General features: G+C 40.9%; 1 protein-coding gene across 1 annotated transcript; it reads left to right on the forward strand.

Moving 5' to 3' along the window:
* The first annotated feature begins 103,458 nt into the window (after window positions 1-103,458).
* Window positions 103,459-216,064, forward strand: MBOAT1 (membrane bound O-acyltransferase domain containing 1). Its single transcript, XM_030881300.3, has 13 exons — window positions 103,459-103,639; window positions 159,001-159,146; window positions 160,030-160,107; window positions 163,823-163,918; window positions 185,594-185,649; window positions 187,694-187,748; window positions 189,205-189,388; window positions 191,299-191,491; window positions 196,088-196,191; window positions 198,160-198,224; window positions 200,326-200,458; window positions 202,998-203,149; window positions 214,669-216,064. The coding sequence occupies exons 1-13, from the start codon at window positions 103,544-103,546 to the stop codon at window positions 214,793-214,795; spliced, it is 1,485 nt and encodes a 494-aa protein (XP_030737160.1). The 5' UTR covers window positions 103,459-103,543; the 3' UTR covers window positions 214,796-216,064.
* Window positions 216,065-288,358: the final 72,294 nt, after the last annotated feature.

The raw sequence follows: 288,358 nt of genomic DNA on the forward strand, positions 1-288,358 counted from the left end.
AGGGTACAATAAAGGCATAACCAGAGGATTCTGGAAGCACCAGAGTTGAGGAGGAGACTTCCCAGTAGGAGATGACCTTTCAAGTGGCCAGTTGCACTTACCTAAAACTCAACATTTCAAATAAAAAATTCATAATTTTCTCTCCCCAACTCTCATTGTGTCCTAATATTTCCATTTCTGTCAATAGTACTACTATTCATCTTCCCAGTGATTGAAGTTTAAAACCTTGTGTTTCTATTTTCTTCATGCCCTGGAGCCATTCAGCCCTTACATTTTGTTAGTTCTTCCCTTTCACTTCAGGTCACAAGTCCTTGGATACAGTAATGCCTGGAACCTTTGTTTTCTGTCTCTAGTCATCACAATTCCAGGCAGCCAGTATTATCAAAAGTAAGAAAACAAGACAGCCTAACTATCTCAAACCACCTACTGGTCCATACTCCATCACCTCACCCATGGACTACTGAACTAGCCTCCAGGCCTGCTGAACACGATCCATCCTGGATCTGCCACCAGACCATAAACGTATTTGCCTGGAGTCTGGACATGTGGCTTTATGACGAAGAAAGCAGGAGGGAGAACATACCTACATAAACCTGTGAAATTAGGATGCAATAAATATGAGTGGGCATAGCATCAAGGAAGGCAGAAGAGCAGGAATTACCTAGCAGTTCACCAGGAAAGCCGACAGGGAAGCAATGTGACCTTCCAAAGTGACAACAGGCCAAGGTAGAGAGTAGCATAATTGTATTCGTTTCCTATGGCTACTGTAAGATATTACCACAAACTTGGTAGCTTAGAGCAACAGAAATTTACTCTCTCACAGTTCTGGAGGCCCAGAAATCTGAACTCAGCATCACCTGGCTGAAATCAGGTGTCAAAGGGACGTACTCTCCAGAGGCTCTAGGGGAGACTCGTTTCTTGCCTCTTGCATCTCCTGGTGGCTGCTGGCGTCCCGTGGCTTGTAGCCGCATTACTCCAATCTCTGCCTCCATGGTTACATTGCCTTCCCCTTTTTTTGTCTAGGTTTCCTCTCTCTGCTTCTCTCTCGTAAAAATACCTGTGATTGCATTTAGGACCTGCCCAGACAGTGGAGGATAATTTCCCCATGTCAAGATCTTTAATTTAGACACATCTGCAAAGTCCTGTTTTAGCCACAGGAAATAACATTCACAGGTTCCAGAGATTAAGATGTGGATCTCTTTTTTTGGGGGGGGGGGCGGGGCAGAAGGGAGCATTATTCAGGTTTCTACACTAATAAAGTACATTTGAAATCATGATCCAGGCCTATAAATCTGATCTCCTGGTTGCCTCAGAACTAGAGCTGGGATTTGGAGATGTGGGTGAGGCACAGGGTATTTCTTTCCAGGGAAAGAGCGTAAGTAAAGGCCTAGCGGCAGCTGTGAGGATGTAGAGAAGTTAATAGGGACTAGGCCAGCTGGACTGGAAATGTCATACGTGATATGTTGTTGTAGTGGGAGATGAAACCGGCTACTTCATTAAAGAGGGACCAAATAACAGAAGAGCTGGCGCAGGTGGGGACTGGTTCTTATAGAGAGAGAGGATGCTGTTGCTTCCTGCACAGGAAATGGCATCTTGGAAGTTTTGTTGTAGGAGGACCGGTCTGCACTCTCCTTGTGAAGGCCACTCCATTCCTAACTAAGAAGCTTAAGGTAATGGGCCAGAAATCTAAATTCCATCTCTGGGCACCATCTCAGATATTCCTCTCAACTTGCTGCTGACAGGTGTGGCCTTAGACAAAACGGTGAATAAAATCTAAACTTTAGGAAACCAGTGGGCTGAGTTCTCAGGAGAGCTGCTGTTTCACTTCCACTCTGAAGGTCACCTTTGACTGCCTTGCTGTGCTTCCCTGCCCTGTTTGAGCTGAAGCCCTGGTCCAGCTCTGCACCACAGGACCTTAGCAATATTTTCTCGCATATATCTCCTCAGGAGAGGGGAAAAGATAAACAAAAGGGACTACATCAAACTTCAAAGTTTTGCACAGCAAAGGAACCTATCAACAAAATGAAAAGGCTACATACTAAATGAGAGAAGATATTTTCAAATGATATATCTGAGAAGAGATTAATATCCAATGTATACAAAGAACACATACAAGTCAACAAATTAAAGAACTCGATTAAAAACTGATCAAAAGGACTGAATAGTCATTTTTCCAATGAAGACATATAGATGGCTAACAGGCACATGAAAATATGCCCAACGTCACTAATTGTTAGAGAAACGCAAATCAAAACCACAATGAGATATCACCTCACAACTGTCAAAACGGCTATAACCATAAGAACACAGATTGGGGCTTCCCTGGTGGCACAGTAGTTAAGTGGTCCCCCAGTGCAGGGGACACGGGTTTGAGCTCTGGTCCGGGAGGATCTCACATGCCATGGAGCAACTAAGCCCCTGTGCCACAACGGCTGAGCCTGCGCTCTAGAGCCCAAGAACCACAACTACTGAGGCTGCATGCGGCAACTGCTGAGGCCCGCGTGCCTGGAGCCCATGCTCTGCAGCAAGAGAGGCCACCGCGGTGAGAGGCCCGTGCACCGCAGCAAGGAGTGGCCCCCGTTCGCCGCAGCTAAAGAGAGAGCCCACACACAGCAACAAAGACCCAACGCAGCCAAAAAGAAAAAAACAGATAATATAAAATTACTTAAAAAAAACAAAAAAAAAGAACAGAGAGAAAAAATGTTGGCAAGGGTTTGGAAAACATGGAGCCCTCGGACACTGTTGGTGGGGATGTAGATTGGTGCAGCCCCTATGGAGAGCAGTATGGAGTTTCCTCCAGAATCAAAAGTAGAACTATATGATCCAGCAGTTCCACACCTGGATATATATCTTCAGAAAATGAACTTATTTGAAGGGATACATGTACCCAATGTTCACAGCAACACCATTTACAATAAACAGTACTTGGAGGCAACCCAAGTGCCCATCAACAGACAAGTGGATAAAGAAGATGTGGTACATGTATGTATAATGGAATATTATTCAGCCATAAATAAGAATGAAGCTCTGCCATTTGCAGCAATGTAGATGGACTCAAGAATACTATGCTTGGTGAAGTGGGTCAGCCAAAGAGAAATAGTGCGTGATGTTCCTTGTATGTGGAGTCTAAAAGGTAATGCCAGTGAATGTATGTGCAAGGGAGAAACAGACTCACGGTTATACAGAACAAGCTAGTGGTTACCAAAGGGAAGAGGGAAAGGAGGAGGGACAAATTAGAGGTATGGGATTAAGAGATACAAACTATTATGTCTAGAATAGATAAGCAACAAGGATATTTTGTATATCATAGGGCATTACGGTCATTATCTTGTAATAACTTATAATGGAGTGTGATCTGCAAAAACACTGAATCTGTATGCCCCATACCAAAACTAATATAATCAGTCAACTCTACTTCAATAAAAAGTAAAATTAAAAAAAAAATCTAGGGCTTCCTTGGTGGCGCAGTGGTTGAGAGTCCGCCTGCCGATGCAGGGGACTCGGGTTCGTGCCCCGGTCCGGGAAGATCTCACGTGCCGCAGAGTGGCTGGGCCCGTGAGCCATGGCCGCTGAGCCTGCGCATCCGGAGCCTGTGCTCCGCAACAGGAGAGGCCACAACAGTGCGAGGCCCACGTACCGCAAAAAAACAAAAAACAAAAAACTAAACCTTACGCAGTCTATTAGGTCCTTTATGATTTGGCCTCTGGATCCCTCTTTAGCATCATCTCTTGTCATTTTTCCTTTTACCCCGACCACTTTCAAAACTTTGAAGATGTCAAACTCATTCCTGCTTCAAGGTATTTGAATGTGTTATTTTTTCCTTGTAGAATGGTCCTCCACCACCATTTCCAGGGCTGGCCCTATCTCATTCTTCTAATCCCAATTCTTTTTGAAGATCCCTCTTGACCCCCCCTATTTAAAGTGGTTTCTCCATCACCGTACCTGTTAGCTTCCTCACCGCACTCATCACCACTTGGAATTATATGTGTTTATTCTTTTACTTGTTTATTATCTGCCTCTTCTAATGATTATCTTCATGAAGGAAACCATTTCTTCGCCTTCATGTATTCAACAAATATTGAATGAACATTTACAGCGTGCTGGGTGCTGTAACAGATGGTGTGAGACAGCAGTGAACGAAATGATACACACCCTGTTGTCAGAGAGCTCACATCCTAATAGCAGGCAGGCGATTAACACTTAAGTGAGCATACGGCAGATGGTGACGAGCATCAGGAAGAAAAATCAAGCAGAAGAAGGGGTAGCAAGGTACAGAGTGCTACTTATAAGAGGTGGTCAGGGAAAGCCTCCTGGAGAAGGTGACATCTGAGCAGAGACTTGAAGGAAGTAAGAAAGCAAACCATGCACATGTCTGCGAGAAGAGTTTTCTAGGTAGAGGCAACAGCAAATTTAAAGCCTCTCTAGGGACTTCCCTGGTGGCGCAGTGGTTAAGAATCCACCTGCCAATGCAGGGGACACGGGTTCGAGCCCTGGTCCGGGAAGATCCCACATGCTGCGGAGCAGATAAGCCCACGTGCCACAACTACTGAACCTGTGCTCTACAGCCTGTGAGCCACAACTACTGAACCCTCGTGCCACAACTAATAAAACTCATGTGTCTAGAGCCCATGCTCCTCAACAAGAGAAGCCACCACAATGAGAAGCCTGCGCAACCGCAACGAAGAGTAGCCCCCGCTTGCTGCAACTAGAGAAAGCCCGCATGCAGCAAAGAAGACCCAACGCAGCCAAAAAGAAATAAGAAATAAATAAATAAACAAATAAGCCTCTGAAGCGTGAGCAGCTTGGCTGGTATGTTTTAGGAAAGCAAGGGGGCCAGGGACCAGGGTGGCCGGGTTGGAGAGCGCAGGGGAGAGTATGGTAGGCCTGGTTGATGCAGTAGACACTGTGGATTTCACTTAGAGAGAGATGGAAGGTGTTGGAGGGTTCTGAGAATGATATGCTATTGCTTACATTTTTCAAGGACCATTCTGGCTTTTGACTTAAGAATAGACTATATAGGAAGGCAAGGATAATAGCACAGAGACCTATTAGGAAACTATTGTAATAATCTCCCATATGAGACGACTGTGGCTTGCCCCAAGGGAATAGAGGTTGGGTTGGAGAGAATGGTCAGAAAGTGGATGTATTTTGAAATAGAACTGATAGGATTTGCTGACACATTAGAAATGGGATGTGAGAGAAATAGGAGTCAGGACGGTGTCAAGATTTTTTTTTTAACCTAAACGACTGGAAGAATGGGTTTTCAATATACCAAGTTGGAGCAGATTCTAGGGGAGAAACCAGAATTTAGCTTTAGATGTGTTACCTTTGAGATGCTACTACACATCCAAGTGGAAATGTTGAAGGGGGAGCTGGATATATGAGTCTGGGATTCAAGAGAGAGGTTGGGACCTGGCATTTGGTCATGGAGAAGACGAGGTGTTGTTGGAGCACACATTGGATTCACAGCCATTGGAAGAGAGTGATAATTTGGGGAGTTTGTGATGATAAAAAAGATGAGGTCTGAAGGCTGAGCGAACTCCAAGATTCAAAGATCTGGGCAGTTAGGAACTAGTTAAGGAGATGGACTGGACAGTGAAATAGGAAGAACTAAGAAAAAGGGATGTCTAGGGGCAACAAGAAGCAAGTTTTTCAAGAAGGAAACTTCAAGATGGACACATCAAATGTTGCTGGTAGACAGAGCCAGAGGTCTGTTTTGTTAGCTCTTCAATGCTGGGCATGGAGTAGACATTACACAAATATTTGTTGAATGAATAAAGAAATGAGGTGAGGTCTGTGTCCTTAGTAGTCTTAATAAAAGTCTAATTTTCTAGCTTCAGAGGAGGAGCTAGAAGCAGGTTTTTTGATGTAGATGGGTGTTAACACAGAGTCGTGAGCTCCCTGAGAGAGAAAAGCACAAGACGTTTTACTGGAGATCCTGTCCTCCAAGGCACCAGCTGGTGAAAAAATAGAGAGTTAAGAGTTTCTGTTTCTCAACACATAGGCAGGAACCGTAAGGTGGTGATGGTGGAAAAAGAGATTCTCCCGCTGCCTAAGTGTCTTTGTGTCTGACAAGAAGCAAGACAGCACTTCCTTAATGGATCCCAACAATAGGGATAAAGGGAATGTTCAGTTATTTTTAAAAATCTTTTTTCCTTGAGGTATAGTTATTTACAATATTATACAAGTTCAGGTGTACAACATAGTGATTCACAATTTTAAAAGATTATGCTCCATTTATAGTTGCTATAAAATATTGGCTATGTTCCCTGTGCTGTACAATATATCCTTGTAGCTTACTTATTTTATACCTAGTAGTTTGTACCTCTTAATCCCCTACCCTTAACTCGCCCCTCCCCCTTCCTTCTCCTCGCAGGTAACCACCTGTTTGTTCTCTGGATCTATGAGTCTGTTTCTGTTTGGTACGTTCCTTCATCTGCTTTGCTTTCTACATTCCACATATAAGTGAAATCATTTGGTGTTTGCCTTTCTCTGTCAGATTTATTTCACTTAGCATAATACTCCCTAGGTCCATCCGTGTTGTCTCAAATGGCAAGATTTCATTCTTTTTTATGGCTGAGTACTATTCTATTATCTATGCACCACATCTTCTTTATCCATTCCTCTGTTGATGGATACTTAGGTTGCTTCCATATCTTGGCTATTGTAAATAATGCTGCTATGAACATTGGGGTGAATATATTTTTTTCGAATTAATGTTTTCATTTTCTCAGATATACACCCTGGAGTGGAATTGCAAGATTATATGGTAGTTCTATTTTTAGATTTTTGAGGAACCTCCATACTGTTTTCGTAGCTGCACCAATTTACACTACCACCAACAGCATAGAAGGGTTCCCTTTTCTCCACTTCCTCCCCAACATTTGTTATTTGTGGTCTTTTTGATGATGGCCATTCTGACTGGTGTGAGGGGATATCTCACTGCGGTTCTGATTTGCATTTCTCTGATGGTTGATGGTGATGAGCATCTTTCCATGTGTCTTGGTCATCTGTATTTCTTCTTTGGAAAACTGTCTATTCAGGTCTTCTGCCCATTTTTAAGTGGGGTTGTTTGTTTTTTTGATATTGAGCTGTATGAGCTGTTTATATATTTGGATATTAACTCTTTATTGGTTATATCACTTGCAAATATATTCTCGCATTCAGGTTGTCTTTTTGTTTTGTTGATGGTTTCCTTTGCTGTAGGGAACGTTGTTATCTTTGCCTGCCTGGAGCCATCACCCTCCCTCTCACCAGATGAGCTGCCCCTCTGTGATCACCAGAGGTCAGGTACTCACCAGACTGATTAATCACAGTGCGGGTGGCTGGACCTTCACGGGTTGGGACTCTTTGGACAAAACTAAGTCATCAATTTGTCTAAAACAGTGCTGTCCAATAGGACATAACGCAAGCCACATATGGAATTAAAAAAAATTAGTAGTCACATTAAAAAAGCTAAAAAAAAATCCATTTCAGTAATACATTTTATTTAACCCAACATATCCTGAGTATTATTGATATCATTTCAACATGGAATCAATGTACAAAATTATTAAAGAGGCATTTTACGTTCTTTTTTCTTTCTGTAATGAGTCTTGGAAGTCTGGTGCGTATCTTATACCTGTAGCACATCTCAGTTCGGACCAGCCACATTTCAAGGGCTCAGGAGCCATGCGTGGCTTGGGTTATTGTATGTTGCTCAGCACAGGTCAAAAACTTACCTTTGCAAGCCAACAATACACATACTTTTATTTTATTTTGTACTGGAGTATAGTTGATTCACAATGTTGTGTTAGTTTTAGGTGTACAGCAAAGTGATTCAGTTATACATATACCTATTCTTTTTCAGATTCTTTTCCCATTTAGGTTATTACAGAATATTCAGTAGAGTTCCCTGTGCTATACAGTAGGTCCTTGTTGATCATCTACTTTATATACAGTAGTGTGTATATGTTAATCCCAAACTCCTAATTTATCCCTCTCCCTCCCCCACCTTTCCCACACTCATACATTTCTCATGTAGCTTTGGGGCCTAAATTGAAAGCCTCCTCAGCCAGATTATGCCCAAAGCTTAAAGGTATTAGAGTCCTCAGGGGAAGTCTGGAGACCAAAGGAAGAAGGTCCCATCAGAGGTTTGGGCCCCAGAAAAAGGAAATGGTGGAGACAATGTTCCTCCCCTTACCTTTCCAGACCATCTTGCCCGTGACCAGATGCCTGTAGTCCTCCTGTTGAGAAGTGAATCTAGAAACTAGGTCTCATAAAACCCCAACGTGAGCAGGAAGAAGAGAACAAATGCTGTGTGAACTTCCATCTTTTCCCAGTTTCTTCCCAAGTCTTCACAGTCCTAAAGATGCTTCCTCTCCTCCTCTGGAGCTGGCTGCCCCAGGTCTGGAGAAGGTCAGTGCCCACGTGAATCCTCTGGGGGAGTTGCAGGCATCCCAGCAGGTTGAGGTCTGGATGCATGAACTATGAGTGACTCGGTGTGTTCCACATCTTGCAATGCCTACGTTTTGAACAATTATGCCTAGGGAGAAGAATATTTAATGCAAAGAAATGAATACAGAATTGTGGAATTTTAGGTACCATTGGTCCTGAATTAAGGAGAGGGGATATTTTTTGGATGACAGGGCCCATTGGCTCCCAGAGTGATGAACTGTTTGGTTGCCTAATCCCACATCCCTTCCCTCTTTCTGCAAGGGTTGTTTGGACCCTGCCTGTGGGCTCAGTGCTCCTTGAGATGGAAACAGAGGCCAGTAAGTGAGTACCCAATAGCTGATTCTTCTCTGAACCTGAACTCCTGTTTTAAGAAACTTAGCCCTTGCTTTTTCCGTAGGACCAAGCCCACTCCTGGTCCCTCGGGGCCTCATCCATTTCCTCTGGTGATCTGGACCAACCCGGCAGTGTATTAAAAGCTCCATCTGCCTCCCTCCCAACAGGTGTGGTTTGGATTTAGTCTTAAGGATAGTAATAGTTCTGTGTACGGAGCGTCTATAATGGCGCCAGGCACCAAGCTTGGGGCTTCACGCACATTACATCACATAATCTTCACAGCAACCGTGTGCCAAGCACATGCTGTTATCCCCATCCTCAAGATGAGGCAACCACAATTCAGAGATGTTAATTAGCTGACGGTCTCACAGCCAGCTCATGGCAGACTCAAGATTAAAACCCCAATTAGTCTGAGTCGAGACAGAGGCCAGACTCCACCACCCTGCCGTCTTGCTGCCCCTGGCCAATATCTGGTGGCCGTGGGCGGGTCCAACACACTCCAGCTACACATCTAACCTTGAATGTGTGTGCCTGTGCTTCTGTCCTGGGTCCTGACTTCTACTCCGGGACTGAAGCCCCAGCCTGACTCCCAGTAGGCTTTGCTGAGGCCCTCACATCCTGCCTGGGGCCTCGCCTACCTCTTCTCCTGGGGGGCTGCACCTCTTCCCTCCAGCCGCTAGGTGGAGTCTTGTGCTCAGCTGGCCAGGCTCTCCCAGAACCATGAACCCCTCTCCTGCGCGACTGCATGCATGACCTCTACCTGGAGGTGGTGTTGCCGTGTATCGTCAGCTCCTCTTTCAGTGGCTCAAGTGCATCTACGTCAGCCCATGTTGGGACTGCTACATATAAGGCCACCATCAGGGCTCACATTTTGTCATGAAATTGCCCTGGAAGCTGTCCTGTGTGCCCTGACCCTCCACTCTTCAACCTTTTCCTCTAGTTTCCTGATCTCCCATTGGGATCTTTAACTCAAAATCTGTTCTCAATCAAACTCTTGTTTTATGACCTAGTTTTGTATTTGCTGTCTAAAATTTTGTGTGTGTGTAAATTTGTTATTTTTTTTAACTTTTTAATTGAGGTATAGTTAATTTACAATATTGTATTAGTTTCAGGTGTACAACATAATGATTCAAAATTTTTATAGATTATAATCCATTTAAAGTTATTATAACATATTGGCTCTATTCCCTGTGCTATACAATATATCCTTGCAGATTTTTATTTTATACATAGTAGTTTTGTATCTCTTAACCTGCTACCCCTATTGTGCCCCTCTTCCCTTCCCTCTCCCCACTGGTAACCACTAGCTTGATCTCTATATCTGCGAGTCTGTTTCTGTTTTGTTATATTCATTCATTTTATTTTTTAGATTCCACGTATAAGTGATATCATATAGAGTATTTGTCTTTCTCTGTCTGACTTATTTCACTTAGTGTAATACCCTCCAGGTCCATCCATGTTGTTGCAAATGGAAAAATTTCATTCTTTTTAATGGCTGAGTTGTATTCCATTGTGTATATGTACATATACACCACATCTTCTCTATCCATTCACCTGTTGATGGACACTTAGGTTACTTCCATATCTTGCCTATTGTAAGTAATGCTGCTGTGAACATTACTAAGATTTGACATGACTCAAAGCCTCTACCTTCAGCCTCACCCACTGTAACCATCGCCCTGGGAAGTCGTGCTCTGCCCAGCAACCTATCATAACTCATGGGATTTGCCCCAGTCATTTTGCCTGGTTCTGCCTATCAGGAGAGGCAGGGATTGGGCTCCTGCTGCCAGATACGAGCACTGGTACCAACGCAAGTTAGACCCTAGTTTGTGGTTTGGACAGCTGGCTCCTCTCCTCAGGGTCATGCTCCAAACCAAATTAATCCCTCTTGCTTGGTCTCTGCCAGCTTTCAACTCATTCTTTCAGTTCTCACCGACCATTGAGATCCCAGCATGCCCCCTAGCCAAGTCAGCCCACATTATAGCATCCACTTTCCCCCAACTTTCAGAAAGTTCCTGCCTAAACCACCATGCCCTGCTCCTGCCTCAGGACTCCCCTTCTCCAGGGCTGGTGGTTGCATGGGGTTGTCCAGACCCAATGCCTGGCTTTCCCCTACCACGGTAACCCCACTGCTGTCGGCCCATCCACACATGGACCTCGCTGGATTGCTGCCGATTGCCTCACTCTGTGGAGCTCTGCCAGCCAGCCAGACAGCTAAGCAGGCCCACACTCTGCTTCCCTGAAAGTCACTACCTTGTAACCCCTGTCGTCCCAATCATGTTTCCCACTTGGCGGTCTGCCCGTGTCTGGGTCCTGGCCATTGCTCATCTGGCTTCTCTCCCTGGCTCTGCTGTTCAAAACCTTACGTGCTAGGATGAGAGTGACCACCTGCGGTACTGAGAACATGGGACCTGGCTGTGGGCCTTCTCATGTGTCTCTCAATTTACCAGCCATCACTGCACACTGGTCTGTGTTGATTTCTAGAGACTTCATACGTGTAAGTCATCACCGCAGTTAGTTCTCAAGCCCCTTTAGGTTAATAACTATGTCTTATTCTGGATTAATTGAATATACATTGAGTCCTTATTATGTCCTAAGCCCTATGCTGGTGGGCATGGGGATGGGGTGTGAGCGTGTAGGTGAAGCACAAGCATCGCGTCATGAATCCAAAAGAGGCCGTATATAGAGGGAAGGCATAGGGTTATCACCCCAAATTGGGAGACTTCTGAGAGTGAAAGCGGCCCTAAAAATAATTAAGTTAATTGTTCTACAGCACATGGAAACCAGGACTATCATGGGAAACTGGGAATCAGGGTCACATTTCTTATATACCATCTAGTTTGGCCTTTACAGGCCCAGCACACTGAGTGGGCTCATATGCAAGGCCTGCCGAGTGACAGCACGAGGCCCAGAACCTCCACCTCCTGGCTCCTAGCTCTTGCTGGTTTTGTTGTTTTCATTTGAATCGTTGCCCTTTAGAAATTTGTAATCTAGTTGGCAGATCTACAAGAATCAGGCGGAAACATAAGACAGTGTATGCCAGTTAACTGCCAAGTAAATGATAGAGGCGAGTATTTCTCAAACAGTGTTCCAGGGTACCCCAGGGTTCCTCAGGCTATCGGTGGAGAGATGCTCAGGCTAGCACATCCCCACTTCTGTCAGAGCCTCTGCTTATATCTGGTTTTCATATTGGCTTGTGAAGAATTTTTTTCCTCAGTAAAGATATTTACAGCTTTAAAAAGTATGAGACCTTTTGGTAGACAAGAGATAGAATGGAAGGTCAGAGGAGAGAGAGGTTCCTCTTGGTAGGTTTTTACAAGCCATGGTACTTAAGTTAAGACTTAAAAGATGGGTGGAATTTATATACTTCTAAGGTACTTCCAACCTCATCCAACTCAATACTGTGATCAACTTTGTTGCTGTTGCTTAATGGATACTAGTTGACCTTTTAGGCTGTCATGTACACACAAGTACATTCTGTGGTTTTTTTAAAAAAAGTACCATAATAATAGCTAACCAACATGACCTCATGCTTATCTCTCCGATTCCTGCTTCCTGAATCATTCAACATCCTCACTCTTCCTACCTTCGTCCTAAAACACACTTAGCATTGCTGTTCCCAATAATGATGGTTTGAGGATAGTCCTCTGGTAGGACCACCCACTTGCCCCAACGTGAAGGAGTCCTGTTGTTTTGCTTCCTACTGGTGGTGTTGACCTTGTGATGGGGGTGTGATGCTGCTGCTCGTTCACAGGCAGGCCAGCTGGTGGCAGGTGTGTGCGTGTGGCTCATAGGTGGTTATTGGTCTGACTGTGGTAACCGACTTCGACCAATAGAACACCAGGGTCGTGGCCCCATTCACACAGAAAAGCGCTGATGAGCTCCATCCATGCCGTGAGCACCAGCGATCTGATCAGCGGGGAATCTGCAGGGCTTTATACACCTGTAGCAGAGCGAGCCTGAGGCGAAGACTTGGAAACTCCTGAGTAAAGCTCTGCTAGTGGGAGCTGCTGGTGATTCCATCTGCCTCACTGGTTGCAAAAAGGTGCAGGTGGGCCAAAGGGTTTTTCTGCACATTTGCAGAATACACCAGACAGAACTAGAGATGAAAGAGAAACTGAGTTTGGGTTTCATCCATGCCCTCATGGCTCAGCCACCTTATGGCCACAGCAGTGTCAAGACGCATTGAAAGTTCCAGTTCTAGTTCAGTTTTTAGTAAGTGAGAGACTTTTTTTTTTTTTTTCCTTAACTCCGGAGCCTCAGATTAGATCATTTGCAAAAATAAAATTCAATTCCATCACATCTACAGAGATTTTCTACTTATAGAAAGGTAACCAGCTCAGTTGTCTAATCTTCGGGAATATACCACTACCTTTCTGTGAGCTGGAGAGAATGGAAGGAACTCTTGTCTCCCCCCTCTTTGTAAAGATAGAAATCAGTTCTCTCATTTCCTATAGAAACATAAAGCTCTACCACTCATGGATCAGAGAACCGGACGGTCTGCACTCGTTCAAATTATAAGTGGACACGTGGCGACATGCTACCTCGTGCCTCATCTATACAATATATACAAAATGAACAGAACGGGATGCTGAGCTCAAGTTATCACCAATCATCAGTGACAAATCGCCTTGAATATTCTCGTACACACAAGTGCAATTAACAGGCTTTTTCAATTTTTAAGCATACCCTCAAATAGTTGCTATTCATGGCGTACAACAAGCATGCTTTACATGCTCGGTTCAGCTCCACTTGGATGCTAGGAATTGGGTACCATTAGCAACGTTACATAGGTGAGGAGACAGGCAGAGGAAATCAACTGACTTTCCCAAGGCAGCAGAGAGCTAAGCTCTGGATCCATATCTCTCTGAAACCCATTGCTGTTAATCAAAATTTTCTATCCTCCTATCAAAAGCCCAGTCAAATATTGATCCTTTATTCTCTGTACTTAATTTTCAATGATACATTTTTGATTAGGGAAACAGTGTCTAGAAGACCCTGACACCTAGAAGGTGATTAATGCTGAATAAACGTTTCCCCTCTTAGAATCTGCGATATGTTTAAGAACAAGTGATGTGATTAAGGAAGAGTTTGTTTTTTAGTGCAAGCCCTAGGAAGCTTTCTGAAATTTGCTGTCAAAAGCATATTTAAAAACCAAAGATTCAACGTTTCTGTCACCTAACCAGGAAAGGGCACGACAAGGACGTTTTACTACAACCCCTAAGGAAAGTTATGCTCCTGGGAAATTAATCATTATTTAACCCTGGTTGAAAAAAATCAATTTGTCAAATTTAGCCCTACATCAGGGAAGGGCAGCCACATGCCTCCTGGAAATCAGGGCTGAATAGCATAAAACCTGTACACTCTGCACCCATAAACCTTTGTATTTTGACTTTACAACATTTTGTGCTCCACTTAACAGCTTAACTGCATTTCAACATATGTCACAAGGATTTTGGCTCATGTCTCTCAGCTGGTAAAATAAATGCACTTATGAGCCTCAGGAACACAAACAGGAAATCTATTCATACTGAGAGACAACCAAGGATTAGGAAAAAAAAAAAAAAAAAAAAAAAGATTCTGGTGCCAGGAAGAGAATTGACATCTGAGAAGAAAACAAGAATTTCAAGGGAGACAGAACAGCAGCATGTGGAATAAAGGTTAATAACCAAGCTGGGTGGGTCTTAGCTTTTAAAAATATGAGTAGGTTCTAGACTCATAATTAAGAGTGGATTTTATTCCCAGCATTATCCCTAATGGATGCAACTTTGAGAAACTCAATTATTCTGTGCCTCAGTTTCTTTATCTGTAAAATGGAGTCATTGACCGCCTACTCAACTCCCCGTGTGGTCACAAGGAACACTGAGATAACATTCTATGGAGAAGTGCACTGTACAGATATAGAATATGTCCCTTATCGTAAGCTACGCTGCTGTATTTCACTTTCAGTTCCCTCTTACTGTAAAGACATACTTGAAGACAAATTCTCAGGCACCTGTTAAAATCCCCTGTCCTGGATGATTCCCTTTTTTCAAGTTCTTATTTGGAATGCATGAGAAATCAAAAGTTTATTAGTTACTCCAGGTTCATCTATGATGCCTGAACTGGAATACATATCTACAATTACTGTCTTAAATGTCAGGTTTATTTAAAAGAATATGGGTGGTGAAAATAGGAAATTGGATAGTTTACCTTCTGGTGCACAATTTTTAAGATAAAGGTCATTGTTATATACATTGTAAATTTTTTAAATGAGTGCATCAATTAGGACGAAATTTAAGAAAAATTAATTATTGTAGGAAAACAAAGAGGATTGCTAGCATCCTGTTATGCTAACTTAGCATGTGAGTTTCATAATACAAGAAGATTCAGTCAACTCCAAGTTCTTTTGGAGTAGAAGGTAGCCTCTAATATCACAGCAGCCAGGAAATGAGTGTATCTTCTTACAGATGCTATATAGGGCTTAACTATCGACTGTTTCAAGGGCACAATATTTCCCGGCCAATTAGTAAAATACTCTGAGATGGAACTTTACCAGTGCAGTTATAACTATTTAGACACTAACTGCTGGCATCTTGAAAGGCCCCTGGACTTATTCTCAGGATATCAGCCAGATAAACTGTGGAAAAGAAGCCCTGGGTTGCTTGGAAAGAGGATGCAATGGGGGAGCTCGAGAACAGAACTTCCGTTCTGGCATTCTTTTACTTCCTGTCCTTCAGCCTTGTGCAGCAGTGCACTCATCCCAGTTCGCGCCTCACCCAGAACAGCTCAGGTCCAGTTGAGTTCTGAAGACCAGAGAGGGAGGCAACTTGGACCTTGCCTTCTGAAGAGCTCAACCTCGGTGGAAAGAGGGTAGACTGGTCATGATTAGAAATAGAAGGCATGTTGTGAAGCAGAGGGAATTATCCAGGATCAAGTGTGGGTCAAGTCAGAACTCAGAGGAGAGGAGCCGCGGGTAAAGAAAGCCAAGGTGGGCATCACTTACCAACACCACAGGGTACCAGAGTCAAGGCACTGCTCCGAGCACAGGTCTACACTAGGCAGAACCTTCTCCGTCAACAATAAATTGAATAAAGACTTCTGAGCTCCAACTACGTGCCAAGCACTGTGTTAGGGAGTGGGAATACTGCAGGAATATGCGTTCTTTTGGTTACTATCCATTCCACCTTTTCGTCAAGTAACAACTCCATGGATTTCTTTTAGGGAACTATTACCACCCATCCTTGCTCAGTCCACGTGGTTTAGATTCCGGTCTCCAGCCCCAGCTTCAGAGAAGAAGCATGTGCCTCAGGGCTGGCCAATCACAGCACTGCATTCCCCTACCTAGTGATTGGTTCAGAAGTGGCTGAATCACTCCGATTCCTCCAATCAGAATGAACCCAGAATTTAAGAGGGAAGCACCGGGAAGATATCTTTCTCCTGGGATTCATAACAGTAAGAATGAAGCGAGCCTGGAGTTGCCAGGAGCCAGCACACAGCACCTAACGCACTCCGTGGGAGGCAGATCTAAGACGGATAAAAATGGAATTCTGAAGATAGCATTTGAGCCCCTGGATCCAGGCTTTATCAGTCTGGTACTAGCCTTGAACTTTTCAATTTTATAGAAAAGTTCCTATAGATTTCCTTTTTCGTTTTTTCAAACACCCTTTCCCTTAGCTTATGCCAGTTTGAATTAATTTCTTGTCCTTTGCCACCAACACTTCAGAGTTTTGACACAGAGACATAGATGAAAAACGTCATTCCTGATACTGAGGTGGCAGACGTGTGGTTAGCACAAATTTAGAGATACCTTCCTAGTGTGAGGGGGTTAGAGCCACAGATTCTGTCGGGGGCGGAGTAAGTTTCCCCAGCCTGGAGAGCGTAACAGTTGGTGACTAACCTACACTCCTACTGACCATAAGACATACAATCTCTCTTCCTACATACCTCAAGCTAATTAGTTTGAGGAGGATCCAGTGGTCTGGAAAAAAATTTCTGGCAACTCCTTTTCTTCTCCAGTTTCCCCTTGTCTGTGCATTTCTGTTAACCAGTGTATATTGCTGAAGACCCTACAGTCTTAATCAAAGACTGAGAAGGTGAAAATGGCAGGAGAAAATATTTTTCTCTCTTTAGGGCAGCAGTAATTGGCCTTAAACCCCCATCCACAGCAAGAATAGGTCATGTAAATTACCAAAAAAAAAAAAAAAAGCAACGTATTGTACTGTCAAATGTTTCTTCTGGCTGGATGTACTCTTGAGAAAGATGATTACTGAGAAACACTAGATTCCTGGATTCCTGGCTCCTGTGCTCTCATCCAAGCTGGACAGCCTACTTCAGGCTTCAGCGTCAGTTCCTGCAGGGTGATTGCTGTGGCTATGTTTAGAATTTGTAAGATTTGCTCGGCAAAACTTAGACTGGCAATATTCTCTAGGACCCAAGGTCTTTAGTTGTAGGCTGGTATGGAGGAACCAGAACAGTGAAGTGGGAAGAACGTGACCTTAGAGTCTGATGGATCGATTTTGATTTCTTACTGCACCCAATCAAGATAATTAACTTCTGTGAGCATTGATCTCGTTTGTAAAATGAAGATAATAGTGCATCACTCTCCGTGTTTCTGTGAAGACTGAGTGAGATCCAGTGCCTTGCACATTGCAGGTCACGTTCTGTATTCATTATAAAATAAATGGTTATAATCAGTGTGTATATTCTATTCAAATTCTGCTTCTAAAAACCAAGATTTAATAACTATCTAACCAGACCTCTACTTCCCCTTCTCCAAGCTCACTATACCCCAGCTTTTACTCTCTTCCATTCCCAGAGCATGAAGGCTAGAGTTCCTATCCATAATTTACAAAGTAACAGGGAAACTGGTGAGCTGTGTGTCCAGCTGGGATCACAGTGTAGAGAGCAGACTAGAGAGTGACAGCTGGTCTGAGAGAGAAGCCCTCCCTAAAAGGGAGAGGGGCTCTATTCCAGGCTGCAGAGCTGTATTGGGCGGAGGTCTCTTCTCCATTTTCACCTGCACAAACACCTCCACTTAGCTGATTCTGTAACACGGCGTGCTGGCAGACGCTCCACCAGAGTGCACGCTCCCTGAGGGCAGAGCCTGATCTTTCTTTCATTGCTGGGACTAAATTCCCAGACCGTGTCTGGCATACAGTTGACACACAATGAATATTTAGGAAGCTCTGTATAAACAGATGAATCCAGAGCCCCTACCGCCTTCCCTTCGTCAATTTCTCCCCAGGGCTTCCTCTGGATAAAGGGCTGATTAGAATCCCCTTGCCAGGTAATAGCCTTGACCCTCACCTTCTCAGCCTTGACCCCCCAGATAAACAACCAGACCTTAAACTGGCTCTCAGATGGAGGGAGAGCCTTTTGATGGCTCGAAGGGGATTAGACTGGGCTGGTGAAAAGGCCAAGTTGATTTTCTAGTTCCCCTTTCTCTAGAGCTAAAAACACTCATAATGTTTCATTTGCAGTGGGATATTTTGTTACATTATATTTTTATTATGAAGAAACTGCTTTAAATGCTTAGGAACTGAGACCCCCCCACACTCTGCCCCCAATAATAGTAGCTTAAACACGACAAGCTACTATTATTATTATAAGCTACTACTATTATAAGCTACTACTATTGTTTCTCTCTCACATAACAAGGAGGCTAGAGGCAGGCAGTCAAAGGCTGGTGTGACGGCACTACAGTGGCATCCATATCCAGCCTCCTCCTGGCTTTCTTCTCTGCCATCCTTAGCACATGGCTTCCATCTTCACAAGAGGTGGTGCTAAAAACATCTCATCCAAGTTGGAGGATGGTCTGAGGACAAATGAGGACTTGCCAGCGAGTACAGGCACACCTCGTTTTATTGCAATTCTCTTCATTGCCCTTCACAGATATTGGCTTCTTTGCCACCCCCCCTGCAAATTGAAGGTTTGTGGCAATTCTATCATCACCGTTTTTCCAACAGCGTTTACTCACTTCGTGTCTCTGTGTCACATTTTGGTAATTCTTGCAAGATTTCAAACTTCTTCATTATGATTATATTGGTTATGGTAATCTGTGATCAGTGACTTAATGAGACTATTGCAAAAAGATTACGACTTGCTGAAGGTTCAGATGATGGTTAGCATTTTTTAGCAATCAAGTATATTAAAATTAAGGTACATACTTTTTTTTTGGTTTTGGTTTTGGTTTTTTTTTGCGGTACGCGGGGCTCTCACTGCTGTGGCCTCTCCCGTTGCGGAGCACAGGCTCCGGACGCGCAGGCTCAGCGGCCATGGCTCACGGGCCCAGCCGCTCCACGGCATGTGGGATCTTCCCGGACCGGGGCACGAACCCATGTACCCCACATCAGCAGGCGGACTCTCAACCACTGCGCCACCAGGGAAGCCCAAGGTACATACATTTTTAAAGACATAATGCTATTGCACACTTAATAGGCTACAGTCTAGTGTAAACATAAGCTACAGTATAGTGTAAACATAACTTTTAGCTGCCCTGGGAAACCAAAAATTCGTGTGACTTGCTTTTTTGTGCTATTTGCTTTACTGCAGTGGTCTAGCACCAAACCTGCAATATCTCGGAGGTCTGCCTGTAGGTCTTTCCCAGAAGCTCTGTCCACACTCTTCCATTTCATTTCCTTGGCCATCCATTCTTCAAAGGGATATGGAAATGGAGCACATGTTTGTAAAGGATGACATATTTACACCTCCCAAATATAGAAGTTAGTGAAGAAGAGAATGGATACAGGGTAGGCAATTTGCAGTTTCTGACCAATTATTCTATCACTCAAGATGAATAGATGAAGATGACAGAATCCAGACTGTACATTTGTGGAGAAATTGTTGGGAAAATGCAAGAGCAGATTGAGGACGCTCTGCTTGGGGGACAACTTCTGGAACCACGCTGAGGACTGGCCTGCTCCATTGGCTGCTGCTTCCAGGCCCCAATCAGGTCTGCTGGCCTTGGAATAACCAAGTGTCCCCACTGCTGTGCTTGCCAGAAAAACCCCTCTCCCTATGCATGGCTTCCTCCTTCTGTGGCTTCATTCCTCCCTCCAAGTTGACCAAAGTAAGTTTCTCAGGACCACCCTCCCCTGAGGAAACCCAGCTGTGAGGGAGTCTAGGAAATGTAGTTGTGACCATAATAAAAACTATAGGCTCTATAATATAGAAAGTAGGTGAGAATGAATGTTGAGTAAGTCAATTGGCCATCTTGCCCCAATATTTTAATCTGATCATATAACACACAGCTTTGCCATTTTCAGTAACTATATGTTCTTTCCCTTATAAATTCATTGTCACTCATTTACTCAATAAACGTTTATCGAGTATGTGCTTTGTGTCAGGGACCGTGCTAGGTGCAGTGCATAAAAGAATAAGAAGTGAAGGTCTACCCCGGGGGGTGAGGAGAGGAGGCCCATAGTGAAGTGATTTGCAGAGACCTGGAGGGTGCAGTAACCACCTCTCACTGCCAAATGGGTTTCCTTGAAGGATAGCAGACTCAGTGTTGTCATATCTCCCCACGTGTCAAGAGAAGCCAGATCTGAACTTTCATGTGAACTCTTCACATTCTTAAAATCAATGATTTTTTTTTAGCACTAGCTGGACTTAGAATAACTGAGGGATCTTTAAAAAATACCGATGTCTATATATCTGGAAAAGATGAAAACTCTAACTCAAAACAATACATGCACCTCAGTGTTCATAGCAACACTGTTTACAATAGCCAAGACACGGAAGCAACCGTGTCTTGGCTATCGTGTCATCGACAGATGAATAGATAAAGAAGATGTGGTGTATATATACAATGGAATATTACTCAGCCATAAAAAATGAAATAAGGCCATTTGTGGCAACATGGATGGACCTAGAGGTTATCATACTAAGTGAAGTGAGTCGGACAAAGAAAGACACATATCATATGATATCACTTACATGTGGCATCTAAAAAAGTGATACAAATGAACTTATTTACAAAACGGAAATAGACTCACAGACATAGAAAACAAACTTACGGTTACCAAGGGGGAAAGGGAGGGGGGGATAAATTAGAAGTTTGGGATTAACAGATAGACACTGCTATTTATAAAATAGATAAACAACAAGGACCTACTGTATAGCGCAGGGAACTCTATTCAATATCTTGTAATAACTTATCATTGAAAAGAGTCTGAAAAAGAATATATATATACACACACACACACACATATATATGTATAACTGAATCACTTTTCTGCACACCTAAAACTAACACAACACTGTAAATCAACTATACTTCGATAAAAATAAATAATTAATTAACTAAAAAAATATCAATGCCTACTGTAGTCTAACCACGAGGAAAACATCAAACAAATCCCAGGGGAAGATCATTCTACAAATCCCTGACCCTGCTTTTGAGGTCTGTCAAGTTTCCAAAACCAAGGTAAGTCTGAGAAACTGACGACCAAGAGGAGCCTAAAGAGACATAACAACTAAATGTAATGTGGTGTCCTGGATGGGATCCTGGAACAGAAGAGAATCATTAGGGAAAAAAGCCAAGGAAGTCTGAATAAAGTGTGACGTTAGTTGATAATAACGTATCAATATGGTTCATCAATTGTAACAAATGTACCATGGTAATATAAGATGTTGTTAATAAGAGGTCAAACTGGGTGTGGGGCGTAGGAAACTACTCCAAGAATTCTCTAAGTCTCACACTGTTCTAGAATAAAAAGTTTATTAAAGGGACTTCCCTGGTGGTCCAGTGGTTAAGACTCCACACTTCCACTGCAGGAGGCACGGATTTGATCCCTGGTCGGGGAACTAAGATTCCGCATGCCCCACGGTGCAGCCAAAAAAAAAACGTTTATTGAAAAACAAACACTGATGTATTTGTACTAAACTAAGGCAGAATCGCTCAGAGGGTAGGACTCAGGCACTGACGTAGTGTGAAAGTTTTCTGGGTGATTTTAATGTGCAGTTGCAGTTGAGAATCAGTGCTTTGCCTTTGGCAAGCAAGTCATATATTTTAAAAGCACTGCAGAGGTAAAACAAAATGTCTGTGTGGCCATATGCAGCCTTTTGCCACCAGCTGGGGAATTCTGTTCTATACTTTCAAGAAACGTATAGTATAGTTAGGAAGGCACACGTAGAATCAGATACAGGAGCAGTGTCTGAAATTTGTACAGCATATAAGGACGCTCAGAGAAGCAGGAGGGTTCCAGTGGGAGAGGGGAAGGTGATGGTGGTCGGTGTGATTGAGATGATATTTGTGGAACACGCCCTGATACATTTTCCCATTGCTCATCTATTTCTTTTCCATGCACCACCTCTGCTATTATTGTCCCAGGGGAGTGGAGTGGGGGAAGCGAATACAGTCCAGTGAAAGAGGATTGATCAGCCTGGCTCCTGAAAGAGTGGTGGTTGACCAGCTTGGCTGGCATCACCTGGGAGTTTGTAAGAAATACAGACTCTCAGGCCCCATTCTAGAACTATTGAATTAGAATCTGCTTTCTAATAGCATTCCCCAGGTGATTTATGTTCACATCAACGTTTGAAAAGCATTGATGTGAGTAACTCCTGTAGGTCAAGAAGAGACATCAGAAACTCATTCCAGCACTAAGAGAAGGTGCTCAGGAGAGAGGAGGTGAAGGGTAAGGCTTGAGTTATAACTGTTGGACTCACTCTTCAGGGTTGGGATAGGGTATAGAAGCAGCCAGGTAGTTTTGTGGCAACCAAGAATATTGGGGCAGATCCCTTGTTTCTTTGGGTATTATTTGGGGGCAGCTTATCACATCATCACATCCTGTATGATACAGGAACAGGAGGATGGCATTGGCAGAGGGTGGATCTAAATTCATGAGTCTGATGCAGGGTACCAGGTGCCCAAAGCCTGCACATGGCGTGAGGATTCCAGAATCTCCACACATGTCAGAGCAGGGCTGTTCAGCCAGGAGACTGGAAAGGCTCCTGGGCTCAGACTGAGGAGGCTTCAGAAGATGGGGATGATGCCAGAGGTCGTGGATTTCTGCACCTGTTATTATCACAATGTCCAAAAACCAGGTCAACAAACCATATCTCAGCAGCTACCAGTTCAGTACGTTCAGAGATCTGACAAAGCAGGTGATATCTCAGCAAGGTCAGGGAAGAGACTGAGACAGTATTGAAGATATGTAATATCCCTGCATCCAGGTGTCATCTTGGGAACTGTTGGGAGTGGTGGTGCATGAGTTCCTTTGAAAGAGAAGAAATTGTCTCGTGAGGTGCAGGAACCTTCCCTGTCTTCCTGAAAGCAACAGTTTTCAACCCAAAGAGACCAAATTACGTTTTGGCACTGCCCCTATCATGGGCAGGAATAATATAAGTGAGAGAAAATAAATGTAGGAGTACATTTTTGCATATCTGAGATGAAGTGCATGCATTTCACCCCTGCTATATGAGGAAGGACTTATAAGGAAGTGAAGCTTCAGTTAAGGTCGAAAGATAAGGTGTGTGTGTCAGGAGGACAAGAGGGGAGGGGAGAGCATTCCAGGCAAAGGCAAAGGCATTGTAGGTTGTCAACAGTGTGATGCACTTGTTGAACTGAAAATGGTCCAAATGGTTAGAGGACAGGATGTGTGTGTGTAGGGGTTGGGGGGGCAGGGTGAAGAAATAAACTGGAAGGTAGAGTCAGGTCTTGGAGAACTTTGGATGTCACGCTGTTTGGATTTTATTTTGATGGGCAGTTGGGGAGACAGGGATGGGCACTAAAGGATTTTTAAGTAGATTCGAGTTTCAGAATTAGCACTCTGGCACCATTGCGGAAAATGAGCTGAAGGAGTGTGATACTGGAGGCTGAGACCAGTTAGGAAGCTAATAGGTGGGGGAAGGGCTGGAATACGGTAAAGAAGGAAGTCTTGGGCTTCTCTGTGGGGTTCGTGTGTGGGTGTTGCTGTCATTCGCTGAGAGGGGGTATGAAGCACTCCGCACAGTATTTACTGGCATCTCCTTAAGCATCTACCCATAGTTGAGCATTTGGGCTGTTTGTAATATCTTGCTATTAAACTGCTGCCATGAGCATTCTTATATAAATTATTATTCTTAAAATTTGGAGTTTTGAGGGGAGTGAGAGTAGATCTCCAAGTTCTGACTATTTTGTCAACATGCAAAACAGTTTAATAATGCTTTTAAATGTTGTCAAATTGCTTTCTGGAAAGACATGCCACTTGATAGCTGTTAGTACAGCTGTCTGTATGCAGTCCCAATGTATTGGATTTTTACGATATAAATCAATTTTAGCTAATTTAAAAGGTGGATCCTAGAGTTATTAAATTTTGATTGCCATAATGAATGGTAAGCCCGTGACTTTTGTCCACATTGTTTTGCTGTATTTTCTCATATACTTGTTGATCTCTTTTGACACCTTTGATTGACAACAGTGATGACAAACCATCCATAAGCTGTAGGACTCTTAATAACTTCTAGTTTTTAAAGTAAGCTTTATTTCATTGTATGACATAAGGTAGTAATTGGTATAATTTTTTTTTTTTTTTTTTTTTTTTTTTTTTTTTTGCGGTACGCGGGCTTCTCACTGCTGTGGCCTCTCCTGTTGCGGAGCACAGGCTCCGGATGCGCAGGCTCAGCGGCCATGGCTCACGGGCCCAGCCGCTCCGCGGCATGTGGGATCCTCCCGGACCGGGCACGAACACGCATCCCCTGCATCGGCAGACGAACTCTCAACCACTGCGCCACCAGGGAAGCCCTGGTATAATTCTTGGTCCCAATAATATTCATGAATAGTGACTCTTTTCCTGATTTCTATTCTTTTTGATTATCATTGTTTTCTGGTTTCTAGAACAAACATCTAATACATCTACTTCACTGGCTGCTTTTTAAAGTATGTCACTAATTTACGGCAATTCAATTAAGACGCATGGATCTTATAACCTGCTTCTTCGTGAAACTCATTTATAATATTTTGTAAAAAGTCATATATTATTTTTTCCTTTGTCTATATTTGCATCTCTTTTATTTAGAATAACAATGGATGACTTTTCTAGTACATTTAGTAGGACTAATGACAAAGGGAAATTTGATATACTCCTATTTTGAAGCTGAACATTTCTAATGCTAAGTTCTGTGCTAAGTGTGATAGCTACTATCAGTTTTAAGTATGCACTCTTTTTTTTGGTCGTACCTCGCAGGCGTAGTGGATCTTAGTTCCCTGACCAGGGATTGAACCCGCGGCCCCTGCATTGGAAGTCGGGGTCTTAACCACTGGACCACTGGGGAAGTCCCAAGTATGCACTCTTTATCAAATTAAGAACGAAAAATTCTTAGAGTTTTAATCAAGAAAATGGTTTGTACTTAATCAAATACTTTCTTTTTACCTATTCATATAATTATATGATCTTTACTCTTTTCTGTTAATATAATGATTGTCTTGATCATGTTTTATGTGTTATATTACCCTTGCATTCCTAGAATAAACCTAACTTGGTCATCAGCAATCATTTGTATTTAGATGTTTGTTAGATGATCTCATTTTTTTCCCTTCCTGCTTCCGCACTTCCTCCCACCTTTTCCCCTCCTCTTTCTCTCCCCTTTCCCCTTTCTTCCTTTGCATCTATGCTGATAATTGCAATTTTCTTCTTTGATATTGGCTTCAGGTTTGGGACACAAATCCATGTTTAACTTATAAAGTCAGTTCTGAAACATACTGTTTTTCTCAGTTTTTGAAACAATATGTGAAAAAATTATTTGTTATTTGAAAGCTCTGCAAATTTAGCAGGGTGAGGGCCAGGTGCCTTTTCTCCTCCTTTCTTTTCATTATATTGTAACAGCTTTTCCTATTTTTTTCTGCTTAATTCTGTTGGGTTTTTTTTCTCTACTATAATAAGTCTGTTATAATAAATCACCTGTTATTAATTTTTCACTCAAGGGTAGAATAACAGGTACTTTAAAGATGTTCTCAGAAAGCCTGATGAGATATTCTTCAGGACGCTACACCGATCAAAATGAGAACTTGTATTTCTGCGAGTTCTGTTAGCTTTTATATTTTATATTTTTGAAAAGTCGTCCGTTTTGTTTTGGTTATCAAGTTTAACGTACAGTTGAAAATAATAGTCCTCCATTTTAGTGAAATAAAAAGTTTGGGTTTGAATTGTGATAGTTTTTTCTTGCACAGAATGTTACTAATCCGGGTCTTTCTTTTATTTCAATGATTAACACTTTAAAAAAATTGTCCAAGAACCTCCTGTTACCGATTCTATAGCTTTTGCCTTCTTTATTTGTGCTTAGTTTATTAGGTCTCCTTTTTCTAGTTTTTCTTGATGATTTTCTTTCTTTTTAAAAAACAGATAATTTAGAAAATTCATTAAATAAGGAAATTTAGGGCTGAGTCCCACAACCCAAAGACAACTATGTTTATTTTGATGCATTTACTCGCATTTACATAATTTTGTGACAGCCATATATAAACTTTATGTATCGTGATCATATGTGGGTATTACACAATATAAATATGTAGTTTAAATTATATTGGAATGGTATAGCAGATTTCTTCTCTGATGTAGGTTATTAGTTAAGAAATTAATTTACAATTTTAATCAATTCTGCTTTTGTTCATTATTTCAAGTTGCACTCATTTTACTTTGGGAATGTGGTACGTAGAATCTCTTTTTTGTTGCTGTTGTTTGAATGAAGAAATTTTTTTGCGCCTTATTTGATTGATATTTTTTATGACTCATTACACTAGCAAAAAATGTATTAAGTTCTGTGATTCGACATATCTGTTAATTGTACGTAATTTATTATACTAATCAACCCCACACTTTCTTCATTAAATCTTCATTCTCCCGATTTGTCATGTGGAACACTGACGTTTCAAAGTACAATTCCGTTTCCGCCTATTTTTTCCTTGCATGGTGTTCCAGTGTTCTTAGGCTTTTGTTGTTTACTATAACTTTTACTATTCTATGATGACTTTATTTCACTTTGAAATCAAACAGTAAGATAGCAACTCTTATTTTCCTTATAATCAAACAGGCAAGCCTCGTGAACCGCTTCCTCAGTGTTTGCCCCAAACGTATTCCTTGGCATATATATTGGTCTCCTGGAACTGCCTTAACAAAGTACCACAGACTGGGTGGCTTAAACAACAGAAATTTATTATCTCACAGTTCTTGAGGCTGAGTCCAAGATCAAGGTGTTGGCAGGCTCCGTTCCTTCTGAGGGCTGTGAGGGAAGGAGCTATTCCAGGCCTCTCTCCTTGGCTTGTGGATAACTATCTTCGCCCAGTGTCTTCATATTGTTTTCCTTTTATGTGTCTATGTTCAAATTTCCCCTTTATAAGGATACCAGTAATACTGGATTAGTGTTCCCGCTAATGACCTCATTTTAACTTGATTATCTCTGTAGAGGCCTGTCTCCAAATAAGGTCACATTCTGAGGTACTGGAGGTTAAGACTTCAACATATGAATTGGAAAAGTTAAAACATTCAGTATATGATGTTTTGGAGGGATAATCAATTCAATTCCATTCAATTCAGCAAATCTGTACCCAATGTGGATTGGGTCTAGTAATTGAGCTAGTCATACTCTTTCTTTTTTCTTTTTCTTTTTTTGTATCTCCTTGTAAAATGTATATTTATTTTTGCTGTTCTTTCTTCTTTCATTCATAGGGCTTTTAAAGTGTGCTTTAGGGCTTCCCTGGTGGCGCAGTGGTTGAGAGTCCGCCTGCCGATGCAGGGGACGCGGGTTCGTGCCCTGGTCTGGGAGGATCCCACGTGCCGCGGAGTGGCTGGGCCCGTGAGCCATGGCTGCTGAGCCTGCGTGTCCGGAGCCTGTGCTCCGCAATGGGAGAGGCCACAGCAGTGAGAGGCCCGTGTACCGCAAAAAAAAAAAAAAAAAAGTGTACTTTAAACTCTTTATACCTTTTTGAGATGATGATGATCATCTAATTTGGTTACTTTTCTAACATTTTTAAACATTAAATATTTAAACACAATATTTACTATTTACTCCTGTAAATTTCTCATAGAAACTGGTGAGCTTTCTCTCCTTCTGGGGGTTATGAGGAGTCAAAAGTTTTTCTGTGAAGGTGCCATGCACCATGTGTGTGTGTGTGTGTGTGTGTGTGTGTGTGTTTTCCTTTACATCTATTAGACGTCCAGGTAAGATTTTGTTTGAAGAAAGCCATTAGTTCCCCGTCTAGATTACCTTTCCCAGGTCTGCTGCACCCATCCCCCAGCTGCTGTGAACATTGGCTGCTTGTGACCCACCACTGCCCTCTTGTCCAAAGAATTGCCCTCAGCATGGGGCTGCCTGGAGGTTACAACCCCACTCAGCCGCCCTCAGCCAAAGACCACCTGATGGGATACAAAAGGCTGACCCCTTGCCTAGCAGGTAATTGAGTCTGTAGTGTAGATTGGCTCCCTGGCTCCCTGGGGATCAGGCTGAAGCTGGGCTCCAGCTGAGACCACATCCTTGTTCAGCATTTCCATCCTGCCCTATCCTGCTTGCCCCTCTCCTCCAGGAGCACGTCCTCCACAATTCACTTGTGCAAGAATCTCCATCTCAGCTTCTGTTTCTAGGGAACCTGTCCTTAGACAAAAGGGTTCCATAACTAAACACTGTGTAAAAATCATCAATCTAATGGAAATATGGTGATACATCTACCAGGGTCAGTAGAATCCCGGGTGGTTCTAAGGAAAGAAGTTAGAATTCATCTTTCAGTGATTTTCTTGCTGTCTTCTGAGAAAGAGCCCACTGGAGACCACTTTTAATCAGCAGATATAAGATGAACCATAATAACTAATCATCATTGTGGAAACATTTGAGACCAGTGGATACCATCAAATAGAAGCAGATGCTTCAGACTCTGATATGAAATTGTTAAATATCTTCTCTAGGGTGAATTCCATTATCAATCCTTCTCATAAGTATGTTTTTATTTTTTTCCTCTGATGGGAGTTGAAGGCCTGAGGTTGGGAGGCCTTAAACTCAGGAGGGAGAGAGGACAAGGAAAGAGGAGGGAAGCAGGTCAGAGGAGGGGCAGGAGATGGGTAGCTGAAGAGGCATGGAAAGAGCTCTCTCCAGCTGGATATGTCATGGGTCCACCCAACACATGTGCAAAACGGAAGCTTCTTGTCCCTAAATCATACCTGTTCTTCTTCCCTAGTTCAGTAGATGATGTGACCCTCTATCCACTCCTTATCTTCTCCCAGACTGTTATCCTCTTTTCACTCCAGTCTTTCCCATGCCTTCCAGTTCTCAGAAACCAATCTATCATTAATGTCAATTGCACCTTCTAAATATTTCTCCAATCCATTCACTCTTCCCCACCCTTCCTACGACCAATCCTGTCTCCACCACCATTACGTCACGCCTGGACCATGCAATAGAGTCCTAACAGGTCCATTCTCCACACTGTAGCCACTGTGTCTTCTGGAACACAAATCTCATCCTGCCACTGTCCTGCTTAAAGCCCTATGGCAGGTCTCCATTTCTCTCAGGATGAAGGCTAAAAATACATTATAACGACCCACATGACCTCCCTTTATTTGGCCTCAGCCTATTAACATATTTTTAAATCATTTTTTAATTGAAGTTTAGTTGATTTATAATATAGTGCTAGTTTCTGGTGTACAGAAAAGTTATTCAGTGGTATATAGATATAGGTATAGATATATTCTTTTTTTTTAACACCTTTATTGGGGTATAATTGCTTTACAATGGTGTGTTAGTTTCTGCTTTATAGCAAAGTAAATCAGTTATACATATACATATGTCCCCATATGTCTTCCCTTTTGCGTCTCCCTCCCTCCCACCCTCCCTATCCCACACCTCCAGGCGGTCACAAAGCACTGAGCTGATTATAGATATATTCTTTTTCAGATTATTTCCATTATAGGTTATTACAAGATATTGAATATAGTTCCCCATGCTATATACAGTGAAGCCTTACTGTTTACTTTATATATAGTGGTATGTATCTATGAATCCCAAACTCTTAATTTATCCCTCTCCCCACCTTTCCCCTTTGGTAACCATAAGTTTATTTTCTATATCTGTGAGTCTGTTTTTTTTTGGTAAATAAGTTCATTTGTATCATTTTTTAAGATTCCACATATAAGTGATACCATATGATATTTGTCTTTCTCTGTCTGACTTACTTCACTTAGTATGATAATCTCTATGTCCATCCATGTTTCTGCAAAAGGCAATATTTCATTCTTTTGTATGGCTGAGTAATATTCCATTGTTTTATATATATATATATACACACACACACATATATATATAACAATGGAATATTATATATCACATCTTCTTTATCCATTCATCTGTCAGTGGACATTTAGTTTGCTTCCATGCCTTGGCTGTTGTAAATAGTGCTGCAGGAACTTCCCTGGTGGCGTAGTGGTTAAGAATCTGCCTGCCAATTCAGGGGACATGGATTCGAGCCCTGGTCCAGGAAGATCCCACTTGCCTCGGAGCAACTAAGCCCATGTGTCACAACTACTGAGCCCGTGTGCCACAGTTACTGAAGCCAGCATGCCTAGAGCCCGTGCTCTGCAACAAAGACAAGCCGCCGCAATGAGAAGCCCGCGCACCTCAATGAAGAGTAGCCCTCGTTCACCACAACTAGAGAAAGCCTGTGTGCAGCAACGAAGACCCAGTGCAGCCATAAATAAACAAATAAATAAATTTATTTATTTAAAAAATAGTGCTGCAATGAACATTGGAATGCATGTATCTCTATTGTTTATTGCACTATTATTGTTCATAGAATTCATATGGATATCTAACATGGAGTAATTATGTAAAAACATATAGATGTCTAGGGAAAGATTGCATCTTCAATTCTTTCTCTTTCTGTCTCATCTATGATCAATTACATGAATTAAAAAGATTGTGTTGCTTACTAGAGTTTGATCATGTATTGATTATCTCCTAGAGCAGGAATTGGCAAATTATGGCCTATGGACAAAATCTGGCTCATGACCTGTTTTTGTGAGTAAAATTTTATGGGAACACAGCCGTACTCATTCATTTCAACATTACCTGTGGCTGCTTTTGTGTGACCAGGACGGAGCTGAGTAGTTGTGACAAAGACCACATGGCCTGCAAAGCCTAAAATATTTACTATCTTACACTTCTATAAAAAGTTTGCTGACCCCTTTAATACAGTCTCATTTAATTCTACAGTAGCCTTGTAAGACGCGTATCATAGCACCACTTAAGCTATAATGATGCTATAATATTTACATAGCAAGGTCAAGGTTACATAACTCATAAGCAACAATGCCAGGATCTGATTCCAAGTCAGAAACTCTACTGTTTATGCTAAGTCTCTTTTATATACACAGTGCCACAAATCTCACAAAAATGCTCATTCCTCTTTTTCAGACGAGGAAACCAAGGCTTTCTAATCTGTCCAAGTTCATACAGCTGGTGAGTAGAAGAGCTGGGATTTGAACCTACATCAGTCTAAAGCTTCATTGATCAGCCTGTAAATACTATCAGGTAAACCTGCCTCTAAATATTATGTTGTTAAATGTATTACTTCTCAAAGTTTTTTGAAGAGCAATGATTTGATCCTAGCTTTAAGAAAAGTCGTCACGAAATTAATACTTAATTCAATTCCCTTCAGATGCAAAGGTAAGGAAAATGGTTGACAGGGTTGACGTTGTTTGACGGATCTGTTTTGTCCCTCCAGCACTGGGGTTTTCTAATCCTTAAAGCATTTGAGGATATCATTTACCTAACAAAGCAGTTGTAGCAGGAAATTGTTAAGACTGAGCTAATTCATTGCATCATAGCACTATCATTCCCCATTTTTTCCAGATTAGCAGGCAATAGAGGCAAAATTACTTCTTGTAAAATTTCACTATGTAATCCTATCAGATTGACTGGAAGCATACAGTTTAAAAAAGAAACAGGATAAGATTCTCTCTCCTGTATTTCTTTTTGACCTTTGAACCTGTAACACTCCAAATAATCATCATTTTATGATGTTCAAAGATTCCCATTTTATCAAAGTACAGATAGGATGTATAGGACAAATAGGGAATCCACATTCGAACTGTGCAGTGTTGGGTTGTAATTCCATCTGGCTTTGTGGGAAGGAATTGGCAGCCAGATGGAAGTGAGTAGAACTAGAGAGACAGTGTCAGCAGTGGGAATTAGGAAAAGAGGCTGTGATCAAGACAGAGAAAGAAACGTAAATTCCCCTTGCAGATTTCCATGTGGGTTTTGCGGGCGCAGGCAGGGAAAGTGACACAGACGTAGACAGTAGCATGACTGTGAGGCCAGCCCTCACCGATGTACCGAACATGTGAGATTATCATCGTGCTTGTTTCACACCTGGAGGAGGAGAGGCCTCCTTTGACGTCTCACCCAGGGAAAAAGGGGGAGAGCAGGGCACACAGCAGGACTGGTTAACAGAACTGATGTGTTCAAGCACCTGCCAATCACGTGACAGAAGCAGCCTCTAAGATGCAATCTTCCACCCATGACCTCATAACGCCTCATAATGTATTTTGTTTACATGTTGGTTTGTTTTTATCCCAGTAAGAATGAGCAGCTCGGGCTTGCTTTGCATCACAGACAAGAATGCATTTGCCTGTTGCTTGTTAGGCTTCTTCTAAGAAGTAACATTTTTAGGCTTGGAGCCCATTCTACAGAGGGCAAGGAAGAAATAGAAAAATACTAGTGGGACAAAGGGTCCCTTTCTAATTATATTACCACAAGTCTCCTGTTGACTCCCGGGGCTGTCCTGAATCAAGCCTTGGGATACTGACAAGTGGCAGGTGAAATTCACACCAGGCAGTCTGCTGGGGTTGCTGAACTGACACCAATAATTCCCAGTGAACTATTTTTGCAAGGTGTGAAGTTTGTTTTCTTAAATTACTTTGAACACTCTTCCCATGATTTTAGAGGCTCTTTTAACAGGACCCAAAAGGTCTGGCAGAAGGTAGGAGAGGAGATTGTGATCAGAAGGACTTTTGAAATTAGTTACGACATCAACCTTAAGTGCCCAAAACATTGCTCTTATAATTGTCATGCTTTTTTCTTCATAAGCCACTACAACAGGACAAATAACAGATCGTTTACTCTGCCAGCTTCCACATACCGCTGAAAAAAATAATTTGCAGAGTTAGTGGGGAAGTCTAATGCTGCACTTAATGAGAGAACAATCAGGTGATGTTTCATTTGTATTAAATAGAATAAACAAAGAAATTAATTCATGAAACAAAAATATAGACTATGTCACAGTAGGGAACATTCATGCTCAGAGAGACCAACCAGATGCCCTTAGTGGCCACTGCAAAGTGACCCAATGGGCTGCTTTTCTGGCTTGCTTTGACAAATTTTTCCTGTGTGTGGTTACGGCGGCGTGGTACGTACAGGTCGGCTGGTTTGGTGAGCGTCTAGGATTTCCACTACAGAAATATTGACACTGTTTTCCAACTCCTATCATTAGAAAAAAGATGACTTGATTTAAGAAATAGCTGATAGAGGAAGAGGACAAATAAAACATGTACAGACTGTATTTATTTTTATTTTGTTATTCTTAAGTGCTAGAGTACTCAAAGTGCCTCACAAGAGTGAGAATGCAGAGGCTTCCTAACGCAGGCAGGCGGGATGTAGACATGCTTGGGGTTGGTGTTGCCGCAGAATGTTTCCCAGCAGCCTGTCACTGGTGCCCAAAACAGTACCACCAGATTCGTTCCTTTGGATTTGAGGTGCTTATTAAAGAGCCAGTGCCCAGATGGCATAACACCTTAAGTCTAGGCTAAGTTATTCATGAAGGGCCTCTCTCCCCAGTGTGGCAGGTGATTGGCTGGGGACACATGTGTATGGACTTTCCAGGGGATGGTTCTGCGGGGGGGGGGGGGGGGGGGCAGAGAGTCACCAGGAGGAAGCTGGGAGAAGAAGAAGCTCTGAGGGTACTAAGGGGTGTTCTAAAAGAGCCAGGACAGGCCGACTTCAGCCGTTTCAGTGTTTCCCAGGCTGGTGGTCAAATCAAGGATGACAAAATATTGTTGAGACATCTGCCCAGCTGTTTCCTACAAAGTCAGAAAATGCCTCTGGATTTCACAGGCCTACTATCACTGTTATTTGTAGGACTGGGGGGAAACCCACAAAGGATCTAAGAAACAACCCCCTGTTGGCAAGATCTTGAGTTTTGAATTGACTAGCATTGTCAATCAGGGAGCTTTGGCCCCGCCGTGGTAGAATAGATTGAACCATGATCTTTGCAGAGTGATGGATTCGGGGAAAGTCGGCAGATGGTTTGCAGCAATGCGGCCAAGGCACTAATAGCAACAGAGTCCAGAGCTTGCAATTGCTTAGTCAGCTGAGGCTCTGCATACCGCACAGACGAGGGAGTGGGCTGTCACAGGGTCGTGTCAGGACAAGAGTGGAGCCTGACTCCCGGACTGGGCAAAGCAGATTTTCCCTAATCTCCTCAGCATGTGGTCATGGGGGTGCAGCCCTATAGAGCTTCACAAATGGTCTAAGAGTGTCTGTAATGGTTTATATAATTTCATGCTCCTAGGATATTTTCTGAAATTCACTGGCAATATTCAGAGTTTAGCAAATTAGAAAAGTTCCTATGTGCACGAATGTTGTCTTTGGATACCAACTTTCTAGGTCATTTCTTTTTCATGCTTGATTTTCGTGGTATAAAGACATAAAACTGCACCTAGTAAAGAAAACATGATATACAGATAATTCCCAATTGGGAGAGGAGGCGTTGGGGACCATATATATATATCGTGTGTGTCCATATATACACACTAGGTTCCGCCCACAAATATTCTGGTAGTCCCCGTCCCATCCCCAACCCTTTCAATTTGAGTTATTTCATTAGCGTTTTGGCCACAATTGTATTTATTTATTATTATTATTATTTTTTGTATTTATTTATTTTTAAAAATTAAAATAATAAAACAATTTAGTTAAACTAAAACAACCCAATTCTCCCATTTCTCTTACCCCCTTACCCCCTCCATAATTAGACTGAATAATCTAATACAACTGTATTTAGATGTGGGAAACAGAACATACATCTACAGTGGCTTAAACAAAAAGAGAATACTTTTTCTCACATGAGAAATCTGGCGTGGGTGGGTTTTGGTTCAGCAGTCAGACAATGGCAGGACCTCTGTTGTGTGATTCCCTTGGCCTTTTCCTTCATAAATGCAAGAAAGCTGCTGTAACTCAAGCCATCCTGTCCATAAGGAGGGAAGGGAAATGGGGAGAGGGTCATGCTGACTTTGCAGCAGCGGCCTGGGAAGACTTCTGCTTATGTCTCATGGTTCCGAATGGGCTCACTTGGCCATCTGCACTTCAGGGAGGAATTTATAGTAGGACGGGGCAAGGAGAAGAGGTCGGAGAGGCTTCGGGGTAGCCATTTAAAGAATCTGCCACAAGTAGTTTCCACTATGGTCAGAAAAATTACCAGCTCTGACTGACTGGCCATCACAGTTGAGATGGTTCTTAATTCTGCCTCTAATGTAAGATTTCTCTTTTTTTTTAAACATCTTTATTGGAGTATAATTGCTTTACAATGGTGTGTTAGTTTCTGCTTTATAACAAAGTGCATCAGTTATACATATAAATATGTTCCCATATCTCTTCCCTCTTGCGTATCCCTCCCTCCCACCCTCCCTATCCCACCCCTCTAGGTGGTCACAAAGCACCGAGCTGATCTCCCTCTGCTATGCGGCTGCTTCCCACTAGCTATCTATTTTATGTTTGGTAGTGTATACATGTCCATGCCACTCTCTCACTCTGTCCCAGCTTACCCTTCCCCCTCCCCATATCCTCAAGTCCATTCTCTAGTAGGTCTGTGTCTTTATTCACATCTTACCCCTAGGTTCTTCTGACCTTTTTTTTTTTCCTTAGATTCCATACATATGTGTTAGCATACGGTATTTGTTTTGCCCTTTCTGACTTACTTCACTCTGTATGACAGACTCTAGGTCCATGCACCTCACTGCAAATAACTCAATTTTGTTTCTTTTTATGGTTGAGTAACATTCCATTGTATATATGTGCCACATCTTCTTTACCCATTCATCTGTTGATGGACACTTAGGTTGCTTCCATGTCCTGGCTATTGTAAATAGAGCTGCAATGAATATTTTGGTACATGACACTTTTTCAATTATGGTTTTCTCAGGGTATATGCCCAGTAGTGGGATTGCTGGGTCATATGGTAGTTCTATTTGTAGTTTTTTAAGGAACCTCCATTCTCCATAGTGGCTGTATCAATTTACACTCCCACCAACAGTGCAAGAGGGTTCCCTTTTCTCCACACCCTCTCCAGCATTTATTCTTTGTAGACTTTTTGATGATGGCCATTCTGACCAGTGTGAGATGATATCTCATTGTAGTTTTGATTTGTATTTCTCTAATGATTAGTGATGTTGAGCATCCTTTCATGTGTTTGTTGGCAATCTGTATATCTTCTTTGGAGAAATGTCTATTTAGGTCTTCTGCCCATTTCTGGATTGGGTTGTTTGTTTTTTTGATATTGAGCTGCATGAGCTGCTTGTAAATTTTGGAGATTAATCCTTTGTCAGTTGCTTCATTGGCAAATATTTTCTCCCATTCTGAGGGTTGTCTTTTCGTCTTGTTTATGATTTCCTTTGCTGTGCAAAAGGTTTGAAGTTTCATTAGGTCCCATTTGTTTATTTTTGTTTTTATTTCCATTTCTCTAGGAGGTGGGTCAAAAAGGATCTTGCTGTGATTTATGTCATAGAGTGTTCTGCCTATGTTTTCCTCTAAGAGTTTGATAGTGTCTGGCCTTACATTTCGGTCTTTAATCCATTTTGAGTTTATTTTTCTGTATGGTGTTAGGGAGAGTTCTAATTTCATTCTTTTACCTGAAGCTTTCCAGTTTTCCCAGAACCACTTATTGAAGAGGCTGTCTTTTCTCCACTGTATATTCTTGCCTCCTTTATCAAAGATAAGGTGAACATATGTGCGTGGGTTTATCTCTGGGCTTTCTATCCTGTTCCATTGAACTATATTTCTGTTTTTGTGCCAGTTAATGTAAGATTTCATTGCTGCAAGCGGTCACTACATTTTGGTTCCTAGGGACATCATCTAATAATGCTTTTCCATGAAGCGAGAAACTCATTCGAGAAAAGCCTTGGAGTGGTAGCAAAGTCCAGACTTTAAATCTAGAAGGCAGAAATGGCTTGTACTTTTTAGTTATGTGAAATCTGAGAATGCCTTGGAGCCCATATCTTTATTCTCAAGCAGTCCTGCTACGTATTGAACTTTGCACAAAGGTAATAAAGAGTGAAGACTCAGTGTCTGACAACAGGTTCCCTGGGTGGGACAAGTGGGTCACTGAAGGATATCCAGGTAGCTTTGGTCTTGGTAAACTGCATGCATTCATGATGAGCAATTTTGAAGGAATCTTTCCAAAGATAAACCAAAACAGAAATCTAAACAATGTGCCCACCGTTATGAACTACTTAGACACAGAGTAAGAACTCTGGATTCTAGTTCTGATTCTGTTACGTCCAACTGTGTGACCTTAGGTGGGTGGGTCATTACTGTCCAAGGGCTATTATTTCCACATACTTGAAATGACGGAGTTGGATTAGGAGATCGCTTTTAAATATAAAGGATAATGATGTTCCCGTAAAGGTCAAACATTAATCTGTATATTTAATTAGGTGGATTACAGAATATATGGCTTGAGGTTTGGATATAATCCATTAAAATTGACCCTGTTACAGTAAAAAAAAAAAAAAAGAGTAGCATTACTCCACTTTTTTTTAAAAATAGAAATTTCATTTTCTGCATTCCTTCCTTACAGTTTAAAAAATATGACCAACTCGGATGACTATGAGAGCACATGCGTCTGAAGCTAATTGGCACCATTGAATATGTACATTTAAGTACTTATTCAAAAAGTATAACCTCCAACTAACTGCTGCTCAACGGTTATCAAAATTTCCACTGAGATTATATTTATGAACTGCCAAATCTGCGTTTCTAGCCCAGATCCCTCTGTTGAAGAAATACAACTGCCCACTGAGCATGTCTATGAAGAAAGTCCACTCACTGAATTTAAAATGGAGCTCACTTCTCCCTCACACCTGCTGTGTCTTTCTGTGTCTTCTACTTCTTTGAATGAACCTTCCAGCCTGCCTGTTGATTCACTCTTCTAAATATCTCTGTCTCCCCAAATCTCCCGGTGACCCCCTGCCACTATCTGGGCCATCGTAACTGCTTGTGTGATTAAGAAACAGCCACCCAAGCTGGTATCTCCCATTCTAGTCCACACTGCAGTCTATCCTCACAATCTTTCTAAAACACAAATATAATTATTCTTTTATTCGCCAGATTTTTATTGAATGTTTCCTCCATGACCAGCACTGTTCCAATGACTGGGATTCAGTAGCACACAAAACTAAGTCCTGGCCTTCACGGAACTTACATTGCAAGAGAGACTGGCAATAAGCAAGTTAACAGATGGATATATACTAAAATGATGGGCGGGGGTAAGTTCTATCAAGGAAAGCAGGGTAGGGATGTTTTTAGATACGGTGATCAAGAAAGGTGTCTGAGGGGTGATATTACCTTCATAAGGAAGTGAGGAAGCAAACTAGGTGAATATCAGAGGAAAGAATGTTCCAGAATGAGAAAGCCCGAAAGTGGGAGATTTCTTAGTGAGTTCAAAGAGGCCAGTGAGGCTGGAGTAGAGTCAGCCATCAGAGATTGGAGGAGAAGAGGCCAGGGAGGTGACGAGGGTCCAGATCACGAGAGGCCAGTCCAGCCACTGAAAGGTGTTCAGCAGGGGAGTCAGGTGACCTGACTCCTGTTTCATCCATCACTCTCTCTGTTGAACAGAAAATAGACTACATATAAGGGATCAAGAAGAGTCACAGGGAGAACAGTTAGGAGGCTTTTACATAGTTTTGGCAAGAACTAATGAAGGGTTTATTTTATTTTATTCATTTAATCTTTATTGTGATAAAATATACATAACATACAATTTACCATTTTAACCCCTTTTAAGTATACAGTTCAGTGGCATTAAATACATTCACATTGCTGTGCGACCATCACCACCATCTATCTCTAGAACGTTTGCATCTTTCCAAACTGAATCTCTGTACCCATTAAACAATAACTCCCCATTCCCTCCTCCCCCAAGTCCCTGGCAACAACCATTTTACTTTCTGTCTCTATGAATTTGACTATTCTAGTTACCTCATATAAGTGGAATCATATAATATTTGTCCTTTTATCTCTGACTTGTTCACTTAGCATAACGTCTTCAAGATTCATCCATGTAGTAGCATGAGTCAGAATTTCGTTCCTTTTTAAGGATGAATAATATTCCATTTATGTATAGACCACACTTTGTTTATCCATTCATCTGTTGATGGACACTTGGGTTGTTTCCACCTTTTGGCTATTTTAAATATGGTGCTATGAACATGGGTGTACAAGTATCTGTTCAAGTCCCTGCTTTCATTTCTTTTGGGTATCTACAGAAGTAGAATTTTTGGATCATGTGGTAATACTTGTGGGTTTATTCTGAATGTAGAGAAGGCAGAAATCTACTCCTCCGCTTAAAATTTTTCAGTGGTTTTTCTATTGCCTTCAGGACAAAGTCCAAAGCCACTTCTAACATCCTGCATGATCTCACCCTTTGCCAATCTTCCACTGTCATCTGTCCCCACATTCTAAATTCTAGTGAACTTTTTTGAAGCCATAGAGTAGGTCCTGCTGTTTCCTCTTCTGAGAGCTGCCCCTCACTCCAGCCGACTTGTACTTATTCTTAGTTCTCCCTTACAGGGCACCTCTCTGTCCCACCAAATTCAGGTTAGGTGTTAAATGCCACTATCCTGTGTGCTCCCTGGACCTTGCTTTCCCCCCACCATATGCATCACCCATCCTTGCGGGGCTGTCATAGATTGATTGGTCTCTGCTGCCCTTGAGATGGTAAGTGCTGTGTCTGTAACAGACCTGGCACATGTAGAAAGAGTATTTATTGAATAAATGAACAAAAGAGGATATACCATAAAACGACAATCTGTCCTTCCTCGAGACACGGTCCTCCCTCCCTTCCTTCCTTCCTTCTTTCTTTTCTTCCTTTCTTTCTTCCTTCCTTCCTTTTTTTTCCTTTTTTCTTTCTTTTCTTTCAAATTCTTTTCCCATTTAGGTTATTACAGAATACTGAGCAGAGTTCACTGTGCTATACAGTAGATCCTTGTTGGTTATCTATTTTAAATATAGCCGTAGAGACATGGTACTTTAAAACATGAGTTACAAACAGAAACACCTCTAGGGGCCAGATAACCTAAATGTGTGATTTTGAGGTGGGGTTTAATAAAGTAGAGAACGGTGGGACCCGTGGTTTTCTAGAGCTGTACTGCCCAATAGGGTCTCCACTAGCCACACGTGACTATTTACATTAAAGTTACTTAAAATTAAATAAAATTTAAATTCTGTTCCTCAGTCAAACCAGCCACATTTCACATACTCAGTAAGTAGCTGCATAGGGTTGTCAGCTACCACACTGGACAGTGCAGATACAGAACATGTTCATTATTGCAGAAAGTTCTATTTGACCGTGCTATTCTAAGGAATGTATGTGCCACCTGAAGGCGTTCAAATTAAAAAATCTTAAATATGGTGCTGGCCAAGCAAAGTACTTTGGCACCTCGGTTTCTAACCCCTGATCTCAACAATGAATCTTCTGATAAAGCCAGACACTTGGACACTGAAGCACGGAGATGTGTCTTTGTGGAAATACGGGTCATTCTATGGATGGGTGAATGACATTGAGGATGTTAATTACCCACCTTACCTGGTGGCCTCTTTCTGAAAACCCTGGGGGAAATTTCCCTCTGATCTTAGTGTCAGGAAGGGTTGTGTGTTTTTCCATCACGGTCTGATTCTGTAATTGATCAGATTTTCCTTTCGCACTGGCTGCTAAAATTTTAGAGCCAAATGTGATCCAGCACTAACAGGTAAACCAAACCTCATTTTGTGCATTAAACCCTTAGCTTAATCTTATTTTTCCTATCTTATCTCTCTTTAAAAAAATTCTGTGGCATGTTTTGTAAATGCATTATTTCCCCTAGTGAATCTAATTTATTTATTTTAGTGCTCTATGGTATTCCATTGTATGTATGTACTATAGTTAAATTCCCCATCCCTTTATTGGTAGGTCTTTGAGTTGTTTCCATTTTTCCCAATTACAAACAATACTAATGGATGTCCCTGTACATATATCTTCACCCTGTTGTGTGAGAGTGTGCTGAGAAACCAAACTGCCAGGTGGGAGGGTATGCTTATTTTTAACTTTGAGATGTTGCCAAATTGCCCTCCAAAGCTCTTGTACCAATTTACATTCCCATCAGCTATGTATGAGAATCTCACTTTCACATCCTGCTACCATTTGGAATTGTTATAATTTTTGCCATTATAATGGGTTTAAATATCTCATTGTCGTTTTGTTCTGCATTTTCCCCAACCCCTTGTGGGGAAACCTCTTATTTGCCAAATCGTGGTTCCTCTTCTGAGAGTTTCCAATACATATCCTTTGCCCATTTTCTATTGGATTATTTATTATCTTCTTATTGTCAGATGGGAACCATGTAAATCCAGTTTTAAAATAACAACTTTATTGGGATACAGTGCACATAGCCATAAAATTCACCCTTTTAGAGTGTACAATTCAGTGGTTTTTAGTATATGCACAGACTTGTGCAACCATCACCACTACCCCGTTTTAGAACATTTTTATCATCCCCCAAAGAAGGCCTGTACCCTGAGCAGCCTCTCCCCACTTCTCCCGGTCTCCACCCTCCAGCCCCAGGCAACCGCCAATCTCCTTTCTGTCTCTATGAATTTGCTTATTTGGGGCATTTCATAGAAATAGAACCATATAATAAAATCCATTTTGAAATAATATTTCAAAAGTTATTTAATGAGTTATAGGATAATTTTGCATTTTTGAATTACATAAGCGGCCCTTCATGCTTAGATGCCTTTTACTTGCATCTAAATCTTTTTTTCCCTTTAACATAAGTATGATGAACAAATACATGTACATATATAATTTTAATCTTGCCTTCCCGATCTTTGTCATCATTTACCTTCAAGGATTCCTAGAGATCAAAATCTCCCCCTTTGAAAAGCATTGGCCTGGAGCAAATCATAGTCTAAACACAGGTCTTGTAAGAGCAGAGCTAAAATTTAGTTCTGTTTACATTTGGCTGAACTAAAAGGGGTCATTTCAAGAAAGGGTCAAGGACTAGAAAAGGAAATGGCCTGGAATGACTCTAAAAGATTTAATGTTTAACAATTGGGGTACTCTAAGGGAACTTCCAGCTAATATCAACTACATGATTGAAAAGGAATCGAGTGTTAGGGTAACTGGCCAAATCAAAGGTCTTTATGGGTAAACAGCACAAGGTATATATTTATGTGTATACATAATACAGTGTACAGGGCAGAAATGAGAACATGGACCATACATAACATTCCTCTAGGAAATGCATTCTTTGAGAGTTGAAGGTTAGGGGTGGGGAGAAGAAAGGATGGTCTGTACTGAATGAGAAACAGAACTTTTCAGCCCATGAGACAAAAAGGATTGGGTTAAATAGAAATGAAAGTTAAATCTACTCATAAGTCAAGTATAATGTTCACATATTTTGTTTTTCTAATCGTTCCAAAGCAAACAATGGTTGTGGTAATTGGTTTTCTCTGCATACTCTGATAGGCAAAATGGTGTTTTTAATTGTATGGATTTAAAGTTCAATATCGTGTTATTTTCAGTGGGAGTCGTCTTCCTATTTTTTTACTTGGGTTTTAGAAATCCAAGGCATTCCAATATGTCTTTCAATCTGAACATGGTGGGATTTTTACCCCTAAAATGTAAACACTTATAGAGGTGTTGTAACTCACCAAGCATTCACACATGCCCACAAGGGCTTAACAAGTGTGATTTGCTGCCAGACACAGATAATGACTGTGGATATTGTTATAAAGGCTGGCATCTTCTCCCAAGGAAATAAATGTGTATCAAGGTCTTCTGGGCATGCGCTAAATCGAAGTATAAATGGGGTTATAAAATAAACGCAGTATGTTTTCTTGACTTGCAATTTCCACTTATTTCTCACTGGATCACCTCTTCTGTTTATCCTGCTTTTAAAGAGAAAATTGACAAATCCTCTAGTGGCTTACTGAAGTAAGAATAAGGAGGTTCATGAAACATAGACTGTAACACTTCAGTATCCTCAACTAAATGTGGGAGCACAATCTAAACTCGAGAATATTTTCAGAGAACTGTAGTTTATGACTTTCTGGCACATACATGAACTAACGCCTCAGGCGAGGTGTTTTCAAGTTAAGGGCCTCCTGGTTTGTGTTTCTGTCTCATTTGTGACAGACAGTGCAGACACTAACACGCAGTGTGCTAACATGCTTACAGCAGATAGTTTGGGCAAATAGAAATTAAAATACGATCAACCTCTTTTTTTTAAATTAAAGTGCTTATCAAGACTTTTTTTTTCAAGAGATGAGCAATAGTACGGCTTCTTTTGTAGACTTACACACTTCAAAGTATTTAAATGACCAAGGTTCAGTCAATAATATTGAAGGTTTGCACCCCAGGCACCTACCAAAGAACGCAGCACTTAATTGGCTGCCAAAACACAGTGGAAGCAATTAATATCAAGAGAGATGGTTTAAAGGACATGTTAATTATTCATTTCCCCAAATTCTCCCGTTTCTGTTTCTGCATTCTACATAACCCAAAACCAGCCATACTTTTCTGTAGCGGTGGTTTTCCAACTTTAATGTATCAGATTCCTGGGCCTTGTCTATCCAAATTTTGATTTAGTTGGACTGGGAGAAAGCTTAGGAATTTGAATGTGTATCAAGTAGCACTAAGTGATTTTGACCCGGGGGTACCACTGACTATGTTTGAGAAACTAGATGTGAATACATCAAATTTTCCTACCTACTATGTTCTGAGAGATTATGTGGAAGACGGAATACAGTGCAATTTCCTATGAAGAAATTTTTGCATCTCTGGCAAAACTGTTGTTTTCATGATGCTGTTCAATATTGCTCATGGGTCTTCTATATAAGGAATTATGTGACAAATTTATCTGAGAATTCAGTAACAGGAAAATGTTTTCCTCTCCTGAAAAACTGATTTTCCTGCCTGAAAGATGTATAGGAAGCTCAGAGAACAAATAAGCATCTCATTGCAGGCTCGCAGCTGAATTTTTTTCCTTACATCTTCCTCAATATGGCTTCTAAACATTCTCTCTGATTTAGGTTTTAGCTGTTCTGGTGCAAATGGCTTTTAAATTATTATAATATTTTCTAAGAAGTAGGGAGGAAAAATTATAAAAATATAGGTAAAATATTGAATATGGATATAGCTTCATAATGTTATCAGTAGTTGTTCTGCATTCAGTTGCATTTCTTGCATTCAAGTGCAAGGCAGAGTTGTGTTGCCCTGGGCTGCCTTTCTGAGCCACACTGCTTCTCACACTGATTTTAGTTTCTCTTATTCCCCGTGGGTATATTATCCTAGTTGAGCTGGTCCCATGGTGGCCTTTCTTTCCACTTTCCTGATACCCCTTCTTCACCGACTTTTCCAACAGTGTTGCTTGAATCTGTTTTCTTCAGCAATGTCTAATATTTTGTGTTTATTCATCATGAGAATAATGCACTGATTTTCCAAAAATCCTCATTGCCAAAAACTGGAAACAACTTAAATGTCCTTTAGTGGGCAAATAAGCTGTGGTGTATCCATACCATAGACCATCGCTCAGCATTATGCCATGTGAAAGAAGCCAGTCCCAAAAGATTGCATACTATATGATTTCATTTCCTTGGGAGACTGGAAAAGATAAAACTATAGGAACAGGGCTTCCCTGGTGGCGCAGTGATTGAGAATCCGCCTGCCGATGCGGGGGACACGGGTTCGTGCCCGGGTCCGGGAAGATCCCACAATGCCGCGGAGCGGCTGGGCTCGTGAGCCATGGCCGCTGAGCCTGCGCATCCGGAGCCTGTGCTCCACAACGGGAGAGGCCGCAAGAGCGAGAGGCCCGCGTACCGCAAAAAAAAAAACCAAAAATCCCCCCAAAAAACTATAGGAACAGAGAACAAGTTGCCAGAGGTTGGGGTGGGGAGAGAGTCTGACCAAAAGTGGGACATAAGTGAATTCTTTAGGGTGCTGGCATGTTCCATATCCTATTTGTGATTGTTAGAAGAATCCATGCATGTGTTAAACGCATAGAATTGTACACCCACGTGAACTCTACTGTATGAACATTTTTCAAAAAGACAAACCAGAGACTAGGAGAAAATATTTGCAAAGCATATTGGTTAATGGCCTTGCATTCAGTATTATAAAGAAGTCTCAAAATTTAATAATAAAACAAACAAAGCAATTAAAAATAGCAAAAGGTTTGAATAGATATTTCACCAAGGAATATATATGGGTGGTAAGTAAGCATGGGAAAAGATGCTCAACAGTTTCATTAACGCATATTAAAACACAATGAGAGGGCTTCCCTGGTGGCGCAGAGGTTGAGAGTCCGCCTGCCGATGCAGGGGACACAGGTTCGTGCCCGGGTCCGGGAAGATCCCACATGCCGCGGAGCGGCTGGGCCCATGAGCCATGGCCGCTGAGCCTGCGTGTCCGGAGCCTGTGCTCTGCAACGGGAGAGGCCACAACGGTGAGAGGCCCGTGTACTGCAAAAGAAACACAAAAAACCAACAAAAAACCCCCACAATGAAATATACCTATTAGAATTGGTAAAATAATAAAGAAAAAGCGGCTAATACCAAGTGCTGTTAAGAATCTGGAGCAACTGGAACTGTCCTGTATTGTTGGTGGGGATGGAAAATGGTTACAGCCACTTTGGAAAACAGTTTGGCATTTCCTTTAAAAGCATACTACACGCTCCAGCAATTCCACTTCTAAATGTTTATCCAAGAAAAAATGAAAACATATGTTCACACAAAAACCTATACATGACTGATTTCAGTGACTTTATTCATAATTGCCCCAAACTGGAAACAGTTTAAATGTTCTTCAAACTGTAGTCCACCCATACAATAGAAAAAGGAACAGACTACTGGTATATGAAGCAAAATGGATGAATCTCAAATACATTATGCCAAGTGAAAGAAGCCAGGCTCAAAAGGTCATATACTGGATGATTTCATTTATATGACATGTAGAAAAGAAAAAAACTATAGGAACAGGAAACAGATCAATGATCGCTGGGGGCGGAGAGAGGGGTTGACTACAAAGGGACACAGGGAGTGTTTTAGTGGAGTGTCCTAACTGTTCTGTATCTTGAGGATGACAGTGGCTATGTAACCATACGCATTTGTCAAAACGCAGAGAATTGTACGCGATGCAGAGTAAATCTTACTGTACGTAAATTATGCTTCAGTAAACCAGACTTAAAAAAAAGCAAGATGGTCCTCGGAGCTGGAAGACTTGAAGCTATGTGAGTTTCACTCTTTCTTTTCTTTCAATTTTCTTTTCAAATCGATTGAACAAGTGTTGAGTGTTTCCATGTAGCATCCACCAGGCTAAGCATTTCTGGGACGACAACAGAAGTTTCGAACTAGGATTCCAACCTCAAGTTATTCATAATTACAAGGACAGGCGTTGCAGTTTATTTCTTTATTTATTTAAATAAATAAATAAATAAATATATTTATTTATTTTGTTGTGCTGGGTCTTAGTTGCAACACGCGGGATCTTTGTTGCCACACGTTGGGTCTTTAGTTGTGGCATGCGGGATCTTTTATTTTTAGTTGCGGCATGCGGGATCTAGTTCCCTGACCAAGGATCGAACCTGGGCCCCCTGCACTGGAAGCACGGAGTCTTAACCATTGGACCACCAGGGAAGTCCCAGGTGTTGCAATTTAGACTTTATAAGTTCTTAAGTACAGAGATGACAAATGAATGCAACATCTTAGAAAGGTCAATCAGAAAGCTTTGTGTGGTCTAGATTATGTTGGGAGGAACTGCAGGGGGAGACCAGTTAAGAAACAATGGTTTGTCACAGGATATTGAATACAGTTCCCTGTGCTATACAGTAGGACCTTGTTGTTTATCCATCCTGTGACAAACCATAATGGAAAACAATACGAAAAAGAATACATATATGTATAACTGAGTCACTTTGCTGTACAGAAGAAATTAATACAACACTGTAAATCAACTATACTTCAGTAAAATCTAAGAAATAAATAAAAACAATGGAACTAACCTACAAGTGAGGTGGGTGATAAGAATGCACACAGGGGGATGGTCGTTTTGGATATCTGAGAGGCAGATTAAGCACATACCCAGGGACAAAAGAGGGGCCCCTAAAAATGAGAAATCTTCAGTTTTCATGAAGCTTTACAGACCTTTGCAACTTATAAAAAAGGGCACCAGGCATTTTTTTGGTCTTAGGGCCAGGTCTTAATCTGTGTTCGTGTCGTGACAGCAGAGACAGAAAAAAGTAAATCCAAAGACTCCAAAAAGAAAAAAAGAAAAGAAAAAAAGCTAGAACACAAAGAATGAGCCAAAAAAGGAGTTTAAAACATGATTTCCAAGTTATGATCTTGGAAGAATTTAACATTGATAAAGAGGGAAAATATGACAGAAGGTTTGAAGGGGGAAGATGCCATGTTTTGTCTCGTTACCTTCACCTGAAATGTGCCTCCTCCCACCATTGCTACATGGTATCTCCCACACCTCCAATTCTTTTCTCAAGCCCCACCTTCTAAATGAGGCCTACCCAGCTCCCTGTTTAAAACTGTACTGCCCTCTCCAGTCTCTATACTTTGCTCTACTTCTCTTTTGCACAGCACTGATTACCTTCTTGCCTTCTAGCATACTTTATTTATTCGTTATGCCTGTTGTTTACCATCTGCCTTTCCTCTCTAGAATGCAAACTCCCAATGTCAGGGATCATTCGGAATTTTGTTCAGGGATGCGTCTCGAGCACCCAAAATGGTACCTGGCACAGCATAGGTGATCAATAAATATTAATGAATTATTTTAACAGACATTTATTGAGCACATTCTTAGACTAAGCACTTTACTATATGCTTTATATTATTTAATCTCATTGAGTCCTTACAACTGTTCCTCTTTTTTTTATTGAGGTATAGTTGATGTGTAATATTATTTAAGTTTCAGGTATACAACCCAGTGATTCACAATTTTTAAAGGTATCCTTCATTTATAGTTATTATAAACTATTGGCTGTATTTCTGTGTTGTACAATACACCCTTGTAGCTTATTTATTTTATGCATAGTAGTTTGTACCTCTTAATCCCCTATCCCTATCTATGCTCTATTATTATTTGCATTTTACAGGTAAGGAAACAGAGGCTGAGGCATATTGAAAGACTAATCCAAAGTTACATATACCTAGCAAGAAGTGGAGCCCGTGTTCAAACACAGAAATGCCTGATCCCAGAGACTCTTTTGGCCTCTAGGACACACACCACCTCTTGGCTCCTGGGCACCTGGCCACCTAACAGATTCTTGGTTGACAGATTAGATCTATAGGATGGATTTGTTAGTGGAAGCCATTAGAAGAAAAGAGTTATCCAAGACAAACCCTGTACCAGTGATATGGAGACAGTGAGGCTGAGACAGCTGCTAACAGCACTTTTGAAAGATAAAACTGGAATTTGAACTCGAGTTTTTCACTCTTCAATAGTTCATAAGAAATTGAAATTGAAATTCACATCTTCCCTTCCTTCCTTTCTAAAAGGGAAAGGCAGGCTGAATCCCTTTTAGTCTCCAGTTTTTAGTAAAGTCTACCTAAAATAAAATTCACTTATTTTTTTCACTGACGCTTACTGGAATTGTTTCATCTGAGCAATTCATTTGGTTTCTGTTTTACCATACAGACAGGAAAATGTGTTTTCATTCTTTATAGAGTGTCTCTAAGAATTCTTTACAGAAATGGGATTGACAACACAAAAATAGTATTGGAGGAAAAAATCTTAATTTGGATCGTTGTTTTACCAATTCTAGCAGCAGCGCCTGATGATAAAAATATTCTCAAGCTTTTCAGACAGGGATTTACTCTTCCGGTGCATATTTAGGGCAGGATGACCTTTCACTCCCTTTTGATGGGCGCCCTCTTGTGGTGGATTGTGAGTATGCACGTCTCCATCTTGCTCCAACGTTCTTTGTGACACAGGACGAGCAGTGGGTTGTCTTGAGCTTCCTCCGATACCCCTGGTGAAGAGAAGCACGCCCGGTCTTGAGTAGTCTCTGGTGTTCTTGAAACATAAGGACAAATATGTTGTTTTTATTTCTAAACTTTATTTTTCTCTGTATCTTTTTCTGCCTACTGCTGTTCCCGTCACCGGTTTTAGTTACTATTTTCTCTTTCTATTTCATGGAGGATAATTGGTGAATGAAAGTAGAAAACCCATTATAAACAGGTTTTAAAAGGCTTTACATTTTAAACTATAAATTCATTCGTTACCCAAACAACTCTGCATTTTTGTGTTACAGGAATTATGTGAGTTAGAGGCTGAGAAATCTCAGAATGTCTTGGGACTGTGAGTTCATCTCGTTTCAAAGCTGTCTGAAGGTCAGGGAGAAAATGGCAGTATTCCGGGAGATGAAGGGGGATGATGACTGTATTAGCCTTTAGAACGTGTCTCCTGTGCATGGACACTTGATAATATGCCTCCTGGAAAATGATAGATATTATGTATAGATCACCCATCGCGATTTAAATTCTGCTATATAATGGCTGCCATTTTAATTTCACTAACTCAGGGGATGATGTCTTATGCTTATTTCAGGATCCACTGAAAAGGTCTTGGATCTTTGGAGTCAAGCAGAACTAAATTTAAATCCAAACTCTGATACTTATCAGGGAGACTTTGGGCAAATTACTTAATCTCCCTTGTTGCAGTAAGGGCACACCCCTTCCTACTTCATAGGCACATGAAGCTCAAAGGAGGTCATGAGTGTAAAGGACCTTTCACTTGGAAGGAAAACACCCACTCATCACTGATTTATTGTAATCTAGTTGGGATGACAAGACACATTGAAATACCGAACAGAGTATATAACACATTGAAATTATTTTGCATGTACACGAAAGTTTCCTTATTGTACTATCCATTTTTCTTTGTGTTTGGAGGCTATCTCAATAAGAATAGATAAATTTAGAATTGTTGTACCTTACTGGCGAACTGAAGACTTTAGAAATATTATTTGGTAACCCCTAATAATGTTGTTTGCCTCAGAACCTATTTGGTTTGATATTACTGCAGGTATCCCAGTTCTTTTGGCTATATTTGCTGCTTCAAGTCTGTAATTCCATATCTGCAGTTCCGAAGACCAAAAAGCTCTGAAAAAAGAGGGTTTTTTTTTTTTCATAATTCATTTGGCAGCAAAACCTGATCTGTGCTGATGTGAATCTGTTTAGTCTTTATTTATTCTACTTAGTGTGAATATTAATGTTTCTTTCAGAAATATTACTCTGCTTGGTTATGAAGTGCTGCATCAAACCCCACTAGGGATGTTATGCAGATGTAACATATACCTGTATTCATTTCTTAAAATAAGTTAAAATTAATGTGAATTTGAAACACATTTTGTTCTAGGGTTTGGGTTAAGGACTTGTGTGTATGTGTGTGTGTGTGTATATATATATATATGTATATATATATATATACATTTTTTATATGACAAAATACTTATGATATATAAAATATATAAAAACTATATAGCATACATAATATAAAATATATAATACACATTATATGTGTTACATATGTAACATACTAAAATATATAAAATATGTATATTTATAAATTATAAAATATATGTACTATATATTCTATATAATTACATATATAATACATAAAAAATATATTATATATATATATTTTCCCCATGTTTTAGATATGTATCTTTAAGCAGCATTTAGCTGGATTTATTTTTAATCTAACAATCTGTCTTTTAAATGGAAGGTTTAGTCTACGTACATCTATTTCTGATGTATTTGGATTTTTTTCTGTCCTCTCGCTTTTTTGCTTTCTAATTGTCCCACGTTATCTGTACTTTCCTTCTTTCCAACATTCTATTGGATTAAGTGAGCTTCCTTTCTCTTTTTATTAAGTGTTTGCTCAATTAGCTAGGAAGTTATAACCTCTTTATTCTCTTAATGGTTCCTTTTGAAATATTTTCGTGCATATTTAATTTACGAAGCTGTAATCAATCAATATCTTTAGCCCATGCCTCAGAAATTCCAAGGCATTTCATTGCTCTAATTCTGATCACACTCTCCCAGCTTACATGCTATTGTCAACGATTTTTGGTTTATCTTCTTTTTTTGTTTTTAATCATAAAAATTAGAATTTATTGTTTAATGAAAACATTTATTTAGATTTATGCCCCTATTTACCAATTCAGCCATTTATCCAATGTGTAATTTTTGAACATCTATTCCAAACTAGGGACTCAGCCAGTAAACAAAACAAAGTCTCTGACCTTCAGGGACTTAATTTCCAGCTCACAGTAACTGTTCCATCCTACACCTCATATCTTTTTGCTGAGATCATTTTTCTTCTTCCTGTACATCTTCTGGAAGTTCCATTACTGGGAGCTTGTTGAATCTTAATGCTTTTTACTTTTTAAGATAGCTTTTATTTTATTTTATTTTTTTGCAGTACGCGGGCCTCTCACTGTTGTGGCCTCTCCCATTGCGGAGCACAGGCTCCGGACGCGCAGGCTCAGCAGCCGTGGCTCATGGGCCCAGCTGCTCCGCAGCATGTGGGATCTTCCCGGACTGGGGCACGAACCCGTGTCCCCTGCATCGGCAGGCGGACTCTCAACCACTGCGCCACCAGGGAAGCCCCCAAAGATAGTTTTTATTTTTGAGATATAATTCACAACCATACAATTCTCTCATTTAAAGTATATAGTTAAATGGTTTTTAGTATATTTGTAGATATGTGCAGTCATCACCATAGTCAATTTTAGGACATTTTCATAACCTCAAAAAGAAACAGTATACCTGTTAGCAGTCACTTCCTATAGTGGGTTGAATAGTGTCTCCTTAAACTTCATGTCTACCTGGAACCTTGGAATGTGACTATATTTGGAAATAAGGTTTTGCATATGTAATTAGTTAAGATGACATCATACTGAATTAGCATGGGCCCTAAATTCAATAACCAGTGTTCTTACAGAAGACACAAGGGCACACAGAGCTACAGAGAAGAAAGCTGTGTGAAGAGGGAGACGGAGATAGAGTGATGCGGCTACAAGCCAAGCAATGCCAAGTGTTGCTGGGAGCCATCAGCATCCAGAAAGAGGCAAGGACACATTCTTCCCTAGAACCTTCAGAGGGAGTATGGCCCAGCTAACGCTTAAGATTTCTGACTTCTAGCCTCTAGTACTGTGAGAGAATACATTTCTGTGGTTTTAAGCCATGCAGTTTGTGGTAATTTGTTATGGCAGCCCTAGGAAACTAATACAGTTCCCATTCCCCCTTTCTCCAGCCCTCGGCCACCACTAAGCTAGTTTCTGTCTGTATGGATTTGCCTATTCTGAACATTTCATAGAAATGGAATCATAAAAATGTGGTACTTTGTATCTGCCTTCTTTAACTTAGTGTTTTCAAGGGCCATCTATGTTGTAACATGTATCAATACTTCATTGTGTTTAGTGGCCAACTAATATTCCATTGTAAGGTTATACCCATTTTGTTTACCCATTCATCAGTTGATTAACATTTGGGTTGTTTTCACCTTTCGGCTATTATGAATAATGCTGCTATAAACATTTGTGTACAAGTTTTTGTGTGGACATGTGCTTTCATTACTCTTGGGTGTATAGGTAGGAGTGGAATTGCTGGGTCATATGGTAACTCTGTGTTCAATCATTTGGTGAAGTGCCAGACTGTTTTCCAAAGTGGCTGCAGCATTTTACATTCCCACCAGCAGTGTATAAGGGTTCCAATTTCTACACATTCTCATCGATATGTGTTACTATCTGAATTTTTGATTCTAGCCATATTAATGGTTGTAAAGTGGTATCTCATTGTGTGTGTGTGTGTTTTTTAATTAATTAATTTTTGGCTGTGTTGGGTCTTTGTTGCTGCGCACAGGCTTTCTCTAGTTGTGGTGAGCGTGGGCTACTCTTCATTGCAGTACGTGGGCTTCTCATTGCAGTGGCTTCTCTTGTTGCAGACCATGGGCTCTAGGTACGCGGACTTCAGTAGTTGTGGTGCACAGGCTTAGTTGCTCCGCAGCATGTGGGGTCTTCCCGGACCAGGGCTCAAACCCGTCACCCCTGCACTGGCAGGAGGATTCTTAACCACTGCACCACCAGGGAAGTCCCTCATTGTGGTTTTGATTTGCATTTCCCTTTTGACAAATGATGTCAAACAGCTTTTCCTGTGCTTATTGGCCATTTATATATCTTTCTTGGAGAAATGTCTATTCAGATCCATTGTCCAATATTTTAATTGGCTTACTTGCCTTTTTATTGTTGAGTTGTAAGTGTTCTTTATATATTCTAGATAACATGTTCCTTGTTAGATATATGATTTGCAAATATTTTCTACCATTTGTGTGTTGTTTTTACATTTTTTTGTTAGTGTTCCTGAGTTGTATCCTTTATAATAAACCAATAATATGGTAGGTAAACTGTGTTCCTAAGTGAGCTGCTCCAGCAAATTGTTGAACCCAAGGAGGGGGGTCATGGGAACCTCCCATCTGTAGCTGGTCAGTTAGAAGAACGGGAAACCACCTGGACTTGAGATTGGCATCTGAAGTGGGAGGGGGGAGTCTTGTAAAACTGAGCCCTTGACCTATGGGGTCTTCGCTAACCCCAGGTAGACAGTGCCAGAGTTGAATAACTTGTAGGACACTCAGCTGTAGACAAGATTAGAGAACTGCTTGGTGTGGGGAAAGAACCCACACATCTGGTGTCAGAAGTGTGCTGGGGAGAATGAAGAGTAGTGTGTTGAGTAGAGAAACACAGAGAGTTTTTTCTTTCACTGAGTCTCAAAACCTAATGACGGAACCTGTGTTTGTCAAGGCAAAGTCAGTCAGCAAGTCGGTAGGCAGAAGACCCTGGAAATAAGATCGAAACAGAAGTAAAGGGGTTTCCCAGAACCGTGGGGAAGGGAAATCTAAGACAGTATATGTGCTGCCAGAAAGCAACCTTTGCAGACTGGAACCAGTGATGTAAGGGCTCCACAAAGACGTGTTCTAAGAAAAAGTAAATGAAACTGATAGGCTTCTCATCTGCCTATTGTTTAAATTTGTACCTACCTGATTAGCAGTAATCAAGCCTTTTCCACATTTATTCGTCCTTTGGAATTCCTTTTTGGGTACTGACAATTTATATCCCTTGCTCATTTTAGATATAGTTGTCTTTTTCTCATTGATTTATTAGATATCTTTATATATCTCTTTTCAGTTATATTCTAACTATCTTTTCCCCTTCTGTGTCATGCCACTTTGTTCAATATACCCAAGAGATTAACCAGTCTTTTCCTTTTTGGTTTGTGCTTTTGGGTTTTGTTTATGGACTTCTTTCTAACTCCGAAATCAAAAATATATTCTCCCATTTCTCTTAACACCTATCTCGAATACTTCCTGCTGTAGAGATCTTAGATCTTGGAAATCTTTGATTTAAATTCTCCTCCCCTTCCCCAAGTTTGTACTAAGTAAGGAAAGATCATTTTATTTGGAGGAGGAAGGGGTGTCAGGATGGCTGATATATTTAGCCTATGGGCCATTTGTCACCTGTAAAAATCCTTTTACCCTTAGAATGTCAGCCTAAAACTCTCTCCTCCGTGAGGCCTTTACTAACCATCCCAATGGAATTCAGTTCAACATACATTTATTGAGCACCTTTTATATACCTGGCCCTTTCCTAGAAGCTTAGGACACAGTGTTGAATAGCATTTATATTTCATTAGAGAACATAGATTTTAGCCAGATCGAGGCACAGATTCCCCTGTGGTTCCACTATATGCTATAAACCTCCACCACAGTAATTATTATCTTAATAGAATAATTTATGCATGGTTTTCTCCTCCATCAGCCAATCCCATTGACTCTGCCTTCAAAATATAACCAAAGTATGATGACTCCTCAAGATTTTTAAAACAACCTCAAAGGCGTAATCTTCTGCTGGATTATGTAATAGCCTCCAGTTAATCTGCCTGCCCCTGCCTTTGTCACACCCACCAATCTCTTCTCAACACCACCGCCAAAGTGATTCTGCTAAAGTGTAAACCAGCTTCTGAACACTCTTCCGCTCAGAACCCCTCAGCGGCTCCCATCTCACACAGGGGAGAAGCTGAACACCCCACCCCCATCCGTGCCCTTGGGCTATGGCCGCTCTCCTTTCACTCCCGCACTCCTGGGACCCCGGCCACACCAATTCCCAACAGTTTCTACAACATTCTAAGCAATCACTGGCCTCAGGGTCTTCGCATTTGTGGTTTCCCAGCCCAGGGTCCCATATCCCCACAGTCTGACCCCCTCACTTCTGTCGTGTCTCTGCCCAAATAGCACAGTTGGCAGTAGGTCCTGCTTTGACCAAAAATGAAGTTAAACATTAAAATTAAAATAAGAAAAATAAAATAAGAAACAGCACACACAGTCCTACTCTCTGTCTCTCCTAACCTAATTAATTTTTCTCCACTGCACTTAACATCTGATCTGCTGTATGTTTCTTTCTCACTGTTTACCACCACTAGGATATAAGCTCCCTGAGGCTCAGGAATGGTGTTTATTCACTGCTGTTTCACTACTGCCCAGAACAGTGCCAAGTACATACTGCCCAATATATATTTATTGAATAAATAAATGCATGCACGTAGGAATGAATGAATGGCAGGTCTAGGTGTGGGTGGGTCAGCATAAAATACTGGTTATATTAGAAAAAGAATAGGTACAGAGGGGCGAAGAGATCATAAAGAAAGGAAGAGGGCCGATAAATTTCTCCCACTTTGCGATTTTACTTAGAGCCTTTGGGATAGCTGACCCCCTTATCACTGGCCTCTGCTATTGCCTTGGACATTAGTTTCCTTCCTGAATGTCCTTAAGGTGGCTCTCGATAAAGACTTATTGATTGACAGCTTAATTAAGTTATTATAAGAGTTTTTCCCCTGCATCACTCAGAAAATGGAATCAGCTTTCAGATTGCTTTGGTGGGCAGGCTTGCCCTCAGATCTACTAGGAGAGGGATGGACCAGGAGCTTCCTGTGCTCGTGTTGAGAATGCTGAAAGTTGACTTCAAGGACACATGGCCTTTGTTAGGAGAAGACTTCTCCTAACGAATAACCCAATGGAAAAATGGGCAGGAGACTTAGACATTTCTCCAAAGAAGACATACAGATGGGCAGTAGGCACATGAAAAGATGTTCAGCATTGCTAATTATTAGAGAAATGCAAATCAAATCTACAGTGAGGTACCCCTTCACACTGGCCATCAGAATGGCCATCATTTAAAAGTCTACAAATAACAAATGCTGGAGAGGGTGTGGAGAACAGGGAATCCCCCTACACTGTTGGTGGGAATGTGAATTGGTGCAACCGCTATGCAATCCTACTCCTTGGCATATATTCAGAGAAAATTCTAATTCAAAAAGATACGTGTACCCCAATATTCATTGCAGCACTATTCACAACAGCCACGACATAGAAACAACCTAAATGTTCATTGACAGATGAATGGATAAAGAAGATGTGGTACGTATATACAATGGAATACTACTCAGCCATAAAAATGAGTGAAATAATGCCATTTGCAGCATCATGGATGGATGTAGAGATGATCACTAAGTGAAGTAAGCCAGACAAAGACAAATATCATATAATATCACTTATATGTGGAATATAAAATATGACAAAATGAACTTACCTACAAAACAGAAACAGACTCACAGACATAGAGAACAGACTTGTGGTTGCCAAGAGGGAGGGGGTGGAGGGGGAGGGACAGACTGGGAGTTTGGGATTAGCAGATGCACACTGTTATATATAGAATGGATAAACAACAAGGTCCTACTATATAGCACAGGGAATTGTAGTCAATATCCTGTGATAAACCATAACGGAAAAGAATATGAAAAAGAATATATATATATAACTGAATCACTTTGTTGTACACCTGAAATTAATACAACATTGTAAATCAACTATAATAAAATAAAATTTTTAAAAAGACTTCTATTGGTTTATCATGTACAAAGCCATCTAAGAAACTCAGAACCAACTGAGATGGCTGGAATCCAAGATTTATCTCTTAATTCAAAACTGTGGGAAGAAATAATACAGGTGAATTAAATCTCAACTTTTCTTCGTTGTCATCTTCGACTCACTTATTTATACTTTCAAGTACGTCAATTTTTGTGTGTATATGTAGAGACAGTGTGGTCTCCTCAAATATAAACTGAGGGAGAGAAGAGCTGCTTATCTATTAATCAACTGTACTGTAGGCAAAATATTTAGTCATACTGTGGCTCATATGGTAGGGATGAAATAGTTAAATAACAGAACTCCTAAGAGGAAGGAGGCGGCCAGTTTTTAACCCCAGCTGTCACAACCAGAGACTATCATCAGAGTGGGACAGACTTCTAGAAAAAAATTTTCCAGTCTACACTTTACCTGTAAGTTACTCGTTTTCTGCTTAAAGACAAGGATTAAAGCTTTTCATCATCGGAAAGAAAAAGTACCCAAATTTTGGGGCATTTCTGCATTTTTAATAGATTTGTGCAATAACAATTAAAATGGGGATATCTAGAGAAATGGAAATATGAGTATTATACATATGTTCCCGAAAGCTAAACTTTGAAAATTGTACGTATACATGACCAAAATCTCCTCTGCGATCCACGGATCAGATCACAGAGCGTGTGGTGTGGACAGATGGGAATCTGCACAGGAGGTGGACTGCCATGGCATGTGGTCCACGTGGGATTCAGAAGCACCTCAACAGCTGATTAGAAACCAGGATGAGATGATGGAGATGCAAAATGAGAGAAGAGTCTTTAGCCAGGACACTTTGAACAGCAAGTGACAGAAAACCAATCCAAACTAGGTTAAACAAAATGAGTGGTTTATCTGAAGAGCATGGAAGTAGCTCAAAGGACCATCACAGGACCTAGAGTCATTCTGGGGTCCCACAGACTGGAACCAGGAACCCAAAAATTGTTAGCTCGCTCTCCCTGTCTGTCTGTCTGTCTCTCTCTCATCTGTTCCACTTACGCTTCCTTCTCTGTTAATAGAGATGGACATTCTCTGCCCAGTAGGAAAAGTGGCCTTCAGCAACAGTCAAAGTCACATCCTGAAAGATTTGCAGCCAGAGATGTCTATTTATCCCTGAATTTCAGTTGGAAAGATCCTAGGGAAGGACTCAGACTGTTCAGATGGGATTCTTATGCCCACCACTTGGATTATTGGACTATACTGTGGCCAGGGCGTGGGCCCTCTGTTGACCTAGCCTGGGTCATGTTCCTTCTTTGGGCCAGAGTGCATAGCTTCTATACCGGGTGATGGCTTAGCACAGACATGACCATGAGACACTTGTTTGTGTGGGACGGCCCCTACAAGGCGGCCCTGACAGTTACCGCCCTGGTCATTCCTAGCACCCTTCCAAGGAGGATGGCTGGACAGTTACTATGAGAACTTCACCCTGGGGGTACATGTGTGCATGTGTGTAGTCAGACCGACTAGATTCCAATGGCTCCTCCCTCCACCACTTACTTGCCAAGTGATCTTTCTATGTATCAGTTTCCTTGTTTATAAAAAGAAAATAATAATCGTACCAACTCCATGGGGTCGTTAATAGGATTAAATGACTTATACGTAAAGTTCCTTGAACAATCTGGAATACGAAGGCTTAGTTGTCACTATGACTAAGAATAAAACCATAAAGACAACACACTAAATAAGGACACTTTTCACGATCCTGTCCATGCCCGTTACAGACTGTGAGGTCCGTGGAGTTACTTTCCATTTATCATTGTTTGCTCACCAGCAGCTGTGAAGGCTGTGCCTGCCAGATGATCAGTGGGGCTCTGAGGCTGTCCAGTGTCTTTCTGGGCCTCCATCCCAGGGTGTCTTTCTCATTTTATGATCCCAGACAGTTTATTTCTCAACTAAATACACTTTTATTATAGGGTCCCTATGAGGCCTCAGAGATAAAGCATCACTGCAAGCTGCCAGTGAGCAGAGCTCTGTCCCCCTTGCTTAGCTTGCTTCCCCCGGTCAGGCCCAGGTTTCTGAGCAGCCTCCCGACTCTGCTCACTCTGCTTCCTACTGGCTTTGGTGGCTTCATGTCAATCAATTCACTATCAGACACTCTTTTACCCATCATAGTCTTCTCATTCCTAATAGTGTGTTTCTAAGGCCTGGGTTTACTTTCCCTCAGCTTCTTTGTTTTTGTTTTAAATACATCTTTCTCTTCACTTTATTACTCAAGCCTCTATGTCTTTATCTTGATCCAACTCAAGTCAGCAAATATTATTTACCAATAACTGTGCTTGTATTACTCCATTTACTTGCTTTTTCTTTTCTCTGCCTTTAATTCTCTCTCTTTCAGTTTCCTTCATGGAGGGAATCCCAACTTTGAATACACAACTTTTTAATACTTGAAGTAAAATTCTCCTAGTTGTTGAAGATATATTGGAAAATTAATCTTCATATATTAGAACTTGGTGTGAGAGCAAATTCCAGTCGGGAAGAGGTTACATACACCTGTTTCTTCTATCTACATGTCTGTAGTTGGTAAATTGTATATAGTTTATTCCATATAATGGGTTCATTAGTCTCAGTTCATCTTTTTGTTGAATTTATAAAGTCCTGAGTTTTGAAGTCATTCTTCATATACTTTTTTAAAATTTATTTTTATTTTTAAAAAATCTCCACTGGTGTATAGTTGATTTACAATGTTGTGTTACTTTCTGCCATACGGCAAAGTGAATCAGTTATACATACACATAAATCCCCTGTTTTTCAGATTCTTTTCCCAGATAGGTCATTACAGAGTATTGAGAAGAGTTCCCTGTGCTATACAGTAGGTCCTTATTATCTATATAATATATTATCTATTTTATATATAGTAGTGTTGATCCCAGTCTCCCATTTATCCCTCCCCCACTTCCTCCCTGGGAACCATAAGATTGTTTTCTACATCTGTAACTCTATTTCTGTTTTGTAAATAAGTTCATTTGTACCATTTTTCAGATTCCACATATAAGTGATATCATACAATATTTGTCCTTCTCTGTCTGACTTACTTCACTCAGTATGAGAGTCTCTAAGTCCATCCATGTTGCTGCAAATGGCATTATTTCATTCTTTTTCATGGATGAGTAATGTTCCATTGTATATATGTACCACATCTTCTTTTTCCACTATACTTTTAAGAGAGGTACCTGAATCAGATAGATCTATCAACACTTATGGTCTCTAATTGGTTGCTGAAGGTGGTTAAATCAGTCAAAAACTTTAGACTAATGCCCAAAGAGGGTTTACTCTCATGTGGGCGTGGCTTCTTATACTTTCATGCCTCTTAAAGTGAAAATAATAATACCTCATGTATGGAAGATAAAGGGTTAATTGAATGCCAGTAAGCCTCTTTGAATATGTTACTATGTAACTAGAGAAAAACATGTTTTAAATAATTTATCATATAATCATAACCCATGGGAAGGCAAGGATCCACAGATAAATACTATGTTTTAAGACATTTACCTAATTTCATTGTCTCTCATTCTTTTCAGAGAAAGCATTAGAAGTCTGAGTCAATTTCTATAAAATGGTACCTATTTGTTAAATAGTTATCTTCTTGGAAGACATTCTAGGTCTTCTGCAGAAGCAGAACAGAGAGGATTGAGGAAAAAGGGGAAGGGTCCACAACCTCAATCTTCTATTTAAAAATCACATTTACATTCATTCATTAATTCACCAGTCATTTATCGAGCATATATGTGTCAAATCCCATGCTTTGAGCTGAGGACTCAAAGATGAATAACATAAAGCAATGCCTTTGAAAAGTTTCCTGTCTACTGGGGGAAGTGGGCAACCCTGTAAATGAATAATTATAGCACAGGAAGGTAAGTACTAACAGACAAATGCATCCAGTGTTGTGAGAAGAGGAAGGAGTGAATGACTAACTGCTCGGTGGGGGGTCAGCAACATCTTTATTCATTTAAGAGATTAATGGTTCATTGAGAAGGTAGGGACCTAGAGAAGGGCACTTCCGGAAGACGAAACACATGCAAAGACTACTGAGGTCTGAAAGAGTGTGGTATGTTCAGAGAGTGGAGGGGAGCTCAGTGAGACACGTGGGTAGGATTGTGTATGAGGAAAACCTGGGAGTGAAGCTGGAAAGGTAAATAACAGATTGCAGAAGACCCTGTGTTTCATGCTAAGGATTTCACACTCTCCCTTGGAAAGAATGATTTACTGATATTAAATGGAGAAATGATTTGCTCAGAATCCAATAAGAAACTGTAGAAATACTTAGTGAATAGGACACTGAAACTACAGAGATAATTAAGTAATTGCCCTTCAGAGTAGCTTTTTGGGAATGGTAATTTAAAAAAGGAATTTTTGTTCAGATAAAGTTGAGAAAAACTGCACATTCAGTTCCCTCTCAGAGAAACATTATTTACCAGAATTTATTAGTGGCTCTGTGAAGACCAGCATAAAAGATATTTGTTTAACTTAAGTCGGTATTTTTATGTGGCCATAATATAGATTTGACAGATGAAATTCTGGACATCCAGTTTAAAGTTGAATTTTTAGATAAGCCACGAATTAAGAGATAGTGCATGGAACATACTATGTGAAATTAATAATAGAATTCTGAGGAACACTTGGACAGCACTTTAAACTTCAAAGATATTGCTAATGGGACAACACAGCAAAGATATTTTCTGTGGTACTAATGAGACAAGAAAAGGATGCCACTCACCAGAACTCCATGCATCCTTAAGAGATCTGTTTCATGGAATTTAAAACTCTTTATAATAATTGTGGTAGGTACTGATTCTTGTTATCTTTTTGTGTGTGTGATAAGAACTTTAAAGTCTCCTCTTTCAGTAACTTTCAAATATACAATACGGTATTATTAACTACAGTCACCATGCACCATGTTACACACTACATCCTCATGACATTTATTTTATAACTGAAAGTCTGTACCTTTCGACCACCTTCACCCACTTCTGCTCCCCTCCCCAATTTGTTCTCTGTATCTATGAGTTTGGTTTTTTGATTCCACATATAAGCAGGATCATATGGTATTTACTTTTCTCTGTCTGACTTATTTCACTTAGCATAATGCCCTCAAGGTCCATCCATGTTGTTGCAGATGGCAAGATTTCCTTCTTTTTGTGGCTGAAGAATGTTCCATTGTATATATATGCCATGTTTTCTTCATCCATTCATCCATCAGTGGACACTTAAATTGCTTCCATGTCTTGGCTGTTGTAAATACAGTTGACCCTCGAACAACATGGGTTTGAACTGCACAGATCCACTTGTACTGGATTTTTTTCAACAGATATGTACTATGGTACTGCATGATCAGCAGATGGTTGAATCTGCCATTGCAGAACCTTGGATGTGGAGGGTTGGCTATAAAGTTATAATGTAAATTTTTGACTGAGTAGGGGCCAGCACCCCTAACCGTCAGGTAGCTCAAGGGTCAACTGTAATGCTGCAATGAACATGGGGATACATAATCTTTTCAAGTTAATGTTTTTGTTTTCTTTGGCTGAATACCCATAAATGGGATTGCTGGATCATATGGTAATTCTATTTTTAATTTTGTGAGGAACCTCCATACTGTTTTCCCAGGTGGCTGCACCAATTTAATTCCCACCAACTATGCACAAAATTTCCCTTTTCTCCACATCCTTAGCAATACTTGTTATTTCTTTTTGACTATGGCCTTCTAACAGGTGTAAGGTGATATCTCAGTGTGGTTTTGATTTGCATTTCTCTGATGACTGGTGATTTTGAGCATCTTTTCATGCACCTGTTGGTCATCTACATGTCTGCTTTGGAAAAATGTCTATTCACTTAAGAACAACCCATTTTGTTGAAAGTTTTTATCATAAACACATGTTGAATTTTGTCAAATGTTTTTTCTGCATCTGTTGAGATGATCATATGATTTTTATCCTTCATTTTGTTAATGTGTTATATCACATTGATTGATTTGTAGATGTCAAACCATCCTTGCATCCCTGGGATAAATCCCACTTGATCATGGTGTATAATCCTTTTTAATGTATTATTAATTTTGGCTTACAAAGATTTTGTTGAGAATTTTTGCATCTGTGGTCATTAGGGATATTGGCCTGTAATTTTCTTTTCTTGTGGTGTGCTTGTCTAGTTTTGATAACAGAGTAATACTGGCCTTGTAAAATGAGTTCAATTTCTTGAGAAAGATTGGTATTAATTTTTCTTTAAATATTAGGTAGAATTCTCCAGTGAAGCTATCTGCTTCTGGACTTTTTTTGAGGGGGGAGATTTTTGATTACTGATTCAATCTTCTTACTAGTAATTGTCTGTTCAGATTTTCTGTTTCCTCATGATTCAGTCTTGGTAGGTTGTATATTTCTAGGAGTTTATCTATTTCTTCTAGGTTGTCCAATTTGTTGGCATGTAGTTATTCATGGTAGTCTCTTATCATCCTTTGTACTTTTGTGGTATCAGTTGTAATGTCCCCTCTTTCATTTCTGATTTTATTTATTTGAATTCTCTCTTTTTCTTAGTGAGTCTACCTTCTTGGCAATTTTATCTTTACAAAACAAAAAACAAAAAAATTTATTATCTTAACTTAAAGTATCTTTTGTATTTTACATTTTTTTCATTTTGTAGTAACTGTATGCTACTATAAATAAAAGTTGTCCTTCCTGTAATTGATTTAAAAAGTATTCTCCTTCCAGTGATAGGGTTTAACTAATAAATTAATATAATTATCCAACACACATCTGTTGAGAGGCTACCATGTACTAGACACAGAGGATACAGAAATGTAGAAGGAAGGTATGTTCTCTGCCCTTGGCAGCATTTACAGTACAGTGAACAGCCTAAGTCAATCTGTGGTCCTCTAAACTGAGCTTAGCATAGTAGCTTCTACATGGTCTGGCTCCAGATCATGCAACATTCTGCAACATGCCTTTTTCTCTAGCCATGTTTGTAGTTCCCAGGACACACAAAGATTTTGTACCTCCATGCTTTTGCATGTAGTAAGGCCTCTCCCCAGAATGCCCTTACTCTCTTCCTCCCTCCTCATCTTCTCCATGTCATACTTGGCCTTTAATATTCAGTTTAGGGACTTCCCTGGCGGTCCAGTGGTTAAAACTCCGAGCTCCCAATGCAGGGGGACGGGTTTGATCCCTGGTCGGGAAACTTAAGATCCTGCATGCCGCGTGGCACAGCCTAAAAAAAAAAAAAAAAAGATTCAGTTTAAACATGAACCTTGGAAGCATTTCCTGATAACACCTCCCCCAGTCTGATTGGATGCCCTTTTTTTGTATTCCAAATATTCTTCCTGACCCAGATATAACTCTACCATAACATTCACCGAGTAAACTTGCTGCAATTGCTGGTTTACCTGAGCCTTTCCTCCACATTAAACTATTAGCTACCTGAGACCAAGGACTGTGTCTTCCTACAGTCTTACCACCTAGCACCACCCTGGTTAGACATTTGTGCTTGTTGAATGATACATTGGGGGTCAGTATCTGTCGGTCTTATATCAATAGACTCTCCTCCATTCTCTCCTGCTATCATCACGATACTGAATTATTCTGAAATGAATTATCAGTAAGAAAATATCATTATTTTCCATCTTGTGAACTATAGCACACTAAGTTGAAAGACAAAAAAGAAAAACTGTTAAGTACCCTCTGAAGAAGAATTTTAAATAGTGCTACTTTTTGATTACTAAGAACTGTCACCAAAGCCATGCCCGAGGTGGTTAGGAGGGGACAGCTTGACCCACAAAGGTTCTTTGTCAAAGAGGCTGATTTATATGCAGTCACTATGATTCTGTAAATGACAGCTGTGGTCCCAAACCAAGGAACAATCTTTACATCTCCTCAGAGTGGTAATATGGTTGGGCTTGTCTCGATGGGTATGGTCACATCCCACACTCAGATAAGAATTGTGCTGAGTAGTGTCACTTACAAATGCCAAACGCCAGAAGAGAGGTCAGAATTATCTCCTGTTAGAGGGCAATGAAATTATAATTTAGTTAATTATGACTTTATTGGACTAAGAGTTAAGAATGAACATGTAGGTGTACCTTTTCTATGTCTTGTTCTCCTATTCCATTTCTATATATACATTTCTCCTGATGCCATTTTCACCACCCAACCAAGACAGGTGGGTAGCCATGGTGGGGCCATGGTTTGAAGGCTGAAGCCCTTTCAATGACGAGAATGGTTTCCACAGCAGGGAGATTATGCTTTGTCTCTTGCAGATCCAAACAGAAACATGCTTTCCCCTCGTCTCCTAGTCACAACCCTAATTTTGAGTAGTTGTTTTGAAACCTCAAGACAAAAATTCAACCCAGCAATCTAAAATAACCTGCATAGACCCTGGGAGGCTGGGCCTGAAGACCGAGGGGGTTTCTCTTTGATCATAATTTGTGGTGGTTGGACTGGGAAGGTAGGTGATGGCTGGGGAAGAAGTTCTGGAGGCATACACTATAGTGTTGATAGATGCCTGTACAGTTTTTGCCCTAAGTTTTTGAGGTTCAGTTTAAGGAAGATTTGTAGGGTGTGGTAGGACCAGGTGCTAGAGATGTAACAGTTTGCAAGGTAGATACAATCCCTGCCCTCATAGCGCTTGTGGATAAGTAAATACAAGGAGATACAGACAAGTGTTATGATAAGGGACTTATAAGATGGTAAAAGACCATCCTGGAGGAGAGGATATTGCACAGCCTGCTAATCAAAGAAAATGAATGGAACTGTCTGACCTTTCTGTATAAAAGGGTAGGTAGCTGGCTTGACTCATACCTCTCCAGTGAAAGAGCAATGTCAAGGATCTGCGTTGGGCAACAGAAAGTCTATAGCCCAGATGTCCCTTCTTTTCTCAGCTTCTCCAAGGAACTAGTATGGGTCAACAGAGCCAGTGGTGGTAGAGTCAGTGATGGCTGGCAGGGGTCAGAGTGAGGAATGTCATTGGCAGGGGAATGTCTGGGATGCTAGCTGTGACAGCCATGACTGTGTTCCAGCAGTCAGGGAGTAAATGCCAGTATGGCGTTATACTGACAAGGCAATTAGCGGCCAAGAGATGCTGCTGAGAGACTGAAAGCAACACGGCACCCGAGGGCAAGGAAGAGCAGCCTGAACGATACCTGGGGTTTGTAAAAGGATTTACCTGAGGTACCTGTGCTCCTTTGGAAGGGGAGAAATGAGGGAGAATCTGTCCCCTTTTCCTGAAGACTTTGGATTGGGCTACGGGCGTTTGTTACTGGAAAGGGAATTAGCCTTATAGCGTTGGGTTTCATCTGGGTGGTGAGTGAACTTCTATCCTCTTCAGGACATTCTTTTACCACTATACATTGTGTGACCAAACCAATAAGATGATGGAATTTATTATCTAGTTCAAATAATTAATTAAATACACAAAGCCTAAATAATATGGTGAGGAAGCTTGAGAAAAGTAAAAAATATCCTATCCCCTTTTCACAAAGACTTTCAAAACATCTGGATTCATGGTCATTGGCAGTTTACAATGATGCCGTTCCCCAAGACTGCTGTTAGGACTAGAGCACAGGCAAGATCCTATGATAATGAGGTTCCCTGGGAACTAAGTCCCTTAAACAGTGTTAGAGACAGACTGTAAAAGAGAATTCTGTACTCTGCCAGGATGTATTTAACAAGACTTTGGTGTCTATTTGGTATTTTTATGACTTGTAGAACAGCAAGGCAAGTGAGCATGGTACCAAGATAGTTACTATAGCAATAATAAGTGCAAATTTTGAGATCTACTAAACATTTTTTAGTATTAAAGATGTTTAAGTATTTTGGTAGTGCTCTCTCTTTAAAATAAACTAAAATACAGAAAATTCATTAATTTACTAACTACTCAGACCTCACAAAGTCCTTTCATAAAGACACTTAGGAAAAAAGTGTCTAGAAATGTAAAGAAAAAGGGCAGCTGTCGCTAGAATTACTTCTTGAAACCATAATCCAAACTTACAACTTCATTTGCTTTTACATTAAAAACTATAGCCCCTCTTCTGGTGTTGTTATGAATTATTGACCTTAGGTTACAAATTACTCTAGGATGCAGAGCATAACAATCCCTTTAACAGAATGAAAAATTGACTTGTATCAAAGAAAGAATCCTTCACTACTGACCAAACTGCAAATCACTCGTCATAATAAAAGCAATAAATAACCAACCTTTGATTGAAACCCCCAATATTCACAGGGCCCAGGCAAGAGCACAAACGGAAGCCCACAAGTCATAGGTTTAAACCAAGCTAACAACTTGCTAAATAAAATATGTTCTATCCACGTACATTGACTAACGTGCTTTCATGATTGGAAGTCAAGGTCAAAGTTAGAATTCCTAGACCACTTAGTGTTGAACGTCTGCCGTCCCCCAGCCACCCCTCTTCTCTTCTCATCACTAGCTCCATCCTGTACTGTAGGGCCTTGTGGCACGAGGCACATGTGGACACCCTAGTCTTGCATACAAGCTCTGTCTACCTTCTACCATCCCCCCGAACAGCTGTCCCGCAGGGCTAGGAGTGGGTATTCTAACTGTTCTGTCTGCCTTTGGGCCAGACCCAGAGAAGAGACCAGTGCAGGACATGAAAAAGGGCTCAGGGTCATTTGGGAAGGGAATTCCAAGGTTTTGGGTGCCTGTAGTGTCATCTAGAGAGAGGTTACGAGCTCCAGATTGGTGTGTCCTTTTGGCCATGAAGGGAGGGCATGGGCCGAGAAGCGCGGGAGTCAGCATGCAGTCCAGGGAAGGAGCCTTTCTTGCCCACGTCATAGGGTGGGCACTAGGTAACTTCCTGGCACTTGCCTAAGGGCTGAAACCACCCTACTCCTATTTAGCAGTGTTCTATTCTTCCAGTGTGTCTCGTTTATTTCCCTAAGATAATTGCTTTTATAAGCTTCTGGACAAACATGACAATATGCCATTATCCATGGGAAGACAGGACAGGAGAAGGCAAAGTGGCTTCTGGATAATACTGGAAGTTTGAGTTGCAGAGAGGATATTGAAAACAGGGAACTGAAACCATCCTCTTACCTTTCAGGATCCTTCTTCAAACAAGGCAAACTTTCTAAAACAAACAAGTGCATTGATTCTTTCTGTCAGTCAGACCTCCTTCCCAGTGGCACCTGTGCTGCTTGCTCTCTGACATCTCTTCCCTTTTAAAGGATGCCAGCAGGGCTAGCTGTGCTAGGGCATCCTCACCTCTCTCTGGTAGTCATCTCTTAGCTCTTGCCATCTGTATCTTTCTGTGTGACATCAATGATTTCTTTGTGGGTCAAGACCTGACCTGGTACGTACCTTTTCTCTGACAGAATGTCAATTCATCTTCCTCTGCTTAGCTCCTGTTAAGTGACTCATCTGGGGTGCAGTGGGAAGGCCAGCCACACCTGAAAAAAAATGTGCCTAGAGATTTAAATCCTAGAGATTTAATTGCTTTGTACTTCACCTTTGATTTTACCATTTCAACCAATGTGATTAGAGAGATGGGAATAAAGCTACGTGTTGACATTTCCTCATTTCATATTGGGAACTAGAAAATAAAAAGAAGAACGATCTTTTTTTCTGGGGGGAGGGCATCTCCCTTTCACCTGTACTGTGTTCCTTAGCTCATTTCCTGCCAGGGCAATTTCAGGTTCAACCTATATTTTTAAAGTTGTGAATCATATCAGTGACTCAAAGCCAATTTGGGGAGAAAAAAGAGCTAAGCTGGCTGTTTATAAAGAATCAAGCCTAGTAGAGAAGATGAACTATCATTCTTGGAACTTCTGGCAAACACCCACTAAAGTATTATTCATTCCTTCATTCAGCAAAAATATGTTGAAGCAAAAATATGCTCAATGGATGGTGTCATATATAAAAGCAACTAAATATTCTTTTCTGAAAGATGCATAGGTTTTTTTTTTTACATCTTTATTGGAGTATAATTGCTTTACAATGGTGTGTTAGTTTCTGCTTTATAACAAAGTGAATCAGTTATACATATGTTCCCATATCTCTTCCCTCTTGCATCTCCCTCCCTCCCACCCTCCCTATCCCACCCCTCCAGGAGGTCACAAAGCACAGAGCTGATCTCCCTGTGCTATGCAGCTGCTTCCCACTAGCTATCTACCTTACTTTGGTAGTGTATATATGTCCAGATGCATAGGTTTTTAAAGTTGGATTCTTATTCTTCTCATGAGGGAAACAAAATTTAGAAGTAGTGGTTACTATAAATTTGTCAACTGTGTTGTTGTTGTTTAAAAAAAGAGAGGAATTATGGAGTTCCTCAACCCAGACATACTGTGATAATGAGTTGATACATTAAACATTTATTTTCTAATCACAGAGCTGGGAGAGACCTCAAGGATTATGCACACAACTTTTCAATTTCACTAATGAGAAGAGGGAGTCCCAGAGAGGGTGAATGACTTCCTCAAGGTGGCACAGCTGGTCAGCCTGTGGCAGAGCTGGGCCCAGAAAGATCTTGCATCTTTCTGTGAGCGAGCACCCTCTCCAGGAACAATCATGTATACTTTATTGTTTATTTATTATGAGAGCAAGGCACCTTCTCTTATGCTGTATTACTTAATAGTCATACATCATTGCAAAATAGGTATTACTCTCTTTACTTCAGAGAAAGGGAGAGCAAGTCTAAGAGAAAATGTTATTTAACCAAAAATTTCCTGATTGGCTGGTGACAGAGCTAGGACTCGAGAAGGCAAGAATCTAATTCCCAAGGTCATATTCTTTTTATATTTCAGCACCACTCTACCCTACATCATGCTGCCAGGGAGTGTCTTCTTATGGTTGTCGCCTTTTCTTATATACCCAAGACTGAATGGAGATGAATGAGATTCTGTCCCCAAACCGATATGTTTGCTTATTTGTTCATTCATTCTTTCATTCATTATTCTCCTTGTAAAGCATTGAGTTAGGTGCTATGGGAGATGAAAAGAAATGGGTAACATATAGACCTGCCCCTTAAGATATCCAATGTCTGTAAGGGGACATAAGACTTGTTCACAAATAACTATTGTATAAGGTAGAATGTATGAACAAATTAAAAGTGGTAGAAAGTATTACAGAAATTCCTGTGTTGGAGGAAAAATAGATAATTTTGTACAGTTGGGAAGGAAATATCTTGGAAAGATTATGAGTTGTTTTATGCTTTGACCTCTAGGTGGCGAAAGAGAGGGAGTGCATGTCTATGGAGATTTCCTCCTGAAAGAATGCGCATAAAACTTCATCGAAAAATAATTTGATTAATGAACTTAAGGGGAAGATGAGGAAGTTTGGATTTTCCAGATGGGTCCTTGGAAAAGTAACAAGAAAGCTTCTAAACTTCTAGACAGTCTAGTCTTCTAGTACGTGAAAATTTAGATGCTAACTAAAATTTAGTTAGTAACTAAAAATACATAGTTATGACATTTGCAGGACTCTCACCCTGAGTTATGAAATTTGTGGATAAGTAAACATTCAGATTTTGATAGAAATGAACAAAAAGTTGAAAAAGAAGAGATTCAATTGGGCAAGAGCAGCAATCAGTTATTTTTGCAGGAAATTCACAATTCTAATGGCTACACTATGGGGAAATAAAATAAAAAATCAAATATCTTAACTTGTGAAATTACACAAGATTTTCAGCATGTCTTTGGGCATCTTAAACTTTAATAACTTAGATTGAAGGCAGATAAAAATTTCAAAGCACATTTAGATCTGTTTTTTGTTTACAACCTAATAGCACAATGAATCCGAATTCTGGGTTTGAGATTCTTTGAAAAAATGAAGAAGAAAAAGGCCCTATAAGTGAGAAGGAAAACATGCCCTGAGACTAGTTAAATCCCATAGCAACAGAAGGAAAATTTCACTTTACCTTTGAATGCAGTTTTCAGATTTATTACCACCATGCTCCCAACCTAGTATTTATAAAGTTTAAAGAATAATAATAACTGCAACTTCCAAAAGAGGTATAAAGTGGACTTCAAGTACATCTGTGATATTTTATCCCCTCAAAAACATCTGAAGTAAACATGGGGAAAATGAGAACAATCTGGACGGTGGTGACTAAGAGTCTATTATCTTGTTCTCCTTGTTTATTGTCTGTTTGAAATACCTCGTAATAGAACACCTGTACACAGGCTTCATGAAGCCTTGATCATTTTTATAAGTCATCAAATCATTCTGCACACCCACTCTTCTATCAGCATTTTGACTTACCACTGGGAAATTACACCACAAAAATGACAGTATAGAGTGATGAGAACTTCCAACCAATTAGTGGAGGCAGGGAAAGTGGCTGGAAGAGGAGTGGGGAATTTGGAGGGGCAAGAACTTGTCTATTCTTTAGCATCGCCAAAGCTTCTTGATGCGCTGTTGATGTCATTGTGCGTGGCAGGTGCCGGGCAGGGAGGGATCTGAGTCAGCTTCCCTCAGAGCAGTTTCCCTTACCAGTAGGTTTGGCTAGGCCCCTTCTGAGGTGGTTTGGCTATTGGAGGACTAAATAATGTCTTTTCCAAGAGTCTGGGAAAGGTGTCCTACCCACAAAACTGGGAAGAACCTCTCAAATATTTTGTGAAATATCACATCGAGTTTAGATTTTCAAAGATACAGGGAAGAAAGGCCAAGTATATGATACCCAACTAGGATGCCTGGCCATCTTTTACTACTAGCTTTTCCTCCTGTCTCATAGTATGCTTTGGATGAGAGGGCAGGAGATTTAGCTGCAGAAGGCCTTACGGAAAAGGATGGTAGGTAAGGGAAAGCACTTTAGAAAAGGTCCAGATTTCTCACTAGTATTCTTTGATTTGACAGCTCTGCCAAGTACAATTTAGTACATGTTAGCCTTGGGGCTCCTCATAGCTATCAGATACAGTTTCAGGCAAATTTGTGAAATGCGTGAGGGGTGTTCTTACCACCTGATGTGGAAGATTGAGGGCTTCCAATGAGATGGTGACCGTGCTAAGCATTTCTTTGTGTGCATTACCTTATTTGATCCTCACACCATTCTTTGAGATAAGGAGTTTCCCTATTTTAATCATAGGCTCAGCGCTATGGAAAAGAATACGGATGTTTCTTAAAAAACTAAAAATAGAGCTATCATATGATCCAGCAATCCCACTCCTGGGCATATATCTGGAAAAGATGAAAACTCTAATTGAAAAGATACATGAACCCCTATGTTCATAGCAGCACTGTTTACAATAGCCAAGACATAGAAATAACCCAAATGCACATCAACAGATGATTGGTTTATATACAATGGAATATTACTGAGCCATAAAAAGAATGAAACATTGCCATTTGCATCAACGTGGATGGATCTAGAGATTATCATACTGAGTCAGACAGAGAAAAGACAAATATTATATAATATTACTTATATGTGGAATCTAAAAAATAATGCAAATGAATCTATGTACAAAGCAGAAATAGACTCACAGACAGAAAACAAACTTATGGTTATCAAAGGGGGAAGTTTGGGGGAAGGGATAAATTAGGAGTATGGGATTAACAGATACAAACTATCATACATAAAATCAATAAGCAACAAGAATTTATGTATAACATAGGAAACAATATTCAACATCTTGTAATAACCTATAATGGAATATAATCTGAAAAAAATATATATATATAACTGAATCACTTTGCTGTACACGTGAAAGTAACACAATATTGTAAATCAACTATACTTCAATTTTTTTTGTTTTGTTTTGTTTTTTGCGGTACGTGGGCCTCTCACTGCTGTGGCCTCTCCCGTTGCGGAGCACAGGCTCCGGACGCGCAGGCTCAGCGGCCATGGCTCACGGGCCCAGCCGCTCCGCGGCATGTGGGATCCTCCCGGACCGGGGCACAAACCCGTGTCCCCTGCATCGGCAGGCGGACTCTCAACCACTGCGCCACCAGGAAGGCCCCTTTGCCTATTTTTTAATTGGGTTATTTGTTTTTTTTGCTATTGAGTTGTATGAGTTATTTATGTGTTTCGGATATTAACCCCTTATTAGATACAAGATTTGCAAAAATTTTTTCCCATTCTGTAGATTATCTTCTCACGTTGTTTGTTGATGGTTAGAATATACAATTTTTATGTATATATTGATGACCATAATTATGTGAAATAATGTTGACAGAAAAATAATGGAAAGAATGCAAGAGGGGCAAGATGGCAGCAGTGGCAAAGTGTGTGAATTTCCGAATCCCCACATAAAACCAGAGAACACAGTAGCTTTCTGAGCCTCACCTAGTTGCTGCAGGGTAGTGGCCAGGCACCCCTGAGTTTTCAAGGCAGGATTTAAAAATGACAAGACATGTAACAAACAAATCCGTATTTTTATTTGGTAACAGTTTACCTTGAGAATCTACACTGATATTCCAGGGGTGCTGCCACTCTTCAAATTGTTTTGGATTCCCCTTTTGAGTCTCTGGCATATTCTTTGGAGATCTTTCAATGATAAAATATCATCATTTGTGGACAGACATAATTTTTCGAACAAAAGTTACCTTGATCCCAGGATGGCAAATAAAGTTGGTTATCAAACAGGTCACATGCACAACTGAGATACAGACAATAAAATGAGACTTATTTTATGGGATGTGTGCCAGACTGACCTTAGTCCGGGGTAAGAGGAGCCTGGATATTGGGCCCATAATTTAGAGGGCCCTGCATATAACACGAATGCACTAAAAAGTAAAAATCCGTGGAGGCTCTATCACTCAGGGTCTAGTGCCGGTCAGTACAACTCATATCCTTAAAATATCTGCCCTCGTGATTAACACTGTTGAAGCCCCAGGGGGCTACTTCTCAATCTCCCTTGAGATTCTTGAAACAAAAGGCAAATGTTTAAATGTTGTCAAGTGATACTCTGCTGACACTGATTTGGAGAGACAGGCAGTTTCAAGCAGTAGACATAAAGAGAAATTAATAATCTAGTCAATACATTTTCTCAGAGAGCTGAATGCAATAGATTTTTTAAAAAATTGAAGTATAGTCGATTTACAATGTTGTGTTAGTTTCAGTGTACAGCACTGTGATTCATACACATATATATTCTTTTCCATTATAGGTTATTACAAGATACTGAGTATAGTTCCCTGTGCTATACAGTAGGTCCTTGTTGGTTATCTGTTTTATACAGAGTAGTGTATACGTTAATCCCAAGATCCTAATTTACCCTCCACTCCAACTATCCCCTTTGGTAGCTGTAAGTTTGTTTTCTATGTCTGTGGGTCTATTTCCATTTTGTATATAAATTGACTTGTATCATTTTTTTAGATTTCACATGTAAGTGATATCATTTGATATTTGTCTTTCTCTGTCTGACTTACTTCACTTAGTATGTTAATCTCTAGGTCCATCCATGTTGCTGCAAATAGCATTATTTCATTCTTTTTCATGGCTGAGTACTATTCCATTGTGTATATACCACATCTTCTTTATTCATTCATCTGTTGATGGACATTTAGGTTGCTTCCATGTCTTGGCTGTTGTAAATAGTGCTGTTATGAACATAGGGGTGCATATATCCTTTTGAATTTTGTTTTTTTCCTTTATAGCAATAGCTACTTATGACTGCTCGTGTGTTTCAGCATGAACACTAGAATATGTGTTCCTAAAAGGTAATGTGTAAATTAGATTTCTTAAGTGATTTAGAGGGGTCAATTCTTGAAAGACTGCTTGTGATCAATTTAGCATCGTAGAGCAAAGATTCTTTTAATAAAGCAAGTTATCATCTCTGTAATTTACATATTTTTGGAAATCCATGCTTGCTTAAAACAGTGATTCAACCTTGAATGCACCATAGAATAATCTGGAAAGAGTTTAAAAAATATTAGTGTCCTGTCTTACCTCAGGAAATTTTCATCTAATTTGTCTGGAATAGGGGTCAAGCATCAGCATTTTATTAATGTACTTCTTTTTTTTTTTTTTTTTTTGCTTAAAAGTTTTACTTTGAAATAGTTATAAATTCACAGGAAATTGGAAAAAAGGTACAGGGAGATTCTGTGTACTCTTCACCCAGTTTCCCCCGATGATAATCTTGCATTAAGTATAGTACAATATCAACTCCAGAAAAACGACATTGGTACAGTCTACAAGAGCTTATTCAGATTTCACCAGTGCTAGTATGCTCCTGTGTGTGCATGTGTGTGTGTTTCTATGCAATTTTAGCACCTGTAGAGTTGTGTAACCACCATCACAATCGACATACAGAGCTGTGCCGTCACCACAAGGCTACCTCATGTTATTCTTCCACCTCTAACCCCTGGCAATCACTGATCTGTTCTCCATCCCTATAATTTGGTATTTCAAGAATGTTATGTGGATGGAATCACACAGTATGTGATGTTTTGAGGTTGGCTTTTTTCACTCAGCATAATTCCCTTGAGATCCATCTAAGTTGTTGACGTATCAGCAGTTGGCTGCCTTTTATTGTTGTGTAGTATCCATGGGATGGGTGTTTCACAGTCTGTTTTACTATTTACCCACTGAGGGATATTTGGGTTGTTTCCAGTTTGGGGCTGTTATGAAGAAAGCTGCTATAAACAATCATGTAGAGGTTTTCGTGTGAACCTACGTTTTCATTTCTCTGGAATAAATGACCAACTGTGGAATTCCTGGGTCATATGGTAAGTACATGCTTAGTTTTATAAGAAGCTGTCAAACTATTTTCCAGAGTTGCTGTACAACTTTACATACCCACCAGCAACATATGAGTGGTCCAGTTTGTCCTCATCCTTGCCAGCATTAGATGGTGACATTTTTTTTTTAAATTAGCCATTCCAGTAAGTGTGTAATGATATTTCACGATTTTGATTTGCAGTTCCCCAATTGCTAACGATGTTGAACATCTTTTCATGTGCTTGTTCACCGTCTGTATATGCTCTTAGGTGAAATGTCCCTTCATGACTTTTGCCCATTTAGAAATTGGATTGTTGGCTTTTTACCATGAGTTTTGAGTTCTTTATATTTTCTAGAAACAACTCTTTTGGAGGATATATGGTTTGTAAATATCTTCCCTCACTCTGTAGCTTGTCTTTTTATTCTCTTATACGGTTCTTTCACAGAGTAAAAAAATTTAATTTCAATGAGATCCAATTTTTCAATACTTTTAGTGGATCATGCTTTGGGCCTCAAGTCTAAGATTCCTTTACCTAACCCTCGGTCCTGAAGATTTTCTCTTACGTTTTTTCTAAAAGGTTTGTAGTTTTATATTTTATATTTAAGTCTGTGATCCATTTTAAGTTAATTTTTTTGTATAAGACATGAGGTTTAGTCTGAGATTCATTTTTTGCCTAGGCATGTCCAGTTGTTCCAGCACCATCTCTTGAAAAGTCTATTCTTTCTCACTAGAATTACTCTTCCATCTTTGTCAAAAATAAGTTGGGCATATTTATGTGGGTCTATTCACAGGTTTTTTTCTGTTCCATTGATCTATGTATCTATCCTTCCATCAGTACCACATTATGTTTTTTTTTTATTACCACACTATCTGGATCACTGTAGCTATATAAGCCTTAATATCAACTGGAGTGATTCCTTCCACTTTATTCCTCTTTTTGAAAACTGTCTTAGTTATTCTAAGTCCTTTGCTTTTCCATATCAATTTTAGAATAAGCTTGCCTTTGTCTTGCTGGGGATCACCTCACTTTAATTGGCCTGGAATACAGCCCTGGCATCAGTAATTTATCACCCACCCCCAGGTGGTTCTGATGTATAGCCAAGGTTGTGAACTTTGGTTTAAAGCTTAAACATAAAGCTTAAACATAAACATAAAAAACACATAAACAAAAATTGCCAGTAGAGAATAGATGACTCAAGCCTTGGCTTGAAAGTTTGAAGAACAGGTGGGATCTTCTAAGACAATGGACCATGAAATGAAATTTAAACAAGTGAAAGGAAAAGAGAAAGACAGAAATTTCTTTACAACCCTGTAAAGTAGTCTCTATTAAATGCCCATCCATGTGGGAGGAAGCCTAGGTTTGAAAAAGTAGCTCAACGAATCTTGATGAAGCTCCAAAAATGGAAAGAATTGGTCTCCAGCCACAGAATTCTCACTTGGCTGGAACACAAAAAAGATTTAGGTGTGGCTAAGGCCACACCTGTTGGAGACAAAATACTCTAAATAGGGGTGGTACAATCCAGTAATGTGAAGGCATTTTTCCTCTATGCAGATGGTGCTAAAAAGAAGTGTTGAAACTTTAAAGGATTTTAGAAGGTATTTTGAATTTGAGCCACATTCAGAAGTCCCGCTGGACTAAAATTAAAAATGGCACACATAGTAATATATTTATTGTTATTTTCTTTCTCTTCTTTTTTAAACTGAAAGCCTTTTTAACTGTATTCAGTGAGCATCAATGTTATGACTTTTCTTACAATTTGCCTATAGTTCATAGCTGCCACTGGTGAATAGATGACTACGTTCTTGAGGGGCTATCTCTCCCTTTAAATGCTGTTGAAAGTCTTCCCCTAACTGCAATTAATACATATTTCCCCCATAGTTATAGAAAAGACAGAATGATTGAAGTAATACTATTTCAGAGCAAGATACAGTCCTTTTTCTATTTTTAAAATTACCAAGTAGTTGGCACCACAAAAGTTTGGGTCTGAAAACAGATATCTAAGGAGTCTAAATGTTAGCGATCCCGTTTATGTTTCTCAAGGCTGCTTTCTGCAGTGGCCACAGTACCGGGAGACAGAAAGCTTCTTTCCTTTACACCTTCTTCCTACTGGCCCAGTTCATTGACCTTCACCTGATGGTGAAGTGTTCATCTATTTTCAGTGATCTTTCTTACAGGGAAGGATTTGGGCCACCTGCCTCCCTGGCTTTCAATTCCATCTCCTTGGGGAATTTTGGTTAACATGAAGATTCCTGGTCCCCAGCGCTAGCCATTCTGCTCTGGAAGGTCTTCCCCGAAGCCCTCAAATCTGCATTTTTGACAAGTACCTCAGAGGGTTCTGGTACTGGTAGGGTCTGAGCCTGCTTCGGGGCTTGCGGCAGCAGAGCGCTGGCTGTGATAAAGATGCTTTTAAAGTACACCTGGCTTGGGGATGAAGTTGGCAACCATGGCTGGAAGAGCCTTCCATGAGAGGCTCTCCTGGTTGTCCATTCTCTCTTCAGATCCTTTTCTCTCCAGTCGCTTCTGCCATGGACTGCCCTCTGTTCTCTCTCAGCGACCACAATAACGATCCTCTGTTTCAGTTCTCATGACTTCATTGAGAATTTGACTATTTTGGTCCACGTGGCTCTCTCCCTTCTCTAGACTTACTACCATCACAAGGAACAAAGCAGAAGCATTCTGAGGGTGTGCTTCTTGTCCAGAGTTTCACGAGGAGGGGTCCAGGCTCTGGCCTGCTCAGGAGGCATCTGTGCTCAGAAACGGTTCTTCCCTGACCAGAGCCTTTTGCTGCCTCTCCTGCAACCTCCACAGTACCTCTCCTTCCATCACCCTCCCTGGGCCTTCCCTGCCCCTGTGACTTCACCCCAGCACATGCCACTGCGTCCCCTGCTTCTGGGACATCACTTTCTCTGTGTTGTCCAACGCCCCAAATGGTTCCATACCCTCCCTTTTTGCGTACAGGAAATTAGAAAATTGTTTTCACGAGCACAGCAGTGAGAGGACTAAACATTAGTACTAGGTTTCCACAGCCAGAGAGTTTGTAAGCTGAGGTATAGCTGTGATGTCTATTATGGGCTGTGTCACTTGCAAACCCAAATTGGGTGTTACACTTTATACGAATTCTTCTCGCCACCTCAGCTTCACTGGAGGCTCCTTAACAGCAGGGATCATGTCTTCTCTCTCTTCTTTTGTTTTTTTTCTTTTCACATTTTCCATAAGCTTCACTGAGAATTGGAAAGAATGTTGGAGAGGCAGTGAGAAGGGAGTATGATATAAAGAAAAGAGGATGGGCTTTGGAGTCTCGGTGGGTAGAATCATGGTGCCCCAAAGACGTCCACTAATTGATTCCTGGACCAGCGAATATGTTAGGTCTTGGCGGGGTTGGGGGGGCTGGAATTAAGGTTGCAGTTGGAACTAGGTTTGCTAATCAGCTGACCTGAAAGTGGGTATATTACCCAGGTGGGCTGAATATAATCACAAGGGTCCTCAAAGATGAAAGCTGGAGGAAGAAGGTTGGTCAGTATCAAAGTGATGTGACATGAGAAAGACTTGACCAGCCCATTGCTGACTTGAAGATGGAGGGGGTCTACGGGCCAGTGAATGTGGGCAGACTCTAGAAGATGGAAAAGGCAAGAAAATAGATTTTCCTCTGGAGTCTCCAGAAAGGAATGACACCCTGATTTTAGCCCAGTGAAACCCATTTTGGATGTCTGACCTCCAGAACTGTAAGATAAAAAATTTCTGTTCTTTGAAGCCGCAAAGTTTGTGGTAATTTGTTACAGCAGTCATAGTAAACGAATACAGACTCTGACAATCTCTCTCTGCCACTTGTTAGCTTCGTATGAATCTTTGCAAATTACTTGACCTCTTCGTCTTCAAAACAGGGATAATGTTACAAACTCTGAAGGACTCTTATCAGGATTAACTCTTATCATGAATTAACAGTATGTTAACTCCTGCACAATACCCAACACATAGTCAATGCTTAATAAATGTTAACTTTCTTTCCTATAGAGATGACCAATTCTAACTTTTACTTGATCTATGGATTTTTTTAATATAATATCCTTCATTAATGGTGTCAGCCATTTCTTGAATACCCCAAGGGACAGGGAGCTCACTCCATTCATTTTGTTTTCAAAGTTATGATTGTTACAAAGACTCTTCTCCATAGTTTTTATGTACTAGTTTTATTCTGTCTTTTGGAGTTGGGATAAATAGCCACAGGGACACTGCTAGCCTATAAAGTATTTTTGTAAAAATTAGAACATATACACCCCCTTTCAAGGTACTTTACCTTCTTCTGTTTCTGTTGGAAAATTATTATAATATACCAGTTTTGTAGTACAAGGCATTTTGTTGCCACCAGTTAGAAAATTGTTGCCCTAGAATACAAATCTATGATGTTCCTGAAGTGAATGTTGCCTTTAAATGTAGCCCTTTGCACAGTGCACCACTTGCGCATCTAAGCATGACACCCTTGAGTGACCACTGATTCATACAGTGCCTTATGGTTTAGACAGGCTTTCACGAAAGTGATGTAATTAGCCTTCACCATATCCTGTAAAATTCGTAAGAATAATTGTCTTAATTGTAGAGATGAAGCAACTGAGGCTCTAGTTGTTTAACACATGCCAAAGATCACAGAGCAAGGAAATGGGAAACCATTCTGAACTTTGACTTTCATTTATTATAATTCCTATTCCTGGAATTTCATATCATTTGTGATATCAAGTGAATGTCTCCATGATTTCAGTCAAGTCATCGATAACAATGTTCCTAAGGTCAGGCCTGCTAGAGGAAGAAGGGTGGCTTTTGAATGACTACTTCGTGCCAGCAATTTATTTGCTATAATCCCATTCTCTTGAGAAAAGTCATGATATCCATTTTACAGATAAGGAGATAGATGGGTTAGTAAATTGCTCAAATTCCCAAAGCCATCAAATAGTTAAGTGCGGAGGTGACCTGTATATCCAGTTCTGTCTGAGTTCAAGACCCCGGTTTTGCTTCTTTACACCATTCCATGTCGCACAAGGCAAACCTCAAATAGTTCTGGATTTTGGACTTCCTATTATTTCTTATAGGTCAGTATCATATTTTGCTGGTGCTTTGTTGTCTCCCTCCTTCCACCTTTCCTGAATATCATTTTAAAAATCAGAGTTAAATAGAGCTTGCAATTGTAACTTTTTTTTAAGATACACACCTCTCCTGCCCCCTTTGGTGAATATTTGCAATTATGAAATTAGAATTCCTCTCTTGAATACTTCCGAAGAGTCTTCTTCCACGTAGAGGACTACTTGCTGATTAATTGATAGTAGGCACTCAGTGAAGATTTTTAGAACTGAATTTAAGGATTCCCAGGGAGCTAGCATACTTGATAAACCTTACAGCCACAGGAATTTTAATCTTATTGTTGCTTACATTTGAGAATACATTTTACTTTTTAATTGTTTTTTGTTTTTGTCTGTTTTCTAAACTGAAGTATAGTTGATTTACAATACTATATTCATTTCAGGTGTACAGCATAGAGATTCAGTATTTTTACAGATAATACTCTATTACTATAAGATAATGGCTATAATTCCCTGTGCTGTGCAAAACATCCTCGCTCCTTATCTGTTTTATTTATTTATTATCCATTTTATACATATTAGTGTATATATGTCAATCCCAATCTCCCAATTCATCACACCACTCCACTGCCCACCGCCCCCCCCGTCACTTTCCCCCCTTGGTGTCCATACATTTTTTCTCTGCATCTGTGTCTCAATTTCTGCCCTGCAAACCAGTTCATCTGTACCATTTTTCTAGGTTGCACATATATGCGTTAATATACGATATTTGTTTTTCTCTTTCTGACTTACTTCACTCTGTATGACAGTCTCTAGATCCATCCACGTCTCTACAAATGACCCAATTTCGTTCCTTTTTATAGCTGAGTAATATTCCATTGTATATATGTACCACATCTTCTTTATCCATTCATGTGTCGATGGGCATTTAGGATGCTTCCATGTCCAGGCTATTGTAAATAGTGCTGCAATGAACATTGGGGTGCATATGTCTTTTTGAATTATGGTTTTCTCTGGGTATATGCCCAGTAGTGGGATTGCTGGGTCATATGGTAATTCGATTTTTAGTTTTTTAAGGAACCTCCATACTGTTCTCCACAGTGGCTGTTTCAATTTACATTCCCACCAACAGTGAAAGAGGGTTCCCTTTTCTCCACACCCTCTCTAGCATTTGTTGTTTGTAGATTTTCTGATGATGCCCATTCTAACTGGTGTGAGGTGATACCTCATTGTAGTTTTGATTTGCATTTCTCTAATAATTAGTGATGTTGAGCAGCTTTTCATGTGCTTCTTGGCCATCTGTATGTCCTCTTTGGAGAAATGTCTATTTAGGTCTTCTGCACATTTTTGGATTGGGTTGTTTGATTCTTTCCTATTTGAGCTGGATGACCTGTTTATATATTTTGGAGATTAATCCTGTGTCCATTGATTTGTTTGCAAATATTTTCTCCCATTCTGAGGGTTGTCTTTTCATCTTGTTTGTAGTTTCCCTTGCTGTGCAAAAGCTTTTAAGTTTCATTAGGTCCCATTTGTTTCTTTTTGTTTTTATTTCTATTACTCTAGGGGGTGGGTCAGAAAGGATCTTGCTGTCATTTATGTAAAAGAACGTTCTTCCTATGTTTTCCTCTAAGAGTTTTATAGTATCCAGTCTTACATTTAGGTCTCTAATCCATTTTGAGTTTATTTTCGTGTATGGTGTTAGGGAGTGTTCTAATTTCATTCTTTTACATGTAGCTGTCCAGTTCTCCCAGCACCACTTATTGAAGAGACTGTCTTTTCTCCATTGTATATCCTTGCTTCCTCTGTCATAGATTAGTTGACCATAGGTGCCTGGGTTATCTCTGGGCTTTGCCTTTCTATCCTGTTCCATTGCTCTGTATTTCTGTTTTTGTTCCAGTACCATATTGTATTGATTACTGTAGCTTTGTAGTATAGTCTGAAGTCAGGGAGCTTGATTCCTCCAGCTCCTTTTTTTCCCCTCAAGACCGCTTTGGCTATTTGGGGTCGTCTGTGTCTCAAATTTTAAGATTTTTTGTTCTAGTTCCATAAAAAATGCCATTGGTAATTTGATAGGGATTGCACTGAATCGGTAGATTGCTCTGGGTAGTATAGTCATTTTCACAATATCGATTCTTCCAACCAAAATACATGGTATATCTCTTCATCCATTTGTATCATCTTTAATTTCTTTCATCAGTGTCTTACAGTTTTCTGCATATAGGTCTTTTGTCTCCCTAGGTAGGTTTATTCCTAGGTATTTTATTCTTTTTGTTAAAATGGTAAATGGGAGTGTTTCCAGTTTCTCTTTCGGACTTCCATCATTAGTGTATAGGAATGAAAGGGATTTCTGTGCATTAATTTTGTATCATGCTACTTTACCAAATTCATTGATTAGTTCTAGTAGTTTTCTGGTGGCATTTTTAGGACTCTCTATGTATAGTATCTTGTCATCTGCAAACAGTGACAGTTTTACTTCTTCTTTTCCAATTTGTATTCCTTTTATTTCTTTTTCTTCTCTGATTGCCGTGGCTAGGACAACAAAAATATGTTGAATAATAGTGGTGAGAGTGGACATCCTTGTCTTGTTCCTGATCTTAGAGGAAATGCTTTCAGTTTTTCACCATTGAGAATGATGTTTGCTGTGGGTTTGTCATATATAGCCTTTATTATTTTGAAGTAGGTTCCCTTCTGGAGAGTTTTTATCCCACTTTCTGGAGAGTTTTTATCATAAATGGGTGTTGAATTTTGTCAAAAGCTTTTTCTGCATCTATTGAGATGATCATATGGGTTTTATTCTTCAATTTGTTAATATGGTGTATCACATTGATTGATTTGCATATATTGAAGAATCCTTGCATCCCTGGGATAAATCTCGCTTGATCATGGTGTATGATCCTTTAAATGTGTTGTTGGATTCTGTTTGCTAGTATTTTGTTGAGAATTTTTACATCTATATTCATCAGTGATATTGGTCTGTAATTTTTTTTTTTTCTGGTATCTTTGTCTGGTTTTGGTATCAGGGAGATGGTGGTCTCATAGAATGAGTTTGGGAGTGTTCCTTCCTCTGCAATTTTTTGGAAGAATTTGAGAAGGATGGGTGTTAGCTCTTCTCGAAATGTTTGATAGAATTCACCTGTGAAGCCATCAGGTCCTGGACTTTTGTTTGTTGGAAGATTTTTAATCATAGTTTCAATTTCATTACTTGTGATTGGTCTGTTCATATTTTCTGTTTCTTCCTGGTTCAGTCTTGGAAGGTTATACCTTTCTCAGAATTTGTCCATTTCTTCCAGGTTGTCCATTTTATTGGCATAGAGTTGCTTGTAGTAGTCTCTTTGGATGTTTTGTATTTCTGCGTTGTCTGTTGTAACTTCTCCTTTTTCATTTCTAATTATAATGATTTGAGTCCTCTCCTTCTTTTTCTTGCTGAGTCTGGTTAATGGTTTATCAATTTTGTTTATCTTCTCAAAGAACCAGCCTTTAGTTTTATTGATCTTTGCTATTGTTTTCTTTGTTTCTATTTCATTTATTTCTGCTCTGATCTTTATGATTTCTTTCCTTCTACTAACTTTGGGTTTTGTTTGTTCTTCTTTCTCTAGCTCTTTTAGGTGTAAGGTTAGATTGTTTATTTGAGTTGTTTGTTGTTTCTTGAGGTAGGATTGTATTGCTACAAACTTCCCTCTTAGAACTGCTTTTGCTGCATCCCATAGGTTTTGGATCATGGTGTTTTCATTGTCATTTGTCTCTAGGTATTTTTTGATTTCCTCTTTGATTTCGTCAGTGATCTCTTGGTTATTTAGTAACATATTGTTTAGCATTCATGTGTTCGTGGTTTTTACATTTTTTTCCCTGTAATTGATTTCTAATCTCATAGTGTTGTGGTCAGAAAAGATGCTTGATATGATTTAAATTTTCTTAAATTTACTGAGGCCTGATTTGTGACCCAAGATGTGATCTATCCTGGAGAATGTTTTGTGCGCACTTGAGAAGAAAGTGTAATCTGCTGTTTTTGGATGGAATGTCCTATAAATATCAATGAAATCTGTCTGGTCTATTATGTCATTTAAAGCTTGTGTTTCCTTATTAATTTTCTGTTTGAATGATCTGTCCATTGGTGTAAGTGAGGTGTTAAAGTCCCCCACTATTATCGTGTTACTGTCGATTTCCTCTTTTATAGCTGTTAGCAGTTGCCTTATGTAGTGAGGTGCTCCTATGTTGGGTGCATATATATTTATAATTGTTATATCTTCTTCTTGGATTGATCCCTTGATCATTATGTAGTGTCCTTCCTTGTCTCTTGTAACATTCTTTATTTTAAAGTCTATTTTATCTGATATGAGTATTGCTACTCCAGCTTTCTTTTGGTTTACATTTGCATGGAATATCTTTTTCCATCCCTGCACTTTCAGTTTGCATGTGTCCCTAGGTCTGAAGTGGGTCTCTTGTAGCATATATATGGGTCTTGTTTTTGTATCCATTCAGCCAGCCTGTGTCTTTTGGTTGGAACATTTAATCCATTCACGTTTAAGGTAATTATCAATATGTATGTTCCTATGACCATTTTCTTAATTGTTTTGTGTTTGTTTCTGTAGGTCCTTTTCTTCTCTTGTGTTTCCCACCTAGAGAAGTTCCTTTAGCGTTTGCTGTAGAGCTGGTTTGGTGGTGCTGAATTGTCTTAGCTTTTGCTTGTCTGTAAAGCTTTGATTTCTCCATTGAATCTGAATGAGATCCTTGCCAGGTAGCGTAATATTGGTTTTAGGGTCTTCCCTTTCATCACTTTAAATATGTCATGCCACTCCCTTCTGGCTTGTAGAGTTTCTGCTGAGAAATCAAGTGTTAACCTTATGCGAGTTCCCTTGTATGTTATTTGTCATTTTTCCCTTGCTGCTTTCAATAATTTTTGTGTCTTTAATTTTTGCCAATTTGATTACTATGTGTCTCGACGTGTTTCTCCTTAGGTTTATCCTGTGTGGGACTCTCTGCACTTCCTGGACTTTAATGACTGTTTTCTTTCCCATATTAGGGAAGTTTTCAACTATAATCTCTTCAAATATTTTCTCTGGTCCTTTCTCTCTCTTCTCCTTCTGGGACCCCTATAATGCGAATGTTGTTGCATTTAATGTTGTCCTAGAGGTCTCTTAGGCTGTCTTCATTTCTTTCCATTCTTTTCTCTTTATTCTGTTCCGCAGCAGTGAATTCCACCATTTTGTCTTCCAGGTCACTCATCCATTCTTCTTTCTCAGTTACTCTGCTATTGATTCCTTCTAGTGTAGTTTTCATTTCAGTTTTTGTATTGTTCATCTCTGTTTGTTTGTTCTTTACTTCTTCTAGGTCTTTGTTAAACATTTCTTGCATCTCCTTGATCTTTTTTTTTTTCCTGTGGTAGGCAGGCCTCTCACTGTTGTGGCCTCTCCTGTTGCGGAGCACAGGCTCCAGAGGCGCAGGCTCAGTGGCCATGGCTCACAGGCCTAGCCACTCCGCGGCATGTGGGATCTTCCCGGACCCGGGCACGAACCCCTGTCCTCTGCATTGGCAGGCGGACTCTCAACCACTGCGCCACTAGGGAAGCCCCATCTTCTCGACCTTTGCCTCCATTCTTTTTCTGAGGTCCTGGATCATCTTCACTATCATTATTCTGAATTCTTTTTCTGGAAGGTTGCCTATCTCCACTTCATTTAGTTGTTTTTCTGGGGTTTTATTTTGTTCCTTCATCTGGTACATAGCCCTCTGCCTTTTCATCTTGTCTTTCTGTGAATGTGGTTTTTGTTACACGACTGCAGGACTGTAGTTCTTCTTGCTTCTGCTGTCTGCCCTCTGGTGGATGAGGCTATCTAAGAGGCTTGTGCAGGTTTCCTGATGGGAGGGACTGGTGGTGGGTAGAGCTGGCTGTTGCTCTGGTGGGCAGAGCTCAGTAAAACTTTAATCCTCTTTACTGCTGATGGGTGGGGCTGAGTTCCCTCCCTGTTGGTTGTTTGGCCTGAGGCAACCCAATACTGGAGCCTACCTGGGCTCTTTCATGGGGCTAATGGCAGATTCTGGGAGGGCTCACACCAAGGAGTATTTCCCAGAACCTGCTGCCAGTGTCTTTGTCCTCATGGTGAGACACAGCCACCCCATGCCTCTGGAGGAGACCCTCCAACACTAGCAGGTAGGTCTGGTTCAGTCTCCTATGGGGTCACTGCTCCTTCCCCTGGGTCTTGATGCACACACTACTTTGTGTGTGCCCTCCAAGAGTGGAGTCTCTGTTTCCCCCAGTCCTGTCGGAAGTCCTGTAATCAAATCCCACTAACCTTCAAAGTCTGATTCTCTAGGAATTCCTCCTCCCATTGCCGGACTCCCAGATTGGGAAGCCTGACGTGGGGCTCAGAACCTTCACTCCAGTGGGTGGACTTCTGTGGTATAAGTGTTCTCCAGTTTGTAAGTCACCCACCCAGCAGTTATGGGATTTGATTTTATTGTGATTGTGCCCCTCCTACCGTCTCACTGTGGCTTCTCCTTTGTCTTTGGATGGGGAGTATTTTTTTGGTGAGTTCCAGTGTCTTCCTGTTAATGATTGTTCAGCAGTTAGTTGTGATTCTCGTGCTCTGGCAAGAGGGAGTGACAGCATGTCCTTCTACTCCGCCATCTTGAAGAATGTAAGTCCGCTTATCTATTTTATACATGGTAGTTTGTATCTCTTAATCCTATACCCTAATTTGCCCCTCCCCCTTCCCTCTCCCCACTGGTAACCACTAGTTTGTTTTCTGTATCTGTGAGTTTGTTTCTGTTTGGTTATATACATTCATTTGCATTATTTTTGAGACTCTACATATAAGTGATGATATACAGTATTTGTCTTTGTCACTCTGACTTATTTTACTCATCATAATACTCTCTAGGTCCATCCACATTGCTACAAATGGCAGAATTTCACATTTGAGAATACATTTTAAAGTCCATTTACTTAACATATATACCATGAAATGAGGGAATTAAAAGTGGAAATAGCTTTAATGACTATTTCCCCTCCTTCTCTGCCTTCATTTTACAATGAATTAACTAAGTTAAAGGGGTTAAATTATTAAACCAAAAGCATGCAGCTAGCTAGTGAAGACATCAACATTAGAATATAGAAATATGGGTTCAATTTAATAGAGATAAATATATCTGAACTGTAAAGCTAAAGTGGACATTTGTTTTTATTGAAAGCCTGAAATCCACTCCTCCTCCTTCTTTGGGTAACAGAACTCTATTTTTTTTTCTTAGAAAATTACTCTTCCCCCACTTTCAGTTAAAAGGTTGAGTTGTGCTAATTCAGTCTCCAGCTCCACAGATGGGCGTGTGACCCAGGCCTGACCAGTCAGAGTGGTACATTCTTTATTTGGTTCAGAGATGGGCATGTGACCCATCCAGAGCCAATGAGACTCAATCCTGGGATTCCCCTTGGGAGGATAGGATAATAGCCTGGAACTGCAGGCAGCCGTCTTGCCATTTTAAGGGGAGTATTGCATAAGAATGGAACATCATAGAGGAAAACAAAATCCAGAGATGACAAAAGACCAATCCTGAAATCACTGAGACCTGGGATATAGATGTGTCTGAAGTGTGAACACACTTGGACTTTTCAGTTATTTGACTAATCACTTTATTAGCCAATAAATCATCACCCTGTTTTTTTGTTTTGTTTTTTAATTGCCTAAGGATGCTTGCAATGGGATTTCTGTCATTTACAACTAAAGGAAACAATGAAAATGTGATCAAAAGCTAATAGATAAGGATAGGATTGGGGAGATATGGCCTAATAGTTATTTGTATGGAAGAGGCTCTTAGGAGAAATTCTTATTCATATTAATTTAAAATTGTTTTCTTGGATTAGATGACAATAGGTCTGAGTTCTATACTGAGGGACCAAAAGAAATAATGTAAATTTACTTCTATATGGCAGGGATATTTTTAACTTCTAGAAACAGCAATTTTATAGTCTCCATCTACAATGCACTGGTAATTTCTTCCTTGGAAAATTATTTTCAGTTTTGTGTAATGGTTTTTAAGAGAGACAGGGACATATAATAGTTTCTCAGGAGGGGGGTAACTAAAATAGTATGGGATCTTAAAATCACACCATTATTGAAGGACTAGTTTAGCCAATGGAAAGGAAGGCTTAGAAGAGAAAAGAAAAAAAAGGCTCTTTTCACAGATTTTGACTGCAGTCAATTGGAAGAAAATATTTTTTATTTCATTTGGCAGAACTAGGAATAGTGGTTAAGAGTTTTGGGACAGCAGAGTTTAACTCAATATGAGCAAAATTTTTAACCAATATGCTTTTCCCACAGTGACTGTCATGGGTTACATATGAGCCCCATATATTTGTTATTTTCTTGGAAGAACAAATTGACACAAAAATGTTTCACTGTTTAAACAGAGTCCCTCCCCTTCCCCAGTTAAAAACTGAGAGCAGACTGTGTTTGTCTGTGCATCAGTATACTGTATGGTCAGGGACAATGTTGGGTAAGGGTGTTATAAATATATGTTCAATACATGTATGAATAAAATAATTGTTTTTTAAAATCCATCTTCTCATTTCAAAAACAATGTTCTACCTGTCTTAAGACTTTGTGAATGATTATATCATTGACTTTGGTTAGCAAAATATTAATGTATACTTCTAAGCTACAATGATAAGTATTGCATGGGCCAAAAAGTTTGTTCAGGTTTTTTTGTAACATGTTGCCCAAATGAACTTTTTGGCCAACCCAATACATAGTAGGACCTGACCTCTGTCTTCTAGGGAGGAATTAAATGTAGCCATACTCAATTTCCATATAATTTATACAAACTATTCCTATGTCCTGTCACGATGTATCATATTGATGAGTTTACTTCCCTCAATAAAGCACTTCAAGGAGAAGGACTATGTCTTCTCAGATTCCATATGAAAGTACTGGAGGTTCTAGCCAGCTCAATAGGATTAAAAAAAAAAAAGAAATAAGAATATAAAGATTAGAGAGGAGGACATAAACTATAACTTTTAAAAGAAGATATGATTTTCTACTTAGAAAAATTGAATCTATATACAAATAAATAAAATGAATAAAAATTTAAAAGGTTGCTATATATAATAGATCAATTTCAAAAGTAAATTGCAACAAACAGAATATGTAGTGTAAAAAAAAAGAGAGAGAGAGAGAGAACATTTACAAGTGCAAAAGAAAATGTAAAGTACCTGGAACAAATCTAATAAAAATGATCAAGGTATTTCAATAAGACTTTATTGAAAACATCAAGATCTGAATAAATTGAGAGAAATACAATACTCATAGAGCACAAGATTCCATATATCATAAAGATTTCAGTTCTCCACAAATGAGAATTTCTCCACAAATTGAGAAAGAAATTCAATACAATTCCAGTCAAAGCCCAAGAGTTTTTCATGAAACTAACAAGCTGGTTCTAAAATTTATATGGAAGAAGAAGGTCCCACACTGTCAAGATGCTCCTGAAGACCTATGTGGTGGAACACATCATACCAGCTACCAAGACTTTCATACACCAACTGTAATTATGACGTTGTGGTATTGGCCCAGAGTAGACACAGAGGCCAGTGGAATAAAATAGTGAGCTTAGAAACAGATCAGCACAAAAATGAGAATTTGATATATGACAGAGCTGGATCGGTGGGAAAAATAGGAACAGGTTGATCAAAGTTTCTGAAACATCTAACAATCCATGTGTAGAAAATGAAACCTGAATTCTATCTCACATCATACCCAAGAATTCATTCTAGATGAGACTTAAGTATAAAACAAAATTTTAAAAAGCTTTAGTCGACCAAGATGTCTTTCAGTAGGTAAATGGATAAACAACTGTGGTGCAGCCATACAATGGAATATTACACAGTGATGAAAAGAAACGAGTTGTCAAGCCATGAAAAAACAGGGAGGAACCTTAAAAGCATGTTGTTAAATGAAAAGAGCCAATCTGAAAAGACTACAAACTGTGGGATCTCTACTCTATGACATTCTGGAGAAGGCAGATCTACAGAGGTGGAGATGGGGGAGGGAAGGATAAGTAGGTGGAGCACAGAATATATCGAGAGCAGTGAAACCATATTGTTTGATACAGTAGTGATGGATACATGTCATTATACACATTTCAAAACATACAGAATGTACAACACAAAGAGTGAACTCTAAGGTGAACTATGGATTCCCGTTAATAATAATGTATCAGTATTTGTTCATTAATTGTAACAAATGTATCACACTAATGCAAGATGTAAATAATAGAGAAAACTGGGTGGGTGGGAAGAGAGGGGTTTGTGGTAACTCTTTGTACTTTCCAATCAATTTTTCTGTAAACCTAAAATTGCTCTTCAAAAATCTATTAATTGGGCTTCCCTGGTGGCGCGGTGGTTGAGAGTCCGCCTGCCGATGCACGGGACGCGGGTTTGTGCCCCAGTCCGGGACGATCCCGCATGCCGCGGAGCAGCTGGGCCCGTGAGCCGTGACCACTGGGCCTGCGCGTCTGGAGCCTTTGCTCCGCAACGGGAGAGGCCACAGCAGTGAGAGGACCGCGTACCACAAAAACAAAAACAAAAAAAACCCTATTAATTAAAAATTTAGGAGATAACAGAAAATAAGCTTATCTGTGAATTATGAATTATTATCTGTGAAGATAGATTTCTTAAATAAGATGCAACAAAAAAGAAAAAGGTTGAATATGTGACTAAATTTAAATTAAGATCATTTACTTAAAAACACCATGAAGAGAGTGAAACTCAAGCTACAGCCTGGGAGAAGATATTTGCAATAATTATGACTGATAAATGTTTAGTACTGGTATCCAGAACATATAAAATACTCCTAAAAATAAAACAGAAATAGATAATACACAAAACGAGTTATAGAAAGATAGGCAAAAAACATGAATAGATATTTCAGAGAAAAGGACACATGAATGGTCCCTAGACAAATAGAAAGACGCTAAACTTCATTACTAATAAGAAAAAATAATAAAAGGACCTAAACTTCACCAGTCTGACAAAAGCTTAAAATGCTATAAATACCAAGTGTGTTTTTAGTGTTGTTTTTTTTTTTTTTAGCTTTTTAAGGAACCTCCATACTGTTCTCCATAGTGACTGTATCTATTTACATTCCCACCAACAGTGCAGGAGAGTTCCCTTTTCTCCACACCCTCTCCAGCATGTATTGTTTGTAGATTTTTTTTTTTTTTTTTTTTTTTTTTTTTTGCGGTACGCGGGTCTGTCACTGCTGCGGCCTCTCCCGCTGCAGAGCACAGGCGCCGGACGCGCAGGCTCAGCGGCCATGGCTCAAGGGCCCAGCCGCTCCGCGGCATGTGGGATCCTCCCGGACCGGGGCATGAACCCATGTCCCCTGCATCGGCAGGCGGACCCCCAACCACTGCGCCACCAGGGAAGCCCTGTTTGTAGATTTTTTGATGATGGCCATTCTGAATGGTGTGAGGTGATAGATACCTCACTGTGGTTTTGATTTGTATTTCTCTAATGATTAGTGATGTTGAGTGAAGATGTGGCACATATATACAATGGAATATTACTCAGCCATGAAAAGGAACAAAACTGAGTTATTTGTAATGAGGTGGATCGATCTAGAGTCTGTCATACAGAGTGAAGTAAGTAAGAAAGACAAAAACAAATACTATGTGCTAACACATACATATGGAATCTAAAAAAATGGTACTGATGAACCTAGTGGCAGGGCAGGAATAAAGACGCAGACATAGAGAACAGACTTGAGGACACGGTGGGGAAGGGGAAGCTGAGACGAAGTGAGAGAGTAGCATGGACATATATACACTACCAAATGTAAAATAGACAGCTAGTGGGAAGCAGCCACATAGCACAGGGAGATCAGCTCGGTGCTTTGTGAGGACCTACGGGGTGGGATAGGGAGGGTGGGAGGGAGGCACAGGTGGGGGATATGGGGATATATGTATGCATATAGCTGATTCACTTTGTTATACAGCAGAAACTAAGACAGCACTATAAAGCAATTTTACTCCAATAAAGATTAAAAAAATACCAAGTGTGAGTGAGGATGTGGCAACTGGGAGTTTCATACACTGCTGGGGGAGGGCAGCTTGGTACAACCACTTTGGGAAACAATTTGGTCTCATCTTGAAATGCTGAATGTGCATTTAGCTTATGATCCAGCAATATTCACTCCTAAATCTTTACCACAAAGAAATTCTTATCTATGTTTACCAGGGGTTGAGAATATTTACGTCAGCATTGTTATGATTTTATGTTAGTGTTTTTAAAAGCAAAAATCTAGAATCCATTGTTTCCAGATATCAAACGAACCAGATAATTGTTAATTAATTTATTTATTTTTGGCTGCTTTGGGTCTTCGTTGCTGCGTGTGGGCTTTCTCTAGTTGTGGCATGCGGGCTTCTCATTGCAGTGGCTTCTCGTGTTGTGGAGCACGGGCTCTAGGCACCTGGGCTCAGTAGTTGTGGCATGCGGGCTTCAGCAGTTGTGGCCCATGGGCCCTAGGGTGCAGGCCCAGTAGTTGTGGTGCACAGGCTTAGTTGCTCTGTGGCATGTGGGAGCTTCCTGGACCAAGGCTCAAACCCATGTCCCCTGCATTGGCAGGTGGATTCTTAACCACTGCTAATGGTTAACTTGTGATAATTAATTGTTAAATAATTGTTAAATTGTGATATAGTTTATATAAAGGAATACCACACAGCAGTGAAAATGATTAAGGTATTTTAACCACATCCCTGTATGGATGAATTGCAAAAACCTTTTGAGTGTTAAAAAAAAAACCCCACAAGGAATGGGGAATTCTTGTACAGAGGTCAAAACCAGCTAACCCTAACAATTATGCTTAGAGATATATACATACATGGCAAAGTTACAAAAAGAAGCAAGTACATACTTAACATAAAATTCAAGTAATTGTCACCTTTGTGAGATGGTAATTCATTGAGAAGGGGCACATAGGACTTTTTAGTTCAAATCTTTTGTTCACTTATTCCCGTAAAGAATTTTGAGAAACTATGTATTTGTTCCTACATTTTAAAATTACCATCTAAAAATGTTCATTATAAGTTGAAAGAGTTGCAAAGAATGTAATTTCCAGTGTTGTAAAATTTGACATTTAAAAATAAAGCTGTCATATCTTGCTTTTAAAAGTATTCAATAAGATATAAAACTATAATAATTTTATACTGTTACCAACAACCATTTAAAACATATGTAAACAAGCTCTTTAACTTGTTAAAGAATATGGGGAAGGGGAGGAGGGATAAGTTAGGAGTTTGGGATTAACATATACACACTACTATATATAAAATAGATAACCAACAAGGACCTACTGTATAGCACAGGGAACTATTCAGTATTTTGTAATAACCTATAAGGGAAAAGAATCTGAAAAAAATAGGTATATAAGTAGGTATAACTGAATCACACTGCTGTACACCTGAAACTAACACAACATTGTAAATCAACTAATCTTCAGTAAAACAAAACATTAAATTATGTAAATCTTCCCTTTTTCTCTTTGAATAATATTTCTATCCTACTTCCTCCACAAGCTTTTGTCCTAATATATCTTTATGATTGAAACTCTTCTCTTGATTATCCTATCATACTTATCCAAAACAAAATATGCGTATACGTGTAATCTTAACATTTATCTCATTTTCTGAAGTCATAAGACTCCAAGATTAAAAAAAATTACCTTTGTAATTATTATTAGTACCCACTTTATCAAAAATTCTTAAATATGTTATAACTGTTGATAAATAATCATTAAACACAAAAAGTAAAATTTATTGGAAATAAATCCTTTTTTTTGCTTATTTATTTATTTATCTATCTTACATTTTACTGAAGTATAGTTGGTTTTGGAAATAAATCCTTTTATAAGAAGAATCATGATCTTCTTCTATGCTTTTAATAAAGAGAATGGTTTATACTGGTAATGACTGGTGGGGCTAGCAGTTATTTCATATACTTTTTTTTATTAATAGGAGATATAAAATAATAAACACTTCATAGGATGAAATAATACGAGGATGCAGTGTAATTACAAAACATTCATAATATAATTGATAAAATGGGTTTTAATTACTACATTGAGTACCACATACCAAAATGGAAAGAAGTTACATAAAAATTTTAACTTTGGATTTTACCCAAAGTTATCCTGATATTTTTGGCAGTCCCAGAAAACATTCCAGTAACACTGAAAAGAATCAGAATCATTCTGCTTCTTCAGCTGATCAAGATGTTTTTATTTCCAGCAAATGACACACCCTAGGAAAGAGTATTGAAAATAGCTGAAAAGAAATGCTTGTTTTTAAATATATGAAAAAAGAAAGCCCAAGTTTTCAGTGTTGAGTATTTCTCATCCATGCTTTCTTTGTTTTTCTCTCCCAGAACTCTTCCTCATTCTTTGAAAATAAACTGGGGAAGAAAGAGGTAGAAAATTATCATTGCCACCCCCATCCTTATCACTACCATAGATCTGATTTCAGAACATCTTGACAGGAGCCACAATACTTGATTCTAAAATTCATGCTTTACCATTGACAGAAATATGCATAAAATGGGAAACACAGAAAGGCCTGTGGGTTTACAGTACCTTGCTTAATCCTCAGGAGACCTGGCCCATTTGGAGATGAGAGGGGTTCACACCCAGGACCCTGGTGCACTGTGAGATTTGCAATGGGTGCTTTGGTCAAGTGGCAGAAGGACTATGGGGAACTCAAGAGTTCTCAGGCAGATTGAGTTAAGGAAGAGTATATATGGAATTTGGGTATCTAGAAATAACTTACTTAAACTGGTAGATGCTTAGGTACCCCCAGAAAGTCCTTATGTACCTGAGTTGGGGTGGGGGGATGAGGGCGGTACAAGCCTTGGTTTGGAGAGCACTGTTGATGATATTCCTGATGTTCTATTTCTTAAAAGAGTTGTGGAAACATGCATATATCTTTAATTTGGTTATTTTAATTTAAATTATATATATGTGTGTGTATATATATTATTACATTTACATATATAATGTATCTCTCAATAAATATAATTTAAAAAATCTACAATGGTTGCAGGGCAGTTTTATTTCTCATCCACATACATGGAAACTGCAGCCCAGGAAGACTGAATTCATAGCTGTGACATTTGCCGGAAAATCTAAAATTTTCACAGCTGGCAGGAGAATCTCTTTCAGGGAGAAAATTATCTTTATGTAGGAAAATAATAAGTCCTTTTATAGGCTGGATTTTAAAGAGCTTGGAAGGAAAGAGATAGTTTAATTGTTTTACATTAAAAAATGAGGGAATTCAGATAAACCCTCACACATATGGTCAAATGATCTTCAACATATGGGTGTCAAGACTACTCAATGGGAAAAGGACAGTCTAAGATTGTGTTGAGAAGCTGGAAATCCATCTGCAAAAAACTGAAGTTGGACTCTTATCTTACACCATATCCGAAAATTAACTCAAAATGGATTAAAGACATACATGTAAGACCTAAAACTGGAAAACTAGAAGAAAACATAGGGGAAAAACGTTATGACATTGGATGTGGCAATGGTTTTTATATATGACAAAAAAGCACAAGTAACAAAAGTAAAAAGGGAGAAATGGGACATCAAACTTAAAAACTTTTGTGCATCAAAGGACACAATCAACAGAGTGAAAAGGCAACATACGGAATGGGAGAAAATATTTGAAAATTATATATCTCATAAAGGGTTAATAGCCAGATATACAGAGAACTCCTACATCTCAACAAAAAATCAAATAACATGACCAAAAAATAGGTAACGGGCTTAAACAGACATCTCTCTAAAGATGATGTAAAATGGTTAACAAGCATATGAAAATGTGCTCAGCATTACTAACCAGCAGAGAAATGTAAATCAAAACCACAATGAGATTACCTCACACCCGTTCGGATGGCTACTACCGAATAAAAACAAAACAGAAAATAACAAGCGTTGGTAAGAATGTTGAGAAATTGGAAGCCTTGTGCACTGTTGATGGGATTGTAAAATGGCACAACTGCTATGGAAAACAGTACGATGGTTCCTCAAAAAATTAAAGAGAGAACTACCATATCATCCAGCAATCCCACTTATGGGGGATATACCCAAAGGGTTGAAAGTAGGGTCTCAAAGAGATATTTACACACCCATTTTGATAGCAGCACTATCACCATAGCAAAAAGGTGGAAACAATCCAAGTGTCCATCAACAGATGAATGGATAAACAAAATGTGGCCTTTACATATGATGAAATATTGTTCAGCCTTCAAAAGAAAGAAAATCCTGTCACAGGCTACAACATGGATCAACCTTGAGGACATGAAATAAGCCAGTGACCAAAAGAAAAATATCGTATGATTTCACTTATAAGAGGTATCAAAGGTAGTCAAATTCATATAGAAACAGAAAGTAGAATGGCGGTTAACAGGGGCTAGGGGGAGGGGAAAGGGGAGCTGTTTAAAGAGTATAGGCACTCCTCTGCTCAAATCCTTGCACTGGCTCCCGATCGAAATCAGAGGAACAGACAAAGTTGTTGTAATGGCCCCCAAGGTCCCCACAGGCTGGCTCTCCATACCTCTCTGGCCCATCTCCTCCCTCTCTCCCCTCAATCACTCTGCACCAGGCTTCCTGGCAGCTTGTTGTTTCTCCACTCTGCCAGACCTACTCCTGTCGTTGGGCCTTTGTGCTAGACAGTTCCTCTTTCTGGAACAGTCTTTGCCCAGAAATCTGCCTGGCTAACTCCTTAGCTGCTTTCAAGTCTTTGTTCAAATGTGATCTTAATGAGGTCTACCCTGGCCGCCCTATAAAACACTACAACATATGTACCCTGCATATACATATCATATATATATATATATATATATATATATATATATTTAATGTTTTTGTTGTCTTCCCCTGCTAGAGTATGAGCTCCATTGGGGGAGGTATTTTTGTCTGTTTGTACTTTAGAATAGTGCTTTATAAATAACAGTTCCTGAATAAACATTTGCTGAATGGCAACTCAATCTTCACAAGCAAAAGCCCTGTCTCCCCAAGTGAATCTGGGGAATGTTAATTCTGAAGGATGCACCACGTACACACACAAAAAATCCTGTGGTCAACGGAGCTTGACGTTCCTTTCTTAGAGACTGCCAACAGGAGCACCTGCTAGTATGTTTTTGAGATACTCTGAAATAATTGACCAATAATGATGGAAATTGTTTCAAAGTAAATGAAAGTTGCAGAAATGGCACAATAGGAGTATAGGAAAGGCTTAGAGAATAGGGACAAATACCTACTTTAGTCCTATAAATAACAGACTACAGTGTACACTCAGCATTTAGGGCTGGCCAGCCTAATGTGCTGACACGGAGAGCCACGCAGGCTCTGAACAACAGGCTGGGTCATGAGGATTTAAGTGAGAAGTCATGAGTACCACTGGCTGCACTGATTGCCAGGAAACCATCCATCCCTTCATTCTAAAGCATTGCTGTGCTTGACACTATCATTGGGCCTAGGAATCAGGCAGCAGAACAAAGAGCGAAGAGTAAGGTAAAAATATGGGTTGAGGGAGCGTCCAAGTGGCCTCTGATCTGAAAACGAGGTCTAGGATTAAAGGATTAATGCTGGGCAGCTCCCTGAAGCCTAAGATGGCAGCGGTCTCAGCAACGACACCCACAGTGGGGCTGGGGCACGGGGTGGAGAATGTCAGGACACCCAAAGCATTATCAGGACACCCAGCATGTCAGGACACCCAAAGGAAGTAAGAAAAAAAAAAAAAACCTCTGAGTATCCGAGATAGATAGCATAGAGCTTACTTAAAAACGAGGTACAGTCGGCTCTCCATACATATAGTTTGCATACAGTACTACGTTTTCCATCAGCAGTAGGTTGAATCCGCGGATGTGGAGCTCGCAGACAGGAGAGTCTACTGTAAGACTCGTGCTTCCATGGATTTTGATGTCTGCCGCACGTCCTGGAACCAGCCGTCCCCGGATACTGAGGGACAACTGTACTTGACTTCTACAAGCACTCCTTAGGCATTCAGCCAAAGCCTAGCAATTTTAGAGTTCCCTAACTCACAGGAGAACCAGAATAGCAGTCAAGGCAGCAGCAACCGAAATACGAGAGGAGATTGGAAAACTAGAAAGTAGACACAGTAATTGAAAAAGCTGACCTCTTTGGGCGTAGTTTAGTGTACGGACAAATTGTTGACAAGTCAATGGACTCCAAGACATCACTCTATTGCAGGATGGGTTCTTGACTCATCAGCAAAAACTCAGTAATGGTCACGAACTCCATTAAAGTATGCAGGGACATGTGCGATCCATTTTAGAAACCTCTCCTTCCCCAAAGGCTAAAGTTAAAAATAAAATGTTAGCTTGTAGAGGGTAAGCTCCGCTGAGCAGAGATAATTAATATTTTTTGAACAATTACTTGATGATGGGTTATTTCATATATAATCTTTCCTTCAGTCCTTACACCAGCCACAAGAGACTGTAATTCTTTTTTTTTTTTTTTTTTTTTTTTTTGCGGTACGCGGGCCTGTCACTGTTGTGGCCTCTCACGTTGCGGAGCACAGGCTCTGGACGCGCAGGCTCAGTGGCCATGGCTCACGGGCCCAGCCGCTCCGAGGCATGTGGGATCCTCGCGGACCGGGGCACGAACCCGCGTCCCCTGCATCGGCAGGCGGACTCTCAACCACTGCGCCACCAGGGAAGCCCGAGACCGTAATTCTTATTTCCACATTATAGAGGAGGAAGCGGAGACTTGCAGAAGATAATTGATTTGCTCAAAGTCACAAAACTAGTAGAAAGCAGTACTGGTTTTCGGGTCCAGTTTTGCTTTGCTCTAAAGGCTGGGTTCTTTAGATTTTCATTACCTGTTTCTTTTCTACATTTTAGCCTCCAATCCTGCCCACTCAGAAGTTGTGCAAAATCGTATTTATAAATATTGTTCTGTGTATTTTTAGTTAATGGTGTTTTGTTAGTGAGATTTATTTCTACATTTGCTTATCCGTGACTAATTTCTGCTTCGTATTTCTCATAACTGGCTTCTTTCAGAGGTTGGCATATTATTTTGGATTCTTTTGTCTTTAGACATATCAGCATCTCCCTGATGTAAGTACAGAGGTTAGCAGGCTGAGAGAATTTGTGTCGATTTATCTGGAATGACTAAATGATAGTATTCTCAGGGGAAAATGCTATATTATGCAGCAGTAAGAGCTAAATCTAGTAGGTGTTCAGTTATATTAATTTCTTAATTTTTCTGAACATGAACAATTATAAAAACGATGTTTAACTGTGACCTCAACTCAGAAAATACGTTAGGCAGGTAGGAGGTAACAGATGCTCCAAGCAAACGCAGAATGGTTGAGCTAAGACGTGACGGAGTAGGGCACTGATTGCAAAATCTAAATTCCCTATGGTTTGTGTGGATGATGCTTAAAGAAACTGCTTAAAAAGCAAGAGTGATACCCATCGTGGGTCAGTTCAGACCATTCTCCAGATCAGATCTCAAATGTTAGGCGTGGAGTTAAATGTTCTATGCAGGCAACAGTTTCTGCCGTTTTCCTGAAGATGGACTCCTAGTATAATAAAAAGATCTCTGTGTAATAAAAAGAACAATGGAATAGCCAAGTTTGAATCCTACTTTTGCTGTTTACCAGCTGGATAAGCTAGCTGCGATGTACCAGAAACTTCATACTCTCGTGAATAAAAATGGAGAGGGTGATGACATAATAATAAAAGTGATAACACCTGCCCTTTCAACCTCATAGAATTGTTGGGAGGATCAAAAGGGATGATATAACTGAGTGTGCTCTGTGAATACACAATATCATTACACGAATATGTGGTATTATTATCATGGTATTTTATTTTTACGTGGGTTATGTCCTTGTAGATGGTTTTAATTAGGTTTTTTGGTGATTATTTTTGATTGAATCATGAGAATTTATCTTCTTGAAGGGTTACACCTTTGTAAACTCTGAGGCTGATTTTCATTCAATTTTGTTGTTTGAGTATCTTTGGCTGGGTCTGGATTGGCATGAGACTGGTGTTGGATTTTTATCAGTCGACAGTATCACGCTGCCTCCCTGAAATATGCCAGATCCCTTTTCAGGTCTTTTTGTCTGGCCTTTAATTTTAGACCAGTCATCAGGATCAGCACTGGGTCTTCTGGATGACTTCACATTCTGAGTATAGCTTCGGAAAGGAGATTAGAAACTTGACCTTGAAATCAAGGCTCATTCTACGGCAGACAGAAAACAGGTGAGACCGAGTGCCTGTAGCATCACCCCAAGCCACCTCATTTTTGAACAGTAAATACAGTGCTTTGTCCACAGGAATGACAGGCCTGTGGGTGTATGAGTGGGCCGCTTGATAAAGAGAGAAATGTTTTGTTTCCGAGGAGGCAACGTGGCATAATGACTGAGGGCCCAGGTTCTGGAATCAGACAGGCATGTTTTATTCAACCTCCCTAAACACAGCCAAGATACTTAAACTCTCCAAACTCCAGGCTTCTCATCTATAAAATAGAGATTATAATAACAACCACGTGGGTTATTGTCACTGGTAAATGAGAGAGCTTTTTAAAAGGTATATCTAACATGTAATAATTATTATTATGAATTGATCTCTGATGGAAACAGATAAAGGGGAAGGAAAAGAGAGTGATGAGTCCATGGTACAGCTCTTATACATCTTAGAATCATATCCCATCCTCCAGAAGCCAGCTGAATTAACCTGTAGTGTAACTGATCCATTCTTTTGATGCTGCATCACCTGATAGTTCTTTGAACATTAATTGTACTACAGCATCAGTAAAACAGAATTATTAAGATTTAAGTTCTGTGCTGTTTTGTTTTCAAGATCTAAGCGTAGTTCCTCCATTTTTAAGGGGAAATTTTAGACTAGATGATAATCTGTGTTTTGTTGAGCAGAAGAAAATCCGTGGAGGGCTAATCTTCTGTTTTTAAACCTACGCCAATGTGAAGACTAGTTTTTGAAGTCTGAAGAGCATAGCTTTGCGGAAAATTATGAGTGGTCTGAGCATTTGCTTCGTAAACACTACCCAAACTGGCCTACTTTTCTTTTCTGGCAGTTCACATTTAAGTGTTGATTTTTTTTTTTCTTTTAACAACGCTTTCTAGCTCCTTCTGCCCTCAGACACCTCATGTAAGCTGTCATTTTGCTCAAGATAAGAGGAACATTGCTTCAATTCTGGTCAGTTTCTAGAACTGTGTGATATTTAATGAGCCTGTCTGGCCTAACTGAGCCTCAAGCATATGCCTGTGTGTATATGTGTGCGTGGTGTGAAAAGCAGATTGTCATCTGGTGGCGGTGGCCTCCTATAAAATCTCCATGGGGACAGGGAGTGGTGGGGACATGAGTTGAGAAACTCTGGCCCGGCCATTTAAAGTTCTGTGCAGCTTTTTGGTGATGAAGCTCGTCCAGAAGGCCAGGGTGAGGCCCAGCCTTGGAGGGGAAGTTGTTGTGACCATCTGACAGGCCTTCAGTTGGATTTGAAGCTGGAAGCCATGTGGATGACAATGTTAGTTCTGCCCCAAAGTTACTGGCACCCTGTTTGGTCGGATTCTCCACCAACTAATCCGCGGCTCTGTGGCTCCTACCAGCTCCCAGGAAACTGCTGATGCAAAGCTTTGGGCTTGGTTACCTGGTGAAGCCTAGAGATTGACAGCAACTCAGTTTTCTTTGTTTTTTATTTTTTCCTACCCATCTGCTTTCCTGCTTTCCTGAAAGCCTTCTTCATCAGCGAGCATACGACAGTTCTTGGAAAGGATCAAGACGTTTATGATTCTCAAAACCTATTAATCAACTAAAGTTTTCCAAGTGCCAGTGATACACTTGGGTGTCTGAGGACAGAGAAGCGAAGGGGCCAGGTACCTCTTTTTAGAACCGGTTCTGGCAAAAGCTGATCCGAATGCACGTAACTGTAGCGCCGTTTCTTACAGGAGTAAAAAGAATTCACAATCCAAAGGGCCGAACATTAACGGTCAGAAGCTAGCAGTCCTGGTGTCTGCGCCTGTGTGACACAGACCATGTCAGATCAGGGTGTAGGAAACTATGTCTTGCCCACAGGCACGTAAGGAGAAAAGGAGGCTGGGTGCTGGGGTGCTGGCTGGGAGCCCCGGGGCGTCCTTGGGCTTCGAGCCCCTGGCAGATTAACCCTTTGCCGCAAGGACTGCGAGGGAGAAGCCTTGCAAGGAAAGTGCAGAAAATCTTAGCCGGCGCGGGGACCGGGAGGGCCGCGGTGCCGACGCTGCGACGGAACCAGAACGGGGTGGGGTCAGGGTGCTCCCTAGCGCAAGGAGCCCGTCAGGGTGACCGGGATGGAGGTCGTTTCTTGTGGCGGGGAGGGAGGATGGGGAGCTCGGGCGAAGTAAGAGCAGAGGATCCTCCCGCCCCCGGGGCCGCGCGCCACCAGGCGCCGGGCTAGGCGGCGGCGTCCTTGTCGTCGCTTTCCCTCTCGGGTTGGCCCGGGCAGGGCGGGCCGGGTGGCGCTCGAGGGCCGGGCTCCGAGTCCGCACTTTTCCTCCCTCCCTTCCTCCCTCCTCCCGGGCAGTCCCGGGCGGCCGGGCCAATGAGCGGCGAGAGGAGGGGAGCGGGAAGCAAACGCTCTCGGCCGCAGCCCTCCTGCCGCGCCCGCGGCCACTGCGCCAACGCCAAGTTTGCGCCCCGAGAGTTTTGCGCTGGGTCGCGTCCTCCGGCTCGCCGCTCGGTCCCCGCGAGCCAGGCGGCCGCGCGGCCCTCGGGACAGCCACCCGCGCGCACTCGGGCGGGAGGACGCCGAGCGGGGTGGCGCGGCCTGGGGCCGGGGCTGCCGCCTCCCGAAGATGCAGGATGGCAGCAGAGCCTCCTCCCAGCCTCTCCTACCGCACCACGGGCTCCACCTGTCTGCACCCGCTCAGCGAGCTCCTGGGCATCCCTCTGGACCAGGTAACGGCGGGCGGGCGGGCGGCCCTCGGCTGGGGCGGGAGCGCGGGAACCCTCCCGGAGCCGGAGCGGGCGTGAAGCCTGCGGGGGTGTTGGTGGGGATGTTATCTACCTCCGTCCCCGCCCCCATAGCAGATTTCACTGCTACAAACTAGACAGGTGGAGTTTTGTTTGTTGGTTTTAAATTGATGTTTTTCTCCTGTAAGTGTGAAAAAAATTGGTATACCTTGCACAGAAGGTTCGAATAAACTTTTTTGTTTTGTTTGAAGTTTTGGGTTTCCTCGTTTCCTGTAACCCAGGGCTAAAACATTCTGATAAATGACTCAAGTGTTTCTTTCATCAGTGTAGTCAGGTCTTTATTATTTTTAAGTTAGATGAAACTACTTAGAAACTGAACCTGAGTGATCTATATGCAAAAGCCTGTAGCTTATGAATGAGAGACCTGGGTTTTCTGCAGTGAGGCTTGTGAAATCGGGTTGACAGTTATTTTGTACCACCTGTGATCAACATCGTCAAGGGAGGAGGGACACAGGATGCTGTGGTTTTCCGAGGGCCTTAGGTTATTCAGTCAGTCTACCCTCGGGGGTCCAGGCTCCCTAGTAGGACAGGTTAGTGGGAGAAGAGAGGCACTGTTGCAGGTATTTGGACTGTCCAGCAACTGTCTGCTACCATTAAAACTGAAAATGGCAGCAAACAACAGTAATTCCAGGTAAGAAATTTTCCCAAGGGTTGAGGCTATCTTAACCTCTTTTCTTGTCTCCTTAGGTGCTGCAGGCTAGATAGGCCCTGTATTTAGCAGTGAGTCAATAAATATACAGTTGACCCGCGAACAACACGGGTTTGAACTGCATGGGCCCACTTATATGTGTATATTTTTCAATAGAAAATACTACAGTACTGTACCATCCGAGGTTGCTTGAATCCACAGTTTCCGAGGAACCACAGATACAAGGGGCCGACAGTAAATTATAGACAGATTAACCGCTATGTAGTTCAAGGGTCAGCTGTATGTTATTTAAATGGAATTGGGTAAGGCATGCTGGAGGACGGCCCACTAGTGATCTTTTAAAAAATTCTTCTTTCCTTCAAACAAGAGTATACCTGCTGCTCTTTCCACTCACATTCCCTCAGCAACGAGGAAGTGAGACCTAGATGTTTCCCGTACTCAGATGCTGTTTACTGAGCCACCCTTCCACCTGGCTCCCTCTGAGGATCTGATTCAGAACTCCACCTGACCTGACTGTCGGCCATCAGTTGTAAAATCCAGACGGTCAGGAAATTGGGAGAGGTATCAGCTGCTAACGCCTGTTCTTGTAGTGAGAGTGTAGTGACTGCCAAGGACCTGCAAAGGCAGAAATAATAGCAAATTCTTTAGCCCTGAAATGAAATATAACTCAGAGCTGAATTTCCTTCAGGGGAGTTCGTTGGTACTTACCCCTCTACTCTCCATCACAATTTATTTTAATTGCATTTTCCATTTTCAGCAATTCAACACAGCTACAGAGAAGAGGAATCCAGGGAGGTTTTTTGTATGGAAAGAGTTAGATTGTTAATGAATCCCAGAGATTGACGACTGAGAGGTGCCTAGGATGATGTTATTAAGTGCTTTGTAACTGCATCCACCCTCATCTTCCATCTCCTGGATTTCTGGCAAAGGAATTCTGGTTTTAATTTATAAACAAGAACAAGAGAGCCTGTGGGATGTTTAAGGCTGGAAGGAAGGGATTTCTGGGATGAACTGAAGGAAAAATGTGGGCGATAGGCAAGGAAGGAGCACCTGTGATCTCTTAGATCTTAGGAAACCCCACTGCCCTCCAGCAGGGTCAAATCTAAGCAACTCTCAGTGGAAGAAGCACTGAAAGGGCAATGCCCCAGCTGGCTCATTTCAGGCCGAGGGAGAATCCCAAACCATAAATAATGTGGTTTGAGGCTAAACTGTGGCTTGAGAGTTTGGAAGCTTGATGTGTTTTTCTCCCTCGCACTTTCAGGGGCTTTTTAGTTGTTAGACTGACTTGGGAGTAATTTGTGCTCTGCCAGAAAACTTCCTTTATGACTGCTGGCTGGTATTCTACCCTCCTGGAGCCTCAGAGTCTTCACGTGTAAAATGGGAGACGACAAAAAGACCTACATTTTGGAGCCGAGACATTTTATATAGATATAAAATGCCCTACAGTCCTTGTATCAGACAGGGTCCTGGCAGGAAACAATTCAACTCAATGGATGGCAATGAAGAAACTTTGATGAACTACTTAGAGAGGTGTGGGTGGCATTAAGGGAACCAATAAAGGAGGTCCAGGTACCAAGACCTGGGCAAGGGAAAGGGAAGAAAGTCCTCTTGCCAGGATACAGGGGGGAAGTAGAGAGAGAACCTCAGCCCTTCTGCTCCCCATCTCCTGGCCTTTCCATCTCTTTTTTCTTGCGGTACGCGGGCCTCTCACTGTTGTGGCCTCTCTCGCTGCGGAGCACAGGCTCCGGATGCTCAGGCTCAGCGGCCATGGCTCACGGGCCCAGCTGCTCCGCGGCATGTGGGATCTTCCCGGACTGGGGCACGAACCCGTGTCCCCTGCATCGGCAGGTGGACTCTCAACCACTGCGCCACCAGGGAAGCCCCCTTCCATCTCTTGCAGTGGCCCCCAGTGGGTGGCTGGCCTGGGGCACCTGGGTGATGTGGTCTGCAGGGGCTCCCCCTGGGGCACAAAATTGGGAAGAGAAAAGTGGAGCCAGGTCTGGAGGACAGTCCTAGGGTGAGAGCCCAGTCCTTGATACATGTTTGCTCCTGGCCCATTAAAGAGTGACTTTTTATTGGCCTTCGATTTGCTAACAGTGATAAAACATATACCTCACGTTGTCCAAGTGGTTCTTCATATGCCACTTAAGGATAGTGAATCCTTTTCTTAATGTCTTAACATTTCACACGTATATTTTTAATTTCTGTATTGATTGCACTTGTGAGAATGTCTTTGGCTTCTGGGTCTCCCTGTGTCAAGTTGTTTATTATTTGCAAAACCTGAAATATCTGTTGAGCATTCTACTATGTGAGTGAAGAACTCTTTTTTTAAATATTTTTACTGGAGTACAGTTGATTTAAATGTTACGTTAGTTTCAGGTGTACAGCAAAGTGAATCAGTTATACATATACATATATCTACTCTTTCTTAGGTTATTTTCCCATATAGGTTATTACAGAGTATTGAGTAGAGTTCCCTGTGCTATACAGTAGGTCCTTATTAGTTATCTATTTTATAAATAGTAGTGTGTATATGTCAGTCCCAATCTCCCAATTTATCCCTCCCCCAACCCTTTCCCCCTGGTAACCATGTTTGTTTTCTATATCTGTGACTCTGTCTTGTAAATACGTTCATTTGTACCATTTTTTTAGATTCCACATATAAGCGATATCATATGATATTTGTCTGACTTACTTCACTCAGTATGACAATCTCTAGGTCTATTCATATTGCTGCAGATGGCATTATTTCATTTTTTTTTTATGGCTGAGTAACATTCCATTGTATACATGTACCACCTGTTCTTTATCCATTCATCTGTTGATGGACATTTAGGTGGCTTCCATGTCCTGGCTATTGTAAATAGTGCTGCAGTGAACATTGGGGTTGCATGTATCTTTTCAAATTATGGTTTTCTCTGGATATATACTCAGGAGTGGGATTGCTGGATCATATATATGGTAGCTCTATTTTTAGTTTTTTAAGGAACCTCCATACTATTCTCCATAGTGGCTGTCTTTAATTATTTTTCATCTGATTCTTCCATTTATCTGTTCTGTTAGCTTATGGGGGGAGCCTGTGTGCAATTGTGACTATACTCAGGAAAAGTCTATGGTTTTAGTTTCCAGGGACTTTTACTAGCCTGGCCTCCTCCTAAAGATGTTAAATGCAAAATCATCTTATTTAATTAGAGACTAGAGCACAGCAGTTCAGATCCAGAGTATAGGAAATGGATGACTTAGGGGCCTTCACAGGTGCCTCACAGATGAGTTTGATGAAAACTGCGTTTCTAGAATGAGTTTCTTTCGAGCAGATGTGGAACTCGGGCAAAGAACTGAGGATGACTATTTTGTTTGATTTTTTTGTTTAAATCATCTGCTCATGCCCTCTCCACTCGGTTTTGGTCGTGGGGTATGGCATGATCTGTCTTTAAACTATCCTAGCCTTCGAAGTTTGCAAAGTTGACTCAGCTACCAGGATAGACGCGGTAATACTGACGTTCCTAATTTGTGTGGTATACGGTCGTATCCTAGGAGCTGTGCAAGAGGAGAAATTCCTGGCTTTAAGGAATTTGCAATTTGGTCGTGGGGAACTCTGAGTGCCAGGAAATGATTTTTGAGATTAAAGCAGTCCAGGTTTAGGCCTATTTATGTAAGCTTGTGTTACAGTTTAAAAGGCAAGATCAGTGAAGACCAGCTCTGAAGGCCTGACCCTCTCGACTTATGGTGATATCAGCAGTGGGTTTTGATGACTCCACCGGGGCCTCTGACCACAGTGTCTGTACCTGCCTGGAGCTTTCAGTCACCTGGTTGGTTCTTTTGCCTATTCTTGGAAAGCCCAACCCTCAATTTTCTATTCTTATCTAAGTCTTGCCCTTGGTTAAAAGCCCAGCTCACATTCCACAGTCATTATTAAATCAATTAAATATTTATTTAACACTAGTAGTACCAGGGACTTGGTCAGGTCTTAAAAAAAAAAAATCAAGGTTCCTATCCTTGAAGAGTTTATACGCCCATGGAGGAGACAAAAGACCTATAGAAGTGCTATGTCCTCACAGACCTATGTAGGTACTAATAGAGGTTTGTAGGTGGTACCTTAGTGGAACAGAGAAGGGAAAAGCCACAGGACACCTTGGACTCTTGTGGAATTTACTGTTTACCTTTGACACGGTTTATATTTGACACTTGACACAAAATGTTACCTTATTTTGTTAGGTATCCTGCCTGGTTTATAAGACTGAGTTTCAAACTAATTTAAAGTCTCCTTGAAGTCTAGGTTTTATCTATCCTGGTATTCCAAGCAAGTAGTAGCGTGCTCAACAAATGCTTTTCATTAGTAGCAATATATGCCAGTGCTGACGATATACATGGTCAGACTTTGATACAGAATCTTCTGTTTTTAAAGTGGAGAGAGATGGATCTTTGTGGGAGGGGTGGGGAGGGTCCTCTACTGAACATTCCCCCTGTGGGTGCTGCCTCCAGGCTGTACTCTTGGGTTTCTGACTTGAACAATCTACTCTCCACCCTGGGGCTTTCCAGCTGACCCCAGGCTCAGGATGCATATGGCAGGTCACAGAATGTCCATCCTGCAGAGAGCCACTTCATTCATTTTTTTGGCCTACAAGGCTAGGTCTCCTCTCCCTACTTAATTTCCCTTTCACTGTCTGATAGTGAAATCATCGGCTTATGGGAGGAGCATCATTTGGTTAGACTACAAACAGCAAATACTGAGTTTCTGCCATGTTCCAGGAATTCCTGGGACTGGGTGAGGCTGTTATCATTCAAACATGAATAAAATAGGGTCCATCCTCGAAAAACTCATTGTTGGGTGGGGTGGGGACACAGAAGTCAACCAATGTTGCTCCTGTGTGGTGCCTGGACCTGCAGCATCAGCCTTGAAACTTGTTAGAAAAGTTATTCTCTGCCTGGCACCCTGTCTGCTGCTCTGGGCACAGACCCAGCCAGCGGGGGATTTCATGAGCCCTCTCGGTGGTGCTGGGATGCCCCAAAATTTGAGAACCACTGCTGTATGCAGATAAATGGGATACAAATTAATTAAGCGCCGTGGAGGCGGGTGAGGTGTGGTTGTCAGAGAGCATCTCACAGGCGGGGAGGACCACGAACTGGGTCTTGAAGGCCGAAGAGGTATTTGTCAGGCAAAGTGGGTAGAAAGAACAGCACATACAGAGGTGGGGAGGTGTGAAACTGTGCACTTCGTTCAAGGAACTGAGTCCACTGAAGTGGCTGGTGAGGCTGCCCTTGTGAAGATTTTGGGACTCCAGGCTGGGGAGGGAGGCAGGGGTCACATCATGAGGAAGCTGGGAGGCTCTGGTGAGGTGTTTGTACTTCACCCTGCAGAGACCAGGGGGAAGCAAACTATTTCTGTAACGGGCCAGACAGTAAATATTTTCGGCTTTGCAGGCAGTACAGCCTTTGTTGCACGACTCAACTGTGCCATTGTGCGGTGAGAGCAGCCATAGACAATATGTAAATCGTTGGGCCTGGCTGTGTTCTCATGAAACTTTATTTATGGACTGAAATTTGAATTTTATGTAATTTGCACATGTTGTGAAATTTTCTTCTTTTGATATTTTTTTCCCAACCCTTTAAAGATGTAAAAACACGTAGCTAACATGCAGGCCACACAAAACAGGCAAGGGCTGGATTTGGCCTGAGGACTGGAGTTTGAGACCCCTGTTATAGATAATTTTCCTCACATTTGGCGGATGGACCGTCATCAGTATCTATTGCCAAATATGCTTCTGGGATTTGACTCAGACCTAGTGAATCCAAATACATTTCCGAGTGACAGGGCTGCCCAGGTGATCCTTGTGCTACCTGAAGTTTAGAGGCATTACTACCGTCCAAGGGAAGGCATTGAAGGGTTTAAGATGTGAAAGGATTTTCATTTTGTGAAGTGGGGCGGGAGGTCCTGGCTGAAGGAGGCAGGGATGGAGCAGGGGTTTTTGACAATGAGTGGATGTTTGGAGTAGTCTTAATGGGGGAGCAGAGAAGGAGCGGCCTGGGGTCAATTTAATGGGTTGCTGAGTATAATCGACGCACTGAAAATCAAAAATTTCAGGATTGGTGCCAATATGTGGTTTTTGTCTTTCAGCAGCTCCTTGTAGGAGCAAAAGTAAAATAAATCGCTGGACGTTTGCAGGGAAGGTTGTTGGAACGTTAAGAAGTAAGGGTGTTGAAAGATGCTGACAGGTAGCTGGAGGTGATGGCAGTGAAAAGGGAAACATTTGGAGATTGGAGGGACTTTGAGGGGCGGGTGCAGGGGAAGTGAGAGAGCCGGGGGCCAGGGTATTTAAGATGAAGATTCCTAGGGAAGCTTCCCTGGGCAAGGATGAAAGTCAAGGTGTGGCCATGGGAGAAGGGGTGAAAGTCGACTCAGTTTAGCAAGTCGAGGAACTGGGGAATTTGGTTGATCGTCCTAAACATTGAAGCTGCCTAGGTGACTGGGGATGTGAGGTGGAGAGAAAGACTCTGTGCTACCTAAACTCTCCAGGAAAGTGGAGGTAGATTGGTAGATCCTGACAATGAAGAAGGACCAGAGAGGGTATGACAGGCTCTGCTATCAGGCACTCAGCCAGCCACTCTCCAGGGCGCATCTCATTTAATGTTAGGACGAAGAGTGGGGTCTGGAGGGAGGTACTTCCTGGCTGGAAGGACGGTGCCTCTCAAAGGGCGTTGGAAGAGCTCTCTTAGCCCCTTTATCAAAGGAGGCAGCAGCTGAGCCTGTTGAGCGGGGGTCAGCCTGCTCTGTTCTTTCAGTCCCACCACCCCCTGTTCCCTCCAACCGACACCATCCTAGGGCCCAGTTCACACTTGGCACTACTTAAACACTTTATTGAATAAATACAATACCAAACAAAATGCATTCAAATGCTTTCTAAAGAAGTCAATTTTAAAGGTCTTTCCATTCAGGTTAATGACAAACACAGTAAAGGCAGATACGCTACTTTCACATAATTGGCTGATTCTATACAGCACTTACATCTTTTAGTCCACAAGTATATTCTTAAATGACAGAAGGATGGTGGAAGAAAAATGGTCCAAAGCAGCAGTGGGGGAATCTGCAAAAGCAGTGACTTTCTTCTCTCTCCTTGCCGTTTGTGGTGGTAAAATGGGAAAGCAGACACCTGGGGGCGGACAGTTCTCCCTCAAGGCTAAGAGGGAGGGAGAGAGCTGGGAAGACACCGAGGCTTCCGGGAGCAGAGCAGACTGAAGGCTTTGAGGAGGACCTCGGAGCCCATGACTGCAAGCCTGCATGCCGGCACAGGAGGCTCAGGGATGAGCGGCGGGGTGCTTGGCAGGTAGAGGGGTCCCCGGGGGCCCCAGAGTCCTGGTAAGGCCGCGGCCAGCGACTCACCCTGGGCCTTGTGGTCTTTCCTGGAGCTGCACACAAAGAGGGTGGGCAGCCTGGGAGCTGGGCAGGGCTCGAACCCAGGACTGCCTCTGCAGACTTTGCTCGTAGTCACTGCCCTGCATCCCAGCCACTGCTTCCCTGGGCGCTGTACCATCAGTGCAGCGGATGAGTTCTTTCCTGTGCCTCAGATCCACTGCGTCGTTCACACCTTCCAGCTTCTGCTCACACTTTTCCCTCTGCCTGATATTAGTCCTCATCCTCATCCTCATTTCCTTTTTCATCCCCTCCTGTCTGCTCTCTGGAACCCTGGCCTTGCTCTCTCCTCTCCCCTTATAGATCATCCCCCCGCCTCCCCCAGGGCCAAATGGATCCGATTTTATTTTCTTTTTTTCTCCATAGCACTCTCTCCATACTGTATGTGCTTCTCTTTTTGGTGGGAGAGATTATGTTTATTGACTTTGTATATGCATATCTACTTGTCTGCATATTGGTTATGTGTGTGTTTCTGTCTTTTTTTAAAAATTGAAATATATAGTTGATTTACAATGCTAGTTTCAGCTGTACAGCAAAGTGATTCAGTTATATGTATATTTTTCAGAGTATATTCCATTGTAGGTTATTACAATATATTGAATATACAGTACATATATTCCCTGTGCTATACAGTACATCCTTGTTGCTTACCTATTTTATGCGCAGTAGTTTGTATCTGTTAATCCCATACTTGTAATTTATCCCTCCCCCCTCCCTTTCCCCATTGGTAACCATGAATTTGTTTTCTATGTCTGTGAGTCTCTTTCTGTTTTGTATATAAATGCCCTGGTATTATTTTTTAGGTTCCATATATAAGTGATATCATGTAATATTTGTCTTTGTCTGACTTACTTCACTTCGTAGGATATACGCTAGGTCCATCCATGTCGCTGCAAATGGCAATATTTCATTCTTTTCTCCCACATGGTGCCTCTTACTTTATGTCTCAGATATTTATCGTCTTGCTGCCCTGCCTGATTCTGAGAGGCTTCTCTCTGTACTTGCTTATGGAGTACCGGATGCCAAATATTGGGCTAGAAGGGGATACAGAGATTAATTAGGATCTCTGCCTTCTAGGAGGCAAACCAATACGCACTTGGTAAATTACTTTATTACGTCTAAACTCTTGTAAAGCAGTGTGCTCAATGCTCCAGAAAATGTGTACATGTGGGCCTCAGCACTCCTGGGCCTGTCCTGGGGAAGGTGAGGGGAGCTTCCTGGGAGCTGCTGCTTTAGAAGGAGAAGGGGAAAGTGCAGCGGTGAGGCCAGGTGGGACAGGCAGAATATGCCAGGAAGAGGAAGCTGTTTGAGCAAAGGTACTGAGGCTGAGGAAAGATGACCTTTCTTCTTGGGCAGTGAGTGAGGCTGCATCTTAGTCATCTTGGTATGCTTGTTAGTACGAAGTAAGAACTAAATAAACTTGGTTCCCTTGAAGTGGAATTTTATTTACATAATTTGCACTGGAATGGATGACTAAGTGATGATAAAATTAGGAGCCGGTTCTTTTTACCAACTGGTTAAGCCTGTTTATTATTTGGACCCTACACTTCAGATCGAATAGGCCTAATTTCTGATTTGAGAGTTAATTAATGGCCCCATTACTGATAGTTAAATGTGAATCTTGGGTTGTTTAAATATAAAATTCTCCATTCCCGTTTTCATTATGTGGAGTTGATAGATGCATTACCTACCATTATAAAGGCAGATATTAATATCATTTTTTTGGACCAGTTGTCTCAAGTGTGTGTGAACACCATGTACAGTTTTCCTTTTGCAGTTTGAAGTCAAGTCACTTACATACAGAAAGTGCTGTATACCTAAGTACTCCCAAGTGTTTTTGAAGCACAGCCTCTGAATTACATTTATAAAGAAAAATTTCATGGAAAGATTATAAGGAGATACAATCTGGAAATATCTTTTTGTAGCAGCAACTTGTAAAAAGAATTCAGTCTGTGTAATTTAATAACAGTGTTTGGTTGTATGCTTTTCAGAAGCTTTCTATTTTAAGGAAGTCAACCCTTTCAGTAAACAAGACAAAGGGAGAACTTGCTGAAGTCTTGTTAATGACAATTTCTAGTAGTTTTGCCAGGATAGCAGAAGGATAGAGAATAATCAGCGGGAAAAGTAACTTCAAGTAGTTTATTCGGGTTAAAAATGTGCTTCATTAAAAGCCCACTGTCCCATAGGGCTTAGAAATGTGATCATCTGCCACAAGATGAACTCATTAACCCATTTTAGCCAAAAAATAGGCACTCGGTTAATCATTTACCGTCTTCCTTATAATAGTGGGGCTCTGCCTATAACTTTGTTATCAGTGGTTAATCATTTTTTGAAGTATGGTTTTGAAAGTCCACACAGCATAAAAGGGGCTCTCAGTGTTGCGTTAGGATTTCTGGCTGGGGGATGGTGCTGGGGATTTTGCAACCATCGTATTATTACAGATACTCCATTCTCCAGCCTATTTACCAAAACAACAACACAAAGCTCGGGTTTGAAAGCCTCATCTGAAAAAGGAGCAGGGGTACATTGGAAAAGTTTTGTTCAGAGAGTTCTAACTTCTTATTTCAAACAAGTAATTAAAAAATGAGTGGTTGTCTCCCCCCCACCCCTATTTTTGTCTCATTCATCATTCTGTACTTCTCATTTGAAACAGTCAGCAGAGGTATACAACACAAGGTTGCTAAGGCCTAGAGGAAGTTGCTAAATTCAAAAGTCATTTTGTGAAATTTTATGAAGTGGTTTAACTGTGAGTGTCACTGGGTTGAGACTTCTTTCCTCCAACGACTTTTTTTTTATCCCTGGCATCATTTTTTGCTCTGTCTTTTTAAAAATTTAATTTCATTTATTTTAAATATTTATTTATCTGTAATGTTTTGTGTTTGATTAATTTTTTTGGTTTTTATTTTGTATAAATACAGTTTAAAAAAATGAGTTTTCTGACCAGGTAGCTTATGGACTTAGTATCAAACCACAAGGCAGAAAAGGGGGTATAATGAAGGGTCAGTCCCTGTGGTGTACACCCCCCTCACGCCCCGCCCCCAGTTTGCAGCTGCTCAGATCCGCTCCCCGCTGGTGGCCAGAGGTAGGCGAGGCTGCCATGTACACAGAATCTTTTTGTCTTTTCTGACACAAACGAGAGTGTACGGTTCTTCCACTCTTCGCCTTTTTAAAAAAACTTAACAGTGTCTCTTAGGGATTGATTCATATCTGCATCTACAGAGTTCTTGTGACGTTGACTTCCTTTCTGCCTTTTCTGAGAGTTCTGCTTCTCTGCTTCCAGGAACGGCCTTGTCCTTTAGCAGACGCTGAAAGACGCTGGTGGGGGTGGGTGATGAGTTTGGAGAGGGGTCTCCCACATTGGCATGGTCCCCAGGAACATGGAGAACATGGGGACCACGTTCAGTGGGGCAAGTGGGGCGACGGGATGAGCACTGAGCTCAGGGCGAGCAGAAGATGGGCTTTGCCTCCAATTTCCCTGGGAGGGAGAGCGTACACTCTGGACTTAGGCATGAGGACATTAAAGATTCCCTTTCCCTTGTGCCCCAGGGATGAAAATGGTTCTGCCTCCCACTGACCCGGTGTCAGCGGAAGTTTTGGTCTCTCTGTCTGCTGGAAATGATGTTCTTTAAGCCCAATGCAGCTCTAAAATTCTGTGATTCCAAGATCTTCAACAGTAGCAAGGAAGGCTTGGTTTTAGATTGTAAAGAAACACTTCTTGAGGGTAAAGGCCCCCCTCCAAGGCCTTTTCTTTCTCTTTTTACTTTTCAGTGGATGTAGCTAAAAGGATTGTATCTGTATATTTTCCTTTCTTGTTTCTCCCAGTGAAATGAGTGCATTTCCATGCATGTTGGCTGAAGCGAATTGACCTTCAGGGCTCTGGAATCTCTCTTCTTCCACCTCCTCCTTAGAGCAAGGTCAGAACGCCTTAGGAATTTGTGTGCTTTACAATGGAAATAAGACCGTGTGAAAAAGAGCTTCTGTTTCTTGTTTACTAGAGATGTTGAGCTGGTTTTCCTCCCTTCTCAATTCCAAAAGAGAATCGCCATTCATCTCCAAACAGTAAGTGTTAACCTGCCTGCAGGTTACTGAACAAAAGGGAAGCAAATCAATTTGTATATGAAATTCTACTCAGAGAGCTGTTTTCTACACATTGTGGAGGGAAGAACAAGAAGATTTTTCATTTTCTTAATGTGTAGGGTCTGGGGGTGGAGTTTACAAAAAGAGTATAATAAAGGACTGTTTTGTAACCTCAGCCTTATCGAGTTAACATTTACCTCAGTTTTATAGTGAGCCTACGTTGCAAAGCTTAAGTTGACTTATGTGTTTATCTTTCTACTGAGGTATTGAGAGCCTTCATAGATATCTTTATCCGACGGCCAGTTTTGTTATCTTAGTTTGAAAGAAGGGCGAAAGGAGGCTATAAACTAAAAGTAATCATTTCATCAAGATACCAGGTGGGACCCAAGTTCACTGTCATAACCAATAATGAATTATGACTGTGCATCTTAGCTAGTGGAAACTGCAGAGAGAATTAGAAAGACAGTAGTGGGCTGTAAAATGATTTGGAAATTGACCCCTTACAAGTTTTTAGGAGAGCTGGAAAACCAGCTCTTGTGTGCTTGGCAACCCTCAAACATTGATTAGAGTTATATGTGTCGAGATTTGGTTCTCTGTTGCAGAGTTTCTAGATGCTATGGAGAAGTTAGAAACGAGCAGGAAAAATGGTTCTAAGAACAACTGGACTGAAGGTTCCTAAACAAAAAAGGAAATGAACTTGAGTAAAGGAGTTGACAAAAGATGGCAAGAGCCACAGACTGTGGAGTAGCCATCAGTGAGGACCATAAAATGCCGGTTAGGTAACCATGGATGGGGTGTGCCACTGATGCGCCTCATTTCCTGAAGAAGGCCTTGAACTTGATGGCCTCAGAGAAGTCCTTTGTTGTGTCATTTTGTAATTATCCCTCTTTAGCTCGAGGGAAAATACTAAGGGTCTCACCAATATTTCAAGAAGCGACTTGCACCTCATCTAAGGTTTGCCCTTTGCTTCATAATAATAGATCACATTCTATGGTAATTAAAGAAAAACAAACTTATTTTGGAATAATTTAAAATTCACAGAAAAACTGTGCTGATAGTACAGACAGTTTTTATATGTGCCTCCCCCGGTTTTCCTCAACGTTAGGTACACTTGTCAAAAGTCAAACATCAACACTGATAGAAAACCATTAAATAAATTCCAGACTTTTTGAATTTCACCCATTTTTCCACTAATGTCCTCTTTCTAGTCTACGATTCCGTACCTTACAATTCACCCATTTCAAGTGTACCAGTCAGTGTTTTTTTTAGTATATTCACCAGGTTGTATAACCATTGGCATAACCAAGAGAAGTCTCAGGAGACATGACAAGTGAATGCAATGTGGTGTCCTGGATGGGATCCTGGAGCAGAAAAAGGGCATTGGGTAATAAGCAAATCTGAGTAAAGTATGGGCTTTAGTTAATACTAGTGTATCAATATTGGTTCATTAACTATGACAGATGAAACCTTTATATGTAAGGTGCTAATAATAAAGGAAATACGTTGTAGGATATATGAGAACTCTCTGTATTATCTTTGCAATTTTTCTGTAAATCTAAAACTGTTCTGAAAAATAAATTTTATTTAAGACATGATGCTTTTTATTTTAAATCAAGGATTGTTAGTTGTGCTATGTCTGTGAACATTGGGACCAGCATGCTTTTAGAGAATTTTCGAGTCAGAAGAATGGAAAGAAAGCACACAGTTACACTGGTATGTGTCTGTGCTTTACTTTAAAGTCAGATTTATTAAAATCATTGCATGCATCTAAGTCACTTTCAGTAAAGATATAAAGGACTTTTGGTTCATCCTGAATCCATCCGGTAATCTTCATGAATGAATAGTTGTTTAGTAAGATAAATATTTCTCTCCCTGTAACATCAAACAGCAGAACCACCCCCGGACAAAACTCTCCAGGCATTTACCATTGCTCAATGAGATATTTCCTCATTATTTTGACCACAGAAATGCTATTCTGCATCTCAGTTGTCCATTCAACCGGACCATTCTGAGTGTATATTGCTTAAGCCACAAGAATTCACGTGAAAATCTTCTCAAGGCATTATGGAGTGCAAGCTGTAAAAAGTGACTAAATTTTAGACCCAGGCTGTGTAATGAATGTTTGTGTTTCCTTCTGGGTTCTGTCCTGTGAACTTACCTTGCTCTAACATAGTAGGAACAATGCTGGAATAGACTTTGAAGAGCCAGGTTCTAGGCTTAGAGCCAGTCTTTTGTAGATGTGTGACCTTGGACAAGCTATTTAACCTTTCAGAGCCTGATTCCTTATTTGTAAAATGAGCTAATATATATACATGAGGGGTGTTTGTGTATTTCAAATGAGGCAGGTGATCCATAGGGAAGATTTTAGTAAACTGCTCAGTAATTATGTGGATGTTGTTTGCTATCATTTCCCCATCACCACCTTCATCACATTTTTGAAGCTCATAGGGAAAAATGCTTATGTTATAGCACTGAGCTTAAGTGAGGTGAGTGTAGGTGGCATTTGGAAGGGAAGTTGGGCTTTCAGTTAGAATCTGGTGAAGAGTAAGAAAAGACTCGACTTTGGGGATTCTATGGGATGAAGGAATTTCATACTTCAAGGCAGAAAAGATGGGGCAGAAGAAGGCAGTGAGTAAAGAAAGGGGTGACAGCTGGAAAGAAAACTTTTTTTTTTGACTGTAGTGAAATGGGAAGGTGAGGATCCATGCTGAAACATTAGTAAACTTAGTGAACCCAGGAAGTGAGAAAGAATCTCGCATAGGAATGACTCTTTTTATCAGGTAAACATTACCTGTGTTGGAATCAGATAACGTGAGAGGGAAGGTGAGAGATTTTGAACCTAGTTCCTATGAGGAGGATTACAGAAGGAAGAAGAGGTGTTTAACTTAAAGAAGAAAAGCCTTAGATAGGATATAATAGTAGTTTTCAGATATTTGAAGAATATAATTATGATGTGTCCTCTGCAGAATTAAAGGATGGAAACTTTAGCAAGGTAGGTTTCAATTGTCAGAAATTTCTTATTAATGAGAGTTGTGTAGATAAAAGAATTGATCATCATTGGAGTTCATGAGTCCCCCATCCCAGGCAGTATTCAAGCAGAGGCTGTGTGGTGATGACTCCTATTGTCAGGGTCTACTCCCTTCCTTCCTGATGTCCCTCCCTGCTTGCCCTGAGTTCTTTCTTTATCTAGCTGTCAGTCCACAGTGATCCTAGTTTCAGTATTAATTGACAAGTAAGACAGTGGTTTAAAGAGTGACCTTTCTCAATGGGCATTTAAAGGTAGAAAGATCCCTAAATGTTAAGCAGTAGAGGAATAGTTAGATTGAATTATGGTATACTCTAGCTGTGGAATTATATACAAGTGTTAGAGAAAATAAAGTCAGATTGAAAGATATTCATCATATTGAGTGAAAAGAGCAAGTTGAAGAACAGTATGTATATTATGATCCCATGTCCTGTTTAAATTTAAAAAAATAAAAATGCTCTCTCTTTCATCTATTTATCTGTCTGGTTTTGGAATGATAGTCACCAACGTGTAGCTAGTGGTCACAGTGACCTTGACCCTCTTAACAGTCACCCCGATTACTGCAGAGGATAAAGGAAACTTTAAATTTTTTACATCTGTGTTTTCTTAAGCAAACATAGTATTTGGGTATTTAAAAACATTAAAAGGAAAGATCTTCAAGACCCAAAGGAATGAAATAATTGTGCAAAATATCAGGTTGTCTGGTGGTTATTTTGGGGCTCTCCCAGTCATAAAGCCAATGGGGTTGCAGAGGGGAGTATAAGAGTGTCTTGGCGAACGGAACTTCTTCTGACAGAAATGGAGAAACTGGAAACAGAGGTTGACTAAGAGGTGAACTAATGACTTCTGCTTGAGCCATATTAAGATGAGAGCAGGATTTCAAAAAAGAAATGCCCTGAAGGCAGTGTGAGGCATGAGAGATCAGAGCTGGGGAGATGGAGACTTGGAAGTCATTGGCATGGGTTGGGGTGGGGTGAATGAAACCAGGAAAAGGAACAAACTCACTGAGGGCGGAAATGAGATGAGACCACAGCAGAGACTTGTTCTGGTGAACACTCCCCATTGAACGCCTGTGGAGGAGCCCAGAGAGAGCGCAGCATTAGGAAGGTAATTTAGTAGCACAGAAATGGATGAGGGTGGGAGGGGTGTTGCAGGGCCCTCAAGGGAGGAGGAGGGTTGAATTTTTTGAGAAAAATATTGTTTGGGATGGTGGAGAAGGCAGTTTTAGAGAAGTGGTGAAGAGGGAAAATGATACAGTGTTTAGGGAAGAAATGGACATATGTGTAGACCATTCATAAGAGGCATCTGATGGCTTTGAAGAAGAGAGATGAGACAATGGCAGGAAAGGCCAAGGGGAGGTTTGTTTTCAGTTTTAAAGATAGAGGGGAGGGCTTCCCTGGTGGCACAGTGGTTGAGAGTCCGCCTGCTGATGCAGGGGACACGGGTTCGTGCCCTGGTCAGGGAAGATCCCACATGCTGCGGAGTGGCTGGACCCGTGAGCCATGGCTGCTGAGCCTGCGCGTCCGGAGCCTGTGCTCCGCAAAGGGAGAGGCCACACAGTGTGAGGCCCGCATACCACAAAAAAAAAAAAAAAAAAAAAGAGGGGAGTTATCCATATCTGAAGACAGAAGTGAAGAAATCACAAAACCTGTGGAGAAGAAGTTGACAGAGACTTGATGCAGAGTGGGTTAAGTGTGAGAGGGGACAGGATCCAGCACATGGTCAGCTGAGGACACGGAGACAAGGTCCCCTCTGCACCTGGAAGGGTGGGTGTGGGCCTGAATCACTTCAAGATGGAGACAGGAAGAAGCATGGGGTGCTCCTCCTGAATAGCCTTGGCTTTGGTTCTTCATTTGACTGAAGAATACCTGGATGAACGTGTGAAAACAGATTTATCAGCATTTGTTCTTCAGAAAGAGCCGAGTAGATGGGAACCATCAAAAGGGTGGGACGGGGCTCAAAGTATCATAAGGACTTAAGGCATCCTAAGGACATAAGGTGTCATGAGGTGGCTCAAGTTGTCCTTGTTTACAGTGGTCACCATCAGAATCACCTGGGCAACACTTTAAACACAGGGATTCCTAGGCCCCACCCCTGATCTTTCTGAGTCAGAATTTCCTAAGAAGTCCCAGTCTAAGACTGAGGGAGTCTAAAGAATCGACCTACATCAGCGAGCAGGGAGACAGAGTAGTGGAAATCAGTGAAGGAGAACAGAAAAAAAGAATAAAAAGAAATGAGGACAGTTTAAGAGACTTCCAGGACAGCATCAAGCATACTAACATTCACATTTTACTGGTCCCAGAAAGAGAAAGGGGCAGAGAACATATTTGAAGACATAATAACTGAAAACTTCCCTAACCTGAGAAAGGAAACATATATTCAGATCCAGGAAGCACACAGAGTCCCAAATAGGATCAACCCAAAGAGGACTACATCAAGAGACACTGTAATTAAAATGGCAAAAATTAAAGATAAAGAGAGAATCTTAAAAGCATCAAGGGAAACACAAGTTACAGGCAAGAAGGGAGTGGCATGATCAAATCGGATTTATCCAAGGGGTACAATATGGTTCAATATTCACAAATCAATCAGTATGATACACCACATTAACTGAAGAATAAAAATCATATGATTGGTACTCGTTGGTGGTCCAGTGGTTGGGACTCCGTGCTTCCACTACAGTGGGCAATGGTTTGATCCCTGGTTGGGGAACTGGGACCCTGCATGCCATGTGGTGCTGCCAAAAAAAAAAAAATCATATGATCATCCTAATAGATGCAGAGAAAGCTTTTGACAAAGTCAACATTCATTTATGATAAAAACTCTCAACACAGTGGGTATAGAGGGAACATACCTCAAAATAATAAAGGCCATATATGACAAGCCCACAGCTAACATCATACTCAATGGTGAAAAGCTGAAAGCATTTCCTCTAAGATCAAGACAAGGCTGCCCATGCTTGCCACTTTTATTCAACTACTATTAGAAGTCTTAGCCACAGCAATTAGATAAGAAAAAGAAATAAAAGGAATCCAAATTGAAAAGGAAGAAGTAAAACTGACACTACAGATGACATGATACTCTACATAGAAAATCCTAAAGACACCACCAAAAACTACTAGAGCTCATTAATGAATTTAGTAAAATTGCAGGATACAATTAATATACAGAAATCTGTTGCATTTCTACATACTAACAATGAACTATCAGAAAGAAAAATTACAAAATTAATCCCATTTATAATTGCATCAAAAAGAATAAAATACCTAGAAATAAATCTAACTAAGGAGGAAAAAGACCTGTACTTGAAAAACTGTAATACACTGCTGAAAGAAATTGAATATGACACAAGCAGATGGAAAGATATACTGTGCTCATGGATTGGAAGAATTAATATTGTTAAAATGACCATACTCCCCAATGCAGTCTACAGATTTAATGCCATCTCTGTCAAAAAACCAATGACATTTTTCATAGAACTAGAACAAATAATTCTAAAATTTGTATGGAAAAACAAAAGGTCCTGAATAGCCAAAACAATCTTGAGAAAGAAGAACAAAGCTGAAGGTCATGTTCCCTGATTTCAAACTATACTACAAAGCTACAGTAATTAAAATAGTATGATATTGGCACAAAACCAGACACACAGATTAATGGAACAGAATAGAGAGCCCAGAAATGAGCCCACACTTAAATGGGAAATTATGACAAAGGAGGTAAGAATTTACAATGGGGAAAAGACAGCCTCTTCAATAAATGGTGTTGGGAATTTTGGACAGCTTCATGAACAAGAATCAAACTAGACTACTCTCTCTCACCGTGCACACAAAAAAATTGAAAATGGATCAAAGACTTAAATGTAAAATCTGAAACCATAAAACTTCTAGAAGAAAACATAAGCAGTGAGCTCTTTGACATCGGTCTTAGGCAATATTTTTTTGGGTATGTCTCCTCAGGCAAGGGAAGCAAAAATGAAAATGAACATATGGGACTACATCAAACTAAAAAGCTTTTCAGGGCTTCCCTGGTGGCGCAGTGGTTGAGAGTCCGCCTGCCGATGCAGGGGACACGGGTTCGTGCCCTGGTCTGGGAAGATCCCACATGCCATGGAGCGGCTGGGCCTGTGAGCCATGGCTGCTGAGCCTGCGCGTCTGGAGCCTGTGCTCCGCAATGGGAGAGGCCACAACAGTGAGAGGCCCGTGTACCGCAAAAAAAAAAAAAAAAAAGCTTTTTCACATTGAAGAAAACTATCAACCACACAAAAAGGTCACCTAATGAATTGGGGATGACATTTACAAGCAGTATATCTGATAAGGGGTTAGTAACCAAAATATACAAAGAACTCAGAAAACTCAATGTCAAAAAACCAAACAACCTGATTAAAAAATAAGCAGATGTTCACATCCCTGTTTGGGTCCCCAAAATGGGGGGGCAGACAATCTGCATAGACATTTTCCCAAAGAAGACATACAGCTGGCCAACAGGTACATGAAAGGATGTTCAACATCACTAATCACCAGGGAAATGCAAATCAAAACCACAGTGAGATACAACCTCACCCCTGTCAGAATGGCTATTTCAGAAAGACAACAATTAACAAGTATTGACAAGGATGTAGAGAAAAGAGAGCCCTTCTGCACTGTTGGTGGGAATATAAACTGGTGCAATCATCATGGAAAACAGTATGGAGATTCCTCAAAAAAGTAAAAATAGAATTATATAATCCAGCAATTCCTCTCCTGGCTATTTACTCAGAGAAAACAAAAACACTAATTAGAAAAGATATATGCACCCTTATGTTCACTGCAACATTATTTACAATAGCCAAGATATGGAAGTGACCTAAGTGCCTATCAATAGATGAATGGATAAAGAAGATATGGTATATATACACAATGGAATATTACTCAGCCATGAAAATAATGTAATCTTGCCATTTGTGACAACATGGGTATACCTAGAGGGTATTATGCTAAGTGAAATAAGTCAGACAGAGAAAGATAAATACTGTGTGATTTCACTTATATGTGGAATCTAAAAAACAAAACAAATGACCAAACATAGCAAAACAGAACAGAGTTATAGATACAAACAAGTGGTTGCCAGAGGGGAGGGTAGTGGAGGGAGAAAAGAAATAGGTGAGGGAGATTAAGAAATACAGACTTCCAGTTCTAACACATATATATGGAATCTAAAAAAAAAAAAAAGGTTCTGAAGAACCTAGGGGCAGGACAGGAATAAAGACGCAGGCGTAGAGAATGGACTTGAAGACATGGGGAGTGGGAAGGGTAAGCTGGGACGAAGTGAGAGAGTAGCATGGACATATATACACTACCAAATGTAAAATAGATAGCTAGTGGGAAGCAGCCACATAGCACAGGGAGATCAGCTCGGTGCTTTGTGACCACCTAGAGGGGTGGGATAGGGAGGGTGGGAGGGAGATGGAAGAGGGAGGGGATATGGGAATATATGTGTACGTATAGCTGATTCACTTTGTTATACAGCAGAAACTAACACACCATTGTAAAGCAATTATACTCCAATAAAGATGTTTAAAAAAAAAGTTACAGTAACCAAAAATGAGTTACAGGTATAAAATTTACAGAATGGGGAATATAGTCAATAGCTATGTAATATCATTGTATGGTGATGTAACTAGACTCTTTGTGGTGATCATTTTGAAATGTATAGAAACATCGAATTATTATGGTGTAAATGGAGTTAGCGTAGTGTGATAGGTCAATTACACTTCAAAAGCAAACAAACGATCTCATAGAGAAAGAGATCAGATTTGTTGTTACCAGAAGCAGGGGGTGGAAAGAGGCGGAACTGGATGAAGGTGGTCAAAGGGTACAAACTTCCAGCTGTAAGACAAATAAGTACTAGGGAGGCAATGTACCACATGATAAACAGAATGAACACTGCTGTACGTTATATATGAAAGCTGTTAAGTGAGTAAACCTTAAGATTGCTCATCACAAGGAAAATCTTTGTTTCTTTCATTTTGTATCTATAAGAGATGATGGATTTTCACTAAACTTATTGTGATAGTTGTTCATGATGTACGTAAGTCATATCATTATGTGGTACACCTGAAACTTCTTCAGTGCTGTATGTCAATAATATCTCAATAAAACTGGAAGGAAAAAAACCAGACTCAGTCTACACTTCAGGATCTGCCTGGGATGCTAGGAGTCATTTAAGAGGAAGCATGCCTTTCTGGAGCATAAATACTTTGCATATTGTCTGAAGGTTTGTCTGAGCCTTTACTTCTCTGGGGGCTTGTTCTGAATTTTTGCTCACTTAGGGATGTCAAGTCTTCCATGGTGATCAGACACCTTGCTATTTCTAAGGCTGGGCTGGCGTTTGTAGGTGTGGATATGTGTTTGGTTGTTTACTGTTCTTAGCCTGCCGTGTCTTGTTCCCACAAAGATTCCAAGGCATTTCTGAGCACCGTGGAGTCCTTTTCTCTAGGTGCTCTTCCAGGTTCACAGGGTTGCCTCTTACTCCTCACACAGGCAGACCTCAGATATCTTGGGGGTTCAGTTCCAGACCACTGCAATAAAGCGAGTATCTCAATATAGCAATTTTTTCTGGTTTCCCGGTGCATGTAAAAGTTATATTTACACTATGCTATAGTCTGTTAAATGTGCAATAGCATTATGTCTAAAAAAACCAATGTGCCCACCTTAATTAAAGAATACCTTATTGCTAAAAAATGCTAACCATCATCTGACTACACAAGGTTGCCACAGACCTTCAATTCGTAAAAAACATTATCTGCAAAGCACAGAAAAGTGAAGTGCAATCAGACGAGGTATGCCTGTATAGTGTTCCCATTTCACTTTTAAACTTAGGTAGAAAACCAGTGCACTGTTAAGTTTCTTCCTTTCTTGACCTGACTTATGGAAATTCTTCTTTTTCTGCTTATTCTTTCACATTAATTAATCCAGGAGTCTAACTCTTAGTGCCGAGACTCTCTTTTCTTCCTTCTTGCCGAAGGTAGAGATTGCTGAACCTCTTCTGGTGTTGTAAATTGTTTTAAATTTGTAAAATAAGAATTTGGAACTATTTTTGTAGGGGAAGTGGGCAGAAGAAAGTGAGCTCTATGGAACCATAGTAGACATTTGCCCCGGAGAACACTCCCCATAAACTGTGGAAGAGCCGTTTAGGTGCTTGTACGAGATGTGATCCCTATATTTTGTTATGGAATTTTCAGAATTATCCTAACAATTATTTTTTTCCCTTCCTCATTTTAAAGACAAGCAGATCTAGGCTCATTAAGATCAGATCACTTGTCCAAGGACACCCTAGCTAGCTGGTGGCAGAACTGGTTGTCTGACACCAAAATTGATGCTCTTTCCTATATGGCATGCTTACTATTTTGTTCATATCTTCAGAATTAATAAAATGTGGCCATGGTGAGAAGGCTAGACCTCTGTATTACATGGTCATTGCACACAGAGTTGCTGTTGGTCGGTGTTTAAACATTCCAGGAAGCTTGGGAATCCTCTCTTATGTCTCAGAAGGACGTTATATTCGTATCTGAATGAACAAGTTGTGACGGTCCAAGATGTTTTGGCGGAAAAACATAGGAAGGTATTTTTATCCCAAAGATGTTTAGGTTGGAAATAAATGTTTCCAACCAACTTGGTAAATAGTTTTATAACCATATTTACAGGCTGCAGGTTTTGCTTAAAACGGAGTGGCTTATGCTTTGCTTTCCACATGTCAGAGTGTAGAACTTGTTTAATTAACTAGAAATTAGTCATTGGGAATAACTCAAGGTTCTATGTTTTTTCTTCTGAATTTCTGGTTAGTTTATTTACTTTCAGAAGTAGATGTTCTCTTTCTCATGTGGTTTTCTTAAGTCCCAGACTCAGATAGAGTTAAAAAGCCTTTACATTGTCCAAGGTGTACCTTTCATGGAATATTCTGATCTGTGCTACTTCTTCAAAGGTTCCGCCAGGGCTCTGGTTCAAAGTGATGGCATTTCAGTCTGGCCTCATTGACCCTCCAGATTCAGGCCCGGCAGCCAGCCAGGGAAGAACTTGCCCGGCAAACTTGCTTCAAAGAGCAAGTGCTTATCTATTCTACACAGGGTCACACTATTGCCTCTCTTTCTGTTTCTCATTCCCTTACCCTAGGCTGTAGGAAGGGTGGTGAAACTCAGGACACGTGGATTTGTAAGTGGTTGGACCTGGAGAATGAGGACAGTAGGGATAGGTATGCTAGAAGTGTCACTGAAGATGGAACACTTGTTGGCACAGCCACTATGAAAAACAATGTGGAGGTTCCTCACAAAACTAAAAATAGAATCACTGTATGATTGAGCCATCCCACTTCTGGGTATATTCACAGAGGAAATGAGATCACTATCTCGAAGAGATATCTGCATCCCCATTTTCACTGCAGCATTATTTACAATAGCCAAGACATGGAAACAACCTGTGTGCAATGACAGATGAATGGATAAAGAAAGTGTGGTTTGTATATGTACAATAGAATATTATCCAGCCCTCCCCGCCCCCCCCCATCAAAAAAGGAAGTCTTGCCATTTGTGACAACATCGATGAACCTTGAGGGCATTATGCTAAGTGAGATGAGTCAGATACAGATAAGCACCGTATGGAAGCTTCCGGCAAACGCCAGCCCTCTTACCCACATTTCCTTCCTCCCAATCATTTATTGATGTACAATAGTAGTTAAAGGCAGGGAGTCAGAGCTGGTATTAACTCCCTGTGAGGGCAATTGGCTAACCCTCCCTGCATTTAAAAAAAAATGTTTTATTTTATGTTGGAGTATAGTTGATTAACAATGTTGTGTTAGTTTCAGGTATACAGCAAAGTGATTCAGTTATACATGTATCTATTCTTTTTCAAATTCTTTTCCCATTTAGGTTATTACAGAATATTGAGCAGAGTTCTCAGTGTTACATAGTAGGTCCTTGTTGGTTATCTATTTTAAATATAGCACTGTATACATGTCAATCCCAAACTCCCAGTCTATCCCCCTTTCCCCCCCAGTAACCATAAGTTCCTTCTCTAAGTCTGTTTCTGTTTTATAACTAAATTCATTTGTATCATTTTTTTAGATAATGCATATAAGTGATATGATATTTGTCTTTCTCTGTCTGACTTACTTCAATTAGTATAATAATCTCCAGGTCCATCCATATTGCTACAAATGGCATTATTTCATTCTTTTTAATGGCTGAGTAATATTCCATTGTATACATGTACCACATCTTTTTTTTTAACACCTTTATTAGAGTATAATTGCTTTACAATGGTGTGTTAGTTTCTGCTTTATAACAAAGTGAATCAGCTATACATATACATATATCCCCGTACTCCTCCCTCTTGCATCTCCCTCCCACACTCCCTATCCCATCCCTCTAGGTGGTGGCAAAGCACCGAGCTGATCTCCCTGTGCTATGCAGCTGCTTCCCACTAGCTACCTGTTTTACATTTAGTAGTGTGTATAGGTCCATGCCACTCTCTCACTTCGTCCCACCTTACCCTTCCACCTCCCCATGTCCTCAAGTCCATTCTCTACTTCTGCGTCTTTATTCCTGTCCTGCCCCTAGGTTCTTCAGAACCTTTTTTTTTTTTAAGATTCCATATATATGTGTTAGCATATGGTATTTATTTTTCTCTTTCTGACTTACTTCACTCTGTATGACAGTCTCTAGGTCCATCCACCTCCCTACAAATAACTCAATTTCGTTTCTTTTTATGGCTGAGTAATATTCCATTGTATATATGTGCCACATCTTCTTTATCCATTCATCTGTCGATGGACACTTAGGTTGCTTCCACGTCCTGGCTATTATAAATAGAGCTGCAGTGAACATTGTGGTACGTGACTCTTTGAATTATGGTTTTCTAAGGGTATATGCCCAGTAGTGGGATTGCTGGGTCATATGGTAGTTCTCTTTTTAGTTTTTTAAGGAACCTCCATACAGTTCTCCATAGGGGCGGTATCAATTTACATTCCCACCAACAGTGCAAGAGGGTTCCCTTTTCTCCACACCCTCTCCAGCATTTACTGTTTGTAGATTTTTTGATGATGGCCATTCTGACCGGTGTGAGGTGATACCTCATTGTAGTTTTGATTTGCATTTCTCTAATGATTAGTGATGTTGAGCATCCTTTCATGTGTTTGTTGGCAATCTGTATATCTTCTTTGGAGAAATGTCTGTTTAGGTTTTCTGCCCATTTTTGGATTGGGTTGTTTGTGTTTTTTGATATTGGGCAGCATGAGCTGCTTGTAAATTTTGGAGATTAATCCTTTGTCAGTTGCTTCATTTGCAAATATTTTCTCCCATTCTGAGGGTTGCCTTTTCATCTTGTTTATGGTTTCCTTTGCTATGCAAAAGCTTTTAAGTTTCATTAGGTCCCATTTGTTTATTTCTGTTTTTATTTCCATTTCTCTAGGAGGTGGGTCAAAAAGGATCTTGCTGTGATTTATGTCATAGAGTGTTCTGCCTATGTTTTCCTCTAAGAATTTTATAGTGTCTGGCCTTACATTTAGGTTTTTAACCCATTTTGAGTTTATTTTTGTGTATGGTGTTAGGGAGTGTTCTAATTTCATTCTTTTACATGTAGCTGTCCAGTTTTCCCAGCATCACTTATTGAAGAGGCTGTCTTTTCTCCACTGTATATTCTTGCCTCCTTTATCCAAAATAAAGTGACTATATGTGCGTGGGTTTATGTCTGGGTTTTCTATCCTGTTCCATTGACCCATATTTCTGTTTTTGTGCCAGTACCATACTGTCTTGATTACTGAAGCTTTGTAGTATAGTCTGAAGTGTGAGAGCCTAATTCCTCCAGCTCTGTGTTTCTTTCTCAAGGTTGCTTTGGCTATTCGGGGTCTTTTGTGTTTCCATACCAATTGTGAAATTTTTTGTTCTACTTCTCTGAAAAATGCCATTGGTACTTTGATAGGGATTGCATTGAATCTGTAGATTGCTTTGGGTAGTATAGTCATTTTCACAATGTTGATTCTTCCAATCCAAGAACATGGTATATCTCGCCATCTGTTTGTATCATCTTTAATTTCTTTCATCAGTGTCTTATAATTTTCTTATAATTATCTCCGTAGATAGGTTTATTCCTAGGTATTTTATTCTTTTTGTTGCAGTGGTAAATGGGAGTATTTCCTTAATTTCTCTTTCAGATTTTTCATCATTAGTGTATAGGAATGCAAGAGATTTCTGTGTGTTAATTTTGTATCCTGCCACTTTACCAGATTCATTGATTAGCTCTAGTAGTTTTCTGGTAGCATCTTTAGGATTCTCTATGTATAGTTTCATGTCATCTGCAAAAAGTGACAGCTTTACTTCTTCTTTTCCAATTTGGATTCCTTTTATTTCTTTTTCTTCTCTGATTACTGTGGCTAAAACTTGCAAAATTATGTTGAATAGTAGTGGTGAGAGTGGACAATGTTGTCTTGTTCCTGATCTTAGAGGAAATGTTTTCAGTTTTTCACCACTGAGAACGATGTTGGCTGTGGGTTTCTCATATATGGCCTTTATTATGTTGAGGTAATGTCCCTCTATGCCTACTTTCTGGAGGGTTTTTATCATAAAGGGCTGTTGAATTTTGTCGAAAACTTTTTCCGCATCTATTGAGATGGTCGTATGGTTTTTTTCCTTCAATTTGTTAATTTGGTTTATTACATTGATTGATTCTGTATACTGAAGAATCCTTGCATTCCTGGGATAAACCCCACTTGATCATGGTGATATCCTTTAATGTGCTGTTGGATTCTGTTTGCTAGTATTTTGTTGAGGATTTTTCCATCTATGTTCATCAGTGATATTGGCCTGTAGTTTTCGTTTTTGTGACCTCTTTGCCTGGTTTTGGTATCAGAGTGATGGTGGCCTCGTAGAATGAGTTTGGGAGTGTTCCTCCCTCTGCTATATTTTGGAAGAGTTTGAGAAGGATAGCTGTTAGCTCTTCTCTAAATGTTTGATAGACTTGGCCTGTGAAGCCATGTGGTCCTGGGCTTTTGTTTGTTGGAAGATTTTTAATCACAGTTTCAATTTCAGTGCTTGTGATTGGTCTGTTTATATTTTCTACCTCTTCCTGGTTCAGTCTTGGAAGGTTGTGCTTTTCTCAGAATTTGTCCATTTCTTCCAGGTTGTCCATTTTATTGGCATAGAGTTGCTCGTAGTAATCTCTCATGATCCTTCGTATTTCTGCAGTGTCAGTTGTTACTTCTCCATTTTCATTTCTAATTCTATTGATTTGAGTCTTCTCCCTTCTCGATCAGTCTGACTAATGGTTTATCAATTTTGTTTATCTTCTCAAAGAACCAGCTTTTAGTTTTATTGATCTTTGCTATCATTTCCTTCATTTCTTTTTCATTTATTTCTGATCTGATCTTTATGATTTCTTTCCTTCTGCTAACTTTGGGGTTTTTTGTTCTTCTTTCACTAATTGCTTTAGGTGTAAGGTTAGGTTGTTTATTTGAGGTGTTTCTTGCTTCTTGAGGTAGAATTGTATTGCTATAAACTTCCTTCTTAGAACTGCTTTTGCTGCATCCCATAGGTTTTGGGTCGTCGTGTTTTCATTGTCATTTGTTTCTAGGTATTTTTTGATTTCCTCTTTGATTTCTTCAGTGACATCTTGGTTATTAAGTAGTGTATTGTTTAGCCTCCATGTGTTTGTATTTTTTACAGATTTTTTCCTGTAATTGATATCTAGTCTCATAGTGTTGTGGTCGGAAAAGATACTTGATAACGATTTCAACTTTCTTAAATTTACCAAGGCTTGATTTGTGACCCAAGATATGATCTATCCTGGAAAATGTTCCATGAGCACTTGAGAAGAAAGTGTGTTCTGCTGTTTTTGGATGGAATGTCCTATAAGTATCAATAAAGTCCATCTTGTTTAATATATCATTTAAAGCTTGTGTTTCCTTATTTATTTTCATTTTGGATAATCTGTCCATTGGTGAAAGTGAGGTGTTAAAGTCCCCTTCTATGAGTGTGTTACTGTCAATTTCCCCTTTTTGGCTGTTAGCATTTGCCTTATCTATTGAGGTGCTCCTATGTTGGGTGCATAAATATTTACAATTGTTATATCCTTTTCGTGGATTGATCCCGTGATCAGTATGCAGTGTTCTTCTTTTTCTCTTGTAATAGTTTTTATTTTAAAGTCTATTTTGTCTGATATGAAAATTGCTACTCCAGGTTTCTTTTGATTTCCAATTGCATGGAATATCTTTTTCCATCCCCTCACTTTCAGTCTGTATGTGTCTCTAGGTCTGAAGTGGGTCTCTTGTAGACAGCATATATACGGGTCTTGTTTTTGTATCCATTCAGCCAGTCTGTGTCTTTTGGTTGGAGCATTTAATCCATTTACATTTAAGGGTGTTATCGATATGTATGTTCCTATTACCATTTTCTTAATTGTTTTGGGTTTGTTATTGTAGGTCTTTTCCTTCTCTTGTGTTTCCTGCCTAGAGAAGTTCCTTTAGTAATTGCTGTAAAGCTGGTTTGGTGGTGCTGAATTCTCTTAGCTTTTGCTTGTCTGTAAAGGTTTTAATTTCTCTATCGAATCTGAATGAGATCCTTGCTGGGTAGAGTAATCTTGGTTGTACGTTTTTCCCTTTCATATGTCTTTAAATATGTCTTGCCACTCCCTTCTGGCTTGCAGAGTTTCTGCTCAATGATCAGCTGTTAACCTAATGGGGATTCCCTTGTATGTTATCTGTTGTTTCTCCCTTGCTGCTTTTAATATTTTTTCTTCGTATTTAATTTTTGATAGTTTGATTAATATGTGTCTTGGCGTGTTTCTCCTTGGATTTATCGTATATAGGACTCTCTGCACTTCCTGGACTTGGTTGACTATGTCCTTTCCCATATTAGAGATGTTTTCAAGTATAATCTCTTCAAATATTTTCTCAGTCCCTTTTGTTTTCTTGTCTTCTTCTGGGACCCCTATAATTCGAATGTTGGTGCGTTTAATGTTATCCCAGAGGTCTCTAAGACTGTCCTCAATTCTTTTCATTCTTTTTTTTTCTTTATTCTGCTCTGCAGTAGTTATTTCCACTACTTTATCTTCCAGCTCACTTATCCGTTCTTCTGCCTCAGTTATTTTTCTATTGATTCCTTCTAAAGAATTTTAAATTTCATTTATTGTTTGTTCATCATTGTTTGCTCTTTAGTTCTTCTATGTCCCTGTTAAAAGTGTCTTGTATTTTCTCTATTCTATTTCCAAGATTTTGGATCATCTTTACTATCATTACTCTGAATTCTTTTTCAGGTAGACTGCCTATTTCCTCTTCATTTGTTTGGTCTGGTGGGTTTTTGCCTTGCTCCTTCATCTGCTGTGTGTTTCTCTGTCTTCTCATTTTGCTTAACTTACTGTGTTTGTGGTCTCCTTTTTGCAGGCTGCAGGTTCATAGTTCCCATTGTTTTTGGTGTCTGCCCCCAGTGGCTAAGGTTGGTCCAGTGGGTTGTGTAGGCTTCCTGGTAGAGGGACTAGTGCCTGTGTTCTGGTGGATGAGGCTGTATCCTGTCTTTCTGGTGGGCATGACCACGTCCGGTGGTGTTGTTTGGGGTGTCTGTGAACTTATTATGATTTTAGGCACCTTCTCTGCTAATGGGTGGGGTTGTGTTCTTGTCTTGCTAGTTGTTTGGCATAGGGTGTTCAGCACTGTAGCTTGCTGGTTGTTGAGTAGAGCTGGGTCTTAGCATTGAGATGGAGATCTCTGGGAGAGCTTTTGCCATTTGATATTACGTGGGGCCAGGAGGTCTCTGGTGGACCAGTGTCCTGAGCTCCGCTCTGCCAATTCAGTGGCACATGCCTGACACCTGGCTGGAGCATCAAGACCTGTCAGCCACACGGCTCAGAAGAAAAGGGAGAAAGAGAGAGAGAGAGAGAGAAAAGAAAGAAAGGATATAAAAAGAAATAAAGTTATTAAGATAAAAAATTAAATCCACCAATAATAACAAGTGCTAAAAAGTATACTAGAAAAAAGAAAAACGGAGAGGCAGAACCCTAGGACAAATGGTAAAAGCAAAGCTATACAGACAACATCACCCAAAGAAGTATACACATACACACTCACAAAAAGAGAAAAAGGAAAAATATATATCTATATTTTTTTTAAAAAAGGGCTTCCCTGGTGGTGCAGTGGTTGAGAGTCCTCCTGCCAATGCAGGGGACACGGGTTCGTGCCCCGGTCCGGGAAGATCCCACATGCCGCGGAGCGGCTGGGCCCGTGAGCCATGGCCGCTGAGCCTGCGCATCCAGAGCCTGTGCTCCGCAACGGGAGAGGCCACAGCAGTGAGAGGCCTGCGTACCGCAAAAAAAAAGAGAGCAACCATATCAATAAACAAATCTACCAATGATAATAAACTCTAAATACTAAAGTAAGATAAACATAAAAGCAGAAACCAATCAGTTGCATACAGGAAACCCCAAGTCTCCAGTTGCTCCCAAAGTCCACTGCCTCAATTTTGGGTTGATTCGTTATCTATTCAGGTATTCCACAGATGCAGGGTACTCAAGTTGATTGTGGAGATTTAATCTGCTGCTCCTGAGGCTGCTGGGAGAGGTTTCCCTTTCTCTTCTTTGTTCGCACAGCTCCCGGGGTTCAGCTTTGGATTTGGACCCGCCTCTGCGTGTAGGTCACCTTAGGGCGTCTGTTCTTCGCTTAGACAGAACGGGGTTAAAGTAGCAGTTGATTAGGGGGCTCTGGCTCACTCATGCCGCGGGGACGGAGGGTATGGAATTCGGGGGCAGCAGAGGCCAGCGTGAAGTTGCATCAGCCTGAGGATTGCCGTGTGTTCTCCCGGTGAAGTTGTCCGTGGATCCCGGGACCCTGGCAGTGGCGGGCTGCACAGGCTCCTCGGAAGCGGGGTGTGGACAGTGACCTGTGCTCGCACACAGGCTTCTTGGTGGCGGCAGCAGCAGCCTTAGTGTTTCATGCCTGTCTCTGGGGTCTGCGCTGATAGCTGCGGCTCGTGCCCGTCTCTGGAGCTCATTTAGGCGGTGCTCTGAATCCCCTCTCCTCGCGCAACCGTAAACAATGGTCTCTTGCCTCTTAGGCAGTTCCAGACTTTTCCCAGACTCCCTCCCGGCTAGGCGTGGTGCACTAGCCCCTTCAGGCTGTGTTCACGCCGCCAACCCCAGTCCTCTCCTGGCCCTCTGACCGAAGCCCGAGCCTCAGCTCCCAGCCCCTGCCCGCCCCGGCGGGTGAGCAGACAAGCCTCTCGGGCTGGTGAGTGCCGGTTGGCCCTGATCCTCTGTGCGGGAATCTTTCCGCTTTGCCCTCCGCACCCGTGTGGCTGCGCTCTCCTCCGTGGCTCCGAAGCTTCCCCCCTCCGCCACCCCCCGTCTCTGCCCACAAAGGGGCTTCCTAGAGTGTGGGAACTTTTCCTCCTTCACAGCTCCCTCCCCGAGGTGCTGGCCCCATCCCTATTCTTTTGTCTCTGTTTTGTCTTTTTCTTTTGCCCTACCCAGGTACGTGGGGGGTTTCTTGCCTTTGGGGAGGTCTGAGGTCTTCTGCCAGCGTTCAGTAGGTGTTCTATAGGAGTTGTTCCACATGTAGATGTATTTCTGATGTATTTGTGGGGAGGAGGATGATCTTTGTGTCTTACTCCTCCGCCATCTTGAAGGTCTCCCCTGTACCACATCTTCTTTATCCATTCATCTGTCGTTGGACATTTAGGGTGCTTCCATGTCTTGGCTACTGTAAACAGCACTGCAATGAACATTGGGGTTCATGTATCCTTCCTAACCATGTTTTTCTCCAGATAATATGCCCAATGCATATATTTGAGCCATGCAGCTGAAACTAATTTTACTTTTTTAAGGAACCTCCATACTGTTCTCCATAGTGGTTAGACCAATTTATATTCCCACCAACGGTGCCTGAAGGTTCTCTTTTTCCACACCCTCTCCAGCATTTATTGTTTGTAGATTTTTTGATGATGGCCATTCTGACTGGCATGTGGTGATACGTCATTGTAGTTTTGATTTGCATTTCTCTGATAATTAGCGTTGTTGAGCATCTTTTCATGTGTCTACTGGCCATCTGTCCTCCCTGAGTTTTAAGTCTTTTCATTTGTTGAATGGATATGAGAATACCTGCCTCACAGCTTTCTTAAGAGGATGGAATGAAAAAATATGGAAAGTGCTGAGACTATAGAGAATGAAATTAATTTTGCTTATCCCGTGGTGGGCACTCTCCTAGGTGGTAGGCTTACGGAGATGAGTAAAACTTGTTCCTTGCCTACAGAGAATTCAAACGTAGCTAGAATATACACACACACACACAAAATTGCAATTATGTGTGCCAATTAAAATATTTGATACATATGGTAGTACAGAGGTAACGTAGAGGCAGATACCTAGCTCTGTGTGCATATGTGTGTCCAGAGATGGGGGTTGGAGGGTGGGAATGAGGAGATGGTTTCCAAAAGAATGGAGTTAGGTAGGGAGTTGGGGGTTAGATGATGGCAGACGCTGGGCTGTATCTGAAGGGCTTTAAGCCTGGGAGAGACATGGCTGGGTTGTTCTAAGCAGTTCATTTGGTGGAGGACGGTTTGGGTAAGTATAGACGAATTGCTCACCACAAACTTTGGCGAGTCTTATAGTCACACAGGGGCTAGTTATCCAACCAGTGATTGAAGCCCAACCCTCAGCGTTGGCTCAGTGACTAGAGTCCTGCTCTCCAGGGTAACTGCCCATCCCTTGTGTGCCTGTCTGCCGGTGTGGGCTTCCAGTCTAGTCTAGTCTACCTGCATTGTCCCAGCTCTTCTCTGCCTACCTGTTGTGAATGGCATCACTGTAGACAGAGTCCCGTCCTCCCCCTGCGCCACCACCTACCCCATCTGCACAGTGACCAGGGATGCTGTGATTAACAGAGCTGGCTTTGGCAGCCAGGCTGGACTTCCCTGTTAACACCAGCCCCTAGATGGTCCCCAGCATGCTCCCCTCCTGGGTAACCCTGATGCTAGGTCCCTGCCTCTTCCCTTCTGTCTTGCTGTGAATTATTGCCTATGGATTCCTAAGATACTGTTCAATTTAAGGAGAAGCGATGTCAAAGATTTTGGAGCTGAGTGGCAAGCCTTTGGCGCAGGGCCCTGTCAACAGTAGTAACAACTGTCCAGGTCCTGTTGTTAGCTTTGCTAATTAGTCTAGAATCTTGATTTTTGTTGGTGAACTTACACTTGATGGGACTCAGTGATAGACTCCAACCAAACAGAATGCCATCTTATCCATTCACTGTGACTAATACAACTGGTAAGCCGGATGGAAATACTGATGTTGGGTAGTCATTCTGTTTATCTCCCATATAGGAGACTTTCTCTGCAAATTCAAAGTCGGATCAGAAATAAATGGAGTCAGCTGGGTGTGGGCATCATGGTCACGGGTGATTGAGCCAGGCTGGCCAGATGGACCCAGTATGGCTGTACCTGAGTCAGCTGTTTGTTGTACCTGTTTACCTAGAGGGTGCTCACGTAGTCAACTCTTTTGTCTTCTTTTATTTGTTTTTTAATGAAATCCTTGCAGACCTCCCCTTTCTGTAAACACATTATCTAGATCATAGTACCATGGATTAGATTACAGTTTATTTTAGTTACATTCCAGCCTGGAGGACAAGATGGCCTTCCAGTCACCTTGAGTGAGAGAGTAACAAAGGGGAGGGGAGGACGGAGAGTTCTCTTTGGCTGTAGCTATAGCTCAGCTCTCTGAAGTGGAGTGGGAGATAAGGTGGGTGGATTTTCAGCGTCTGGAGAGCTCTGTATGTCAACTTGTTCTTTTTTTTTTTTTTTTTTTTTTTAGCGGTATGTGGGCCTCTCACTGTTGTGGTCTCTCCCGTTGCGGAGCACAGGCTCTGGACGCGCAGGCTCAGTGGCCATGGCTCACAGGCCCAGCCGCTCCGCAGCATGAGGGATCTTCCCGGACCGGGGCACGAACCCGCGTCCCCTGCATCGGCAGGCGGACTCCCAGCCACTGTGCCACCAGGGAAGCCCTGGGATTAGTTTTTTAGTTGAATAAATTTAAGTGACTACTTTTCATCTACTTTAGAGTTTAAGAGAGAAGAAAATATAATGGAGAGGAAAGGCCAGCAGTTGAAAACAGAATGAAGTGGGAACAGGAAGAGGAGGACAGAGGGAAACTGATAATGAGGAGGTGAAAGAAAAGAAATTTTAAAAAAGAAGAAAGAAGTGACTCGGGTCCGGGATGTTGTGCTTCCTCCTCCACCTGAGATGGTCCTACCCTTTTGAGTGGCTCCGATCACTCTTGTCTTAGTGGGGTTGGGTGGGTGCTTAGGGAGGGGAATCACTACAGCAGTGGCCAGAGGTCATTCCTAATTCATCCCTCTCTGTTGCAGCCACCAAGATGGGAAATGCCCTCAACGGGCAAGTCCTCTGGCAGCTGTGAAGTAGACAAGATTAAATTATCTGGTTTCTATTTTTAGCCTGCTGTTAGCACTGCCTAGAACTGATCAGTTCAACGATCATTTGCTACTATTTCTATTTTAATTATAGTCTCCTTAAACTCAGTTTGGGCCACATCAAACTGGTTTCTGGTCATTTCACTTTCTTTCATTCTTAGATTTTAAGTTCTAATGAACTTAAAATTCTATACCTCCAATTGGAAAACATTTCACAAGTTTGCATAAGAGATGCCATTTATTAAATAGAAGTTTTCATTAAATTCACTTGTCCATGGATACTGTATGTTTTGAAGTTAAAAAATGAAAATTAACAAATAATTGGTATTAAAAAATAATTGGTATTTGTTGGGTGGTAGAAGGGAGAGTTGGTGTCATATTTAAAGGCCAGAAATTTAAATAATGTTAGGGTATAACTCAAAAGCGGAATTTCGTGGGCAGATTCACCAAATGCAGATGACTGTTGAGTTTAGTTAGCAAAATATCAGAGCAGCTGATTCTGTGAGGGGCAGAATGTGGGGTGCAGGCAATCCAGGGCCACTGGTGGTTATTGGAACAAGAAAGGGGTTAGTGAGTTGCCCATGAGGGCTGAGAATCCACACTGGGAGGCCCTGGGGAGATGGCAGGGGTGGGCAAAGGATGGACAATGGCAGGGCCAGCGTGGGGAAAGATGGGCAGGAGAACCGGGAACATATGAAAATGGCCAGTAGTAAGAGCAAGGGGGATTGGAAGTGGTTGGAAAAAGGAATGAGGGGGAAATTAAAACAGGTCGGAGGGTATTAAACTACGTCAGAGGTCTGTCAAAAAGAGCCGAGAGGTGTCTACTTTCTGGGCAGTGCAAAGATCATCTGGGTAAGGATCCACTCTTCAAGGAAGAAACAGCCTCGTAGTGGAGATGGCATGTACACAGATACTTAGGGGACTAGATAGGATGTGATGGGTGCAACAGGCTGGCATAAGGCAATCGCAGTGGCCGCCGAAGGGAGGGAGAGATTCAATGCTTGCCTCTCTCTGATCCTTTGAGAGAAGCTACTGGCTTTTTCTTTTTTAAAATCCAACTCTTAGCAAGTCCCTGATACCAACGAGGCACCCACTGTAGGTTTGGTTTTCTGAGAGTGGCCGTTCGGAGGGATGACTGTGCTCTAACCATTCTATTGGTGTCAGTGTAATGGATTTATTTCCCATGCTGTCGGTGTAGACACCAGTGACTTTACGTGAAGTGGATCAGTTCATCATTGCCTGACAGATGGCAGCCAGCCTGCTCCCACAGGCTAAGTCACTTCGTCCCAGCCAAAGCACTGAAAACATTTGTAAGAATTTTTTGAGTTAGAAAGGATCTTACTGATCATTAGTATGAGCTCCTGATTTTTCCACTTGGAAAGCTTAGGACCTCGGGGCTTAGCTGAGTTGTCTGATGTTCAGTATATAATAGTCGTTGACTGCAGCCCATGATGAGCCTATCTCAGAGCCAGTCTGTGTCTGGTCCAAGATCAGGGAATGGAGATCCTTACTCTGATTCCAGGTGTCCTTGGAAGGGCCATCACATTTAGAACAACAACTAAATATTTCCCAGAGTCCTATGATCCTTCTCTAACACTGTCCTGTTTCTGTAGCATTAGCTACTTGCTAACTGTTGCAACAGTGGAATCTTCATAGAAGTAGTTAGCCATGGCAAGCTTAGCTTTTGCTCTAAAGAAAAATGGTGTCGTGTGGGGTGGTGTTAGGAGTCCATTCATTGAATAAACAAGTCATGGCTGTGTGTACAGTACGTACACATTGTAGGGACTTTCTTGGTCATCATGTGCAGGTGCCCTTCTTCCTCTGCCTCTTCCTCTTTCCCCGTAGAATTTACATCATTGGAAGCCAGTAGCAGGAGGCAGTAACTTCTGCCTTATACTGTGGAATGGTCAGATGTAAATGTAAGACAAATAGGAAAACCACAGTAGGAGACAGGAAGTCGCATCTTGGTTTGGTAGGCTTCTGAGGTGAGTAATTTTTTTTTATGTTTACACTACTGAAAAAAATTAAATTACATACTTTAGAGGGTGAATGGGTTACATATAAAACCCAAAGGTCTTTTCACTCCACACTGACAGGGAGTAGCTTTAATGCTCACGTGCACCTGTAGAACCTTTTAGACAACTGTGGGATGCGAGTCTTGTGAGTGACACCTGATGCCAGCTAATCTGCCCCATCGTCATTCATCCTGCCACCAGGGACTTAGAGAAGCTGGCATCAGAGTAAAGGGAAGGAGGGAAGCAAGGTGGTAGAGGTGGCGGCAGACAGGCTGAGCTTTGGGGGAAAAAACAAAAGTGAGAAAATAAAGTTTTAGAGAAAGCAGACGTGTTAGGATGATGCGTCAGAAACCTTTGCCAAGTTTCATAAGAAATCCGGTGTTGTGCTTCACTGTACTGTCCATATCGACGTACCTTGGTGGATTTTTTTATAGGCGTACTTGTTATTATAGCGTCCCCAAGGCAGGTCTGAACCCTTCTGTTTGCTGCATAAGTTCATGAAGCAGGAGAGAATGTAACTTCCTGAAGATCAAAGGCCAGCTCGCTGGCGAAAGGTGACTGAGCACCAGCCTATTTTTAATTGCCGAAACACCAACAATTAGTGTCTTTATTAGTGTTTTCATCCGGGTAGTGACTATGGGCCGGTAATTCTTGATGGTAGGCTAGACCGTTAAAAAAAATTTCAGGGTTTCTACTGTGTATGAGATAGCTTTGTAAACTGTCCAGTTCTATCCATTTTTATGGTTAATAATTATGAAGCTAGACATCTTTATCATCTTTGAAATGGAGTAAAAACTGATGGTAAATGCCAGTATCCCTTCTGCCTCTTACTTTGGGACTGCTTAAAGCTTCAGCTTAAAAAAAAAATTAGCTTTTAACCACAACGCTGCACTGTGTTCATCCTGAAACAAACAAAGCCAAGAACGCGCGTGCCCTCATAATCACGCTCCAGAGAGTTCTGTGCCAGCAACAGTTGTGATGCTCTCTTGGGCTACCTGATATGTGTTGCAATTATATATATCTTTTTCAATATGTAATTTTTTTTTCTTGAATTTCTCTTGAAGAGAAAAATACAAATTTCTCTTAAGAGCCTAGGCTTAAAATTCTCCATTTAAGAGAAAGCAGTGTTTGTGCTACAGATAATTTCTCTCCTAGGACCTTTCTGGCTATATTATTTTTATTAGCTAAAAGACATATTTTTGTGGGCTCTTAAAGGGGACCGCATTTTAGGGGAGGGAATGGTTTTTGGTTACTTCTCTGTTTCCCCTCCTTGCCCGCAGCCATCTTCATTCTGCATTCTGAACTTACCAGGCAGCAGCTTTGCTGTGAACTCTTTTTCTTGACTGTCTTAGTAAATGATATATCCAGGTAGATTAATTTGCCTCTCGTGGATGTCACTGCCCCTCTTCTGGTGTGTCCCCATCATGTTAGACATGAAAATAGAAATCGAAGGAATTTAAAAATAGTAACTAAATTTTTGCTTTGAAAATTCCTCTCCATAATTGGCTACTTGGTATTATTTTTATTCAGTGTGGATCCCATGAGTGGAACTGTTTGCAAGTACTCTTGACCCCCCAGTGTTGCACACAGCAGGGCACCTGGTGCTGTGCGTGACACCAGGAGGGGCCGCCTGGAGATGACCGGTGTGGCCGTGCTACACACCCTTCTATAGATTGGTGGCCTGGGCACCTGGACACGTGATACTTTTTTTCCCCCATTTCTCCCTCAGATGTTTTAATTTTCCTCTTTCGAGCATACTAAACAGCATGAACCGTATTATGAGGCTCAGTTTTTATCTAAGAACAAGTACGTCCTTACCACCTGGAAGAGGTGGTCCACTGACATCCACGTACATTGTGTATATGCGTACACACACACACACACACACACACACACACACACACACACACGTCTTTCTTGGACCGCCTTGGATCTGGAGGGCACCACAAGCATTGCAATTAGTGCCATCACAGATTTGTTGGGTTACTGTACTATCATTTCCAAGGTTCCTTCAAACCCTTTGTTTTTTGTAAAACATGCAAATCTCTGCAGAAGTCCTGACACGGTTATTATTAGTCCCGTTTTTCATTTGAGTCTGCAGAGGCCCCAGTAAGTGGCTGGCCCCAGGTTACTGGGACAGGTAGCCTGTGGAACTTGGTCCTCAGGATGGAGAGAGAGCTGCTCCCGGCCTCCCCCCACCCCCCGGCCTGGTGCATACTGTGATGTGTAGGACTGGTTGGTCCCTTGGGCATTGAGAAGGGGTGGGTGGAGTGTGAGAACATCAGGGTAGATTGACCGTCGCTCTTCAACTCTAGAGAAAAAAGAAGTCGGCAGTCTTCCAGTCAGCAAAGCCTGGGTATCATTTTGCCTTTACTCACATGTGATCCACTGTAAAGCCAAGAAGGGAACTAGTTAGAGTCATTCTTTGGAGCCACCAGTTGTGGGCACCACTGAGTGATACCTGTTGTAGCTGTCTTAGTATTTCTCCTTTCATTTCTCCTTTCTTTCCTAGGTTTTCTTTAGCTTTCTTTTTTATGCCTTTTCTCATTCCTTCATTCTACAGAGATTAAATGCTTATCACGTGCCAGGTACTGTGCTAGGTGCCAGGGATCCAAAGAGTCATAAGCCACTAGGTTTCTGTCCATGAGACCCTCACATTCTTTCGAAAAATAGACTTTGTCTAGAGTTTTAATTGTTTACACTGTTCTGCCAGTTCTAGGACCTCATCTGAGTTGTAGAACAGTCTTGTAAGAAGCAGCAGTTAAACCATATCCTTTTTGTCTTTTCCCTTCTTGTTTATTTCCCTTCCCCAACATTTTTGTCTTTCTCCTTTCTCTGTACTTTCAACCCAGTATTCCTAAATGTTTACTGGCACTGCCTAGTTCTTCATGTAATACTCAGATCTAAAGACTTGTCCGATTTCTGGTCTGTCTCTTCTAAGTCAAACAAACTTTTTAATCTCTTTTGTGTCCTCCTACGTATGAACAGCCAAATGTATTCTGACTTTATTTCAGGTATTTTCCAAAATGAGTCATTAATCATTTCTGATGAAATGTTTCCATTCAGTTGTGGTGTCTTTTAAAAACCGGTTTGAATCTCTATGATTATTTTATGGAATTTTAAGATTTAAATCCTGGATTAACTTTCAGAAGTTTTTCTCTTGTATGGGAACAGAGGTCTAGAAAATACCAGTTTCTATTACTCAGAGACCACAAAATTCCAGTTTTGTGTGACATGGAGGAGAACTTGCCGTTTCTTCATAGAGTCCATCCAGGAAGCTAAACCGTGTTCATACATTTTTACACTTTTGGCCTTTTTTCCCATATGTTTTTGTGCATCCTATCACACTGAAATGTTTATTAAATATACGATTGATGATCTGTGGATCTACACCAAGGTGTTATATACATATATATGTATATGTGTGTATACATACACACACATATTTTACATTTATGTGTTTGCAGGACTTTTCACTGTAGTTCTGGGAATTTACTTTCCTTGGAACAAGAATATGGTATTTGCTAACTACAGATTTGGAAAGGCAAGAAAGCTGATTTCACGTTCTGTTTGCTTTTAAGAGCAAAAGTTGAGAAAGCAAGGCAGCAGATCCTCGGGTTTGCAGGTGGAGTGTTGGAAAATTGAGGCATTCCTAGGGATCAGTTTCTCGTAGCAGTTTGTACCACAGCGTGTTTATTATCGCCTCTTTTGTTTTCCTTCTGTTCAAGAATGTGTAAGGATCCCCTGCTGTTAGCAGTGCTGCTGGGGTTGGATTGATGGGGTTAACTGTAATGTTTACTGCTGAAGTTGGGAGGGGGGATTAGATTGGAAAGAGATTGTTGGGTTTGGTTTCTATTAATTTCCTCTAAATGTATGCACGTGAAATAACATTGATCATTTTAAAAAGTGACACCTGTGTCTCAAAGAAGGACACTTATTATGAAGTCACCCGTGGCTCTGAAACAGCCCATCCTTGCACATCAGCTTTCCAGTAAATGTTTTCTGAATGCCCGGTAGAGGCCTGGAACTGTATTCCTTACAGGATAAAGAGTAAGCATGGCCTTCAGAGCCCTTTATTACTTATTCTCTGCTCTGCCTTTCCTTTACCTACCTTTTCTTATCCCCCTAATGTGCTGACTAACCTCCCTTGCTCCTGAGCCTTTCATTCATTCATTCATTCATTCCAATATTGAGAACCCAATATATAGCAGGCTCTCTGGATACACTGATCAAAAGGATAGACCTGACCTCTGCCTTCTTGAAGCTATTGCCCAGGCAATGAGATCATTACAACACAGTGCAAGAAGTGCTGTGACCGCAGAAGCTTGGGTGCTGGGGAGCGGCAGAAGGGAAGACTTCCTGTAGGAGGTGACTTCTAAGCTGCAATTAGGAGGATGGAGGAGGAGGGGAGGGAAGGGTGGGCATGGTCAGAGGCTGGGAGATTAGTTAAATGGCTGTTGAAGTTGTCCAGGTGAAATGAATGAATGAAGGTCGATGTAGCGGGGGAAGCAAATGGATTTGAGAGACTTAGGAGGTAGAATTAATATAGTGAGGAGATTGATTCCGTTTATGGGATTTAAGAGAGAGGTACAGTTCTCTGGTTTCTGGCCTGAATAATTGGATGGTTGAAGGGCCCATCCTTAGATAAGAGGGCTGGCGAAAAGGACTAGGTGAGGTGGAAGATGATGAGCTGTTATGGACCTCGTGAAATTTAGGCGTCTGTGGTTTATCCAAGTGAGGATTCCAGTAGGCACGGGGGTGTATGCTGGGAATGTGGGAGAGACATCTGGGTTGCAGAAAAAGATCTGGAAGTCATCGGCTGGTAATTGGAGGCACAGGCGTAAGAGAGATCCTTTGGCATATATTGGCAATCACTCGGCATGGGAAGCGAAGCTGGCCCAGAGGGCACCATCTTAGCAGGGGTGGGCGGCAGGGGAGCAGCTCTCAAAGGAGAGGGGTAAGGAGTGATCAGAAGGTAAAGACAAACAAGGGAATGTCAGGGAGTCAAGAAGAAAGAGCAGAGGATAATGCACTGTGTTAGATGTTGCTGAGAGCTCATGGCAGGCACAGACTGGGTAAGGTTCATTGACTCTAGCAAACAAGGAGATGGTTGGCGATTTGCTCAGAGCAGTTGTTTTGGAGTGTTAGGGAGATGTCGTGATTTATGGCATGAAGGGGAGGGGAAGAAATAGAGTCTGATTTTAGGGATTCTTTGTAATTAAATTTTAAAAGTACAAATCCTTCCCCCAGTCCCTCCCTATGACTCTATAGGTGAGAGAATTAATAAGCACCAAAGAAACGTTTGCCCACTACTTGAATTTTTTTTTTAACCTGTAGTTGGTCATTTGTTTCCTGCCTTTGAAAACGGTTGTCTTGTTTCCTGTTGAGTAGGCTAAGGTTGTTTTTTGTTTGTTCGTTTGTTTTTTTAAAAAGGGATGCACAGTTCCTTTGACTCATGGTCCAAATTGGAGTTTCCCTTTTATTATAAACATATTTTAGAGAAGGTGATTACATAATAGAAACTGGAAATAGCTTAGTACTTAGGGACAGGCAGAATTACAGATATTCCTATTTTGATGTTCCCTGGTTGTACAATGGCCACGAGGCCTTCGGTCTGTCCTCTCTTGGAATTGTGGCATTTGTGTTGCATCCCGTCTGGCTCCACAAGAGCTCTGTTTTATAAAAGCTAAACGGTGATATGTTTTATTTTCAACTTAAAACTGAATTAAAATTAATTCTGTGTCGAGACTTTTGAGAATTTCATAAGTCTGAGATAATGGGTCACACCCTAGGGTGTTGCATAAGAAAATATAGCCCTGGTTCTGCATTTTCCCTTGTCCCCAAAGATCTCACTCACAGTAGCATCTTTTTTTTTTTCCATCTTTATTGGAGTACAATTGCTTTACAATGGTGTGTTAGTTTCTGCTTTATAACAAAGTGAATCAGTTATACCTATACGTATGTTCCCATATGTCTTTCACAGTAGCATGTTAAATAGTAAGTAGTATTATGGGTGATGGAAAAGCAGATCTATCTGTGGAAGGCACTTTCTTTGGAGTGGTAAAGTTTTTACTTAAGTCCACCAGGAAGGAAATTGTTCAGGTCAGGTGTTTTGTTTACGAGGCAGTGATAGGTTGTTGGGGAAAGAGGTGACTTGGGAGTCCGTTTTCCTCTGTTTTGTTAAATAAACCTTATTTAACCTCTCCATTTTACCCACTGGGGAAACACTGATGATATTTGTACGTACTGCCTCCCTAGGGACATGAAATAACCAAATACAGTGTGTGTGTGTGTGTGTGTCTATGTCTAATTACTTTTTTTTTATAAGATGACACTATAGTATCCTAGTGTAATTGATTCATGCTCCATTCCGGTTGGCTTATGTTTATTGATTAATTCTACTATTTCAGATCGGTAATGTCTAAGAACTTTTAAATAATAAGGAGATTTTTTAAAATGTTAGAGTAATGAATGTGGCCTCGTTAAAGTACTCAGTTGAATCTCACTTGGGAGAGAAGATGGACTAATTGCATTTTTACGTTTAGGACAGCTGCTGACTGTATAAGAGCTTATGCATTTGGTAGGCCATAAGTGATGGGGGGGACGTTCATCATTTATATGCTTTTTACTAAAGGATGTACAGAGAAATTGATCAACTCTAATTAGTACATTTGAGCTCTTCTTCTTGTTACTGTGTTGGGTAAACAGCTTGATGGGGAAAAAAAGATAATATTTAGCACACTTGGAGCATTTCATGCTGGTCAGGCACCGTGCTCATCACTTTACATGTATTAACTCATTTAATTCTATGAGGGTAGCTATATTATTATCCTCATTTTACAGAAGAATTGGAGTACAGATTAGATAACTAGCTAAAGTTGAAGAGCTAGGAGGTAAGTTAGGGTGGGATTCAGTCCTCGGTAGTCTGGCTCCAGAGCCTGTACTCTTATCCCTATACTCTGCTAGCTCTCATTACAGTGTGCCCTCCGTTGTCTGCGGATTAGAAGTTGGTTGAATCCGTGGATAGAACCTGAGGATAAGGAGGGCCAACAGTCCACAGATTTTGGCATCTGCTAGGGTCTTAGAACCAATCCCCACAGATACTGAGGGACCCTGTACTATTGATTAAATCTGAGTGCTTCATTGATCTGCATCACTCCCTTTCTACTATAATGAAAATGTTAATCCAGTGGCTAATAAATTCGTTGGCCAAAGGCCAATAATAAATGAAAAGATGTTCAACCAGTAGTCAGGAAAATGCAAATTGAAATTAATATACTACCAGTTCTCTACCTGGTCGGAAAGATTAAACAGATTCATAACATCTGCTGCAGGCAAGGGTGTGGGGAAAGGACACATAGTCATATGTAGCTGGCGGGAGGGCCAGCAGTTATTACAAAACTGCTTAAACTTTTAGAGAAAGTAACCTGGTCATATTTATTGAAATTTTAAATAAATATTCTGTTTGATCAAACTCCTAGGAATTTATCTTAGAGACATAAAATCACCAGTACATAAGGATGTATGTACAAGGATTTTTTTTTTTTTTAATGGTGCTATTTGTAATGGTCCCAAACTGGAAACCACTTGGCAGTTGGAGGATGCTTGCATAAATTATGTCACATACATAATATTGGCGTTTTGGGAAACTAATCAACAAAACCCTTTTCTTCCTCTCCTAGATGTGGAACCAGTTAGGAAATAAGACCCAAGAGACAGCCAGAGGGAGATCAAAATATTATCTTTATTAGTGATAAAGCTGATTGACCAATCTTTACCCTTGAATGAGAAAGACTTATGCCCCCAACTACTGGTACTCATGGGAGAAGGGCAGCAGGGCAGGGAGCACAGAGCAGAGAATGTCCTTGTTTAAATGCAGACTGGTCCCCAAAGACAGAAGTCCCAGGGGGCTGAACCAGGCATGCCCAGTGTCTCCTCTGCGATTCACCAGTTGGCTAAGTCATTCTTCCCTCCCTGGGGAGGAGGAAGCAAGGGGTCAGGGTGGACAGAAGGTGGAAATTCTCCTTTTTTATTTTCCCTCCTAGGGAATGGACTGGAAATTATTTTGTCCTTATGGAAATCTACGAGGTGGGGAGTGTTCCCCTCTCCCCCAACACGTATTTCGGAATATCATGCAGCTTTTTACTTTTCAAAGTATAAACTAGCTCAATGTGAGCAGACTTGGGAAGATATCTGTGATATTTTGTTAGTGAAAAATTGAGTTGCAGGTAATTTTTATCCCGTGATTATATTCAAAGGAGAAACCGTGTATATGGGTATATTTTTGCAAATAGTAGAAAGTATTTAAAAACATACTGTAGTTTGCTAAGAAGAATGGTGGAGAGTGTGTGTGGAAGGTTGGCAATGGGGAAACTGAGGTTTTACCCTGCACGTCTCTGTATTTGTTCAGTTGTTCAAATGAGCAATTATTAATTTTATAAGAAAATGAAATGTATATTTGAAAGTTGCTACCATATATATATTTTTTCAGATTACTTTTCCATTATAGGTTGTTACAGGATATTGAATATTGTTCCCTGTGTTGTACAGTAACTATGAGATAGATCTTAAAATTTCTCATCACAAGAAAAAAAAGTTGTAACTGTGTGTGGTGATGGCTGTTAACTAGAATTACTGTATTGATCATTTACAGTACATGCAAATATCAAATCATTATGTTGTACACCTGAAACTAATATAATGTTATACGTCAGTTGTATCTCAATAAAAAAAGAAAAGATTATAAAGTCATCTGCAGACGTTGCACGTGCTTGTTCAGTGGTGTTTTCTACAGCAGCCTGTTTCCCCTCCCCTCTTTGGCAGTCCAGGGATCCTTACTCAGAACTTATTTCTAGATGGGCCTGTCTGACCCCCTGCACCCTGTTTTATTTCCATCCCACACCCAAGGCTGGTGGGGAATTTGGGGCAGTTGTGCTGGCCTCCTTCGTTCTTGTCCCAGTCTGATTCTCAGTGACTGTGTGACCCAGGCTGAGTGAGTGGGCATCTCTGGGCTCCACTTTCCTTATCCGGAAAATGAGATGTTGGAATTACGTGAGAAGATTGAACTAACTGAATCATTCTGGGGTGGCTGAGCCGATGGACTCTGGACCCAGTATCCCCAAGTTTAAATTGCAGTGTTGCCACTTACCAGGTGTGTGATTTTTGGGAAAATTTCTTATCCTCTCTGTGACTTACAGGCAGAAGGACTTAGAGCAGTGCTGGGATATAGTAAGCACCCTAAATACTAGCTATTATTATTATTAATATTTTAACTGGCTAACAATGGAATTAATTCTAATGGCGAAATGATATCTCCAGAGGAGGTGGGTGACAGCATACTTGTGGACAAGGTTTTTCAGGATTCCTCAAATGGTTTTGAATTCTATCAAGTCTTCCCCGTACAGAGGTATCTCCAGGCGAGGAGGGGGCTCCAGCTTATGCTGAGACAGCATCCCTCACAGTTTGGTTTCGGTCTTGCTAACTTCCCACCTGCAGGAGCAAGGAAAATGAGGTCTGTTTCATTCCATGTCTTTGAGTAGAAGATTTTTATTGGGAAGTGTTAGAGGTTGAACCGTGTTCCTGCAAAATCCAAATATTGAAGTCCTAACCCCCGGTATCTCAGAACATGACTGTATTTGGAGATAGTGTCTTTAAAGAGGTAACTCAGTTAAATGAGGTCATTTGGGTAAGTCCTGATCCAATGACGGATGTCCTTATCAAAAAGAGGCAAGGAGAGAGGTCTCAGAAGAAAACAACCCTGCCGACGTCTTGAATTCAGAGCCTCCAGAATCGTGAGATAATAAAGTTCTGTTGTTTAAGCCCCCCAGTCTGTGGTACTTTGATATGGCAGCCTGAGGAAATTAATCCAGGCAGCTACTAAATTCTCCCTGAGTGACAGTATTTCTGGGGAGAATGTTTGAAGTTGAGGGGAAGCAGTACAATGTAATGAGTGAGGACTCAGGCCAGGTTTGAAACCCTGGCTGTGTCACTCACTAGCTTTGTGAATTCAGCCTTTGTTTTTCCTTCTCCTACTGTGTAAAGTGGGAGTAAGCTACTTACTTCATCAAGTTGTGAAGCTGAAATTACATCATTTATGTAAAGTTTATCACTGTGCCCAACACTTGGTAAGCGCTCAGAAAAAAAAAGTGCTTATTGTTATGATGAGACAGAATATCAACTAGAAGTTTGTGTGGTTATACATTACCCACATTATCAGTCTTAAATCATATTTGTTCATCTACAAGCTTGGAAAACACTGGCTTATTACAGATTTAAAAGCATTTCTTGCTGACATTCCAAGGAGTTTAGATTTAAAGTATAACAAGGATGTCTTTGAAAGTGCAAAGTAGCTGGAGAGTATGGGACAGCCACTTTTTGTTCTGTGGTACAGAAGGGAATAGCATTTTTCATACTTTCCTGGGCCACACACATTTGTAGGAGGCGGTGCACAAAAAGCACTGTTTGTGGAGGAGGGACAGCCGCCTTTAAATAAGGAATTGCTTAATTAGATTGGTTTTGTCTGGGAACATATAAGGCAGCGTTGCTGAGAAGAACATTCCAGGCCTGGACAGTTGCCTCGGTCTCACTGGTGAACCTCTGGTAAATCACTGTAGCAGGGAAATCATTTTGGACTGTTAATCTTTGCTGTTCGTTAAAAATAGCCTGCTTGGGGGCTTCCCTGGTGATGCAGTGGTTGAGAATCTGCCTGCCAATGCAGGGGACACAGGTTCGAGCCCTGGTCTGGGAGGATCCCACATGCCGTGGAGCAACTGGGCCTGTGAGCCACAGCTACTGAGCCTGCGCATCGGAGCCTGTGCTCGGCAACAAGAGAGGCCGCGATAGTGAGAGGCCTGCGCACCGCGATGAAGAGTGGCCCCCACTCGCCGCAACTAGAGAAAGCCCGCGCACAGCAACGAAGACCCAACACAGCCATTAAAAAAAATAGCCTGCTTGCATCTCTTCATTAGGAGGAAGGCAATGTTTTGTGCTCCTGGCAAAGTTTGGTTTTTTTGGGAAGCGTATGAAGGCCATGGAACACAACTCCCAAAGAAATGCCTTTCTAGCAGCACATGAGAGCACAAAGATTGAAAACTTACACTGGAAAATTGCAGCTCAGTGTGATTGGGCTTTGGTGAAATAAGAAGTCAAACCCTTGGGTACGTGACTTTGAAATCTTGCGAGAGCAGTGAAAATTGAGCTCTTGCTGAATCCAAGTTATGTTGCATCAAAACAACTGTGCTCTACTGCTTCCTTCTGTAGAAGGGCCCACATAATTGTTTAACTGTGGAGGGCGTATTGTTGGAGATCACGAATGAAAGCGCAGCTTTCTTTCCTGCTCTAGAGGGAGGGCATCAGTAGAAAAATAAAAAACTTGGCACACCTTCCTTTTTTTTTTAATTTAAATTTTTAAAATTTAAAACAAAATAATTTTGTAATTATTTTGCAAAAACAATTGTAATTGTTTTGCAAAAACAAAATAATTTTGTAATTTTAGAGGTCTAGTTAGTAACAAAGTTGTTCTGTAAAAATTTATAAATACACAAGTGAAATATACAAATACAATTTTTACATGTTTTAAATGAAAATACAGTGGTCTGTGCTATTGACAGAATGTAATATTCATATATGAGTTTAAATAGTAGAATGGAACTAGAAATTAACTCGCCGCTTGGCATGTTTGTTTCAAAATAGTAAAATTTAAGAAATGGAAAAGAGGTTTTAAAAGCGATTTTTTAAAATTAAATAGTGCATCCAATATAGCATTACTAGAACAAATACGTTTATAAATACATTTATTCATGTAGTTTCTAATACTAAAAGTAAAAACTTGACTCTTTGACTACTGTGCAGAGTGATATTGAGAATTAACACTTACCTTTTAAATGCGAAGAGTTTATTAAGTGTAAAGCCGCGTATTTTCATCTTCTCTGGCCGTGCACATCACGGTTACTCCTGACATTTTGCTGCCTGTAAAAAGGGCGTTTTTCTTTAAGGTGAAACTTTTTACAAGTTGACTTCTATTTATGCCTAACTCCTCCCTAAACTTTATTTATAGTAGATGCTAATAAATGCAACCCTGAGGATAGAGTAGAATTAAATAAGAATTGTTGTGAGTTTCTTAGAGTGCCCTGATTGTGTGTGTGTGTGTGTGTGTGTGTGAGAGAGAGAGAGAGAGAAATTCGTTATGGAAATTACATTATGAGTTGAAAAAAAATTTACAAAGAATTTGCCTGGATTCCTGTCATCTTGATAAAACCGCCATGTTCAATTTTACATGTTATCTTTGCCTTGTTTCCATATGCCATTATTGTTTTTTTTAAAACATGGTTGTACATGTCCATACAGTTTTATATTCTGCTTTTTATTAGTTACAGCAAATGTTTTTCATTTCATTATAGGTGCTTTGTAATGCCCATTTTAATACTACTATACTGAACGGGTTTACCATTAATTACTATTCCTCTATTATCCTATATGTAGGTAGATTTTGCTTTATTTTGTCTTGTAAATAATGCCTTGACAGTTTTTCAGCATTAAGCTTTTTACCAACCAATGAATACATTTCCAGGAATTGGTCAAAAGTATGACTTGTAGCAAATACTACCATATTCCTTTTGAAAAGGATTGTAGTGCAAGGTGCATCCTTTGTTTTACATGTTAACCAGCGCCTTGAACTTTTAGGTTCCTTCTTCTTGCTACTAGAAATAATACTGAGGTGTACTTTTTTTGTGTGTAAAAATTTGGTGCACATTTCTAATAGAGGTAATAACAGTGGGTTTAAAATTTATAGCCACAGACAGATATGCAAAAACGGAACTTTTAAAATTTCTCCCTACTAAACTTAATTTACCTTTCAAGCTGAATTGCCAGTTTTAGGCAGCTCACCTCCCATTTAAGGCTGTAAAGCTTCGTCTCCCTCTGCACCTGGGACTGAGAAGCAGACCTTCCCCGCGGCCTCGGCAGGCATCGGGTTCCCGTGCCATTGGAACCTTGCTGGCCTCTGCTCAAGAGGAGCCCATCTTGTGGTCCTCTGGAGTGCCTCTCTACAGGGCTGGCCATCTCCCCGGGCTGCATTCTGAGAAGCCGGGCCACCCTCTCTTCTGTGATAACCTGCATCTTCCTCCAGACTTCTCTAGGGATGCCATCCGTTTCGATGGTCTGAGCATCTTTGCTCTTACCCTTTTGTCCCCATGTCTAAGTGGTAGTCCTGACCCATGGAATCCCTCCTTCAGATCCCTGGCCAAACTCTTTTTTTTTTTTGTGGTACGTGGGCCTCTCACCGCTGTGGCCTCTCCCGTTGCGGAGCACAGGCTCCGGACGCGCAGGCTCAGCGGCCATGGCTCACGGGCCCAGCCGTTCCGCGGCATGTGGGATCCTCCCGGACCGGGGCACGAACCCGTGTCCCCTGCATCGGCAGGCGGACTCTCAACCACTGTGCCACCAGGGAACCCCCCTGGCCAAGCTCTTTATCAACTTTTGTGCCGAAAAACAGCTCTTATATCATTAAGAGCTTTTCTTCCCTCTGGGATTATGGTAGAAACTCCAATGCTTTAAATTCTTCAGTTTTGCTCCTGATCTATGAAGATAAGCTTTCAGGATTAAAAAGGAAAAAGAGAGCTTTCCTAAATTTCCGGAGACTGCTTTGACTTTCAGATTTACCTCTGCTTTAGGTTTAGAAGAATCTAATCAGGGAACTGGAAAACCCAGGGGTTGACTCTCTCGTCCTAGGCTGCATTGCCTCTCCCTGTGGAAGAAAGGGTACGTGGAAGACTCAGGCAGCTGCCTGGATGATGGGTGCGAAAGGGCATCCGTCCAAGAGCAGCAGGGAGGGGACTGGGGAAGCCGATTCTTAACAGCCCAACAGTGGTGACCGCATATTGAGTTTAATCTGTGCACAATTTGTGTGTTAACTTAGTGGATATAGAATAATATTAATAGCAAGTGCGTGTCAGAGCCAGGACTGTTTCCAGTGATTTTCTACGTTAACTTCTTTAGCCCTCAAAACAACCTGAGAAGTAGTACTACTGTTACTGCCTCCGTCACGTGAACCCGGAGCCTAGACGAAGCGAGCTTTGTAACTCTTCAGCCAGTAAGTGGTGAAGCTGGGTCTTGCAGCCCAGTAGTCTGCCTCTGCTGGTAACCGCTGGTTCTGTTGCTGGTCACGGGCTGGGAGGCCACAAGTACTTAATTGATTATTATTGAAAAATGCTTTTCTCTTGCATTTGTTATAATTTGGTTCTCTTCTTTCAGGAGTTTGATCATTTCATAAAAGGTGGTTCTTTTCCTGTTTAGGAAGGCATCATCCCTTTATTGTTTTGGTCTGTTTCTATACTTACCTATATTTCCTCACTAACTTAGCTGTTTCTCTGGATAAAGAGACTTCTTTATCACTAGGGTTTAAACTCTGTGTCATCTCAGGCCAGTGATCTGCTTTCCAGAGTTGTGTAGTTATAAAAACCTGTTTATTAGGGAAAAGGGCAAAAATATGTGAAAGTGGAGAGATGAGTAGAGTGAACTTTTCATGTGCCCAGCACTCAGCCTCAGCAGTTTGAAGCTCATGGCCAATCTTGTTTCATCTATACCAGGAGTTCTTAACCTTGGCACTACTGACATTTTGGACTGGAAAATTCTTTGTGTGGGAGGCTGCCCTGTGCCTTGCAGGATGTTTAGCAGTATCCCTGGCCTCTACCTACTAGATGCCAGTAGCACCAGCCCCCCACCCCCTTTCTGGTTATGACAACCAGAAGTGTCCCCTGGGGAGCAGTTCATCCCCAGCTGAGGACCACGGATTTATGCTCACTCCACTCTTCCCATCCCCTCAAGATTATTTGGAAGTAGATCCCATACATTAAATCAAAGCCATTTGGGGATATATTTTTAAAATAGAATGTCTCCAATTTTGTTAGTCCATTAGAGAGGAAGGGAACAAAGATCTAATTATGTTCCTGTACGAATTGTTGTCACGGCAGCTAGCCACTCTTGGCTGCAGAGATGCCCATAGTTCCTACCAGCTACCAGTATTGATATGAACAAGGAAACACTAAGAAATTGGTATTGTGCTCCAGCCTGTACATTTTTAAAAACCGTAGTAAAATATACCTAGTGTAAAATTTTCCATTTTACCCATTTTTAAGCATGTAGTGCAGTTCAGTGGCATTAAGTACATTCACATTGTTATGAGACTGTCACCACCATCCATCTCTCCACTCCTCAGTCCTTGGCAACCACTATTCTACTTTCAGTCTTGATGAATTTTACTCTTCTAGGTACCTCATATAAGTGGAGTTAGATACTTGTCCTTCTGTGTCTGGATGATTTCACTCAGCATAGTATCTTCAAGGTTCATCCATGTTGTAGCATGTGTCAGAATTTTCTCCATTTTAAGGCTGAATAATATTCCACTGTATGTATATATACCACATTTTGTTTATCCCTTCAACTGTTTATAGACATTTGGGTTGTTTCCACATTTTGGCTATTGTGGTTAATACTGCTATAAACATGGTGGGCAAATATCTCTTCAAGACCCGCTTTCAGTTCTTTTGGGTATATACTCAGGAGCGGAATTGCTGGATTGTATGTAATTATATTTTTAATTTTTTGAAGAACCACTGCTTTCCATGGCAGCTGCACCATTTTGCATTCCCACCAGCAGTGCACAAGGGTTCTAATTTCTCCACATCCTTGCCAATGCTCATTATTTTGTCTTTAAAATAATCACCATCCTAATGGTGTGAAGTGGTGACTACTTGTGGTTCAGCCCGTACCTTTTAAGCTGTACCTCTGGTAATTGAAAAGCAATTCTGCTAGAACCTTCCTGCTAGAACTAAGTGCTGCTATTGTGTATTTCTACTTTTACCTTGGAACAGTTTGCCCTGAACCCTCAGCTAGCCATCTGTGACTTACTCCTGGGAAGAGGCGGGGGGTGTGGGTTGTGTTTGTATATAGGGGAAAGCTTTTAATCCATATTGAAGTGTTGCATTTGCACATTTACCATGAACAGTTAAGGGAAAAGATTCTGGTTAGATATGTATGGAATCAGAGACCATTAGAGCTGGAAGAGGCATTAGAGACCAGTTCATAAAAGGAAATTGAAACCCAGAGCGTGTAAAGCTCCTCTTCTTGACTTGAGGGTAGTGACAATGTCTCGCTCACTGTCCCCAGTATCTAACACATAGAGTCAACCACTAAATGTTTGTGGAATTAATCCATGAATTACCTAAGCCTGACCAGTTGGCTTTTCAGTGTCAGGACTAGGGCATTCAGTTGGTTACGTATGACATTATGGTGACTAAATAATGGCAGTTTGCTTCAATGGCCAAGTGAGTCTTCTCTTTCTCCTTTTCAGTTGCTGGCGTGACAAGACTAGATGTAGTTTTCCCACAGTGAGGCCCTCTCTTCCTTGGAGATAGGTTTGAAGGGGTCTTGAAGACGACCAGCCCAGCTCAGGAGCCCTGAGGAGCCCTGGGTTGGCTGAGTGATGGCAGTCAGGCTTTGATCACTCTTAAATCTCTTCCACTTCATCCTTGCCTCAAGCTAGCACGGTCCAACCTCCCTGTCCTGTATTTGTGTTTTGCATTCTGGGAAAGCCCGGCTCCTAATGGGTGCCTCTGTAGGTCTCTCTCTTTATTCTTCTAATCTAGGAGGTCGCCATCCTGCCTGCATGTTAGAATCACCTGAACACTTTGAAAAGGCCTGACGACAGGCCAGATCAATCAGAATGGTTGAGGATAGGATGCAGGCATTATTTTTATAATTTTTTAATGTTCGTAACATCCCTCAATTTTCACCTGTTTCAACAGTTTTCCTGATTGTCTGCCTGAATCTCATCCCTCCTTAACGATGAACTTCTTGTCATTTACTTTGGATCTAAAGGCACACAATGTTGATGTTACTTTACAATTTCTTGTAGGTTATTTGTGTTCTCTTGCCAGTTAGATTATAAACTCCTGGAGGCAGGGATCATGCCTTTTTTCTCCTCTGTCCTGTTGGCTCTCAAACTCGAGTGTGCACCACAGTCACTTGGGGGGCCTGATAAAACACAGATTGCTGGGCCCACTCTGGGAATGTCTCATTTAGTAGGTCTGGGTGGGGCCGGGGAGTGTGCGTTTCTAACAAGTTTCCAGGTGGTGCTACTCCTACTGGTCTGGGGACCATACTTTTGAGAACTGCTGCTCTAGCCCCTGAACCATTCTTCATGCACAAGGGTGCTCAATAATTACTGGCCAGCCAAAAAGAATGGTGCAAATTTCCCCTTGCTTGCTCTTCTGAGTAACTATGTTCTGCTCTCACTGTGGGCTGGTCTGCTCTCACTGTGGGCTGAGAGAATGCAACAATGTATGACCGATCGTCTACAAATAATCATAACTTTGACTTTCTAGTTGCCAATTCCGTTACATTCTGAACCTTGCTAAGACAGTTATTTTTCTTTTTGTGTATATGTGTGTGCGTGTGTGTGTGAGTGTGTGTGTGTGTTGTTGGTTGTGCATTTAGGCTATAAAGAGATATGACCACATCATGCAGGATAGGATCCCAGTTCATCTCCTGTCTTTCAAGGTAGAAATCAAGTATGAACAGTAGTAGGAATTAGTTTTTGGAAAGACTGGGGAAGGGTGATCTCCAAATAGAGGGGAAACACAGCACAGTCAATTTTAAAAACAAGAAATTCTCTGAAAGTGTTATTTTCTATGAATTATAAGGAGTTTAAAGTATTCCTGTTATTGGGAAAACAAATGAGCTTTGGGTGGAGCTGACGTTGGCTGCTTGCAGCCCTACCTTGGAGCATAGCCCTGATGCATTTCACTAACAGCCACAGTTTTTTTGTAGCATGAAAAACTGTCGAGACTGAAGTTGAGGGTTTATTCAGATACTCTTATCCTCCATCCGTTCTAAAAGCAAATTGATACCGAAGTTTTCATGCTGAATACTCTAAAAAGCTTAAACTGCTTTTCCAATGTTAATTAATGGTTAAACCACTTAATGTATTTTGGTTTTGTGTTAAATCAGCTGATCTTTTCTAAGGGTATTGGGGAATTATTTTATAGTTTCTTTTAGGTAAAATATTTTTGAGAGAGAGATCACTGAGAGTTTTCTAAGGAGATGTGGTGCCTATTCTGCATAACTGGATAGCTTTGATGTTGAAAGTTCATTGCAGGGCTGGTTCTTACTTTGTGGGTCTTTACTGGTGCACCTTGGATTTGAGCAATGTTCTTGTTTATTTCGTGTTAATTTAAAATGAGAAAAATTAGACTCAGAAAACAGCTGATGATTGTTTTGGAGAAGCATGTGTTTTCTGAGGTACCAGTGAGGGAAGCCTCATGGATTTGATTCATCTGCGTCTCGAGAAGAACGTAATGCTGGGTGGTGGGGGAGGGGAAGACACCCAGCAAAGTGATCTCACAGTCTGATAAGGCCCCTTCCTATAGAAAGTCTCCGGTTTGTTGGTGGGAAGGCAGTTTTGCCTAGTCTCAGAGATTGGAGAAGGAAGTTTTGGGTTTGTCACTTCTTATACCAGATGAGGGTGTGGTTATCTTTTCCGTCTCTCGCACCTCCTCCAAATGAATGCTCTACTGAGGAAAACATCCAAGTCTGAGATGCACCTTGACGTAGAATCTGAAAGAAGTAGGGAAAACTCACACACAGGCCAAACAGTAAAAGTCTCGATTCTCTCCTTTTTTTCCCATACAGGTGAATTTTGTGGCATGCCAGCTCTTTGCTTTGTTTGCTGCTTTCTGGTTCCGCAGCTACTTGAGTCCTGGTAAAACCAGTCCCGATGTCCGGCATGCGTTCGCCACCATTTTTGGCATCTGTTTTGTCATCTTTTGTTTTGGCTGGTGAGTACGAGCCTCCTGAATTCTAATATTTATCATTTGGTTTTGTAGCGATATTCTTGGCATTTCCCAGGCCCTAAGGAAAAAAAAAGATATTTACTCGTATTGTAAAATGTTGGGGATGTTGCGAAATCTCCATTTACTGTAAGAAACTGGAACCAATAAACGGACTCATTAGAAATCAATTCAGTGAGTTTTTCTTAAAATTAGACTTCTGCTGATCTCACCTTGGGTCATGTAAATGGAATGTTCTAAGGTTTAATTTTCCCAACGAGGGACCTTTCCTAACTGTTGTAGATATTGGTGTTTTTCTTGCATCACTGCTAGAGATACTGGTGTTAATCCTGCATTTAGAATAGAACAATAGTTTTCGTGATGGTGTTAGGGAATGTGTCATTCTTTAACAGAGAAAACCTGTGGTCTAAGACGTTCTCTACTAGGAAAGCTGGGCAAATCCCCTGGGAGGGGTACTTCTTGGGGAAGAAGTTTTAGGAATGAACATTTCTAGAAGTACAACTTAAGAGAATTTGTGACTTCGTTCAGGGTAGTAGATTATGGCTCTTCTTCCTTCAATGAAAATTTGAGAAAGGATGATGAGTATTTTGGTATCTGGGGCAGCTCGGTTGTGGTCTTGATACTTTAAAATTGAAAGAAAGAACTCTCTTCACTGCAGTTGGCAGACTATGTCATGTCTTCCTAGTGTCACACAGTATCTTAATTACATAGGACGAAAATACTTGATTTATTTTCTCCTACATAAAAATGGGGTAACTGATCACTTGCTTTTTTGTGGGAGTGGAGGTGGAGGTGCAGTATGGGTGGCCAAGAGGTATGTTAATATGAAATATATTCAGTGTTTCCCTTTCCTCCCCATGATGGCCTACAGGTACTCTGTGCATCTTTTTGTGCTGGTGTTAATGTGCTATGGAATCATGGTCACTGCAAGCACATCCAATATTCACAGGTAAGACCCTGGGAATGAACAATGAACAATCTTTGAAATATATTTCTAGGATGAAGGGATGCCCTCCCCATTTGCCTCATGTGGCGTAACCTAAGTGCTTTGGGATATCAGAAAGGAGGGATGGGAGACCGTAAATGCTGGGAGTCTTCAGAGAAAGCTTTATGGAAAAAAAGTGTGATGTGAATTGGGACTCAGGAAAAAGAGAGTTTGTCAGAATGAGGCAGCCTCATTTGTGATAGCACCAACCTGGAAGCAACCCAGATGGTCACACTATGGAATACTACTCAGCAATAGAAAAGAATGAATGATTGCTACACACAGTGCCATGGATGAATTTCAAAATCAACATGCTGAATGAAGGAGGACCCACAAATTCTGTTCTCAAAAATGCAAGCCAATCTGTAGTGACAGAAATCAGATCAGAGGTAACCAGGGGTGAGATGGCTCGGGGAGATGTGAAAGGAACCACAAGAGGCATGAAGCAACCTAGGGGGTGATGGGTATGTCTGTTATCTTGAACTTGGCTGAGGTTTTCTGAGTATGAAATAGGTCAAAATTGTGTATACTTTACATATTTCCAATAAGTGTTAAAAAAAAGGAAGAAATATTCTTACTATGCTATTTTGACTTCAAAGTGCAGAAGTAATTTAATTCTCCCTTGAAGACTACACGCTTGAACAATCCAGGGAGATACCTGGAAGAGCTGTTTTGCACTGTCTCTGTTTCCCATGGTCTTTCTGAAACCTCAGAATTAATTCAGCCTCAGTAACACTGGAATGGAAGCTCTGTGGGAGCAAAGACTTTTCCCTCCTTTTCACTGTTATAGCCTCAGAGCCTAGAACAATACCTGGCACAAATAAAGGCTCAATAAATATTTATGGAATGACTGAGTATACTTGAAAAGAGCTTCACCCTTCTATGACTTCCTTTCTGATGGCTTCTCTTAAAAAGCAGATGCCTTATTTCAGCCTCAGAAAGTTCTTTGATTACTGAGACTATTAGCACAATCGTTTTCCTTCTTAAAAGCACTGTAATTTAATTTTTGAGTGTATAATCTTGTAATTACTTCCAATAAATTTCTGATTTGTAAGGGAAAATATTTTTGCCTGCTTTTAACTTGAATAGTCATTCAACTTTGTATTCAAAGGAGCTCTGGAAATTTGAATTCTAATCATCTCTCTTCTAAGTGCCCTCCTTGAAGGGGATAGAGTCATTCCTTCGGAAGGGAAATAGGAAATCCGTATTTCTATAATTTGGTACGAATGGGTTTTGGAAATGCTTCATATTATGACAAAATGCTTTTTTCCCTGGGAGGTAAAGATGCCTGGCTTTTCCTGCACTTGATGTTGGAAGCAATTAAATGATTTATAAAAGCGTTGTTGCATCTCTAGAGCACATTTCCAGCTGCCTTACCAGTTGTAATTTGTCACCTTTCCCCACACTTGTGTGATGTTGGTGAGGTGCAGTCTGTTTTGCAGAGGGTCGAGCTGCATTTCCAGGTTCTCTGGGTTAGTCTCCGGCCAGGAGTGGAATCTTCCAGCTTTGGCAGAGACTTTACAGACAGGCTCTGACTGTTTCCCCCAAATAATGTTGTGGTAGCAGAGAGCCATGTCATAAGACCGAAAAGAAAAAATGCCAGAACAAGTTCCTCCCCTCTTTCTTTGCTTGTGTGGTTGCCAATACTGCAGAAATAGGGAGTGGTTCACATTTCCCGATGGATGGAAGTTGTTTCCTGTTGCTGCTGGGAAAGAACAAGAAGCTGGAGTCAGGAAGCCTGGCTCTTTCCAGCAGTGTGGGTTTGGAAAAGCCGGGCAGCTTCTTCACATGTCAGGTTTCCTGCCTATGAAATGTAGGGTTTGTGGTGGTTCGAGCTTAAGTTCTCTTCAAGACTAGAATTTCTGGGTTCTCTGTGAATTGTTTTCCTCTTCCTTTCACCGAGTTATGAGCCCTGTCCTATGCATAGCTGGGAATAGGAGGGGACAGGGAACATTTGCAGCTATGTGGAACTAACCCATTTCAGGACTGATTGTTGTTATTCAGGATTTATCTAGAGAGTTCTTGGGGTACCATTTCTGTTTCCTTCCCAAGCCACTCTGTTGGGCAGAAATCACAGGTAGTCACTTACCTCATATGAACCGACTGGAACAGAATATAATATCTCCTGGGATGGAAGGCCTCATGTGGGAACTTGGTGATGCAGTTGCCAATTCTGGAGTACTTGCTTAGTGCCAGGTGCTAGGCTGAGCCCTCGTAAATATATTATGTTTCACTATTTTGATCTATAGACCCTTATTTAGTATATCACTTAATGTTCTATTACATTTAATATTTCCTATCATTATTGCTAATATATTCTTTCTAGGACAGCTCTATAGGATACAGACTTTTTTCCTGAGATGGAGGAAAATGAAAGCTCAGAGTTGGGGAAACAGATCCATACATATGATTTTAACGTTATAATTATATATGTTAGCAGGTAGCACTAGAGAAATACAGGCAGTGGAGCAGCGAATGGTGTTGGGAGTGGGGGTGGGATGGATACAGCAAGACTATGCCAGGTGACATTGGAGCTGAGCCTTATCTGATAGTTTCCAGCTAGACCATAGGAGGGAGCAAGGAGTTGCAGGCAGAGGAAGGAGAAAGATTCCTGGCCTGAAAATGCAGGATGTAGTTGTGGAAAGGGAGCAGTCCACTGTGGTTTAACACAGGGTGGATATGGAACATGGTTGGAGATGAGTCCAGAAGGAAAGGTAGAGCTTAGCATGCGAAGCACCTTGGATGCTGTGTTCAGGAGTTCTGATGTGATTAGATAGGGGGATCCACTGGAGACTTTTAAGACCAGTAACATTCATTTGTTGTTTGTTCACTCAGCACACAGTAGGTTCACTCAGCACACAGTGGTGAATGAAACACACATGACCATCCTTGCTTTCATAGAGCTTTCAGGCTTGTAAGGGAGACGGTTGTTAATCAGATTATCACCGATCTTTATAGGTACAAGTTGATGAATGTTTTGAATGGTGTGTGTCTGTGCATTGGGGGTTTATACTATAGGATGGTCAGGACCTGTCTCTGAAGGAGGCCGGGGAGTGAACATGAGTAGGTAGGTGGTAATTGAAGCCTCAGGCATCAGCAGGGAGGGTCCTAAGCAGAGCACTGGGAATGCTAACACCTAAGGAGTAGATTGAGGAAGATGAGCTGAGCAAACGCCTTGGAAGAACTGACCAGAGAGCTGGGAAGGAAACAAGGGGAATGGAAGCCAAGAGAACAAAGTGTTTTGGGAAGGGAGTGGTTGGCAGTATGGTGATGGTTTGTATTTTAGGAAGATCATTGTGTAAACAGGATGGTTTGTGAAGAGGAAAATCTGAGTGAAGGACCTTACAGGCCAGCGGTTCCCAGCTCTGGCTGCACGTTGGAATTATACCTGCTAGGTGCACCCCACCCCAATGAAATCAGGGTAACTGGGGGTGGGGCCCGGTGCTCCCCAGGTGATTCCATTACGCTGCCGTAGTTGAGAACTACTGCAGTGGTCCAGGTGAGAAAAGACGAAGGGCTCAGAGCAGCGGGTGTGAAAGTGAGGAGAGGGGATGGGCTGGGATGGAGATGGACCACATAGGACTTTGTGACTAATTGCACGTGGCGGGGGAGGGAGAGAAAGAAGAGAAAGTTGATTGAACGGGTGCGCAACAATCTGATCCTCTGTTTTTGGTTCCAGATACTCCTTTTTTGTAGCAATGGGCTACCTTACGATATGCCACATCAGCCGAATATACATCTTCCACTATGGCATTCTCACTACAGATTTTTCTGGGTGAGTATCTTAATTTGTGTGGGGACAGTTGGACTGCTGACTCAGTCCAGCAGCCCCTTGACTGCTGAGTCCCTTGACTCGGTCCCTTGGGGTCTGTAAAGATCAAGCACGCGCGTAAGAGTCATCGGCAGCTCATTAAATCGGTTGGTAAGACTGTGCTAATGAGGTTGAGGTTGAAGATTTGATTGCTCTGTGAGACGGTGAGCTCTGCTATGGCCCACGGGCTATATCTGTCCGGCCACCCGTTTTTGTAGTTACACTGGAACATACCCAGGCACTCATTTATGTGTTGTCTCTGTCTGCTTTGGCACTACAGTGGTAGAGTTGAGTAGTTATGACAGAAATTATATGACCCACAAAAGCCAAAATATTTACAATCTTGCTCTTTACAGGGAAAGTCTGCCAACCCCTATTCTAAGGCCCTTAACACAGAGTTGGTGTTTATCACCTACTGGTTAATAATACAAAATTCTTCCATACTAGTTGATGAATAGCTGCTACCCTGAGCCCCGTGAGTGCTGCCTGGCTGCCCTGGCCCCTCCCCAGATCCCCCAGACTTCTAGCGTGAGAAGGGCAATGCCTAGCACAGCAAGGGTCTCCATACTTCTTCTAAAAATTTTGTCTGTTACCATAGCCTTAACCTGGGGGCCACGCCTCTCCTGATTGGTGACTGGGTGAAGACGGCGGTGGATCAGTGAAAATTCTATTGCTCTGTTGGTATTTGTTTAGGAGCAACTTTTTATGAATCTTGAGGAATGGGTACTAAAGCAGAGCTACTTCTCATGACACATTGTACATTATCCACGTTATTTCCTTAGGAGTTTGGTCATGGTCTACGCAGGCAGCCTGGAGTCAGGGAGAGCCTGGGTTCTCCTCTCAGGTTGAATTGCCTTTCGTTGGATGAGTTGGTAGAGAACAGTCAATGAAATAAAGACCTACAGATTACTGCCCATTGCTGTGAACTTTGCAAGTTGTGCAACTAAACTGTCCCACTGTGAAGAGGCTTCGGAAGGCAAAGTGTGGTTTGGGACACAAAAACTGTTGCATTGGGATTTCGATGACCGTAGTTTGGTCTCAGACTAGCTTTTTGGGCATCGGTTCCTCTTACCCTCGGTCCTTTCGATTTTACCATTTTCTCTTTGAATTGCCTCCTTTCTTTATTCCTTTCCTCCCAGATTGTAGAGCATAATTTTTCAATTTTTCTGAAACATGTTCACAAACTTCTTTACTTTTTAACAATGTGTACTGCTAATAAAATATGGAAAATATGGCAGCAACAAAGATGACAATATAGTCGTGAAGTTATAGCATTAAAAGTAATTTTATTTTATTTTTAACAATAACATACATGTGTCCTTTAGAGGAGTAATTGTAATCCCTTGTTTTTTTAAATATATTTTTTAACATCTTTATTGGAGTATAATTGCTTTACAATGGTGTGTTAGTTTCTGCTGTATAACAAAGTGAATCAGCTATACATAAACATACATCCCCATATCTTCTCCCTCTTGCATCTCGCTCCAACCCTCCCTCTCCCACCCCTGTAGGTGGACACAAAGCACAGCTGATCTCCCTGTGCTATGCGGCTGCTTCCCACTAGCTATCTATTTTACATTTGGTAGTGTATATATGTCCATGCCACTCTCTCACTTCGTTCCAGCTTAACATTCCCTCTCCCCATGTCCTCAAGTCCATTCTCTATATCTGCGTGTTTATTCCTGTCCTGCCCCTAGGTTCTTCAGAACCATTTTTTTTTTTTTTTAGATTCCGTATATATGTGTTAGCGTATGGTATTTGATTTTCTCTTTCTGACTTACTTCACTCTGTATGACAGTCTCTAGGTCCATCCACCTCACTGCAAATAACTCAATTTTGTTTCTTTTTGTGGCTGAGTAATATCCCATTGTATATATGTGCCATATCTTCTTTATCCATTCATCTGTCGATGGACACTTAGGTTGCTTCCATGTCCTGGCTATTGTAAATAGAGCTGTAATGAACATTGTGGTACATGACTCTTTTTGAATTATGGTTTTCTCAGGGTATATGCCCAGTAGTGGGATTGCTGGGTCATATGGTAGTTCTATTTGTAGTTTTTTAAGGAACCTCCATACTGTTCTCCATAGTGGCTGTATCAATTTACATTCCCACCAGCAGTGTAAGAGGGTTCCCTTTTTTCCATACCCTCTCCGGCATTTATTGTTTGTAGATTTTTTGATGATGGCCATTCTGACTGGTGTGGAGTGACACCTCATTGTAGTTTTGATTTGCATTTCTCTAATGATTAGTGATGTTGAGCATCCTTTCATGTGATTGCTGGCAATCTGTATATCTTCTTTGGAGAAATGTCTATTTAGGTCTTCTGCCCATTTTTGGATTGGGCTGTTTGTTTTTTTGATATTGAGCTGCATGAGCTGCTTGTATATTTTGGAGATTAATCCTTTGTCAGTTGCTTCATTTGTAAAGATTTTCTCCCATTCTGAGGGTTGTCTTTTCATCTTGTTTATGGTTTCCTTTGCTGTGCAAAAGCTTTTAAGTTTCATTAGTTCCCATTTGTTTATTTTTATTTCCATTTCTCTAGGAGGTGGGTCAAAAAGGATCTTGCTGTGATTTATGTCATGGAGTGTTCTGCTTGTGCTTTACTCTACGAGTTTCATAGTGTCTGGCCTTACGTTTAGGTCTTTAATCCATTTTGAGTTTATTTTTGTGTATGGTGTTAGGGGAGTGTTCTAATTTCATTCTTTTACGTGTAGCTGTCTAGTTTTCCCAGCACCACTTATTGAAGAGGCTGTCTTTTCTCCACTGTATATTCTTGCCTCCTTTATCAAAGATAAGGTGACCATATGTGCGTGGGTTTATCTCTGGGCTTTCTATCCTGTTCCATTGATCTATATTTCTGTTTTTGTGCCAGTACCATACTGTCTTGTTTACCGTAGCTTTGCACTATAGTCTGAAGTCAGGGAGTCTGATTCCCCCAGCTCCGTTTTTCTTTCTCAAGATTGCTTTGGCTATTCGGGGTCTTTTGTGTTTCCATACAAATTGTGAAATTTTTTGTTCTACTTCTGTGAAAATGCCATTGGTACTTTGATAGGGATTGCACTGAATCTGTAGATTGCTTTGGGTAGTATAGTCATTTTCACAATGTTGATTCTTCCAATCCAAGAACATGGTATACCTCTCCATCTGCTTGGATCATCTTTAATTTCTTTCATCAGTGTCTTATAGTTTTCTGCATACAGGTCTTTTGTCTCTCTAGGTAGGTTTATTCCTAGGTATTTTATTCTTCTTGTTGCAATGGTAAATGAGAGTGTTTCCTTAATTTCTCTTTCAGATTTTTCATCATTAGTGTATAGGAATGCAAGAGACTTCTGTGCATCAATTTTGTATCCTGCTACTTTACCAAATTCATTGATTAGCTCTAGTAGCTTTCTGGTAGCGTCTTTAGGATTCTCTGTGTATAGTATCATGGCATTTGCAAACAGTGACAGCTTTACTTCCTTTCCGATTTGGATTCCTTTTATTTCTTTTTCTTCTCTGACTGCTGTGGCTAGAACTTCCAAAACTATGTTGAAGAGTAGTGGTGCGAATGGGCAACCCTGTCTTGTTCCTGATCTTAGAGGAAATGGTTTCAGTTTTTCACCATTGAGAACGATGTTGGCTGGGGGTTTCTCATATATGGCCTTTATTATGTTGAGGTAAGTTCCCTCTATGCCTGCTTTCTGGAGGGTGTTTATCATAAATGGGTATTGAATTTTGTCGAAAGCTTTTTCTGCATCTATTGAGATGATCATATGGTGTTTCTCCTTCAATTTGTTAATATGGTTTATCGCATTGATTGATTTCTGTATACTGAAGAATTCTTGCATTCCTGGGATAAACCCCACTTGATTATGGTGTATGATCCTTTTAATGTGCTGTTGGATTCTGTTTGCTGGTATTTTGTTGAGGATTTTTGCTTCTATGTTCATCAGTAATGTTAGCCTATAGTTTTCTTTTTCTGTGACATCTTTGTCTGGTTTTGGTATCAGGGTAATGATGGCCTTGTAGAATGAGTTTGGGAGTGTTCCTCATTCTGCTATATTTTGGACGAGTTTGAGAAGGATAGGTGTTAGCTCTTCTCTAAATGTTTGATAGAATTCGCCTGTGAAGCCATCTGGTCCTGGGCTTTTGTTTGTTGGAAGTTTTTTTTTTTTGCGGTATGCGGGCCTCTCACTGTTGTGGCCTCTCCTGTTGCGGAGCACAGGCTCCGGATGCGCAGGCTCAGTGGCCATGGCTCACGGGCCTAGCCGCTCTGCAGCATGTGGGATCGTCCCAGACCGGGGCACAAACCCGTGTCTCCTGCATCGGCAGGCGGACTCTCAACCACTGAGCCACCAGGGAAGCCCCTGTTGGAAGATTTTTAATCACAGTTTCAATTTCAGTTCTTGTGATTGGTCTGTTTATATTTTCTATTTCTTCCTGGTTCAGTCCCGGAATGTTGTGCTTTTCTAAGAATTTGTCTATTTCTTTGAGGCTGTCCATTTTATTGGCATAGAGTTGATTGTAGTAATCTCTCGTGATCCTTTGTATTTCTGCAGTGTCGGTTGTTACTTCTCCTTTTTCATTTTTAATCTATTGATTTGAGTATTCTCCCTTTGTTCGTGATGAGTCTGGCTAATGGTTTATCAATTTTGTTTATCTTCTCACAGAACCAGCTTTTAGTTTTATTGATCTTTGCTATCATTTCCTTCATTTCCTTTTCATTTATTTCTGATCTGATCTTTATGACTTCTTTCCTTCTGCCAACTTTGGGGGTTTTTTGTTCTAATTTCTCTAATTGCTTTAGGTGCAAGGTTAGGTTGTTTATTCGAGATGTTTCCTGTTTCTTAAGGTAGGATTGTATTGCTATAAACTTCCCTCTTAGAACTGCTTTTGCTGCAGCCCATAGGTTTTGGGTCATTGTGTTTTTATTGTCATTTGTTTCTAGGTATTTTTTGATTTCCTCTCTGATTTCTTCAGTGATCTCTTGGTTATTTAGTAGTGTATTGTTTAGCCTCCACGTGTGTGTATTTTTTACAGACTTTTTCCTGTAATTGATATCTAATCTCATAGCGTTGTGGTCGGAAAATATACTTGATATGATTTCAGTTTTCTTAAATTTACCAAGGCTTGATTTTTGACCCAAGATATGATCTATCCTGGAGAATGTTCCATGAGCACTTAAGAAGAAAGTGTATTCTGCTGTTTTTGGATGGAATGTCCTATAAATATCAATTAAGTCCATCTTGTTTAATGTATCATTTACAGCTTGTGTTTCCTTATTTATTTTCATTTTGGATGATCTGCCATTGGTGAAAGTGGGGTGTTAAAGTCCCCTACTATGATTGTGTTACTGTCAATTTTCCCTTTTATGGCTGTTAGTATTTGCCTTATGTATTGAGGTGCTCCTCTGTTGTGTGCATAAATATTTACAATTGTGTCTTGGATTGATCCCTTGATTAGTATGTAATGTCCTTCTTTGTCTCTTGTAATAGTCTTTATTTTAAAGTCTATTTTGTCTGATAGGAGAATTGCTACTCCAGCGTTCTTTTGATTTCCATTTGCATGGAATATCTTTTTCCATCCCCTCACTTTCAGTCTGTATGTGTCTCTAGGTCTGAAGTGGCTCTCTTGTAGACAGCATATATACGAGTCTTGTTTTTGTATCCATTCAGCCAGTCTGTGTCTTTTGGTTGTAGCATTTAATCCATTTACATTTAAGGGTGTTATCGATATGTATGTTCCTATTCCCATTTTCTTAATTGTTTTGGGTTTGTTATTGTAGGTCTTTTCCTTCTCTTGTGTTTCTTGCCTAGAAAAGGTCCTTTAGCATTTGTTGTAAAGCTGGTTTGGTGGTGCTGAACTCTCTCAGCTTTTGCTTGTCTGTAAAGGTTTTAATTTCTCCATCTAATCTGAATGAGATCCTTGCTGGGTAGAGTAATCTTGTTTGTAGGTTTTTCTCCTTCATCACTTTAAATATGTCCTGCCACTCCCTTCTGGCTTGCAGAGTTTCTGCTGAAAGATCAGCTGTTAACCTTATGGGGATTCCCTTGTGTGTTATTTGTTGTTTTTCCCTTGCTGCTTTTAATATGTTTTCTTTGTATTTAATTTTTGATAGTTTGATTAATATGTATCTTGGTGTGTTTCTCCTTGGATTTATCCTGTATGGGACTTTCTGTGCTTACTGGACTTGATTTACTATTTCCTTTCCCATATTGGGGAAGTTTTCTACTATAATCTCTTCAAATATTTTCTCAGTCCCTTTCTTTTCCTCTTCTTCTTCTAGGACCCCTTTAATTCGAATGTTCATGCATTTAATGCTGTCCCAGAGGTCTCTGAGACTGTCCTCAATTCTTTTCATTCTTTTTTTTTTCTTTTTTCTTTATTCTGCTCTGCAGTAGTTAATTCCACTATTTTATATTCCAGGTCACTTATCCCTTCTTCTGCCTCAGTTATTCTGCTATTGATTCCTTCTAGATAATTTTAAATTTCATTTATTGTGTTGTTCATCATGGTTTGTTTGCTCTTTAGTTCTTCTAGGTCCTTGTTAAACGTTTCTTATATTTTGTCCATTCTATTTCCAAGATTTTGGATCATCTTTACTATGATTACTCTGAATTCTTTTTCTGGTAGACTGCCTATTTCCTCTCCATTTGTTTGGTCTGGTGGGTTTTTACCTTGCTCCTTCACCTGCTGTGTATTTCTCTGTCTTCTCATTTTGCTTAACTTACTCTGTTTGGGGTCTCCGTTTAGCAGGTGGCGGGTTCATATGTCCTGTTGTTTTTGGTGTCTGCTCCCAGGAAGACACCAAAGGTTGGTTCAGTGTGTTGTGTAGTCTTCCTGGTGGAGGGACTGGTTCCTGTGTTCTGGTGGATGAGGTGGATCTTGTCTTTATGGTGGGCAGGACCACGTCCAGTGGTGTTTTAGGGGGTGTCTGTGAACTTATTATGATTTTAGGCAACCTCTCTGCTAACGGGTGGGTTTGTGTTCCTGTCTTGCTAGTTGTTTGGCATAGGGTGTTCAGCATTGTGGCTTGCTGATCGTTGAGTGGAGCTTGGTCTTAGTGTTGAGATGGAGATCTCTGGGAGATCTTTCGCTGTTTCATATTACTTGGGGCCGGGAGGTCTCTGGTGGACCAGTGTCCTAAACTCAGCTCTCCCACTTCAGAGGCTCAGGCCTGACACCTGGCCAGAACACCAAGACCCTGTCAGCCACATGGCTCAGAAGAAAAGGGAGAAAAGAGGGAGGGAGGGAGAGAGGGAGGGAGGAAGGGAGGGAGGAAGGGAGGGAGGGAGGAAGGAAGGAGGAAGGAAGGAAGGAAGGAAATTAAATAAAGTTGTTAAAATAGAAAAGAATTATTAAAAATAAAAAAGTAAAAAAATAAAGGAAAGAGAGAAAGAAAGAAGAGAGCAACCAAACCAAAAAACAAATCCACCAATGATAACAAACGCTAAAAACTATACTAAAAAAACCCCCAAAATCCCCCCAAAACAGACAGTCAGAACCATAGGAGAAATGGCAAAAGCAAAGCTATACAGACAAAATCACATAAAGAAGCATACACACTCACAAAAAGAGAAAAAGGAAAAAATATATATATAAAAAAATTAAAAAAGGAAGAGGGCAACCAAATCAATAAACAAATCTACCAATGATAATAAGCTGTAAATACTAAACTAAGATAAACATAAGACCAGAAACAAATTAGATGCAGAAAGGAAACCCTAAGTCTACAGTTGCCCCCAAAGTCCACCTCCTCAATTTGGGATGATTCGTTGTCTATTCAGGTATTCCACAGATGCAGGTACATCAAGTTGACTGTGGAGATTTAATCCGCTGCTCCTGAGGCTGCTGGGAGAGATTTCCCTTTCTCTTCTTTGTTCGCACAGCTCCCGGGGCTCAGCTTTGGATTTGGACCCACCTCTGTGTGTAGGTCACCTGAGGGCATAAGTTCTTTGCTCATACAGGACAGGGTTAAAGTAGCACTTGATTTGGGGGCTCTGGCTCACTCGGGGAAGGGGGTAGGGGTGCAGAATGCGGGGCAAGCCTGTGGCGGCAGAGGCCGGCATGACATTGCACCAGCCTGAGGTGCGCCGTATGTTCTCCCGGTGAAGTTGTCCCTGGGTCACGGGACCCTGGCAGTGGTGGGCTGCACAGGCTCACGGGAGGGGAGGTGTGGAGAGTGACCTGTGCTCGCACACAGGCTTCTTGGGGCTGCAGTAGCAGCCTTAGCATCTCATGCCCGTCTCTGGGGTCCGCACTTTTAGCCACGGCTCATGCCTGTCTCTGGAGCTCGTTTAGGCGGTGCTCTGAATCCCCTCTCCTCATGCACCCTGAAACAATGGTCTCCTGCCTCTTAGGCAGATCCAGAGTTTTTCCCGGACTCCCTCCTGGCTAGCTGTGGCGCACTAGCCCCCTTCAGGCTGTGTTCACGCCGCCAACCCCAGTCCTGTCTCTGGGATCTGACCTCCGAAGCCTGAGCCTCAGCTCCCAGGTCCCGCCCACCCCGGCGGGTGAGCAGACAAGCCTCTTGGGCTGATGAGTGCTGGTTGGCAGGGATCCTCTGTGCGGGAATCTCTCCTCTTTGCCCTCCGCACCCCTGTGGCTGCGCTCTCTGAAGATTCCCCCCTGCCCACGCCCCGTCTCCACCAGTGAAGGGGCTTCCTAGTGTTTGGAAACTTTTCCTCCTTCACAGCTCCCCCCCACTGGTGCAGGTCCCATCCCTATCCTTTTGTCTCTGTTTTTTCTTTTTTCTTTTGCCCTGCTCAGGTACGTGTGGAGTTTCTTGCCTTTTGGGAGGTCTGAGGTCTTCTGCCAGTGTTCAGTAGGTGTTCTGTAGGAGTTGTTCCACATGTACATGTAGTTTTGATGTATTTGTGGGGAGGAAGGTGATCTCCATATCTTACTTCTCCGCTATCTTGAAGGCCCCCCTTTTAACAATATTTATTTATTTATTTATTTATTTTTGGCTGCATTGGGTCTCAGTTGTGACACGCATCCTCCTCTGCAGTGCGCGGGCTTCTCTCCAGTTGTGGTGCGTGGGCTCCAGAGTGCGCAGCCTCTGTAGTGGCGGCATGTCGGCTCTCTGGTTGTGGTGTGTGGACTCAGTAGTTGCGCGCCAGCTTAATTGCCCCACGGCAGGTGGGATCTTAGTTCCCTGAACAGGGATCGAACCCCTGTCCCCTGCATTGGAAGGTGGAATCTTAACCACTGGACCACTAGGGAAGTCTCAAAAGTAGTTTTAAATGGTGGTCATAACTTTCCCTAGTGTTTAATCAGCAAACTTTATTTTTTTTGGTTCAACCTCACAACTGGGCCCCCCCACCATGTCCCCCATACTTAGAAGAGTTCCTGGCTCTTCATAGATGTTCACTAAAGGAATGAGTTAAATACTCTAGTATTTGTCAGTCCTTTTTTTTTTTTTAATGCTTCCAGGAGCCTCAATTAAACAGCCCCTCCAGCCATATTTGGTTGGGATATTGAACAAAAAACTTTGACTTTAGCCTAAAGTAGATTATTATTTGTTTCTCATCTATATCATCTTTCTTTTTAGGACACAAGTGTATATTCATTCATTCATTTCTACAACAGTTTTTTAGTCTGCAATATGCTATGCACAGTGCCAGGTGTCAGAGACACCATGCATTTTAGTAGGAGGAGGGGTATTCCTGGCAAAGGGAATAGCTCTGCAGGAGCACAGACATGTGAGGTGCTTGTGGAGGTCTCAGAAAGCCACCTTCCTTTCCCTGCCACCCACATTCTTATGTCAGCAGCCTGGCAGTCCCCAGAATCCGTCCACTGCCCCTCATGCCCACTGCCACCACCCTGGATCACCATGTCTGCACCTTTCCTAATTGGCCATCTTTCCTTCCATCCTGCACCTCTTCTCCAGTCTATGCTCTCTAGAGTATCAAAGCCAATGGTGATTTGGACCTGCTTCCTCTGCTGCATCGCCTCCCTGTGTGCACTGCATGTGGCAGCAGTGCAGAAAAGTTTAGGGTCTGTGCATGCGCTTGGTTACTTCATGTCTCTGCGCCTCTGCCTTACTCGTTCCCCTGATTAGAAGCCCCTTTTCCATCCTTAAGTGCATGGAAATCTCTCACTTCACTTTTTATAACCCAGCTCAAAGATTACTGCTTTACAGAGCTTTCCCTGCTGGCCGCCTCCTCCCTCCCGCGCCCCCTTCCTTCCACCTCGTGAGTCCCTGCATTTGGACCTGTGTAGCAGGAGGCCTCTCATCTGCTCTCACTGGCTGGTGCCGCCCATCGCCCGTGAATCATACTCACTGAGACCCCAGTGCACGGAGTGTTTGTAGGTGGTGAGCATGGGCACTTCTGCTCTCATCCATTGATTTGTACGCTTAGGTAGTGTCGTGTGTTTATCCCCAAATTTGTTTATTCCAGTTTGTACTTATTATAAATAAGCTGATTATATATGGATGTGAAAGGAGAGAGAGTGGTTTGTCTAAATCTAGGTAGGGTCCTTTGGAAAGCCACCGAAGCAAATTTAGTATATTAAAAGTAATAGTGGTTGAATTAAATGTAATGTGGCTGAGAAAGCCGAAAGGGTCTCAGGGAGGATTATACCAAGTAAAAACTCTGCACTCAGATTGCCCTGCAAGCATCTTTACTTCCTTTTACCTTCTCAATCCTTGTTAGAGGAAACAACTCTGGAGATAGTGGATGGGATTTATGTAAGAGAGTAGCCTCCATTGATCAGATCCACACTCCAAGGAAGAGCTTTGGTCCTGCATTGAAAGGTTCATTCATTCATCATTCAGCAGACCTGACTGAGAAGCTATATATGGCAGGCACAATTATAGGAGACAGAGGTGACCAAAGACTGTGGAATGAATGTAGTTACCTATTTCAGGTTTGTATAGGAAGGTCAAATGTGAGCATGTCATCGTGTACTGGCTTGACGCGTGTTCCCCCAAATTCACGTCCACTTGGAGCCTCAGAATATGTCCTTATATGGAAATAGGACCTTTGCAGATGTAACTAGCTAAAGTGAGAGCATACTAGATTCGGGTGGGCCCTAAATTCATCATGACTGGTGTCCTTCTAAGAAGGCCACGAGAGAGACAGACACAGAGACACAGGGAAGATGGCCATGTGAAGATGGAGGTGGAGGTAAGAGTGACACAGCCACAAGCCAAGGAACTCCAGGGGTTGCCGTCAGCCACAAAAGCTAGGAAGAAGCATGGAACAGATTCTCCTTCGAAGCTCCCAGAAAAAAACAACTCTGCCAGCACCTTGATTGGGACTTTCTGATCTCCGGAACTGTGCGACATTACGTTTCTGGTTTTAAGCCCCCCAATCTGTGGTCATCTGTTATGGCAGCTCTAGGAAATGAATACCCATTTTTATATGATTCCATACCCTTTGATGAGCTGACAGCTGTCCCCTGGTCCTGGTCATGCCTCCACTCTCCACGTTTCACTCTGTTCTTGTCACATCTCCTCCTCCAGTGGTTTTGCCCATAAAACTGTAAACTCGTGAATGACTGTTATGTCATTTTTAATATAATCAGAATTGTGGAAAGTTACCGAAAGGAAAAAATAAAGAGCAAATAAAGAGAAGACAGTCATGTGCTTGTGAAATGGGGTGGATTTGGGGTTTGACAGCAGGGGAGGATGGAAATCAGTTCCTGTCCATTCCGCTTTCAGTGGCATAGGCATAGTCATGATAAATTTCCTTAGGTGATGTTTGTTCTCTGGCATTTTTTGGATCTTCTTGTGTTAAGAAATCTCTGACTTTACACACAAAAGTGTAGACTGTTTGAATGAGAAAGGACACTTTTGTTTGGGAAAGGATACAACAAAAATGTGTCTGCTCCTGTAAGTAGAATGTGATTTAGATCCCTGATTGTGGAGTGACCATACTTTATCCAGTTCTTGGAGGGTATGTCTTTTTTTTAAAAATTATAGGGCATTATTAAGCAGCAGAATTATTTTTTTTTCCTGTCACCATAAATGCACAGTGCCTCACTGATATAAATCCATCTTCTCGGATAATGTCAGAAACATAAATGGACGGGTACGTACTGAAATTGATAAGATGTTTTAAATCACAAATGGTCAATAAGAGATTCTTTTCCAGTGTCTAGTCTCATTAAGAACATGCAAGCAACCACCAGTTCTCCTTCAGAACGGAATTTGTTTAACACTACTATTTATTTCAGCCTAAAAATCTTATTTAGGATTTTGTTGAGGAATGAAGCAGTGATTTGAAGTTGAACTTGGCGTTTTAAAGCAGCCTGATGCGATAGCTATTCTCTTTTGAGCATGCATGTGAACCTATGTGCTTAACATACTTACTTAGAGTAAGAGCACAGACAGGAATTGAACAGGATTGGAGTATGTTAGTGTTTGTGTCCAATAACGTATATATGTTTTTAATTTGGGGAGAGCACATAAACTTGTACTTCAGATGATTCTGGGGCTCGCAATTTTGTTACCATTCTGAAAGTAATCAAGACTGATGTTAAATGGTGAGGACGACACACAAGATACACTTTTATTAGTGCTGCTAATGTAGTTTGTATCAATACATGTAGAAGCCAGTGTCCTCCATGTTTTCTCTGTGAATATGGGTGATTAACAATACTGGAACATTTACTGTTCTCCCTGGGGAAGCTCAACAACTGCTTGTAATAAAGCTGATACTTGATTCCTTTTAAGTTGGTGATAGTGAACTGATTCCTTTTTGCTCACAGAAGGGCGCAAATCGAGTTTTCTTCTGAGGGAAGCAGCAAGAAGGAACCTTAATTCCTTTTGCAGGCGAGGCCAGATTCAGGCAGATAATTGCTCTCCCATCATGTTGGCAATTTGAGTTACCCATGTGTTTTTGAAAACATTATGAAATGAGAACTCATATGCTGCTAGTGGGAGTATGAATTGGTACAACCGTTCTGGAAGGCAAGTTAGCCATAAATTTTAAGCAAGAATTTTTTTAAAGTTTATATCCTATAATAGGATAAATTCCTAGGAACTGAATTACCTTAAGGAAATCAAATTTATTCATAAGCGTGTTCAACTGTTATCGATAATAGTGCAAAATTGGAAGCTCCTAATTGGTCCAAAAGAGGTGAATGATTAAATTATGATACTAATATACATCCATTAAAAATGATGTCGTCAAAGAATATTTAATGACATTGGAAAATGCTTACAATATAATGGAAAATCAAAACCACAAAACAAATACATGTATTAAGATTCCTTTTTTGTGTGTGTGTGGTACGCGGGTCTCTCACTGTTGTGGCCTCTCCCATTGCGGAGCAACAGGCTCCGGACGCACAGCCTCAGCGGCCGTGGCTCACGGGCCCAGCAGCTCCACGGCATGTGGGATCTTCCCAGACCAGGGCACGAACCCATGTCCCCTGCATCGGCAGGTGTACTCTCAACCACTGCGCCACCAGGGAAGCCCTAAAATTCCATTTTTATGAATGTGGACATGTGTAGAAAAAAGAGTGGAAGGAAATAATACATGCTAAGACAGTGATTCTGTCTGGGGTTGGGGGTAGTCTTTATAGGTGATTTTAATAATTGTTTTATATGATTGTAATAATAAATTCTAAATGTTATTTAAATATATTTGAATGCATACTATGCATGTGTATCGTGGTGAACTGCAGCCTACACCAGTGGAACAATAGTCGTTTGTGTTCCTGGTTATCCTGTTGGGCATTCTAGAAGTATCACTTGCCCACATCCCTTGGAGCAGTGGAGATCATTGCCCTGTTGTTCCATGCGAGATGTTTTCCTCTGTTGGTTTATGATATCCTGATCACTCTACCTAACCAGCCCAGTATGTGCAAATAACTGGGTTCTATAATATGAACAAAAGAAGAGGTTTGCAAAGAGATTTCCAGATTAGCGTATTTCATGTTTCTCCTTCAGTCTGCTGCCAGCTTTTCAGTAATTAGCACCATCACTTGGAATTTAATTCTGAGGACACGAGTATAAGTTATACCAAGTATATTTGGCGGGTTCCTGTTAAAATGGAGAGCTGGTGATTTTGTTGTTGTTGAGTGCCAAAGAATAGAGATTAGATGGGTCTGAACAGATACCAGTGAACTCTGAAGTGAGTCCAGAGGAGTTTCCATTGCCTTCATTTGCAGCCCTAGAAAGCCTGGTGGAACTATGTACTTTCTTCGCTGTGACTCCAGGAGTCCCTTGTTTTCTTCCCCCAGGCTGGCATAGTTGATAGGAGTTTGGGAGCATTGTACTAAAGGTATAATATCATCCCCCTCCTCTTCAGTAATCCCGGAAGCAGGGGGATACTGGAGGGGCAGAAGCAACAGCCTCCTGTCTGGCCCTCAGCTCTTGGGTCTGGGCCACGGGCTGCAGTTTGCATTGTATCTTGGCGCCCCTAGTTGTTGTGCAAGATCCAGCCCCGTCCTAGATTGCGGTCGATTGGAAGTTTGTTGCATTGGATTCTCCCATCCTGTCAAACTTCTTGCTGGCCTGACTCCTTGCTTTCCTAGTATGTATGCATTGTAAGTGGATTTGTATTATAAACAAAGAATTGATGAAAAGATAAAGTATAACTTTTTGCATCTAAAATTACCTGTTAGGGAAAATAAGATCCCTGAATGTCAGATTTGGCTTGATGCCGTCCAGCCAGCTGTGATTGGTTGGCTCTTTTGACACCTCTAACTGATGACTGCATCATCTCATTGTTCCATCCTAGCTTTACCAGGACAGAGAACTTAACCACTTAAGGTCCAAAGATTAAGCTACAATAAGCAGGTTATCCTGGAATTCTGCTCAAAACAGAGTTTTGCTTAGTGTTTTAAAAACAGGTTATTTTTTGTTGGGAGTTGATACAGGAAATGGAAATGGATGAATGGGTACCACTACTGGTAAATTGCCCAAAGTCTGTATCAGAAGGCATTGATTTTATGTGTGTGTGTGTGTGTGTGTGTGTGTGTGTGTGTGTGTGTGTATGTGTGGTGGGGAGAGCAGAGTGGCATGGTTGTTTCTTTTTACTCTAAACATATCTCTATCTGCCTGTTTTCCCCGTACTTTATTTCCCCCTATATTTCTTTATCCAAATTAGACTAATAATTTTAGGTTCAGGAAGAAAAAATTTTCTTCAGCTTTTTTTTTTTTTATCATGAAAAAAATTCACAGGACAAAAGAGAAATGGCCCCATCTCAACCCTGCTGGATTCAAACCTTGGTTTCCGATTGGTCAGCTGGTTCCCATAGATTCAAGGGCAGGGGCCTCTGACTGGTGAGTGTGTAAAAATCCAGGAACAGGGCCTACTTCTCAGGGGGTGGATACTCTGAGCACAGCTAAGCTACTAAGGCCTCATTGTCCTGAGGAAGTCCTTTGGCTGCATCAAGGAGCCTTTCTGTGCCCTTTGTGTGCTTGTAGTATGTGTTTCGATCTCCTGGGTTTTGTATTTTTGCCGGAAAAAACATGAATTCCGATCACAGACCAACAAACACGTCTTAGATTATATTATGTTTTGATTGAAATGCAACATCGATGGTATTTGAGTGTTTTTTAAAATATATTTATGTATTTATTTTGGCTGCATTGGGTCTTTGTTGCTGTGTGTGTGCTTTCTCTAGTTGCGGCGAGCGGGGGCTACTTTTCGTTGTGGTACGCGGGCTTCTCATTGTGGTGGCTTCTCTTGTTGCGGAGCACGGGCTCTAGGCACGCTGGCTTCAGTAGTTGTGGTACACGGGCTCAGTGGTTGTGGCTCATGGGCTCTAGAGTGCAGGATCAGTAGTTGTGGCGCACGGGCTTAGTTGCTCCGCGGCATGTGGGATCTTCTCGGATCAGGGCTCGAACCCGTGTCCCCTGCATTGGCAGGCGGATTCTTAACCACTGTGCCACCAGGGAAGTCCCGGTATTTGAGTTTTATCCTAAGTCGGTAACTCTCTGGATTTGACTCTGAAATCTCAGTAAGCTGTGCATTCTGAGTTTGGCATCTGATCTACCCATCGGTTTAAATAAATTGATCAGTGAAAAGCGTTCAGAATGGACTTCCTCTGTTCAGGAGCGTATGGCGCTCTTCCCTACACCCACAGAAAAGTAAGAATGTAGGAGGACTCTAACTCCATTTCCTTTTCTGCAAGTTGTCAGTATGTTGTTTTTTATAAGCCCATGATCATATGTGTGAGTCGCTTCTTATTTAAGTTGCTAGAAACTTCTTCAGATGTTTAAAACAGAAACAATATATTATTAAAAGTATAGTCTAGATCATGGGTAACAAAATTTGATCCATAGCTTCTTATTTTTTCCCCCCAAAAGGGAGATTTTTTTTCCCTTAAAGAATGATAACAATGTGGTTCTTACATAGGCCCAAAGGTACAGATTGAACATGGAGTAATTATTATTTATTTACATTGATCTAGATACTCAGTAGTGTGTATTACATTAGTCTGGGTTCTCTGAGAAGCAGACCCCAAGGTGAGAACAGATGTATGAGATTTGTTGGGCGAAATACCTGTGAGGGAAAACAGGGAGGCAACTGGATGAGGCTGGGAGAGCCATCAGATTAAAACGCACGTCTCACCCCTGAGATGGGAGAGGGAAGGAAGGAAGGGAGGTCTTGGACTGCGGTGCAGTTCTGAGCCTGTTTCAGCGAGTTCAAGGATGAGTCCTCGAGCTGGAATTCCCGGGCTGAGGAGCACCGCGCCTGGTCTGGAGGGCGTGGCTACCCTGCTGTGCTCAGTCATTGGCTGGACGTAGCCTCAGGGAGGCGTGGGCTGAGCACCAGCAAGGTGGTGGAATCAGAGGATGCAGCTGCAGCCAGTCAGTTGTGCACCCCCAGCAGCCAACCTGAGAGGTGCTTTCTCATGCCCACCACTTCTGTGAATAGACTCTAAATGCTTTGCTGAACGTGTGCCTAATTATGGAATACATTAAATCTAACCCCAGAAAGAGGAAAACAAATGGTACATTTCTGTAGAGGCTGAAGGTCAGGCTAATTCCATGACACATTTCCTTTATGGATATATCAATTTTTTAGACCCTTTGAAAATGAAGTTGTGAATTAAATCAGATGTAGGAACTTGGTTTGCAAATTGCATGGTCACCAGAATGTGTGTCTCAAAACACAAAAAACGTGTGCCGGGCTTTGTGTAAAGAAGGCTGGGAGTTTAAGTCCTATTACTGATTCCTCAGGCTTACAATCTTACAGGAAAAAAAAAAGCACAAAGAGGCTTTGAAAACAAAAACAGTCATATTTGGCAACTACATTGAATGTGATGCTTAGTGTAAGTCCCTTTCAAGAAAAACAGCTCATGGCATCTGTTATACATTCTGGGTCAGAGGTGTTGTTAAACATCAAGAAGATGAGCTGTGAAGTTATATATTTGTCTGTAAGACGAAATTGCTCTTATAGAAAGTTTTGATGTAATCCTTATTTCTAGGACCCAAACCTCGATGTTCTGGAAGCAGTTATTTTTTTCACTATACAAGAGAGTGGTCAAAATTACTGTCAGCTGTGAGCATGTCTTGCTGTGCTAGAATGACCACTTTGGGGGCTCCCTTGTCTGCCACCCCCCACTTCTCCCCAGTCCTGGAGAGCAAGTCACCCCTCCCTTCCACAGTCAGACAAATCACTTCTCCTTCTCTTCGCCTTACACAACATTAGGAATCTTGTTTCAAACGTTGGCCACTGGACTTTTACAAATAAGATATAAAGTTGGGTGTAGGTGTTAAGATGTCAAAGGGCATTTGTTGACACTTTCTTTAAAATAGTTTATCTTATTAGTTTATATTGACAGTTTAAAATATTACATGCTTATTATTTTAAAGAGATGGAAAATGGAAATGAGAACGAGAGGAATTAAAGAAAATGGACTCACAGAGAGGTGGCCGAGTGCAGTGGGCACATCAGCCTTGGCCTAAAGATGGTTTGCGTCTGATCCCATCCTGCCACACCTGGGTGTGGCCTGAGCTCAGGGCACAGAGGCTGTGCGGCATCCTAGGTTTATCCCAGGGATGCTGTCATAGGACGTTGACCAAACCTCAGCTTTCTATGTAAATGAGTCATCAGTCCATACGGGTCAGAGATAGCAAATTCAACAAGAAGCTATGAGAATGGAGATCAGATAACCAGGCTAAACTTAGAAGGTCTGAAGGAAAGTAGGGTAGTTGGGCAGTGGGATTTTATCTCGTCTCACTGGGCAAGGATAGAGCTATTAAAGGTACTAAGCTAGGCTAGATGATTGGAAAAACAGATGTCTTTTTTTAAATTAATTTTTTATTGGAGTAGAGTTGATTTACAATGTTATGTTCGTTTCTGCTGTACAGCAAAGTGAGTTGGTTATACATTCACATATATCCACTCGTTTTTAGATTCTATTCCCATATAGGTCATTACAGAGTATTGAATAGAGTTCCCTGTGCTATTCAGTAGGTTTTTATTAGTTATGTGTTCTACATATAGTAGTGTGTATATATCAAACCCAATCTCCCAATTTATCCCTCCCTCCCTTTCCCCCCCTGGTAACCACAAGTTTGTTTTCTACATCTGTGACTCTATTCTGTTTTGTAAATAGGTTCCTTTGTACCATTTTTTAGATTCCACATATAACGATATTTGTCTGTCTTTGTCTGGCTTACTTCACTCAGTATGATAATCTCTAGGTCCAACCACGTTGCTGCAAATGGCATTTTTCATTCTTTTTATGGCTGAGTAATATTCCATTGTGTGTGTGTGTGTGTGTGTGCGTGTGTTGTGTGTGTATATATATATATGTACACACTACATCTTCTTTATCCATTCCTCCACGGATAGACATTTAGGTTGCTTCCATGTCCTGGTTATTGTAAATAGTGCTGCAGTGAACATTGAGGTGGATGTATCATTTCGAATTATGGTTTTCTCTGGATATATCCCCAGGAGTGGGATTGCTGGATCATATGGTAGCTCTATTTTTAGTTTTTTAAGTAACCTCCATACTGTTCTCCATAGTGGTTGTACCAATTCACATTCCCAACAACAGTGTCAGAGGGTTCCCTTTTCTCCACACCCTCGCCAGCATTTATTGTTTGTAGATTTTTTTGATGATGGCCAGTCTAAACCGGTAGGAGGTGATACCTCATTGTAGTTTTGATTTGCATTTCTCTAATAATTAGTGATGTTGAGCATCTTTTCATGTGCCTCTTGGCCATCTGTATGTCTTCTTTGGAGAAATGTGTATTTAGATCTTCTGCCCATTTTTTGATTGGGTTGTTTGTTTTTTTGATATTGAGCTGCATGTGCTATTTGTATAGTTTGGAGATTAATCCCTTATCAGCTGCTTCGCTTGCAAATATTTTCTCCCATTCTGTGGGTTTTCTTTTTGTTTTATTGATGGTTTCCTTCACAGTGTAAAAGCTTGTAAGTTTCATTAGGTCCCATTTGTTTATTTTTATTTTCATTACTCTCAGAGGTGGATCAAAAAAGATCTTGCTGCGATTTATGTCAGAGAGTGTTCTGCGTATGTTTCCAAGAGTTTTATAGTGTCTGGCCTTACATTTAGATCTTTAATCCATTTTGAGTTTATTTTTGTGCTTATTTTGTGTTTATTTTTATGGTGTTAGAGGATGTTCTCGTTTCATTCTTTTATGTGTAGCTGTTCAGTTTTCAGGTGTCATTTTAATTGCAGCTTTATTGAGATATAATTCACATACAATGCAATTCAACCACTTAAAGTATACAATTCAGCAGGTTTAAACACACATGCAGAGTGAATTTACAGAGTGTAACCATTTTACCACAGTTAATTTTGCAACATTTTCATCACCCACCCAACCCAAAGAAACCTGTATGCATTAGCTATCACACCTCATTTCCTCCCAATTCCCCGAGACTTAGGCAACCAGCAACCCATTTCTCTGTGGATTTGCCTAGTCTAGATAGTTCATATAAATGGAATCATACAATATGTGGCCATTTATGTCTGGCTTTTTTCACTTAGCATAGTGTTTTCAAGGTCTATCCATGTTGTAGCATGTATCAGTACTTTATTGTTTTTATTGCTGAATAATATTCTCTTAGAGGGACATATCACATTTTATTTATCCATTCATCAGTTGATGGACATTTGGGTTATTTCTTTTGGGGCTGTTATGAATAATGTTGCTCTGAACATGTATGTACAAGTTTTTGTGTAGACATGTTTTTATTTCTCATGGGTATATACCTAGGAGTGGAATTGCTTGGTCATGTGGTAATTCTATGTTTAACGTTTTGAGGAACTGCCAGACTGTTTCTCAGGTAGCTGCACTGTTTAATGTTCCCACCAGTAATGTGTGAGGGTTCCAATTCTCCACGTTGTGGCCAAAACAATCTGTCTTTTTGATTCTGGTCATCCTAGTGCTTGTGAAGTCGTATCTCATTATGGTTTTGATTTGCATTTCTCTGAGGGTTGATTACTACTGAGCATCTTTTCATGTGCTTATTCACCATTTCTTTATCTTTTTTTAATATAAATGTCCATTCAGATCCTTTGGCCATTTTTAAATTGTTACTTTTGTCTTTTTATTATTGAGTTCGAAGTGTTCTTTATATAGTCTAGTACGAGTTCCTTAGCAGATATATGATTTGCACATATTTTCATGCATTCTGTGAATTTCACTTTCTTGATTGTGTGTGTCCTTTGAAGCACAAAATTTTAAGTTTTAATGATATCCATTTAATCTATCTTTTCCTTTTGTTACTTGTGCTTTTGGTGTTACATCTAAGAAGTCATCGCCAAATCTAAGGTCATGAAGATTTATGCCTGTGTTTTCTTCTAAGAGTTTTATAGTTTAGCGCTTACATTTAGGTCTTTGAACCATTTTTAGTTACTTTTTGTATGCTTTTTATGTGGATATCTAGTTGTCCCATCGCTATTTGTTGAAGAGACTATTGCTTCCATTGAATTATCTTTTTGTGTGTGTATGATTTTTTTTTGAACATCTTCATTGCAGCATAATTGCTTTACAGTGTTGTGTTAGTTTCTGCTGTATAACAAAGTGAATCAGCTATATGTATACATATATATGGGGATATAGGTATACACTGAATTATCTTGACATGCTTGTTGACATGGGTGTCACTTCTTAGGCTTGTATTTGATGGCTTTTTTCAAAATAAGATTGGTGCTATTTTTGGTCACTAAATGGTTTATTTACAGGCAGCTACATTTTACAAATGTATCTTTTACTATGTGTGAATGAAAGAATTGCCTTTAAATAGAACAAAGCAGGTTAGAGCATATTCGCATGAAGAAGCCAAGATCATATCCATCCAGGTGGAACCAGGGCACTGGATTAGGTCACCTCCCGAACCAGTGCTGCTTACATTTAAATGTGCATTTGAATTCCATGGAGCTCTTGTTAAAATGCAGGTTCTCATTTTCCCGGGGTGGGAATGGAGTGTGAAAGTCTATGTTTCTGACAAGCTCCAGGTGATGCTGGCAGGGCTGGTCCTAGAACTTAGCTTAGAGTAAGAACGCAAGAGGGAGTTTCTCCGGTGATCTTCTTGTTCACTGTTGCCTATCTACTTATTTAAAGTGATTTGGAAGGGAAAAACAATTGTTTGAATTCTGTATTTTATTTCATAATCTTCAAGATGAAACACTACCATGCCCAGAAATGGAATAAATGTTTTCTCCAGTGGCAGTCCTGCCAATCTTGATTGTTTTCTATCTTCCTTTTAGGCCTTTGATGATTGTCACTCAGAAGATCACAACCTTGGCATTCCAAGTTCATGACGGTGAGAAAAACAGCCCTCCTTTTGGTTCTAAGAGTGAGCCTGACCTTCAGAGCTCTTCTTTTCTACCGTATACACAGTCCAGATGTTAGACAAGGGCTGGCAGATCTTGCAAAAAAAATTGCAGCCCGCTTTAATCATAGCTTTTTACTTTCCCAGCTATTATTTACCATTTCCCTGCTGAATCCATAGTCTTGGCTAAAATGTTTATATTGAGAATGGTGGGTTTTCTGTTTAGTTTTACAGTGTTTTAAATTTAAGTTAATGTGTGGTGCTCTCTGCCCTTCATTTCCAAATCCATTCAGAAGAAATGGAATCCTTTTTCTTTGGTTTAATCTCTGAGAAGCTCATGAGGTAATAAAATGTTAAACAGCATTGGCTAGTTAACCATTTTTGGGGGGTGCGGGGGCTTGGAAAATTATCTAATGAGATTAGCCCAAACCTATAAAAAGCTGGGAAGAAAAATTATCTTTTCTTTATATAAAACTGAACATTTTCTTCGCTCAGGCCCTTCCTGATAATGGCCAGAAAGTGTGATTATTTCCACTGTTGATACTGGGTTCCAGGAAAGGAGGATGGCCCTTCCATCCATGTGGAAGGTTTCAATATGGGCTTAAGAGATGCCAGGTGCAATTAGTAAAGGTATCTTCTGCGGATTTGTACGGCTCTGGCAAATGCTTTGCAACTGTTGAAACTTCTTTATGTGTTGACGGGTTGGGAAGATTTAGTCTCTGCTAGCGAGTCTTCCTGCTTTTCCTTACAGCTGGGGAGCTGATTTAATTTCGTTTTGACCCTGTTTATTCCTAGTTCATACTTGGTGATTTAGTCATTCTGTAGAGAACTGAGTAATTTTATTCTGAGGATGGAGTCTTTCTAGGGTGAGCAACTGTCCTGGTTTGCCCAGAACCCAGAAGTTTCCCAGGATATGAGACTTTTAGTGCCCACGTTGGCAAAGTCCTGGGCAAAATGGGATGATTTGGTCAATATTTTTGTACCTGAAAACCATTTGGTAGTTGTTATAGACTCACATTAGCACCGTAAGTCAATAGCTAAAATCAGTTTAATTCCTGGGATTGCCAGAGCTGTACTATTTGATGAGATCTTAGAAAAAAGTGAGGGTGATTTTTTTCTTTTATTAACATTGCTTCTTGGTTTTGTTTTGTTTTTAATACACAGGATTTTTGCCTAAATTTACTTTTTAAAGCATTCTCAGTTTACCCTGTTTTTTGGAACATCCCTTACATGCAGCAAAATGTTTATTTGCCTTTTTCTTTTTTTTTCTTGTGTGTGGGAGGAACAAGTAAATTCCAGGAACACTCTGCCTTCTCTTAGGCATGTTTTTGAGTTGCCTTGATGGTCGGTAACCCTAATCAGTCTTAGCTGAATATACAGTTTTAAAGTCGACTTCTTCTGCTCTTTAGATGACAGTTCGGTTTCCTTGACTATTAGTTAACATACAGATTTTATAGGAAGCACAAATGTGATTTGGTTGGGAGTTTTTCTGGCATGGATGAGTTTTAAAAGAAGAAAAACCTCTTGATAATTCTTTTGTGTTTTCCGTGCATTCAGGGTTACGTTTCCTGTTTTTTGTGGAAGAGGAAAGTCCCCTATTCCTTTCCCCATCCGTTCCATTGCATTCCCAGCTTATACCAGGTATCTGCACCCAGCATAATCAGGAAGGCAGTTAGGCAGGTGCTGGCTGCAAAGGCAGGCTTATGTCTCTCATGGAGCAATGAAAACGTATACAGCGTGGTAAGGAGTGTATGAGGTGTGAAGGGTTCTCTGGGATCCATGTTCATACTGTGTGAATTAAATCGGGGTAACCCCTGAATTCTCCCCTCTTCATAACCTATAGAGACTTTCCTCCTCACACGTGTCCTTACAGGCAGCCCTTTGATCGATTGAAAAAAATGGAGAACGGGGACTGTTTATGATCGATGAAACAAAAACGAATCACTTCTTTCAAATGAGTTTTTATAAGCCTCTTTAAGGATTAAGTTCTCTACTTCACTTAAAACTTCTTATTTCTCAATATTTCTTTTCATAGGATTAGGTCGAAAGGCTGAAGATCTTTCCACTGAGCAACGTCGGCTTGCTGTAAAGTAAGTTTGACAATATATTCTTGAGCCCCTTGGGTATCAGTATCCAGAGATCTTCCTTAATGTTGTTTATTGAATGAATCTGCTATTGATGGACACTTGGGTTGTCTACCAGTCTTTGGCTCTTATAAATGGTAAGCCATGATAACCTTGTCCATAGGTCATTTTAAATGGGTTTGGGTATAGCTGTGGGATAGATTCCCAGAACTGAGAGTGCTAGATCAAAGGGTAAATGGCTCTGTATTTTGTTAGTTTGACAGGATTCTCCTTCAGTGGGGTTGTTCTCTTTATTCCAAAATTATTTTTATTGGGCATGTGTCTGAGGGTTGCCAAGAAACAGTTAATTATCAGTGCCTATCAGTATGATTATGCTGGCATGAAAAAAGATAGGAAGTGGGGTTGGAGAGATAAATATGGGCTGGAGAATAGGATGAAGGAGGAAGCTGAAGGTGGTCTTTGGCCAGAGTTGATATGTAGTAGAAAGAGGATGGGTATCGGAGAGGAAGGGAGGCCGTATAAGGTAGGAGAATAACGCTGACAGAGGAGCAGAAATGGCTTATGGGGTAGCACATGGGGAAGAGTGGTGCAGCCATGGTGGAGGGTTCCTACCAGAGAGTAGCGGGAATAACTGGGATATGTAAGAGAGGGTCCCAGCTTCATTCCTTCATTAAGAAATTGGGACTTGGAAGCCACGTAGAAAGTTATCATTGGAAGTCTAATGAACCAAGTTCTTTGCTAAGCATCATGGGGGTGTAAATGCTATAGGGCGTAATTCCAGTGACTGGTTAGCAATGGCATCTGAGGAAGCCTTTGCCCACAATTCTGTCCTGCTTGACGAGCATGCCCTTTCAAAGGCCCTTAAAACACTAGACAGAACTGGTCTCTAGAAATTTTTTCCTGCCACTACCCTTGTCTGTTGTCCAGGACCTCGTGTCTGGATGCCAAAGCAGACAAGAGGCTGTTACAGCTGTAGTTTGTGTGGCCTCAAGTGGAAACCGGTTCTACCCATCATTTGTTTTGTATTTATTTTGGCAGTTGGGAGGGAGTTTTCCCATTTCAAAGCATCTCAACCAACTCACGTTAGGTCGGGTTCCGACCCTGCCTTATGTTCAGTACCTTCATTTTCTCTGGTAGACAGACAGCCAAGGTTGTTGAGAAAGAACGTTTCCCAGCCTCAGGGTTGCCTTTGGCCCACTCCTGGCCCTCCGCGTTTATAGCTGTGGGTGGCCAGCAGAGGGCGCCACGGAGTGCTGTGCCTTCTCTGCGCCACCCACCTCAATAACTTCCTTTCAACTTGATTTCTCCTTAGACGGATTTTTAAAGAACCAGAACAAGGAAAGATCATGCCGCGTTTAACAACCCGCAGAGACAACACCTGTGTTTACGATCGGCATATTTGCAAATATGAACGAAAAATCAAAGACTGAAGACTCTTCAACTTTTTACTTTATTTTCGCAGAGCAAAACCCTCCTTTTTGGAATACGTAAGCTACCTTCTCAACTTCATGAGTGTCATAGCAGGCCCTTGTAACAATTTCAAGGAGTATATCGCCTTCATTGAGGGGAGACATACACACATGAAGTTGCTGGAAGTGAACTGGAAGGAAAAAGGCTTCCACAGCCTGCCAGAGCCTTCTCCCACTGTAAGTTTTTAGTGCCAAGTATGTACCCAGAGGTCCAGAAAATGAGCTTTGCTGCCAGGGCTGACTGTCACTTTTCATTGTTCTAATTAAAAAGCCAAACAGTTTATCAGAAATCTTGGCTGGTAACATTTTCCCCCCGTTTGTTTAAAATATCAATATTGGTATTTATTTGCAGTAGTTCTCTGTGTTGGAGCAACAGATGTTTATTTCACAGAGCCAGTGCACAGCTCATTGGCTGGGAATATTGAAGCAATGAACCCATTTGCCAACCAGCCAATATTTAGTGCCTACAATGTGCCTATGACTGTGCTTTTAACACATTCAAATTTATGAGTGTTTTCTCTTTATGAATAGAAATTCATAGACAGCCAAAAGATACTATGTCATAAATGGTGGAGGAGGAAAGAGTGGGACCAGAATAAATGTGCTTTTTATTGCAGATCCTGCTTTTATGGCAAGGGAAACCAGTTTTACACTGGCATGCCTGTAGTTTGGTCATATTGACTTTGAGAGAGTTTAGGTGGTTTTTTTAAACAACATTTAAATTTTAATCTGAAGTGTATTAACCTCAGATTAGTCAACATGCGCTTAATTCACTGAACTTTACAAATATGCTGAATTTATCCAGATCAAATATCCTATATTTAAGGGAAATCTGTAATTAATTGAAGGGATGGGGAACATTGGAAAGGGAGAAATTGAGGATAATTTAAATACTTTAAAGTGCTACCATCAGGCAGCATTAAGTATTTGAAAATTTAAGTGATTGATTAATAAAGCATGCATTTTTGGAGAGTTTTGACACATTTGGGTCCTCTGCTCTTTATGATTACTTAGATGTCTCAGCCCCAGCGGTTTTATCGACATAATCTAGGAGTGAGGTCACTGTGGCTGGGAGACATCAAAGTAACCACAGGTGTTTCTAGGGAGTATCTGTCACAGGAGTGCTGCGTTTCACATACTTGAATTTGGAAAATAACATTATTAGAGAGTCTTCACATCACCCTCCAAGGAGACTCTCGCATTTTTTTGTGCCCAGAGAACATGAAGCGGTAAGGTTGCATTTTGGCTAAGGACACACGGATGGGAGGGGCTGGCGCACACAAGCTGCTGGCCCCTCAGCAGTGTCATCATAGTTAAGCGTGGTGCGCACTGAACGGGGAGCCCCGCACTGCTTTCAGCCCCTTGTAAATATTGACGCGCTGAAACCCCAAGCCACCCTCTGGGGGAGGTGCTACTGCTATCCCTATGTTACAAGTAAAAGAAGTCTGTTTTTATAAAGTTGGGAACTATAATTCTGTTGATGTTTGGCATGTCAGGGGAACCAGGCAAAACGATTCCATCCAGGGGAATTTAAAACCTCTGTATAGCGTAACCCCAGAGCAGACTCCATGTAAACCATCCAGAAAGGTTTTCTAAAGCTTTCTACTACCTGCCCACGTTCTGGCTCAGACGTGTAATCATGTGCACATAATCCTTCCCAGCTAAGCCTCTGTGCCCCTCGCTGGTGATTCAAACCCATTTCCTTGGCTCTGCTGGCTGCAGGACCGCAAGGCCAATGGTTCGTTCTTTCTGACGGAAGATCGCCACCCTGTAATGTTACTGATTTCTCTTATGTTTTGGGTAATAAAATCAGCTGCCCATTGTTGGTAGAATGTGCCGGTAAACGTTTTCTTTTGTTTTAGATCCATCCACCTCAGGTGTCAGAGGTGTATTCTGCCTCTAAATATAGCACATAATGCCCATCACCCACTACGTGCCCTGAGGAAGAATGCCTTTTGCCACTCCTTCTAGAGAATATTGCCAAAGCAGCTTTGAAACGGCTTTGTTCTCAATGTGCCTTTGCTGAAATTGTTTTCCTCATACCAGTGTCTTCTGAATAGTTACCTCATTTTTCCCCCCATTTTCAGGGAGCCGTGATACACAAATTGTGCATGACCTTGGTGTCTCTCCTTTTGTTTTTGACGCTTACGAAGACCTTCCCTGTCACCTGCCTGGTTGACGACTGGTTTGTTCATAAAGCAAACTTTCTGACCCGACTCTGCTACTTATATGTGGTCATGCAAGCCTCGAAGCCGAAGTATTACTTTGCCTGGACGTTAGGTGAGTTTGTTGGAGGGTGCTAAATGAATGAGGGAAAAATGATACTCCTTGGACGGCTTGGCCAGGGCAGCATTTGGATCAGCTAATCTAAAAAAAGTCCAATGCGTGATGGAAGGCAGTTGAGCCAGGGTCACTTTCTACCTTCCGGAGTAACCCTCTTCTTTCCCGCCGCCCGTAAACTCAATTATCTGTGATAAGGAGGAAAGAAATCCCGGCTGTTGTTATTAACAGACGTCACAACCTGGAAGCTGCTGCTTCTACCAATCCTACTTGGAAAGTTAGGGGAAAATTCCAGAATGATCTGGCTTTCTGGTAATTTTTCTGGCTTGTCTGTAATACAGGATATACACTGACTTAATTGTATCAACACACGTGCTCATTTAGGTTACACTTCTTTAAGAAATGGTTGGTTAAGCTTTATGCCTTAGAAACTGATTTCAAGTGACTTTTTTTTTTAAAGGTAGAAAGTTCAACTTAATTTTGTATTATCACACTTTTTTTCCCCCTGTGAGATAACTTTAGTCAATATTAAGGTTTCATCTCTTTCCTTTTAAATAATTTTAGACCAGAAAAGTTGAAACCTTTGCTAAAGTGAGCAATAAACCTTCTGTTTACTTACCAAGAATGGTAAAGTATTTTGATAAGGCATGGTAACCGTATCTATTTCACATTTGGAACCCTTTCAGGAATGGAAGTTTAACACCTTAGCTGCCAGTGACCTGGGGCTTGATGTCAGGGAACAGTGACTTGGTTTATGAAGCCAAATAGATTATTAAACTCAGTTCCTAGTGCTTAGTCCATATTTCATAAGAGCACAGCACTTAACTGAGTTCTCTTCTCTCATTTCATGCTCCACGTTTATAGCCCCCAAATCAAGATCGTAGCTACTGTTTTTTTCATTTATTATTTTTATTACGGTAAAATATACATAATGTAAAAGTTGCCATTTTAACCATCTTTAGTGTACGATTTAATGGCATTAAGTTCATTCACAGCGTTGTGCAACAATCGTCACCACCATCCATCTCCAGAACTTTTCCTGAAACAGAAACTGTCCATTAAACAAAGAAATAACCCCCCATTCCTCTTTCTTCCCTGCTCCTGGTCCAAATTATTTTTAAAGGTCACAATGTTCAGAGACAAGTTCAGTCTAGCGCAGTATTTATGTTACGCTTGACCAGAGAGAGACTTCAGAGCTTTTCCAAAATTTGCCACGGGGGAAATTTTGTTTCTGGTCCCATTCAGTTTAATTCAAGGAGTTTTTTTGTGGAGTACCAGTCTGTGTGCTATGAGGAACTCAAAGGTGAGTAAGATATCTCAGCCCTCAAGACCGTTACAGTCTGTGAGGACACAGACGTGTACACCAACCAGGCAATACACGTCAAGAGCTGCCCCAGGAGTAGGATTACAGAGGGGATGATGTATATGGACTGGTCCTTGGGGAGGGCTTCCAGAGTCTCCGTGTATCTGATTCCTTTTTCTGCAGATGCTTTATTATTGAAAAATAATTTCCTTCGTAGGTAGGCATTAGGCCTACTATGGATGGAATACTGGGCATATTTTTGTATGTGAAGTAGAGTTTTCGCTTTGCTCCAACCTTGAGAGAGAGAGAGAGAGGGAGAGAGAGAGAGAGAAAGAGTGTGTGTGTGTGTGTGTGTGTGTGTATAATAGAATCTCACTCCTTTCCTAACCTCTACTTCTTCACTTTTCCTCCTTTTCTTTTCCCCTCTCCCTCCCCTTCCCGCTGCCGTATTCTGTATCCCAGGGCTTATGGGCTGGCTTCTGGAGTAAAGCAGCTCCTGATTTAAGGAGGAAAGAAAGGCCATGCCGTAGTCTCATAGGGAAAGTCTAACACGAGGTGGGTTGTGCTGGCGGGGACCTGGGTGGGGAGGGGCTTACGGGGCACAGGGGTGTCCGCCGTCAGTCTGCTCGTTGCGGAGTGACCCCAGATATTTGGAATAGAGGAGTGACCCTTTCCATGGACAGCTTTCTCTGTGGACTTACCTCTTTGTTCTCCCCCACTGCCCTTTCTTTATTGTTTCTCGTGGCTTCCGTAGAAACACTTCATTACTTTGGCCTCCATTTGAAGTTTGTTGTAGTTTCGATTGCATGGGCTGGTCTGAAATTAAGCTTTGTATTATTTATGAGTAAAGAAGCAATGAATAGTGTAACAGGGAATGTTTAAACTGCTTAACTGAATAATTGTTTTATCCAGCTCCTTCAAACACCATTTACATATAATTGATTAATAATACATGATTATAAATTTAATCCTTAAAGCTGGCCTCTTGATGAATCTCAGCTGAGTTGCACTGTGTAAGCCTAATTCTAGTTACCGTTTCTATGGAAAGAGTACAGCTATTTTCTTTGGACTTAGCATAGGAGGCTGGTTGGTTGTTTTTCTTCTAATTAGTACTAATGAGTGAGACTCAGTTTTAGCCCAGGCTGTGTTCTAAAGATCACAGATTCCAAAATGTGGGTGTCTAAATGAATTTATCTTCAGTCATATGTTAGAGCCGTGTACCATGCAAGCGAAGCCAGTTTTAGACTGGTGAAATTAGAACCTCTAACTGCTCTAAAGCAAAAACCAGTCTTGGATACAGGGGAGCAGAATGCGCTTGGGGGAGCAGGGAATTCTGACCTCCTCTAAATGCAGCAGTTCGGAGAGTCACCGCTTCTGGTTCTTACATTTATCTTTCAGACGACTCCTAGCCACTCAGGCTGTGGAACCAGAGTTCTCGTATTCAGATTCTAGCACTGTTTAACATTGAGATCACTCAGGTGGTAACATTACTAAGCTTTAGTCTTCTTAATAGCAAGATGGGGGTGGTAATAATAATGATAATAATGGTGGCAGCTGACCATTCTTGAGTGCTCACTTGGGCCAGGCCCTGTGTTATGCACTCTACATATATTCAATTTGGGTTAATCCTTTCAACATCCCTTTAAAATGGGGACTGTTATTACATCCATTTTCTACTCAGGGGAATAGGTTTCTAGAAGTTAGACAACTCTCCCAAGGCTGTGAATTGACCCTGTTCCCAAGTGGAGAAGGGAACCCAGGAGAGCTGTCATTCCCACCCTGAACCACCACCTTGCTCACAATGGTGTGATTAAATGAGAAATGTCTGTGGAATGCTTTACAGAATCCTGGAAAAATAGTAAGGACCCCCAAAAAAAAGTCATTCTTCTTTTTTTTAGATCTGAGGCTGGAGATGGGAGAGGGAATTCCTGGGTTGCTATGCTGGTCCCAGGATGGTCAGCCCAGCCCTGTTTTTAGTTGTCAACACAACCCTCAAGGGCTTGTCCTCTCCTGGTTTAGTTTATTTCTGTCATTCACAGTTTGTGCCCACACATTTTAAAACTCTTGGTTTCTTAACTGGTACACTCTGCCTTTGTTCTTCTTTTCCACTGAGTTTCCCTCTGGTCGGCTTGGGAGAAAGACGTATTAGGACTCGGTACTTTTCCTCCTTTCTTCTAAAAGAAACCAGATCATTTTACAGTGAAGCTAAGAATAAGATAAGCGATACTAAATCATCAACGCTGCCAAAAGGGAAAGGAGGCATACTTAGAGCGGGTGATTTTTCTTCAGAAGTCCAGCTGGAGTTGGACCTGAACTCCCATAGAAATGGAATGAACACAACTAGCGAAGGAAAGGTTTCTCTGAGCTCTCCCCCAGATCTCAGACTTTAAAATTTCATGAGTTTATTTTTCTTAGGAAAATATTCTAACAGACTGAACTTGAAAGAAGATAAGTGAAGAGAAAAAATTAGCCTCTTGGCTATCATAATACAACTGTGTTGATTTCATCAGATCTCTTTTTGAGTGTAAAAAATTTCATTAAGGAATTGAGTAGAACTGAATTACAGCAGGGGGACATTTTCATAGAGTTCAGTGAAGTGACATAACGGTGGACACAGGAGCTTTTGGACTGACTTTGTGGGTAGGGTGGCTTTGGTCATTGTGTCCACATGTGGCCTCTATGGCAGCTGGTCCCAAATTCACATCTCTAGAACCGTTCTTTTTCTTAGCTTCTAAATTTTTCTAACTGTATCTTGGCTGCCCCAACTGATATCCTACTGGCATGTCATGCTTAACAGGTCCAGAATGAGCTCCAATTTCTCTTTCAGAGCTGGTTCTCCTCCTGATATAATGATATCAGCCTGTGTCCCGCCATCTTTAATGACAGCTCTTGGACGGAGTCCCCTATATCTTCTGGTCTCTGAGCTTATATGTATTTTCACCTTTTTCCCTTTCTCCCCTTATATCCAGTTGGTCACTAAATCTTCCTGTTTCTTTGTTTTGCTTCTTCATTTCTCTTTTTTTCATTTTGCATTCTGTGAGCATCTAACACCTTCCTTCTTACTTAGCAGATGCTCACTAAATGCTAGTGAATGAATAAAAATGAATAAAAGTTGAGGTCACCCAAGAGCCCAAACTGATTCATAATGGTGCCAGGTCCTTTAAATTTATTTTGGTTTCTTTTCCAAGGAAACTCTCTCTCTTCATCTTAAAGCTAGACAGACATTTAGTATCTGTTAAAGCAGCAATGTGACTTTTGCTCCACATCCTAATGTGTTGTTTTAAAAACCATAGCTGACGCAGTGAATAACGCAGCTGGCTTTGGGTTCAGCGGAGTGGATAAGAATGGAAATTTCTGTTGGGATCTGCTTTCTAACCTAAACATCTGGAAAATTGAGGTGAGTTTATCATGCTTTTGAATCAAGCTGCCATTGTGAATAAAGCAGATGGTTTGCTGTGAGTGTGGCATCCACAGAAGTTTATCATCAGTGTGCGAGGAAAAGCTGCTATCAGGAAATGCTGGCTCCAGCAGGCTCGGGGACATTTTGTATCCTGGAACTTCTTTCCTTTTTTTTTTTTTTTTCTCTTTTCTTTTAAGGTGCCTACTTTCTTGGCAGTATTAATGGTTCAAGTAGTAACAACACACGAAAAATCTGGAAAAGAGCCAGGAAAATCTTTTTGTTGCTTACATTCCTGTTCTGTCAACTAGAAAGTACAGATATCATTTTCTCTTGTTCACATTCTCCTTTCCTCAGTCAAGGGTACAGACTAGCAGTTGTATTTCAGCATTGCCAGTGTTCTTGGTGGTTCCTTTGGAAACATTTGTAATGCCTTCGCTTTTAAGAATTGTAATTGGTGCACAGCTTTTAGGCCACTAGAATTTGTGTGGTTTTTCTTTTTCGCTGGCTTTGTTCTTGGACCACAGTTCTGGATATGTTTCAGTCTCTAGAGGTGGTCTCTCTGGGGCCCCATCCTTCTTGGTTCCCTTGGCATTGTCATCCCTCGGAGCTGAAAGGAATGCCAAGTCTTGGGCCCTTTTCCTCCTGGCAGCTGGTTGGGAGGAAGGGCATGATTCTCAACATACCAAAGTGTTGGTTCTCCAGCCACGTGACTCATGGTTGCTGGTGGTTGATTTTCCACCTGCCACAGGGCAGGCAGAGTGCCACTGGCGAGTTTGGGCAGAAAGGGGATGCCATATAGGGCAGGAAACCCGGGATGTGGAGACTGACCACCTGCCACCCACATTTGGTGGAAACTAGGCCTTCAGGGGACCTGTGTTCTGGATAAAGGGCTGAGTTATGTATTTATTATAAAAGAAAACCAGAAGGAGAAAGTTTGTATTTCCAATAAAGTTGATATAGAGCGAGGAGCTAAAGGGTACCAAGGAAGTCCGACTTATTTAAGGCACCTTGAAGCTGTGTGTATAGCATTTTATCAGCCATAGAAGGTGTCTAAATGGATAAATAAAACTCCGTAGGGTTTTGACATTAAAAACTCATAGTACAAAAGTCTGTCTGTCTGTCCATCATTGGTCTGATATCTCTCTCCCTTCCTTCCAAACATATTACATTAGGCCAGTGTGTGGCCTAAGATTTTCTTACGGTTGAAACAGAAAACAGTGACATTTGCACTTTTCAACTTCGTTAGGAATTCTGGTTCTTAAATGTTTGCTTCATGCTTTCTACCACCAGCCTTTATTAAGTCTTTTTCTCTTCTTTTTTCTTTTGAATGAGAAAACCCAGTTGATGACTTATTTTGGAATCTCTCTTTCTCAATGGTTGATTTACCTGCATCATTGCCAGTTGGGTGATATCTGTTTCCTTTTCTGTATTGTGACTCCTTCCTGCATAAAATCTCCTTACTATCCTAGATACAATTGGAAGCACTTGAACCTGTGCTATTTGTAGAATAACTTCACCAGACTGACCTGGTTTACAGATGGCCACAGAATGAAAAGATGACAATTAAATTCAAGCCGTCTCCGTAAAGGCGCTAAATTCACATGATGAAACTTTTCCGGTGGCAAATCCCATTTTAGAGTATTTAGTTTTAAAATTCAGATGACTTAAATTTTGTGTTTCACCAGAATGGAAGGAAAACCTACAAAACATTCCTTCAGTCGTCCTATAATTTGAAAATAGATTGAGAAAAATTGAGACTTTGTGAGCCAAGTTTTAGTTGCAAAGTAAATCTTATAAACCCCCGAAAATTTGACTGTGTGCAATGGAACAGCAGATCTGCTCCTGAGTCAGTACTCACTGTTGAAATAGCACGTCTAATCTGCCGCCAGGGAAATTCTGGGGAGGACTTTCCATTTCTTGGGGTATTTTTAAAGCTAATGATAGGTGTTATTTTCTCCTTTCTAGACTGCCACAAGTTTCAAAATGTACTTAGAAAACTGGAATATTCAGACAGCTACTTGGCTAAAGCGGTAAGGAAACCAAAAACGACCTCATTACTCATGGCACTGGGATATGTTTAGATGGGTGTCATTAGATGAACAGCGATAGTCTGCCAGTGGTAACCTCATCTGACACTTGTGTTTGGTATTAACATCTATGCTGTGTAAATGAAAAAGTAGAAATACAGTAATTTGAGAAGGTCACAAGGTAGCATATTTATTTTACTGTACCAAATACTTCATACTGCCATTACTGTGTACCAGGTACTCATTTAATCCTCATAACGATCCCATGAGGTGTTGGTAATTATTATCCCCATTTTACAGATGAGGAAAGTGAGGCACAGAGGGGTTATGTAACTTGCCCAAAGTCACACAGCTTATGAGCAATAGATATGAGCCCATATCTCATAGATAATAGATATGAGTGTCTCTCCAGAGCCAGGCTCTTAAGCTCTATGATGTGCTGCCTCTTATCTAGAGGAGAGCCTATTGCTCAGATGTCATGGAAAGTCAGTGTCAGCATCAGATCACTGAAGATTGCTGTGTTTATTTTATCCCCTGTATCGAAAGCTTTATGGTGCCCCAAATGCTTGTGCTTTTCAACTTTGTATTTTTGTTGTTTCTCTGTCCTTTTGTTTTTCTACACATTCCAAAATTAGAAACATTAGTTATTGTGGAGCTAATGATATGCTATCCTTGAAGTGGCAAAGTTGAGCTCGTGAATATTCCTTTCACATGAGTGCAGGGAGAGTATAAAGATATTAAGCTGTTGATTCTGCTGTTTTTGATAAGTAGCATTTTTCATCAGTTAAAACATCGGGGTAAAAGAAGAGACAATGTATAATAATTCCAACAAAGTAAACTCATGCAACTACTCTGAACATGCAGTTTTTGAAAATTTGCCCTTAATGTTATTGCTATTCATTTTGCAAGTCATTTTAGCATAAACCTCTTTCTGTATATTGAATAATCCCAATGTATGGAGAGTCCTACAGTCTCCACTAGGAGTTTGTTCTACATAAACATTTTTTATGTGACTGAACATACATGTGGGCACATAAAAAATGAAAAAAAACTATTTAAAAATCATTTTAGAAAATGGAATATTTCATTCATACAAAAATACAGAGGGTAAGAAATAAATACCCATGCAAACTACCTCTCATTTCAAAAAGAAACGTTACAAATGGAGTCCCATCCTGTGTTTCTTTCCTCAAATGCATTCCCTTTCTTCCTATGAAGAGAGAGCCATAGTCCTTAGTTTGGGTTTAACTTGGTCACTTTTGACAGCCCATCCAGGCTGGATTGGTATTAACTGTTGGGATTTCTGTTTTACTTTTCATCTGGGTCCTCTCATTTAGGAAGCCATGTCGTTGCTCCTATGGTGCCACTGGCAATCCGTGGACTGAATTTGGCAGGAAGTCCCCTGTCATGTTGTTTTAATAAACAACCAAGAAGCTAAAGATCTCCAGAGTATTTGCTGACAGTTTCTAGATTCTTACGATGTCCTCACTCTTTAAGGCAAATTCATGGATTGGAATCCAATAGATACTGAGGACTGAAGAAGCCATATAACTGACACGTTGATTTTGTGCTGGAGTCATGGCCAAGAGAGATGAGAAGGCTGCAGTGTTGATGAGTTAGATGACATTGGGGCCAGTGTGGAAAAGTAACTTAATTTAGACGAAATAAGGATCTCACTTCTAAAGACCCTGATTCTAAAAGTTTTAGTGCCAATGACACTTATTTATCCATAAGTATCCTGGTAGATTAGGCCATTGGTGGAATAAGCTTCTATAAGGCAGGAGCTCTCATTGGGGAAAAGCGACCACTCTTTTATTAGATATTGTGTGATGGGGTCCAGATCATTTAGTCCTATGGAGGTTAAACATTCATGCATCTTACAAAGGGATTGGACTGTGTGAATGGCCCATCTGGGAGTGTTTAAGAAAACTAGAGCTCAAAGCTGCTTGGATTGCGCTGCAAGTGCCTGAAAAGGGTGAGGCAGGCACCCCATCAATATTGGATCAAATGATTTCTGCATGATTGGTTCCAAAATGATGCAGGTGTAGGCGGAAGTTTCTGGTATGTTTGACCTGTGGCCCGTTGTACCTTCCTGTCTTCACAGAGTGTGCTATGAGCGGGTTCCCTGGCACCCCACAGTGCTAACCTTCATCCTGTCTGCCTTGTGGCATGGTGTCTACCCTGGATACTACTTTACCTTCTTAACTGGAATCCTTGTCACACTAGCAGCCAGAACGGTAAGCTCCCTTTGGCTGTGGGGTCTTTTCCTTAGTAATCGGATGCCTGTGTGTTTGTGTTTTAGGTCCCAGCAGAAGTGGTGTTGGGGGTGATGGTAGGAGTGATGTTTTGAAAAATCAACAAAAGTCTTCCCATTAGAGAAATACTTAAATATATTGGAACTTATGGTCATAAAATGGTTAAGCATTTTATTTTCATATTACTTGCAGGGGGTGTATGCAAAACAAAAGGACTTTTAGGAACAATGTTTAGTGCCTTAAGAGATGAAAACATGTTTAATCATTAAAGGCTGTAAACATACAGTCTACTAATTACAGGTGACAATGATTATAACGTAGGCTCTGTAAAACTTCATTTTGCTTATACTCTACTTGATTTCTCTTTTCATTATCCTACACCTAAAAATAATTTGGTTTCAGAGCAACTGGAAAAATTGCAGCCATAGGAACTGTTCTCTTAAAGATTGCTCTCAGCCCTCATGTTGGATCCAATTAAATTAGTTTGTGTAAAGTCCTTTGTGAATTTGATAAATTTGGTTCTCTAGGTTTTGGGGGTAGCCCTCCGTTTGTCCTAGACTGTTCCTGCCATTTGCTGGCTGTAGAGCAAGAATAATAACAGAATTAAAAAATATGCCTGCCCTCAAAGAATGAGATGAACATGTATATAAGTAATTACAATTCACTGTATTCTGAATTTTATTTCAATACTTGATAATGATTTTGGCATTCCTGATTCAGGTGCCAAAAGCTTTTACTGAGATTTGTTGAGCTGTATTTTTAGATGAGGATTTAGGAGCCCCAGCACAGCTATTCACTCGTTCTTTTTTTTTATCTTAAAAATATATTTATTGAGTGCCTAGTACGTGCCAAGTACTGTGATGGGTACTGGAGAAAAAATGGAGAGTAGAACACATGTGGCCCCTGCTCCTGGTCTAGTGCTGGGAATAGAAATGGATAACTTCTTCATATTTGTTAAATGGAGAGACAGGTAGAGTGGGAATTTTTTTCCACTTCTTTTAGCTATTCACTGATTCTTGAATTCGTCTGTTCTATTAATATTTCAGGAGCCCTACTATATGCTAGTAGGTGCTGGGCTATTGCAGTGAACAAAAGTTCCTCGCCCATGGAATTTCTATTTTAGTTAGAAGAAGGTTTGTGGGGATACATGTGTGAACAAGATGGATAATTGATTATTCTGATTAGCACTCTTTAAAGTACATATTTTACATATTTGTGCATTGAAAACAGAAGACATTTTCTTTTCTCCCGTACATATTACTGACTTGGATCACAAAACTAAAACACAGATGGGAGGACAAACTTGAACAAAGGCCAGAATTTTGTTAATACTTTCAGAGTATTATTTCTTAAGCTGTCTTTAGTTGATTTCAGTGGGTATAAAAGGATTAATTTATGTAAAGCCTCTTGGGTGACCTGGAAATGTTTTTCACAAATAAGTTAGGTAAGGGATGGAGGGGAGAGGGTTGATAGAACAGTATTTCCATTTTTTTTCCAAAAGGAGAATGAACTCAAACAGTCATGAAGTGTCTCAGGCCCAGGAAGTTACCTAGTAAAATCTCTTACATGCTTTTCAGTACTGCCCACAGATGGACCCCTAGCCTCTGTCCTGAGGAACTCAGAGCCTAGGAGGTGCCCTCAGCTTCCCAGGCAGCCCTAGGAAGCCTTTCCTGATTTGAGGCTGACCTACCTGTAAGCCTGCCATTGTTGCAGCTCTGTCTTTGGTTGTGGCTTCTGGAAATTAGGTGTCTTTCTGGAGCCAAATCTGTGTCAAAAGACCTACAAATGAGTATCCTTTGACCCAGCATTTTCCATCTCAAAGAATGTTGTTTCCTTGTCTGGAAAATAGGCATACTGATGCTTACATGATAGGCCTGTGTCCTGGGAGAGTCAACAGAGATGATACCCATAAGGAATTCGCACAGGCTTGGCACACAGTAAGCACTCAATAAATGGTCGCTCATGTTATTATACTATTATATTATTACTGTTATTCAAAGAAAATAATTAGGAAACAGGGCAGAGACTTTTCTACAAGAGTATACATCACAGAATTGTTTACAATAGCAGGGGATAGGAGACTAACTTTCCCATAATTAAAATTGTATCATGAATATTTAATGACATGGAAAAACATTCATGCTATGTTACTAAATGAAAAAACAGGCTAAACATATTGACGCCACTGGAAACGTAAATATGGATATATATGAATATAAAAGGACTTGGAAGGTATGTGCCAAGTTTTTCAACAGTGCTTTTCTCTGGGAGATATTAAAGAAAAAAAAATCTGATTCTGCTTAGCTCTTTAAACATTTTTCTACAGTGAATGAACTTATATTTTTTTAATAATAAGAAAAACCATAGTGGTATTTTTCGTTGAAAATAGAACTCAGATGGTTGGTAGTTTTTAATCTCCTGTGTTCCTGAGGGGTATTACCTGCATGCATGGAGTAAAAGTTTCTATTTTTTGCATCCCCCCCCCCGCCCCCACATCCACCATGACTTCCTCGGTGAGCAGGTGAGGAACAACTACAGACATTACTTCCTTTCGTCAAAAGCCCTCAAGGTTGTTTATGACGTAGTCACCTGGGCTGCCACTCAGCTGGCCGTCTCTTATACCGTCGCCCCCTTCGTTATGTTGGCCGTTGAACCCACCATCAGTTTATACAGGTAAGTTTCCACTGTTCTCGGTTGCTCTATAGTAAACTTGTCTGTTCTGTGTTGGACTTAGGAGTTGGCAAATTGAATCAATCAGGACTGACAATCTCTATGTACGCTTTTGATGGGAAAATGTCTAGAGAAAGCTTTAGGAGGAAGTGTCCGTCCTGGAGATGCCAACAGACGAGTAGTAATACAGTGAGCAGAGTTGACAGGTAGCCCTTCAGTCATGACTAATGTAAGAGATGCTTATGGCAATGAATTCTGAAGGGATGTATCCAGATTACAGACTCAGAGGGTGAGTTCGCTGCCCTTTGCCTCTGTTTCCTGGGGTTAGGCTATGTTGGAGGCCGTGGGGCACTCAGAGAGGGACAGAAGCAGGCCGCAGCTGGGGCTGGGTTCACCCTACAGACAAGAGGCCTTTAGGGAAAGGGTGTCTTAGGGAAAGGGTGTCAGGCCCTTATATTCAAACACCAGCCCTCCAGATGAACTGCAGACCTCTTTGTGCTTTTATTGTTTCCCTCTTTTGTTGAATTAGTCGTGTTTCTCTGCTCTTGGAGAAATGGTTACATGACCTCTGGCAAGTTATTAACCTCTTTTACCAGTGTTTTCTCAACTGTACGATGAAGGTAAGAATAGAATTCACCTCCAAGCACCTTTAGGTGTTAGGATTGAATGAGGCAAACGTGCAAGGGGCTCAGCCCAGTGTCTGGCGTGTAGTCTGTACTGGATAAATACCAACTTGTGTTCTTTACTGATTTGCAGAGACTTTTGCAGATTGAGTTTGGACCATAGCTACGGTCAGAAAAGTGGCTTAGAAATAAACATGCCTTATTGTACATCAGGGATTGGACTCGCTGGTCAGGAATGATCAAAGAAATTTTACTACTTGGTACAGATATCAATGTCTAGGATGATTTTTTTTTTTTAGGTTATAGGAAAAGAAGGTAGAGGGAAGTACACCGTGCTCCTCAATGAATTCTGTTTCTATAATGCCGGTTAGGTCACAGGAGTTATGTCCGTATAATATGGAAGTTGAGCTGGTTTATACACAAATTTTTCTAGATAAGGGATGCCAGAAGAGTGGAAAAACGATGAAATCTCCAGCCAAAAATAGCCCTCAGTTCAGCTGCTACAGCGGTAGGAGCCATGAGTGCCCGCCCAGCGCTGGGCTTCCTCTTCTCAGAGGCGCCCCGCCCAAGCTGCACCATCTTGGTTTACCTCCTCTGCACCTTCCCTCTGGGCAGCCCCACTTGCTCACAGCTCTGTTGTCCTTTCTCTTGTCTCAGTGCCCTCTAGCCAGCATTTGCCCTTCATTATCTGGGACTTTTATTGCCCCCTGAAGCAGCCTTAGCCCGTTGAGCTATCTGCCTAGGCTGTCCAAGTTTCTGGCTTGGGTGTTCATTGTGTTACGAAGTCTCATAGGTTTTGAGTTGTCTGCTTCCGTCTTCATAGGTTAACTTGTAACCCTGGGCCCTTCTCTCCCTTTTCTTTGGAGGTGCCCAATCCCCTCCACACTCCCTTACTCTAGGGCAGAGAGCTGCTAGTGAGGAGATGACTTTTATAAAAGAAATGGAACGGTGAAATAAAAAATGTTCCGTTAAATCAGATTTTTTAAAAATGAGGTACTTGTTTTTTTATAACAGGCATTGAAACACATTGACTTGCATTCCTGAGTAAGATGGATGGGGCTGAGTGTTTCCCCCCGTGTTTGGAAAATCTAAGTGCCTATGAGGACTAATAAACAGGAACTAGAGAGAGACAGAAAAACCACCCTAGTCCTGGTGTTTTAAGCACATGATGTTGCGAGATGCAAGATTTTTTTCAGGAATATATGTATCATGTTTGTTGTAGCAGAAATGCCTGTATTTAACTCAGTACCATTTAATACCTACAGTGTGCTGGGCACTTTTCTAGAAGCTGGGGGATGGGATGGTGAGCAAAAGATAGAAATCATTCTTACTTCCATGGAGGAGATAGCTTGGTGGAAGTGACAGGAAATAATTGACAAATTTATAAATACCCACTAAGATCATACTCTGAGTGAATGGTACAAAGATTTATGAGAGCCTATAACAGGAATCTGCTCTTGGGAGGAAGCAGCGTTTGAGTCCTGGAGTCTGAGGGTGCTGAGAGTGGTGGATGGGACACTGTGGGTTGTGTTCCAGACCCAGGGAGCAGTTGTGATAGGAGGAAGCCCCGAGAAACATGAGTGTGGGCAGAATATAAAATCAATCCAAGGTAGAGAGTAGTGAGCTGAGAAGAGAAAAGAGTAGGTATCAGTGTCCCTGTTTATCATATATGGAAGTGGAGGCTCAGAGAGGGTGAGCAGTTAAAACACACACAGCAAGGCCCGGGTTTCAGATGCAAAATTTTTTTTCTTTTTTTGTTTTTAAACAGCAAGAGCAGTAGTGCAGTTACTAAAAATTTCTCTAGGAGAAGCTATTTTGGAAGAATGTTACTGCTAGGGGAGTAGCACAAAGTGGTGATTTGTTTGTGATCACATGCATTTAACCAACTAAGCATGCTAATTTCTATATTTAGGCAGGAGTTCTAGGGAAAGAATTCAATCTATCAATCCAGATCACTCATGTAGATTTCCATTTCTTTTTAAAAATAATCTTTTTTTTTTTTGAAAACACCTTTGTTTAGGGTGAAATTGACATTTCTGTCACTTCTGTCAATTACAAGCAATTCAACCTAATATGTTATCTTGTTTTCATAGTTGCTTATGTATATAATTTAAGTTCCCTATCTAGATCAGCTCTGTCCAATAGAAGTTTCTACAGTGACTAAAATGCCATCCAATATGTTGGCCACCAGTGCATGTGGCTGTTGAGCTTTTGAAATGTGGGCTAGTGTGACTGAGGAACGGAGTTTTCAATTTATCTAATTTGAATTTTAACAGCCACATGTTGTCAATGGCTGCTAGATTGCCTCAAAAAAAGTTTTCAGAATCTTTTAAAAACAATTTTTTTCAGAAACTCTTAAGAGGATCACTGAATCTGGCAAAAGAAATAAAAATTGAATCATCTTTTTAGTCGAGGTGGGTCTAGATGCATTCCAGATCTGTTCCTCACTAGGGAATAATTTAAATAACTGGCAATGAATGGTAGTTGTATGCAAATCCATTTCTCAGGATACCCTTCCCTGATTGATTGACATTTAAATGTCAGATGGGCTTCATTTTTCTGGCTAGTCACTTTTCAAGGTACAGTGACTACAAATCCCAGCTTTAAATTTCTTAGTCTAATTTTTTTCCTTTAAGTTGTAAATGAGCCCCAAGTGAACATCTAAATGTATTATGAGAGAACTTGTGATTCCGAAAAGATGATAGAGATGATAGAGTAGAAGGACTTGAGCTTACCTCCTCTTGTGAAAACACCAAAATCACAACTAACTGCTGACCAACCATCAACAAAAAAGACTGGAATCTACCAAAAGAGACATTTTATATTCAAAGACAAAGAAGAAGCCACAACGAGATGGTAGGAGGGGTGCTTTTGCGACATAAATCCTATACCCGTCAGGTGGGTGACCCACAAACTGGAAAATAATTATATCACAGAGGTTCTCCCACAAGAATGAGAGTCCTGAGCCCCACGTCAGGCTCCCCAGCATGAGGGTCTGGCATCAGAGCATTTGGCTTTCAAGGCCTGTGGGGCTTGAGTACAGGAGCTCCACAGGACTGGGGGAAACAGAGACTGCACTCTTGGAGGGCATGCACAAGTTTTCATGTACCCTGGGACCCAGCACAAAGCAGTACCTCCATAGGAGCTGGGGCTGGACCTACCTACAAGTCTTGGAGGGTCTCCTGGGGAGGCAGGGGTCAGCTGTGGCTCATTGGGGGTGGGGAGGCAAGGACACTGGTAGCAGAGGCCCCAGGGGATATTGATCAGCGTGAACTCCCGCAGAGGTTGCCATTTTGGCATCAAGACATGGCCCTTCCCACCAGCCTACAGGCTCCAGTGCTTGGACGCCTCAGGCCAAACAACCAGTAGGGTAGGAACACAGCCCCACCCATCAGCAGAGTGCATAAAGCCATACTGAGCTCACAGCCACCTCTAAACACACCCCTTGACATGGCCCTGACCACCAGAGGGATAAGATGCAGCTCCACCTACAAGTGGGCAGGCACCAGTCCCTCCCACCAGGAAGCCTGCACAAACCTCAAGACCAGCCTCACCCACCAGAGGGCAGACACCAGAAGCAAGAGGAGCTATGATCCTCCAGCCAGCAGAAAGACGACCACAAACACAGAAATTTAGACAAAATGGGACAGCAGAGAAATATGTTCCAGACGAAGGAACAAGATAAAAACTGACAAGAACAACTAAATGAAGTGGACATAGGCAACCTACTTGAAAAAGAATTTAGAGTAATGATAGTAGAGATGATCAAGATCTCAGAAAAAGAATGGAGGCACAGATGAAGTTACAAGAGATGTTTAACAAAGAGCTAGAAGATTTAAAGAACAAACGAACAGAAATGAACAATACAATAACTGGAATGAAAAATAAAGTAGAAGGGATCGAGAGCAGAATAACTGAAGCAGAAGAACAAATAAGTAAGCTGAAATACAGAATGGTAGAAATCACTGCCGTGAAACAGAATAAAGAATGAAAAGAAGTGAGGACAGTCTCAGAGACCTCTGGGACAACATTAAATGCACAAACATTCACATCATAGGGGTCCCAGAAGGAGAAGAGAGAGATAAAGGGCCTGAGAAAATATTTGGAGAGATTATAGCTGAAAACTTCCCTAACATGAGAGAGGAAACAATCAAGTCCAGGAAATGCAGAGAGTCCCATACAAGATAAACCCAAGGAGGAACACACTGAGACTAAAGACAACAAATACTAAAAGCACCAAGGGACAAGTAACAAATAACATACAAGGGAATCCCCATAGGGTTATGAGCTGAAACTCAGAAACTCTGCAGGCCAGAAAGGAGTGGTATATTATGTAAAGTGATGAAAGGGAAAAACCTACACCCAAGAATAGCCTACCCAGCAAGGCTCTCATTCAGATTCAACAGAGAAAAAGTTTTACAGACAAGCAAAAGCTAAGAGAATTCAGCACCACCAAACCAGCTTTATAACAAATCCTACAGGAACTTCTCTAGGCAGAAAAGAAAAGGCCACAACTAGAATCAAGAAAATTAAGAATGGGAAAGCTCATCAGTAAAGGCAAACATAAAGTAAAGGTAGGAAATCATCTGCACACAAATATGATATCAAAACCAGCCAATTGTGAGAAGAGGAGAGCACAAATGCAGGATATTGGAAATGCATTGGAAATTAAGTGACCAGCAACTTAAAACAATCTTGTACAAAAATAGACTGCTATATCAAAACCTCATGGGAACCATAAGCCAAAACTCTACAACAGATACACAAAAAAAGAAAAAGCAGTCCAAACACAACAATAAAGATAGACATCAAATCACAAGAGAGAGAACAAAAGAGGAAGGGGAGGAAAAAAAGACCTTCAAAAACAAATCTAAAACAACAAAATGGCCATAAGAACATTAATATTGATAATTACCTTAAATGTAAATGGATTAAATGCTCCTACCAAAAGACATAGACTGGCTGAATGGATACAAAAACAAGATCCATATATATGCTGTCTACAAGAGACCCACTTCAGACCTAGGGACACATACAGACTGAAAGTGAGGGGATGGAAAAAGGTATTCCACGCAAATGCAAATCAAAAGAAAGCTGGAGTAGCAATACTCATGTCAGACAAAATAAACTTTAAAATAAAGACTGTTACAGGAGACAAAGAAGAACACTACAAAATGATCAAGGGATCAAGCCAAGAAGAAGATATAACAATTGTAAATATGTATGCACCCAACATAGGAGCACCTCAATAGATAAGGCAAATGTTAACAGCCATAAAAGGAGAAATCGACAGTAACACAATAATAGTGGGGGACTTTAACACCCCACTTTCGTCAATGGACAGATCGTCCAGAGAGAAAATCAATAAGGAAACACAGGCCTTAAGTGACACATTAGAACAGATGGACTTAATTGATATTTGTAGACCATTACATCCAAAAGCAGCAGAATACACTTTCTTCTGAAGTGCAGATGGAACATTCTCCAGGATAGATCACATCTTGGGTCACAAGTCACACCTTGGTAATTTTAAGAAAATTGAAATCATATCAAGCATCTTTTCCAACCACAACACTTGAAATTAGAAATCAATTACAGGAAAAAAACTGTAAGAAACAAACATGTGGAGGCTAAACAATATGTTACTAAACAACCAATGGATCACTGAAGAAATCAAAGAGGAAATCCAAAAAAATGACAATGAAAACACAATGACCCAAAACCTATGGGACACAGCAAAAGCGGTTATAGGAGGGAAGTTTATAGCAATACAGTCTTACCTTAGGAAACAAGAAAAATCTCAAACAACCTAACCTTACACCTAAAGCAACTAGAGAAAGAACAGAGAAAACCCAAAGTTAGCAGAAGGAAAGAAATCATAAAGATCAGAGCAGAAATAAATGAAATAGAGACGAAAACATTAGCAAAGATCAGTGAAACTAAAAGCAGGTTCTTTGAGAAGATAAACAAAATTGATAAACCTTTATCCAGACTCATCAAGAAAAAAAGGAAGAGGACTCTATAAATCAATAAAGTTAGAAATGAAAAAGGAGAAGTTAAACTGACAGCACAGAAATACAAAAGAGACTACTACAGATAACTATATGCTAATAAAATGGACAAATTCTTACAAAGGTACAACCTTCCAAGACTGAACCAGGAAGAAATAGAAAATATGAATAGACCAATCACAAGTACTGTAACTGAAACAGCAATTAAAAACTTCCAACAAACAAAATTCCAGGACCAGATGGCTTCACAGGTAAATGCTATCAAACATTTAGAGAATAGTTAAACACATATCCTTCTGAAACCCTTCCAAAAAATTGCAGAGGAAGGAACACTCCCAAGCTCAGTCTATGAGGTCACCATCATTCTGATAACAAAACCAGACAAAGTCATCACACACACACACAATTACATGCCAATATCACTGATCCTCAACAAAATACTAGCAAACTGAATCTAACAACACATTCAAAGGATCATACACCATGATCAAGTGGGATTTATCCCAGGGATGGAAGGATTTTTCAATATCCACAAATCAATCAGTGTGATACACCACATTAACAAACTGAAGAATAAAAACCATATGATCATCTCAATAGATGCAGAAAAAGCTTTGGACAAAATTCAACACCCATTTATGATATAAACTCTCCGGAAAGTGGGAATAGAGGGAACTTACCTCAACATAATAAAGGCCATATATGACAAACCTACAGCTAACATCATTCTCAATGGTTAAAAGCTGAAAGCATTCCCACTAAGATCAGCAACAAGGCTAGGATGTCCATTGTTGCCACCTTTATTCAACATAGTTTTGGAAGTCCTAGTCATGTCAATCAGAGAAAAGAAGAAATAAAAGGAACCCAAATTGGAAAAGAAGAAGTAACACTGTCACTGTTTGCAGATGACATGATACTATACATAGAAAGTCATAAAGATGCTACCAGAAAACTACTAGAGCTCATCAATGAATTCAGTAAAGTTGCAGGATACAAAATTAATACACAGAAATCTCTTGCATTCCTGTACACTAACAACGAAAGACCAGAAAAAGAAATTGAGACAATCCCATTTATCATTGCATCAAAAAAAACAAACTACATAGGAATAAATCTACCTAAGGAGACAAAAGACCTGTACTCAGAAAACTATGACACTGATGAAAGAAATCAAAGATGACACAAACAGACGGAAAGATATATACCATGTTATTGGAATTGGAAAAATCAATATTGTCAAAATGACTATACTACCCAAGACAATCTACAGATTCAATGCAATCCCTACCAAATTACCAATGACATTTTTCACAGAACTAGAACAAAAACCTTTAAATTCGTATGGAGACACAAAAGACCCCAAATAGCCAAAGCAATCCTGAGAAAGAAAAACGGAGCAGGAGGAATCAGGCTCCCTGAGTTCAGACTATACTTACAAAGCTACAGTAATCAAAACACTATGGTACTGACACACAAAAAAAGACATATAGATCAATGGAACAGGATAGAAAGCCCAGAAATAAACCCACAGACCTATGGTTAATTAATCTACGACAAAGGAAGCAAGAATATACAATGGAGAAAAGACAGTCTTTTCAATAAGTGGTGCTGGGAAAATGGGACAGCTACATGTAAAAGAATGAAATCAGAACATTCTCTAACACCATATGCAAAGAGAAACTCAAAATGCATCAAAGACCTATAAAACTCTTAGAAGAAAACATAGGCACAACACTCTGACATAAATTGCAGCAATATCTTTTTGGACCCACCTCCTAATAAAAACAAAAATAAACAAATGGGACCTAATTAAATTTAAAAGCTTCTGTACAGCAAAAGGAACCATAAAACAAAAAGACAACCCATAGAATGGAAGATAATATTTGCAAACGAAGCAGCTGACAAGGGATTAATCTCCAGAATATGCAAACAGCTCATGCAGCTCTATGTCAAAAAAAAAACCCATAAAACGAACAACCCAATCAAAAAATGGGCAGAAGACTTAAATAGACATTTCTCCAAAGAAGCAATACAGATGGCCAAAAAGTATATGAAAAGATGCTCAACATCACTAATTATTAGAGAACTGCAAATCAAAACTACAATGTGGAATCACCTCACACCAGTCAGAATGTCCATCATCAAAGTCTATAAACACTAAATGCTGGAGAGGGTATGGAGAAAAAGGAACCCTCCTACACTGTTGGTAGGAATGTAAATTGGTACAACCACTATGGAGAACAGTCTGGAGATTCCTTAAAAAACTAAAAATAGAAATCCCACTCCTGGGCATATATCCGGAGAAAACCATAATTTGAAAAGGAACATGCACCCCAATGTTCATTGCAGCACTATTTAAAATAGCCAAGACATGGAAGCAACATAAAATGTCCCTTTACAGAGGAATGGATAAAGAAGATGTAGTACATATATACAGTGAATACTACTCAGCCATAAAAAAAGAATGAAATAATGCTATTTGCAGCAACATGGATGGACCTAGAGATGTCATACTAAGTGAAGTCAGACAGAGAAAGACAAATATCATATGATATCACCCATATCTAGAATCTAATTTTAAAAAATGATACAAATGAATTTATTTACAAAACAGAAAGACTTACAGATATCAGAAACAAACTTACATTTACCAAAGGGGAAATGTAGGTTGGGGGGATAAATCAGGAGCTTGGGATTAACATACAAACACTACTATATTATAAGATATCAATTGATAACCAACAAGGACCTCCTGTATAGCACAGGGAACTCTACTCAATATTCTGTGATAACCTATATGAGAAAAGAATAAAAATGTATGTGTATATATATATATATAAAACTGAATCCCTTTGGTGTACACCTGAAACTAACACAACATTGTAAAGCAACTATAATCCAATAAATTTTTTAAAAAAAGAACGAAGTTGTCTTAGCTCAGGCTGCTATGGCTAAATAGTATAGACTGGGTGACTTAAACAGCAGACATTTATGTCTCACAATCTTGGAGGCTGGGAAGTCCAAGATCAAGATGCCAGCAGATTTGGTTTCCGATGAAAGCTCTCTTTCTGGCTTGCAGAAGGCTACCTTCTCACTGTGTCCTCACATAGCAGAGAGAGAGACCGAGGGAGACAAGGACAGCAAAAGAGATGGGGTGAGGGACAGTGAGAGGGACACAGAGAAAGATGGCTCACGCTCTGATTTGCCTTTATTTTCTAATAAGGGTACTAATGCTGTCATGGGGGGCCCACCATCATTGCCTCATCTAAACCAAATTACCACCCAAAGTCTACTTCTCCAAATACCATCAGATTGGAAGTCAGGGCTTCGACGTATGAATTTGGGGGAGGACACAAACATTTAGCCAGAGCAGAACCTTTCTATGAAATCATTTTCAAAAGCAAAATCTCATATGTTGTTGTCTTTAACTAGATAGCACTTTATTAAATTCAATGTATAAGAATGTTAGAATTTGTGTAGGAATTTTTGTAGATAGCAAACTCCTTGAGAGTAGAACTATGCTTTATTCATCTGTGTATCTGGAGTACCTAGTTTAGTCCTAGCATGCTCTATAAATGTTAGCTGAGTTTTTCCATAACAAAAAGATGGAAGTATTGCTTAAAATTTGAGAGAAGTATGGAGTGTCAGAATAGGTTACTAAACCTCCCTGGGAAGTTGAAGTTTTTCTCCCTTGACTTCCAGAATATTTGGCTTTAATCTAACAAAATTGCTCCAGTGTAGATTTGGCCACATGTAAAAGATTAAGGCAAAATGCAAGAACAAAGTACATTTTACGAGAGCAGACTCTGAAAGCTGGAGTTCCCTCTGCCTGGGGTGTGCCTGTGAGAATCCCAGCTTACACTTGCTGAACCAGTGTGTTTCTCTGTAGAGCTGTCATTCACCCTCATTAATGTCCTGGTTTAAATAGTAAATCAGATGGTCACTTACCTGTGGCTCTTCACCCCTCTGCTAATTACTACCATTGTGTCTATACGTCTCTTCTTTTCCATTCCCAAAAGGAGGGGTGGGGTCTTTGCCTTTTTGTAGATCCCAGTTCAATGCTTCGTACATCCTAGGCAGTAAATGCTTATTGAAAGAAGAAATGAAGATATGTTTGCTTCTGCTGAAGTTTTTAACTATTCTATATAGACCTGACATTATGATCACAAAAGCTGGGGAATTATATGTAAATCAATTGTGGGTCCCCTGCCCCTTAACATTATTTTCCTTTGCCCTTGAAAAAGCATTGGAGAAAGTGTAAGTTCAGTTTTCCCAAATGGATATAGAACAATTTTATAACAGCTGCTTTCTAATTACTTGCATTCATTGAGGTGTACAGTATGTATTGAGCATCTACCCTGTGTCCAGTATCACACTTATGCAATAAGTCCACAAACCTCGAAAGCAAAACTTGTTTTAGTTTGGATGAAAATCGAGTTATGGAGTAGGCTTTTGAAATCTGGATTCCTCAGGCTCATAATATCTACAGGAACCCCTGACACTTAGTGGAGCACATTGGCTAAAGGGTCAGTTGCGTTTGTGTTTGGGGAACATAGGGTAGGGCTTCAATTTCATTCCATGCATCCTTAGACTTTTAATATGGTGGGTTTCTAGCTGTCAGGGTTAACTCTCTCCATCTGCTTATTACGTCAGTGGGACATTGCCATACGTCTGTCTGCAGATGGGCTGGTTGGTTTGCTCTGCCCAGCTTTGTGGTTTTGGTCCATCCCTGGCCCACTCACCCACCAAAGGGAGTTATCTGTGGAGTGGATCAAGGCGAGCCTGAGTGCAGTCAGGTCCGCCAGTGCCAAAAGGTGATGTAATTGCCTCATGTGACATTTCCCACATACACCCTTGTTTGAAATATAATTTGTGTGTTTATTCCTAGGTCCATGTACTTTTACTTACACATTATCAGTCTCCTGATCATACTGTTCCTGCCAATCAAACCACAAGCTCATAATCAAAGGCGGCCTCAGACTCTGAACTCTGTTAATAAGAAAAAAATAGATTGATACCTCCAAAGAAAAGAAACAAACAAAAGCTGAACACATAAGACTGCAAATCACTGGACAGAGGAGATAAAAAGACTCCAGGGTTCTCCAGTGACTTAGAGGTGATGTTTACATGCATCTATTTTGTTTTGATTTTTTAAGTGCAGGGAGTATTTTTATAAAGCTTTTTTTTGTACCATTGAATCAGCCATGTCCAGTTGATTTAATACTTTCTAGGACATTTGAGTAGTATGGAGGTGTGTGGAGAATGTGCTAGAACTGCAGAGACAGTCCATTCTGGGCTAGCTGGGTCTTCACTTTTCTGGCATGATCTCCAACCACTGAAATCTGGATGTTGGGAACCCGGGCGTCTGCTCCAGAAGTTAGAAGGTAAAGCTGAGATGACTTGTCTTCCGGAACATATGCAAGACGGTTGTTCCTTCGGAAGCCCCCAGTCCCTTGCCTTGTGACATTACTGTTCTCAAACACATTAACTACACTCAGAAGACTGCCGGGGAGGGACCGTGTGGAGGGAGGTTTGCAGAATACTGAAAATTCAATGAGCCTGGAAGACTGTGAATGGACACTTGAATGGACTGGAGGTCAGGCACGTGCCCTGAAGGTGGCTGCGTTTCCCCCGCCACCCACCCCCGCCAGGGATGTAACCCTTCTTTCTTCTGAAATGAGCCAAGATTGGAAATCAGAAAGTCTCCTGTGCACATACCAGAAGTCTCAGAGAGGCTACTGTTTTCCATTGCATATGTGCCATCTGCTGGCCCAGGCATGGCCCTGAGAAGACACCCAGATTTCACACCATTAAGGCAGAGGGATATCTTTTTATAAATATTTTTAAAGTAATTTAAAGTTATATTGAAGTTTGGGAAGAAGAGGCAGATATTTCTCTTTTCTCCCCTTACTTCTCAGAGGTGTTCATGATCACAGCCCATGATGTTCACTCGGGCTGGTCTCCATTTTTTTTTCATTTTCATAGCTGATTAAATCCGACATTGTTTTAGTTGAATCATCCTATTAGAAAGCAGAGATTGAAAAACGGTTTCCTTTCTATCTTTGTAATGAATGTGCTGTGGCTCCTTTGGGAAACTTCTATTGGGTGATATTCTATGTGCGAGAAAGAAACGTGGTATTAAATGTTATGGAAGATAATAATGATAATAATAAAATATATGCTACAATGTTGTACCCTCAATCAAATACTTTGGGAGGAGAGAATTTGTTCAAATCAGATGGTTAAAAATGAGTTTCTTACTAAATCAATACTGCATTTCTACATAAAGGAAATATTTCTAAAAAGAAGTGCTTTTTGTTTGTGTCAGACTTGCCGTTCTGAAGCATGTGTGTGTATTTTGTGTGTGTTTTAACAAATGGGTACAAGGTTTTACTTGCTTAAAATTTGAGCATCACACGTTCAATTTGTACTACATGTCAGGTGCTTGGATGTTTTTGGTTTGATTTCTGATCTTCGTTCCTAACAGTGCAGGTAAGATTAACCTCCTTTTAGAGATGAGGAAACAGAATCAGGAAGATGGCTGCTAACTGGCCCGGAGTCACAGACTTAGTGCTTGAGCTGAGATTTGAACCCAAGACGGTCCCAAGAGAGCCAATGGCCGTGGATCTTTCTATGAGGTATCCTGCTGGTGCGTCTCTTTGGACAATGAAATGTGAAATGATGTGCTTGTCCCTTAAATAGTTTGTGTGGTCCTGATGCTGCTCAGAACCTGAGCTCTAGTCCTTATGTGAGACAATGGAAGTTAAGAAGTAGCACTTTTGTGCCAGCATAGGAGGCTTACCCCAGTTTAACCAGGGAACCTTGTGGTAACCCTACTTTGCTGTCCCAGGAGGAATATTAGATAGTGGATAGAGGGAAGAGAAATGTAGGTGCCTAAAATCTGTCAGGGTCTGTCTCCAACAGGAATATTTTGAGGTGCAAGACCAAGAAAAATACCCATCTTGCACACCAGCAAAAATGGTATACATCACCATTGGCATGGAGTGTGTGGAATAATCCATCTTACAATGAAATCTTTGAACTTGCAATATGATTTATGTCTGGGGTTCTCTGTATTTAGTATCTTCATTTCTGAGAGAAGAACTTTGGTGGCGAGAGGAGAGGTGATCATTAGGGAGACCAGCAGTCCTGCTTTGCAGAGACTCTGCCAACCTCTCAGTCCTGGGCAAACAAGGACCACTGGTCCCTTAAGAGACCACTCAGAATCAATTACTCATTATGGAATGGAAGTCAAGCCTGTGGAACCTGGGCTTATAGATTCTCTATTTCAGACAGTGCTAGGTCCTGAGACACCCTTTTCATATTATGAGGCCTTATTCAGTACTAAAAGGACAACAACTCCAAGAGCAATTAGTACCTTTTTTCCCCTGAGAACATTTAACCATAGAAAAAATTTCAATTTAGGACAAAAGTTTAAACAGAAGATTGGGACTGTTCCTATTGCCTTAGAGTTCCTAGTTGTCCTAAACATAATATGCATTTAATAAATATGTTTTGGGTCGATGAGCTTGCAGTTTAAAAGAAACACTTTTTAGGTTTTGTTTTTGAAAAGGCCAGATTTAAAATATTCTATTCTAGTTCAACATCACTAATCATCATGGAAATGTGAATCAAAACGACAATGAGATCTCACCTCACACCAGTCAGAATGGCTATCATCAAAAAGAACACAAGGATAGAAAGCCCAGAGATAAACCCATGCGCCTATGGTCACCTAATCTATGACAAAGTCGGTGAGAATATACAATGGAGAAAAGATCGTCTCTTCAATAAGTGGTGCTGGGAAAACTGGACAACTACATGTAAAAGAATGAAATTAGAACATTCCCTACCACCATACATGAAAATAAACTCAAAATGGATTAAAGACCTAAATGTAAGGCTGGATACTATAAAACACTTAGAGGAAAATATAGGAAGAACACTCTTTGACATAAATCACAGTAAGATCTTTTCCAATCCACTGCCTACAGTAATGAAAATAAAAACAAAAATAAATAAACAGGACCTAATTAAAAGCTTTTGCACAGCAAAGGAAACCGTAAACAAAACAAAAAGACAACCCTCAGAATGGGAGAAAATATTTGCAAACGAAGCAACTGACAAGGGAATAGTTTCCAAAATATACAAACAGCTCTTGCAGCTCAATATCAAAAAAAAACAAACAACCCAATCAAAATATGGGCAGAAGACCTAAATAGACATTTCTCCAAAGAAGACATACAGATTGCCAACAAACACATGAAAAGCTCCTCAACATCATTAATTATTAGAGAAATGCAAATCAAAACTACAATGAGGTATCACCTCATACTGGTCAGGTTGGCCATCATCAAAAAGTCTACAAACAGTAAATGCTGGAGAGGGTATGGAGAAAAGGGAACCCTCCTACACTTTTGGTGGGAATGTAAATTGGTACAGCTATTATGGAGAATGGTGTGGAGGTTCTTAAAAAACTAAAACTAGAGCTATCACATGACCCAGCAATTCCACTCCTAGGCATATATCTGGAGAAAACCAGAATTCTAAAGGATGCATGCACCCTGATGTTCACTACAGCACTATTTACAATAGTCAGGACATGGAAGCAACCTAAATGTCCATTGACAGAGGAATAAAGAAGATATGGTACATATGTCCAATGGAATATTACTCAGCCATAAAAAGGAACAAAATAGTGCCATTTGCAGAGACGTGGATGGACCTAGAGATTGTCATAGAGAGTGAAGTAAGTCAGAAAGAGAAAAGTGTGGAATCTAGAAAAATGGTACAGATGAACTTATTTGTAAAGGAGAAATAGAGTCACAGATGGAGAGAACAAACTTACAGTTATCAAGGGGGGAAGGAGAGGGTTGGATGAGTTAGGAGATTGGGATTGACATATATACACTACTATGTATAAAAGAGATAACTAATGAGAACCTACTGTATAGCACAGGGAACTCTACTCAGTGCTCTGTGGTGACCTCAGTGCTCTGTGGTGACCTAAATGGGAAGGAAATGTAAAAAAGAGTGGATGTATGGATACATATAACTGATTCATTTTGCTGCACAGCAGAAACCAACAACATTGTAAAGTGACTATACTCCAATAAAAATTAATTTAAAAAAAGAACACAAGTAACAAACGTTGGCAAGAAGGTGAAGAAAAGGGAGCCCTTGTACACTGTTGGTAGGAGTGAAATTTGGTACAGTCACTGTGGAAAACAGTATGGAGGTTTCTCAACAAACTAAAAGTAGAACTGCCATATGACCCAACAATTCCACTCCTGGATATATATCCAAAAAACCCCAAAACACTAATTCAAAAAGAAACAAGCACCCCGGTGTTCACAGCAGCATTATTTACAATTGCCAATGTATGGAAGCAACCTAAATGTCCATCAACAGATGAATGGGTAAAGAAGATACACACACAAACATATATACATATATATGTACACACACACATACTGGAATACTACTCAGCCATAAAAAAGAATGAAATTTTTCCATTTGCAGCAACATGGAGTGACTTAGAGGGCATTATGTATGCTCAGTGAAATAAGACAGAGAAAGACAAATACTGTATGACATCATTTATATGTGGAACCTAAAAAATACAACAAACTAGTGAATAAAACAAAAGAAGTAAACTCACAGATATAGAGAACAAACTAGTGGTTACCAGTAGGGAGAGGGAAGGGAGGGGCAACACAGGGGTAGGAGAAAAAAGGGGTTATTATGGGATTATATGAAATCATGTATATGAAACTTTTGAAAATTATAAAGCACTATAGACTTTAAAGAATATTTCATTCAATTAAAAAATTTCTATTTTAGTTTTAAGGTTACCATAAAGAAGAGAAACATTATTCAGTAGTTGCAAAAAATCAGTAAGTGCTTCAGTCTGAGATTTTGACAGGCTGAGAGAGAAAAAGGCAGAAATCGGGAGGAAAAAAGAGGAGTTGGTGGGTGGTCCCAGAATGGGGTGGGTGTGCCCTCTGTACTCTGCAGGCTGAGGGCGGTGAGCAGAGGGTCCTTCTGGCCAGCCCTTCTCCACCCTGGCTGCACATCACAACCACAACAGGAAGTTTAAAAAGAAGTGATCGATGCCCAGCCTCGCGAGAGACCACATCTTATCTCTTCTTGTCTCCAGCACTTGGCATAGTGCTTGACATGTAATGAAGAGTCAGTAAGTGTTCACTGAATGAATGAGGAATTGAAGCATGTTTAATGCGTTGTTGGGTTTGACAGTTTTGATGGAGTCAGTTTTGTGCTGGAGAACATCTTTTCTGCTTTTCAGAATTAGTTTTTGAAATGGCATGTGTCTTCAGGGAATTCTGAAAGCACATTATGTGAAATAGCCACTCAGGCAGGCAGTTTACATAGTCTGAAACCCCCTGATCTGCCCATCCATTAATTAATGCATTTTCATATTTATCAAATTTTGTTGGGTCTGGAATGGGTCTGGCATTCTGTTAGCCACTGCAGGTAAAGATGCTGAAGACCCATTCTCTGCCCTTGAAGAGCTCACAATGTGACCAGAAAGACAAGATCCAGAGCATGTGCTGCAGGAATACCTGGGGGAATCCCAGCATGCAGAATGACAGCGTGACTGGTCGCTGTATCCTTGTTTTCCTGTAAGTTTGGAGCTACCTCATCTCACAATGCCTGAAGGCTACCCAGCACAGCACCGTCACCACTCACCAGCCTCTTGTCCGGGTGAAGTTAAGCCTGCCCTTATCCTGAAATTGGATGCTGCCTTTGCATCAAATCAGTACCAGTTAATGCAGTGGCCACCTAAAGGAGCAGGCTGTGCTTTCACAGTTGCCCAGAGATAGTGGGGTGGCTATTCCCCTCCTGGAAGGATCTTTAGTGAAGGTTCCAGGCTCAGTGAATGATGTGATGAGGCCCAAGAGGAAGGGCATTTGCTGAGAGAAGGCCCAGCCCACCTGAGCTTTGTCTAACTCCCTAAACTTACATAAGGCTACAAGCTCCAGGAACAATCGCAAGCCACCATCCCACCCCCACCCCCGGGCTACAGGAATGGTTGCAAGCCGCTGCCGCTGGACTCCTGGACTCCAGGAGAGGTCTTGAACTGTCACAATTTCCATCATGTGCTCTGGGGGTACACGTGAGCTGCTGATGCCACCGAAAACCCCAGGACAGAGCACCAATCACCTCATCTGCACAGTCCCTATCAAGGGCGTAATGGTCAGCACACACCGAGGAAAGGGGCGACAGACATCCACACTGAAAACAGCCCTCACACCAAAAATATTAAAGCTACACAGGGACACTCCCACATATATATAACCCTCTAAGACCATAGTAGATAATTGTTTCTCCTAAACCCCCAAAATAAGAGAAATATAAGTAAAATGAAGAAGCAGAGGAACCACTTCCAGTTAAAAGACCAAGAGAATTCCCTTGAAAGAACAAACAGTGAAACAGACCTCTTAAGTCTAATAGACACTGATTTCATAAAGGAGATAATGAAGATACTGAAGCAATTAAGAAAGGCTATTGACAGAAATGCAGAGTACTGTAAAAAGGAACTAGAGACTATAAAGAAGAACCAAGAAAAATTAGGAAACTCATTTGCTGAGACAAAAGCTGAGCTAAAGGCAATGAATAGCAGAATGAGTAAATGACCTGGAAGATAGAATGATGGAAAGTACCCAATCAGGACAGCAGACAGAAGGCCAAATGAAAAAAAATGAAAAAAAAAATGATACAAATGAACTTATTTACAAGATAGAAACAGACTCACATATTTAGAGAACAAATTTATTATTACTGGGGGGAGGGGGAGGGGAAGTGGAGGGATAGATTGGGAGTTTGGGATTGACACAAACACACTGTTATATTTAAAATAGATAACCAACAAGGACCTACCATATAGCACAAGGAACTCTATTCAACATTCTGTAATAACCTATATGAGAAAAGAATTTGAAAAATAATAGATACTTGTATATGTATAACTGAATCATTTTGCTGTACACCTGAAACGAACACACCATTGTTAATCAATGATACTCCAATATAAAATAAAAAATTTCTTAAATGAAAGCAATATGAGACCTATGGGATAGTATAGAATGTGCTAATCTATGCATAATAGGGATTCCAGAAGGGGAAGAAGGAGGAAAGGGGAATGAAAATGTATTTGAAGAAATTATGGCTGAAAACTTCCCAAACTTAGACAAGGAAACATATCCAGGTACAGGAAGCACAGAGACAGCCACACACATCCACACTAAAAACAGCCCTCACACCAAAAATATTAAAGCTACACAGGGACACTCCCAAACAAGATAAACCCAAAACAGACCTACACCAAGGCATATTATAATAAAAATGACAAAAGTTAAAGATAAAGAGAGGATTCTAAAGGCAGCAAGAGAAAAACAAAGGGTTAATTACAAGGGAACCCCTATAAGGCTATCAGCTGATTTCTCTACAGAAATGTTGCAAGCCAGAAATGGAGTGGCAAGATATATTCAAAGTCCTGAAAGGGAAAAATCTGCAACCTAGGATACTCTACCCAGCAAGACTATCATTTAGAATAGAAGGAGAGAAAGAATTTCTCAGACAAGCAAAAACTAAAAGAATACAGCAATACTAATCCTAAAAGAAATAGTTCTATTCTCTAAATAGAAAAGTAGTAAGAATCTATAGGAAAGAGAAAATCACAATTGGGAAGCAAATCACCCAAATAAGCCAGTACACAAATCAAAAAACAAAAAAAAAATCAAAAAATTTCTGTGAAAGTGAAGATAACCACAGTGAACAGCAAAAGGATGAACGTGAAGATGTAAAAGAGGACATCAGAATCATAAAATGTGGGGGAGGAGAGTAAGAAAATGAGAAAATGTAGGGTTTTTTTCATTTCCTAGAAGGTGTTTGAGCCTATATGACTACCGGTCTAAGGCAACTAGATATAGGAAGCAGTTAATAATACTTGAAAAAACAGGGTAAACACATGTCAAAAACATACAATAGATTCACAAAAAACAAAAAGAAGAGAACATAAGTATAATACAAAAGGAAATCATCAAACCACAAAAGGAAGAACAGAAAGGGACACAAAGAAACATAACATCAATGGGAAATAAGGTTTAAAATGGCAATAAATACATATCTATCAATAATTACCTTAAATGTCAATGGACTAAATGTTCCAATCTAAAGACACAGGGTGGCAGATTGGATTAAAAAAAAAAAAAAAAAGAGCCCACAATATGCTGCCTATGCAAGTCTCACTTTAGGGTAAAGGACACACGTAGATTGAAAGTGAGGGGATGGAAAAACACATTTCATGCAAACAGAAATGACAAGAAAGTGGGGGCCGCAATACTCATATCAGACAAAATAGACTTTAAAACAAAGGTTATAAAGAAAGATAAAAAAGGACACTATAGTAAGTCCCCTACATACAAACCTCTAAGTTATGAAATTTCAAAGATGCGAACATACGTTCACATGTCCAATCACATAAGTTTGTTCACGTGTCTGGTGTACATTGTCACATGTGTGTATCCTCTACAAGTGGTTGTGCCTTTGTGTACTTTATTGTACAGTACTGTATAGAGTACAGTAGTACAGTATCTTTATTTCAAGCCCAGGATGTCCAGAAGCAAGTGTAAAAGCAGTGGTGATGTAGCTGGTACTACTGTACTTTTCAAGGTACTGTACTGTAATATTAAAAATGTTCTCTTTATTTTTTTTATGTATTATTTGTGTGAAAAGTATTATACACCTATTACAGTACAGTACTGTATAGCCAACTGGGTTAGTTGGTTACCTAGGCTAACTTCGTTGGACTGATGAATAAATTGGACTTATGAACATGCTGTTGGAATGGAACTCATTTGTGTGTAGGGGACTTACTGTACATAATGATAAAAGGATCAATACAAGGATTTTACTCTCATATATATACAGCATATATACACCTAATATAGAAGCACCCAAATATATAAAACAAATACTAACAGACATAAAGGGAGAAATTGATAGGAATACCATAAGAGTAGGAGACTTTAACACCCCACTCACATCAATGGACAGATCTTCTAGATAGAAATTCAATAAAGCAACAGAGATCCTAAATGATACAATAGAACAGTTAGACTTGATATTTTCAGGACACTAACTACATCAAAAAAAAAAAAAAAACCCCAAACCAGAATACACATTCTTTTCAAATGCACATGGAACATTCTCTAGGATTGAGCACATACTAGGGCACAAAACAAGCCTCAACAAATATGAGTACAGAAATTATCTCAAGCATCTTTTCAGACCACAACGGCATGAAACTAGAAATCAACCACAGAAAATGAAATGACAAAAAAATGATTACATGGAGACTAAACAACATGCTACTAAAAACCAATGGTCAACAATGAAATCAAAGAGGAAATTAAAAAATACCTTGAGACAAATGACAATGAAAACACAACCATACAAAATCTATAGGATGCAGCAAAAGCGGTTCTTAGAGGGAAGTTCATAGCAATACAGGCCTTCCTCAAAGAACAAAAATCTCAAACAGCCTAACTTACCACCTAAGAGAATTAGAAAAAGAAGAACAAACAAAACCTAAAGTCAGCAGAAGGAAGGAAATAATAAAGATTAGAGAGGAAGTAAATAAAATAGAGATTAAAAAAGCAATAGAGAAAAATCAATAAAACCAAGAGCTGGTTCTTTGAAAGGGTAAACAAGATTGACAAACCTCTAGCCAGGCTCACCAAGAAATGGAGAGAACCCAAATAAACAAAATAAGAAATGAAAAAGGAGACATAACAACTGATACTGCAGAAATACAAAAAATCATAAGGGAATACTATGAACAATTATATTCTAACATATTCAACAACCTAGAAGAAATGGAGAAGTTTCTAGAAACATAGAGTTCACCAAAATTGAATCAAGAAGAAATAGATAATTTGAACAGACCAATCACTAGGAGTGAAATAGGATCTGTAATTTAAAAACTCTCTACAGACCAAAGTCGAGGACCAGATGGCTTCACAGAAGAATTATACCAAACACACGAAGAACTTACATTGATCCTTCTCAAACTCTTCCAAAAAACTGAAGAGGAGGGAACACTCCCAAAGACATTCTATGAAACCACCATCAACCTAATACCACAACCAGACAAAGACACCACCAAAAACGAAAATTACATGCCAATATATTTGATGAATATAGATGCAAAAATTCTCAGCAAAATATTAGCAAACTGAATCCAATAACACATAAAAAAGGTCATATGTCACAACCAAGTGGAATTCATCCCATGTTCACAAGGATGGTTCAACATATGCAAATCAATCAACGTGATACACCGTAGACAAAAGAAAAGACAAAAACCACATGATCATCTCAATAGTTGCAGAAAAAGCATTTGACAAAATTCAACATCCACTCATGATAGAAATTCTTACCAAACTGGGTATAGAGGGAACATATCTCAACATAACATGAGCTATTTATGACAAACCCACAGCCAATTTAATACTCATGGTGAAAAGCTGAAAGTCTTCCCACTAAAATCTGGAACAAGACAAAGATGCCCACTCTAACCTCTTCTATTCAACATAGTATTGGAAGTCCTAGCCACAGCAATCAGAAAAAGAAAGAAAAGGTATCCAGATTGGAAGGGAAGAGGTAAAATTGTCATTATATGCAGATGACATGATACTATATATAGAAAACCCTAAAGACCACACAAAAACTACTAGAACTGAAACAAATTCAGCAAGGAAGCAGGATACAAGATTAACATACAGAAATCAGTTGCATTTCTTTACACTAGCAATGAAATATCAGAAAGGAAATGTAAAAAAAAAAAAAAAACCCAATACCTTTTAAACTCACACCCCCAAAAATAAAATACTTAGAAATAAACCTGACAAAGGAGGTGAAAGACTTATATGCTGAAAACTGTAAAACAATAAAGGAAACTGAAGATGATTCAAAGAAATGGAAAGAAATCCCATGCTCTTGGACTGGAAGAATTAGTATTGTTAAAATGGCCATACTACCCAAAGCAATATACAGATTTAATGCAATCCCTATCAAATTACCCATGACATTTTCCACAGAACTAGAATAATCCTAAAATTTATGTGGAACTATAAAAGACACAGAATTACCAAAGCAATCCTGAAGAGAAAGAATAAAGCAGGAGGCATAACCCTCCCAGACTTTAGACAATACTACAAAGCTACAGTAATCAAAACAGCATGGTATTGGCACAAAAACAGACATATGGATCAATGGAACAGAATAGAGAGTCCAGAAATAAACCCATACCCTTATGGTCAGTTACTCTTTGACAAATGAGGCAATCCTATATGATGGGAAAAAGTCTCTTCAGCAAGCAGTGTTGGAAAAGTTGGACAGCCACATGTAACTCAGTGAAGTTAGAACACACCGTTTCACCAGACACAAAAATAAATGCAAAATGGCTTAAAGACTTAAACATAAGACATGATACCGTAAAACTCCTAGAAGAGATCATAGGCAAAACATTCTCTGACATAAATCATACCAATGTTTTCGTAGGTCAGTCTCCAAAGGCAATAGAAACAAAAATAAACAAATGGGACCTAATCAAGCTTACAAGCTTTTTCATAGCAAAGGAAACCATAAACAAAATAAAAAGACAACCTACAGAATGGGAGAAAATATTTGCAGTTGATGTAACTGACAAGGGCTTAATTTCCAAAATACACAAACAGCTCATACAACTCAACAACAACAAAAAAACAAACGACCCAATCAAAAAATGGGCAGAAGACCTAAATAGACATTTCTCCAAAGACGAAATACAAATGGCTAATAGGCACCTGAAAAGATGCTCAACATCACTAATTATTAGAGAAATGCAAATCAAAACTACAATGAGGTACCACCTCACACCGGTCAGAATGGCCATGATTAAGAACTCTACAAATAGCAAATGCTGGAGAGGATATGGAGAAAAGGGAACCCTACTACACTGTTGGTGGGAATGTAAGTTAGTAGAGTCACTATGGAAAACAGTGTGGAGGTTCCTCAGAAAACTAAAAATAGAATTACTATATGATCCAGCAATCCTACTTATGGGCATATATCCAGACAAAACTCTAATTCAAAAAGATACATGCATCCTATATTCATAGCAGCACTATGCACAATAGCCAAGACATGGAAACAACCTAAATGTCCATTGACAGATGAATGGATAAGGAAGATGTGGTACATATATACAGTGGAATACTACTCAGCCATAAAAAAAGAATGAAATAATGCCATTTGCAGTAACATGGATGCAACTAGAGATTATCATACTAAGTGAAGTCAGAAAGAGACAAATACCATATGATATCACTTATATGTGGAATCTAAAATATGACACAAATGAACCTATCTATGAAACAGAAAGAGACTCACAGACATAGAGAACAGACTTGTGGTTGCCAAGGGGAGGGGGTTGGGGGAAGGATGGAGTGGGAGGTTGGGGTGAGCAGATGTAAGCTTTTATATATAGAATGGATAAACAACAAGGTCCTACTGTATGTCACAGAGGACTATATTCAGTATCCCATGATAAACCATAATGGAAAAGAATATTAAAAAAGAATGTATATGTGTGTGTATACATATATATGAATCACTTTGCTGTACAGCAGAAATTAACACATTATAAATCAAGTATACTTCAATTAAAAAGAGCAAAAAAATAGATAAATTTATGTAAGGCTACCTCCCACATGCTGAGAGGAAGAAAACTAGCAGTTACTGGCAATTCCTTTCACATACATTACTTAATACAGTCTGGGAACTTGCTATTAATATCCTCTTTCTGCAAATGTGGAAGCCAGGGCTCAGAGACTAAGTAAGTTGCCCAAGGTCACCCAGCTTGTTAGAGCTGTGGCTTGGATCCTGGTCCAGCTAACTCTGAAGTCCATCTTGCCTCTTGGGGCAGAAGCCCTTTAACAAAGCATTTTAAAGCTGAAAGTAACTCTCTAAGTCACCTGGTCCAGTGGTTTCCAAATGCAGGTGGGCTGACCCTGTCCCGTGGGGAGCTTGTTAAATAGGCAGGGGGTAGGGGCAGGAGGGATAGATTTGCTGTGGACAAAACGCTGACTGCCATCTAAGGGGAGGAGCAGAAATCCTATCCATGGAAGGTAATGGAAACCTTCCTCTGCTCTTACCTTCTGTGGGTTGGAGGGAAAGAGCAAACTGGTGGGGTGGAACCACACCAAATCATTCGACTCTAGTCAAGAGAAGGCATGTTGAAGCTTCAGTGCTTGTGCTGCCATAAGACCTTTTGTTTAACATGATACTCAGCCCAATTTGAAATATGCACGGGTTGGCCTGGACTTTTGGGACCTGATGTATTTTGTGGGAGCAAACTGCTTTGCCGGAAAAATGAACAGAACTTTGGGGGAATTCGCCGTACCTACTTGGGAGAAGAATGAGGCTGCAGAATTTGGGGACCTGAGAAAGGAATTCCCAGAGGTCAGGGTGACTTTTAAGAATAGGAAGGGGTAGAATTGCTGGGCTGTTCTGGAATTTTCCTCTTACTGCCATAGCTAGGGATACCTTCCATCTTAAAGAAGGTGGGGATGGACCTTGGCTCCAGTTTGGGCTGGCACTGGGGGGAGAGAAGAGGACAGACTAAGAGAGGAAAATGCAGTCGCCACTAGAGATTGGAGCGAGATAAGCCCAGGAGTGATCCAAGCCTCCTATGGAATCCCCCAAATGACTGATCAGAATATTGGCCATAGGGTGGAGGCGCTATGCTCCCTCTCATCCCTGTACTTAGACATTCAAGTGTCTTAGAAAGCGAGAGGCTTGGGGGATATTCAGGGACTAGACAGATACTCGGTTACAGAGTCCAGGGTCCCGCTCCCCAGATATTCTGGTTTAGTTAGTTATGCCCAGGAAGCAGTACTCTTATCTCACTCCTGGGTTGGGAGCTCCTGGCTTGGTATTATGATTATTACATCTGCGGTAACTCCCAGGGAGTTTCATGACTTGCCACATCGCTCTTCTGTAGCAGAGTTGAGGGTGGAAGCTAATTCTCTTGTTCCAGCAGAGTCTGTACGTCCCACAGGTACGTATGCTTCTGGCGGACACCCAGCGGCCTGAACTTCACGGGACAGATGGGGCTAAGAGGAGCCCCCTGAAGTTTTCTACGAGAAGCCTTCGGACGAGCACGCCCCTGTAAGGCCTGCGGTAGTGCAGGTGAGCCCTGGGTGTGCTTCCTCGGACCTGGACATCTGCATGCCCTGGGGACCAGTTGGCCCCCACGTGTCGTGGCATAATGTCAGCTGCTAGGCCGCCTCATGGTTTTTCCAGAACGGGTGATCCAGCCAGCGGAGGCAGGTGGGGAGCACTTTTCTGGACTGTACGGCGCCTTTTTCTCTGCCTTTCTGGATCCACATAGCCCTAAGGACCAAGTGGCCTCTTTTGTTCTCAAAACAAATTCATCCGGAATAAGCACTTTTGACATACAAATATACACGGTCTAAGCAGTTACCAGCAACAATCGTCCATTCATTCCGGGCCTTCTTTCTGTCCATTGTCTTGTGTTTCACAGGCAAAACAACGTTTCAGCATTTCCAGCTGCAGTCCCGGGGTGCAACCCTCTCTGTGTTCACTGGCGCAGAAAAGCCTCAGAAGCTGGGACAAGTTTCCTGCCTGGTCACCAGCCCCTTTCTCCGTCCCGTCCTTCTCCAAGCTGCTGCCAGAGAACCTTCCTGGATGGCCCATCAGGTCTGCGTCCTCTTCATAAAACCTTCTGTCGCCTCCTGCTGTCAACAGCAGAAAACCCACCCTTCTGACCCGAACCAGCCTGGTTTCTGCCCCACTTAGAGCCCCGTCCTGGCAGCCTGGGGCATTGGTGACTCCGTGCCTTTGTACCTTTTACTGTCACTGCCTGAAGACCTGCCTTTTCTGAGCGGGCCCTTCCCAAAGCAGGAGAGACACGCCTTTCTAGCAGAGCAAACAGAGCATACAAGATGCTGCTTTCACTGTGCCAGCTTCCTCCACTGGCCTCTGGATTCTGCTCCGAGATGCCCAACACCACCTTGTGTCCCAAGTGATGTGATTTCATTTGTCTCTCCCCAACCAGACTGCCAGCTGCCTGACCACTACGAGTTGTGTTTATCTTTATACCTTCATACCTATCAAGGCACTGACTCACATGGGGACTGGAGCCAACTGTTAGTTGAACAAATGAGGGAAGGAATAGATTCTACTCCCTCTGGCAGTATTGTTTCCCTGGGGTGAGGGGGCAGCTTGGGGAGGCAGGTTGGAGTTGCAGCCCTGGCCCCTGTGTTTAGAGACCAGCCCTACAGACGGCCCTAATCATGACCAAAGGCTCCACGGTCCCTTGTCCTTGCACATCCAAGTTTCCCCTTGCATGGGGTCCTGGACCAAGCTCTTCCGGCCACTGGGGTTCAGGTGCGGTAAGATCGGTGTTGCTGGAACCAAGTCCCTGGGGGGTGTCCACTCACTGGACTCCGTGTTGCTGAGATGTTCATCTTTTACAACTTGGAGTCATTGTAAGGTTCTGTTGTCTGCATAACCAAGGCTTCATTTATCCATCCCTTGCTAATGGACTTTGTCTTCAGCTGCTTGGGCTGCCATCACAAAGGCCCACAGACTAGGTGGCTTAAACAACAGAAAGTTATTATCTCACAGTCTGGAGGCCAGAAGTTCGAGATCGAGGTGTTGGCAGCGTTGGTGTCTTCTGAAGCCTCTCTCCCTCCCTGGCAGATGGCCGTCTTCTCCCTCGATCTTCATATGGGCTTCTCTGGTGCGTATCTGTGTTCTAATCTCCTCTTACAAGGATGACAATCATTGGATTAGAGCCTACCCACAATAACTACATTTTGACTTAATTACCTCTTTCAAGTCCCTGTTTCCAAATACATCAGTCACATTCTGGGGTACTGGAGTTAGAACTTTATATAAGAATTTAGGGAGGACACAGTTCAGCTCATCCAGACCTTCAGGCCCTCCTCTGTGTTTCCATGGTAATAAACCAAGCTGGAGTGCACATCCTTTTGTATTTCTCCGTGCATACATGGCTGATAAGGTAGATACAGGGAAATGGAATTGCAGGAATCCTAGGAAATGGATTATTGCCTGTCTATGTGTTATTGTTCTCCAACCAGTTATAGGAATTTTCCCATAGCCCTGCAGGGTATAACAGTTCTTGGTCCACAGTCACATCAGACTCGGTATTACCAGACCGTCGTTTTGTGCCAATCTGATCATTGTGAAAAAATATACAGAGAAAAATAATTCTCCTTCCCAGGTCTGTCCTCAGTGCTCCTGTTTCTTCCCTAGAGGCAGCCACTGTTATCTTCTTTGTATACAGCCTTTCAGAGAAATTCTGTCCCCCAGATCCGGCTTTTCAGAAATATCATGAACATTTCTCCATGTTATTGCAGAAACTTCCTAAAAGTTGCTTTTAATGGCTGCGTCGTATTCTGTGGATGAATGTGTCATAGTTTTGAAAAACACCCCCCTAATGGTTGGACACTGGTTGTTGCTTTGTTAAAAATATTCCTTCCAGAAAATTTTAAAATTCAAGAATAAAGCATCTATAATCCCAGTACCTATTGACATGTTATTATATTTCTAGTTTTTTTGTAGTTAAAAATGTTTTTCATATTCTTATAGGTACTTATTTGTACAAAAGCCTAAGACTTCCTATGGAGTTCGGAATTCTATTTTTTATTTAACTTTACAGGGTGAGCATGTCCTTGAGTCATAAAATCCAACATTCCTTCCTCTTCTGCTCCAGTGAGCCCATCGAAGAATGAAAATCAGGGAGGCCATCCTGGGGGTGGGCTTGGGCATGGGCTCATAATTTAATTTTTTAAAAGGTGAATTAATCGCTAACGTTAGCTCTTTAAATTATTATTAGCAAGAAATTACTTTGACTTATCCCCACAACCCATGGAGGCCGAAGCCTGCGTCTCTGAGCCTGTCAACTCACTGCCTGCGAAGTGACTTCATTGAGCCTCTCAGTAAGTAGGATGTGTATGTGAAGGAAATACGAGCCTGTAAGGCAAAGCAGCGCTTTTGTTTATAACGTGGAACCCTCTTCTGAAAGCTACCAAGCAGAAAGCGTTCTCACAGAATGAGTTCACTGCCTTCTCAGGGTGGCCAAAAAAAGAAAAAAAAAGATTAGGAGAAAGAATCTCAGTAGAGAACACTATTAAAGTACATAAACTTCAGAAGTTGCTGGGACCTTTAAAAAATCCACAAGCACATTCTGCATCAATAGATCTCGTATGAATAAAGTATTTAAATTAAACTTCATGTTTGTCAATGCTCAGTATAGCTGAAGTGGAAATTGTGAGCGTGGTTAACATAATTGTGGTCTTTTAAAAACTTGTAAAAACTTGAAACAATGATTTGCAAACTGGATTCTAATTATACTTGGAAAAAAACTCCAACAAGCACAAGACATCCTGGACCTGAATTATGAGTGTGGTGTGTGCATATGTATTAAACGCATATATGACACATATAAACTCACTACAGTCATTGGAACTTCACTCCTGGTAAGGGAAAAGTGTGAGTAATATTTCAAGAAAAATCACACTGTAAAGCCCCAAAGTGCTGTCTTTTGGATGCTGCTGAATCACTGTTTCCATGAGTCTGAAGCACTGAGCGTGGTAGAATTACAAGAAAGTGCCGACAGGAGCTTTGCAACTGAGCAGACAAAGGGCTTCGTGCAAGGTCTCCGGCCCTGGAGCAGCCTGGGAACCCCTTGTGTGGGTGACTTCTTAATGTTTCCCAGCATAAGCAGGGTAAGTCTCAGGCCTTAAAGTCTACATTTTTGCAATCTCTCTCGAGGTAGATGTAAGAGAAAACAAGGAAGCAGTCAAAAGACATTAGAAATGACAGAGCTGCTTTCAATTATAAGAGATAAATCACCTCTGTGTCCAAAGATCAAAAACATTCTTGACTTGAATGTGGATGGCTTTTCTGAAGTGATGTGAAGTAGTGACATCTTGTGGACATTTATGGTAATTGCCGGCAACTCATATTGCTTTACAAATCCAAACGTCCATTCATTTGTTCTTCAGATCTTCCTTCAGTCCTTCATTCATTCATTCACTCACTCTCTGAATATGTAGCAATTGCCACTTTAACCTCTGGTGTTCCTTTTAAACCGTGAATGACAGTCATTTATGACTTTATGACAGTCACAGAAGTCAGATTTTAATGACTGTTCCGGTAGAGTCAAATACTGCTCTGTCCTCTCCTTATCCGAAAACAAAAACAGGAGGTTGTGTGGACTCAAAGAAGCACAGATGTTGGAGGCGAAATAGCTTTGTTTAAGCCACGTTTCTGCTTCTTACTCGCTGTGTGACCATGGAGAGACAATCAAGTCACTGTGACATGGGGCTATATGAGCTCTTTGGATGTCAACTTCCTCATCTGTACAAGGTATCTGTAAAAGGTGACCAGCAAGGTTGCTTTGGTTTCTAACAACCTACGATTTGATATTTTTCTTGACACTCTTGTGGGTCTCTCTATTTCTAGGAGTAAAGCTCCCCAGCCAGTGGGAGTGCTGGGCTGAGCTAACTTATTTTTTGACCTATAACTTTGGAGTATTTTGTTGCCTGAGTAGTACGTTCTAGGTGGTCAATTTCAAAAGGAAAATAAAAGCATTTTACGTACGATCTTTCATCCTTGAGATTCCAGTATTATAGTGGGGGCAGTTAGGCAAGTTTCTTCATTTAGAAAGAAACAGGTAAATATTTTAGCAAATATTTAAAGCTCCCCTGTGTGTCCAATAGGTCTGTTCACCCAGGTGAGGAAGTCATGGGCTCTTTTGGCCCAAGATTACTAGGATGAGCAAGGCAGATCTTTCTTTCTAGGTCTCCCTTCCCAGCTCATTTGTTTCTCAACAAGACAAGGCACTTGGATCAAATTCACAAATTGGGACTTCCCTGGCGGTCCAGTGGTTAAGACTCCACGCTTCCACTGCAGGGGACGCAGGTTTGACCCCTGGTTGGGGAACGAAGATCCCACATGCTGCATGGCCAAAAAATAAAAAAAAAAAAAAAATTCACAAATCAAGTTTATGCCTCACTATCATAGGGAAAAATATTGATATTAGAAACCAACATATCTTTGGGACAAATTTGTTTTTTCCTCCCTCCCTCCCTCCCTCCCTCCCTCTCTTTCTTGCTTGTAATTAGTTTCCTAAACATTACTGGAGTAGTTTCAGTCCCTCGTGAAAAGAAGCGATATTCCATTTCACCCCATGTTTTATTTGTAATTGGCAGTTCATAAAACCCATTCCCATACATTCTCTCCTTTGTTTCCCAAACCAAGAAAGTGAGGCTAGTGGAACCAGTTGTTACTATCCATTTTTACGTTAGGAACCTGAGATCTGAAAAAATTGAGTAACTTTCCTGTGGTCACACATGCAGTGAGTGACAGGGTTGGCATTGGAACCCTGGGCTGCCCTCTTGGGCTTAGGTCTGGTGTCGCCAAACTGTGTAAGCTCTTTTCACGAATTGTGTCAAAAACTCTTCTTGTGCTATTAGCTTGAATAAACTGTAGTTAGAATTTGTTTTTGAAGCCTTGTTAATCTCTGAGAATGATCCCTTTAGAAAGGCAGAAAGGCCACAGATGGTCTTGCAGTGTGTCTTCCCAGAAGCAGACCTTCCCTGAGATGAGGATTTCATGTTGAGTAGCAGTAGTTTGTTTGGGAAGTGATACCAGGAAGGATTTGGAATGGGGAAGTGAGACAGGATAGAGACAGAAGCTAATACAGGGTGCACTCATTAGTAGATTACCACTGTGGGCAACTGGGGCTCAGACTGCTGGGGACCCCGGGAGACAGTGGAGAGCACACCCCAGAGCTGTCCCACCCAAGAACAGGAAACTGAAGCATTCATGGACCAACTCTCATCTGTCACTGGGACAACTCCTTAGTGGCATGGCAGGTCCTGCAAGCAGGCCCAGCACGCTCAGCAGGGAAGGATGGTCCTCAGCAGAGATGCAGGGGGGTTGCAGCAAGCAGCTGCTGCACTCCCAGGAAAGGTGCCGAGAGCATGTGGAAGGGCACTGGCTACGCCCTCATCAGTTACACCTGCTCTTCCTGTATCTGGTGTTATTAGGACTGTGAGTCCCATGCCTAGCACGATGCAATGTGGTAAGGGAGACACAAAATACATTTAAAGATCTAGAATCTGTACCTATCACAATAGGCTAATTAAAAATAGATACACACTTGAAACAAGTAACACTGGAAGACACTTATTAGCAAGTGTCACAATGAGTAAGATGGATATCAAATACTGTAAGAGTTCAGAGAAAGGAGAGATCAGAAAATCTTGCTGAGAAAGAGCTCCAAGAGCTGGTGAAATTTGGGTAGGAGAGTGAAGACGGAAGGTGGGATCAAATGAAAAGCACAGGCAGGTGTGTACATATTTCTCTGTCCTCTAGAGGATGGGAAGTTGAAAGCCCCCCACCCCCATTTTATTAAATTACTATATGCATATAGCTTAAAAGAGTTTAAAGAATTATGATGTGATGTAAATAAAAGTAGATCCAATATTTTTCAAATAAGTAATAAAATACAGGCTTATGCATACAAAGCTACAAAGGTACTACTGCTGATAAAACAGATGGGTGGGTTGCAGTGAAAGCCAGGCTTAAAGTTGATAGCTTTAAATGTGTGTATTTGTAAAGAACAAGATCTGAAAATAAATGAGCTTAGCATTAATTTCAAGAAGTAAGAATAAGAAAAGCTTAAATAAACTCTCCCCAAAAGTAGAAAGAAGGAAATAGTAAGAGAAAAAAAATTAATGAAATAGAAAACAATCAAAAAAAGAAGATCAGGGCTTCCCTGGTGGCACAGTGGTTGAGAATCTGCCTGCCAATGCAGGGGACACGGGTTCGAGCCCTGGTCTGGGAAGATCCCACATGCCGCAGAGCAACTAGGCCTGTAAGCCACAACTACTGAGCCTGTGCTCCACAACGAGAGGCCGCGACAGTGAGAGGCCGGCGTACTGCAATGAGGAGTGGCCCCTGCTTGCCGCAACTAGAGAAAGCCCTCGCACAGAAACAAAGACCCAACACGGCCATAAATAAATAAATAATCAATAAAGCTGAAAGTTGGTTCTTGGAAAGGAATAATATAATTCATAAACTCTAGTAGGAACTGATTGAAAGAACACAGGCAGAAAACACAGCTAATGTCAGGAATCAAAAAGGAAACAACACTGCTGCAAGATTTTATGTATATTATGAACAGCTTTAAACTTATTAAAGTTAGGTAAGTTAGATAAAATTGATACACTCCTCAACATATTAGTGGTGACTAAAATGAACCCAAGAAGAAATAGAAATATCAGAACAATGTTATAACTATTAAATAAATTGTGTCTGTAATTAACAAGCTTCCCATAAAGAAGACTTTAGGTAGGCTCAGAAGTCCCACTGGTGAATTCTGCCAAACTTTTAAAGAAAGAGTGAATAGTAAATTTTAAAAACTCTTTCAGAGATTAGGAAAGGAAAAAAAAAAAGATAATTCCCAATGCTTAAATAATCTTGATACCAAAACATGACAAAGATTATAGGAAAAACTATAGTTGAATCCACTCAAAAAATCCTAAACAAAATACTAACAAAGTGCATTGAACAGTATATAAAAAGGTAGTAAGTCTTGCTCATATTGTTATATTTGGGAATGCTGGCTTGGTCCAGTATTCAATAAATAAGCAGTGTGATTAACATTCTTACAGAATGAAGGAGAAAAACGATAGTGATCATGTTAACAGATGCATAAAAAACAATTGGAAACATTCCATTATCTGCTCATGGTTTTAAAAAGCCTTGGCGGGCTTCCCTGGTGGCGCAGTGGTTGAGAGTCCGCCTGCCAATCAAGGGGACACGGGTTCGCGGCCCGGTCCGGGAGGGTCCCGCATGCCGCAGAGCGGCTGGGCCCGTGGGCTGTGGCCGCTGGGCCTGCGCGTCCGGAGCCTGTGCTCCGCGGCGGGAGAGGCCACAGCGGTGAGAGGCCCGCGTACCAACAACAACAAGAACAACAAAAAAGCCTTGGCAACGCCACACAAATACAAAGGATCATAAGAGACTGCTATGAAAATTATACACCAACAAACTGGACAATCTATAAGAAATGGATAAATTGCTAGAAACATGCAACCAGCCAAGACTCAGTCAGGGAGAAAGAGAAAATCTGAACAGGCTGGTTAGTAGTAAGGAGTTTGAATCCGTAATGAAAAACCTCCCAACAAACGGAAGTCCAGGTCCAGAAGGCTTCACTGGTGAATTCTACCAACCATTTAGAAGAATTTAAGAAGAATTAAATTCTTATTTAAGAAGAATTAATTTAAGAAGAAGAAGAAGAATTAATACCAGCCCTTCTCAAACTCTTCCAGAAAAAGAGGAGGGAACACTTCCAAATGCATTTTGCAAGACCATCATTATCCTGATACCAAAACCAGAAGGGGACATCGCAAGAAAATTACAGGCCAATAGCCCTGAAGAACATGGATGCAAAAATCCTCAACAAAATATTAGCAAACCTAATTCAATAATATTGTTCATTAAAGAATCAGACATCGTGATCAGATGGGATTTATCCCAGGGCTGCAAGGAAGGTTTAACATCTGCAAATTGGTCAATGTGAAACATCATGTTAACAAAATGAAGGATAAAAGTCATGATCATCTCAATAAGTGCAAAAATAAATTTGACAAAATTTAATATCCATTTATGATAAAAACTCCCAACAAAGAGAGCATAGAGGGAACGTACCTCCATGTCATAAAGGCCATATATGACAAGCCCACAGCTAACATCATTCTCAATGGTGAAAAGCTGAAAGCTTTCCTCTAACATCTGGAACAAGACAAAGATGCCCACTCTCACCACTTTTATTAAACTTAGTATTGGAAGTTCTAGCCAGAGCAGTTAGGTAAGGAAAATAAATAAAATCATCCAAATCAGAAAGGCAGAAGTGAAACTATCACTATTTGCAGATAACATAATATTATATATAGAAAACCCTAAAGACTCCACCAAAAAAGCTCTTAGAACTAATAAATTCAATAACGTTGAAGGATTCAAAATCAATGTATAAAAAAGTGGTGTTTCTATACACTAATAATGAGCTATCAGTTGTAAATGGGACTGTTTAAGAAAACAGTCCCATTTACAATTGCATCAGAAAGAATAAAACACTAGGAATAAATTTAACCAAGGAGGTGAAAGACCTGTACACTGAAAACTCTAAGACATTAATGAAAGAAATTGAAGAAGGGGTTAGTATCCAAATATATAAAGGACTCATACAACTCAATAGCATAAAAACTCCTTATCAGATATATGATTTGCAAATATTTTCTCCCATTCCATGGGTTGCCATGGAATCAATTAATTCTCATTAAAACCAGAAAAAATTTAAAAAGTGTATCATTCCAGTGCTCAACCCTCTCAAAAGTCTTGAGAAATTAGAAATAGAAAGGAAGTAACTAATAAACATATAAAAGCCTATAGCAATTGTCATATTTAGTAGTGAAATGTTGAAGGCTTTCCTCTTGAAATTGGAGATAGGAAAATATGTACAGGAGTTCTTAGTCTATGCAATAAGGCAATATAAAGAAATGAAAGATGTAAGGGTTGAAAAGAAGTAAATCTTTTATTAAATGCAGATGCTATAACTTTATAAACAGAAAACCTTTAGAAAATACATACAGATAAATTTTAGGATCAATAAAGATGGTTAGCAAAGTCAGGTAGTACAAGATCTATATACAAAAGTATTTCTGTGATAATAAACAGAAAAGCAAAAGAAAATGAAAATAGCTAGACACAGGGACTTTCCTAGCAGTCCAGTGGTTAAGATTCTGTGCTTCCAATACAGGGCATGTGGGTTCGAACCCTGGTCAGGGAACTAAGATCCCACATATATGTATGTATAACTGAACCACTTTGCTGTACACCTGAAATTAGCACATTGTAAATAACTATATTTCAATAAAAATTTTTAAATTAAAAAATAGCTAGACACAAAATACATATTATAGAATCCCATTTTATAAAAAGTTCAAAAAATAGAAAAACCCAAAGTATATTATTAGAAGTCATGGTAATTATTTTTGAGAAAGATGGAGGGGGCACTAGGGGTCCTAGAGAGTTGGCAGCACTCTATTTCTTGATCTACATGGTGGTTACACAGATGTTCACTTTGTGATAATTGAGCTGTACCTTTACATTCTGTTCATTTATCTGAATGATGTTAAAATTTAACATAAAAAGCCAGATTAGTCAGTTTAATAAGCAATGGTATCTATAAATATATGTAATATAATTTTGGTTTCAGAAACAGTAAATGATTTGAATGCAACTAGAAGAAAACCAACCAGGATTAATTTATAACCACAGAACTCCACCATCACATTGTGTCAGAAGTACAACACAATAACGCAAGAATGTATAAACCTAATGTGGACACAGAAGTAGACAATGCCAGGAGCGACATCACCAAGGTGGTGACATAGGTCATTTCTGACTTTGCTCCCTATCACAAGAGCAATAACTAACAACTATTCACAGACAAGATACCACTGAGAATTCTAGAATATCGGTGTGAGTTTGAAGCAACCTCTGCAACAGAGACCAGAACAGACTTCATTAGAAGGGCAAGAGGAATGGCTACAAGCTGAACACATTGCCCCTCTTGAGGCCAGTGCAGCACCATGCTGAGAGGTCTTCCCTGAGCCTATGGTTCCTCCACTGGGAAAAGACAGACCAGGGTGACATATAACATTGTGGGTTGCTCTGTGGGAGCCCCTAGTCTGGCTTTGCCCTATAGAGATTGTAAGGGAGTCTGCTGGGCTCAACTACTGGGAGGGGTTTTCCAACAAACAGCATTCAGGTCTTGGCAGACAAAGTTCCTACCTGCAGAGCCCAGTGGTAGTCCCAACCAGTGGATTTGCTCATCTGCAGAACCAAATCAGGGGCATAATCTGACCAGGGAACTCAGCGGGTTTCAGGACAGCCTCATTCAGGTCTTCAAATGAGGAGTTTTGCCGGGCTTACAGCCTGGTCTGCCCCTGCCCAGGCAGAATTGCTGAGTCATAGCCAAACCTACTGTGGAATAAGCATGGCTCCTGGCCCCTCTTGACCAGAAAGAGTATTTGGAAAAATTTGACAATTGCCTGAAGTGGGCCCTCCAATCCTTCCCAGGCAGGAGAGCTAAGTCCAAACCTCATCTGCTACAAAACTTGACTCTTAGCCCCATCTGACATGAAGGGCTGCAGAGAAGACCTGGAAGATGCATAACCCAGCAATGCTTAAGCTGAGAGGAAGGCAGGCGGAGCTGATCACCCTCAAAGCAAAGCCAGTACCGGGCATGGAGTTGTCACCTGCTACACCAAGGCAGGGGAGTTAATTCACAGCCCCACCTATTGTGGAGTATGGTTCCCAGCTCCATCTGACAGGAAGGGCTCCATGAAAATACCTGGAAGCTGCTGTATAACCCAGCAATGCTTGAGCTGAGAAACAGGTAAGCAGTGGTGATTGCCCCCAGAGGCAAGCCAGTGGCCCTGTTCAGACAAGAAACTTGGGGCATGGATCAGTTTGAGTCAACATCACAGACCAAGCGCCTTAGTGGCTTTGGAGCTGCTTCTCTTGCTGCACCCAGACAGGGAAAGTGATTCATAGCCCCATATATTGCTGAATACAAACTTCAGTTTACCTGACCAGGGAACCTTGCCCAGAACACATGGGTAGCTGAAGCCCATTCAACATCTGTGCTTACAGTGGACTCTGAACAGAGAGCACAGCTTGTGGTTTTCCCTGTCTGCAGAGTAAAACCAATGACCTCACCTGACCAGGATATTCAATGCATGCTCTTGCATGATTTGGGCCCCCAAACAATGAGTTGTGAAAGCTCTGGAGCCCATCCTCTTGCCCTACCAGGACAGGGAAGCTAATTCATAGCCCCACATACTGCTGAGTATAGTATCCAGTTCTGGCCATCCAGTAAGTCTGATGAGAGAATTCAGGCAACTGCAAAGTCCATCCTACAGGCTCACTTTGGCAGGGAACCAAGCCAGCAGTTCTATACAGTTGTTGACACAAGTGGCACCTCCCACCCCTGATCTCAGAGCTTGAACAGTTGTCTCACAAAAATAGACCCTAATAGCAGGCCCCATGTGCCCAAGGACATTAGCAGCAGACACGTCCAGAAACCCAAACTGAGCTGACTGTTGAAGAACTATCTCTGCCAAAGCAAACCTGCAAAGCCCAAAAGAAGAGACCACTTACTCAAACATGCAAATACCATGTAAGGAATAAAAGATCATGAAAAATCAGGTAAATATGACACCACCAATGTAACTAATAAACGTCTAATAACTGACTCTAAATATGTGCAGATCTATGAACTGTCAGGAAAAGAATTCAGAATAATCCTCTTAAAGAAGTTTAGTGCACAATAACACACAGACAACTGAAAGGAATTAGGAAAACAATGCATGAACAAAACAAGAAGTTCAACAAAGAAACAGAAACTATAAGAACAGACACACAGAAATCCTGGAGTTGAAAAGTACAATAATGGGAGTTAAGAATTCAATAGGGAGCTTCAAAAGCAGACTTGACCATGTAGAAGAAAGAATCAGCAATGTATAGCACTTGAAATGATTCAGCCAGAGGAGCAAAAAGTAAACAGAAAGAAAAAGAGTGGAGAAAGCCTACAGGCTTATGGGACAGAATGAAAAGGAATGATATTTGCATTATGGAAATTCCAGAAGGAGAAGAGATAGAGATAGGGAAAGAAAGTATATTTAAAGCAGTAATGGCTGAAAACTTCACAAACATGAGAAGAGAAATAGAAATCTAGATCCAAGAGGCCCAAAAGACGCCCCATAGGTTGAACAAGAATAGGGCTATATTGAGACACATTATAAATAAACTGTCAAAAGTCAAAGACAAAGAATTTTGAAAGAAGCAAGAGAAAAGAGAGAAGTTACATACAAGGGAACTACCGTACAACTATTAGAGGATTTCTTAACAGAAACATTTCAGGCCCGGAGAGAATGGGATGATATGTCAAAACATTGAAAGAAAAAAACCTTGTCAACCAAGAATTCTATACCCAGCAAAGTTGTCCTTCAGAAATGGAGAGATAAAGGCTTTCCTGAACAAACAAAAACTGAGGAAGTTCCTCACCACTAGACCTGCCTTACAAGAAATGCTAAAGGAGTTCTTAGAGTGGAAGTAAAAGCATAATAATTAACATCAAAAAAATATAAGAACATAGTGTAAAAGTCACTAGTTATAGTAAATATATAGTCAGAGTTGGATTCTGTAATACAGTAATGGTGGTATCTAATTCACTTACAACTCTTTTAAAAGTTAAGAAATAAATGTAGTAAAAATTACCATAAACACAATAATCGGTATTATTTACAAAATGTAAAAAATATGCAAATTATAACATCAATAACATAAAGTGTGAGGAAAAGTGTAAAGCATAGGAATGTTACTGAAGTTGTTATCAGTTTAAAATAGGGTGTTATAATTTTAAGAACTGTCTGCCAAAGCAAGCCTGCAAAGTCTGAAAGAAGAGACCATTCATGTGGCCTCATGATAACTGTAAGGGAAAACTTGTAGTAACTACACAAAAAAGTCAAAACATACTGATACCAAAAGATATCAACACACACACACAAAAAAAGCAGTAGGACAAGAAAAAAGGAACAATGGATCTACAGTCCTTACCTATCAATAGTTACTTTAAATGTAAATGGACAAAATTCTCCAATCAAAAGACACAGAGTAGCTAAATGGATTAAAAAAACAAGATCTAACAATATGTCGTCTACAAGAGACTCATTTTAGCCTTAAAGACACACATAGACTGAGAGTAAAGGGATGGAAAAAGGTATTTCAAGCAAATAGCAATAAAAAAAAAAGGCAGGTGTAGTTATAAGACAAAATAGACTTTAAACTAAAAATAGTGAGAAAAGACAAAGAACGTCATTATATAATGATAAAGGGGTCAATACATCAAGAAGATATAGTAACTGTAAATATTTATGTACCCAATTTCAGAGCACCTAAACACATAAAGCACATAAAAACTAACAGAGCTAAAAGGAGAAATAAACAGTAATACAATAGTTGGGGACTTTAATATCCCACTCTCAACAATGTACAGATCATCTGGACAGAAAGTCAATAAGAAAACAGTGCATTTGAACAACAGTATAGACCAAATGGACCTAACAGACAATACAGAACATTCTATCAGATGACAGAAGAATACATATTCTTCTCAGATACACATGGAACATTTTCTAGATAGACCATATGTTATGCCACAAAATAAATCTTAGCAAATTCAAGAAGACTGAAATCATACCCAGTGTCTTCTCTGACTTCAATGGTATGAAACTAGAAATCAATAACTGAGCAAAACTGGAGCATTCATGAATACATGGAAATTAATCAACACTCTCTTGAACTACAAATAGGTCAAAGAAATTAAAGGGGAAATAAAATAGTATCTTGAGACAAACAAAAATGGAAACACAATATACCAAAACGTTTTGGATGCAGCAAATGCCTTTCTAAGAGGGAAATTTATAAAAATAAATGCCTATATTAAAAAAAAGATCCCAAATAAACAACTTAATTCTATGACTTAAAGAAAGAGAAAAGGAACAAACTCAGCCCAAAGTTAGCAGAAGGAAATAATAAATATTAGAGCAGAAATAAATTATATAGAGAATAGAAAAACAAAAAAGATTAACCAAACCAAGATTTGGCTCCTTGAAATCTAACAAAAATTTGACACACTTTTAGCTAGACTTCCCAAAGAAAAAGGAGGATCCAGATAAACAAAATTATAAATGAAAAAGGAGATATTACAACAAATATCACAGAAATATAAAGGATCATATGAGGCTACTATAAAACTATACACCACAACAATGTGTATACATATACAATGGAATACTACTCAGCCATAAAAAAGAACAAAACTTTGCCATTTGCAGCAACATGGATGGACTTGGTGGTCATTATGCTAAGTGAAATAAGTCAGACAGAGAAAGATAAATGCTGTATGATATCACGTGTGGAATCTAAAAATTACAACAAACTAGTGAATATAATAAGAAAGAAGCAGACACAGATATAGAGAACTAGTGGTTACCAGTGGAGGGGGAGGGGCAATATAGGGGTAGAGGAGGGGGAGGTACAAACTACTGGGTGTAAGATAGGCTCAAGGATGTATTGTACAACACAGGGAATATAGCCAATATTTTGAACTAATTGTAAATGGAAAGTAACCTTTAAAAATGGTATGAAAATTAAAAATTTAATTAAAAATAATTCAAAGAAAAATTAATAAAACATGTTATCACCAAAAGATAAAAATAATTAACCAATAACTGAGCTCAGAGGCATGGAATTTTCTAATCTAACTGATAAAGAATTCAAAATGATAGTTTGTAAGAAACTCAATGAACTACAAGAAAACTCAGAAAGATAGTTCAATGAAACCAGGAAAAATATACATGAACAAAATGAGATATGTACCAAAGAGAAGGGAATCATAAAAAATAGAGACTCTGAAGCTGAGGAATTCAATGAATTACATGAAAAATACAATAGAGAAAATCTGCAGTAGAGCAGAGAAAATGGAAGACAGAATAAGTGAACTGGAGAACAGGAATTTTGAAATAACCCAGTTAGAGCAGAACAAAGAAAATAAGAATGAAAAAGAGTGAAGAAAGCTTACATGATCTAATAAATTCCATCAGAATAACAATTATTAGAATAATAGGGTTTCCAGAAGGACAAGAGCAGGAGAAAGAAGCAGAAACTTTATTTAAAGAAATAAAAGCTCAGAACTTCCCAAACGTGGAGAAAAACTTAGATATCCAAGTTCACAAAGTTAATAGCTCATCCCATTATCTCAATGCAAAAAGACTTTCTCCAAGACACATTATAGTGAAACTATCAAAAATCAAAGATAAAGAGAGAATCCTAAAAGCAGTCAGGGAAAAAAAGATTATAACCTACAAAGGAGCCCCATTAGGCTAACAGCAAACTTTTCAGCAGAAACCCTCTAGGCCAGCAAAGAGTGAAATGACATATTCAAAGTGTTGAAGGAAAAAATATTTCCAGCCAAGAATACTCTGTCTGGCTAAGTTACCCTCAAGATATGAAGGGGAAACAGAATCTCTCAGACGAAGAAAAGCTGAGTGACTTTGTCACCACTAGACCTACCCTGCAGGAAATGTTGAAAGGAGTTCTTCAAGCTGAAATGAAAAGATGCTAATTAGTGTCAAGAAAAGATGAAAGTAGACAGCACACTGGTAAAGGTAAATATACAGTCAGACTTAGAAAACTCGAATTCTGTAACAGGATGGTGTGTTAACCACTTACCCGTAGTATAAAGATTAAAGGAAAAGAGTATTAAAAATAATTATAACTACTAAATTTGTTAGTGAATAGACAGTATAAAGAGCAGTAAATAGTAAGATCAAAAGGATAAAAGAAGAGGAGTAAAAAGGTGAAGTTTTGTAGGCAAAAGTTAGGTTGCTATCAGCTTAAAATAGACTGTATTATTATTTCTTTTTAATAAATTTATTTATTTATTTATTTTTGGCTGCACTGGGTCTTCTTTGCTGCGCACAGGCTTTCTCTAGTTGCAGTGAGCGGGGGCTACTCTTCGTTGCGGTGCCTGGGCTTCTCACTGCAGTGGCTTCTCTTGTTGCGGAGCACAGGCTCTAGACACGCGGGCTCAGTAGTTGTGGCTCACAGGCTCTAGAGCGCAGGCTCAGTAGTTGTGGTGCACGGGCTTAGTTGCTCTGTGGCATGTGGGATCTTCCTGGAACAGGGCTCGAACCCATGTCCTCTGCATTGGCAGGCAGATTCTTAACCACTGTGCCACCAGAGAAGTCCCTAGACTGTATTATTTATGAGACTTTCTGTGTAAGCCTCATGGCAACCACAAAGCAAAACCTAGATTCACAAAAGGTTTTTTTTTTTAAAGGGGGAGGGGGATGAGAGTGACATCAACAAGATAGAAGGCTAGGAGGTCCCAATACTGGTCTCCACGCCTAACATACACAAAAAGCAAAAACAGTACATAAGCAACTACATACTGAAGTAAACAGTTCAGGGAAATCTTAGAACTACAAAGAAGCAGCAAAATCCCCATGGAGCTCAGAAACCAAGGATGGCAGCATAGAAAAGTACAGAAAATATTTTGCCTGTGTCATCCCGTACCCCAGTCAAGGGCAGATCAGCACCAAGAGGCATGCCCTTGGAGGAAGTTCACCGCACAGGGAGGAGAGCAGGAGAACCCAGCAAGCCCCACCAATGTGGACATTTGCAGCCTGTGCTACAGAGGCCTCCCATGATCGTCACCAACACTGATCCCAGCTGAGCAGCCTGGAGAGCCCCCTTCTGCATCAACTCCCAGAGGCTGGAGCTGCTGCTGAGATGAGAGTTGCCCTCAGGGCCCCTGGTTTCTGCTGAGCCCTGTTTTCAGGGATTGGGTGCTACATACAGCATCTCCCCATAGATGACACCAGAGCTGCCACTGCTCTTTGCCCACCCTTGTGAAGTCTGTAATTGTCACTTTGGTTAACTAGATAACTAAGTATCTTGCTAGTCACTGTTTCACAGTGCCCTATGATCCTATTTGACCAAATGTTAAAAATCTTTTGATATTTTGGAAAAACTACCCTCCCCACCCCCAAATCCAATTGTAAATGAAGTCGTTTTGACCTCAAACTAACTTTGGGATTTTTTTTTTTTCAGAGGGTCCTTGGAACATTTCAAATGATTTGTTCTCTCTCCTTATAAAAAGAGAGATGTTGCACTAATTAGGCACATTTGATATGTTAAATCATGTGGGAAGCATTGTCAAATAAGTAGTGCCAAACTTTTTTTAGATTGCATTTGTAAGGATTATGTTATTAAGTATTCCAGAAATTGTATGAAATTCCTAGAAATCGGATATGTCCTGATATGTTATCACTTGTAATTACAGTTATTATCTTGAAGCGTTGTGTCACAGAAATAAGCAAATTTCTTTGTCAACTGCAACTCTTTTTAGATTTGTAACTATGGCCATTTTGAAGTCTTTTGTCATTTACAGTTATTGTTTTACTCTAATGATTTTACAAAGGTATTCCTACAAAAGTGCTTTATCTTCAGAGAGATTCGTGGAGGACGCTGACAAGATCATACCACTGAACTAAATAAGAATTTACAGAACTCTAATGGAGAGACTGATGGCTTCATAAAACTTGTAACAAAAGATCAAGATTAACAAGTATTAATTACCTGGGACTCAATGAACTAAGAAAGATGATTACATTTTTTGTGTGACTCTTAAATTTGAAATATTGCTGAACTTTTTAATGTTTTGATTTTTCAGATTTAAGGAAACTTTTTCTCTTAAGCTATCTATGCTTACAGCAACTGAATAAAATGTAACTTTGTAAATAAAGATGAAGCATTTACTTTTTCTCTCTGCCTGATCCCTCCAGAATTCATAAACTCTCAGTAAATATTTTTGTTTTCATGGCAATACAGTTGTTTGCTATGAGTTCAATAAGAATCTGTTCTCCTTTTAATAGGACACAATGGGAAACATTGGTCACGTTACCAAGGATTTGACTGAAATGTCAAAGAACTGAGATTGACTTTATGAAACCAATAAAGCCCCTTGGAAAAGCAGCCCGGTATCTTGCTTATAGGGTATCAATAGCCTTGTCATGTGAGTAAGGAAGGTAATTTCTTGGTAGGTACAAGAACCTCAGAATATTTGGGGGACCTTGAGAAGAGAGGAACTCATTAATATCTATAAATAAATTATATATATATATATATATATATATATATATATAACATCTATAGATATTGCAGGGAAAGTCTGATAGCAAGTATTTGGCTTGATATTTTGGTCTTAAGAGGCTAAAATTCAGTCTGCAATTCCTATGAAAATTTCCAGCCAAAGCAAATTAAAATATTCTGTATGGTCAATTGCTATTCTTGTTGCACTTATGTCAATAATCAAGCCAAGTTTAATAAAACTAGACTTAATTTGCAAACAAATTAGTTTGACTGTGGTTATCATTGATAGACATGGGGGTGATTGTAGAGAGAGAAATTATGTTTCAGTAATACACCTTTATGGATACTGGATTCTACTGATAGTTCTGTCAGTTATCTTTGTGGGTTTGTTTTCTACCTGTAAACTGGACTATAACCTGAATTCTTCTAGTTTCCTCAAAATTTGGCCACAACTCTCCAAACTAATATTTCCAATTTTTCTCCCACTCTTTTGTCTTGAAATCAGGAAGAGCTAAAACTGCCCTTTTTCTAAAGCCAGGCAAACTAAAGTTGGACAATTTGAGAGAAACTTCAGAAAAATTGACACCACAACTCATGTATAGACAATCTTCATGCCTGTTGCTGTGTGGGCTGTTCAGAAGACCTCCTGGGAGACATTCAAACTGCAAACCAGGAAAATCTATCAAATCCTCACCTCCTGTGCTTACTCTGAGGAGTGCTTTGAGTTTGATATCTAGAAATCTTCTCTACCATCCACCATTCGGAACTCAGAAACTGGTTTATAATTTGCTACAATCATTAACCATTGTTTTTCTTTTGTTTCCACAGAAATGCCTTATTAAATACTTGATTTACTTGCACAATACAGGCCTCACCTTTGGGAGCCCACCTTTATGGCTACCTCCTAAAATGAGACAAACCTGTTTAACTGAACTGACCTATTTTTAAGACTAAGAGATTAATTCAATGAAATAATAGAGCAATCTACCACCTCAGTTTTTAACATGTGAAACTTCCAGGGAAGTATCAGAGGAGGGAGCTGATAGGGTTCAAGGCTGGGCTGCCCCAAATATGCCAAGGTAGCCTATTGATTATTTTGAACAAAAGTTACTTGAGAAACAGCCAGTACAAAAATAACACTCTGACCCTTCTTTTATTCCCCTGAAAACAGGAGACAAACTCCCATGGGAAGTTTTCCTCCCTATGCCAGGAGGATGGAGGGTATCCTTTTCCCCAGAGATAGGGAATTTGAGACCAAGAAAGCTGTGTAAACAAACTTTGTTACTTTTTCATTAATTTGCTATTCCAAGCAATAACCCCTATGTTTTGTCAAAACTTCACAGATAATTGATTCTTTGTCTAAAAAGGTATATAAACATCTTGCTTCAGTCACTTCTTTGGTCACATATCTATGGGGCCTCCATATATGTGAAATTAAATTTTTTTTTGTTTTTCTCCTGTTAATATGTCTTTATGTCAATTTGTCTATTAGACCAGCCAAAACAACTCGAAGGGTAGAGAAAAATGTTCTCTCCCCTACAAAGTAAACATGGAACATTCTTCAGAATAGATTGCATGTTAGGCTACAAACAAGTCTCAGTAAATTTAAGAATATTGATGTCATATCAAGCATCTTTTCCAATCACAATGGTAAGACACTAGAAGTCAACTACAAGAAGAAAACTGGAAAAAAACAAAAACATGTGGAGACCACACCACATGCTACTAAGCAATCAATGGGTCAGTAAATAAAGAGGAAATCAAAAAATACCTTGAGACAAATGAAAATGGAAACACAACCTTCCAAATCTATGGTATGCAGCAAGAGCAATTCTAAGAGGGGAGTTTATTGCCACATAGGTCTACCTCAAGAAACAAGAAAAATCTCAAATAAAACACTCTAACCTTACACATAAGGAACTAGAAAAAGAAGAACAAACGAAACCCAAATGTGGTAGAAGGAAGGAAATAATAAAGATCAGAATGGAAATAAATGAAATAGAGACTAAAAAAATAGAAAAGATCAATGAAACTAAAGCTCATCTTTGAAAAGATAAACAAAATTGACAAAACTTTAGCCAGACTCATCAAGAAAAGAAGAGAAAGGACCCAAATAAATAAAATAAGAAATGAAAGACAGAAAGTTACAACCAATACCACAGGAATACCAAGGATAAGATACTGCTGTGAACAATTATATGCCAACAAATTGGAAAACCTAGAATGAATAAATTTTTAGAAACATACAATCTTCTAAGACTGAATCAGGAAGAAACAGAAAATCAGAATAAACCAATTACTAATAATGAAATTGAATCAGTAATCAAAAAAATTCCCTACAAACAAATGTCCAGGACAAGACAGCTCCACAGGTGAATTCTACCAAATATTTAAAGAAGAGTAATTACCTCAAACTATTCAAAAAATTGAAGAGGAGGGAACAATTTCAAATTCATTCTATGAAAACAACAGTACCTTGATACTAAAAGCAGACAAAGACACTACAAAAAAGAAAATATTCTTGATGAACATAGATGAAAAATCCTCAACCAGGTATTAACAAAGTGAGTTCAACAATACATTAAAAGGATCAAACACCATGATCGGGATTCCAAGGATGCAATGATGGTTCAACATCTGTAAATCAATATGATACACATTAACAAAATAAAATATAATATGATCATCTCAATAGATGCAGAAAAATCATCTGAAAAAAATTAACACCCATTTATTATAAAATCTCTTAACAAAGTGGGTTTAGAGGGAATGTATCTCAACATAATAAAGGCCATGTATAACAAATCCACAGCTAACCATCATACACAATAGTGAAAAGCTGAAAGCTTTTCCTCTAAGATCAGGAACAAAATAAGTGTGCCCACTTTTGCTTCTTTTATTAAACAGAGTATTGCAAGTCCTAGCCATAGCAATTACACATGAAAAATAAAAGGCAACCAAATTGGAAAGGAAGAAATGAAACTGTCACTATTTGCAGATGACATGATGCTATATATAGGAAACCCTAACGACTCCACCAAAACACTATTAGAATAAATTAATTCGGTAGAGTTGCAAGATAAAAAATTGATACACAGAAATCTGGTGCATTCCTATATACTAATAACAAACTACCAGAAGAAAAATTAAGAAAACAATTGTACTTACAATTGCATTAAAAAGAAGAAAATACCTAGGAATAAATTTACCAAGGAGGTGATAGACATGTACCCTGAAAACAATGAGACATTGATGAGAGAAAATAAAGATGACATAAATGTTGGAAAGATATACCATGTTCAGGGATTGGAAGAATTAATATTGTTAAAATCCATACTACCCAAAGCAATATATAAATTCAATGAAATTCCTATCAAAATACCAATAGCATTTTTCATAGAACTGGAACAAATAATCTTAAAATTTGTATGGCACCACAAAAGACCCCAAATAGCCAAAACAATCCCGAAAAAGAACAAAACTGGAGATGTCATGCTCCCTGACTTCAAACTATACTACAAAGGCTATAGTAATCAAAACAGTACAGTACTGGCACAAAAACAGACATAGATCAATGGAACTGAATACAGCACACAGAAATAAACTCATGCATGTTTGTTCAATTAATCTATGACAAAGGAGGAAAGAATATACAATGGAGAAAAGATAGTCTCAGCAATAAATGGTGTTGGGAAAATTGGACAGGTACATACAAAAGAATGAATCTGGACCATTAACTTATACTATATACAAAAATAAACACAAAATAGATTAAAGACTTGAATGTAAGGCATGAAACCATAAAAATCCTAGAAGAAAGCATAGGCACTCAGCTCTTTCACATCAGTCTCAGTGGTATCTTTTGGATATGTCTCTTCAGACAAGGTCAACAAAGCAAAGATAAACGTGTGGGACTACATCAAAGTAAAAAGCTTTTGTGAAGGAAACCAACAACAAAATAAAATGCAACCTACTGAATGGGAGAAGACAATTGCAAATATATATCTGATAAGGAGTTAATATCCAGAATATATAAAGAACTCAAACAACTTAATAGTAAAAAAAAAAAAAAAAAAAAAAAAAAAAGCCAAACAATTCGGTAAAAAAATGGCTGAGGACTTCAACAGACATTTTCCCAAGGAACACATACAGATGGTCGACACATAAAGAATGTTCAACATCATTAATCATCAGGCAAATGCAAATCAAAACCATAATGAGATATCACCTCATATCTGTCAAAATGGCTATTATAAGAAAGACAAAAAATAACAAGTGTTGGCAAGGATGTGGAGAAAAAGGAACCCTCATTCACTGTTGGTGAGAATGTAAACTGGTGCAGCCATTATGGAAAAGAATATGAAGATTCCTCAAACAAGTTAAAAATAGAACTACCATATGATCCAGCAATTTCACTTCTGTGTATTTACCTGAAAAAATGAAAATACTAATCTGAAAATCATATGCACTCCTATGTTCGTTGCAGTGTTATTTACAATAGCCATGACTTGGAAACAAAGCATACATACAGACAAATGGATATATATATATATATATATATATATATATATATATACACACATACACACACACACACACACACAATACAATATTAGTCATAAAAAAAGAATGAAACCTTGTGATTTGCAATAACATGGAAGGACCTAGAGTGTATTGTGCTAAGTGAAATAAGTCAGACAGAGAAAGACAAATACTGTATGATTTCACTTATATGTGGAATCTAAAAAAAAAACAAACAAAAAACCAGGAACAGAATCATAGATACACAGAACAAATTGGTGGTTGCTGGAGAGGAGGGAGTTGGGGGAATAGGCAAAATAGATGAAGAGGACTAAGAGGCACAAACTTCCAATTACAAAATAAATAAATCATGGAGAGTAATATACAGAATAGGAAATATGATATTTAGTGATATCATAATAACTTTAAATTACAACACATGGTAACTAGACTTATGGTGATCATCTCGTAATATACATAACTGTTGAATAACTATGTTGTACACCTGAATCTGGACCACTATCTTACACTGATACAAAAAAAGCAACTCAAAATGGATTAAAGACTTGAATGTAAGACCTGAAACCATAAAACTCCCAAAAGAAAACATGGGGGGGGGCATTGTAGGGTCTTTGACATTGTACTGTCTTGTATGATATTTTGAATTTGACACCAAAAGCAAAGGTAACAAAAGCAAAATAAACAAGTTGGACTACATAAAACTAAAAAGCTTCTGTACAGCAAAGGGAACTATCAACAAAATGAAGATGCAACCTATGGAATGGGAAAAAATTTACAAATCATATCTGATAAGAGGTTAATATCAAAATATAAAGAAATTATACAACAGAAAAAAATCCAATTAAAAAATGGGCAGAGGATCTGAACATTTTTCCAAAGACACAAAAATGGCCAACAGGTATAAGAAAAGGTGCTCAACATCACTAATAATCAGGGAAATGCAAATCAAAACAACAAGGAGCTATCACTTCACCCCTGTTAGAAAGGCTCTTATAAAAAGATAAGAAATAACAAGTGTTGGCTAAGATGTGGAGAAAAGGGAACCCTGTGCATGCTCGGTGGGAATGTAAATTGATGCAGCCACTATGGAAAACAATATGAAGTTTCCTCAAAAAAATTAAAAATAGAACTAGCATATGATCTAGCAATTCCACTTCTGGTATTTATCCAAAGGAAACAAAATCACTATATTGCATTCCCACGTTCATAACAGCATTACAATAACCACAACATGGAAATAATCTAAGTGTCCATCAACAGAGGAATGGATAAAGAAAATGTGGTGTACATGTACAGTGAGGCGTTATTCAGCCACAAAAGTGGAGGTAACCCTGCCATTTGTAACAACATGGATGGACCGTGAGGGTATTATGCTAAGTGAAATAAATCAGAGAAAGACAAATACCATATGATCTCACTTATATATGGAACCTAAAAAAGAAAAATATGTGGAATCTAAAAGAAAAAAACAGAAAAACAAACCAAAAACATGAGCCCAAATATACAGAACAGATTGGTTGTTGCCCAGAGGTGGAGTTTGGGGACTTGGGGAAATGGGTAAAGGGGGTCAATAGGTACAAACTTCCAGTTACAAAATAAGTCATGGAGATGTAATATACAGCATGGTGACTATAGTTAAAAGTACCGTATTGCATATTTGAAAGTTACTAAGAGTGTAGATTTTAAAAGTTCTTGTTGCAAGAAAAAAATGTCTAACTGCGTGTGATGATGGATGTTAACTTATTGTGGGGATCATTTTGCAACACGTATGGAATCATCATGTTGTACACCTAAAACTAGTATAATGTTACATGTCAATTATATCTCAATTAAAACATAAAAGGAGGTACACAAAGGAAAAAGCAAGGGAATTTCCAGCTTCTGACATAAAAAATAGATTACAGAGCAGGACAGTAAACAGGTTACTGTTCTGAGAGAGAGTTTTCCAGGTAATTTGATTCCTTCTCTCCAATATATCAAGGGGCCTAGCCAAGAGGACCCCATTCATCACAACACTTGAACTTGTAAGCAAAAGGAGGATATGATGTAGGGAAAGTAGAAGGAAGACTTCCTTTTTTCCAGCCCTGGGTCATGGTGGGAAGGAAACTTAAGGGAGATTAAAGGAGGCAATTAAGACTGACCACTTTGTTCTGATGTCCCTGGATTGGGGCCCTGGGATGGAGAGATATGTTTCCTAAGTGAGGGTAACATGGAAGGCAGAAGGAAACCCTTGTCCTGGCTCCTGATTTAGTGCCCTGGGAAGAGGCCCCCTCTCAGTAAGTCCTAACCCAGCCTGGATACAACTGCACCATTGCAAAGGTGGGTACAGTCAGGCCAAGGAGGCTTGAGGTTTGTTTCCTGATCTCCTAGTTTCCATGTGGGGTGGATACTAGATGGGGCTCCAGGGGGCCTGCTTTGGAAGTTTTCCCAGGAAGGGTCAAATGACTAGGCTGCAGAGGCTAGGGTGGGCCCTCAGGCCTGCAGAATGGATGGAGACCTTGGCAGAGATCTGGGGTCTGAGGCCTGTGAAATTCAGGTGAACCCAATTCGGCCAGGAAGAAGCTCTGGTTCTGGGAAAGCTGAGAAAGACCAGCAGCCACTGAAGTTGGCTTAGGATATGGCAGGAAAAGGAGATAGTGCCGCATTCTCAAAAGACCTGCAAAGACCTGGCTCTTCCCTGTACCATAACATACAGCCCTCAGATCACACACCTAGGTATCACCTGGGGAACAGAAGTGGGCCAAGGGAGTGTTAGTAAGGATTGTCCAGAGAAGCAAAACCAATAAGAGATATCTCTATATCATCTACCAATCCATCCACCGATCCAAGGAATTTGCTCACATGATTATGGAGGCTGAGACGTCCCAAGGCCTACAGTTGGCAAACTGAAGACCCAGGAGAGACAATGGTACAGTTCTAGTCTGAAGGCAGAAATAGACTGATGCTCTGCTCGAAGACAGCAGAAAGAGAGTGAATTTTCCCTTTTTCAGCCTTCTTTTGTTCTAGTCAGGCCTTCATTAGATTGGATGAAGCCCACCCACATTGGGGATGGCAACCTGCTTTGCTCAGTCTACTGATTAAGATGTTAATCTCATCTAGAAACACCCTCACAGACACACCCACAATAACAGTTTACCAAATATCTGGGCCCCTGAGGCCCCATCACGTTGACATATAAAATTAACTATCACAGGAAGCCATCTAGAAACAGAGTTTTCCTAAAAGAGTATTAGCTGAAAGAACAGTTTACATTATCAGATTGGGTTAAATTTAACTAAGATTAGAGACTTAGTGATTTTTTTTTTCATCCCACTAACTGCTTAATGCGAGATTATGAAAGAGAATAGATGAGATCCAAGGGAAAATTAAAATCACATTTTTTCTGCATATTCAGCTACAGATAAAGGTATACTATGTGGAGACAGCAGAAACAGGAAGAACTACAAGCCTGCAGCCTGTGGAACAAAAACCGCATCCACAGAAAGACAGCAAGATGAAAAGGCAGAGGGCTAAGTACCAGATGAAGGAACAAGGTAAAACCCCAGAAAAAAAACTAAATGAAGTGGAGATAGGCAACCTTTCAGAAAAAGAATTCAGAATAATGATAGTGAAGATAATCCAGGACCTTGGAAAAAGAATGGAGGCAAAGATTGAGAAGATGCAAGAAATATTTAACAAGGACATAGAAGATTTAAAGAACAAACAGAGATGAACAATACAATAACTGAAATGAAAACTACACTAGAAGGAATCAATAGCAGAATAACTGAGTCAGAAGAACGGATAAGTGACCTGGAAGACAGAATGGTGGAATTCATGGCTGCAGAACAGAAGAAAAAAGAATGAAAAGAAATGAGACCTAAGAGGCCTTAAACACAACAACATTTGCATTATAGGGGTCCCAGAAGGAGAAGAGAGAGAGAAAGGAGAAGAGAGAGAGAAAGGGCCCGAGAAATTATTTGAAGAGATTATAGTCAAAAACTTCCCTCACATGGGAAAGGAAAGCCACCCAAGTCCAGGAAGCGCAGAGAGTCCCATACAGGATAACCCCAAGGAGAAACACGCTGAGACACATAGTAATGAAATTGGCAAAAATTAAAGACAAAGAAAATTTATTGAAAGCAGCAAGGGAAAAATGACAAATAACATACAAGGGAACTCCCATAAGGTTAACAGCTGATTTCTCAGCAGAAACTCTACAGGTCAGAAGGGAGTGGCATGATATACTTAAAGTGATGAAAGGGAAGAACCTACAACCAAGATTACTCTACCCGGCAAGGATCTCATTCAGATTAGATGGAGAAATCAAAAGCTTTCCAGACAAGCAAAAGTTAAGAGAATTCAGCACCATCAAACCAGTTCTACAACAAATGCTAAAGGAACTTCTCTAAGTGGAAAATACAAGAGGAGAAAACGACCTACAAACCCAAACCCAAAACAATTAAGAAAATGATCATAGGAACATATATATCAATAATTACCTTAAACATGGATGGATTAAATGCTCCAACCAAAAGACACAGGCTTGCTGAATGGATACAAAACCAAGACCCATGTATTTTCTGTCTACAAGAGACCCACTTCAGACCTAGGGACACATACAGACTGAAAGTGAGGGGATGGAAAAAGATATTGCATGCAAATGGAAATAAAAAGAAAACAGGAGGGCTTCCCTGGTAGTGCAGTGGTTGAGAATCTGTCTGCCAATGCAGGGGACATGGGTTCGAGCCCTGGTCTGGGAAGATTCCCCATGCCGCGGAGCAACAAGGCGCGTGAGCCACAACTACTGAGCCAGCGCATCTGGAGCTTGTGCTCCACAACAAGAGAGGCAGCAACAGTGAGAGGCCCGTGCACCACGATGAAGAGTGGCCCCCGCTCACTGCAACTAGAGAAAGCCCACACACAGAAACGAAGACCCAACACAGCCAAAAATAAATAAATAAAATTTTAAAACATTAAAAAAAAAAAGCTGGAGTAGCAAAACTCATATCAGATAAAATAGACTTTAAAATAAAGAATGCTACAACAGACAAGGAAGGATACTACATAATGATCAAGGGATCAATCCAAGAAGAAGATATAACAATTATAAATATATATGCACCCAACATAGGAGCACCTCAATACATAAGGCAACTGCTAACAACTATAAAAGAGGAAATCGACAGTAACACAATAATAGTGGGGAACTTTAACACATCACTTATGCCAATGGACAGATCATCCAAAATGAAAATAAATAAGGAAACAGAAGCTTTAAATGACACAATAGACCAGATAGATTTAATTGATATTTATAGGACATTCCATCCAAAAACAACAGATTACACTTTCTTCTCAACTGCACATGGAACATTCTCCAGGATAGATCACATCTTGGGTCACAAATCAAGCCACAGTAAATTTAAGAAAATTGGCTTCATATCAAGCATCTTTTCTGACCACATGTTATGAGATTAGAAATGAATTACAGGGAAAAAAACATAAAAAACACAAACACATGGAGGCTAAACAATACATTACTAAATAACCAAGAGATCACTGAAGAAATCAAGGAGGAAATCAAAAAATACCTAGAGACAAATGACAATGAAAACACGATGATCCAAAACCTATGGGATGCAGTAAAAGCAATTCTAAGAGGGAAGTTTATAACTATAGAAGCCTACCTCAAGAAACAAGAAAAATCTCAAACAATCTACCCTTACATCTAAAGGAACTAGGAAAGAAGAACAAACAAAACCCAAAGTTAGCAGAAGGAAAGAAATCATAAAGATCAGAGCAGAAATAAATGAAATAGAAACAAAGAAAAGAAGAGCAAAGATCAATAAAACTAAAAGCTGGTTCTTTGAGAAGATAAACAAAATTGATAAACCATTAGCCAGACTCATCAAGAAAAAGAGGGAGAGGACTCAAATCAGTAAAATTAGAAATGAAAAAAAAGTTGCAACAGACACCGCAGAAATACAAAGCATCCTAAGAGAATACTACAAGCAACTCTATGCCAATAAAATGGACAACCTGGAAGAAGTGGACAAATTCTTAGAAAAGTATAACCTTCCAAGACTGAACCAGGAAGAAATAGAAAATATGAACAGACCAATCACAAGTAATGAAATTGAAACAGATTAAAAATCTTCCAACAAAAGTCCAGGACCAGGTGTCTTCACAGGTGAATTCTATCAAACATTTAGAGAAGAACTAACACCCATCCTTCTCAAACTCTTCCAAAAAATTGAAGAGGAAGAAATACTCCCACACTTATTCTTTGAGGCCACCATCACCCTGATACCAAAACCAGACAAAGATACTACAAAGAAAGAAAATTACAGACCAATATCACTGATGAATATAGACACAAAAATCCTCAACAAAATACTAGCAAACAGAATCCAACAACAAATTAAAAGGATCGTACACCATGATCAAGTGGGATTTATCCCAGGGATGCAAGGATTCTTCAATATACGCAATCAGTCAATGTGATACACCATATTAACAAACTGAAGAATAAAAACCATATGATCATCTCAATAGATGCAGAAAAAGCTTTTGACAAAATTCAACACCCACTTATGATAAAAAGTCTCCAGAAAGTGGGCATTGAGGGAAACTACCTCAACATAATAAAGGCCATATACGACAAACCCACAGCAAACATCATTCTCAATGGTGAAAAACTGAAAGCATTTCCTCTAAGATCAGGAACAAGACAAGGTTGCCCACTCTCACCACTATTATTCAACATAGTTTTGGAAGTCCTAGCCACGGCAATCAGAGAAGAAAAAGAAATAAAAGTAATACAAATTGGAAAAGAAGAAGTAAAACTGTCACTGTTTGCAGATGACATGATACTATAGAGAATCCTAAAGATGCCACCAGAAAACTACTAGAGCTAATCAATGAATTTGGTAAAGTTGCAGGATAGAAAATTAATGCACATAAATCTCTTGCATTCCTATATACTAACGATGAAAAATCTGAAAGAGAAATTAAGGAAACACTCCCATTTACCACTGCAACAAAAAGAATAAAATACCTAGGAATAAACCTACCTAGGGAGACAAAAGACCTGTATGCAGAAAACTACAAGACGCTGATGAAAGAAATTAAAGATGATACCAACAGATGGAGAGACATACCATGTTCTTGGATTGGAAGAATCAATATTGTGAAAATGACTATACTACCCAAAGTAATCTACAGATTCAATGCAATCCCTATCAAATTACCAACGGCAGTTTTTACGGAACTAGAACAAAAAATCTTAAAATTTGTATGGAGACACAAAGACCCCGAATAGCCAAAGCAGTCTTGAGGGAAAACAACAGAGCCGGAGGAATCAGACTCTCTGACTTCAGACTATACTACAAAGCTACAGTAATCAAGACAATATGGTACTGGCACAAAAACAGAAACATGTATCAATGGAACAAGATAGAAAGCCCAGAGATAAACCCACGTACCTATGGTCAGCTAATCTATGACAAAGGAGGCAAGGATATACAATGGAGAAAAGACAGTCTCTTCAATAAGTGGTGCTGGGAAAACTGGACAGCTACATGTAAAAGAATGAAATTAGAACACTCCCTAACACCACACAGAAAGATAAACTCAATGGATTAGAGACCTAAATGTAAGACCGGACACTAGAAAACTCTTAGAGGAAAACATAGGAAGAACACTCTTTGACATAAATCACAGCAAGATCTTTTTTTTTTTTTTTAACATCTTTATTGGGGTATAATTGCTTTACAATGGTGTGTTAGTTTCTGCTTTATAACAGCAAGATCTTTTTTGATCCACCTCCTAGAGTAATGGAAATAAAAACAAAAAGGACCTAATGCAACTTCAAAGCTTTTGCCCAGCAAAGGAAACCACAAACAAGACGAAAAGACAACCCTCAGAATGGGAGAAAATATTTGCAAATGAATCAACGGACAAAGGATTAATCTCCAAAATATATAAACAGCTCATGCAGCTCAATATTAAAAAAAACAAACAACCCAGTCCAAAAATGGGTAGAAGACCTAAATAGACATTTCTCTAAAGAAGACATACAGATGGCCAAGAGGCACATGAAAAGCTGCTCAACATCACTAATTATTAGAGAAATGCAAATCAAAACTACAATAAGGTATCACCTCACACCAGTTAGAATGGGCATCATCAGAAAATCTACAAACAATAAATGCTGGAGAGGGTGTGGAGAAAAGGGAACCCTCTTGCACTGTTGGTGGGAATGTAAATTGATACAGCCACTATGGAGAACAGTATGGAGGTTCCTTAAAAAACTAAAAATAGAATTACCATATGATCCAGCAATCGCAGTACTGGGCATATACCCAGAGAAAACCATAATTCAAAAAGACACATGCACTCCAATGTTCATTGCAGCACTATTTACAATAGCCAGGTCATGGAAGCAACCTAAATGCCCATTGATGGACTAATGGATAAAGAAGATGTGGTACATATATACAATGGAATATTACTCAGCCATAAAAAGGAACGAAATTGAGTCATTTGTTGAGATGTGGATTGATCTAGAGACTGTCATATAGAGTGAAGTCAGAAAGAGAAAAACCAATATCATATATTAACACATGTAGGTGGAACCTAGAAAAATGGTACAGATGCACTGGTTTGCAGGGTAGAGGTTGAGACACAGATGTAGAGGACAAACGTATGGACACCAAGGGTGGAAAGCCTCTGTGTGTGGGGGCTATGGTGGTGTGCTGAATTGGACAATTGGGATTGACATGTATACACTGATGTGTATAAAATTGATGACTAATAAGAACCTGCTGTATAAAAAAAAAATTAAAAAATTAAAAACAAAGATATACTATGTGGGATCACCCTATCTATTCTGTAATCTGTTTTTCCCATACAAACATACATACTAGACAGCTTTCTGGATTAATAAATATGGATCTCCCTAAAAGTCATATTTAATATTTGCTTAGTATTTCATTGTCTAAAAAGATCATGATTGAAATACTCAGACTCCTGTTGATGGACATTTAGGTTGTTTCTAATTTTTTACTCTTAGAGTAAATTAGTAAATTAGTAAATTTACTCTTATAGTAAATGCTGTGATAAACATCAAAGAGGATTTAAATGTACACAGTTCACCCTCCCAAAGCTTTCAGACTCCCAATTGTTTTGCTATATTGAGGAGAAAAATAATTTATATTTATCCTTTTTACATGGGAGTATGGGAAGAAAAAAAGGGAGAATAGGAATTCAACAAGGAGCTCGTAAATGGCTGGGGGATGCCCAGCGATGAGGCCTGCGCACACCTGGCCACTTGTCCCTGCGCGACTGTGACCACACGTGTGGGATAAGGGAGCACAAGGTGGTGTTGGTTTGTGCCTCTCAGAGACTTCTTACTTGCCTGCCACGCACACGCTTTCCACCCCGTGCTTTCCATAGCAGACTCCTATGGGCTCTCCCGGGACCAACAGAGGGGAAGAGGGTAAAGCTGGGCAGGAAGCATGCTTCTGCCTTCCTGCTGAGATAATAAAGTGGAGAAGGCAGGAGAAGCGGGGCCACCTGAAGGACGGCCAGCAGCCCTATCTACACAGTCCAGAGCAGGCCTGCCGTGGGCCAGCTCTGTTTATCTGGGGCCACGTGCTCCCGATGGCAGGCTACTGCATGGCTTCAATTAGACTTTTTGACTGATGGCCAGTTTAATGAGCCTATTTACAGAGGGTCATTCAACATGGCAATTACACCTATAAATCTATTTGCAGCAGGACTCGAATAACTTTCTGCACACAGCCCTATGTAAAACTGCTGTCTGATTAATTAACATTAATTTCCCCGCCGCATGGAAGCAGCTGCAGTTGGGGTAAATGCTTCCAGCTCCTCTCTGCAGGCCCTGGGAGAATGGCAGGGGTTCTCTGGGGTGGGGGAACCTAGAAAAATGGTACAGATGAACCGGTTTGCGTTTCACCGGCTGGGAGGGAGGGTCCCGTTGAGGTAGTTGCTATTCCAAAGTTCTTCGTGTTTCTTCTGTCCCTCTGTTCTTTCTCTGGTCCTGTTTGATTGATGTTTCAGGGCAGTGTCATATATAGGGGGCAAAATTCAATTAATTGGATATGAAATATTTATAACCCTGCTGTATCTATCAGAGAAGAGCCCTTTAATAGATCTTCTCATTAGTATGAGCTGGTGACTCATTTCTCTGCTTTCACAGTCATTTGGAATTAAAATCCAATTAATCTAATATCCCTGTGAATGTTATTAAATTATTCGAAAAACTGCATTGAGGAGATAGAGTGAGGGGAAGAAGCCGGCCTCGTGGGTACTCAGTTCCTCTCCGCAAAGCACACAATGCCGGTGGGGGGGACAAGCTCCCCCTTACTTTGGGCTCTTCTAGCTTTTGGGTTGTGTCTACACTTGGCAAATAAAGCACAGGACTGTGAATCAGGGGTTCTCAGCTGCCAGTGCCAACACTGCCTAAGCTCATACCACTACCGCCATCACCACCAAACCCAGAAAACCAGGTGTTGAAGCCGCCAAAGCATTTGTAGGATTGTAATGAAGTGAAAAGATATGCTTTGCACTGTGTTAAGCAGCTCTAAATGAACCTCTTTAAGGCAGAAGTAGTATTAAGAATAAAGGCTGAATCAGAAGCTCCCAGGCTCCATGCCCTTCTAGAATGCTGTGGTTTTATGAATTCTTAATCTGGGCGCCCTGTAAAAAAGTCGGCAATAACAGTCTAGGATTTCATAGGAATGAGAAGAATAAAACGGCAAAGGCTCTTCCTTGCGTTTGGAAAGACAGGGATGGTTGCCATCGTCCACAAATTTTCATACCACAGGGCATCCGTTTGTCCAGCGGCCTACGGAGGCACTTGAAATTTTTGCATTCACGGGGCAGCGGAGAGGAAAAGTATGTTGCAAGAATGGTGAGCAATGATGTGAAGCTTTGCCAATTGATTGAAATTATAAAATTTTGGTGCAGTGTTTGGAGATCTCCAACTCCAGACTTTAGTTATAACTAAATGACATAGTGAAAGAATAGTGACATGATGATTCTAGAAACCAGTGACAAAGGCTCTCAAATTCCTCCATCCTTGCCAAATCCAACACCACAGTTAGACAAACACTGATTTCCTGCTGCACGCCAGGCGTTACACTGCTAGGTATTACTTACATATATATTTATCACCTGAAATATTCCCCAAAGGATGCAATGGTGAACAAGACTTGGCTCCTGACTTTGAGAAGCTTCTAGATATGAAGACAGATCATTTAAAATGTGATAGGTTGAAAGACTTTGCTACAGGAGCAAAGTAGGGAGACCTGGAAGTCAGGGAGAACTTCCTGGAGGAGGTAAGTGATGGAGACATGTTCCTGCATTGGCTTAGGCTGTTCTCTGAGTTATGACATCTTTCCCCTCTTTCTTCCCTACCTTCCATCCTTTTTAAGTCCCGTCTTTTTCAGGATGCCTTCCTTCACTAATGCAGTCCTGTATTGAAATTGTCCATCACTCATTGTCTTTGTCACTCATTCTGCCACTAAATTAGAGATTGCACCTATTATTAATGGGTTTCTATGTGTGCTTGTTGCCCCTACATTAAAATTGTTTGAGGGACAAGACTGTTTCTTACATTGTAGATTGCATCTCATCAATAGTAAGCACTCTGCTAAGAACATAGTCGACACTAAAAATTTGAACAAAAGGTTACCCAACATTTAGTTTCTGTAGTAAGTACTTTGCCAAATGTAATGCAGTTTATTCGATGGTTTTCCATTTTCTTTGTTCTTAGCTGTCAAAAATGGCTGCTCTGATTGTAAACTTCTGTGGAGGACAATTTAGCGACTCTTACAACTTACTCTTACAACCTTTTGACCCAGCAACTGCATTTTTGGGACTTATTTTATAGATAAGTTTGCACATAAATGAAATTGTATATATACAAAATTATTCATTGCATGAATGTTTGTAGTGGTAAAGATGAGAAACAAACCAGATGTCTATCATTAAGGGATTCTGGTCCATACATATAACAAAATATTTAACAGTTTTAAAAAAAAAAAGAATGAGAATGTTCTCTATGCACTGATACGGAAAATCTTTGAGGTAAATCGTCCAGTGAAAAATGCAAGGTTCAGAACAGGATGTATTTATAGGGTACCTTTGCGATAAAAGAGGAAGAAAAATAAATTTGCTGGTTGTATAAAGAAACTCTTTTGAAAGATAAACTACTCATAGTAGTTTCCTCTGGTCAAGTACGTGGGGTTAGGCAGAGGTTAAGGATGATAAATGTATTTTTCATTCTATCTTTTTTTTGTATTTAAAATTTTTATTTAAAAATTAGACAGCAAAGTTGATTCTTTTGGGGTATAGGATTCTATGAATTTTAATGTGTGTGACCATTATGTAGCCATTATGGCAATCAGGATGCAGAATAGTTTCACCATCCCCCAAAGCTCCCTTTGCAGTCATACTCTCCTGCCCTCAGTACCTGGCAACCACTCCTCTGTTATCCGTCCCACTTTACAACGACGTCTTACAAATGGTACACTGTATGTCACCTTTTGATTGATGCCTTAGAGATTCATTTAAGTTGTTGTATCACGTTTGTCCCCTTTCTATTGCTGAGTAGTATTTCACGTGTGGATGGTCCATAGTTTGCTTACCCACTCACCTGCTGAATATTTGGATTGCTTTCATTTTGGGGCAGCTGTGATAGAGCTGCTAGAAACATTTATGTACATGTTTTGGTATGAACATATTTTCAGTTCTGTAAACACTCAGAAGTTGGATGGCTGGGTTACGTGGCAAGTGTATGTGTACCTTTATTAGAAACTGACAAACTGTCTTCCAAAGTGACTACACCTTCTTCCATTCCCTCCAATGTCTGAGAGTTCCAGTTGCTTCACATCCTCAACAGCACTGGTATTTTAAATTTTAGCCATTTTAATAGGTTGTAGAAGTTTATCATGGTTTTAATTTGAATTTCCCCGATGGCCTATGATGTGCTTATTCGCCATTCTTATATCCTCTTTGGTGAAGTGTCTGTTTATATTGTGTGTGTGTGTGTGTGTGTGTGTGTGTGTGTGTGTGTTATATAGATTTTGAACAATGTGAACGTATTACTTACTTGAAAATTAAATTTAAAAAATGGCTGCCTTATCCCCAAGGCCCCAAAGCCCTATTTCCCATTTCAGGAAGGGATTCTGGGTGTGGGAAATCACATCACCATAACCTGGCTTTCCTCGTTTTGAAAATGAGAGCGATAATCGTTACGCCATTGATCCAGAGATGCCCCTCACGGGAAAGCTAAGCGACAAGAAGATTACATGACCTTCCCGTGGCCTCGCGGTGGCTGAGGAGCAAACCGCAGAACTGAGATCTCAGGTTCTCAAATGCTGTCAGGGCAAAAGGCCCTGTAACTCCTGACTCACTCCTGGTTGTGGTGCCAAAACCCTTAGCAGCTGAGGGGAACTTCTGTCCAGAGACACGTAGCCATTCTGAATATGCATTTCTGGACGTTAAATTCCCAGCTGGCAAAGGTTTATGTGAAGAAAGCAACCTACCATTTCCTGCTGTCACTAGGAATTTGGAATTGCTTCTGGAGTATCCTGAGGATCCTCTCTGGAAATATTTTTCTTCTCTTTTACTGCTGGGAGCCTGGAGTCCAGTTTGTTGTAAGTCCATTTGGCAGGAAAATCTGTCACCATCACTTAAGTGAGAGAAAATGAACTCACAACTCCTAGTGGCTCCACAGCACTTAATTAAAGTCGGCAAACATTTTGAACTCTTACTCCATCCATGCCTGGCCTGCACTAGGAAAACCAAGACAGTCTCTGGCCTCAAGAACTCAGCTGCGGTCAAAGGTCCTTCATTATAAGGAGCTTCACAGTGATAACCCGGGAGGTGTAGAGAAGGCATGCAGCCTCATTTTACAGATGAGAAAACTGAGGCCCAGAGAGGTTAGATAATAGATGGGAGGTCTGGGGTTTAGACTTAGATCTATCTGACTCTAAAGCCCATACTCTTTCCAATATACCAGTGATTTATTTTGTCATCAAAATTTTTTATGCTTATTCATAAATATACAATTTTATTTGCCACATTCAGGAGAAGCTTAGGCATTAAACTTTAAGCTACTAAAACACAGGATATCTAAAAAAATATACAGAAGTGTAAGTATCCCAACCCCTTAGAATAAATGTTAGTGAATTAAGTCTTAATATCTTTAAACGAAAAAAAACACAATCTTATCACATCAAGGCATAAGACAAACCAATGCAAAGTGGCTAAGCAGCTTCCCACAGAGCTCCTCCCAATGACCAAGAAGTGACACCTTCCTAGTGAGCTCCGCTGGGTGAGAAAGGTCAGCCTGGTACTAAATCTGCTTTATAGAAAGGATTTTGATAAACTGTTTACACCAAAAATTTAATAACCCACAATGGTCCTTCTAACAAGGAGACAGTAAGTCCTAGATGCCCTGAGAACTCGGTTAAACAGGTCTTTGGCAAAGACTACAGCACAAGCAAGAAGTCTCAGGAAGCGTCTGCAGCCAGACAGCGTCAGAAGGCTCACTTTACAGCAGCGCCGAGGTCAGTTTGCACACCTCCTCCCAGAAACAGCCAGCATTCGAGAAGCAAAGACTTTGTTCATTGCAGTCATGTCCTTCAGACTCTGACATTTTTCACTACCATCTGAGTTAAATCTATTTTGAAGTATGCTACTGGCAGGGTTTTGTTTTGTTGTTTTAAAGGAATTCTAGTAGCTCCAATGTAACATCGAATTAACAGTCTGCAGGTTTTGTGCTTTATCTCAAACACCCCTGCCAACAGTAGAGAGGACTTCATAGCTATACAAAGAAAATAAAGGAGTAGGCAAGAGAGAGACACTGGGATGTACCACCAGCATGCTAACTGTTCAGTGTCATCCAGATTTGAAAGTCAAGAAGTCTGGTGAAAAACCTGTCTTCCTGCTACAACCATGATCACCACTGAATGACGGCAAAGCCATTTGACAGTCGTCAGCTTCCACCATTAACCTGTTTATGGAATGAGGCAAAATGTCTCCCTCTCTAAATTATTTAACAGAATCACTCCAAGATATTAGATCAGTATCTTTTCAGCATTTCTGAAAAGTAAAAATATTTGGAAGTCGATCCACACATGGAAAAAAAAGGAGCACAAAGTTCTCTTGATCTCCTGTCAATTTTGAGTGACATGATAAAAGTTAAATATGTGAGTGATGGTGTATACCTTGGAGAAAGATAACAATTGTATATCTATATAATGAGGAAAAACAAATTTTCATTTAAGTGGTTACTAAATTCATAATGAAAATAAACCATCATTGCTAAGTATCCCCTTTCTCCTATTGATTTATCTTGTGTTGACAGTAGTTGCTTAGTCACTGAAGTTTTATGTGGTTTATGTTCTACCATATTTGTGCTTTTATGGAGGGTATCGGACCAAAAGAAGCTCTTCCATGTGGCAAAAAACCTAAAAGGAACTCCTTCATTTAAAAAGGAGGACAGTAATTTGGTGGCAAATATCAATACTTCAGACTACGGGGATCAAGGGCTTTCCCAGTACCCTGGAGAAGGCAGTATGGCATGGTCTGAGAGCGATAATAGCTCCACCACGTGTTAAAATAAGCATCATTGTTACATCTAAAAAGTAGGATTCTATTTAGTGGGAAAGGATTAGGCAGGTGTTTCTGAATCTAAACACACTGAATCAGGTGCCTGGTCTTTAGGGCAAATGCCTACTGAAGTCGAGGGCTGATCCAACGTTAATTTGATAAATGTGGCTTTGTTCTAAGTAAAGTAACTAGAAAGAAAATTAAAATCTTCTCCAGGTGTGTGTTTCCACGATTTCTTCAATACTTGTGTAACTAATACCTTCTTTACTTTTCCTCTCTTGTGGACATCATCACTGATAACCACACTCAAACCCCCAAAGACTTTGGGTGTCCACTGGTGAGTGGGTTTTTTCAATGAAGAGACCAGGATGGGGCCTCACGTGTCTACATCTTTGCTCGGGCAGGTCATGGGACGGCAGTGTCCCACCCCCTGTGGCAGCCTCCTCTCCACTGAGAACAGTTGGTGGCACTCTCCGTGGATTGGGAACTTGATGATAATCTGTTACCCTGATGCCCCAAGACCAATACATCTTCATTCAGAGGCATTGCTGGGAGGAGTTTCTCAAACATCTGTAGCTAATACACTTTAAGAACCTCCTGTTTCCACCCCCATCCAAAAAAAACAAAAACAAAAACTGGTATGACCTTAAAACCATTTTATAACTCTTCAATATATGACAAAAGTGTTTTGGAGAAAAGGTGTTAATATTAGAGGAAAACTAATGTCATTTAAATTAATTCACTGATAACGGTCAAGCCCAACGTGGTAGAGAAGGCAAGCAGTCTGACATAGCTTCTGAGTGACATCCAAGAGGCTGGCGTGCTGGACCACCTCCAGACCCGCCCTTGAGGTGTGTCCCCACTATATTTTACACGAGGAAATGTTCTACTTGCTGGGACTTCTGGTTGGTCTTGCTAGGGCCAGCCAGTGAGAGCTGCCTTTCTCCCACCCTCGGGAATCCTTCAGCTGGTACATTTTCCTCCTTTGCCAACTTGGCCCCTTCTCACCTTCTTTGGAAAACCTGGAGCCTTTCTGGGTGTCTGTCCTGCCCCTCAACTCCCAAAAACTGCCTTGGAAATCATCTGGCCAGCCTCTGCTCTTCTGGTTAACATCCCCCCTGCTGAGACGGTGGCTTCCCTTCTGCTCCCCACCATAGGGCCCGCCACCCACCTGCAGCTGAGGTACTGTGAAGGGAGGCGGCAGGGCTCCTCTGTGGTGTAACCGCACTCCAAAGAGTTAGCCTGTGATTTTAAAATGCCTCTGGTGATCTGCTTTTTACACTGTTTATGAGCCTTAACTGACATTTTCATGGAGCTTTAGACTTTAAAAATTACTTTTGTGGTTCATTTGATGTAATGATTAATAAAAGAAACTAAGTCAGACAGAGAAAGACAAATATCATACGATATCACTTACATGTGGAATCTAAAAAAACGATACAAATGAACTTATTTACAAAACAGAAACAGACTCATAGACATAGAAAACAAATTTATGGTTACCAACGGGAGAAAGGAGGTGGGGGAAGGATAAACTGGGAGTTTGGGATTAGCAGATACAACCTACTATATATAAAATAGATAAACAAGGTCCTACTGTATTGCACAGGGAACTATATTCAATATCTTAAACTATAATGAAAAAGAATCTGAAAAAGAATATATATGTAGAACTGAATCACTTTGCTGTACACCAGAAACTAACATTATAAATCAACTATACTTCAATAAAAAATTTAAAAAAGAAACACCACTATAAAAACATACCAGTCTGTAGTGTATAAAAAGTAGCATCATATTAAACATATTTTCTTTTTAACTTGCTCTTTCACATAGTAATGTATATATTTTTTCCACGTTATCAGATACAATAGCCATCAGTTGCCGTGTAATAAATTAGCCCCAAATTTAGCTGTTTCAAACAACAAGCATTTGCTATCTCTCAGTTTCTGAGGGACAGAAACACACACGTTTGCTGGGGGTTCTGGCTCATGGTTTTTCGTAAGGTTGCAGTCAAGACATCAACCAGGGCTACAATCATTTGATTGATTGGGACCAAAGCATTTGCTTCCAAGCTCACTCACAAGGCCTCAGATTGTTTGCACGTGGGTATCTGCACAGGGCTGCTTTAAGGCATGGCAGCTGGCTTCCCCCAGCGGGAGTGATGTGAGAAAGCAAAGCTGCAATGCCTTTTATAACCTCATCTCAGAAGTGACAAACCATTACTTCTGGCATATTCCATTGATCACACAGACCCATTCTGGCACAGTGTGAGAAGGGATTAACCCAAAGTATGAATCCTGGGAGGTGGGAACCATTGGCGGCCATCCTCAAGTCTGGCTACCACTGAGTGTGTGTATTTCATATTTCATCTATAATAACTTTGATTCATAGATCTCCCCGCACCCCCAGGCTTCCTTAGTCCACACAGCACAGAGGGCTGCACCAGCTCCTGTCATCACAGCCTCTTCTCTTCCTCCCCCTTCACCATCCAACTTTCAGTTATGAGTTTGCAGAATGGCTTGTACTCCCACCCTTAGGCCTCTTGCATCCTGCGTCTACACCTCCCTCTTTCCCTGTCTAGTTTTCATCCAGGGATCAGCTCCTCTTAAAAGCCTCTCCTGAACCCGTCTGAATTAGGCACCCCTCTTAAGTGTTCTCCCAGCACCCCTTTCTTCCTCTGCCAAGTCACATACAGTCTAATAATTGTGTGTTGCTCTTCCTGTCTCTGCTTTCAGACTGGCAGATTGTTCAATATGGGGCCTGATGTCTTACGATGGGCTTAGGATAGTGTCAGTTCATACTACGTGGTCCAATATTCATTCAGGACTACGTGGTCCTGAATGAATAAATGAACACGCTGCGAATGTGCACCAGGGAACTGTGATCCATGAGAGCTTGACTAAGGCTTTCTTCTCCACCATCACCACTGTAGCTTTGTTGCTGCTGCTCCCAAGCCGGCTTCAGCGAACTGTCTAGAGCTCTGCCGTGTGAGCTCTTCCAGATCCAGAGTGCGCCAACCAGCACGGCAATCAAGTGGTGTTTTTTGTTTTGTTTTGTTTTGTTTTTTGCGGTACGTGGGTCTCTCACTGTTGTGGCCTCTCCCGTTGCGGAGCGCAGGCTCCAGACGCGCAGCCTCCGCGGCATGTGGGATCTTCCCGGGCCGGGGCACGAACCCGAGTCCCCTGCATCGGCAGGTGGACTCTCAACCACTGCGCCACCAGGGAAGCCCTCAAGTTGTGTTTTCATGATGCCGGCCGGCTTCCTGGGAAGTTTCAAGTTAATTTTAATCTTCTCCTCACTTTTAAGGCCTCTAAACAGGGCCGTGTTCCCACGTTCCTTGGTGAACCAGGGTCTATCCTATTCCCTAGAACTGTGCTCGTCATGGCGGGGGGCTGTGTGCCCCCATGTCCCTGGGTCTCCCCATGCCTGGCCGGGGGGCTTCCAGGCTGTGGGCACCTCCTCACCTGGGCCCTGGGAAAGCCAGCCCCGTTCACAGCAGCCAGGCCTACGCCCACCTGGATCTGATGGAGCTTGAGCGTTTAAAATGCACCCCACAACATGCACTATTCATTTTATTGTTTGCTTTCGCCCCCTGTTAAAAGTAGATAAGATGGGGGCTTCCCTGGTGGCGCAGTGGTTGGGAGTCCGCCTGCCGATGCAGGGGACACGGGTTCGTGCCCCGGTCCGGGAAGATCCCACATGCCGCAGAGCGGCTCGGCCCGTGAGCCATGGCCACTGAGCATGAGCGTCCGGAGTCTGTGCTCCGCAACGGGAGAGGCCACAGCAGTGAGAGGCCCGCGTACCACAAAAAAAAAAAAAAAAAAAAAAAAAAGTAGATAAGATGAAGACAATTATTTGTCTGAGCCATATATATATATATATATTTTTTTTTAAGTCAGCCTGGCGTGTTTGATCTGAAGTTGACTATGGTACTGAACAATATGTATACCAGTATTTTTTTTCCTCCTTTCATGATGCAGATTTCCATTTCTCGCCTAAAATCACTGTTATTCACAGGCCCACTCAGGAAAATAAATATGGAAAAATGGAAGCTACTCAATCTCTTCCATTTATTTAGCATCTACTGTGCTCCAGGCTTGGTGTTAAGGGTTTTCATATTCTTGGCCTCACTGGAACCTCATTACAACCGTCTGCGGCAGGTACTAATATCCCCATTTTGCAGAGGTTCAGGGGGTTTACACAGTTTGTTCAAGGTCACGGAGCTAGCATGGGGCGGCGCTGAGATCTGGTCTTCTGTCTTCCGACTCTAGAGCTCACTCTCATCTCCTTCTCAGGCTCTCCCTTCCTCCGCTGTTTCCAACTATCAATCTGCAGGAATGTCGTGGTTGCCTGAAGACTCATTGTTTTCACCGAGGCTGAAGAGTTTAGTGATTTGAGAGGTTTTGGCAAGTGACCGCGATGGGGTACAGTGCCCATTTGCTGCTGGGCTTTTAAAGGAAGAAGTGAGCAAAGCAGGCTGGTGGTGCTTGGCTCAGAACGAAGCCTTAGAAGCCAGGCCCTGGGATGTGGAGGCAGCAGCCAGAGACAAGGCTTGAGGAGGAGACGCCCCCCTGTTGCCGCCCCGGCTTCCTCCCCTGCGGGAGCCACTCCTCTCCCGCCCACTGGGACGCTCCCTCCGTATTCTTTCCCCCAACAATATTTCTAGCACCCAGAGACTAGTAGGTGGTAGACAGGGATGGATCTCACACTGGCTGATGCTGCGGGGTGCCTCAGTTTCTCCAATCAGCAGCCTTTTTGAAGAATCGGGAGAGATTCGGTGATCTCCCCAGGTAACCATCGTCAGATTCCTGCTGTCAGATGCTCACATAAGAGTCCTAGATTAATCTCAGGCTCGGGCCTCCCGTGTAGCAGTTGAGCCATCAGGCTGGCTGTGAAATGCCTAACATCAGGCTGCAAATGAAAATACCTTTTCAACCCTAGTATTATTACCCCTATGGATGGCACCTTTAATGCACGCTATTCATTGTTATAATGGCTGCACCTGGGTAGCACGCGGGTATTGGAACCGCCGCAGCTGTGGACCGTAATTGCTAAACATTATTTTCTGTTTCTCCCTGAAAGCTTTTGTGCGTGCATGTGTCTATGTCCGCGTGTGTGTTTGTTTCATCTGTAACGACTCTGGTCCAAAGATTCCAGCCCCCTCGTTTTTTAAAACATAAAGCTAAGTGTAAATACATTTCTTTCTAAATGTACGTTTCACAGAAAGTCAGATACAACCACCCTACCCCCGACACACACCCACACACACTCAGTAGTGAGACTTCAGAGAGCGACTTCGGCGCGCGTGTGGTCTGGGGCGAGGTCCCCAAGCTCACTGCTGCTGGGAGCATGGTCTTTATGTGCCATCGCGTACAGGCCCTGCCGTGATTAATGCATTTGTTCCTTGATACTCAGCCCCCAGGTGTCTGCAGGATAGTGAATCAATTTAGCACTTGCAGGCCCAGATTATCACCAGCACCAAAGACGTTTCTGCACCAGGAACTTCCCAATTCAAAACAAGAAAATTTCTAACACTTTTTCCCCCTTATTTCCCCCTTTCATTCTCTTTGTGTTCTTCCGTGCAGTCACTCAAGACCCCCGTGAGATGCTGCAGCCACTGGAAGGCTGCAAGTCAGCCTTTGAGGTAGTGCTTTTAAAGTCAGCAGCGCAGCTAGTAATTTGAGATCTTCACGGAGGCAGGCGGCGGCTGCGTCCCTCTCTCTGTGCACATCCTACCATCCCAGGGGACCTGTCATGATACACAATCTGACCACTGGCCTCGCAGGTGATATTTGCTGTGGTTATCTCAGCCAGGGTCTGGTGGGTGACAAAAAGAACCATCTGTCTGTGGGCGGAAGAAATTCTCCTTTTCTCCTTCCCTTGCACTTACCTCGTTCACAAGGAGGAACTTGCTGCTGCCTCCAGCCAGAGGATGAGCGTAGAAGAAACGGGCGACATCGTAGCACGGGATTGCCGCTTTTGGATGAGGTGACAGGGCTCCTGCCCCGAGCGTTAGGGAAGAAAAGACCAGAGGACGCTCCACCAGCAGCGTTTGAAACACGCTCAGGAAGTGAGAATGGGCCTCCCCACAGCTGTTTCCCCTGGTATAAATAGGGCCATCATTTACGCAGGTGGGCAGGGTTGTCAATCACCTTCAATCACGTCCTCACAGAAACGAGTAGAGTTTCTCAGAGAAATGGCATCCCGTTTCCCTAACCCCTCTGGCAGGTTTGGCACGAAGCGGGATATGGGGCTTACTGTAGAAGCCAGCAGTTACAGGGCTGAGACAAGCAAGAACGTGGGTCCTCTCTGTTGTGGTCACTCAGCTGAGAAATAAGATTTCTAGGCTTGCAGACTTCTTCACACGTTAGAGACTGCAACGGTAGAAAGATGACTTCCTGCTTTCTGAGTGGTGGTGTGTCCTGGTCAGTGTGCCGGTTCCTTCTCTGAGTTTTCTTTTTCTTCAGAGGGACAAACACAGAGGTGTTCAAATAAACAAACATGTCCATTCAATTGCCTTGTTTATTGACAACACGTTGCTGGTGAGCCATGACTAATGGGCGGGGTGCACTATAAGGGGAAGGGACGTAAACATCTTATAACCCATCAGGATATCAGTAGCGGCATTTCATTTTTTTTATGCTGAAAACATATGACTTTAAAATACTAAAATCTATTGAAAAAATCAAATTCAAGATTATTTAGCTAGGCAAACTAACCAATTTTTTTCCATCTTTTTTTAAATTGAAGTATAGTTGATTTACAATGTCATATTACTTTCAGGTGTATGGCAAAGTGATTCAGTTATATATATATTCTTTTTTAACATTCTCTTCCATTATAGGTTATTACAAGATATTGAGTATAGTTCCCTGTGCTATACAGTAGGTCCTTGTTGTTTATCTGTTTTATATATGGTACTGTGTATATGTTAGTCCCAAACTCCTAATTTGAACACGTTTTTGAAAGACAGTAAGTATTAATAAAAGAACTAAATAGAAAACCTAAATAAATAAAATAATAAGAATAAAATAAATAATAATAGCTAACTAAAAAACATTGAGAATCTATCCACCTCTCTTCAAGTCCTGTAAGAGTTAAGGAGCCTGTGAATGACATTGAAAAAATCTGGTAAACTTTGTCAGTGTGATTGATTATTCCTTCTTTGAAGAATCTGCTTAATTGGTAAAATGGGCTTTCTGTTCTATTATGCATATGATTAGTGCTTTTCTAGTGACTTTTTTTAGTATATCAATGTTGTGCAGGCCTAGTGACAGAAAAGAAAGGAAGCCCCGAAGTGAAACCCTTCTTTACTGACCCACATAGATGAGTTTGTAAATAGGTGACTGCCTATTGTACTTTTCTCCAGAAGGGGGCAACATTTCCTTAAGAATTTGTAAGAAAACTGTAGCTTCAGAAAATGACGATTTATCTCTGGACATTGTGTTTTGTTCTCTTTTCAAAGGCACAGCACAAAATGCATGGTCCCTCACACCCATCCTCCCTGTTTATTCTCACCAGATTAAAGGGAAGAATATTGTTTTTTTCTCTCTCTCTCTCCCTCTGGAGAACAAATTTACATTGTCAAGGTTTTCAGGCTGACCTGAGTTTATGCTGAAATGGATTTACGTAGCTGACAATTTTAGATGGTTAGCCCTCCAATTCCACCTCATGTCCCCGAGAGGGGGTGTTTTTCTGGAGGGGGGGAGGTCTGTGTGAAGATCCACCTCCGTTTGTGGCGGTTAAATCAGATGCCCACTCACAGCCATGAGCATCCCTTACGTTCTGAGAACCCCAGTGAAGCCACGATAAGTCTCTGCAATGATCACTCCTTGCTGCATTTGGCTGCTTGCTTGTCTTCTAATACTTGTTCACGCTGAGATTCAGAAGCAAGAGGAACGAGAGTGGAGACACTTGCACGGGCTGAGGTAGTAAAATCAAACAGTGGAGTCGGTTGTCCAGACCCGAACATTGGGGCTCCTGCGTGCAGCCCAGTGTCTCACTGGCAAGTCGGGGACTGTTGTTCCAGAAATTGGAAATGTTGCCGTGTTCTCTTCACTCCACCCCACTCCATCTTCCCCCATTTTCGAACGTGTTTTCATTGGGGGAGGGTATGGTGGTTGTAACGCACATGTCCATACCCACAAATGGGTCTGGTTTAAAGTAACTTTGAGAACTGTTATTACTTCTGTTTCTGACCAGCAATATCTTTGTGTGATATACTTCGTTTCCTGATTAGAAAAGAAACTTGGAGTTAAATACTACTTAGCTATGGGAATTGTTCCAAATTATAATAAAAGATGAACATTTTAAAATGTATTTGGAGCGATGCTTTGTATTGTGTAAACTTGAGACCTTGCCTTTCACCTTGGGAGGAGGGACGGTATGCCCTTCCCCAGGAAATACCTTACTAGCCAGTCTTACTGTTCTCAGTCTCTCTCTCTCTCTCTCACACACACACTCACACACACAGAGTTTCCAGTAGTATGTGCACTACAGCTCCTTATCTCCGGCACAAACACTCCATAATTCCCCTTGGCCAGAGAATAGGAAGTGGCTTCTCGACTATTCAGGGGGCTGCATCTGCTTCCCATGACACACACAGGTGCCTTCGCTCCTTCTTCTTGAAGCCACCTGCACGGCTGCCTCCCTCTCGGACCCTGGGAGAAAAGACCTCTCTCTCCCTGCGGACGCTCCCTCTTTTCATTCCCTCGCCCACTGGCCCCTGAGCCCCTTCTTTTCTTCCTGCCCCTGCCTTACCTGATGGCCAGGGATTCCGTTCCTGTTTCTGCCTGGGTGGACGGGGAGAGCTCTTCTGACCTGCCCCAGAGGGCGTGCATGTCTGGATGAGCTAGACACGGCAGGAAGAAGGAGACAAAATGTGCTGCCACGTGTGCTCATCAACTTGAAACATTTCTAGAGGTAAAAACGTGTAGATTACACACTAACATATAATACGGTGTAAAACCAATAGCACAATACAACACAACGTTGTTGAAGAATGAAAATGCTCTTGAAATCAGTGACGTCAACTCTTCCCAAAGCTCAGAAACTTCCATTTATACATGTAGCTGATTTTGACTTTTATTGAAGCCACCGGACCCAAGTTACGAATTGTGTAGCTCATGCTGCACTTCTCTGCCCAAGGGGAAAATGACCTCTTTATTGCCCTTATCTTGTTACAGCCCCTGTCTGCTGGGTGGTGCGGGCAGGGAGGGCAGGGGACTCCTCCCTGCAGGAGAATTCCATGAACTGTTTGATGTTTACGTTGGTCTCTGCCTCTTCGGGTCTCTCAGGTTTCCCGGCCCTGAGTCTTCTCCTCCTCCAGATGGCATGTGACCCCTGGAGGTGAGGTCATCTGTAGCCCTACTGTCTTCCAAGGTGGAGTGGCTGGCCTTTCCTGCTTCTGGCTTGATGACCACTGAGGCATGGCTGGTTGCATCCAGCATGTGGGGGGCTGATGTGCTAGTACCTACCACTGGTTTGGGCCATTTCCTCCTTTTCTTAAGGCCCCCACCTGAGAGCCTGTGCCGGTCCCCCTCTGCATCCTCACACAAGGCACGGAGTTCGTCTAGAATCCCCACGTACACCACCGGGAAGGGGGATGTCAGAAGCCCTATCCTGCCCTTTCCACTGAGGATGCTGTCCCATCCCCCTGGGCTGGGGGATCGCTTGCAGCCACTCCCTGCTACACCCTGGAAACAGGCCACTAGCTCAGGGTTTGTCTCCCACACTTTTCTGGATATTTCAAAAGATTTACCCCATCCTAAGGATAAGGGGTGGGCCATGAGGATCTTGCTGTTGGGACTTGCTTTCCTGGGGTCTCTCAACAATTCCCGTGATTCCCACCTGGAAAATTCAACCTCCAAATTTTTCTTAGAAGTTCAGAATCTCCCATCCGTATGCCTTCCTCTATGGCATGCCTCTTTTCTACTTTAGAGTAACAAGTACAGTGGCCTAATGGTCACAAGCAGAAGGGGAATCTTATCTACACTCTGAGAAGAAATTTGAGATCTGAGCCCTTGGGCTTGGTTCCTGATATACTAAAACAATTTGGAAAATTTGCTTTCTCTCTCTCCCTTCTCTACAAAGTCTGTTTTTCACTCTATGGTGTTTCTCAATTTTGAATGCTGAAAGCTAAACACACTTTCTCTTTGAGTTTCCGTTTGAATAATCTTAATGTTTTCTACTCTACCCCTACCCTTCAATAGATGCTTCCAAATGAAAGTATGTATACAGAAGTGCAGAAGAGAAAAGCACATTGATATTTACAATCTCCTCCATACTAATCTCATTCACGCCTACAAAAGAGACCCTTTCCTCCTCAGCCCCTGCCCAAGCTCTATGCAGAGGAAATGCTACTTCTTGCTGGCAGTCCTGTCTGTGCAAAAGCACCTTAGCTGATTTGTTTGGGTCGATGGCGCTGAAGAGTGACTTGTAGCAAAACGTGAGTTTGGGTTTGGGTTTTACTGATTTTTAAAGTTGTTGCCTGACTTACTCTAATTCCCTTACAAAGAGTGTTCTATAAATCATTTCCGTCTGGTAAATTACGAAATAGTTTGTGTGTGTAGGGGGGCGGGTGTTGGGTGTGGCAAAGTGTTGCAAGGAGTCTCACTTGTATTTCCATTCAGCCTTTGACTTACTACTGAACATTAGTAAGGCATTTGGATTGGAACCAAACTCAGCTCAGCACTTCAGTTCTTACCGCTTTTAGCTGACATCTAGAAAAATAATGTTTTTGCTCATTCTAGGGACAAGAGGGTCTCCTAAGGAAAAAGCCACTACTCCTCTTTACTTCTAGGGAAACTCAAGTGGGTGGCATTAGGAGTGCCACAGGCCCATGGAACCTTCCGGGAGCTCTTGGCCTCCCAATCTCCTCCTGGTACTTTGTGAGGCTGAATCGGGGAGAGGACTTTCCCCACTAGAAATCCTAAATGTCACTGAATGATGACAAGATAGCAGAAGTCTCATGCAAAATGCTCAGACTGTCTGTAGAATGTAGAAAAATGACTACAAGATGTGTTGACTTAGGATCACATCTACACTTCCACCATCAATGCAAATAGTTGTTCGTTTGGACTGAGGTCCCAGTTTAGTTCATTACTGTTGGTTAGTGGGAGATTACAAACTTGAATTTCAATGGCATGCACGAGGCTCAGCCTTACTCAATATTTACACATAATGATAGTTCTCATCAAGGCATAAGGACTTGATAGTTATGAAATGATTATACATCATAACCCAGCTATAAACAGGATTTTAATTATCATCGGCAGCAGCGACAACGAACATTTATTGAAGAGCTACCCTGTGCCGTAATTGAATTAATGAATTTGTTCATCATAGCCTCCTGTTCCCATAAATATTTGCTTAAGTTCGATCTCGGCAAATCACATAGGCACCAGATCAAAATACCTTATCATTTAAGAAGATTAACTGTTTTCCTACAGTATTAAGAGTTTTTTTTACTTGTGTTTGAAAGTGTAACCGTAGTTTTCTTGGCAACGCCAGACTGACAGGGCACAGTCAGAGAGGTCTCTGTCTACGGTGGCCAAGGCAGTAGATGTGGACTTTTCCAGAATGTCCAGCAGTGGGGTCCCTGGGTATGGAGGCCCCAGTTCCCTGGCAGAGTCTCCGAGTGTTGGGGGGGATTGCCTCGCCTGTCCTCTTGTGCCACTGCCCTGCGGTCGCCCCTTGCCATTTGCCCTGTGTGTGTCAACTGCAGGGCTGTAGGTAGCCCTGGGGAAACGTGATTTCTTCTGTCCTGCCTGGTTCTCAGGGCCCCTTCAAGCTGGCTCTGGGCAGTGACACAGTTCTGAGCCCAACTTCTCTCCTCCTCAGTGTCCCTGCTGGCATGGATCTGGTCATTCCTTTGGCCACTGATGGGGTGACCACTTTCCAAATAACCAGTTGGATTTTAGGCTCAGAGGTAGGACGGTCTTGTGTTTGCAGATTCCTGCCACACTTTTGGTATTAGGACCCTTTCATTTCATCTTCCCTATTCCGTTTCATCCGCTCCCACTCCCAGCTCATGAAAACCTCTGCCCAGAATCACTTGAGGGATGGGTGGAAGGCACACAGGGGCACTGCCCTGCAACACCCGTGACTATTTCTCAGTTCTCACACTTAGCCAGTGTCCCTGGAGCTGCTGCATCTAATTGCGGCTCTTACTACTTTTCTATCAGGAACATTCGGTCCTACCCAGTTCCCAGGCCAAGGAGTTAAGGGTGATTCTTTATCTGCTGCTTGTTTGTGAGACCAACAGGGCAGGACGATTTTCTGAGGTTTCAGTTTTACTCCCTTTTCCAAGTCACTTCCACCCTTCCCATCCCGAACAGAAACCTGAAGTTTGTCCTTCCCTTGCCTCAGGAGTAGCAGCTCTTCCTGATTTCTGTAAAAGCCTAATCTCAGGTGAAAGTAGGTATCCCCAGAGAAGGAGGGGTGACCTGGGAGTGCTTCTGAGAGCGCTGGCAGGGGATGGTTCACCCTGGACTGGGTGGAGGTTGGATGTTGGTGACTTTCAATGGTAACGGGGAGCATGGGCCCCAGTAGCAGCTGCCCAAGGGAGAGACACAATCAGAATGCTGTCTGCTGATGCACAGAGCAGGAGGAGGGGCTTCCAGGTCATCGAAGACTTTATGAGCCCCACAAGTGGAGCAGAAGCAAGTGAGCTGCCATATCCCAAAGGGCTAGGACTGTGGAGTCCCCAGTGGTATTCTGTGACCCCAATGTCTCATAACCAGCAGGGCCTTTCTGAGGTTTACTCCTACTTAAGATCCACAGACCTCTGTGTGGCTCGAGGGTGGGGAGCTCCCATAATGACTGAATTGGACGTTTCTATTCATCAGAGGGCTGGAACTTAGAATTTGACTTAGGTTGATTTAAAGAAAAAGGAGAAAAGTGCACTATTTCTTGCACTCTTTGTCCTGGTGATCGGTTATTGGCTACATTCTGTCCAATCTTTGCACCTCTCAGGAAGGCCTGTCAGAAATAAAACCACTGCTCTCCCACCTTGACGGGTGTGATTTCATGCTGTGAGCATGCCCAGTAGACAATCCTGTGGGACCCTCATGACATAAGAATTACCAAATATTCAGGATCTGTGCTCTAGATTCTTACTACAGAAGAATTTTTCATTGTGATGCCAAGACTAGGTTAGAATAAAGAAGCGGTTGAACTTGTTATGTGTGATAGGTTTGCTTAGTAGTTTAGCAGCTTGTGAACAGGACAGTAGCGCAGACAGAGAGCAAGAAGCAGAACAAGTGGGTGGACAATGGTTTGGATTTTGTGAAATCAAGTTAGACTTTCCATTTGATGGCCTGGTTTGTGAGTAAAACTTTATTCATTATTCGTTAGTACCTCCTGACTTTCTGCTGCATTCTAAAGGCTGCCCACGTCACCCTGAACTAAACAGAAACTGACACAATGAGAACTCTGTCTTTGTATTACATGAAAATGCCAACGTTGATCTGGGAACTTAAACACAATGGTGGCAGGTCTCTATTTTCTACCTGGAGGTTTTCTGTACATAATAGATGATTGTCACTGAAAGTATAGGAGGCCTGGAGACCCTTCCTTTGGGATTCTTTAATACCATAGGCATGAATGAGGAAATCCTAGGGGCACAGTGGGATTGTAATTCCCATCCATTTCTTTTTTTACTAAGAAAACCCAGGTGATAAGATATGATGTAGAATAGCATACATGTTCTATAGTACATGCATTTGGGCAATATGCCTTCCTCTGTATTATTTATCCTGTTAGACGTGTACGGACTTTCACTGACCACCCTTCCCCCTCCCATCCCAGTAATGGTAATTATCACACTTATATAACAATAAATAATATATAAATAATATATCAAATTAATAATAAATAATCTTACTCTCTGGTGATCAGCTAAGTACATTTGCATGGTTGATATCCCCCCCCCTTTTACTAATTAGCCTTTAAATGAAAGACACAAATTTGCTGCTTCTACACTGTGCTTTGACCATGTGAATTAATGAACCACAGTCTAGTAAATGAAACAAACAAACAACACTAACAAAACAGTATCTAAATGCAGAGAAAACAAGCGATTCCATTTGAGGGCAGGGAAACAGCGCAGTCATGAATTAAGTGGTCTGCCTGTACCAGGCATCTCAAACATGCTGTTTCATTTAATTTTCACAACAATTTTACAAGACAAGCATTAGCGTCACCATTTTACAGATAAAGAAACTGAGTCTTAAAGGGGTTAACATATTGCTTAGAGACTCATACACGCAATTCCATGGAATTGGAATTCAAATGTCAGTCTATTTGAACCTAAAGTCCATACTCATATATTCTACAACACTGCTTCCTGGACGTGTAAATTACAACAGAGATCAGAGTTGCACAGAAAGAAAGGGGATGAGAAACCTGGAGCTACAGGCTTTAACAGAATTGGGAAAGAAATGGAAACTACAAAGCAACTGGCCAATTATCTGATCATGTTTTGAGACAGAGATCTGGCAGCTCATCCCCAGCCTGGTCTAAATTGTTGGGTTTAGACTAAAGTGTTTGAGAAATTCACAAGAGGGTTAAAGTATAATCACTTTCATTGCTTTATTTAAGTCATAAAAAAGATTAACATGTACTAAGCTGAACTGAAATTACAGGGGCAAAGCTAACAAGAAGTAATTTTGCTTTTGACAGATTCCCTTCCTTATTCCTCCACTTGCTCCAGATGGAGGATAATGTAAACTTTATATCATAGGAATAAATGCCTATTGATTGATTAAACATTGATGATGGCTCTCTGTCTCCATCTATATAGGAAAGTGGCTGTTTTCAAAATTAACCCTTTTATGGGTCTGACACATGTTATCAAGATGCATCCTGAATTTTGGAAGCCAGACTGCCCACAGCTGTGCAATTATGTGAACTAGGCTAGTTTCCAGACATCATTTGCATGCAATGGTAAAAAGCTACTTTTGTAGTTTAGTTTAGATACAACACACATTGGAATACTGTTATTGACTTCCTTTCTTCCCCTGTGCAGGATGCTTCATAATTATTTGGGGCTTTCCATGTACTTCACAATAAACAGATTTTCCCCCAGTGCAAGTTCACCATCAAAGAGTTCCCCATGGCATCGAAATAAACATCTTTCACTTCAGATGTGTATTTCTTATCTCCATAGTCTTTTGGGCTTGATGAGAAATATATGGATCTTCCTCCTTGCTGTCAGAACAGAAACTAATTGCAGAGTTTGTATCTATTTTCTTTTCTTTGTTAATTCCAACAGCAGCTTTTCTCTCACGCACAGTCCTTTATTTGGTTTGTGATTTTAGAGCATGAGAATTGTTCCTAGTTTCCACCTGCAATTCATCCCACCCAGGGCTCTGTCCTAGGATTTAGCTAATGGGTAGGCCTGGTTCTGCCGGACATGAATCTTAGGCTAGTGATGTAATCCAAAGTTTTTTTTTCTTTCCATTTAGCAACATCTTATGAGCAGCTACCATGAGCAAGGCATTGTGATGCACTGTGGAGGCCACATGACATATGACACAATCACTGCTGTAGAATTTAGTAGGGAAAATAAAATGGGCATACAGAGACCTAAATGTAAGGTGGTCAATTATAATTGCTATGAGAAAAGATAAAGTGGCGGAGGGATGTTCAACCAACAGAGATTTTTAATATAAGGCCATAAGTTATGAATACATTGTACATGAATTTAATTGAAATCCTTGAACAGTTTCCTTTCCACCCCTCTCCTAAACCAGGACTTCCTTTTGTTGGCACGTGGCACATTGGACAACAGGTCATAAGTTATTTTGTCCTCAAAGACAAAGTTTCAAGTTGGATGCCCCTGACTCTTGTAATGAAATTATTTAACAGAACCTAAAACGTAGCTAGGTGTTGACCAGCTATAGAGTCCTAACGGGTCAGCATATAGGACTTCACCAGTCATGAGTTGAAAAAGTAGATTAGCGTGCAAACAGGCACCTCTAAGTTAGCAGGAAGTATGATTTCATAGGTTGGAAGAATTATTGGTCCTATCTCCAATTCTGCCCCTCTTTCACTGTGTAGTCACTTAACTGCTCTATATTTTAGTTTTCCTAGCAATAAAATGCAGATAATAAGATTTCAGCAGCCATTATAGGAAATTAATGGTAGAAAGGGTCTTTAAAATCCTAGTATTTAAAAAAATCACCATTTGGTCAATGTTTGGGTATAATATACAGGGAGAGAACTTCAAGTTCCTTTAAAGTAACATTATGAACATTTTACAAATGTATAAAAATATTTTAAAAAGTATACAACTGGTGTTTAGTCATTGCTCTGCTATTTAATTCATGCTATCTTCTTCCATTTTAGAGCATTTCATTTTCTTTGAAAGAAAGTTAATATTATTTAAAAATTTTAAAAACTGCTCTTCTGGACATCCCACCTTCGGTTGGCTCTGTCTCTGTTGGCCACTGATGTCATCTGAACTCAGACTTGCCTTTAAGGCAGGAGAGAAGACCCACCCACAATAAAGCCCAGTAGTGTTTGTGATGAACAGATCGTTCTGAAGGTGACCTGCTTCCAACACTGCTGATGACTCCTGAGCCAAAATCAGGTTTAATAGCCCTCTGGCTTTGAAGTAGGATGGGTGATGCACCTTTTTTTCCCCTTCTAGTTTATGCTTTTGTCACAAAGCAAACTTTATGGGCTGGTGGAGGTTGACAGGGAGGAGGAACACAATCTACCAAGTGAATGCCTGTAAGTTGTAGCACCTTAGGGATTCCCGTCAATATTTGATTGCCTGGTGCATGGTTCTGCTTCAAGAAACAAATTCTCATGGCAAACTGCTTAGATATTATGTTTCCCAAGAGTTAAAAGAACCAAACAATCAAGGTGGCATTGATTCCTTTAGGTGGATCTCCACCCAACCTGTCTCAGCAAATAACCTTAGCTTTTTCGTGTTTCATCAAGAAAACGGAGGCTATCGGACTGTTCTACCCATAGACCTGGGCAAGAGGGGCCCTGCTCTGCACCTGTGCTTTAAAGAGCACCATTCTGGCCTCTGCCCCCTGGGCTCCTCCCTACAGGGCAAGGGGTATGTGGAGCTAAGGGGACACGTCCATCCAGAGCCTACACCTTACTTTCCTGTGTACTCATCCCACATGCTGTAAGTCTGCAGGACCCCAGAATTCCTCGTACAGATTGCCATGAATCTGCTTCCATGGCTTGCATGGGCCTCTTCCCCAAATCCTTTCTCCCAAAGATGGATGAACCCACTGTGTGTGCATCTCTAGGCCAAAGGGGTGGCCAAGGAAGGAATGGCTATTTGCAGAGGGATGTAGGCAGAGCCTGGGCACGCAGGCTTGGGTGTCCACATGTGTACCTGTCAGGTCCTTTGTTGGGTACGGTGGTGCCAGGGGTAGGAAGAGAGGAGAATCAGGTCTGGTTTAACCGATTGTGCGGGTTCTTATGCTTCTTCTATGACTATTTCTCCTCTTGCCCGCCCTTAACAAGTGAGGAGTGCTAGGATTCTATTCTATGTTCAGTAGTCTTCAGAATCTACAAAATCTCAACCATGTATATTGTTTGCTTCCCGTGTTATAAGAACACACATACATATGTTTCAAGCTTTAATGTCTACTTTCAGCCTTGAACTCACATATTCAAATGACCGCTGGCCGTCTCCAATTTGAAAAGCCACTAGACACCTCAAATTCAACACTGGTCTAGACTCGTCATTTTCTCTGTACATTGTTCTCATACTTTGGTCATTTTCCCAAGTCCAGGAGTCTCCCAAGTTTCTCCCCTTCTTACATCAAATCTATTGCTAAATCCTGATAACTCAACCTCATAAATGTGTCTCAGATTTGAAGCATCTTTTCCATTCCCACTGCCATTACCATAGATCTGTCATTATTTCCCTTAACTTGGGTTAGTACTTGCTACTGGCTCCCCTGCCTTCAACATTGTCTCAATACTGTCTTTGTTTATATTTCTACCACAACAGTTTATTTAAAATATAAATCTGATAAAGTCATTATCCTCTTTAAAAATCATTGACAGGGCTTCCCTGGTGGCACAGCGGTTGAGAGTCCACCTGCCGATGCAGGGGATATGGGTTCGTGCCCTGGTCCGGGAAGATCCCACATACTGCGGCGCGGCTGGGCCCGTGAGCCATGGCCACTGAGCCTGCGTGTCCAGAGCCTGTGCTCTGCAACAGGAGAGGCTGCAACAGTGAGAGGCCCGCATACCGCAAAAAAAAAAAAAAAAAAAATCATTGATAGTTACAGAATAAATGCTAAGTTCCTTAATATAGTGTACATAGCCCTCTGTGATCTGCCCTCTCATCCCTGGCCACAATCCGCATTAAAGTTCTATTCCAGAAATGTTGTCTTGTCACGTACCTGCCGCCTCAAAACACACACATACCCGACGGCTCACACCAGTGAGCCTCTTTCCCAGTGTTCTCTCTGCTGAAACACCTTACCTAACCCCTCCGCCTCCTTCTCAGTTCAGGCCCCCAATCACCTCCTCCAGGAAGTTTCTCCTGTTGCACTGCCACCAAAAGTTGAGCTAGGTTCCCCACTTCTGTGATCTCACTGCATCCTCTGAATGCCTCTATCACTGGACGCACTACGTTGTACCGAAAAGATCTATTTGTGGGTAATTCCTCTCACTATACTTAGCATCTCAAGAACTTGGAGTGTGTCTCCCTTACTTTGGTACCCTCAGTGGCTCAGAAGAGAAAGTATTTAATATGTGCTTATCAGCATCGTTCCAATCTCCATGGTGTTGTAACCTTTACACCTGTTGATATACAGAGAAGTTCAGGGCCCTATCGACAAAGGACAGCTATTCCTCCATTCTCCGTTGTCTAAGGACTCTAACTGGCACATATGGACCCAGTTCTCTAACCCGGAAGACAGTGAAACACTGGGGAGTCGTGTTGGAGCTGGTGGCTCAGAGGTACGGGCACAGCCAAGCTTCCTGACCTCAGAGGGGTATTTATACACAGACAGACTGAAGGGTTATTGGATTTCAGTTTTCAGGAGTATAACGTGTTTAGAGGTGGTGGGTAGAAAAGAAGACAAGCTGTGGTTGTTTCTCCAGGTGAAGGTGGTGTGGCACTACCTGGAACGGTACCTGGTGAGGTATGTTGGCATTACTCCTGTCTTAGAAACCTGGTGTGATTACGTGGGTCACTCAGATAGGATCTGGTGGAAGCTTATATCGAAGGATGACAGTGTACTAATTTCTCAGATTCATTAAATATCTGAATTAGAGCATCTTATGTGCATGCAGATTTGACCTGTGGACTTAAAATGAAATCCCTTGAGTGTTTACTTTTCTTAGTCTTCTGCTAAGGTTGAGGTAAGAGCAAGGGTCCAAAAAAGAAGCAGGCGTTTCTTATTATATACGCAGAGTGCGATCCAGACGTTTTCACAGGGCCAGCAAAGTGCTGTAAATGCTCTTTCCATTACCTTGTTCCAGGACCCTTCCCTTCCTTTGTTCCTCCCTCTCTGGTTAATTATAATCCCATCACACTGGCTTTTTCTTCACTCTTTGTTATCCCTCCCACTAAATTGGGGCTGGGCTTGTGACTGAGTAGATCAATAGAAAAAGGTGGAAGTAACACTGTGCCATTTCTGAGTTTTGCCTTTGAAAGGGCTGCTGCCTTCCGTGTCTTCCCTCTGGGGCTTCAGCCGCCATGCTGAAGGAAGCCCGAGCAGCCGTGTGGAGCTGTGTGAAGGAGAATCAAGGCCCTGGCTGAGCTCCCAGCTGACAGCCAGCACCAGCTTTCCCGCCACATGAGTAAGCTGCCTTGGAAGGGACTCTCTAGCTCCAGTTGTGTTTCCACAGCTGGCAGCACACGCAGCAGTAATGAAACGTCCCTAGGAGTCCTCTCCAGATTGCACAACCATGAGCCAATGAATGAGTCGTGTTGTCTCAAGCCACAGTTTGGGGGCAGGTTGTCATTCAGCAATAGATACCTGAAAGGTCCTTACACCTCCCAAGCTCTTTTCTGCCTCTGGGCCCTTGTACTGGTCCTTTCTCTGCATAGAATGATTCATCCCTTCCTGTCTGCTCTGACACAGCTGCCTGTTTCATCTTTGTCACCTCCTTATAGAGGCTGACCCTAAAAATAACCTATCAAACCTGGTTTTCTGTTTTAATCTCTGACTTGTCACTTATTGTTTGACTGCGGGCAGATTACTCAACCTCTCTGTGCTTCAGCTATCCTTTTCTTTAAAATGGGGGTATTGATACTCAAATGGCTTAAAGACTTAAATATAAGACATGACACCATAAAACTCCTAGAAGAGAATGTAGGCAAAACATTCTCTGACATAAATTGTACCAATGTTTTCTTAGGTCAGTCTCCCAAGGCAATAGAAATAAAAGCAAAAATAAACAAATGGGAAAACTTATAAGCTTTTGCACAGCAAAGGAAACCGTAAACAAAACAAAAAGACAACCTATGGACTGGGAGAAAATGTTTGCAAATGACATGACCA

The sequence above is a fragment of the Globicephala melas genome, chromosome 11 (assembly GCF_963455315.2).
Source record: "Globicephala melas chromosome 11, mGloMel1.2, whole genome shotgun sequence".
Classification (NCBI taxonomy): Eukaryota; Metazoa; Chordata; class Mammalia; order Artiodactyla; family Delphinidae; genus Globicephala; species Globicephala melas.

Coding starts and splice junctions, on each gene's coding strand:
- MBOAT1 (XM_030881300.3), top strand. CDS start 103,544: ATGGCAGCAGAGCCTCCTCCCAGCCTCTCCTACCGCACCACGGGCTCC. Junction 185,650..187,693: donor GGCATTCCAAGTTCATGACG/GTGAGAAAAACA, acceptor TTCTTTTCATAG/GATTAGGTCGAAAGGCTGAA. Junction 200,459..202,997: donor TCACACTAGCAGCCAGAACG/GTAAGCTCCCTT, acceptor CTCGGTGAGCAG/GTGAGGAACAACTACAGACA.